The 288,358-nt window shown below is 47.1% G+C and overlaps 1 protein-coding gene and 2 long non-coding RNA genes across 7 annotated transcripts; 2 read left to right on the forward strand and 1 right to left on the reverse strand.

Moving 5' to 3' along the window:
* Nucleotides 1-1,900: 1,900 nt before the first annotated feature.
* DHPS (deoxyhypusine synthase) lies at nt 1,901-94,394 on the reverse strand. 5 transcript variants are annotated; one of them, XM_069231835.1, is made up of 10 exons: nt 94,301-94,394; nt 66,608-66,931; nt 58,841-59,005; nt 55,334-55,455; nt 47,762-47,858; nt 32,902-32,988; nt 32,715-32,820; nt 12,145-12,248; nt 11,921-12,046; nt 1,901-6,739 (listed from the first exon to the last, which is right to left on the reverse strand). In XM_069231835.1, the coding sequence occupies exons 2-10, from the start codon at nt 66,878-66,880 to the stop codon at nt 6,644-6,646; spliced, it is 1,176 nt and encodes a 391-aa protein (XP_069087936.1). In that variant the 5' UTR covers nt 66,881-66,931; nt 94,301-94,394; the 3' UTR covers nt 1,901-6,643. The 5 variants fall into 5 exon arrangements, with proteins under 5 accessions (XP_069087936.1, XP_069087935.1, XP_069087937.1 ...); XM_069231834.1 differs by lacking the exon at nt 94,301-94,394 and adding an exon at nt 69,040-69,162; XM_069231836.1 differs by lacking the exon at nt 94,301-94,394 and adding an exon at nt 69,027-69,123.
* LOC138292946 (uncharacterized) lies at nt 69,888-228,023 on the forward strand. Its single transcript, XR_011202850.1, has 3 exons — nt 69,888-69,955; nt 223,850-223,928; nt 226,946-228,023. It is a non-coding gene; the product is annotated as an uncharacterized lncRNA (long non-coding RNA).
* A 7,673-nt stretch (nt 228,024-235,696) lies between these two features.
* Nucleotides 235,697-239,366, forward strand: LOC138292947 (uncharacterized). The gene is made up of 2 exons (XR_011202851.1): nt 235,697-236,954; nt 238,385-239,366. It is a non-coding gene; the product is annotated as an uncharacterized lncRNA (long non-coding RNA).
* The last annotated feature ends 48,992 nt before the right edge of the window (nt 239,367-288,358 follow it).

Here is a 288,358-nt window from a genome sequence, read left to right on the forward strand (position 1 = left end):
CCAATATATCCCTGGAATGGAAAGCATCTAACCGAGGTCATGATATATTGGTTTTGTAAATTGTCCATTGTAACAAAGTTACAAGTTAAAAGGTTGTCGCAACTGGACATTTTTTTTCCTACTAATGCGTTTTTTTATTTTATTTCAACCCTTACTTCCTTTGGGAAAACCTCGAAGGATCTACACAAATGACCCCATGTTGAATTCCGAAGTTTGTCTAGTTTTCAGAAATGAATAGCTTTCTGGGATCTACCATGAGTTCACATCTGTTTTCACCACAAACAGGAAGGAGGATGAAAGCACAAAAAACTGGAAAATGGCCTATCTTCCAGTAAAATGCCAAGTTGTGATACAAATGTGTGGTTTTCTGGATCAGGTCTGTCTGTTCCTGAAAGCTGAGAAGATGGTGATTTTAGCAATGCAAACCTTTTGTTGATGCCATTTTCACTGAAAAAAGACACTTTCTTCTGCAGCATTTTTTCCCCAAATGCCTCTCCACCCTCTGCCACCTATCTCCCTCCCCCCCCCCCCCCCCCCCCAATAAATGTAGCAATATTTTGGCGAATTTCTCAGTTCCCTCCACAAACCCTGGGTGCCTTTAGAATCCCAAATAAGTTATAAGAAAGAAAAAAAAAAGGAAGCTAATGTGGCGTGGATGATAGCCTATGTACACAAAAGGTTATTGAGGCCTAAGCACATACTATTGAGAATAACCTAAAAAGGCTTAGCATTGGGGGTGGGGGATGGGGCCCAGCAGCAAAAGGGTTTATATTTTTGATACTAAAATGAGAATGAAATTATGAACGCTGTAAGGTATTGGCCACGAGGTATTCCATTAATACATTGGAAACAAGTTATTCTCCATTTTGTAATAGATACTAAATCACTGATTGAATTTGTGTAATTGGTTAGGTATCAATATTTAGAAATAAATGTGTCGTCGAATTGCCTAGATACCAACAGGATTTAAAGGCCTACACTTTTGAAGAACGTTTAGGTCACAGCACAGTGTCGGGCGGGGGAGGGACTACAAAGCTTGCTATAGCCTTTCTCAGCCTTTGATGCACCTTGTGGTTTGCTTTACATTGTCGGTCCGAGTTGAATTGTAGCCTTTGAGCTTTGTTTCCTTATAGACTAGAGGGCAATGTTTGGGAAAACGAGTCATAGAATAGAGGCGGGGGTGAGGGCCATAAAAATAAAGAACCACTCACCAATACAGTTGGGATTCCTCTGCTTCCCAGCAACACCCCCCCTGAGTAGCATGATGCACATTGAATGGATGGCCATTAGAAAAATCTAATTTGAAAGCGCTGTATAGAGCGTAGCAAGTGTTCTTTAAATTTGGATATAATGGTAAAAGTTGGAGGAACAAAGAAATGTTACTTGCTAAGAGACTACAAATGGTGGTTGGAGAGTCACTGACCTCATAATGTGTCAAGAACTAACGGTATTACCATAACGAACATTTTTGGCAATTTTCTCTTTGTAAAAGTTCACTTGCCCTTCTAAATAGGTTTTTGAGTAATGAGCAGTTGGCCGAAAGCAGCCTGCCCAACTTCCCATTACTCATGTTAGCAAAAATGGAAGAGGAAATGGCCAATTTACGTTTTTAGGAAAATAACAAGTTTGTCTCGAAGTTACAGTTTAAAAATCTGGCCTAGTCACAGGTAGAAAAGAGATGAGAGTGCTGTCACTACGTCACTCAACAAATACACTCGTCAGAGCCCCAGCAGCCTTAGCAGAGGCCGCAGCCCAATTTTCCAGAGGGGGAACACAATGCACAGACACGCCGAGGAGAAGAATGGAAATGTAAAATAAAGTTCTCAAAACCAACAACAAAAATACACGGCTGTGAGATAGACCAACAAAGTAGAAGTTAAATTCAGAAACACAAGTTAGGTGTCCGTATGTGAAAATATTTTAATTTTTTTTTAAAAAAATCATACATGTCTAAAGGCGTTTTGCGTATCCAGGGACATCCATCAGCAAGGGCTAGAAGATGTAGTAGAGAAATGAAATCAACGGCGGAACATACTGACTTGGATATCGAACGTTTCTAAGGTTTTCATGAGATTGATCTACATTGGCTAGAATAAAAAGATCAAAATCGCTACTCTAAATGGGAAAAGTTTTGCGGATATGGAAAATGAAGCTGTGCATAGTGATGAAGAAAATTTCAGTTATTTATCTTAAATGTGTTCTGTCTACTGGAATCGCACTATACAATGGAACTAAAATCGCGAAGATGGATGAGGTTTAAATACTCATTTGTCTTCTGGGTCATCTAATTTTTTTTCCCCCATTTACATTCAGGCTAGGGCAGTATTTATTGTGATCCATTACATACAAGTGGAAGTCAGCAGACTGCTATATCATTCGCGCGTCTCACATTATTTTATAGACGCGTCTATAGAAGTCCAGTTGGCCCCAAAGTATGATACAAGCTTGTGCCATACACCACCATTGGAATAAGTGATCCACTCGAAACAAGATCACACTCAGAGTGCAAAGCTGGGCATCACAGATACCTTTAATGCATTCCGGAGGCGGTATGATAGAGTCAGATAACACAGCAGTTTTTTTTTTTTTCCCCATAAACTCAAAAAAGGCAACTGTCCAGCACCTAGTGTCATTCAAACAGCATGGCTCAGTCCGGAGAAGCACCTATCTTATACGATGAGATGTAACCGGGCTATAGATCGTTTTCCAGTTCAGAGATGAGGCAGACAGACACTTTACTGCTTAAAAATCAGCTCAGCCATGGATTACCTTTTTGCCCAAATTGTCCATCCCATTAATGAAAAGTATACAACCATTTTTGTTCTCTTCCTCACCCCCCCAACACAAAAAAAAAAAAAAAGTCAGCCCCACTCTATTAAAAAAAAATATATTCTGTAAACAACAGTAGTTTTTCCCATTTGCACGCTCACTGATTCAACCTTCCCACCCCCGGAACATTTAAATATACATCTGTTTAGACTGCGACTAACCCAAAAACATATATATATATAAAAAAAAAAACTAAGAGAAGGCGGAAATATCAGTGTGTGGATCCTAGGAGATTCCTGTCTAAACATCAGGTTCTCAGGACGGGTAACAAACCTGGAAACCACTCCTTCCTCGTTGGTTGAGGGTGGGAAGGAGCACTAGTGATACGTTTTGAATGCCCCCTTCTGTGTGAAACGTTTATTGCTTTTCCGGGCAGCAGAGGGCTATTCCTATACATGAACAGCTGGATCCACCGAAAGTAGCTAAAACTGCTTCGATTTGTTAAAAACAATACAATGCTACCTTTGCCATTGTACATCCAGACAAACTGCCAATAAGTGACTTCTACTGAGCTACTATGAAAGGTGTCGTCTCCAGTTTCACCCTCAGTTAAGTGCCCCCCTGCTCATTCGATGGCAGCGATAGTAAGCGAACATTCTGCATACATCCTAAATGCTGGGAGGGAGGGCAAATAGAATATCATTAGGGGCGGAGCAGAACAGATAAATGAGTGGAATTACCCTGAGATGCAGATAATAAATGTAGTAAAAATGGTCCAAGGCATTTTTCAAGCTCAGATACACGCCCCCAAATCCATCTGTTGAATGAAGAGGATGACTGAGCTGGCATTCTGTTACAGTGGCTGATACTCCTCAGTGTCCTTGTGAGGAAGTAAGGACTTACAACCAAGCAGGGCCCTAAAGGATCCCATTAAAGATCACTAATGTCAGCAGCTGAGGAGTGGTGTCCGAATCAGAGCTAGGACTCGATGTGGGGCCGCCCCTGTGTTACATCTCCAGTGTGAACAGATGATGATGGTCCTAGGACTTTAAAATAGGGGAAAGTAGTGTTCTTGTCCAAAAATCAGAAAATGTAAATCTTGCTCTTGAAATATTATAGTGTTACAAAATGGACCAGTTTCACATCGGACATCTCTAGGTGTTGGGTCATAGACCAAACACTTCTAACAACGTTCTCAAATGGCATAACATTCCACAGTGGCTTCTCATTTACAGCCACTAGCGTCTGAAAGATCATATAGAAGTCTCTTCTAGAGTATATATTACTTAGACATTGTCTTTCTCCAGTTTTGGCAGTAAAATGTCACGAGAATGTACCAATGAGGAGGAGTAACAGGCATGTAACTTGAGCATCCACCACAAAGGCTAGGTGATACACGACTAACATTCACGACAAGTACTAAAAGGTTTGTGCCCTTTTACACATTCAACATGGTCAAATACCTCTTTAGATGTCAACGAAGCATGAATTAAAACTTCTTCAAATGGACAGGTTTACGATGATTTCATCCTATTTGACACGTTATTATACTGATTACTGGCTCTTCAAATACCTTAGTGCTCTCTGGTCGAACAAGTGCAGTTCAAAGTCATGCCCAGTGTTTTTTTTTTTTTTTTCCCCTCTGGGAAAAGAGTGGGTGTTGTCTGACCAGAGACAAATGGAGGGGTTAGGTGGTGCTGGTGGCTTACTGAGACACGAAACAGCCTGCTGGTCTAGGATACTGCCTGCCAAGGCAAGCTGCCAATACACACCAGCCAGGGGAGGAAGCTTATTGAGAGTGGCAGTGCCAGTTCCTAGGAACCATAGAAGGAATATTTCTAATTTCGGCCACAACATCTCTGAAATAGAGCTGGTGAAGTTATTTCCAACCTTCAACGTCTGGGTTTTGCTATGGACAAATAATTTAGGCCCAGCTCAGGGATATAGATCGAGGCCGCACCAAATTTCAAAAACAGTGCCTCAATATCAGGCACCCCAGCACCTGCACAACCACATATCTCTGCATTGTCTGAGAGACAGCAGAGCTTGCAATCATTCTCTTTGTCGTATCCCACTTAAGACACTTGTTAGTGTTTCCTGGGTACCCAAAAAATGTGGTCAAAGGAAACTGTATGAAACACAAACATTTCACTTCAGAAATAGCTAGGATAGTTTAAAGCTAGCCTGCCTTCCTCCTTCAGACAACGTTTGAAGGCGGAGCATGGCAGTCTATACATCAATACAGAATACACATGGATCTACCTGTACCACATGCAGGCACAACCAGGGGTGTAAGTGGGAGAATGGGTGTTGAAGAAGCCATGACAGGTAATGATGACAGCGTACCTAAATTTGGAACTTCAGCTGCAAACATCTAGGTATTGAACAGAGACCTCTTAGGGCATGTATGGAAGGAATGGAGTCCTTTAACGTCCCCACTGCCTGTGGAGAGACAGAGAGACTTATGCTTTGATAATGAATGCATGTTTGGATCAAATGTATGCAGATTATTTACAAGTCTTCACTCACAGGTCTAAAGTCTTTTGATTCACTGTCGTCTATGGTCTGAAAACAGACTGTGGTGAGTAAGTGCATGTTCACAAGGGACAAATGTCCACTGCTTCGTCAGTGTACAAAGACAAGATGATGAGACGTATTGCATCATAACCACATGCAGGCAAAGGACTTCGGTTTCACTATTATATATGGTCAAATGAAAAGCATTCTGCTTCAACAGTGCATGCAAAAGCAGAGCAGGTGACTTGTTACACTACTTCCTGCAGGAGTAGAACGAAGGCCTTGAACTACAACAGCAAATGCAGAAACAGAACAAATACAAATATGCTTCACTAGTGCATGTGGGAGCAAAACAAAGGCCTTCTGCAGTACCAGCACATACAGAAGTGGAATAATGTGTTATGGTTGCACCAGGGCAAGAAGGACGGCAACATAGGCCACCTACAGAACCAATGCTTGCTGGAGGAACACAAAAGCGTTAAGTTTCAACAGTGCATGCTAGAGTATGACAAAACAAAAATCTTCACCAGTGCATTTTAGAGCGCAATAAAGGTATTTTGCTTCACCAGAAGACGCAGGAGAAAAAACAATGGCCTTCTTCTTGAGTGCATACATGAGCATGTTAGAGGCTTTCTTCTCCACTGCTGTATGCGGACGTTGTGCCAAGGCCTTCTGATTTGCCGGTGCACGTGATAGCACAATAAAGGCTTTCAAAAACACCACAGCATGGAGGATTGGAACAAACATCTTTTGTTACAGCAGTGGGTGCACCAGTGGTGCAAAGACCTTCTGCTTGACGAGTGCATACACCAGCAGAACAAAGGCCATCTGGTGCACCAAGCCTTGTCTTTGAGGGACAGAGGTCTTCTGTTTCACTATAGTATATAGGTTGAGAACTAAAGTGTTCTACTTATCTGGTGCCTGCAGAAGTGGTAAAATGCTGTATGCAGTAGAGAAGCAAAAGCCTTCTGCTTCAATAGTGAACGAAGGAGCACAGCTGCGCCCTTCTGCTTCACTAGTGCTCAGACATTAAAAGTGGACCACCTGATCCAATTGTAACTCTCCAAACCAGACACAATTCACCAGAGCTCCAGAGTTTGAAAGTCAACTGGAAGGCGATTTTTACAGTGAAGAGAAAGCCCATGACCAGAGTGACAGGAAATAGGTCCAGGATGAGCGAGGGCAGCCAAGATGCCCGTGTCCGTACTGCCTCTTCAGACCTGTGCAGTGGCAGCTAGCGTAGAGGTAGTCCTCAAAGGTAGTTCTGGAGGCAAGAAGTCTAGCATATGTACGCTGGGCTATTCTTAGTTCACAGCCTGTCCGCCAGGCTTGTATACCCAACAGATTTGGATAGCGCTTAATCCTGCTCCTTCTTGCAGGTGAAATCATTTATCCTCTGTGCAAAGGTCTCAGCAACTAGAAGGGGGAACACTAGGCTGGCATCAGCATGTACCTGTAATTGCACAAAATGGGAGAGGATTAGGAAAAGAGAGACTGGAACTAACAGCATATTATAGATCAGCACAAAATTACAGGCAGTAAGCAAGGATACTGCGGAGCCATAGAAATAGGTAAACACTTCACAGCATACCAAGACTCTATACACCCTTTTATGCAGCAGAAATGTCTTAACTAAGTCACCTTACAAATATTTCAGAACAGTAAAGCTTTCGCAGAGTAGAGATTAGGGCTGGTTTGAATGGCATGACAATCACCATACATGCTTCACAGGCTCCATATTAAGGCCGCCATGTCCGACACAACATATTAATCGTTCCGATCTTCGCAGGTTAAAGTTTTGAGCATTTATATCTGTTAATTTACACACCCCGTTGTAGACTTGAAATCTAGACAGGCATATTTGATTTAACACACCATTCACAAGTCCACAAGCTGTAGACCGAGGCAGGAAAGTCTGATCAGACACACAAAACATTCCCCTTCACAGACTATTGATCAAAGCAGTCATGTCTAATCCAACATGTACGCACTACACTCTTCAAAGGCTACAGGTAGCATGTTTGAGCAGACCCACAGTACTCCATTTACATGCTTGAGATCGAATAAGTCATGTCAGACCTGGCACGCACCACGTCGGGACATGCTAGACATCAAAGTGGACGTGTTGGTATGGAGAACGGATCACCTGCATAGCTCAGGAGTATTACCCCCTGCCTCAAGTCCACCTTAGCAAGATGTAGTGTTTCAGTGAGCAGGTCAGGACTTTTTACTTGTTACATGCTAGAGAAAGAGGGAATACGGGCATCTCCCATGTTTTTTTTAATCTTTTTGCCAGCACCCTGCAATCAGGGCCTTCTACCCTCCGTGTAGACAAGGGAAGGTGCCTGGGTAGCTGTGGTACGTGTGGCCGTACTTGGATGCATTTTGTGGGTCACAATTTATTGGGACAGAACAAGGCGGGATAGAGAACCCTGACAGGTGATGTGAATTGGAGGACTCTTTCACACTTTTCAGTCATCTTTGTGGTAGGCCATATGCGAGACTGTTTAGTAGAGCAGACAGTGGGTATGGGTTAATGTCGGGAAACTGCCGTGACCCATACCATTTTCTGGCCTTTTTTGACTGAGAGGTTTCTCGACCACAGGTTAATAAATAAGTGAGTACCCTTGTTTGGGGTTTATCTTGGGGCACAGCTAGATGACTAAATGTGGCTGCTGTAAAGGAGCACAGCTAGATAACTCAAAGCCACTGCTGTGGTTTCGCAAGAGACCTGCACCGCAGTTTAATGGGTGGGATGCGGAGTCCTGGATAGGTCCCCAGTGCTGACAACTGTACCGCCACCTGAACTAGTAGCATTAAGGATTACTCTCCGTGAATTGTGGCAGCGTTTTGCTAGTTAAGTGAATAGCAATACAGCACATTTTGCATCATGTGCTGCTGTGGATGACATGCTTTGCACAGTCCTAGCAACTAGTGTTGTGTGCAGACATTAAAATTCGTTTTTCAATGTAGAGATTTTGGTTTCAAGATCACTTGTTATAACTCCCTAAAACCAACAATGCACTTAAACATAGATTTTCCTCAGACTATTTTTTTTCTGCCATCATGTTTGGAAGTAACTTTCGAAGCTCAGGTAAGGTCATACCAAGGAAACAAAATCCTCTACATCAGTTCATTAGAATTGCTACCCTCCAACACTTAAGTGAAAGGCAGTGGGCACAAAATAGAATATAGCACCTCCCGAGCTATCAATCGCGCCTGACATCAAAAACATCATGGGGACCTACATGGTTGGAGGAACTCTCCAGTACTCCAGAGTCACAAGGCCATAAGAGACCAGAATATGCATACAAAGTAACTCCTTCAGGGTACCCAGAGAAACCCATACCAAATGAACCTCAGGATTCAAAGCTAACACCTTTAGAGGGTCCTCCCTATGGGGTTCTAACTCGAGCAGAGCCTGACTTACAGGTCGACAGACTCATGAGAGCCAAGCCTTATGACCCGCAACGCCTCCAAAAATGCCTCTGCACTAGGTGCCAGCCACTGCTCTAGAGCCAACTCTACCCTGAAAGCTGTCCTTGAAACACAGGAATCAAAACTTCAACACTGAGAAATTCAATTGTGACCCTAAGAACCAAGCCTCTCCACCTCAGAACTAAAGTCAACCCCAAAGTTGAACTGAAAACCTCCAGCAGGCCCAGGGCAGTGTGTGCCAAAATCACCAGACAAAGGCAAACAACCTTATGTGAGATAGAGACAGGTCTACATAAATCAGTTTCAGGGTACATTTAGAGCATTCACCATGAACTCCACCACCTCCAATAGGCATCCCCACACAAAGAAATGCCATATAACAAATGAGAAGGCAAACTAAGAAGAGCTTACCCTATTCCTTAAGACCAGACAGAGGGAACTAATCTCTCCATCAGCAACGTCTCTGTCCCCTCCACTCACTTAATATTGATTCAGATCTTGATCCTACTAGGGTCCTGCTAGACCCTATGAAGAACCAGGGCATGCCGATGATGAGCTGTCACTTTGCATGATTGTAATGTTTATCCACAAGACAACTATTCTTAAAAACCTCATCCTGTCAAGCCATCCCCACCGGACAACACCACCTCATCACGTAGTCATCCAGAGCACAGCCAACCTCCACAAGGTCAGCATTCATGTGGTGGGGGAAGAGGAGGACCTCCTCACGGAAACATTAATAATAAAACACACACACAAAGCAACACCAGATGATCATATATCTCAGAGACCATTTGCCATCAGATTCACCTTTTTGCATACTTTGCAAAAGAGTGCTGCAGACTGAGTCTGCTGGCTGCCAACTCCACTGGATTTGTGTCAAGGTATGACAGCTAACACTGGTGGGAGACAAAGAAGTAAGTGAGACACCTTTCAGATGTTTACAAGATGCATCAAAAAGAGCTTGTTCAGGAGGAATAAACCATCATTAGATGTATGGTACAGGAGTGTTATGAAGTGGGTGCATGCAGATACCAATGTATGCATAGGTCAGGCTAGTGTGTAGAAATGACTTCTGGGCATACCCAAACCAATCAAGTCCCTAGGTCCAACCCAACTCACACATTGGGCATTTTCAAGATGGTAAGTGTCTTTGGACACATTAAATTTAGGATCTGAAGGCTGGTGGTGTGCACAGGGAGTGTACTATAGTAATCCTAATGTCCTCCAACATTGAACACTTAAGTCCCGTTTGGAGACAACTATGTACCCACAGTAAACCCAGAGACAGACGTATGGTAGAACAAAGACAGTATTTTTAACAACCATAGTTTCAAGGGCACCCCAAAGTGTTACATACGAACCCAGTAGACTTGTCAAGCAGATTTTGACACTGTAATGTCAGCTTCAGTTCAGTTTAAGATTATTAAGGTGCTTAGTTAATTAAAACCGTTGCTCAAATGTACCCGTAAAATCCCTTGGGGGGGGGGGGGGGGGGGGGGGGGATTCTTCAGTGAATAAAACAGTTACACAGGAAAGCTAAAATAGAGACAGTGCCAGTAATTGAAAGCATAGTGCAAAACTATACTGATGTAAAGTACTAATTGTGATAGGTCATCCATAAGGTATGCTCCTTTTTCACACCTATTCAAATGCTAATTAGGGGTTGCAGAAGTGGGACAACATATATACATTTTGCCTCCAGGAGCTTTAGCCAGGAAAAGGTAACTTTCTAAAAGTTACTTTTCCTTAATACTTATCAGAAATCTGACTCTACCATTAAATTGGATTTTTAATAGCTATTAAAATAGTTGTTTCATTCTTTTTCTATCCAGTCCGATTCCTGAGATACAGTATTATGATTTCTTTATCAGTACTCTGGTTGTTTGTATAGGAGAGCTAAGTCTGTCACAATGAAAACTAGCTTTTGGGTGCTAATCACTATAAAGACATTAATAATACATTTCTACATGTCCTACTTTTAAATACTATGCACCCGCCTTGTGGACTACATAGGGGGGCTTATTAATATTTAAAAGGGAGGTTCTGACCTGTAAAAAGGGGTTATTTTGACAGGTCAAATTGCAGGTTTTACACCACTACCATCAGGGTAGGCACAAAGGGTTGTTTTACACCATCATTATGTGGATGGCAAAATAGATGCTGCAGTCCATTAGTGACATTTAACTTATAGGCCCTGGGTACATTCTGTACTATATACTATGGGCTTACAGAAGAGTTAAATATACCAATTAAGAATATGGCAGTTTTACCAGGTTTATGAAGGGAGCACAAGCACTTTACCACTGGTTAACAGGGTTAAACTGCACAGAGTTCTAAAGCCTGCAAAAGTATAGGGCCCAACAAAAGGTGAAAAATCATGTATAAATGGTGGATTTACAGTTTTTTTTCACAGAAGGACTTTCCTGCTTCAGATTACACCAACTTACTCTCATCCAAAAAATCCTCAATCTAAGGTGGAGTATATGTCCTGGTGCTTCGTGGGCTGCGGTGTAGGTATTGTGTGTCACCCCGAAACCAAGACATCTACTTATAAGAAAAAGAACGTGTAATATCCGCTCCCAAAACTTGATGGTCAGAGTGTGCAAAGCATGTGAGTCTGCAGCACTACAAGCTGAAAACTAATTGTTACAGGTCATGTTTTCCCTTCTTCTTATCTGGATTGACGTTAATTTGTTAACTTCTCTTCAGTACTTTGAGTGCTGAATCTCTTTACCCATACCACCTCCCAGAGGAAATCTTGAGCTGCTTACCCTCGTTACCCTAAAGGCCAAGTGCTAAAGGGGTGTACTTGGTCATCAGTTTTGGACAGTAGTTTTACCGCACGGCTCGGATATACATGAACTGAGCCAAGTAACCAGACTGTCCTTGGACTCCTAAAAAAGATCCCACAGCATGTCTAACCACATATAATACATGCCTTTAATGGATAGAGGCTAAAGACGGAATATATGACCTGACAGATTATACTACTCATCTTCTTACCCTAGAGAACAAAGAATGCTTGTCTGACCAGAAATAAATAAATAAGGCCTGTGTCTAGAGTAAGCACGTCTCACCTGACACATCATAAACAGCTTAAAACAGAAAAAAGGCTGGATGTTTACCCCAAAAACATGGTAATAGACATGACTTCAGAGCAATCTTGTCAAGCTTTGCTATACACCATACCTACCTTCACAGGCTTGGCATCCATGCGTATTTTGCCCCAGGATACTGCCTCATCAGGCCTAGCACCAGCATCTGACCCATCGTACTCATGAGCAGTATTGATGTAAACAGCAAAGTCTGCTCCATTCCTCTACACAGGAGACAGTACAGCACAGATGTAAGAGTGGGAGTTTGCAGACATTTAAGCGGCAGTCAAAGCATCTGTAACCAACTTTAAAAGCCACTTACCATCATGTTGGCATTTGCGATATGGTGTTTGATGAGTCCGCCTCCCAGAATGATCATCCCTGATTTTTTTGCAAACACAGCCTGGTTGTTGATCCGCCGAATATCTGAGAAGAAAAGGAAGAATTAAGTTCTTCTAGTGTATTCCCCACTGTACCACAGGTAGCACCAATTCTACCCCAAACTCGGGCTAGGCGTGCATTGATTTACGAGTGCTGGCAAAAAGAACGGTCCAACACCATACCAACATAACACAGCTATCAAGCCACAGACTAATCTAATCAGTGAACAAAACACACTGACCTAATCAGCGCACAATATAGTCCACCCCTCTTGCTCAGACCCCATTCCCCGAAACCACTAACACACACACCCTCCACGGCCACACATCTTATCACTTTACCTTCCCAACTATCACTAAACATACTAGCTGAATCAACAAAACATTCTACGTGCTATCTCACCTCACCACTGCGCATAGTAAAGACACTAAACCAATGGAGAAACAAAAACACACACACACAATAACTCACTTCATCTACGCGCATTTCCACATGCTTCTGCTCAATTAATGGTCGAACTGGTTTTTAGTCTTCCTCCATCACTCTGCAGTCTTTAATACCATTCAGCAAGTAGAATCTTTATGTTTCCGAGCATTTTTATACCCTTGCCGAGTGACACAGAGATTCATGATCCCCTGCTCTACTCATGTCACAGAGCCTTTGCAGGTCTCAATTCTAAGAAAAGGGCACAAGTCATTTTTTTTTATTGTTTTCAGTTTTTGTAGTGCAAACCACGTTGGAGCCGTTTACAAAAGGTATACAAGATATATTTATAGCGTACAAAATGAACACCCTACAGCAGGGGGTCACCAGCCTGTTCACTAATAAGAGCCAATTATGTTCAATGAAAATCATCCTGAGCTACTATTATTATTATTAGTGTTGCGACTGTATCAGACAAGATTACATTAGTGGTTACCATATACAAGATGACAAGCAGTGATCAACACAGTGCATCTGGCAGGGTTGCCAAAAGTAATTTTAAAAACGCTTTATCAATTTGGAATGCCTCTACGTGGATAAAATATAACTCCCATAGTGGAAATGCTTCTGGTACCAAGTTTATAATATTAGTAATGTCTCTCAAGCGTCTTCTGATTTATCACTCAAATATCAGATTTTAATGTATTTTGGAAATTATGAGCAGTGGTGGCCGCTACAAATCTTAAAAGGGGGTGGGGGATAGAATAAATAAAAAAATTAAAAAAAGAAACAAACAAACAAACCTTACCTGTCCTGTCGCTACCGACTGCCTCGCTCCTCTTCTTGCTCCTGATGGAGTCGAAGCAGTCGCTGGGACACCTGCACAAGCTTCCCAGACAATCCTGGCACCGCTCTCATGCTATACATAGCATGAGAGCAATGCCAGGATTGGTTTGAGTGGCTTGGTCTGCCACTCACAGTGCACTGGAGTCTATGCTGTTTCTCCAACTCGGCTGTGCAACACAGCTGGGTTGGAGAAACCTAAGGACGCATGTCAGTTTGGCCAGCCTAAAATGACCAGCTAAACAGACATGCACACTCAAGAGCACTCCACTCCTCCTCCCTCCTATGGTCCAGCCCCTCCCCCCTCCCATTACACACTGGCTGAGCCAGCACCTGAAAAATAAAACGGTAATAAAATATTATTTTAATTTTCAGCTGCTGGTTCTTAGCCAGAGGGGCGACGCTCCTTCGCAATTGTGGAGACGCCCGGCTGATCATGAGGTCTGAAAATACACACTTTTTTGTCTAGAATAAACACCGTTGAAATTTTTGTCAACATATATTAAACCAGGTAAAAGCTTCTAATTTAGTAGGCTTGGCTGCACACAGGAGAGCTACTAAGGGGTAGCTAGAAAGCACCCCATAGCTCATGAGCTACTTGTTGGAGAGGCCTGCCCTACAGCATTTTATACAACAAAGTTATCATTACTCATTACGGGTAAGGCTTCTATAAAACAGGTGCACTTAGTACTGTAATTAGACACCTTGTCTGTTCATACAACAGTTGGAGCTGATGGGAAGAGACAATGGGTTAATTTAAGACCACAAAATTAACACTATCAAATGACAAAAAAATTAAAATATTCAAAAATGTGAACGAAATGTAAACAGGAAAAACGGAGCTGGGATAAGGAAGACATTAACATAGAAAAGGGAAAATGACAGGAAAGGAGAGGATGAAAGCAAAGGAAAGTAACCCCAACCCCCCACACAAATAAAACAAAATGTGTGTGTTGGGGAAGGTGGAATCCAACTAGAGATAGGGCAGACAAAAAAAGGGGGGGGGAAAGAAAGGTGGTGGCTAAACAGTCCTCCCCCCTCTCCATAAAGAGACAAGGTGATTAAACTAAATAGGCGAAAGAAGAATGGGAGGACTAGTGGAACTATTTGTAAGTAATATAAACCTAAACGCAAACACATTAATACTTAGAGAAGTCAAAAACCTCAAGAGATACCAAGTCAAATAAACTTACTTCTAAATAGTGAGAAGCATTCAAAAGTGATTGAAGTGGTGCCTTGTAACAGACCTGAGTAGATAAACTGATGAAGACAATAAGCAGTCAAGTGGCCTCTATGTGCTGCACTGTGGGACACAAGTTTAATGCCCTTACTTGGAAGGTGGTGGTATGTTAGGAGGAGAGAGGACTAAGAGACCCTTGGTTGAGGGTAGTAAAGTTGCATTCAAGACTGAGCAATCTACTCAGGTGTCCAACCACACTGAGAAGGGAAGGCTAAAGACATAGTGTAGGAAGTTGGCTCTGTATGCACTATTTCAAAGTAAGGAATAGTATGCACAGAGTCCAAGAGTTCCCCTTAGGGGTAAGATAGTGGCAAAAAAGAGATAATACTAATGCTCTATTTTGTGATAGTGTGGTCGAGCAGTAGGCTTATCAAAGGAGTAGTGTTAAGCATTTGTTGTACATACACACAGGCAATAAATGAGGAACACACACTCAGAGACAATTCCAGGCCAATAGGATTTTGTATAGAAAAATATATGTTCGATGGCATATGTTGCTGCAGATACACATGTTTGGCACAGTCCGCTGCCTGGTGTTGGGCTCGGAGTATTACAAGTTGTTTTTCTTCGAAGAAGTCTTTTTTGGTCACAGGACCGAAGGACTCCTCCCTCTTCGGCTCCATTGCGCATGGGCGTCGACTCCATCTTAGATTGTTTTTTTCCGCTGTCGGGTTCGGACGTATTCCTTTTCGCTCCGTGTTTCGGTTCGGAAAGTTAGTCAGAATCTCGGAAGAAAGCGTCGGTATTGTTCCGTTCGGTATCGGGATAGTTAGGTACATCGACACCGATCATCGGAAGACTTTGGGGTAGCTTCGATTCCCCCATCGGGGCCTGGTCGGCCCGACCGCGTGCGACATCGAAGCCGATGGAACGGACCCCGTTCCGTTTCTGCCCAAAATGTCACAGTAAGTATCCTTATACAGATCAGCACTTGGTCTGTAACTTGTGCTTGTCCCCCGAGCACAAGGAGGATACCTGTGAGGCCTGTCGAGCCTTCCGGTCCAGAAAAACACTCCGGGACCGAAGAGCCAGGCGTCTACAAATGGCGTCCACGCCGACAAAACAACGTTTCGACGACGAAGAGGAAACATTCTCGGTTCCGGACTCAGAATCCGGAGACTCCGACGTCGAACAACAGCAACAAACTGTGAGTAAGACGTCGAAAAGTAAAACCATCGAGAAAACGAAAGCCAAGGGGACGCCACTGCCAACAGGCCATGGCTCGACCCATAAAACAGGCGACCCGTCGAAGGCGCCGAAAAAGGGCACGCCCATAGCGAAGACACCCGACTCCGGTCGAGGGACCGCCATGGAGCAACCTCGGAGCCGAGATAGCGGCTCCGAGAGACAAAAACAAGATACCGGCACCGAAAAACATCGGCACCGAGACTCCATGCCGAAAGGAACAAAAATTCTGTCGGTGCCGAAGCCGAAAAAAGATCCTCTCTCGGCGCCGAAAATTTCCACACCTTCATCCTACACAGAGGAACAAGGAATAAGTGGCCAGATGCACAGATTTGGACAAGAGCTCCAAAGTGTAGAATCAGACTACACACAAAAGAGACTGTACATCCAGCAAGACACAGGGAAGATATCAACCCTTCCCCCAATAATGAGGAAAAGAAGGATCGGTCTCCTCAAGGATGACGCACAACCACAAGCCAAAGTGGTTAAAAAAGTCACGCCTCCGCCCTCTCCACCACAACAGGCATCGCCGGCACAAACACCGCCACAAATGCACTCACCAGCGCAAACTACCATAAGTCAAGATAATCAGGATCAAGACGCTTGGGACCTATACGACACCCCAGTGCCTGACAATGATCCAGATTCATACCCCACAAAGCCGTCACCGCCAGAGGACAGTACCTCATACTCGCAACTGGTGGCTAGGGCTGCAGAATTCCACAATGTCCAACTGCATTCCGATCCTATAGAGGATGATTTTTTATTTAACACCCTCTCGGCTACACATAGCCAATATCAATGTCTCCCAATGCTACCAGGGATGTTACGGCACGCAAAACAAATTTTTGAAGAGCCCGTAAAATCAAGAGCCATCACCCCAAGGGTGGATAAAAAATACAAACCACCACCCACAGACCCAGTGTTTATTACTTCGCAGTTACCACCTGACTCCGTAGTAGTAGGGGCAGCTCGCAAAAGAGCAAATTCCCATACATCTGGCGACGCCCCACCTCCGGACAAAGAAAGCAGAAAATTTGATGCGGCAGGAAAAAGAGTAGCATCACAGGCAGCCGACCAGTGGCGCATCGCAAATTCTCAAGCGCTGCTGGCCAGATATGACCGCGCACACTGGGATGAGATGCAACTTCTCGTAGACCATCTTCCCCAAGAATACCAAAAAAGGGCGCAGCAAATAGTTGAAGAGGGACAAACAATCTCAAACAATCAAATCCGCTCTTCACTGGACGCAGCCGATACTGCAGCGAGAACAGTCAACACTGCTGTCACCATAAGGAGACACGCTTGGCTCCGCACTTCAGGCTTCAAACCTGAAATCCAGCAGGCTGTCCTTAATATGCCCTTCAACGAAAAACAACTTTTTGGCCCTGAAGTGGACACAGCCATTGAAAAACTTAAAAAGGACACAGACACGGCCAAAGCCATGGGCGCACTCTACTCCCCGCAGAGCAGAGGCTCTTTTAGAAAAACTCCATTTAGAGGGGGGTTTCGTGGCCAACCCACAGACACCACCAGCCAACAAACAAGAACCACACCATATCAGGGTTCATTCCAAAGGGGAGGTTTCAGGGGATATAGAGGGGGTCAATTCCCAAGGAGTAGGGGAAGATTCCAGACTCCAAAAACACCTCCACCTAAACAGTGACTTTCAAGTCACGCAACCCCTTCACTCAACACCAGTGGGGGGAAGACTAAGCCAATTCTACCAATCGTGGCAACAGATTACAACAGACAATTGGGTATTAGCAATAATCCAACATGGCTATTGCATAGAATTCCACAAATTCCCACCAAACATCCCTCCCAAAACACGCAAAATGTCACCACAACATTTAGAACTTTTAGGACTAGAAGTTCAAGCACTACTGCAAAAGGATGCAATAGAGTTAGTACCAGTACAACAAAAAAACACAGGAGTTTACTCCCTGTACTTTCTAATTCCAAAAAAAGACAAAACATTAAGACCAATATTAGATGTCAGGACACTAAATACCTACATCATATCGGACCATTTTCACATGGTCACACTACAAGACATCATTCCACTGCTCAAACAGCAAGATTACATGACCACATTAGACCTAAAGGATGCGTACTTTCATATACCAATACACCCTTCTCACAGAAAGTACCTAAGGTTCGTATTCAAAGGAATACATTACCAATTCAAAGTGTTGCCATTCGGAATAACAACTGCACCAAGAGTGTTCACAAAATGTCTAGCAGTAGTAGCAGCACACATCAGGAGACAACAGATACATGTGTTCCCTTACCTAGACGATTGGCTAATCAAGACCAACACAGTAAAAAAATGCGCAAACGACACCACATATGTCATACAAACCCTTCACAAACTGGGGTTTTCCATCAACTATACAAAATCACACCTAGAACCGTGTCAGACACAACAATATCTAGGAGCAACCATCAACACATCAAAAGGAATTGCCACTCCAAGTCCACAAAGAGTGCAGGCATTCCACAAGGTAATAAGTGCTATGTTTCCAAACCAAAAGATACAAGCAAAATTTGTGCTAAAACTTCTAGGCATGATGTCATCATGCATAGCCATTGTCCCAAACGCAAGACTACACATGCGACCCTTACAACAGTGCCTAGCATCACAATGGTCACAGGCACAGGGTCAACTTCAAGATCTGGTGTTGGTAGACCGCCAAACATACCTCTCGCTTCTATGGTGGAACAGCAAAAATTTAAACAAAGGGCGGACATTTCAGGACCCAGAGCCTCAATACGTTATAACAACAGATGCTTCCATGACAGGGTGGGGAGCACACCTCAATCACCACAGCATTCAAGGACAATGGGATATACACCAAACAAAATTTCATATCAATTACCTAGAACTGTTAGCAGTATTTCTAGCGTTAAAAGCCTTTCAACCCATGATAACACACAAATACATTCTTGTCAAAACAGACAACATGACAACAATGTATTATTTAAACAAACAAGGAGGAACACACTCAACACAAAAAATATGGCAGTGGGCGATTCACAACAACATTCGCCTAATAGCACAATTTATTCCAGGAATACAAAACCAACTAGCAGACAACCTTTCGCGAGACCACCAACAAGTCCACGAATGGGAAATTCACCCCCATGTTCTGAACAAGTACTTTCAAATTTGGGGAACACCCCAGATAGATTTGTTCGCAACAAAAGAAAACTCAAAATGCCAAAACTTCGCATCCAGGTACCCACACCGCGAATCACAAGGCAATGCTCTATGGATGAGTTGGTCAGGGATATTTGCATACGCTTTTCCCCCTCTCCCTCTCCTTCCATATCTAGTAAACAAGTTGAGTCAAAACCAACTCAAACTCATACTGATAGCACCCACATGGGCAAGACAACCTTGGTATACAACTCTACTAGACCTTTCACTAGTACCGCATGTCAAACTACCCAACAGACCAGATCTGTTAACACAACACAAGCAACAGATCAGGCATCCAAACCCAGCATCATTGAATCTGGCAATTTGGCTCCTGAAATCCTAGAATTCGGACACTTAGACCTCACACAAGAATGCATGGAGGTCATAAAACAAGCTAGAAAATCTTCCACTAGACACTGCTATGCATCTAAGTGGAAAAGATTTGTTTACTACTGCCATACCAATCAAATACAACCATTACATGCCTCTACAAAGGACATAGTAGGATACTTACTACATTTGCAAAAAGCGAATCTCGCTTTTTCATCTATAAAAATACACCTCGCAGCAATATCTGCTTACCTACAAACTACTCATTCATCGTCTCTATTTAGAATACCAGTTATTAAAGCATTCATGGAAGGGCTAAAAAGAATTATACCACCAAGAACACCACCAGTTCCTTCATGGAACCTTAACATCGTCTTAACAAGACTCATGGGTCCACCTTTCGAACCCATGCATTCCTGTGAAATGCAATTTCTAACCTGGAAAGTCGCATTTCTCATTGCAATCACATCCCTCAGAAGAGTAAGTGAAATACAGGCGTTTACCATACAAGAACCATTTATTCAAATACACAAAAATAAAATAGTTCTAAGAACAAATCCAAAATTTCTGCCAAAAGTAATCTCACCATTCCATTTAAATCAAACAGTAGAATTGCCAGTGTTCTTCCCACAACCAAATTCCGTGGCTGAAAGGGCACTACATACATTAGACATCAAAAGAGCACTAATGTACTACATTGACAGAACAAAGCTAATCAGGAAAACAAAACAACTGTTCATAGCTTTTCAAAAACCACACATAGGAAATCCAATCTCTAAACAAGGCATTGCTAGATGGATAGTCAGATGTATTCAAACATGCTATCTTAAAGCCAAAAGAGAATTGCCTATTACACCAAAGGCACATTCAACCAGAAAGAAAGGTGCTACAATGGCCTTTCTAGGAAACATTCCTATGAGCGAAATATGTAAGGCTGCAACCTGGTCTACGCCTCATGCGTTTACTAAACACTACTGTGTAGACGTACTAAATGCACAACAAGCTACAGTGGGCCAAGCTGTACTAAGAACATTATTCCAAACTACTTCAACTCCTACAGGCTAAACCACCGCTTTTAGGGGAGGTAACTGCTTTATAGTCTATGCCAAACATGTGTATCTGCAGCAACATATGCCATCGAACTGAAAATGTCACTTACCCAGTGTACATCTGTTCGTGGCATTAGTCGCTGCAGATTCACATGTACCCTCCCGCCTCCCCGGGAAGCCTGTAGCCGTTTAGAAGTAGATCTTAAATCTTAAACATTTGTACATTTGTAAATAATTATTATAAACTCTTAACGTACATACATATTCACTCCATTGCATGGGCACTATTTATAGCAAACAACTCCATCCTCACCCTCTGCGGGGAAAACAATCTAAGATGGAGTCGACGCCCATGCGCAATGGAGCCGAAGAGGGAGGAGTCCTTCGGTCCCGTGACCAAAAAAGACTTCTTCGAAGAAAAACAACTTGTAATACTCCGAGCCCAACACCAGGCAGCGGACTGTGCCAAACATGTGAATCTGCAGCGACTAATGCCACGAACAGATGTACACTGGGTAAGTGACATTTTCATTTCTTAGTTTATTTTAAGAACCACAGGTTCAAATTCTACATGTAATACTTTGCATGAAAGGTATTGCAGGTAAGTACTTTAGGAACTTTGAATAATCACAATAGCATATATACTTTTCAAATAAAACACATATAGCTATTTTAAAGCTAGACAGTGCAATTTTCACAGTTCCTAGGGGAGGTAAGTAATTGTTAGTTCTTGCAGGTAAGTAAACCACCTACGGTGTTCAAGTTTGGGTCCAAGGTAGCCCACCGTTGGGGGTTCAGAGCAACCCCAAAGTTACCACACCAGCAGCTCAGGGCCGGTCAGGTGCAGAGTTCAAAGTGGTGCCCAAAATGGAGAAGGGGGTGCCCCGTTTCCAATCTGCCAGCAGGTAAGTACCTGCGTCTTTGGAGGGCAGACCAGGGGGGTTTTGTAGGGCACCGGGGGGGGGGACACAAGTTAGCACAGAAAGTACACCCTCAGCAGCACGGAGGCGGCCGGGTGTAGTGTGCAAACACACGTCTGGTTTTCAATTGGAATCAATGGGAGACCAAGGGGTCTCTTCAGCGATGCAGGCAGGCAAGGGGGGGGCTCTTCGGGGTAGCCACCACCTGGGCAAGGGAGAGGGCCTCCTGGGGGTCACTCCTGCACTGGAGTTCCGATCCTTCAGGTCCTGGGGGCTGCGGGTGCAGAGTCTTTTCCAGGCGTCGGGATCTGGGAGTCAGGCAGTCGCAGTCAGGGGGAGCCTCTGGATTCCCTCTGCAGGCGTTGCTGTGGGGGCTTAGGGGGGGCAACTCTGGCTACTCACGGTCTCGTAGTCGCCGGGGAGTCCTCCCTGAAGTGTTTGTTCTCCACAAGTCGAGCCGGGGGCGCCGGGTGCAGAGTTGCAAGTCTCACGCTTCTGGCGGGAAACGCAGTCGTTTTAAAGTTGCTCCTTTGGAAACAAAGTTGCAGTCTTGGGTGAACAGAGCCGCTGTTCTCTGGAGTTTCTTGGTCCTTCTAGAGCAGGGCAGTCCTCTGAGGATTCAGAGGTCGCTGGTCCTGGGGAAAGCGTCGCTGGAGCAGTTTCTTCAGAAGGGGGGGGGGGGGGGTTGGGAGACAGGCCGGTAGAGCTGGGGCCAAAGCAGTTGGTGTCTCCGTCTTCTCTGCAGGGTTTTTCAGCTCAGCAGTCCTCTTCTTAGGTTGCAGGAATCTTAGTTCCTAGGTTCAGGGGAGCCCCTAAATACAGAATTTAGGGGCGTGTTTAGGTCAGGGAGGGCAGTAGCCAATGGCTACTAGCCCGGAGGGTGGCTACACCCTCTTTGTGCCTCCTTCCAAGGGGAGGGGGTCACATTCCTATCCCTATTGGGGGGATCCTCCATCTGCAAGATGGAGGATTCCTAAAAGTCAGAGTCACTTCAGCTCAGGTTGCCTTAGGGGCTGTCCTGACTGACCAGTGACGACTCCTTGTTTTTCTCATTATCTCCTCCGGCCTTGCCGCCAAAAGTGGGGCCGTGACCGGAGGGGGCGGGCAACTCCACTAGCTGGAATGCCCTGTGGTGCAGTAACAAAGGGGGTGAGCCTTTGAGGCTCACCGCCAGGTGTTACAGCTCCTGCAAGGGGGAGGTGATAAGCATCTCCATCCAGTGCAGGCTTTGTTACTAGCCACAGAGTGACAAAGGCACTCTCCCCATGTGGCCAGCAACATGTCTCGAGTGTGGCAGGCTGCTAGAACCAGTCAGCCTACACGGGTAGTTGGTTAAGGTTTCAGGGGGCACCTCTAAGGTGCCCTCTGGGGTGTATGTTATAATAAAATGTACACTGGAATCAGTGTGCATTTATTGTGCTGAGAAGTTTGATACCAAACTTCCCAGTTTTCAGTGTAGCCATTATGGTGCTGTGGAGTTCGTGTTTGACAGACTCCCAGACCATATACTCTTATGGCTACCCTGCACTTACAATGTCTAAGGTTTGGCTTAGACACTGTAGGGGCACAGTGCTCATGCACTGGTGCCCTCACCTATGGTATAGTGCACCCTGCCTTAGGGCTGTAAGGCCTGCTAGAGGGGTGACTTACCTATACTGCATAGGCAGTGTGAGGTTGGCATGGCACCCTGAGGGGAGTGCCATGTCGACTTACTCGTTTTGTCCTCACCAGCACACACAAGCTGGCAAGCAGTGTGTCTGTGCTGAGTGAGGGGTCCCCAGGGTGGCACAAGATATGCTGCAGCCCTTAGAGACCTTCCCTGGCATCAGGGCCCTTGGTACCAGTTACAAGGGACTTACCTGGATGCCAGGGTGTGTCAATTGTGAAAACAAAAGTACAGGTTAGGGAAAGAACACTGGTGCTGGGGCCTGGTTAGCAGGCCTCAGCACACTTTCAAATCAAAACATAGCATCAGCAAAGGCAAAAAGTCAGGGGGTAACCATGCCAAGGAGGCATTTCCTTACACATAGCCTAATATTGAGGAGTGTGGTCTATGGTTAACATCACCAAGATGAATTACTTCCTTGCCAAACCCAAAGGCTGGGAGACATCCCTATCCCTAAAGCTGCACCTGAGGAAGACAATTCTGTCTCATATATTTCAGAAACGCAAATAAAAATAAATATCACGTCACAAGATTTGTAAACACTTGAGCACCACTGAGGTAGAAGCTGTACAACAAACAACACCCAGAATCACCTACCATGAATCTGGCTGTTATTAAGATCTTTAGGTGGTTTTCAGAGGCCACTCTATTAGCAGTCCACTCCCAGACTCCACTATCGTAATATCCGATGGAGAGAAGGTGCTTTAGAAGCACACATTTTACCTGGAGGCCGTTCCATAGCTTAATTTCTTGGACTAGGAAGGACCAGTCTTCCATTCCCCTGTTTTGGAATAATGAGGAGTATAAAGGCCATTGAGCTCAGAAGTCGGAGTTGAACAACATACACATGTTGCATTCAGACAGAGCGTTGAGTTTAAAGAAATAATTACTATCAGGCACAAGGAACCGAAGGTAATCTTCAAATGGACCAGCAGCCAATATAAAGATGCAAGCACCATAAAGATATATTCTTTGCACCCCAGTGCAAATATCAAGCACACCAAAGCATTCTGCAAACAGTGCAGTCTTCGCATACTTCATTCGGCAGTCCTAGATAAATGTTGTTGGCATAAGCAAAGCAACAGGTGACCTTTAATTTTATGGAAGAAAGACAATAAACAAAACTCTCTGTAGGAGTTTACGATGGAAAAGGCCTGGCTTGGTTCTACCACCAATCTAGGTAACAACTAGACCATCCACATTAAAGCTGATGCTTGCGTTTTTCACCTGGTCTGCTTGTTCAGGATATGTGCAAAGATTAGGCAAAGGCCGCCATTCAGCAAACATGGCTGTGCTACCCGCACCCATCACTAAGATCTCAATTTATAATCCTGTCTCTTTGCCGCTATGATACAATTCTTGAATAAATTCATCAATCTGGCAGACACCAGCTTGAGTCTAACAGGCAGAGGTTTGTCACTGGCATAATTATAAAACACACTGTGTAACTATGATCTGAAGCCATGCAAGGTAGTACTTGTTTAAAAAAAAAGTAGACTGTACAGAGCTTCCGAAATACCTTTCACTTGGTAATTAGTAGTAAAAAAACAAAAAAACAAAAAAAAGTAAACGAGTGAAGCAACTTTGCTTGTTTACACTCATTCAGAAAAGAATGAGAAGCACACACCAGTCTCTTCTACAAGATCGCATGACCAAGTGTTTCAAAAGCTAGGATCCGTACATCACATGTCCAAATCTGTTCACAAATGATCCAGGGTGGACACAATGGCTTCCTCTGTCCCTCTCAGAGGGCTGATGCCCACTTGCGTGGGATGCTGAATGGCTATAGATTCCGCAGATGCCGGAGGCATCCTTAACAACTGCCTTTTCCAAAAGCGTAGGTGGAGGCGTACGCTGAAGATTAGGCAGTGGTTTGCATCAACCGCTAAAATGGTCTGAAACAATGTGGCAATGAATATTTGATTCAACTCTGCTGGTAAAAAAAAAAAAGGCTAAGTAGGGGGGGGGGAAACAGCAAGTCTCTGCCAATTGACCTGAGGAGGTGACCGCACATGAGATTTAAAAATCATTGCAATAAACTCACTGATATGTTGCAAAAATACATTTATTGCTTGTATTGTGTAGGTTTCACGAAATGTAGTCAAATCGGGGGGGGGGGGGGGGGGGGGGGGACCCTTATAGACAAGTATGCTTTGATTACATAGCAATTCATGCAAGTCTTTGGCATCTGTGCCCGGGCTTTGCTAGCTCTTATAAATCCCAGATAGGTTTTATTGGAGGACTTGGAGTTGTGTTTCATAGACTTTTCATATTTTTCTTTCCTTGTTTCTGACAAACTACTCCAGAGATATGCAACATAAGCCCAGGAGGACAGACTGTTTGGATTCCCACTTGCTATGTAAACCAGTCCCACTGAGTTTCATTATAGGTGTGCGTTTCTCTTGTGCAGATTTGTTGAAATGTGTGCAGTAAGTCCTGGTGGGCATCAGCTGGACATCTATGAGCTACGCAGTCCAAGATAACTGTGGCCTTAAGGGTTGTCTCGACAGCAAATCCCTGTACTTCACTATTAAGAAAGAAAAAAAAAAATCTCTAAGACCAAGTCGAGATAAATCTTCAAAAACGGCCTTTTTAAAGTTCAATCTTTACATTTTTACCACATGGCAATGAGGGGGCAAAATATGCAGTCACTTTAAGGCAGCATACACCCTCTCTCACGGCTGCTGTTGGCAACAGGTGAGTGCTCGCCTTTGTCTCTCCCCGTTCTTTTTATCCTCCACATAACCCCACTTCTCCTTTTATCTGCCACTCAGCTGTACTGCAATTCTTTAAACCTTCTCAATTATTCCTTCAATGCCTAACCCTCCCCCCGCCTTTGCAGTGTTCACTTTCCCCATTCGTCATATCCTCCTCCTCCTTTCCTTCCAACTTTAACACTACCTCTTCTTTCCTTCAATTTTTTTCCCTTTTTTTTATTAGTTTCCCCCCTACTATCTGTTCACTAATGCCTTGATTGTATGAGCTCTTTGAATTTCTTGAATCTGTTCATCCTACCCATTCCTCATCACCTTCACAGGCTGACTCACTAAAATGTTCGATCTCCTCCACCTCTACTTTTGCGCATCCCTGGACCACTGCGCTTTTTCCAGGACCTTCTTCAGACCTCCAATGACCCTTCCTTCCCATACAAACCCTCTATCCTTAATGTAATGGGGGAACCCTTGTTTTACCATCAGAATTAGAGCACCAGAGCTCCCGGCCCTGGACCCTTGCACTTCAAGTAACAGATTTCATCCACTGCTGGTTCTCCACACCCTTGGAGAAATCAGCTAGAGTCATTGTTCCTTTCAATCACCCGTCCTTCCCGGGCAAAGTCTGTGCCATCCCAGACATCAACCCTCGCACTCCAACCTCTTCCAGCGCAAACCTCACAATCCTCGTCAGAGAGTGGATCACACCCTCAAAAACTGTCAGGATTGCGCCCTCAATACCACCAGCCCACCATCCTAGACATCCCAGAATGTGTCTCAGTGTGCCCTTCAGATTTGGACCTAGACACTCACAGGGGCTGGGCGCAATACTCCGTCTTCTTAGAAATGCTCACTCCTCCATCTCCACAGAGGAGAATCAGCCCATTCCTTAGCTGGTCCCGAAGCTGGCAGTAAAGGTGGACAAGCCTATTCCAGATTCTACAGATGGCCTTCTCTTTGGCAATAAATGTATTAAATCTGTCTCAAAATCCATCTCCCTCGATAAGATCCAGGCCAAACTGTGAAAGGTCTTTCAAAGGCTCCTCCTTTTCCCCCCCTCTGTCGGACGTCTTGGCGTGCCAACCTCTCCATTAGCTCCGGCCTTCTTCCCACAAGTAAGCCGTCCCGCCCTATGTCTAGGACCTGGATTCAAACAGCTAAGCCAGGGTAAATGCATTGCCGCGATCATTTTCTTCCCCTCACCCGCCTATTGGAGGTTGCATTACTCCTCCCAAATTGGTGCAAAATTACTTCTGATCCTTGGTCCTAGAGACTGTTTATGGCTACCACATAGACATTTGGGTCCTCCCACTCCACTTCCACACCACTCCCTGACCATTCAGGTTCCATTGGAAAAAGAGTAAGGTCACCCAGGGAAGAATCCACCCTGGTAGAACAAGGGGACTGCAGATACACTTCAGAAAAGTGCCTTCATCCACCCCCTCCAACCAATGGCAGATTTGTAAACTCTATCCTCGCTATCCCCAGGAAGGAAAAGGGCTTCACGCCCATTTTATCTTTGCACCCCAAACAGTGAGTGGTTTATCATCACTTCAAGAGGGAAGGTATTCATTTTTTGCACACAAATCTTCTTTCCAGAGACTGGTTAGTAAGACTTCATTGAATTCATGCCTATTTTTCATCCCAATCTGCCTCAAACCCTAACCTCTCCTGAAAATTCAGTGGACGCACCAACTTTGGCGATTGTGGTGCCTTTTTTCCATTCTTTTGGCCGTCTTCTGCCCTTGGTACACCCCTGCGTGAAAGGAGTTTGTCTCATCAACATTTGGAGAATATTCTAACAATGCATCAATCCATGTAACTCCCCCCCCATCTATAATGGACTATAACCCTCCAACATGATCTGGGCTTTCTCACGATCTTCAAGAAGTCTTACTGCTCTTTGACCCAGTAAACAGACTTTCTAGGATTCACATTGGACAATGTTACCTGTACCGTTATCTTCCCTTCAGGAAGATATTGTGCATCAAGCAGGAGCTGAAATCTTTAGGCGCATCCTCCTTGTCTCTGAGATCCCATGCTCATCTGACTGATCATCTTGCAGCCTGAGGCTTTTTTTTTTCTGCACCCCTTCATTATGGAGCCATGCGGTGCTCAAAATCTCCTTTGTCAGAGATTCCACTACTCCGATCTTATTTCATTGGGCATCAAATCCATCTCACTTGGAGCTGCACTGGTGGCTGATCAACATGAAAGCATGACTGGCAAAGCCATATTTGGCTCCTCTCATTATGTAATCATTAATTCACATTCAAGATAAAAGTCAAGCAGATCACAACGGGGTGCCAACTCCAGTGCCCTTTCAACCCGGGGGGGGTGCAGCCTCTTTCCAAGAAGAATCTTCCTATCAATGCCTGGCAGGCACCTTTGCCATCAAGAGCTCTTCCAAGCATAAGTCTCACTTCTGCATCCTGCTGAGGATGGACAATCTTTCACCAGTCAGGTACACCAATAAACATGGAGCAGCAAGATCAAATACAATGGCAGATCTATAAGAACCAGTGGGAATTCAGTCTTTGCATCAACCTCTTTATAGTGATGAAGTACCTTCCTGGCATCTCTAATTCCACAGCGGAGTGGTTGCCAGAAACCTCTCGGACTCCAGTGACTGGGTGTTGGACCAAGATGTTGTTCTTCACACTGGTCTTCTGGGGTCTACTGGACCTTTTGTCCTTCCTAGCTGAACTGCCAGCTTCCCATTTTCGTGAGATAGCATCCAGAGACAGATACCTAAGCCTTCCTCCAGAACTGGTCTCTCTTCCAATCTTAAGCCTTCCCTCCCTTTGCTCTTCTCCCAAGAGTCCTCTTGAACAAAGAGGTGTTTCCTTTGCAAAGTGGCCTTCAGTCCTTCACACTGATGCAGAGGCATATTCTCCCTCACCTGCTAGAGCTTGCCACAGATTTTGCTACACTTGCTCCAATTGTGACTCCTCTTCTAGATCTGGATGGTCAACCCATGACCTTGTTGTCCAAGGACAACTACATCTTTTAGCATGGGAAATCTCTGGGGATCCTTAAGATGATGAGATCTTTCTAGAGGCTATCCTTATAGAAGCTGAATGGTCACACATTGCTGAATTTAGGACTTTCTACCCAAAAACCCCTGTACCTATGTCTGATCTAGTCCTCAGTAGGATTAACATACTTCACCAGCTCTTTCTCTTATGGTACAACGGGGATTTTATGGTCCTCAGTGAATAAAAAAACGGGCTGTTAGATTACTCATGTTTTGCATTAGGTGCCAGACTGATGAGCTTTTTTGCTTCAAATTCACCTCAAGATTACATCATATTATTCTTCCTTCTGGGTTTGGTATAGCCTCTTTGTGGCGCATAGGGTGTCCCTTTGGAACCTTCTTCCTTTATTTTACCTCCCGCTATTTGGCCAGATGCCTGCTGGATTGAGCCTCAAGTTCTTCAAGCTTTCCAGAAACCCATTTGGAGTCCCTGACTTCCTGCTGGATGCTGTGCCAAAGATTTCCCAAGTTGTAGTGCCTTATGTTGGATTCTTTCCTGGTTTTCTTTTTACAATAAGAAATTGTGTGTGCTGCTGGAGAGACTATGCTCACCTCAATGTCTTTAATAAATTTGTAGATTTCTCTTTAACTGAAACAATGAACCCCCACCCCCTTTAATCAAATTGCCCACCACCAAAGACTTTCTGGGAAGTCTTCAAAGATCCTTTCTCTTGCTTTAGTGGACTATTCAGAAGAATATCTAGAAGCCCATAAAGCTGCACTTCACTTAGTAAAATATCTAATCAGAGGTCATAAAAATATAACATCAGAAATAATTAAATTTACTTAGTTTCATCTGAAAGCAAAGTGACATCAAAATAACTCACTGCGTTCCTAACAATGTCTTAATCGTGACACAATCTCCATGTCTACACCATAAACAGTCCCCTACTGGCAAAACAATCTTCAGAAAGGTAACCCCAACATGTAGCTGGAAACACAGTTCATCAACCAAATAAAAAAATCAACAAAAAAAAAATCTAATCAGACCAGGAGTTCACTTGTTATGCCCCTAACCTAAGGAACTCTATTCAAACAAAAACTCGGACTTGCACAAACCTCAGTTCCCATCTTCCGCAAGAACGTGTTAAAACACTTCCCTTCTCTCGGTATAGTCTGCATTTTCGGTAGCTATTTGTGCGTTTCTGTTTTTGCATTCTATATGTTGCTATATGTATATATCCCTTAGGTAGCCACATACTAATTATGTCAGACAAAAAAAGAATACAATACACCGCCTCCATTCCAAAAACAAAAATACACAAATATACTTACAGAAACATCAAAAATACACTCTCCACAATTAATGAATGCAATTAACCAAATTCATTAGCACATTAAGGGGTTATGATAAAAATATGAACGCATAAACACTGAAGTGCAAAATATTCAAAACTTAACTGAAAAAGTAGTGTGTGATAAAATAAATACAAATGTGTTTTTTTTTTTCTCCAAATCTAAGCAAAGTATACTTACACATGCAATTAAATGTAGATGGAGTGATAGGGTCTGGAAATGGTGAGTAGTTGTCTGTTGGGACAGGATGTCCACTGCATGGTAAATGGGGCATATGCTCCTGCCCTAAGTAACTCAAATACACGTGATTCTGACTTTGTGGCCCAGCTCACACACTAATCCAGCATGCGCACTGAAGCCTAGGCCCGTCCTTGGAATAAGGCCTTGGTCCTCTAAATCACAGACCTGCAAGGGCACACCAAATATCCAGGACTATTGTCCATAACCTGGGTTGCTAACACTAAATGTGCTGCCAGCAGGCCATTTTTATAATCATAGCTGCAAACATACCTTTTTCTCTGATTCAGGAGGAGTGTGGTTCCTACTGGCTCCACCCTGTAGTTATGCTCATATGAAACACAACACCCTTTTGCTGACATCCTGTGTGCAGGTCAACTGCATGGTGTGTGTGTAAAGAGTACATGTTAGCAGAACTCGGTTCATATCGAAGTGTAAAATTGTTGAGACTGATGTGATCCATTTTAATTGGCGCTGGTTTTACATGGCATAACATGGAGGTTGCATTCCTACGCTCGAGGGTGTGACGCTCACGCAAGTGTGATAGGGTGACATTATAAATTCTATCCATGCTGCAACATGACAATTTGGTATAGGAAATATGGGCTGGCCTGCAGCCAAAGTGAGCCAAAATCTGCACATCAATCTACTCTACTGTTTTCTGTATAGATAACCCCTGTAGAATTCATATGTTGCAATCTTGTGATGATTAATGTTTCTTTTGTGTTGTATTTCGTTTTGGTGGGATTAAATGACCCATGTTTTCCTTTTAACCACACAACTTAATTCCTTCAGAGTAACCAAAATACATGATCAATGCACCCCCAATGAAAGAACAATATTGATATTGCACCCACTGGCCTAATCTATTTCACAGTAGCGGTGTACAGACATGAAGGTGGAGTATTTAGATACATGCACCCCTCAACTTCTAGGTGTAAAAATCAGAATGTCTGCCAGTTATGGATGCCTAAACTGAAACTGCCTTGTATAATGTTTAGGTTGTTTACCAAGATTAATATAGCTTGGTCAGTGTTGATGGACATCCTTTTTTACTACGATTATTCAAAATACCTAGCAATCCCCCCAGAAAATAAGTCAGCTCTCTACAAAAGCCAGAATTCAAATGTGGGCCTAATACTGTGACTCAAAAGAAAGGACTGGGACTCTGATGGTCACTGTAGTTTGCACTCAGGTGGCTGAAACAATCAATTTCAAAGTATTCAGGATGGTTCACTAAAGTGTTTTCGGATCTGCCCCTGGCACTACGTGGCAGGTCTAAACGGTCTAGGAAACTGGTAGCCTCATCTTGCCACCTCTACACAAAGAAAGACTCCACTTCTTTCTAAGGTCATGCACTCTGGATCTAGCCCCCCCACTGCCCAATGTCAAAGCACTTATCTGGACTACAAACCCTGTTAAAACATGCCTTAAAGCTTAGTCCTTCTTATGCTTATATGGTTTCAAACAGCAGTATCTCCAAATCTGCCTCTCTGATCCTCCATTTATCCAGCAATCAAACTAGCAGATGCTAGTAACAAAGAGGTTTGTTTGCCTGCTAGATTTAACATAGTTTTGTTTGCCTTAATGTCTATTAATCTGTTTCTACAAATTGCCCACAACTCATTTCAAAGATCGCAACATCTCCTTTTTTTAAAGTCATACCCCTACAACATAATAATAAATCTCCTTTAGCTCATCTATGAAACTTACAAAATATCTGCATTAACTCACATGCCCACCTCTTCCCATTAATGATCACACCAACATCTTATTTTAATCTACCACTAAGAAACTGAAATGAATGCATGGAATAATTTGCTTGAGTGCCCATGACGAATCCCAATAATTGGTAACACTGAACTAACCACTTACTCTGGGTGTGGAGCAATGTGCTGCCTGACGTAAATCGATTCAGCGCCTTGTCAGGGGTAGCAAGTGCTACATATATAATCCATCCATGGACCAGTGTACCCATCCCAGCCCTCCACTGATCAATAAAGCTGTCTCGCCACCCCACTCCTTCCTTCCCTCCCTCCATCCATCCATCCATCTACCCATTCCATCCTCTCTCCACTGGTCAATACAGCTGTCCCACCTCCCACATCATCCCTCTATCCACCCATCCATCGAATTATCCTATCCTTCCCTCCACTGATCAATATAGCTGTCCCTCCAACCACTCCCTTCCTCCTTCCCTCCAGCCATCCCTAAACTGCCGGTTTCTGTCATGGATGCTTCAGACAAACATGCAAGGATAACACGGATACTGAAGTCATACACAAAGTTGGTACAAATCCTAAATATCAAACAATTCTGAGCACAATTTACAGACATATCCAACTATTTTTGGGACCAGGTCAACTCACCTTCCACAATGTCCAGCACTAGCCCAGGGTTCCTGTAGGAGTGGAAGTACATCATGTCACCCAGAGACCCATCAGTCAAGGCCGGGCTGAAGACTGGGATATTATTCTGGAGACAAAGGGACAAAAGTATGAGCATTGAAGACAACCAAAACTCCCCAACACAGGTCAAGATCAACACAGCACTCACCTTCTGCGCCCAGTAGTAAATTGAGTCCGGGTTGTTAATCTCTTTGCCGAGCCGTGCAATCATCTTTGAAGGGGTCCATTTGATGCCCTGTAAAAGTAAGAAGTTTTAGTTGAGGTGGTGCTAAGCAGACAAGGGCACTCAAGTTGTGGCATATTTCTCTGTCCCTTCCTTAGGCAAAAATAAGGATAGTAATTTAGCGACCCTTAGGGAACGTATCTATATTAAGCTGGTGCTCAACCCATGAGGATGCATGGTTAACTATGGAATGCTGAAAATTTTTCTAAAGATTGAATAAAAAGAATGCTGATAATAAATTGCATGGTGAGATATAAATATATATAGGACTAAACAAGAAAGGAATGTGGCTATTCAAAAAGTATATAAACCATAAATGAGTATTGCAGATATTAGATGGGACATGTAAAACCCACACTAGCCACAGCCACTGCCCATTTTATCTATCATAATCAAATGGCATGAATCTCCACCGCTAGCTTAGCACCAGTGGTGGTGAAGATCATGCTTGGTTCTCCTAGCACGTAACCACTGTCAGTTATTAAAACACAAATCTTCACCATATGGCCTGTCACCACCATCAGATTCCACCTCACAAACCATAATGCCCAAAAGCACAAATTAAAGTCACTGATGCAAGAAGAACCCCCACATCGTTCTATCTAATTTCACCAATTTCCATACTTTTGGACAGAGGAAAGTCTAACTTCTTTGCTCTAAAGAGCATCTCTCCCTACCTCGAAATCACTACAGTAAGCTATGACAATTCTGACCCTTTTTTCAGCAAACACGGCAATAATGCATGTACATTGGAAGAGCTTCCTGTGACTTGTGACCTACTGGAGGGTGCCATGTTCGGAGTGGCACGCCATCTTCACCCTCAATGCAGTATGCGCTCAGTCTACAGAACAGACAGTGGTGGCAGTGAGTTTATTTTATTAGCAAGGCAGACTTGTCACCTGCTAGGCAGAGTGCCCGACTTGCCTGTCCTGAACTGCACTTTTCTAAATTTGTTTGACAGTTCCCTGCAACTGGGTCCTCGGCCCAATCCATGCGAGATATGGTTGCTGCATGTGTGTATGTTATTTGTGTGCCAAAGGATGTGTGTGGCACACTTACGACATGTGGCTGTAACCATACTGGGTTCCACTTCACTTGCATTACATTTCGGATATACCTAGACAGAGATTTGAGGGAGTGCTCACACAGCAGATATGAATTGTATAACATTTCACAGATCTTTTTGTGGATAGTCAGACCAATTCTAGGGAGTTTTTTCCATTGCCGTTCCATGACCATTGTTTTTTGGAAGGGCTACCGTAGAGGGTTAGCAGGCAGTCTTGCTTATCTTTTTGCTCTTGTTTTGGATTGCTCCTAGTTCCAACCACCCCATCTTCCTGCTCACACTTCATGATGAAGATTTTAGTTGGACCAGTCTGAGTGGAATGAGCAAACCCCAGAACCAAAAATCAGACGTGACTGATGGTTATAATACACAGCTTCTTTCTCCAACTTTGATTTTAAAAAAAGAGAGGACCGAAAATTACAGTCAATGTGACAAGATATATTTTTTATAACCACTATCTCCACACCAGTAGTATCAAGCAACTCTTTGAGCTACCACCAACTCCCCTTGCCAGGTTCTGGACCAGCATATGAGTGTGGAATTTTTAAAAATGTATTCTTGTCCATGGGACAGGCTGCGTCATAAATCTACTTGCCCTGCTAAAAAAAAAAAATCCACTTGCCCCTTTGGTGCTATTTGTGCAGCGCCAAATTATGGCAACCTCGTTATACAAAAGCTCTGATCATAGATTCTCTGATTATGCAAGGACACTTACTATGGTAGGGTTTGAATAGTAGCAAAAGCCTTATTTTGCCACCTTTCAGAAGATCTACATACTGGGGCTTGAGATGGGGTAAGCAATAGTTCCATGGTTGGAAAACCCATTTGAGTCTGTGCAAACCTAGTAACTTGCATGTTTTTGGGGTTTTCATGAGCTCTTCTACAATCTTTACCCATACTGAAAAAGGGAGGAACTTTATTCCTGATAAGGGAAGAAGTCAAACTTCTTCCAGGATTGGGAACAAGTGGAAGGAGGGAAAGTGAGCTTGTAAACTCTCAACAGATGTTCGTGTGGGCAAATCTACACATGTATATTTGCTCGTGCTAAAATGCAGTTTACAAATATTGCAAATAGTATTATTTCCTGGCATACTTGTGTAAATTCATGAAAGCCGCAAACAGGCACTTAAAGGACATATACCATGGGTGCACTTTTTTTATTTTCTTTAAGAATTTTACCCCTAATTGGTTATCCAAGACCTTTTGTGTTTATTAAAATGTTATCTATTTATCGTCCGACCTCACTGTGACAGCATTCTGCTCTTTCACAAGGGGCATTTTGGCACGTAAAGTAATTTTGTTCAGTGCCAGGAACGACGGTGGCAATGTGTGCTGAATTAAAACCCAAAAAATATTTTTGCTTTTTGACAATGTTTGTTACGATGGTGAGGGCCCGACAACTCCCATAACAATAAAGTTTTACAAAAACCATGTCAAAGCAAGACACACATGAACAAAGCCAAAAGACTGACCACCAATGTCAGACCTATTGGCTTTGCCGGTGCGTGTTTATTTTTGTATTTCCACAATCTTGTTGAAACTGGTTACACTGATTTTTCAATTATGAATATCTTTTTTGTAATTTTGTAAATACTAGCATGCACCAACACATTTTAATAAGTGGTACTTCAGAGAAATAATACTTTTAATTTCACAGCAGTTTAGCAAAAGTTTTTTTTTTTTAACTAGTTGCCTTTTTTGCGAACATTTTATTTTTATAGCAAAAAATAATCAATCTGGCTTTCAAGTTTCTGCAAATATCTGCATCTAACCAGAGAGCATCCTAGAAGCATTATAAGTAGCCTCACATTGTTAAACTTTGCAAATAGTGTACACATTTTTATAATGGAACCACCGTCAGTAGTGCACTCTGAACCTACAACTTTTTCAAGTTCAAACCGCAGTAACATATGACACAAATATTAACTTAACTGCAGACAATGCCCTCCCCTGACCCATAATGTGGCACAGCAAACTGGCAGCCAAAGGGTGTGTGCTGCAGAGGTTGGACCAACCTGTCACAAGGACAAAATAATAATGAAAACTTCTTGTCCTTAATCCCAAACAATATGTCCTGGGTGTCAGGCTATAGGAAATCCACACCCCTGCCAATAACCTGGGGTAAAGGAGGAGGAGCTTTCTGGCACCTGCTTAAAGTGAGAGGAGAAAGATGTGACTGCTGAGAAGCACTGGAGGTACTCTTACATGAGGAAGGAGCTACTCTGAAGGAGAGGGGTTGCGAAGAACCAAGGCGAAACAAATTGACACTACCAGATCTACATGAAAAGTGGCCTGCACCACTGTGCAAAGGGTGTGGTCTGCAAGACCGAGGTGGCCCTAAAGCATAAGCAGTCAGAGAGACACCAGCGCCTGAGGATATATTTGGACTCCTAAGAGGCGAATGCCTATAAGGACATCTAGCACTAAGAAGCATCTCAGTACTAAAAGACCTCCAACTGCAATCTGCGGTTTCACAACAAAGAAACAACAAGCACAGATAGGTGTCCAAAAATTGACGAGATAGCACCAGATTCACCTCTACAACAGGGGATTAGCATCAAGCTTGTTTGGGTGGTAGATTTTTTAAACAGGCACGAGGAAGGACCCAAGGCGCAGGACCTTCAGCACTGCGAACACTGACGACAATGCAACCTTCACATCTCGACGCTGCCATTCAGTCAGCCATGCTGGATGTATAGAGCCTTGAGTGGAGCTGACCTGTTGATCAACAACTGATGCAGGCAGAAGGCCAACTAAACAATGAATGCAGGCACACAAGGTGTGCCAGGACACCTGGACAGGAGTAAGGTGGTATTGGGGATGTTAGTGGGGGGCAGAGAGTGGAAAAAATTCAAGCTACCAGAGAGCGTAACAAGCATTTGCAAAGCCAATAGGTCTCGGCAGTGGCCGAGCTCTGAGCTATTAGCGTTGTCAATGTGACTATCTTTTAGCCACACTCGGTCCCCTAACTGATGTTACTGTGACAGTGTTAGTGTGTTAATGGTAGTGTGACAGCGTCCACGAGCAAAATAAAACATTAGCGCAAAGTTAGAAAATATGACTTGGCAAAATAAAATAAAAAGTTAACTATAGAAAATAAATCACAATTAATGCAAGAGAAAGGCGCACATAGTGAGGAAAAAAATGTGCTGTTCCACAGGCCCATGGTATACAATGGGGTGTAATCCGTGGACACGCACACAGTTTTTTTTTTTTGTTTTTTGTTTTTACACGGAGCTCCATTAAAAATTAAAAAACCTGATCTTAACAGACATGCTTCATTTTATAAGCAAAAAATATATGTACAACAATGGGCGTATACACAGCTTACTTTTAAAGCAATGGGTTCCCTACAAACGTCCTACATGACGCTCTGATCTAAATAAGACAGTAGGAAACACTATTTTCTTGCAGCTCGATTAAAGAATAAACCACGCTTGTCGCTCCATAATATAGTCGCATGAAATAACCCAACCACAGAACCAGTAAATGAAAAGACTGAATGATGTAACATCCACCAGAAACGCCCACAAATACAAGGCTATCCTTTGTCTTCAGACTTGCATGCCTCCCAGCAGAGATGATGTTTGTCAAGTGATCATTTCTCTGGGGGAGAGTGAAATTCATTATGTAATCAAACTGCTTGCTGCGTCAGAGTGTATGCTATCTTGCTGTTCGCAACCCCAGAATACACAATCTCAGACGTGATGTGTTTACCTTTTAAATGGTGCAAGCCCAAAATATCTGCAGTTCTAAAACACTTGCGAACCTTAGCATGTGAGCAACTTCAGAATGCGAGTGCCCCTGAATGTGCCTGACTGTGTGCGACCTCGGAATGTGAGCAACACCAGCATGTGCCCACCCCTGTAATATGTACAAAGTTATAATGTGTGCAACTGTAGAATGTGTGCTACCCTAGAATCTAGGCAAATGCAAAATTCGTAAAGTGAGAGGCTATCTGCAATACCAGATAGTCTCCAATCCCATTTGCTGCATGATTTCTCGTACAGCCTTCTTATGCACACACCTGCCCTCTGTGCAGTATGGTGTCTGAACCCCTGACCTTTTATTCAGCACTAGTACATGGCCCCTTCAAGGGTCTTCCTTCTGTTTATTGTGCTTTTTAAAGGACTCTGAGCTGGGGAGTGCACCACACCCCGTTCCAAGGATGGTGATAATCAGACGAGGCGATGCTTGTAGGTAACAAAGGAAGCCCTACATGCATGACTGAGGCCAGGAAATGTAAGGGTCTGTACCACTAGTGATTTAAGAAAGACTTCTTTGTCCCCTAGTTAAAGACGGAGGTTGGATGGGTGAGAATGAAAGGGGGAGGTGCGATATAGAGCTCTATCTGTGGTCTGAAATGTCAATGGGCATGGAACTAGGCTACTTCTTTGTACATCCATCCATGCAAAATGTTCTGAAGAGAGCTCAAAACAAATTGTTGAAAATAAATAAGCACAGGCACTAGGGAGAGAGTAAAATCTTCATCAGTAGCACTACAATGAACAACGTTCCTCCCCTGTTGTAATTGGTACGTGGAGCCTCAGCGCTTAAGTTTCGTAGGTCTAAGTTTGAGCAACTTATCCATATCAAGTTTTTGCTTTGCATTCTGGGGCTTGTAGGCCTGAGTTTATAATGTGATATCTACAATCTTATGAGGGACAGGGAGATTAATGGTCCAGCGTAACACACAAGAATACACTGTTCCAGAAAAGGTAAGAAATCCACTAGGCACTTCTAAATCTAGAAGCAACTGCCCTCACACATCCACTGGATGTCATGCTTCATCTTAGGGCTTGCTCCTCGTCAGACTGGCGCTGCAGTGTCTTGACAGGCTCTCCAAAAAAAGGGGGCTCTTTGCCAGAGATCTTCACTGGTAATCCGTGCTGTGGATTAAGGTGTGTAGGGATACATTTTAACCTAGAGGCAAAGAGTGAGCAGGAGAGAAAAATGGGATAAAATTGGCTCAAAACCCTCCAACAAACCTACAATTTATTGATCAAGGAAGGGTCTTTGTCAAGGTTAAAAGAATACTCGGTAGTGGAAAAGAGATAATGCTCAGTCACTCTACCAGCAAAACACCGACATGGATTACGGAACTACCTTTAACCACTGCAACAGGTCAACATGTTTCACACTTAGAAAGTCCATACGGATTAAGTGGCGCTTCATCAGGACCAAACACAAAAAAATAAAAAAAAACACTTCTCCTGAACTACAGTAAAAGACACCAGTGTGTCTAAAAATGTATGCACAGAAACTCGAATTAATTACTCAAAAAATCTACAAGTCAAATAGTCAAATGTAGAAGGAGACCTGTGGAAAAAGAGACACAAAAAGTTGACTAGCCAAATTCGGGAGCCAAAGGACTACAACAAAACCTAATGTATATATAAAGTGACATGGCACTCAGTGTTCAAAGTGCTGCCATGCTTGGTGGGAGTACAAATACTAAAGCATCACTACTTACCATCCTCAATTAGGGACAAGGCTCCATAGGAGCAAATGTACCATGAGAATGGCGTAGTACCTACATACATATAGGAGAAAAATTATCAACCCAAATATATACTCAAAGAATACACCCTGAGTTTAGTGAATGGACAACATGGCACTGTGTAATGATGATGCACACATTGCAATCCCATACATTCAATCTCCGATGATAAGGTGGGTTAATGAGTAATAATGAGGCACAATACATCCACTACCCCCTTTTACTTGTCTTATGTGTCCATGAAAATGCTTGTGCAACATGGTAAGCATTTTCATAAAAATCACCAATGAAAGAATAGAAAAAAAAATATTGAATAGTACAAAAAAGTGCTCAAGTTATGAGATACAGAACGGGCGGGCATTGCCCATCGAGAAACAAACCACACATGACCAGTGTGCCTTATCTTGGGCCAGTGTGTGGAAGCCCAAAGTTTACACAATCCCTCATATGGATCCCAAAAGAAACACTCTGTTAGAGTGGTAATACTTACAATTTGCCAGCAAGTCCCCGCCCAGAGGATTACCCAGATGACCCGTTCCCGAAACATGCCGAGGGCACGCGCCCTCCGGGTCAAATAGAGCGGTCTCAGGCCATCAAGCCAATCAGCGACTGTGTTCGCTGATTGGACAGCCAAGGGGAGGCACTTCACTCGAGCCAAAATAAAAGAAGGACTGCCCCGAAACAAGGGAGGATAAACAGAGGAAAAGGAAAAACAGACTAGGGTACAACAACTGAAAACAGGGCAGGCACTTCCCAGGTGCCAAAATCTAAAGAAAGACTTCTCCGAGTTGGGGAAAAGGGCAAAATAAAGCCACCAAACGATAATCCAGCAAACATATTACATCTAATTAGGAAAAAATATATTAAAAACAAAATTAGCAAATATATGTTTCTTAATAAAAGGATGGACCTGAAAAATTATCAGTAAAACAAAAAGGAAACGGGGTAGTGTGAAAGGACATGGAAGGGCCCCCATCCTTAACTCATTACAAGGGGGACCATGTGTACAATTTGTGGAGTATCACACAGGGATAAGCTGGTAATGAAGTCATTAGCAGAAGGGGAACAAAAAGGGGGGGGGGGGGGGGGGAGAGTAGTACCCCCTGACGTATGGTGTTACTGGATACAAACTGACTGGGACTAAGGACACCCAGGACATCAGACCTATCAAGTATTAATAGGGAAGCTCATCCATGGAATGTCATAATTCAATCCACAGATATGGGTACCCAATTTAAACACCCAACGTTGCTCTTTTTCCGAAAGGGACTTAGATCCATTAGATATGTACTTGGGGGAATCTAAAACTATCCACCACGTATGTATGTATGTGTCTATATTTATAAAGGGCATTCCGGCTCACAAGGCGCATCGAAGCGCTAACATAGGTAAGAACAACACTGAACTCATCAGGAAACCCCCAACCCACAGAGGAAAGACAAAAATTAGTTAGGAAAGAGCCATGTTTTAATCAATTTCCTAAACTGTAAATAACTTGTTTCAGCCCTAATGTTTAGAGGGAGGGAGTTCCAGCGCTTGGCTGCTGCTACAGTGAAGGCTTTTGAACCTTGGCCATGCACTGCTTTAAAAGACATGCAAAGAGATTTAAAAATAATCCGTTGAGCCACCGGAAGCCAGTGCAATTGTCTGAGACTACTTCTAACAGAGGACCAACGAGAGAGATTAAGAACCACTCTGGCAGCTGAATTCTGACTCAACTGCAGCCTACTAAGAAGGCCTTTATCTAGATTAAGAAACAAGGCATTACAATAGTCCACTTTAGACACTACCAGAGCTAAAATGGCAGCAACTCTCCATTTATACTGAAGAAAGGGAAAAACTTTCCTTAACATTTTAATCAGCCACAAACAAGTTTTAAAAGTGTGGTTTACCTAATATTTAAAGGACAGTTGATTATCAAACATAATACCCAGATTTTTGCTAACATTGGTGAGGATTGGAAGGGAACCACAATCTGATGGCCACCAGCGTGGATTCTAATGTTTAACACCAGATCCAAAGCAAAGAATTTCAGTCTTAGAAGCGTTCAATTTCAGCCAGCTAAACCCCATCCAGTTACTGACCTCCTTCATACAAAGGTTGAAGCGTTCCGCCACCTTCTCCCAGTTTTTATTAACTGGGATAATAAGCTGGGTATCATCAGCATATGAGGTGGGGATAAAACCAAAAGATAGAACCAAGTTGGCCAGCGGGGCAACATAGATATTAAATAAGGTAGGGCTCAGTGAGGAACCCTGTGGAGTCCCACAAGGAAGTAGATAAGGTGTGGAATCAAAATTACCACATCTTACAGTGGTCCATCTATTAGTTAAAAAGGATTCCAACAGTTTCAAGGCCCTACCTCTGACACCTACTTGATCAAGACGGGTCATCAAAATCTGAGAAGAAATAGTGTCAAAGGCTGCCGATAAATCTAGCAGGACTAGAATGGCACTTTGTCCCTCATCCACGAGTCTTCGAATAGAGTCAGTGGAAGAGATAAGAGCAGTTTCCGTACTATGTGCTTTCCTGAAACCATGCTGAGAAGGATCTAAGGCTTCCACTTCCCTGAGAAAATCAGCTAGTTCCCTATTCATAATTTTCTCCAGAATCTTAGCAAAGAAAAGAAGGAGCGCAATTGGCCGTAGGTTATCAAGGTCCTGCAAGTCTCCATCTGGTTTCTTCTTCATGGGAACTACTATAGTCTCCTTCCATCTAGCAGGATAACATCCAGATTTAAAGATTTCCTGTAAAATACGGACTAAAGTCAGAGCTATACAATCGGGGCCATTTGAAACACTGAGGGAGGACAGGGATCTAGAAGGGATCCGGACTTGACATTAAGGATCAATTTACTAAGGTCATCTTGCGCTGGACAAAGAAAATCGGATAAGATTCATTCACTTGCTACTGGATCTGGAGAGGTCCAGGAGATTAGCTCCCTACTTTCCTCCGGAGGAACAAAGTTAGCATTTGAGCAGAGAATCTTATTCTCAAAATGCTCTGCTACCTTGTCACTGTGCTGTTGTGTAATTACTGGTTCAGGTGGCTTTGAGGGAGTAGATAATTCCTTGATCACCTTAAAAAGCTCCCTCAGGGCATTTAAGGCCTCCTGGACCTTAACCGTATAAAAGGTAGACTTGGCCTTGAATCGGGCCGCTTTATAGATTTTAAAAGTAGACTTAAGTAAGTCCCTTTCCTCAGGCCAGGATTCAGTTTCCAATGTCTCTCCAACTGACGACATTTTCTCTGGAGAGATTTCAATTCACTAGAAAAACAGGGTTGATTCAACTTGTTCCGACTAGTGGGCCTAAGGGTCTTGGGAGGTGCCAACTGAAGCATAACAATCTCTAGACCCTGATAGACGCTTTCAAGTAGGGGCGAGGATTCCCTATTGTCCCTAACCAAGGCCTTTTCTAGGGCCGGTATCAGTTCTGCATGTTTAATTTGTTTCCACGGTCTAAATATTTGATTCTCCCTGTTAAAAGGAGGGGGTACAGTTCAACGTATTTTGAAACAACAGGAGATGATGGTCAGTCCAGCTTAACTGAGAATTAGTTAACTCCATATGTGAATCAGTACGTGCAAAAACCCCATCCAATATGTGGCCGGCTGTATGCGTAGCAGATGAAACTTTGAGAGTCCAATCTAAAGCGGTCATAAGATCAAGGAATTCCTGGACCATTGGATTAAAAGATTCATCAAAATGAATATTAAAATCTCCTAATATAATTGCCTTAGGAGACATAACCGTAGGTTCCAAGAGGGACACCCTAGATTGAAGAACATTTACAAAAGAACCAGGAGGTCTATAAATCAGTAACCCCTCAAGAAACACCTGGCCATTCTGTGAAATCTTAAAAGCCATAGCTTCACAAGTTTCAGATGGAAAATTAGTCCAGGTGCAGGAAAACATAGTTCTGCAAATAATAGCCAAACCGCCTCCCTGAACCAGAGGTCTATCCAATCTATAGTACCAATACCCCAGGGGAGTTGCTTCGATAAAGTCAGGATCCGATTCTACCGGACCCCAAGTTTCTGTTATAAAGAGACAATCAATATGCCAAGCTTCAAGCAACTCCCTAATTTCTAGCTTATGTTTAGGAAGTGACCGAGCATTGATCAATGCCTGACAAAGCGGCTTGGCAGGAGTCATTTTAGGCCCCTTCTTTAAATTCCCTAGCTTGGCTTTGCTATTGCGTTCCACTCTGACTTCCCTCAAAGTCAGGGGAGCGCATAATTTCCAGTTACAAACCTCACATATCCAGTCTGAACTGAAGTCTATGGGTGCTTTATGATTGCAAAGTTTGGCCATCCCCCTACCTTCAAATGAACCACGAGGAGTACTATTAAAAAAAAAATAAAAGACCAGAATTTCTGGCCCCTGGGCCCGTTCGGGCGCAGACGGGCTTGCCTTAGGCAAGCTTTCGGAGCGCCAACGGCGCGGCCGCTCTCGCATTTGCATTTAAAGGCTAATGACCTGCGTCAACTAGAACGCTGACTTTGCAGCGTCAGTGCGCGAGGACCGGAAGAAGGGCTCTGCCAGACCCTCACTTCCGCCTCATAGTCTAACAAACAGCACGTTACAAGCAAAATTTTAAAAACAATAAAAAGAGAACCCCCAACCCAGTGCCACTGAATAGCTTCCACAGGAATATAAAAGTAAGTACTTTCTAAATCTTTTTAAAATATTTTTTTTAAATTAAGAAACAACCGTCTCCTTCTGAGAGCGCACGCTTACCTACATATCATCTGTAGTGTGGTTCGTATCAAGATAGTGGACGCTCAGTTTGGTAGTAGAGCGACCACATCTGATGTTGCTACAGTGTTCATTGATCCTGAACTTAAATGGTCTCGTACTCATTCCGATATACCGTAGGCCACAGGGACAAGTAATAACATAAATACAATTACGGGTATTGCAATTAGTATGTTTCAATTGACGCCATACCCCAATGGGTTCCAGATCCAGGACATCGACTCGTTTAGTAAATGAACATACGTTACAATTACCGCAACCGCATGGATAATGACCCAATAAAGAAGGAAGATGCCAAAGTGTAGTCTTTTTAGGTTCTGTGTGGATCATAGTTGGACGGGTGTATACAACCAAGTCCTTTATATTAGTTGTCCTCCTAAAGGCAAACAAAGGTTATGGACACGTTTTTTCATGGTATTAGACAGTAGAGTGTATGTAGAGAAACAGGTAAGACAAATGTCAGTCTCCTTAGGTTCATTTGTCAACAATGCCTCTCTGTGGTTGTTCCTTGCCCATTTATGGGCTGTATTGATTACTTGACATGGGTAATGTCTTTCTTGCAGCTTCGCCGAAAGATCATTAGCTTGTGTATCGAAAGTCAAAATATTACTGCAATTGCAACGTAGTCGCAAAAACTGCCAACATGGTTAGTTATGGCGTAGTGCTTATAAACTGGACCAGACGCCCCAAAATACAAAGGGAAATCTTGAGTTCACAGATGTATCACCATAAGACAAAGTTGAATCAGGGGTGTAACGCATCGCCCTGCCTGCAGAGAGCCCCACTCCTCAGAATGGGAGTTTCAGGGGACGCTCAACACATTTAGCAGGTGGTCCCCTTCACTTTATGTTATGCACTGCATTGAATGCGATGTATTCACACCTCTTCCAGAACCCTCTCACTGTCTTATGTCAGATGTAGAGGGCCTTGTTCTCATTTGCAATTTACTGCTTGTAGTTTTGCCTATCTCATAATGTGTGTGGGTGTTTAATGCAGATGCTGTACACTTGAGCTGTCTAGGGCTAATTTTGAACTGTCTGTTCCAGCACTGGCGTGGGATTCTGAATCTATAAAATCCACCTGATGTGGCACTTGGTTTGTGTTTCTAACTGTGTCTTAGTAATAATTATCCAGTTGCAAGAGACAGCCCCCTCATGCACGCTCCCTCTCCCTCTGCTGGAGTGTATGGGTGTTGTCTAATCTTGCATGTATCTGAAAAGTTTCAGCCCAGGTTTCCTCTTTCTCCCACCTACAGGTTTAATGTGGGAGCTGAATCCCAATTGTATGTGGCAGTGATCTGGTGTTACTCCAGACAGAGTATTGCATCGCTCATTGGTCATCTCAGGTTTCTACACATTCCTGCAATGCTGAAAGCGAGCAAGCAGGCAGGCATTCAAAAATCAAAACCGAGAGAGGGAAGATAAGAGACTTGAAACTTCCACCTCATGTCTTAGAGCTGCAACTACGTCCTCCACCTCCCAAGTTGGCCTACCTGCAGTCTCCACTCAACAGTATGGGGAAGGCTGGCCAATAGCATATGAGTGGGAGCGAGGTGTACAGCTTCAGCGCCACTCACTGAGGAGCCCAGGCAACATGGCATGGCAGGGGGGTGGGGTGGTTCACTGAAAAGGTGCCCTCTGAAAACAGTATCTGACATCTGATCTCAGTCTCTGAATGCTCAGCAAATGTGACGAAAATAAGAACAAGATTTACAAGCCAATTTACAGAGGACTTTGGAGCGAAACAAGCGGTCATATAAATTGCTGTTAGAGAAAGAAAAAAGTGGTCCCTAAAACAGTTCCTAAAATGGTGACCAGTGGATTGAGTTAGTACTTTGTCCCTGCTGTCAGGGAGGGCTAAAACCAGGAAGAAGCATGTCCCATGAATGCCATAAACAAATGGGGAGAAAGAATAGGAGAGCGAGGATGGAGCCAGCAAATGGGAAGCCTATCAGTGGGATGAGGCTGGGTTTGCCCTTATTCTCACTGTTCTCCATAAAACCCCAAGGAAAAATTCTACAAAGGCTGTTACTGATCTAGAAGGGATACCTATGGGAACTGTCTCACCAGAGCTGCTCTTTGAAAATTCTGGAACACATCATGATTAATGCCCTCTGATGTTATGTACAGTACTTTATTGTGGGGAGAATAAAGTACTGATTTGTTTTGCTAAACTGAAAGTACTGACTGGACAATTATTCATTAATTGATTAATAAATGTTGTTGAGTTCTGAGCACCCCACATTCCAGAGTACGTCTTGCAGTGCTCTACTTTACTACCCTCAAGGTCAAGTGCTAAAGGAGAGCACTTGGTTTTTAGTTGTGAATCCAATAATAAGGTTAAGGCCCCAGACACCAGCAGTATACAGCTCTGACTGACGAAATCTGAGCCCAATAACCACTGACTGGCTGGAGACCCCTGAAAAAGTTCCCATACATAGCATCCATACTTCACCAGCTACCCTTAAACCCCTTCTGTTAACAGCCAACCCTACCTCGCTTTAACCACTATCAGGGATCACATGCCGAGCCCCTCAATTAACAGCCTCACCTTCCAAATCATTCTAACAGCTTTGTGACTCCTCATAATGGAACTTCCTTCCCTGTCCAACTGCCAGTGCCCCTACCACCACCACAATAGCTTCAGAATTTCTGAGTCTTTGATGTGCCACTTTACACTAGACTTCTTTAGGCAGCACACTACATCTTCCTCAGTTGAATCCAAACTATTATTGGTAACTCACAATCAGGAAAATGTTTTCTTGGCAGTAGAAAAGGGCACTCTGATGTGGGCTTCAAGATGGAAAAACGAGAAAAACTCCCTGAGTAAAGGAACTATTGCCCTTCCGACTAACAAACAATCTCAGATATAAAACTGCTGTTATTCCCTAAAATAAAAGGGAAGTAGGTATTTGGGGTCTTCATGCCTCAAATCTGAAAGCCCACTCTCCTGTTCTAACTTAGTTGTAAGAAACAGAAGAGTATGAGCATAGGGGGCTCGAGTAATGCCAAGCGAGCTGGGACACTCAATGTTTTACCTGAAAAGATGGGAATGCACCAGGATTTAAAAACTGCTCACTTTGAAACAGGAGGCTAGGGCAACTAGCTAAATACAGGTATATTGTGATCAGACCTACTCAGGCTAAGAAGGAATTGTGTGGTACTACTTTGGTCTCCCCGACAGTGGAACAAGCAATATTTAACGAGACCTAAAGAGGCGATATTGCTTCGTCCAGTCACGCTTGAATGACGACATTAGCGGCTTGGGAGTGAAAAGTGAGTTCAGAAAGGGAAATATATGCAGAAAACATCATAATTACAAAAGACGGGACTTAGTCATAGAATTTGTTTCTTTATATCCCCATATCCCACTTAAACCTCTAACCTATATTTTAACCCCTGCGGTGTTGGCAAAGAAAAAACATAGAGCAAAGCATCCCTTGGGGAAGGCATGCCCTCACCTGCGTATTCTGCTCATAAAGCATCTGGTCCAGGATGGGCATGAGCCAATCCTCAAACTGGCAGTAGTTATTGTTGGGCACCAGCAGATTTCCTGTTCTGAAAGAGAGAGAGAGAAAAAAGAATGTTGAGGTGTGTTTGCAGAGATATCTGGTTTTCTACCACTTAACCAATAATCCAATCTGGAAAATGTGCATAGCTGCTTATCAAAATAAGCCCAATAGAGCCAACGCACCACGCAATAAGAGACTGAGATCAGTGAGAGGGAGGCTGCAAGATTAAACTTTTCCTGTATCTCCCTCAACAAAAGCATAGATGGGAGTGTGAGCCTTTAAACTGTATGCACCTGGTGACATAGAGCTGAATAGGTGGGTTTCTAGTGGCTTGCTTCCCATCCTGAAAAGAAATGTAAAAGGATGCAATAGACAAACCATTCAATAAATGCACATCGGAACAGATTTTGCAAAGAACTGGTCAGATAATTAAAGCCTGGCGAAAGATGGAGAGAGGGGTGACGAGTGTCGACCAGAAACCAAAATAACAGGCAATTATGTCTCAAATTGGAGAGATAAAGAGGGTAAATGACATAAGAAGGATACAACTGTCACATGACAGTATACCTGGTCCTTGTGGTCAGGTAGAGGCACTGCTCTGCAAAGCCAAAAGACATGACTGAAAACCAGCCCTGGCATGGCAATGCTTGTGTCACGCACAAGCCAGGCCATGTCTGGCTGGCAAATCAGCTGGATCATGGACAGCGTAAGAATGAAGAGCTAAGTCAGACTAGCAACAAGAAAGACAGCATAAAGCTAAGAAAAAACAAGCCCTGCACCTGAAGAGAAAAAAACCTGGCCAATGGTGGTCTTGGGTGAGGATGAGGAGCCCTACTTCAGTCCACACATCAGGCCTACAGTCCAGGTGATAATACAGGCCTAAGGTAGAAGCGAAAGAAGGAGCTGCACGACACAAGATGGTATAGAGAGTACCATTCAGTTCTAGCAGAGGAAACGGAGGTGGGTCTTGACATGAGTTCCAAGAGACCCAGTGGGCGACGGGGCACTCTATAAGAATCTAACAACATAGGATAACAAGAAAAATGAGAGACCACAGCCACCCCACCAAAGAGGTACAGGGAGAAGCAGACAGAAAACAAGCTTGCACGCCAGAAAACGGGTGCTCGTGGAGGAAGAAATAAAAGGGCACGAATTCACACTCCTGGCGGATTTACTGATGAAGATTTTTTATGCAGTGAAACATGAACATGGGTCAATTTTGGAAAGCGGATCTGCAGGACTACTGGTATTCTTTGTGAACTCTGAAAAAGTCTGAAATCTATTCCAAATGTAGGAGACCTATAAGAGTTTGAACCTTTGTGGCCTTATTTGGACTATCCATATGTATGAAGCATGCATGAACTGATCGATGAAATTACAGTTGGTGCAAAAAAAAGTCACTGCATATTTCGGTACACTTTTATTACATTACCTTTCAGACTATCAAATGACTGTGGAAAAATATTATGCTGTTGCACATTCAGAAGATGTGACCCACATGCAGTCCCTAAGCCAAAAATGATGAACAGGCTTGCTGTGAGACAATTGAAAACTGCCATTTCCTTTTTAGGTCGAGCGTAAAAGCACACAAGAGCTGCTTTTCGACCTGCTGTAATCTATTCTGTGGGCTTTAGCCACGCCCATCTCTCTCATTTGTTCCTGGGCCTGCCTTTCAAAAATCCCTTTACGTTTATCCCACCTTGAGACTGGTTTATTACGCTTTGCTGACTGACCTTGTTACATGCATTACTGCACGATCAGCCATAAACTTTAGTGTGTGAGTAACCCTTTTTTCTTTTGTCTCTCCCCTTTGAGCTCCATGGTGGCCATGGCGCTTTGAAGTTTCATATAGCACAAACTCGATCGGAGGTATTGGAGCTGTGCATCTCTACCAGTTACGCCACATTGTTCACACTGCTACCAAATCAGAGGCATTTTTACAATTTTGCTTTTGTTTCTCCCCTTCACGCCCATGGCAGCCATGGCAGTCTGAAGCGCAAACTTGATCAAAGGTATTGGAGCACTTTGCATAAGCACCAGTTACCTCACATTATTACTGACTCAAAGTAAGGCTTCAGTAAATAACTCTGTATTGGTACTCATGTTGGTTTAAATGTAACATTACCATTATTTTTTACGATTTTTGTTGGCACGAGGAGATTAAGTGACTTGCCCAGATTCGCAGGATGTTGAGGCAAGACTCGAACCTGGATCCTCAGCTCTAAAGTTGGCAGCTCTGGCCGTTATGCTTTGTTTGGATTGCACATTGCCCTGTATAGCTTTAGCAAGTTAGCAGTTAGATCTCTGGCCTCCTTTTGGTTGCATTGCATGTCAGCTGAACTAGATCCCTATTTAGGAGAAGTGGTTTTGTAGACTTTAGCTGCATCCTGAAGTAACACTGACATTAAGAATGGTGCCTTTTTTAGTGTGCTCCTCTATAATAGTGGGTCAAAGCTGTTCGGCGGTACCACAGTGGAATTTGTATGAAGAAGCAGCATTGAAATGTCACAAAATAAGTAGAAATTTCCTTTAAATATGGAACTGTTAGGAAATTAAAACATTCCACTGAACTAATCACTGATTTTATTTGTTGATCAAAGGTTTCTGAAATCCCCAAACAAGCAAATTAATGTGGGGTATTTTGAATTATAAAAATATCTACTATGTATTTTTTTTTTAAATTAGAGATCAGAAGGTTTGCCCAATTCTGGTTTGCTCAGCTCCCGGTGGCACCTCTGACTAGCCCATGGGCAGGAAATCCTCACTCTCCAAGCCTGTGTGCATGTGATTCAGCATACCTAGAAACCTGCAGCATAGTTATTGCTCTCCCACTGACAGAAGTTAATGGGCACTACCTGTTAAACTGGATTATCAACGCCAAACTCCAAGATAATGTAGTAGTACACTGCGGTTTCCCAAGGGCCATTTTTGTTAACAAGGCGATGTTCGCATTTTATTTTTTATTTTTATAGCAATAGCCATAGGATTACAAAGGCGAATTCTTAAAGGGAAGGTTAGAAAGTTGACCTAGGAGTGCATTCTGCCTGTTGCTTGCCATTAGCTTTGTGGTTTGTAACACATGTTTTCTTCCCTCCCATTCATTGGTTGTATTTATTTTAAGCTCTTCGGGTTCAGTTTGTCCTGCCCAATGAGAAAGCTGTGTTCACTGACTACTTCCACATACGTCTTTTCTGTCAACAGGCCTTTAAATCTTATTCTTATCTGTCACATTTGCTGGGCATTCAAAGACTGAGGTCAAATGTCAAGCTGTGTTTTCGTGGGAGCCTGAAAATTTTGGTTTGCATTCTGCTGACTTCAACCTGACAGCCTTTACAGGAAAGAGGAGTGCAGCATCTCTCTGTGGAGCTTACTCGTGCCCTTGTTTTTATTTTAGACATAGCAATCTCAAAAGGTAACTTTTTCTTCATCTGTACAAAACATTTGCGCGTTTTTTGCAAAATTCGTCTTCTTAGATTCCCTTTAATTTGGTAAACTGCCTTTTCGAAACAAAGTATGAAACAGCATTTCAGTCTCAGAGTCAGCTTGACATGGTGATCCTGGTCAATTTACACTGTTTATGGCCCATTCACTGTCAAGCACAGGATGAGATCTTTTCACAGAAAGAGCCAGTCAAATTGTAAAACAATTTAACAAAGCTTGGTTTTCTCTTTGATGTGTAAAGCATGTGCTTTATTTATGACATCTGTGGCAACTCGTTTTGGAGAGTTGGATAAGTTTAAAGGCATTTTTTATGAAAGCTTTTGTGTTGGTTTACCAACAAAATAATGATGTATTCAGAATGCAACTGTGCCTTTTTCAGAACACATACATTATTAGTAGATATAAACGCTTTCCTCGTGTTACCTTGCTGGCACTAGAGCCATGATTTGGCTTGTGCAGCATTAGCACAGGGGCCAAAAGCTCTAGGAAATCCACAGAACACTGATTATTGCTACATGTTACCACTAGGCAAGCAGTCACAAGTATGGTTACCTTGCAAGCACTCAAGCCATGCTTTGGATGTTGCCGCAGGTGAAGTGGCACAGGGGCCAAAAGCTCTAGGAAACGCACCAAGCACAGATTATTGCTATATGTTGCCACTGAACGAGCAGTCACAAGTGCATTTACCTTGCAGGCATTAGGAGAAAGATTTGGGTGGTGCAGCAGGTGCAGTGGCACAGGGGCCAAACACTCTAGGAAACCCATCGAGCACCAATTACTGCTATATGTTGCCACTGAAAAAGCAGTACGGCCACGATTTGGATGGTGCAGCAGGTGCAGTGGCACAGGGGCCAAAACCTCTAGGAAACCCACTGAACACTGATTAAAGGTATATGTTACAAGTAGCAACTGGTCAAAAACGCAGTTACCTTGCAAGCACTAGGGCCATGATTTGGATAGGGCAGCAGGTGCAGTGGCACAGAGGCCAAAAGCTCTGGAAAACCCAATGAGCACTGATTATTGCTATATTTTACACTAAACAAGCAGTCAGTAGTGCGTTTTTGATTCTTTTGCAACCATCGCAACCAAAGTAACACAGACTAAAGCATCCCTGTAATAAAAGCTGAAATCTATTGGACTTTTCTGTCTATCTACAACTTGTGTTCCATTCAGCACAATTATACGGCGCGTTTTGGCAGTTTTTGTACGGTCCTAAAATGCCTCTGAATCTGGACACAGTAACACCTTGGCAAGGGCATTCTCCATTCCATAACATAAGCACCTCAGCCGTTGTAAATACTTTATCAATACTTATAACTTACCATATGGCATTCTATATTCCATACAATGGCAAAGCCAATAGGTCTCGCAATGCAAGATCTACTGGCGTTGTCAATGTCTTTTTTAGCCTTATTATACAGCAGCGTTGTACAGTGGTAGAACGCGAACAATGCTGGCTGTGTCATACAGCTTTCTTACATTACTTTCAGTCATTTGCAACATAGCTAAAAAAAACATTAGCAACACCAATAAATATCACATAGAAAAGACCTATTGGCTTTGGCTATGCTTGTTAGAATAAGAACTATTTAATGTTCTGCAGCGCTATAAAAGAACCGGCGTGTAAAATAAAGAACTACAATGCCACTATGTGTGGAAAAGAAGATTAAAGTATTGGAAAAAGCACATATTAATGGTTGAGGCAGCAGCTCAAGTTACAAGGAGCAGTCCCGACAGTTTGAGGGCATTTTCTGAGGGAAAAAAAATGATGAAACTGAAACTGGATTATTCTATGCAAGTTTGTAAACGTGTCACATACAGAGCCTGTTTATCTGCAGAATAAGGTTAAAAAGAAGGGATCATACGCTCGACTTGGAAGGGCAGGGATCGATTACTGTCATAGGAATAGATGCACCATGGAACAGCACATGTCCCTGAACAGCCTGAATGATCTTTAAAAAATAGATTCATGCATCTATCTGTATGTGTAACTCACTGGTCACAGCTTCACGGGAACAGTTTCTGGTGAAATGCACCTGCCACACACGTCTGAGTTTATCTTGCAAGTCAAAGCTTTTGGTAAAACAGCTCAGTGGATCAATACACCTACTGCTGAAATGCGTTCAACGTTCAAATGGTGTGCATCTCAGTAAGAGAGCGTCCTGTCCAAAGCCGCAGCTTTCTGATAGAGCTTTAGCCTTCCAGTAAGTGGCTGTGAGCCTGCGCCTGCTGTCAGGAACAGTGTGCACCTCCTGGGACACAAGTTTAAATCCTCGAAGAACAGACTCATTGTTTTTATCCTTCTGAGATGAATAAAATGAGCACCCTTAAGTTTGCTGCGGGATACGCACTATGTGGACAGTTAATGTCAGGCAGCGGCAGCACACCGTGCAAACATATAAAGCCAACATGTGCAGATAGCTCAGAAACAGACAGCTGAAGGGAGATCAGACGTGATCAGCAGCGAGCTAAGGGTCAAGGGCAGGCAGGGATTAACAAATCTCGGGAAGAGATAAAATATGTCGTACAGGGGAGGGGGAGGGGCCAGGGCGCGCTGGTGCTCAGAAGCCTTCAAAGACGCCTCAAGCTTGCTCATGTCCCTCTGCAGTTAAAAGACTGCATTCCCCTGAAATGGGGACACATGACAAGGCAGCATTGAGGTTTATCGCCTTGCAATTGCAGCTAGACTTGAAGCAAGGCAATGTCTAATTATTTAGTTTATTGGGGATAAGATAATAAGTCGTTGTGTACGTATCCACTTTTACTGATGATATAAGACACACTCCGGGCTTTAAGTGGGCCAGGTCCATCCTGGTCTCAGATCCGGTAGTAATTAAAGACTGATTTTCAAACGGCTGCCTATCGAGCCATGTGTTTATTTCATTAACTTTAATGGCAAAAACACCGATCGATTTTTAAACTAATATTAAATACGTTAAGGTAATTTCGTGTCATGAACTGAGTTTGTACGTATACATCATGTTTTACTTCATCTTGCATTCCCTAAGACTTTTGGCTGTTTGGAAGATGTTGTGTTTCTGTATTTTCTTTTCTTGTAGAATAGTAGCATATTACCCTTCTATAGTGCATACTTGGAACTCGTCGCCTGTGGATTTTTATAACAGGCCACGATTGAGAGCTCTGGAATTGAGGCTGAGAACAGTGCAAGTTTCTCAGTGCCTGTCAGTGGGTCAAAAAGGGTGTTTAGAATACATGGGTCCCCAACCCTCTGCCTCTACAACCGAATAGACCAATGGCCAGGTTTTCCATTTGAGATAGTGATACAGTGAAAGAGGTTCACAGTTGTGAAAATATTGATACGGTGAAAGTAAAAGAACATGCAGTGCTTACAGGTGAGTGGGAGCGTTGTGTGTTTAGGGGTGGCAAAGTCAAAGAGATGCGAAGATAGGAATTCAGGTGACAGAGAAAAGAGGGCACTGATGAGGAAAAAGGAGATGTATGATATGCAGATGAATGAGATGTGGCGAGAAAAGGGGCGTACAGGTCTAACATATTGTGAACATAACGGAAGCGATTGAGACGCACTGAAGGCTACCCCTTCCACAGTCCTCAGTGATGTTTAATTCACAGTCTCACAATTTCAAACTCTAAACATTTTTGAAAATTGATTTCTTTACAACAAAATCATTATTGTTTCTCATTTATCTTAAACAGCTAACGCCTACTGACTTAGCCAATAGTTCTGCTGGCCTTAGGTGTACGCCAGCTGTTTTACATAGCTAGATGCAAACAACTCAACCAGGAACCAAAATATTGGTTTGGTGACATTATGGAAATCCCAGAAATCTAGTGAAGATGTTTAAGCCACACCCTTAATTACATAGACCACACCCCTTTTAGGAACCCCCTGCTTTTTTCCATCCCACTTAAAGCCCTGGAAACACTCTTTACGTTCACTATCTCCTCACTTCTTCTGTATCTTAACTGGCAAGCGATTGGAGAACCACAGCACCCTGCAAAGACCATTTCTCCCCACTCCTCAAGAAGGCGATTGTCCTTGGCAACAGAGCAGATAACTCCCTTTTATTCCCCAATACCTGCTTGCCTCTTGCTCCTTACCTGTTGATGCCGTTGGGTCGTAGGTCCTTGCCCTTCAGACTGAAGTCTCCCAGGTATGTTGGGGCCATGCATTTTATGAAGTCCTCCTCTATACCACCCGCCGTCGTCACCAGTACGTCAACCTACATGAGAACAAAATTTCCACTGAAGCACATGGCAGCATGGGCATCAATGAGATAGCAGTGGAGAACACACTGTGAGATACATAACACTGCATCTGGGTGACTCAGCAGAATTGTCTCTTATTCAAGTCAGTAACAGGCTTTCCTATAGTGATTATTTTTATATTCATCCACGTGCAAAAATGTTTTTTGCGTGAAAGCACCAGAGGAATGTCAATTAGAGATGGGACAAAGACCCTGACCAGTGGATTTGGGATATGCACCCAGTTAGGAGGGTTAGTCCTAACCAGAACTCCAAGTACTGATAAGTCACATACAGATGCCTCGGATGAATGTTTAGAAGATTCACAACTGGTCTATACCTTGCTTATCAGAAAGGCAGCTCCAAGCTCAGGCAGTACCAACAGCTGTATAAAAAATAAAAATAAAAAAATAAACCCACAAAGAGCAACATTGCTACTGCTCCTCCCTTGCTCTGTAATCATCAGTTGAGATCCAAAGTTATATGCTTAGACCATCCCTTCTCGAGGTCAGTTTCCAAATGCCATCGTAGACAAAGCAAAGTACAGTGGGGTTCTCTGCACTGCTAATCATTGCCTTAAAACTGCAATTTTAAGTTCTTATCCATAAATATTGTCGTAAGTGAACAGTTAGAGCTCAGGGCCTGCCTCTGCTATGCTCCCTCTTCCTAGCAGCTCCTTCCAAGCCCAACACAAGGCTTTTTCCAGTGTCTAACATATGTTATAGGCACCGTGTCACCTATGTGGTCTCAAATTTTTACTATCAGTAGAGTTCAATATTTGATTACCATTGAGCCATGAAATCCTGAATATCTGTGCATTCTTACCATTAACTTACTCCTCACGTAACAAGGGTCGCAGCTGCAACCCAAGCCAGAAAGAAACTGTACCAGCTGAGCCACCATATCATTTCTGTGTCACTTTGTTAATTATACCTTCAGCAGCACTGTAAGATATAATTTATGGCACAAAGGCCTCTACGGTGCATAATTCGATGGGAAGAAACATATTGATAGAGTGAGGTCAAAGGCTTCAGCCTGGTTAAGTGCTGGTCACGACAGTCTGAAAGGGTCTTCGATGAATGGAGAACACCACAAGTCAAGAAAAGCTTATCTGCCTTGAAAGAGGCCTTGTGTAATTAGTAAAATATTGACATACGGTTAAGAAAGCCTTTTTCTGGCACACAAATATTCATTATATCTGGCTGTCTTACACGAGCCCACAAACAATCATTCTGTTTTCTAGGAAGCATAATTCTGCTCATATCGAGACAGTGTCTTCAATCTAATGTCACATAAATTAAGCAACACAAGGTATTTCACCCCATATATATGTATAATGGCCAAACTCTAGCTAGAGACCACAGTTGTAGCTTGGACTACAAGCTTACTGGGCACTGGACCAGGAAACGGCCGAGAACAGCAACTACGGTACAAGCAAGGCCAGCAATCACAGCACTCTTAATTAGGCCACGCAAAGCCAGCAACTCGGGCACGGTGTGGTCAGGTCACCAACTACAATACTGATGAACAGGCTATCATGAGTGGATAAACAGTGCTCGGGCATTTACAGCTTTATTCATTTCACAACTTTTATGAATTTCAGTTTTGCCAATTAATGTGCATTTGCAGAAATCTTAAAACAAGTATCTAAACAAAATCTTCAAATGTAATTTCTCTTGGCTAGCATGGGGGTAAAGTTTCAATGGGGGGGATACATTTGAAGGCTTTCTCTACAAATGCTGAATCACAGAACGGGCTGAGGTTGTGCTAGGACTCTTTCTAGGCAGCAAAGGAGCAGTAGCAGACAGCAGGGTGTGTACCCCAGCTGCACCACCTTTGAATCTCCTTTGTAGCATTACTAGAGTTCCGTTCCTGGGATTACAATAAGCTTAACGGCTTTACTGGACCGTGATAGACAGCAGGTGACACGCACAGCTCAATTTTGTCATACTACTGCGTGCAGGAAGAAACTCAATATTTCTTCCCACTTCGACTGGAAATTAAATGAGAACTGACAAAGAACATAGACCTGACTACATGTTTACAACACAATGTTTCTGGGAGGCAAACAATTTTTTTGGGGGGGGTATGATTATGCAAATTTAGAGCATGTATGCTTCACCAAGTGCATGTGAACAGTGTTCTAGAGAAGATCTTCCCAGGATTTATGTTTGGTTATAACTTTCACAATGTTACAATACGAGCAACGATACAAGAGCAACATCACCCAGAGAGGTGCCCATATGAGAATTTACTCAGGTCTCTCAGGTGGCCTCTCTCCTCTGCCACAAGATGTTTACATGCCTGGCCCAAATCCCTTCTGCAGCCCTGCGCTAGTGAGTCTCTCTTAGGTCAGGCAGGATCTATCCTTATTTGTTGCTTTAGTTATTAACGGTCTCTTAGTAGACAGAGCGAGCAAAGTCATGGGCAAATGTCTAGCACAATACGTTCACGTGCAGCAGGAGACTTTCAAAAGTGAACAGAGTCACTAAGGAGAAAGATTTATAGTAGTGTAACTAAATGGGATGTGATAAGAGATGTTGAGGGCTCGATCAATCATCAGAGGTCTCATTAATTAGACAACTTGCAAGCTTACCAAATCGGTCATTTCATCAACCGGGGCAGGGGTGATGTAAAAGTCGTCATCTATTAGGGACTCTGCAATTTCTTAATCAAGGCAAGGTCAGAGCCCAAGGAAATTGGGGCACGTGAGTTGTTTAATTATTTTTTCTTAGCCTTGGTACCAAACAAGAAATCTTCTAGTATTCTAGCACAACTAACATCCTAGTTTGGGACAGGGCCCAAAGACTAATTTGACAATGGTATGCCACAATGCTAGACCCCCACGTATCTTTTGTTTTTATTAATAAAATGTAATCAAAGGGAAAGTTATTACAATCGCTGGCATGGCACTAAAAGCCGAGGGTTCTTCTGTCTGTCCGGCTTCCTTTCTGCACTCCTTTGAATTTTGCCCACATCTGCACTAGTTTCAATATGTATGCTTTTCTCTTGCATCATGTACACATAGCAATTCACAAAGAGCGATTAACAGAACACTACCAGACAAGCTTGAACCCTGCTTAAAGGTTGGAAGTGTCTACTCCTAAAATGCAAGCCAATAACTGACCCAAGAAAAAGGTTTACATTGAGAAAGACTATGTAGGCAAAACAAATGCCACCCGAGTCCAACCCGTGTGGGTGTTTTGAGTACGAGGTTCTGTTAATATGTTATCTGGAAGGATGGCTCTTTTTTACTCAAACCAGCCAGAACAGAGTGGGCCCTGCAGTGTGAAAGCTAGCAGGTACATGTATATTAATCCACCGCGGATATACACCAGCCTCTCCCATCTCACTCTCACTTACCATGTTGTGCTGCACCAGATAGCGAATAGACTCCCGGATGCCGGAGCTTATCATATTGGACGTGTATCCAAGGAAGATGGTGCAGCCGCTAATCTCTCGTTGGTAGCAGTTGAGGTTGATGTCATTCTCATTTTCTTTGCTGACTGGCTCCAGTTTATTTTCAATCTAGAAGAACACAGGCTGGCAGTGTTACCCATATATGCACGATAGAAACATTACATTCTGTATATGAGGCACAGGGCTCAATAAAGGAACACCACAGAACGATCTGAGACCAAGCCACGCAATTAGAAACACATTACACTGAGCATCAACACCACTACCTATCCCAGAAATAAAAGCTTCTCATATCTTTTAGCAAGCAAACCATAAGTTACTCTAAATACACCACTACCATGGGATTTCATAATATGTACATCACTCTTCTTGAGCAAACACAAGTGAACTAACAAAGTCTGCCTCTTTAATGCTGATTTAAAGCTGTGTGAAAAAGAGCACCAAGATTATGGATAATGCATGCTAAATTGTTATTCTCAGACAGCCTTTCAAAATCTAGAGAGAAAAAAAAACATCTGACTGCTGTCTAAGCCACAGCCTTCGACAGCATACACCCAAAGCCTGAACTGACGATCTTCGAGCATCACCAAGGATGCAGCACAGACTGCAATTCTCATCCACCCGAAAGTGGAGAATCATCACCAAAAAGCCAAACAACTGCAAAACCCTACCAGAGCAGCTCGTAGGCACTTAAGGGAACCAGTATGAGCCCTGAAATGGCGCAGTGGCTATGCAATACATAACAATACATTTACTTAGAATTATTGATTGTTATCTTGTCAACAGAGGTGCTTTAAGTGACATCATAGTGAACGTGAGCAAATCTAGAGTTAACAATATCACTCAATACACAGAGGTGAAAAACGTCCCCTTTGTTACCAATCTACAAGTGTAAGTTCTACGCTGGTGCTATACACGGTTATCAGCAACACTTTTTGTTAAGGGTTAAAAGAGGGATAGCACTAAGTATGTAAATTAAGTGAAATATGTTTGTTTACATTTTGAAAATGGCGTGGATAAAAATAGCCTAGTTTCAGACCCGGGCATGATGAAGTTAGAAAAAACAAGGGGCTCATAAAAGGGAAAATAAATGGTTCTCACCTACCTAGATCACACTTAAAACCAACGTTTGCAAAAATCCCACACCAAAATGAAAAAAAAGACCAACTGATAAAGTCAAATACCTTAAAACCTCTTCAAAATGAGTACCTAAGCATCAAATTTGCAGGCAATAAGGGTGTTTAATCCCCCCACCTCCCCCCCCCCGAAAAAAAAAAGAGTAACTGCTGGCCAATCAGCATCTCACAGTGCTGAAATCATTAGCTCAACCCAACCCCACAGGCACCAATTATTTAACTCACTGCAGTAATTCTCTGAAGGCCTCTTTCTCAATGATTAAAAAATAACCTGAATACAAATCCAAGTGACAGGGGTACCATCTCTTCTGAAGTTTTTAACTGGGCATCTAGGCAGGATGGGTCAATTCCAACTTTTGATTTTAACGGTAGGACAACAGGAGGTGGTGATAATCATGGAAGTTTATTCCTGACGGTGCATCTCATCTGTACCCACTAGTTGATTGGAAAATGCATTAAAGAATAATGAAGATTAATGTAATTTTTTGTAGCACCAGCAGCGCCACAGTGGCATCGTAAGGTCTCCAAAGAGATATCTGCAGAAAACCAGGTCTCTTTAGCTGTAATGCACAGGCTTCATGTGGCCTATTTTGTCAAGATCAAAATGTTATCAATGAAGCCTTCTAGTCTGGATCGGCTCATGATTCACTTAAACTGATTTGGGTGACAAGCTGGATAAAGGCGGCCAGCGGAGACGTCTCACAGTGTAAGATCAGCTGCTCAATTTGAAACGTTGCACTGCTTCTGCTTGGAGATGGCAGCACAAATCCAACCGCTATCGTTTGGAAGACAATGTAATTCTAGACAATCAGCAGTCAGCCTTTTGAGTTTACCGGAACATGGAAACGCCTTCTTTGACTATCCCAAAATGGCAAGATACAAGGTTTCCCATTCAAGAAGGGAGATGGCTCGCATCTTATAACCCAGGCTGCCTAAAATCCTTCTGAACAGTTTCTTTTTTATTTCAATCCACAGTTGGTCAGCTATCCTATCGCATAGTTTTTTTTCCAAATAATTCTAATTAGTAAACATTTAACCATGTAATTAGCTGCTAGCCCTTTTGGAATCATTTTCTACAGTTACAGATACCACCGCTGTGGTATTTACATTTATTGGAATTTCATAGCAGGAGACAATAACTGCTCAGGCCATCCAGAGGTCCACAATGAATGGCAAATGATAGAATCTGAATGAGTTAAAAAACTGAGTTCTTGATCCTAGTTTCATTACACAAATTTAAAATAAAAATAATTTTTAAAAAACTCAGTCAACAAATTCAGTTTGATGGCTTCTACACCGTGACAGTCTGACATGCAGCTTTATAAGATCTTTATAGAAGCAATATTCTTCTCATTTCCGATTGATGATTTTAGTTTTTTTCCACACTCTCCCCAGAAATGTCTTTCATGTTAAGGGTTGGCACTCCTCAGAGTATTTGACATATCCTGATAACGACGGCACTAACACTCTCAGGGTCAGAGGTCAAAAATCAACTTAACTGTACTATCTTTTGAGGTCTCCAAGTAGTCCATTTTGGACTTGAAAGGAAAAGTCCTGTGTAATCCCAGGAAACAATTGTTTGATATCCAGTAGTCACTTGTTTTACATGCTTTACCCACATTTGTTTCACCTTTAAGCGTTATAAAAACAATAGAACACTGCACCAATGCTTGTGTTTTGTATATAGGATTGGATTATTGTTAATGTGCATTATATTTAATGTGATGACATGCTCCCAGTGGGCACTCCTTCTGTTTTTTTCTTCTGTGTGTGTGACTGAAGTTCTCTCCTCAGGTACAATGTACTTGACCTTGAAACACGTCTCTGAAATAATCCCAAAGGAACTCTTCTTTTGCTCACAAGTGTAACATTATCCAGGTTCCCAGAGACATTGGATAACCCATTTATCTCTCCAACAGCAATTACTGCAGCAGCACAAGTCTAAACACTTAGGGTTGATTTTGACTTGTCAATAAGAAGCAAAAAAGAGACTCTCATAGCTAGCTAGAACTACCACATAAAAGAGTTCTGTTACATACTCTTTTTTGTCCCAGCCCAAGGGGAAAAACAGTGGTGAGAAATAGCTGTATCCAACAAACAATAGCTTTTTACTGTACATATGGTACAAAAAAAATGAATCGCATTCAAAAGCTACATTTCTTCAGAACTCTGAAAAACCTGCGGGTTGCAACACCCCACAAAAGAGCACGTGAACTACTTGGAGCTAGGGCGGACGATAACAGTCTAAATTGCGAGCATATGGCATCTGTCCTCTGAGGACTGTTCTGGCTTCTGTACCAACATGTATGGGTCAACACTTACCCACGAAGGGTTCCGTGGTCAAGCACAATCATATAAACACCAATAGGTCTAGAACTGCATCCTTTGGGTAGAGAATTATTGTCGAATAGCATGCAACTTTTGGATGGCCCAGCCGAAAGAAATGCTAATGTTGGTGGAAGTCACTCTGTCACATATCAAGTGATGAAGACCACTCTCGGTTTAGAATATAAATCATGTTTACTTCCACATCTTCAGTGGAGAAAAAAAAAAAAAGCTGCCACAGAGTGATCAAGGGCATTACCCCTCACGTGCCACTGAGTAATTAAGGGTGGACCTACGGTGTTCGCCAGGTAACCGGAGACAGATCTTCCACCTCTCACAGTGCATTCAGATTTAGACTCAACTGACACACCGTGATCAGAGACACGACACCTTCTCATCCGCACAATCATGGAACGGACCTGTCACCTCCCACTGTGTAATTGGGATTATAGCCCTTGCCTCTCACAGGGTAATTAATGTAAGGACGGAGCCCCCACCTGCCAGAGTCTAATCAGGGGCAGAGCCCCCACCTGCCACAGTGAACGATTGTAAACAGGAAAAAGGCCTTCACTTGCCACAGTGCAACCGGGGACACAGCCCCCCGCCTACCACTGTGAAATTAGGAATACAGGTGTCGCCTTTCACAGGATAATAAACGGACAAAGCCCCCACCGGCCACAGTGTAAACAGGGGCATGCCCCCCCACCTGCCACAGTGAAATCAGGGGCAGGCCCACCACCGGCCACAGTGTAATCAGGAACAGAGCCCCCACCGGCCACAGTGTAATCAGGAACAGAGCCCCCACCGCCCACAGTGTAATCAGGAACAGAGCCCCCACCTACGAGTGTAAACAGGAAAAAAAGGACTTCACAAAAGCACAGTGTAATCGGTGACAACCCTCACCTGCCACTGTGTAATCAAGGACACAGTCTCCATCGGTCACTGTGTGATCAGGGAAATAGTCGCTTATAATGTAATTTGGGGCAGTGTCCTCAGCTGGCACAGAATAATCAGTGACAAAGGTCTCCGCTGGCAAAATATATATTCAATGCGCTGCTCACTGCATCCTAAAGAACATTCTGTGGAAGGTTTAAGATGTTTAGCTAACTAACCTTTACTACCAAATTTTGGGAAATTTTCAAGTTACTGATAGAATCTTACTGATTTTTCAACTTAAGGCATGTCAAATAATGTTTATGGCTATGTATTAACTTAGGATGGTGGTGTTTTGTAGAGAAACTTAAAGGTTTTTAGTGAATTTTGTTGGGTTTGTAATTATATAATGATCATATACAGTGCATGTCCATGGTTCATAAAACGAGTGCAACTGCTCATCTTTCTGGTAAGCATCGCTTTTTCTACACGTGAATATTTCACTGAGCTCCCGACATGACAAGAAGCCTTCAACTGCAGACTGTGTTTACGATGCGTGCATGACACACCACTCCACTATATATGCATGGGACGCCACTGTTGCAACACAAGCAATTGTGTTACACAGCAGACATTTTTCACTACTTGAAATGATACGACACCAGCAGCAACCTTCAGCAGCAGACTGCATGCAACAGCACTCTGACAACATTACCAGCAACATTCTACTGCAGACCTGGTTCACAAGTGCACAGAACACTACCGCCAGACTTTAGGAGCAGACACTGCATCTGCATGGTACACCAACCATACAAGATAATCAGCATCCTGCAGTTGCAGACTTCACCACATGTGTGCAATATAGCATCTGGCCCTACATCTGTCCACCATTTCCTACAAGTTCATGGTACAGCTCTAACTCTTCCACATACTCTTCCCTCCTCCATCCCCCTTTACTCAACCCAAGCCTTTGGGTTAAGTAAATGAAGGATATATTCCCAATTAACACTTCTGGATTTCTTTCCTTCTCCACCCCTCCATTACTCCAGTCAATCTAACTAACAAACTCTCATATCCGCGGCTCTAATTAACTCATAATAATACTAAAACTGTACTCATTATTTCCCGATACTAATCCATCACTAATTCTTGTTGGGTTCCAGAGTAGCGTGCTACTCACCGAAAAGCGCTTTGACGCCTCGTCAGGGGTAATAAGCGCTATATAAATACGATTACAATACAATACAATATAACGCATCCAGTAGTGTTCTATTGCAGAGCAGGTTCACAACATATGCCTGTTACCAGGGGCCTCTGTTAGGGAGGAGAAGCGTCACCCTCCTCCCTCCCACCAGCAGCAGCGGCAGCTGAAAAAACGTCACAAGAAAATGATAATAAACGGTGTATATTATCGTTTTCTTGTAAAGGGACGGGCCATGGGGGTGACAAGCAGTGAGGGGGAGCGCACAGCACACACTCCTGGACAGCCAAACACTCATGCGCAGTAGGCTCTCTCCAGCTCAGCAACACAGTTGCCGGGCTGGAGAGAGCACGCACAGGCTCCCTGTCTGCCTGGGAGAGCCCTGGCTGCTCTTAGCAGCATCAGGATCTGCCATAGGGCAGGCTGGGAGCCTCTGCCTGCAGCGACGAAGCAGAGGAGACAGGAGCGGGCGGCGGCGTGCAGGTCATTTTTATTCTATTTTATTAATTTAATGTTTATCGCCCCACGACGGCATGTTACACAACATAAAGAGCAGTCTACAGCTGCAGACTGGTTACCACATATGTGCAGTACATCAGTCTATCAGTACACTGCCAGCAGCCTTCGGATTAAGACCATGTTTGATGCATGTGGATGGTCTACTACTCTGATACAACATAGCCATCAGCTTTCAACTGCAGACTGCTTTTCTACACATACACAGTAAAGCACTCTAATAAGAGTCAAATCCCGGCTATAAAGCAAACTGTTGTTATTACATGTGCACGGTTCACCATTCGTAATATAACCTGCAACTTTTGGCTGCTCTAATACTTGTGTGGGATACAGCATGTAGCAAAGACTACACTCCTCATATATATCAACCATTGTGTGTGAAATGGAAAGTCTCTTGTTGCATGTCTAATGGGCATTGTAAGTCTCCTCCAAGGCATTCATATTACTGATCAGATGAATGAAATACTGATCTAGCCCCATCTTGATCCAATCTGTGACACAGCTTGCATGCAGATTTCTGCAGCCAGTGCTGAACGCAAAGCACAATTTTCCAAGAGAATGTTACTTTATAGGCAGATGATGTGGCATACGGGTCAAATCAGTAGTCCTGAAAAACACATAACCTCCACCGTCACCACCGGTTGATTCTTGCCTCGCCTTGCATATATTGTAGCACGGCTATGGGTCACACACCAGTAAAGGGCAAATCACGATGCTCTTGCTTTCACAATTCTTCTGGTTTTACTTTATATTCACAGTGCTAATAGCAATGAGTCAATACCGCACATCTGCTACTCCCCAGTGCTCCAAACCCACCAGTCGCTAGTTCCAACATCTGCTACTTGCCGGGGCCCATGCCCTGGAACTGCCATTTGCCACTTACATGAGCCAGTTTGTAAAACGCAGAATAGTCGACAGGTAGTAGAGTTTGAGTGACCATATGCTTTGAAGACGAAGCAGTCATGGTCTAATCACAATCTAGGTTACACAATGGTCATTTCGTTCAAGGAGAGGCATGGTTAGCAATAGTCTGGTTCTAAACATAAGGCTAGGAATATTACCACTCTGACAGAAAAAGGCTAGCAATCTTCAACGGCAGACTGTGTTTACTAAGTGTATACGATACACCACTCTAATAATAGGGACAGTTCCTTGTTCGACTGCTTACTAGAACTGCTCGTTACACTAATCATAACCTAGTCAAATATTCACCACTGGAAGCTAAGCGCACTAAAAACGAATTTCCGACCATCGTTTTCAGATTTCCTTTGCTAGTCATGTACACTCCTGCCAACGTGCCAGGACAGAGAAAACGATTACTGCTACATAACATTCTGCTCTGTGTGACATCGCTGGCCTATGAGCACAAAGCCAAAAAGTGACCTCCTCGCTACCGTTTAATTCACCGCAAAGCAGCCAAACTTCCTGTTTGCAAGGGCTTTCATCAAAATATAAATCACAAACTGCCATTGCTACACTAGTTTCAGTCGCACGGCATAGTACTGGTTCACTCAACACTGACTCAAACATCTAAGCACTGGCTGTTCTTATTCTACTTTGCAGACACTGTGCCCAAGGCAATAACTGAGCACAGAATCAACCCTCCTCCGTCCTCATACATGAATGTATTATTCTGTATATGGCATATAGGAAACTCACCATAGCGTTGACCTCTCGCACTGCTTGCCCAAAGTGTGTAGCCTGGAAGCCGGTGGTGTAGAAGGACTGTAGCAAGGCATGGTAGTCAACACCCTGGTTGAAGTCGTAACCACGGACCTGCGGGGTGCTCTCGGGGAGCGGGGAGCTCCGTTTAAGGACGGCCTCCTGTGCGACGCATGGGGGCAAGCCTTCAGCCATCATGTCTTTGGAGCCACCGGCTGAGGGGCAGGCAGGTGTCTTCTCTGCAGCCGGTGTGTGCTGCGTGGCGGGCATGGGCTCCTCGGGTTCCAGTTTAGCGGAGTGAGGTTCTTGCAACGCAGGGGCCTGTGATCAGAACAACAGAAGGTGTGAAACAAGCAAGTTATAGTTTGCACTCAGAAATACTGCAGGAGCACAAAATGCCACATGTACCAATCCCAGATCACAAACAGAATAAGCAGGTTATACTGCAGGTAAAATACATCTTCAACGAGTGCCCTGGATCCTTCTCAAAACCACCCGTTATTTGGTAGGATACTCTAGTCATCTATTCTTCTTTACAAATCATAATTTCACCTTATTTCCAACTCCCTCCCTATCACCACCTTCACTTGTAACTTCCTCTCTTTGGCACTGTTTTCAGACCATCCCTGGTCACCACTTCCCCTCATCTCTCTTTTCAACATTTTCCTCCCAAATGTCCACATCTCCCTCTTTGACCCTCCCCTCCTCCAGCTCCATCAATGTTTAGCAATCCCCTTCCGCCTTGCTCTTTTCTTCCTCCCCAATTACCTCACCTCTTCATGCCCTTTTACTCACTCCCCACCATCACATCATCCCTTCCCATCCTAGCCTCCTTTCTGCACACCCAATCAAACGCCCTCACCCTGTCCTTCTCGCACGTAATTAGCTCCATGTCACACTCACCCCCATCTATGCCTATGCTAAACTCTACCGATTCTAAGTCTTACCGGTCCACATCTCCATCCCTTATACCACTGTCATCACCTCTTTTCATTCATCTTCTCGTTTAAAGCCTAACGTTCTAAACTTACTCACCCACCCCTTCCCTAGTCTGTTTCTTCTTTACTTCTCTTGCATGTTGTTACTCTCATTCTTTCTCTTCTAGCATCATCTCTGTTCATCATTGCCTTTCTCCCTCAATTACAACCCTGTCGCATCTCTAGCCGTACACTCCTATCCTCATGTATTGGTTTCACCTCACTCACTGCATTCGGTTTTCACTCCCTTCCTTCTTCTGCAACTGTTCCATATCCCTAAGTGTTCTCAATCAACTAGCTACTTTTCGTTATTCCTTTTGACAAATGTTTGTTTTTCCTCAACAGCCTTCTTGCTCTCAACCATCACTCCCCCTTCACTTTTCCAAGGCTCCATTACTCCCATCTTTTCATCTCTAACACGGGCTATCTTTCTAAGGAGTACAGAGCAATGTTTATGCTGTGAAGGCCAACTAGGTCTTCGTAGGTGTAATTCTCCGATAACCCTTCAGCAGCCCTGCAGGTGGATCTCTAAAGTAAGAATACTTGAATAACTGTATAATTATCCATCCAGATCCCATTCCTTTTCTCCAATACCCCCTTTAATAACTTCTCAACATTCTCTCTCCCTAAAATGCTCCCCGTCCCTTTCTCCATCTTATTTAAAACCCACCCTTCTTTCCCTCCCTTCAGTTCTATACCAAGCTTCATTTCACCCTTCTTTTCCATCCTTTCGCCTTATTTAAGCATTTGTATACAGCACATACATTACTCAAAGGTGTTAGAGCACTTTACAAACAAACAGGTTTCATAACAAGAGATACAAAGTTACAGAGTTACTAATTACAATAATTATGAAAGGCACAAGGAGGAGGGTCAAAACAAATGGATTGATGTGCCGTTTTGGTCGTTACAAAAGAATGAATTATAAACAGATTGTCGGAGGAGGTAAGTGATGAAGGTACTAGCAGCAAGGTGAGGTGAGATGAGACAGGAGTAGTGCAATTACATTCAGTCCTCGGTACAATTATCTTGGGGGAGGTTGCCTAAGGGGACCGCTGGCCACAATGTCTTTGTAGCAGAAGAGCTTTCAGCTCCCCCTTTTAATTGCTACATTTCATGACATCTACAGCTCAACGGCAAAGAGGGCTGCCTGTCCTAAACCCAAACACTCTGGCCCAAAAGCTGTTTAAAGAAAGGCAGAGGCATGTCGTGGAGGGAGACTGCAAGATCGAATTCATTCTGATCTAAATGCGAAGTGACAGGAGTGGACTATGTGAGGGAATTAGCCGTTGTAAAGAGGATGTAGCATAACGGACACAGCCGCCTACCCAAGAGCTGGGGACTCTGTTATGCCTTAAAAAGTTACACCTTAGAAAGGCAGGGGACTACAGTCCTCTCAACCCACTTTGCTTTTAACAGCCCTTTTCCCCTGCGCTCACCACCGACACGCACCGTCTGGAATCCCTCGCTTCCACCAAGTTGGGACCTATCTGGGCTCCTCCCCATGCTCCTCCCCTGAGCCGGGCTGGCGCTGGGAGCCGCCATCTTGCACTGCGCTGCTACAGACCCGGCCTCGGCATCGACAGAGAAGAAAGACAAACTGAGCGCGACATAGAGGCAAGACAAGCTCTGCGCAGCATAGACAGAGAGGAAAGACTACAATAGTCCGTGGTCGCAAGGAAAGACGACCTAATTAATGTGTATTGATAGCAACGGACATAAAAGGCTGAAGATATAAAACAAAAACATGCAGACAATACACGGCGCAGAGATGCAGCATCGTCATCTAAACCTGTATTTATATACCTGGCCTCTTGTACGATGGCCACCTTAAGTAATTGCTATCTGACAGGCTTAGCCGGTACCGCCGTTTTTTTTTTTTTTTTAAATGTACCGGTAAGTACCAAAATAGGCAAGATCATCTAAAGCCGGCATTAACCCTTAACTCTACATACTTTAAACAGTAAATATGATTAGCAAGCACTTTTAAACGTGTTCTAGAGCTGATTTAACAACCACTGACAAATAATTAAGGTAAAAAAAAGGCAGAATAGTGATGTTAAAAATTAATACCGTCGGTTTTGTTTAATCACAGAGTTGCCAACTTGTGAATTTTTTCATCGTACTAGGAGCGGGCATGGCTACGAATGATGTTTTGGGGGGTGGGGGTGTTAGTGCAGAAAACAGCCCAGACACTTCTAAATCTACAGGCCCCCAACCCGCCCCCTCCCATGACAAGCATCCACCCCTCCCACGAAGCTCACCCCTCACCCCACCCCCCCCCCAAAAAAAAAAATCAAAGCTTTTGAGGCTGCAGGTTTAACACCAGCTAATGGACATCGGCTGACCTAATACTCCAAACAATCAGGTAGGAATCTGCTTTCTGCTGAGGTTTCTGGCTAATTGTGTTGCCAGCGTACACACCTGGTGACCGTGTCAAAGGAGCAGATATCGTTTGACACACAATGGCAACATGCGAGTTGGCAGGTCTGACTCTTAAAACAAGTGGCCTACATTTTTCTCTTGGAAAGTTGGTAAACTTACTGACTAGCGTTGTCACCGGTCTGTGTTGTTTACCGGCATGACCAGTATTTTCGTGTCCTGTCTAGTACAAACATCAGGAAAATCACCTAAAGCTCATATTATTTCTCCTTATCAGTTAATACTTTAGAAAGCAAGCATAAAAAGTAAGCACTTTAAAATGTGTTCTACAACTATAATATCACTTACTGATAATCAAAGCAAACAAAGACAGGAAGGCCATGTTAAAAATGAATATAGACACTTTTCTATAAAAGTGATAAAATATAAACTTTTAAAAGTTCTGTTTAGGTATCACTTTCAAGCTTGTCCAGAATCTTAAAATGTAAACAAAGAGTATTTTTCTCTGGAAAAGTTGGCAACCCTACGTCTTTCCCATTGCAGACAAGGTGCTGAGTCACGGGCAACTGTGTAACACCCAATGTATTACTTGGTCCACATTATCTGAGCTTTCAAGCTTGGAGAAGTCAGGAGTGAGAACTAATAAGCACATTTCATTACTACTAGAGGTGGTTCTAGGATTTTTGTGGCACTGGGTGGAAAGGAAATGTGCGAGGACCCTCTAATTTGCATACAACATGGCATCACAAAAAGTCCCATCACAGGAAGTAAAGCCCCACTCCTTAGGCCTCACAGCACAGGACCATGGCTCAGAGGCCTTGGTGACAGGAACCAGTGTGTAGCACTGGTAACATGGGTCCTATTACAATCAAGGTAAAGTGGACCCACCATGTTCATTGGCTGGACAGTAAAATATAGCACAATCTAGGTGCATTTGAACACATAACCCCACAGGGCCATGGTGCTCTACACTTGCTACACTGTTGATAGGTACACCCCTCAGAGCCATGGTCTATCTCTGCAAGGGTCAGGGGAAGGGAATTACTTTCCATGGGCCTTGCAGATATGACCCAGCACTGCAAGGCCCAGGGGAGGGACTCATAGCCATGGTCAAGTGCTGCAAGGCCATCGGAGAGTGGTTTCATCAACTGGGCCTTACTGCCACTGTCTAGTGCCCAAAGGCCCATGAGAGTGGGCCCCACTACCCTGGGCCTCACAGTTATGGTTTAATGCTGCAAGGATCAGAGGAGAGACCCGTCATCTCAGCCATAGGCAAGCACTATGAGGCCATGGTCTAGTGCTGCAAGGACCATAGGAGTGGGCATCACTACCCTGGGCTTTGTGGCCAGGGTCTAGTGCTGCAAGAACCAGAAGAGAGTGCAGGTCCTCACAGCCAAAGGCCAACATTATGAGACCCAGAGAACAAGAGCCACCTTACCTGGGCCTCACGGCAATGATCTAGGGCAGTAAGGCCCTGGGGTATGCCCTTTTTTCTCTCCTCTGCCTGGTCTTACAGCGCTGGCTGTCAGCTGTGAGGGGGTTGCTTTCCTCCGTGCCTCACAACTATAACTGAGCTAAGGGAGTAAAAAAAGATTAATTTATGATGCATTAGTGCAGGGCTCTGTGGTTGGGATCAAAGTGCTGGGTCCTAGGCAGTTGCCAAACTGCCCATGCCTAGCGCTGGCCCTGGTTACTACAAGCACTAAAAATAAATGTAAAGCAAATTAAACCACTTCAGACCTTACCTGAAGTTGACTTAAGACTTCCAAAGGTGGGAGAAAAGCACTAAGTAGTGTCAAAAGTGGGTTCTTACAAGACAGAGGTAAGGGGTGAACGATTCCTCAAAGTACAATGGTGATGTGTGAATGTCTTAGTGCTCAATGTCTCTTTTTCTTTAAAATGTTAATAAAAAGCGTTGATAAAAAAGTGGGCTCTTACATTAAATGAAGGCATCTACAGCTCAGCCAAGTACACACACCTCGGGTTATAGTAATGCTTTTCAGCAATTATTCTGCATCACCTGACTACTGAATATCCATCACACAAATAAGTTGAGTGTAAAATTTTCTAATTTTTGAATGTGAATGTTGTCAATTCTATTAAGGACACAGAGGCAAGGATTGTGCCATCTTTTCTTTAATTTGCATATTCCTCAGCTATTTAACCCTTGGGCTGCTTGGCTGCTAAGCTTTCCACCCGATCCTAAGCCCCTTCTTTCTATATTTTGGGTAGTTCATGCTTATTCTTCATAACTTCCCTCACAAAAGGTATACATGCCAAAATTACATCAATTTGTCTAGCATCCTGTGGATTCTAGAGGTTTCTAGGTTTTGAAGATACCCCTGCCTGGCGCAGAGAAACTCGCCAAAACATAGTGAGATTTTGTTTTTATTGGGAAAAAGTGCAGTGCAAGAAAAATAATATTTGTTTATCTAAAAATGTCGTCAACAAAAGTTTTACTGTGCTATGATCACCATTTTCTCTGCTTTCAGGAACAAGCAGAGTTATATAAAAAAACATTTTTTACCACAGTGTTTGCATTTTTCTGATAGGTAGTCAATTTTTCCTAAATTTTGTGTTTTCAACCTATTGGCAGTTTTTAGTTAAAACATTTGTGCAGATCACTAAAGGTTTTCCCAAAGAAATGTTGTCAATTGTCCCTGGTTGGTCCTTACCTGTCGCAGCCACTAGGCCCAGCCGCACAAGTGGGGTAGAGTTTTCAACAGGACAAATATAGGAATGCTACTTGATAGGAATATTGTGGACCATGCAGATTCCCAAAGGTTCCCTCCTAGAAATGTGAGGTAAATGAGTGATAATAGGCCAGGTTGGAAGTTTGCAGGGCATTATGGGTTAGAAAACGTTATGGAAACCACACAAGACACACCACCCTGAACTCCTCCAGGTGTCTAGTTTTCAGAAATGTCTGGGTTTATTAGGTTTCCCTGGGTGGTTGCTGAGCCCGACCCAAATACTGCAGCTACCCCTACTGTAATTCTCCAATCTGTGTTTTGGGGCATTTTGTGTCGCAAGCGCTAGGCTAAGCCTTACAAGTAGGGTAGGTTTATATTGGGGGAAGTGTAGGAACTGTGGGTAGTAGGACTTTGTGGATCCCCGCAGATTCTGGAAGTTTAGGTCACAGAAATATGAGGAAAATTAGTGATTTTAGGCAAACTTCGAGGTTTACAGAGCATTGTGGTAAGACAACATCATGAGATCCCCATTCTGCTGCCCCATATGTAAATACTATGCCCAGAGCTACTGATATTTCCTTTTGCTTGCCAAACAGATAGGGATGCTTAAGTCTTCAGGTGAGCAGAATGTCTGTTGATACTTAAGGAAAAGGGTGGCGCATGATGTCAGAATGGACTAGACCCCAACCCATTATTTTATGAGAAAATATTCCTGGCAACCAGTGTTCCGTCTGCCCTTTCCCCAATAGTGTAGCAAATAGGGGCAAGGCAAACCCCTCCCTCCCTCCCACCGGGTTGGGATGCCCCTTTTGGGTGTGGTGCAGCCCAGTGTCAGGGTGGGACGCCCCACTTCTTTATTGTTTTGCCCAAATGTAAAATACCTGGGGGGAATATTTATGAGAATTGTGGTGCAGGGCAGCGCAGCAAGTTACCTTGCTGCGTTGCATCGTGACACAGGGAAAGGGCAGGTATGTCCCGTATTTATACAATATGGCGCATTTCTGTCCTTTCCCCCTGCACTGTTGCCAGTTCGGCAGACTAGCACCTACGCAGGCCCCCTTGCACCATGGTGCAAGGGTGTCTGTATTGCATGCAAAAGTGTTTCTGTGCAGGAAGGAGCAGCTTCCTGCTCAGAAACAATCCTGGGAAGCTTTTTCCTCTTTCTATACGTGCTGCAGAATGCAGTACACATAGAGGAAAAAACGAGGGGAAATAGTAATATTTCTCCTCGCTGCACCTCCTCTGGGGAGGAGTAAGGTTTTGGCACATCCCCAGCTTTACACAGTCTTATAAATCTGGGGATGCATCAAAATCCATGGGTGTTGCGTGGGAACACCCGCTGCAACGCTGACCCAGGGCAGAGTAACGCAACCAGCGACTTTCACTGTTTTGCACTACTCCAGATTTATAAGGCCACTCAAAGCCACGAAGAGTGGCTTTGCGTGGCTTCATAAATCTGACTTGGAGCCTTGAGTCATGCATGTACGACTTTGCGTGGTGCAAACGTGGCACAACGCTCTTGTAAATATGGCCCTTGGAGTGTATCAGCTTTCCAGTGCTACCTTTCCCTTTTGGCACAGTTCCCTGCAAGCACGAAGAACCAGGCTGTTTTCAGCCCTTCAGCCACTCTAGAGGATTCAAAACCATTTTCTGGGTACTGACCTCACTACTAATGTAATTGCGTCACTAACACAATTACGTCAATTGCAGGGCTGTCACAGGTACCCTGATGTGAGGCAGGAGAGGCCCCTTCTTTGATCGATGGAGGTGTGCCAAGGTTAAACAGAACAGCACACCAGCTGGAGCTACGGTGCCAAATGCTTTGACGTGAACTTCACATCCGTGCAGCCTAGTTGTAAATGCTGTAGACACCCAAGGAGTTAAACGGTGACTATAATGGAGTCTCCAATGTAGTACGCCATAACATATAGAATACCAGGTAATCAGTAAACATAAATATACATAAAGACAGCCTTAGTCTATCCAAATTATATTTTCTCTTCAAACAGCCAAATGAAGCGACAAACATCTTATTCTTGTTTGTTATCCAATCCTGCAACAAAATACAGTTATTGTTGTCTGATAGGCCAGGATGACAACAAGCTCAAATCCAAAGCATTAGGAAAAATATCACAGTCTTAGGGGCAGATTTAAGAGCCCCTAGCACAACCTTAGTGCCGCCACAGCATAATTTTTTTTACACTAAGGTGTGGCTAAAGTGGCTTTTTACATGCGACAAATTTACCAAGTGGTGCACCGCATGCATTGCACCACATTATGCCCGTGCCAGGCATAATGTATGCAAAGGGGGCGTTTCCCCGTTAGGGGAGTCGAACAAATAGCACAAGGAAATCTAAGAGATTTCCTTGCACCATTTTTTTTGGCACTTTTAACTTCTGCTCAGAGCAAGCGTAAAAGGGGACTTCCATTATTCATAATGGGCCCCATGCACTCTGCAGGAGTAGCGCCCACATTTTGGCCCTACTCCTGCAAAGTACAACAATAACGTTAAAAAAAAATAACGATACTGTCCCCTACCTTACACCATTGTGCGCCATATTTTAAATACGGTGCACACCTGGTGGTGGTAGGGTGGCGCTAAAGACAGCAAGAAAAGTATGCCTCTTAATATTTATTCTACAAAATATATACCACCTGTAACCCCAAATCATAGGCAGAAATGAGTCTAAAGCAACTTTTCCAATGGCCGAGCTCTCAAAAGTGATAATTGTCGCTTCTGTGCCCTTAAAAGAAGTGAAAACTTTCAGATGTGAAAACTAGTGAATTTTACATTCTATATCGGGGCCAGAGGTGAGAATTATGCTTGTTTATAGTTTACTTATAACTAGTTATGTTATGTTTGTTATGTATGTTCTGTTATGTCATGATCTGCCTAACCCAATGTCTGGCAACACCAGGGAAAAAGGTTTCTTAAATGAGATCAGAATTTAATTGGCATTACTACGTCTCTACCCGTCTGAGCATGATTCATGTTCTTTCAAGCATCTGACCACACATAGGTTACTTTGTAAGACATCGGATGATACGTAAATCTAGAAATTTGTCTTTGTTCTTCCCCCAATTTTAAAAGTGACTCCCTCTAGTGTAAAAATCCTCCCTGAGATGTGCAGCGCTCTGACACATGACACTCTTCTTAAGAAATTATGCAAAACAGATTTTCAAGTTGGGCAGACAGTTGCCTCCTGGATAATCCTTCATTAGTGGACCAATCGTGCAATCATTGCAACACAATCGTAACATCCCCAAATGTATTATACCTTGATTGAGGAGGTATTATAAACCTAATTCCCTGAGGAGAGTACAAACTAAAGAATGTTGCCTGACAGGATTTTGGGAAACTGAGTAGTGTCCTGCTGAAATGGCAGACCTAAAATTCTTTAAGGCCCTTTATGCCATTCCAGATTCTGCCAGTTTGAAAGAAAATTCAAGATGTAACCAATATCTGCTTGAAAAGGATTGAGAGTCTGTTCCAGACACCAACAATGACAGTGTCTCCAGGTAGAATTGTAGCACTTGCGAGTGCTATGCCTCCATGCACCAGAGATGCACTCTGTGGTTTTTCCTGAAAGGCTGGACACCTGCCATTCTTCCCTGAAACCCTCCAAGCAATAAGCTTAAGTCGACCATCCATTATTAAGGGATGGGGATTGCCAAAGTGATCAGTCAGTATATCCTGAGTTACTGGTAGGGGGACTGAATAGTCACACAACAGTTCCAATGGGACTGCAAATCAGACTTGAGATCTCTACAGAGGTGCAACTTGGACCAGATTGGCTGCCTGCGTACCTGAGGCATCACTCTGGGTCGCATAATGAATGGAGGACATGCATAAACCTGCCACTTTCTCTTCCAGATCTGGCTTTCAACTGGAGAATCTGTCTTTTGAGATTGGAGGCAAACCGATCCAAATGGCAAGGACCCCTGGGATTTGTCAGAATTAGGAAAACCTCTCTGTTCAACATTGAATCTCTGCTGTCCATCAAAAATCTGGAATTCCAGTCCGCGATCTGGTTGAAAGTGCCCAGCAGATGCTCTGCTTTGCCTGCAATTATGAGTTGATGGCAAAAATGCCTAAAGCTCTTTGCTAACTCTGACAACATATTTGATCTTGTACCTCCCAATGGGTTGATAAACTTCACTGCTGAAATGTTGCCCATATTCAAAAGGATGCAACAAGATCACCAGTCTTTCGTTGGGATTTCACAGCGAAAGAGCCCTCTAATAGCTCCAGGCAGTTGATGTCCCTTTCTAATTAATTTCCGGACCATTTTCTCCTGTGGGTATTGTTCCGCACCTGGCACCCTTGCTTGCTCTGCTGTCATCTGCTCCTATCACCAAGTCTGGGAAAGAACTAAATATAGCCTGGCTGATTCACACTTCTGTATGGGTGAGCCACAAACACATTGCTTGTTTGGCATCTTCCTACAGAGGGAATCACATCGCTGTTCGTGAGACCCTTACCGAGATGAGCTATTTTCAATCACCAAAGAAGCTGGTAATAGAGATGACATGGCAAAATGGCATGAACAGAGGCCAAGAAAAGCCCAACACCCCTCAATACTTGTTTCAAAGACAAGTGGCCTCTCACCAGGCCCTTCCTCAATCCTTCCGTCTTACATGGATTTTTTAATTGGGGCATGAAACAGTCGCCTTCACCAAGTCGAACTGGCACCCCAAAAAGGTCAATGACTGCATTGCTCATAACTGTGATTTCTGAACATTAATCACAAAGCTCAATTTCTGCAGGAGATCGATCATAAAAGTCAGTTGTTGAGAAAGAAGGGATTGATCATGTGATATCATTAATGTATCATCCAAATAGACGATCATTCGAAATACCTTGGCCCTCATACCAGTACACTCCACCACAGGCTTCATGATATTGATGAAATACAGAGGGCAGAAAATAGGCCAAATGGGATAGCTATGGATTTGTACATTCAACTCTGCCATTGAAACTGCAGGAATCTGCGATGAGGCTTGAAAATATGTATGATTTAGTAAGGATCTCTCAAGTCAAGGCACAACATACAATTGTTTTGCTGCAAGATATCTCTGGAGGTGAATGCCCTCCATCTTGAAATGTTGGTACTTTAACCAGGAATTAAACTCCTTTTGGTTCATTGCCTCTCGGTGGCCTCCTCCGATGTATCTACAAATAAATTGGTGAGAAAGCCCTTGGAATGCAGTGCAGTCTCTTGAATAGTATGATAAACATATTGAAGAGAAAACTATCTGGATACAGTGGATTCTCTTCAATTGCCTCTTTCAGGTGTAGTTGGGAAACATCCTGAGAAACTATAACTATCTGAAAGGAAGTAAACTGTAACACTCTTGGTAGGAAAGATTGCTCAGGAGAACCAAAACATTCCAAGCAAAATCCTTGCACTGTCTGTAAGACAAAGCATCTTTTGTCAGAACTCGCCAGTTTTGCACAAACATTTTCACATGACCCCCAAGAGTAAACGTGGAACAATTCTCACCTGTACCTTCTTGGTTGAAACCTACGTTGTTTGCTCCTAGTTCCCTATATGGAAGTGGCCCCGGTTGCTTCTGCCCATGAGTGCAAGAAATTGCCCTACCATCTCTGGTCATCCCAGACGTTCCTCCTCCTGTGCTCATGTTGCCTGTGCTTCGCGGAGGACCTTGATGAAGGAAATGGCTGGCTGAAGTTTCCTAACATGGCCAGCCCACCCAAAAAGGCTTTGGTTGAAAACACCTTCTTCACTGAAAGCTGCACATTATCTAATGCGGTTAAAGTGTGTACAAATTTTCCTAATTCTTTCACAAGTGGATTGCCAAAGCAGAGACACTTTTCATTAGGTCCACTCTCTGAGGACGCCAGCTCACCGAGTTTAGAATCAACTCTAATAAGGATTGATTTGCGTTGTTGTGTGGAAATAGCACAGTTCGTGTTACCAAGTGGCCACATGGCCTGTTGCACCCATTCTGCCACAACATTTGTGTTTATTGTTTGTTGACACATCTTTGTCCTTTGCTATGATTGATAAAGCCAAGATTTTTGTAAGAGGGCTTGCTAGGTCGAGTTTGTCCTAACAGTCCCTCCATGCCTTGTCTATCACTTATTTAGGATCTCAAGATAACTTGCCCAAACAGGTAGACATTTTCCGGGTCCACTACAGGATTTGCAGATGCCTTTTCTGGTGAAGACAGTCTCTGACATTCCGTCTGCAGTCTATTCTGAACAGCCCTTGTCCAGGACTTTGTGGAGCCTAGATTGTACATACAGGGTCACCGTAAGGTAAGAGACCCAATCTGCATATCTGGGGTGAACTAAGTTGTATGGGGAAACATTTCCAAGAAGGCGCGCTTGGCCACCCCTTCAGAGAGCTTTCCTCCACAGGTCTTTTATACCATCCTGCTGCTGGAGGAGGCCACTAATGTCTGCAGGAATCAACGTTGGATCCCGAACAGTCAGAGCCCTAGAAACATAATTCACCTTTAGCTGAATACTCGTTAGCATGGGGTTCAACCTGAGATCCTTCATCTGCAGCCCACCCAACTTCCATGAGCCATCTTTGTCTGGATGTAGCTCCCTCAACCAAGCAGCAAATGAAGCACACATCTTGTCAAAGTCTTCGGCATGCACAGAATGTTTGGATTTCTTTGAGGCCTTGAAAGGACCAGAGGCCTTGTCACCTACAGGGGACGCTGAACCCAGATCTTCCTGCACAGATATAATTTGTAGGAAGGAACAAATAGCCTTTCAATGATCTCCACTTGGCTTTAAAGCGGTTGAAATATTCTGGTGGACAGAGGCCTGAACCAAAGCATCAATAGCTGCAAAAATATGTTTGTCCACAAAATAATTGTGGTCCTCCTCTTCAATCCAACTTTGGAAAATGCTATCCCCTACACTGGTACTCATGAACAGACTAGCTCGCACCAGTGTATTAAGAACACTCACAGTGTGAGATGACCGCTACAGCGTTTGTGTACCCTAAAATCCTCTTTGTGTATGGGTTTACAGCCCAAAATCCCTTCAGAGAATGGTGAAGACAATAGCCATGCTCCCCAGCTGTTGATGTGCTGACTGAAAAAGAAGGCTGTGAAGGGCACAGGGCCGCCAGCTCTTTCTAGCACCAAAGCTGCTAACTGAATTTTACAGTCCTCACCAAGGGTGTTCACCAGCTCTTCTGACAAAACCAGCAAATCACACTATTTAATTATTTAAACTGAGCCCATCGCTTCCTGTAAGACGCGCTGGGGGCAGACATGTGGGTGTAGGGGTCACTGAGCACCATCTACGCCTTAAAAAATAAGTAAAGGACTGGGTAAGAGGGCACTATAGCGCCTACAAGGCGGCGATGATTGCCTGAAGGCCGCTAAGAATCAGGAAACTGCACTGCTGTCTTAACCAAACATAGTAGCAACGTAATCAGAATGGTAAACTGAGGCTCTTATAGCGGCTCCTGTGCAGCTAGGAAGGAGAAAGTCAGATGGTCTAAGGCTGTCTTCATGTACATCTGTTTGTGCTGATTTACTGTTACTCGATAATGTTTTGTGCCATAATATATTGAAGGCTCATGGGATTTGTAGTTTTTATAGTCTGTTATTGTCCCTGTTTAAATGGATGCTGAGTATGCAAATTAAGAAAGAAGGCATAATCCTCGCCTCCAGTCCTGGCATAGAATTGACTGTGTTGTTGAAGGCTTTCAGAAGCTTCACGTGTCATTGAGAACGTGTGATGACCAATTAACACATGATATTGATCAGGACACAAAGCAATCTGATCATAATGAAAAAGAAGACGTAATCACAGATACCAAGAGCAAAGCAAAACGTACAGCGTTACAAGTAACAATAATATAGAAACAAATTCAATGCTGTAATATATATTATAGCATTGACTTTGTTTCTATATTATTGTGTTAATTGGTCATTTTTGTCATTACATGTACTGTTTTGATTGTTTACTTTTTCCTTTTATTACAGTGTTTACCTACACATTAACAAAACCTTTCTTGATCACATCACTCTGTTGGGCGTATTTGCCCCCTTGCCCCCCCTCCCCCCCCTTCACCCTCCCCTCTCCCCCTTACACATTCACCTCTTTAATCAATCTTTTATGGTAACTATTTATATTTTGTTTGGTGTAATCACACTCCATGCTGGTACCTAGTCAGTCTTGCTTATTTTGCTCTTTTTCTGATATATTCTTAACATTTCTCTTGGTTTACATTTATTAATTATTACCATTTTTGTTGGTAACTGGATTATTGCAATTAATTTTTTACTACCCTTTGATACCATTTTTGGTAGCTGGTATTTTCATCTACAACCAGCCCCAACATGGCGGTTGTTTTAGTCCTACTTTTATCTTAATTTCTGTATACTTTACTTTACCTACAACCAGCCCTAAGATGGCGGTTGCTTTTAGTCCCTTTTTTATTTTTAGTACGCTCCATTTCTTCCTTCCAGGTTCCGGGTGCCACTTCTATGGACACCCGGACCGGAGGTTTTGCTTCCAGTTGCACTCCTTAAACGGCCGGCTTCATACCCGGACCGGCCGCGTGTGATTCCTTATGGTCGTTCTGACCGCGTTATACAATTTTCCCTGAGGATGGGATTTGCCGAACTACGGCACAAACGGTAAGGCATCTTCTGCTCCGTTTGTGATTGTTGTTCTGATAATTAGCTTTCTGTTACTCATGAGATTTGGGTTTTTTCATTTTGGTACATTTATTTGATATCCCTTTGGGACACGTTGCCAGCCTCAATACGTTATTTTTATTGGTCTCTCATTAGTTATGGAGTGCTGGGACATTTATTTTACATCATTTTCAGAGCGCTTAATTGTTTGACATGGGACTCCTCCCTATGTTGTTTTTGTATTCCATTTCACTTCATGCTAGCACGTGGTTCATCAAGCATATATTCAATATGACTTATTGAATAATATTCTTTCATGATTAACACCTTGCCCGCTTTACATTTACCACCTTTTTTTGGTTTTCTTGTTAGGTCACTATTTCATTACTGCATTTGCTACTATTTTGACTGACTGGATACCATTTTTGGTATGTCTTTTCGCAGTTTGTTTTACCTATTTAACTTCTCACCCGGACGCCCCTCTTTTTGGGATTTCACTTGCCACTGGATACACACTAACACCTTGTTTATATACTCTTGTAAATATCTTTTCTATATTCAATTAACTCATTGGTTGGTCATCTTGACACATCCCTTTAAATAATTATTTCTGCTTGATATGGAACACGTCCATCTTGATATTTGCACGGGCTCATCACTTCTATTAATGTGTTGGTACACAGCGTTTTCTCATCTACTTTCGGAATTTGAATTTTTCACCCTTACTTTTGTAACTATATCTCTTTGCAATTGATGGCATAGTATACATATCTGTTTATGGTTGTATTACAGCCCTGAAGAAGCACTCTAACTGGGCGAAACGTGTTGGCTGTTCACTCTTAGTATTATCCAATTTGCCTACGGAAATGCGAGAACACAAGGCTGTTTTATTCTTTATCCTAATACGTCTCATCTACGCAACTGTGTGAAATTAACACTTCGGACTTGCAAAGAACTATTAAAGAAGTACTGTTCATCTGCACTGCCAGAGCATTGGACTCTTCCTTTACTTCATACAACATAATTGTTTGGTCATATTGCGGTCCACCGCCTTTTTGAGTATATCAAATAGTGAGATGAGGGGTTCCTTATCCAGGCCTTCATATAAATTTTGAAGTGACAGTAGGACTTTGTATTCTTAATTCTTTAAAATCAGATGGGCACATATATGGGCTCAGACGTCATACAGTCGCTCTTTCAGGTATAAATAGGCTGATTCTGGATGCTTTCAGGTGCCCACAAATTGTTAGGATACACAAGGTGTGCATGAGAAGGACACTTGGTGGATGGGGTAACTGTGTAGAAACTTCTTTCCTTTTTTCTTGATAATCATAGGACGCCAGTATGTATTCTGCGAGAAGCTTAATGATAAGATCACTAACATGAGGGGCGCAATAACCAAAACGATCACTGAGTATTAATATCCCTTGAGGGGTGGCCCTTTTAGGACAACAAGTTGTGGGCAACTGAAAGATCCATGTAGTGTCCTGACTTCTGCCTGACTAAAGAATTGCTTCCTGGCATTGACAAACACGGCCACGAGTTCAGGGAGTGCATCTGAGAAGGAGAAAGTGGGCCAGGCAGAAAGCATGTGAGTGTCTGCGAGTAAGGACACTTGGCAGAGATCTCCCTAAGTTGTAGCATAAAGACAATGTGCATCTATGCACTGGCTTGAGCTGCAAATGATAAGTGATGGTAACGTCCTCAGTGCTGTTGTGGATAGGTTTATCTGCTTAGCAGTAGTATGTGACTGGCGACGAGGCAATTTTCCAAATCACCTACGATGCCTGATCTTCACCCATCGTGCACACATTACTGCCCATGCCCATTGAAAAGTATTGACATATGTCATGTCATCACCAGAGAAACGGAACCCAGTGGTGGAAAGTAATTCTGGCACTTCAGTTGTTGCTGATGTTCAGTAGACAACCCAGTTCATGCACACATCTATTGCTTCCCTGTGTGCGCTTCTGATCTTCAGCCTCCTAAACATAGACAGTCTTAGCCTAGATGGTGCAAATGGTTGAAAGGATATTAAATGTATGTGGGTGCCCTTGACATTGACACTGAAAAGGACAAGCAACTGCTATGTCTCTTGATGCACTGTGTTGGCCACAATGCCAGAAACATCAACATCCAATATGATGACAGTGAGACACCAAAAAGAAAGTTTGATGGTATAGTTTCTGCCAAAACATTTTTGTTTCTACAAAGACTAGGAGACACTGAATCATTTGTCGTGCACTTAAAAGAGAGTCTCCTGCTCTGTGATTTTGAAAATTACAACTGTGAAGAGGGGCTTCCAACTCAAATTATCGCAGGCTGTGAGTCTGTTGCTTTTCTTCAAAATGGACTTCAAATGTCCCACAAACTTGACATGAACATGCCTCCAACATGGTTGGGTATCCAGCTGAGACATTGAGCAGACATAAGCCTGGAAATGCACCAAAGACAATATCTTAAAATATTCCTGCTATGATTACCTACTTTCTTACACAGGTATACGTCCTGCTACCCACAACACATCCACAGTGCGGTAATGTGGGTAATTTTCAAATTGTCTGTAAGAGTCAAACAGAACATAAAAGCATGCTTCAACAATCTGGTTTATTTCAGAATCCAAAATGCAAGGTTGTAGCTTAGTCAGTGAGATTTGGGGGGGTATGAATCTCAAATTTCCCAACTAAAAATGCAATTGAACATAGGGTGAATGTGTGAGGTGACCAAGGTTTGGTGTGTTCCTGTAAGGAGTAGGGTTATTACTGATATGTATTAGAATGGATTTGGGGCTGATTTAGAACTTGGCAGATGTACTCTGTTGCAACGATGACAGAGTGTGCTAACTGCCAAACTCAAGGACCACCTGCCCAATTTTGAGTTAGGCAGACTGCAAGAATGCCAACGGAGTAAAGTTAACTCTGTCAGTGTAAAACTTCCCACATGAGCAGGTGCCATTAGAAGAAAGCCATCTGACCATCTGCCCTATTTAGCGTGGACAGTCAGATTTTTTGTAATTTTTTACTGTTCCTCACCTCCAGGAATATACTGGTGGTGGAGGACAGTTTTTTAAATGCAAAACTTTGGAAAGGTTTGACGGCCAGCCGACATGTTTGATATAGCCATCCAGTAAACATTGATAAGAACCACCATGATGGTGATTCTTGCCAGTGATAGAGATGTCCACCCGGTTGGTGAACATCTCTTCATTTGGGGGGGTGGAGTAAAGGCAGCAAAGTCCTCTGCCACCCTGTCTGCCTTTACTTCCTTTGCTAAATCAGGCCCTCTGTCAAGAATGGCTCAGTAGACAAAAAACAATGGTTTGGAATGCTGTCCTAGGGATTGCCAGTGGTTAGACTATTTGAAGGCCTTTACCCCATCACTTCTTGGGTGTTTGATTGACAGTGGTATGCCTGGAAGCCTGAGACTAGCATAGCTTTCCAAGCCTACTACTGCCAATGTTTGTGAATTCTAAGGAGTAATGCATTTGCAAAGTTGCTGAGGTGCATCACCTGCAGAGAGCAGAACTGTGCCATATTGTCAAAGAAATTATGCTTTCTGCTCTCCACTCACTGGCACACTTTGGGCTACCTAGCACCAAAGCAGGCACCCTTGTGCCATAGTGCAAGGGTGACTATGTTATGGTTGGGATAGTTTATGTGCTGGAAGGGGTACCTTGCTGCACAAAAACTGTCCTTGGAGGCTTTTTCCTCTGTGTATGTATGCTGCAGAATGCAGCACACATGCAAAGAAGAAACAGTAAGGCGAAGTAAAGATATTTATCCTTGTTACTCTAGCCTCAAGCAGGCATGCCATTTTGACCCAAACCCATGTCTAAGACTCTTTGAGAGTATTGCTCTGTGTCAAAATCGATGGGTTAATGCGTGGGACCATCCAGGCACCACCCATGGAATGCCTACCTGGTGCAAAGAAGCACAAGGCTGCGCAATGCACTGCCTTGTGTTACATGTTTCTTGCAAAGCTACGCATATCAACATTTGTATGGCCTTGTAAATACCAAAAAGGATTTTGTGTTGGGGCTGTGTCAAAAAGGTGATGCAGCAAAACTGATGTAAATATGGTCCTGTGTAAATATGGGTTTGCATCAAAATCCATGGGTGAATGCACAGCAATGCTCATGCACCACCAATAGAGTGCCTACCTGAGGCAAAGTAATGCAGGACAACACAGTGCAGTGCATTACTTTTTCTTTCAAGGCCATTTGAATCTGCACATCTTTGTAAATGACAAAAATGATTTTGTGTTGGGCTGCTTTAAATAGTGATGCATTTCTAAGCAAAATCTTCGTAAATCTGGGCATCAATATAGTTTAGTTCCTGATCCGAAAAATAATCAAGTTAAAACCTATTAGCGAAGTCAGGATGACAATAAAAACTGAAACAGAAACACCAGACCTGACTCAGGCCTCCCAGACCCAACTACCAAGCTAATAAAGTATTTATTTGTGGGGTGTCACAACACAAACACCCTCCCACCCCCCTGAAGTTATGTCCCTGCCAAATGGCACAGTGGCATAACGAAACTTGATGGGACCCCCCTGCACAGTACATAGAGGGGCCCCCTCTCCCGACTCACTCGGGAGGTCTCAGGCCAGCGTACTGTGCTGAGGGGGCATCCTGGAGCTCGGGGCCCAAATGTGCATGTAGGTTGTGACATCACATCAAGGAAATGGCAGTAAATGCAGACTCCTCAGATGCGTCTTTTTCAACAGAAACCACAAGAGCAACTAAAATTGTATCCATTAGAGGCAATGTAGTGACTGATGATGATAATGTCTGAACATGTATTGGGCATTGAAGTACATGGAAAGCCTATTCCCTTTTTTTGAAGACCTGCCAAACAAACCATCTCTGACACCAGCCAACATCTGCATCGATGAGTGTGATTCACTTGGCATCTCAAATGTCTTAGCCTGTTTCACACAAAACATTCAGCCACTCTCACTCCATTGATATCAATGTTTATGCGGTGGAGGCCACTACAGGTAGTGGATTCTTAGGTTTCAATTCAGCAGTGAGAATGGGCCTGCTTCGGGTGCTATACCAGATCACTGTGCGCCCCGCAGAGCTGTAGGACAGTGTAGTAACACAAATGTTTCCTGAAATCTTCCATTGTATCGGTATACTTCCCAGATTCACCAGATTCACCTGCACATTAATGGTTCAGTGATGCCAGTGGCTCAGCATTTTTATGGAATGCATTTCAGCATACAAAAGCAGGTTGAGAGTTAACTTTATAATTTGTTAAAACTCAGCACCATTGAACCTGGTAAAGGCCCTACACTGCTGATGCCCCCTTCATCCCTGCAGTCAAATGCCACAGAGAAGAAGTACCACAAAAGTACTACAAAATGTTATTCACAAACCTACAAGCGTAACACTCCACATTCCCATCTCTTGTCTTTTCTATAGGAAGATCCTCACACATGTAAGTTTACTACTTAGAAGTAGATGGGGGAGTGGCTGGAAAAAGGGGCATCCTTACTACTAAATGAGAGGAGTTTGGGAATGAGTAAGGAGGGGGCTAGAGATTGGTTAAAGGAGTGACATGCACCCATCCACAAAAAAGTAAGCCCAGTGCTATTCACAGATTTCACTTCTAAAGTTACTAGAGGCACAAAGGGATCACAGGCACTAGTAAATTAGTCCAGCACATAACTGGAGTAAGTTCAGCCCCCCACATGGCCAACCACTGGTCGTGCAACACCCTCGGCTGACTGAGACTGAACTACCATGAACAAACATGTCCTGTGACAACTAGGACCAGGAGCACGCAGGGATTCATATGCAGGGTCCACTATAGGTCCAGGAGATTTCAGATCCATGCCAGATTTTTAGACTATCCATGGTGGCCCTGCAAGGGTGTCATGTACTCTTGTGCAGGCAAGGATTTTGGGCCACCCATCACCTGGTCTGGTAATGAAAAACAGCCACTAATTGAGGTGAAGTGGGCCCCCTCGCCCACAGGGGCCCCTGTGCCACTGAACATGCTGTACTAGTGTTGCCCCAGGATGTCCATAAAAGACCATATTTACAATACATCCACATATAAATTATTTACAGCGTCAGAGATTATTGTGGAAGTCGTACACAAATTGAACCCACCTGGACCTACATTGCACACCCCATGCATTCTTGCAATCCCGTCTTAAGGGCCTGATTCATTGTGTTGAGAGAAGGAACTGAAACTGGAGTATAAGCGTGAAGGCATCTGTACTTTGACCCTTTGGATGTAGGACAAGTATTTGTGACAGCTTTTCATCTAAGTACTATAAAACTGAGACTGTAGCTGGAGTGCAGAAAGTGATAGAAGCTTCTGGTGGTCTTGTGAGCCTATAATTATAGGTGCCCACCCCTTCTCTGCCGTATAAACAGGCCAGTTTTTTTTTTTTAAGTATAGTTCTGGCTGGACTCTGCCTTTTATTAAAAATGATTACTATGTCACAATACCCTTGAAGAGTCAACTATAAAAACTGAGCCTTTACTAGACGTCTTTAGCCATCTGCAGAGCAACAGTACACAAATATCTGTCAGATCCAACAGTAGACCGGGGTTAGGACATTGCCCAGCAGCCACTAGCTGGCCGAGGATATGACATAATTACCACACACCAGAGTCATTACAGGACGAATCAGGGCAAAGTCAGTGTTTTTGAAGATTTTGTGTAATTATATCACTTTAAGGTCATTTAAAGATGACAATTAGCGTCAAGGATTTCATTAACTAATAAAGGACACTTCTTTTGGGCTCGGGTAGGCTTGAACTGTCTACCTTTTCCGAACAGCTCACTTACAGTTTAACCTTTCTCTCTCTTAAGTGCCAATAATGAACAATGAACTGACCTTTTACCAAATACTGACTTACCAGAGCCTCAAGGCGCTGATATCTTGTTACCCAAGTAAACAAAAGATGCTGTCCCTAGCTGAAGGGCACTGAGTGCATAGAAAGATGAGACACGCGGCACTGATGGATTTTACATTTTCCAGGTGCCTTCTGGGTGATTCCTTTGTGATTGTACTATGTACCCATGCCTACAACCATGGTATTGTGAGAGTAAAATATTGTGAGCAGGAAGCTGTATAGAAATTGAAGAGTGCCTACGCACGGGGATGTATTATTTAAGCACTGTGTGAGATTGGGCATCGTAACTCGGTTGGCGTGTGTGCCTGCTGCAGAGGCTTGTGTGTAAGATACAGCTCACAGATTCCCTCCTTGGTAACCCTGATCAGCAGGTCGAAGCGGCTTTTGCAAAAATGTCTGTGACCATAGTGTTCCATGTGGAGTCCTACTGAAGTAGCTGAGTGGGTTGATGCACGATTTAGGCTAGGAACCCGGTAAAGTGGCCCACTGGGTTATTGAACTCGCTGCAGATATTTGCAGGGAAATAGAGACTGCACCGTCTACCTGTCCAAGTTACTTTGATGGTTAATTCAGTCACTGCAATTACCTGTGAATAACCCTCAAGCTACAGATTCAAATTTGCTCTGTGGGTTAGTACACTCGTTACAGAGATAAGTGTATAACCTAAAGGTTATATGTTAAAATACTGGTGACATAGTTTAATGAGTTAAAGTCCATATTGCAAACATAAGAGGATAACCTGCAGGTTAAATGTTGAAATACTTGAGAGATCGCCTAATGAGTTAATACACATACTGCAGACATAGTTGGGTGGCTTACTTGCAGGCTAAAGGTTCACATCTTTATGGTGAAGCAGCATGGTGAGTTAAGGTACCTACTGCAGGGCGTTGCTTTCAGGTCTTAAGTTTAATTCCCAAAGGGCTCGACTCCGCCATTCATTTTTCCAAGGTCGAGAATGACTTAGGTAATACCACTTATCTACAGTGCCCCATCGGGCTGCAGTGTTGGACACCGCCTAAAAATAATCATTTCATGCACAAGAGGGCGTGCGGTTATTGACTATACAGCCATTCTCATCTAGCCGCAAAAACGCCCATCACTTGAATTAAAATGGTGACAGGTCTAACGCATTTACTCATAAGAGCCGAACTGACGATATCTGGAACTTATTTAACAGCTTATTGACAGTAATAATTTTAACAAACATAATTCCTGCCCGTGTTTTACCTCATTCGCAACAGTTTAAACCTGATTCTGTGTAAAACGTCACGGCTGCCGAATTGCATAACTTCTGTGATTCTGGGTATACTGGAGATGCCACCCGGTGCCCAGCTTCGAGGTGGCTATGAACTAAACACAAAGACCCAGATTTCTGAAGCTATAGGGCGACATTATCGTAATTTTTTTTTTTAAGCTAATGTGACGTTAGGCTTCAAAAATCGGCGCAAATATTTACAATTGCGCCACTTTATAACCCTTTACGCCACATTATGCTTGCGCCATGCATAATGTATGCAAAGTGGGCGTTCCCCCATTAGGGGACCGCAAAAAATGGCACAGTGGAATCTAAGAGATTCCACTGCGTCATTTTATGCAGCTACTTTTAACGCCTGCTCAGAGCCCCCTTTTAACGCCTGCTGAGATCAGGCATTAAAAGGGGGCACACCATTGCTTCAGTGGGCCCCTATGTAAAGTTTGGTGCCATCCTTGAACAGCACATCAGTAGCGTCAAAAACGTTGATGCTATTGCCCCCTACCCTGCACCACGGTGCGGCGTATTTCAAATACAGGGCACACATGGTGGCTTAAGGGGGGCGTTAAGGTGTGCAAGAAAAGTGGTGCTGCACCCACTTTTCTTAAATCTGCCCCAGACGGCCAGATTTACAAGGCCGTACCACCTCCTTGTGCCACATTAGCATCATTTTTTATGCTAATGTGGCTCAAGGAGGCAAAAATCGCCATTTTTAGAAGGTGGCGCAATGCGAGCCCTTACGCCACATTATGCCTGTGCCAAGCATAATGTATGCAAGGGGGTGCCGCAAAATTGGCTCAATGAAACCATTTTTGGCGTCATTTTTAACGCACCCATCCTTGCACTTTGCTGCACTAGCATCTACATTTTTGACGCTAGCAAAGCGCCACAATAGCGTCAAAAATGTTGGCGCTATTGGCCTAACTTGTGCCATGGTGCACCATATTGTAAACACGGGTTACCATGGTGTTGTTAGGTGGGAGAGGGCGCAAGAAATCTGGTGCATCAAAACTGATGCGCCAGATTCTTGTAAACCTGTGCCAATGTTTCTATACACGGGTCTGTGCCAGCTTGAGTGCTGTTTTCCCTGCCTACTTTGGGTGCAAGCAGCAGCTAGTAGTGTTTCGGCATTGGATCTTGTTGTCAGGCCTTCGTCAGAAATGTGGATTTGTCTTAAATGAATTATTTTGGTGGACTGTTTATCTGTACTCAAGTACTGTGTTACTTCCAGGAGGGCACTTTCAGTTGTCTACCTGGGATCAAGCATCCAGCGATTTGCTGTCCATTCATGTGCAATGTCACATTTAAGCATCCCAAATGTGTGTTTTATGTTTACATTGATTTGGAATAAAGGAGGCCTAAGGGAGGGAGAGAGTCAGGAGAGAGGGGTAAAGGAGTTAAAAACAGTGTTACCCTGCATTCTGGGTCCCAGGAGCTCTGGGAGGCAAGTGATAGGTAGCTCCTGCCACCGACTTGCGTTCACCAACCTAACAACAACGATAGAAATCCAACTAAAACCTGCTGCACCTGAACCACCAACATAAAACACTCGTTATTGTCGAAAATAACCATCAGTCAGCTAAATTCTCGTGCCCCCCAGCTCAACCAGTCCTTCCTTCCTGTTATCTTACAGTGGAGGCATACCGAGTACTTACCTGTTCCTTTAGGGCTTGGTACCCAGGGGCGCCTTGAAGATAGTGCGGTATGGTGCACGGGGCACCCAAAACTCTCGTGTTTGCAGGCCTAAGAGAAAGTGCTGTGATGTGCAGGTGTCTCCTGGGTGCAGGTGCTCCCCACTGTGTAGGTGACAAACACTGTGCTGGCACCCCCCATTATTCGGGTGTCTCCCACCGTGCAGGATTCCCCCAATGTACAGGTGTCTCCTCTGTTCTGCTGTCTCCTTCTGTGCTGGAGTCCCTCAGTGTGCAGGTGCCACTGACAGTGTGCTCCCCTTCCTTTCAGGTGTCCCCTCTGTTCAAATGTCACTCACACCTCGCTCCCCTCTGTTCAGGTGCCCCCCGTTCAGGTGTCACTCACAGTGCGCGCCCCTCTATTCAGGTGTCACTCACAGCACACTCCCCTCTGTTAGGTGCTACTCACAGTGTCCTCCCCTCTGTTCAGGTGTCACTCACATTGTGCCCCCTCTGTTCAGGTGTCACTCACAGCACGGTCCCCTCTGTTCAGGTGTCACTCACATTGTGCCCCCTCTGTTCAGGTGTCACTCACAGCGCGCTCCCCTCTGTTCAGGTGTCACTCACAGCACGCTCCCCTCTGTTCAGGTGTCCCCTCTGTTCAGGTGTCACTCACAGTGTGCTTCCCTCTGTTTAGGTGTCCCCTCTGTTCAAATGTCACTCACAGTGGCTCCCCTCTGTTCAGGTGTTACTCACATTGTGCCCCCTCTGTTCAGGTGTCACTCACAGCGCGCTCCCCTCTGTTCAGGTGCCCCCTCTGTTCAGGTGTCACTCACAGGGTGCTCCCCTCTGTACGGGGGTTACAGTGTGCTCCCCCTCTGTTCAGGTGTCACGCTGTTCAGGTGTCACTCACAGCGCTCTCCGCTCTGTCCAGGTGTCCCCACAGTTCAGGTGTCACTCACAGTGCGCTCACTTCTGTTCAGGTGTCACTCACAGTGTGCTCCCCTCTGTTAGGTGTCACTCACAGTGTCCTCCCCTCTGTTCAGGTGTCACTCACAGCTCACTCCCCTCTGTTCAGTGTGCTCCCCTCTGTTAGGTGTCACTCACAGTGTCCTCCCCTCTGTTCAGGTGTCACTCACAGCTCGCTCCCCTCTGTACAGGTGTCACTCACAGTGTGCCCCCCTCTGTTCAGGTGTCACTCACAGTGTGCTCCCCTCTGTTAGGTCTCACTCACGGTGTCCTCCCCTCTGTTCAGGTGCCACTCACAGCTCGCTCTCCTCTATACAGGTGTCACTCACGGTGTGCTCCCCTCTGTTAGGTGTCACTCACAGTGTCCTCCCCTCTGTTCAGGTGTCACTCACAGCTCGCTCCCCTCTGTTCAGGTGTCACTCACAGTGTGCCCTCCTCTGTTCAGGTATCACTCACAGTGTCCTCCCCTCTGTTAGGTGTCACTCACAGTGTGCTCCCCTCTGTTAGGTGTCACTCACAGTGGGCTCCCCTCTGTTCAGGTGTCACTCACAGTTTCCTCCCCTCTGTTCAGGTGTCACTCACAGTGTGCTGCCCTCTGTTAGGTGTCACTCACAGTGCGCTCCCCTCTGTTCAGGTGTCATTTACAGCGAGCTCCCTTCTGTTAGGTGTCACTCAAAGCATGGTCCCCTCTGTTAGGTGTCACTCACAGCGCGCTCCCCTCTTTCAAGGTGTCACTCACAGCGCTCTCCGCTCTGTCCAGGTGTCCCCACAGTTCAGGTGTCACTCACAGTGCGCTCACTTCTGTTCAGGTGTCACTCACAGTGTGCTCCCCTCTGTTAGGTGTCACTCACAGTGTCCTCCCCTCTGTTCAGGTGTCACTCACAGCTCACTCCCCTCTGTTCAGTGTGCTCCCCTCTGTTAGGTGTCACTCACAGTGTCCTCCCCTCTGTTCAGGTGTCACTCACAGCTCGCTCCCCTCTGTACAGGTGTCACTCACAGTGTGCCCCCCTCTGTTCAGGTGTCACTCACAGTGTGCTCCCCTCTGTTAGGTCTCACTCACGGTGTCCTCCCCTCTGTTCAGGTGCCACTCACAGCTCGCTCTCCTCTATACAGGTGTCACTCACGGTGTGCTCCCCTCTGTTAGGTGTCACTCACAGTGTCCTCCCCTCTGTTCAGGTGTCACTCACAGCTCGCTCCCCTCTGTTCAGGTGTCACTCACAGTGTGCCCTCCTCTGTTCAGGTATCACTCACAGTGTCCTCCCCTCTGTTAGGTGTCACTCACAGTGTGCTCCCCTCTGTTAGGTGTCACTCACAGTGGGCTCCCCTCTGTTCAGGTGTCACTCACAGTTTCCTCCCCTCTGTTCAGGTGTCACTCACAGTGTGCTGCCCTCTGTTAGGTGTCACTCACAGTGCGCTCCCCTCTGTTCAGGTGTCATTTACAGCGAGCTCCCTTCTGTTAGGTGTCACTCAAAGCATGGTCCCCTCTGTTAGGTGTCACTCACAGCGCGCTCCCCTCTTTCAAGGTGTCACTCACAGTGCGCCCCCTCTGTTCAGGTGTCACTCACAGTGCGCTACCCTCTGTTAGGTGTCAATCACAGTGCGCTACCCTCTGTTAGGTGTCACTCACAGCGCGCTCCCCTCTGTTCAGGTGTCACTCACAGCACGCTCCCCTCTTTCCAGGTGTCACTCACAGTGCGCTCCCCTCTGTTCAGGTGTCACTCAAAGCGCGCTCCCCTCTTTCCAGGTGTCACTCACAGTGCGCCCCCCTCTGTTCAGGTGTCCCTCACAGTGCGCCCCCCTCTTTCCAGGTGTCACTCAGCACGCTCCCGTCTGATTAGGTGTCACTCACAGTGTGCTCCCCTCTGTTAGGTGTCACTCACAGCGTGGTCCCCTCTGTTAGGTGTCACTCACAGCGCGCTCCCCTCTTTCCAGGTGTCACTCACAGTGCGCCCCCCTCTGTTCAGGTGTCACTCACAGTGCGCCCCCCTCTGTTCAGGTGTCACTCACAGTGCGCTCCCCTCTGTTCAGGTGTCACTCACAGTGCGCCCCCCTCTGTTCAGGTGTCACTCACAGTGCGCCCCCCTCTGTTCAGGTGTCACTCACAGGGCGCTCCCCTCTGTTAGGTGTCACTCACAGTGCGCTCCCCTCTGTTCAGGTGTCACTCACAGTGCGCCCACCTCTGTTCAGGTGTCACTCACAGCTCGCTCCCCTCTTTCCAGGTGTCACTCACAGTGCGCCCCCCTCTGTTCAGGTGTCCCTCAGTTCAGGACTTACAGTCTGCAGGTGCCTCCGCTGTTCAGGTGTCCCGTCTGGTCGGGTGTTCCCTTTCAGAGGCGCCTCCGTTGCACAGGCGTCCTCTCTGCGATGCTTTTTAAAGAGGGTGCACACCCGCTGAGGGCGGAGGGGAGGGAGTGGCGCCACACCCTTCAATCTCTCACCGTTGCCAAGCCAGTTCTCAAAAAAGTGTTGCACCTGCCTAACAAGTAGGGTAGAGGGTAGGGGTCGGGGCGACCTGGGTGTAAGAATGCACCTGTGAGACAGGGCTAGAGAATGAAGGAAGCCGTCTAACAGATCTACTGGAGCGCCGCAGGTGGTGAGGGGCCTCTGAGGCCCCAACATCTCTCAGATATCCACAGACCTTGGGGCCGTCTTGAACGTACGTCTGAGCTGGGCGTGTATGGGATTGTGAAAGAGTACTTGACCTCGAGGATAGATGGCTCTCTGGTGTCGGGAACAGTAAAGAAAGGCATGTATGGTCTGAGGGAAAGTCAGGGCCAGTGAAATTATGCTGCGGGAGGGAGGTCCATATTATGTGGCTGAGAAACCGTGTCTTAAAAAGAGAGGAGCTCTCTCTCACATGTGGTGTATTAGCCTTCGACCTCCCCGTCCCTTCACCAACAGGGGTGTCTGGTGGCAAGAGACAAGGTGGGACAATGGTTCATACCCAGTTCACCCCTCGGGCAACAGAACCATTCCCATGCCTCACAGGTTCGGGCTTCCGTCAAATCAAGTAGTCGTACAGAAGCTAGACTAAGGTAGTGAGGCCAGACATCCCGGATTTGCTGGGTTAGTCCAGTTTTTAGGTTGCGCAAGCGCAGCACTTTTCTGTGCTTGCAAAGTCTTTTGTGAGTGAAAAATAAATCTCCAAAGGTGCTTATTTCCCACCTCCAACCAGGGCCGGAGTTTGGGCGGTACGAGCGGGGCGACCGCACCGGGCGCTGACCTCAGGGGGGCGCTGTGTTTAGCAATAGCTTCAGAAATTTACGATTTAAAAGCACCTGCTGAAAAGTTCCTTGTGCGTTTAGCCTTCAAGAAACAATTAAAATGTCAAGATACCTCTTGTGATTAATTTTCCTGCTAGAGAGAGAGAGAGATGGGCGTTTTGCCCATTGGCAGCTTTGAATCAACATAAAGTAGCATAGAAGGTTAATATGCCGGCTGCCAAAAACAGAACTATGGGGCACATTTAAGAAAAGTGGTGCTGCGACACTTTTCTTGCACCCTTTAGCGCCCCCCAAAGCCACCATGTGTGCTTCATATTTAAAATACGGTGCAACATGGAGTTAGTTAGGGGACTATCTTCAGAATTTGTTACACCAGTCTGGCGCTGTGCAGGCTTAGCGTAAATTTTTACGCTAATCTTGCAAAGCACCCAGAGGCCCATTGTAAACAACGGAAGCCTCCTTTTAACCTCTTTAGTGCGGGACTACCTCCGTAGTGCGGGTCACGACCAGTGGCCGACACCAGGGAGGATTATTTTTATTTCTTTTATCCCTGGGAGACACGGAAGCACTTCCGTGTCTCCCCCTGCCCCCCACCCACCCCTTTGTTGATTTCCCCATCGGAGCAGGAAGCAGCCTTGCTGCCGCTTCCTGCTCCAATGGGGAAAACGGCCACAAACGGCCTTCCCCACATTCGGGAAGGCCTCGTAAGAAAGGGGAGAGTCTCCCCTTTCTTACGAGGCCTTCCTGAAAGTGTTTCCTGGCCCCCTATCGCCTGAAAGTGTTTCCTGGCCCCGATCGCAGCTCAGCTGCACAGCTGCGATCGGGGGTCAGAAAACACTTTCAGGAAGGCCTCGCAGGAAACAGTTTCAGGAAGGCCTCGTAAGAAAGGGGAGAGTCTCCCCTTTCTTACGAGGCCTTCTGAAAGTGTTTCCTAGCCCGCGATCGGGGGCCAGGAAACAGTTTCAGGAAGGCCTCGTAAGAATGGGGAGAGTCTCCCCTTTCTTACGAGGCCTTCTGAAAGTGTTTCCTGGCCCCCGATCGCAGCTGTGCTGTGATCGGGGGCCAGGAAACACCACTAGACACCAGGGATTTTACTTGGGGGAGTCGGCCCCCTCAGAAAACGGGCCACCACCCCCCCGGGGGCATATTTTTTTTAAAAAAAAAGGTAGGTGCCCCCTGGCAATTTGTGGCTCCTCTCAGATTCCATAACTTTCTGTCACCGAAATGTGAGGAAAACGTGTTTTTTTAGCCACATTTTGAGGTTTGCAAAGGATTCTGGGTAACAGAACCTGGTCAGAGCCCTACAAGTCACCCCATCTTGGATTCCCTAAGGTATCTAGTTTTAAAAAATGCACAGGTTTGGTAGGTTTCCCTAGGTGCCAGCTGAGCTAGAGGCCAAGATATACAGGTAGGCACTTTGCAAAAAACAGCTCTGTTTTCTGTCAAAAAATGGGATGTGCCCACGTTGTGTTTTGGGGCATTTCCCGTTGCGGGCGCTAGGCCTACCGACACAAGTGAGGTATCATTTTTATCGGGAGACTTGGGGGAACGCTGGGTGGAAGGAAATTTGTGGCTCCTCTCAGATTCCAGATCTTTCTGTCACCGAAATGTGAGGAAAACATGTTTTTTAGCCACATTTTGAGGTTTGCAAAGGATTCTGGGTAACAGAACCTGGTCAGAGCCCCACAGGTCACCCCATCTTGGATTCCCCTAGGTCTCAAGTTTAAAAAAATGCACAGGTTTGGTAGGTTTCCCTAGGTGCTGGCTGAGCTAGAGGCCAAAATCTACAGGTAGGCACTTTGCAAAAAACAGCTCTGTTTTCTGTCAAAAAATGGGATGTGTCCACGTTGTGTTTTGGGGCATTTCCTGTCGCGGGCGCTAGGCCTACCCACACAAGTGAGGTATCATTTTTATCGGGAGACTTGGGGGAACATAGAATAGCAAAACAAGTGTTATTGCCCCTTATCCTTCTCTACATTTTTTCCTTCCAAATATAAGAGAGCGTGTAAAAAAGACGTCTATTTAAGAAATGCCCTGCAATTCACATGCTAGTATGAGCACCCCAGAATTCAGAGATGTGCAAATAACCACTGCTCCTCAAAACCTTATCTTGAGCCCATTTTGGAAATGCAAAGGTTTTCTTGATACCTATTTTTCACTCTTCATATTTCAGCAAATGAATTGCTGTATACCCAGTATAGAATGAAAACCAACTGCGGGGTACAGCTCATTTATTGGCTCTGGGTACCTAGGGTTCTTGACGAACCTACAAGCCCTCGATATCCCAGCAACCAGAAGAGTCCAGCAGACATAACGGTATATTGCTTTAAAAAATCTGACATCCCAGGAAAAACTTACAGAGTAAAACATAAAGAAAACTGGCTGTTGTTTTCAGCTCATTTCAATATTCTTTTATTTCAGCTGTTATTTTCTGTAGAAAAACCTTGTAGGATCTACACAAATGACCCTTTGCTGAATTCAGAATTTTGTCTAGTTTTCAGAAGTGTTTAGCTTTCTGAGATCCAGCATTGGTTTCACACCCATTCCTGTCACTAACTGGAAGGAGGCTGAAAGCACCAAAAATAGTAAAAATGGGGTATGTCCCAGTAAAATGCCAAATTTGTGTTGAAAAATGTGGTTTTCTGATTCAAGTCTGCCCGTTCCTGAAAGGTGGGAAGATGGTGATTTTAGCACCAGAAACCCTTTGTTGATGCCATTTTCAGGGAAAAAACCACAAGCCTTCTTCGGCAGCCCTTTTTTCCCATTTTTTTTGGAAAAAACGAAATTTTCATTGTATTTTGGCTAATTTATTGGTCTCCTCCAGGGGAAACCACAAACCCTGGGTACCATTAGAATCCCTAGGATGTTGGAAAAAAGGACGCAAATTTAGTGTAGATAGCTTATGTGGACAAAAAGTTATGAAGGCCTAAGCGCGAACTACCCCAAATAGCCAAAAAAGGGCTCAGCACGGGGGTGGGGAACAGCCCAGCAGCTAAGGGGTTAATGCCTGCTCTGAGTAGGCGTTAAAAGTTCTGGGAAAAAGAGGATGCAAAGAAATAATTATTTTGACCCCCCCTAATGGGGGGGATACCCCCTTTGCATACAGTATGTCTGGCGCAGGCATAATGTAGCACAAATGGTTACAAAGTGGCGCAATGCATGCATTGTGCCTCTTAGTATATATGGCGCAGCACTTTTGGCTTTCTAACACCCCATTAGTGTAAAATAAAATGACACAAATGTGGTGTTAGAGTGGCAGTAGGGGCTCTTAAATATACCCCTATGGCAGTGCTTAATTTGGGCTTGTTGTTTCCGGTGCGGAACACCAGCACTTATTTTTTAATGGGTCAGCGCTTATTTTTCTGCCTCAAGCATTTACTGCGAGAAAAAGACACACATGGGAAACACGGAGGAAGAGAAAAACGATAAAGTGTCACAATGGGAAAAAGCAGAAATCCGCAAGAGGGAGCTGAAGGGGCAGGGAGTGACTGTAAATGGATTGAAGAGGCCCAAGATAGTTTCAGGATTACGCTGCCTCTGTATTCCATGTTCACACATTTAATTGCAGCAGCCGCATGTTTAAAAGGAGCGCTTTGGGCACCGGCACCTTTTTATTTACAAATTAAGCACTGCCCCATGGGGTATTTTGGCAAAAGTGGCACTGCACACAGTGCTGTGCCACTTTTCCTGTGCTCTTTAGCACTCCCCCCCAATGCCACCATGTGTGCGTCATATTTAAAATATGGCGCACCATGGCGGTAGTTTGGGGACTTGCATCAGAATTTTTTATGCTAGTCCGGCGCTTTGCAGGATTAGTATTAAAAATGTTGATGCTAATCCTGCAAAACACCCAGAGGCCCATTGTAACCAATGGAAGCCTCCTTTTAATGCCTGCTCTGAGCAGGCTTTAAAAGTGCCGGAAAAAAATGGCATAAAGAAATCTGTCAGATTTCTTTGCGCCATTTCCCCCTTCCCTTCCCTACCCCCAACGGGGGATGACCCCTGTGTATACATTATACCTTGCTCAGGCATAATGTAGCACAAAAGGTTACAATGTGGCGCAATGCATGCATTGCGCCCCTTTGTAAATATGCACAGCATTTTTGGCCTTCTAACGACACATTAGCTTAAAAAAAATTATACTAATGTGGCGTTAGAATGGCACTAGGGGCTCTTAAATATGAAGTGATGAGGGGCACATTTGCCAGGTGGTAGTGAGTGAAACCGAGGAGGAGGTCATGGGGTGGGGGTGTCAAAATAAACTGTCGCACAGGGCGCCACCAGTCCTAAAGCCGGCCCTGCCTCCAACCACTTCTAGTTTACTATTTGTTTTTCCGCCTGCCAGTCTATTTTTCTTGGTCTTTATTGGTCTGGATGTGTGATTTCCTGGCTGTCTTGTGGTTTTCGTGTGCTTTTCTGTTCATCCACCTTTACATAAGCTACTTTTTACTTTGTAATCCAGCTTGCTTGTCGACTGCACATATACTTAGGAGCTGGAGCTAGTAATCGCCCTCGTTCTTCTACTGTATTTAATTTGTTTTCTTTTGAACCTTGCTGGGGCTACTAATAAAGTTTGTCTACTACTGTAGTTAATCTATTTTCTTTCTCTGTCAGCTTGTTAATGTTATTCATTTTATTGCCTATTTTTTTGGCTGTCTGCACGTATATTTTGGAGTGTTAAAAATGCATTCATGTTATTCACTAATTTGGGTTCCCTGTACGTGTAGCTTATTAGTACTAAAACCTGTATGGGAATGCTGCTTACTTTCTCCTCGGTGATATATGTTTAGATAAACGCATTTGTTTCGTGCAATTATTGTTCTCTTTTGTTTTCTTAATTTTTGACTCATGCCATTTGTGCATGTTTTTTTGTTTAACATTTTATATAGTGTAAAACAGGCATAAGGGCTTTGAAGTGCTTTAATTATTTACCTTGAGAAATAGGGGTGCCCTTGCGCTATTTGTTTTTTTCTTCATTTATGACCAGCTTACAGTGGCAAGCGCTTTACTTGCTGAGCTATTTCCTTAAAATGTTTATACCATTGCTGCTTACGGTTTTCTAAACAAGAACACACTTTTATATGTTTTGCTAAGTGGATTGGCATATGTTAAAAAATTAGACATGGGTGGAAACAAGTATTTTAACCATTGTTCCCTAAACCTGGTACTGTAACTTAGATTTTGAATTTCCATTTATCGATGCTCAATTAGGGATGTGCATGTTTATGTTTTTGTAAATTACACCTTTAGTTTACAAACATTTACGTTAAAAAACATGTCTTCGTTTTATTACACAGTTTGGGCCCACTTCATATGTGCCTTGTTAGTGATTAACGACCTGTTTCTAATCCATTTTTAAACTTAAAAATGTAACCCTTTATAAGGGTAAGAAATGTTGTAACATTTATTAAGATGCAAGCCTCTTTATTAATAATTTAACCCGTTGGCAGCCAAGGACGAAACAGTTACGTCCTTGGCTGCAGCGCTCAGGCGCCAAGGACGTAACCGCTACGTCCTTGGACAGGCTCCTTGCCTTGGCGCCCCAGGGCAGGGATGGAAGGGGAATCGCTTCCCCTTCCACCTCCGCCTCCCTCCCCCCGGCCCCCCCGTGGCGTCTGATGACGTCAGCGCGCAATCGCGTGCTGATCTCATCAGAGGCCAACCCTGAGCTTCCAGCGCGGATCGGAGGAGAAATGCAAAAGCATTTCTCCTCCGATTAAGTGGAGGGGCCGAGAGAGGCATCAAAGGAAAGGAAAGGCCTTTGCTTTCCTTTGATGTCTTTCGAAGCATTTCTGCTGCGATCGGGCAGCAGGAATGCCACTAGACGCCAGGGAAATTGTTTGTTTTTTGTTGTTATTGAATAAGGGAAGCGGCCCCTTGGGCAAGGGCCGCTCCCCAGGGTGGCAATTTATTTTTAGGGCATTTCTGCCCCCCTGGCGGCAGATCGGCCGATTATAATTATGGCTGATCTGCCCCGGGGGTGGGGCAGAAACCGCTAGTCACCAGGGATAATTTTTTGTTTTGTTTATGTTATTTTTTTAAATGTAGGGAGCGACCCCTTAGGCAAGGGGCGCTCCCCTCGGGGCAAAATTACTTTTAGCCCCCTTGGGGGCAGATCGGCCTATTTTTATTAGGCCAATTTGCCCCCGGAGGGGGGCAGAAACCACTCAGGCACCAGGGATTGGTGTGTGTGTATATGTGTGTGTTTTGTTTGGGGCGGCAGCCCCTTGGGCAAGGGTCGCTCTCCATGGGGACACATTACTGTTGGCCATATCTGCCCCCCTTGGGGGCAGATCGGCCTATTTTTGGTAGGCCCATCTGCCTCCAAGGGGGCAGAAAGCCCACCAGAGACAAGGGAAGATTTTTTTTTCAAAATAAGAGGGTGGGTGTATGGCCATATCCCTACCCCAAATAAATGGGGCCAAAGATGTTTTGTCCACCAGTGGGCACATGGGGCAATTACCCCCGGGGGGTACAGACCACGGGGTCAGAAAGTCTACTAGTTGCCAGGGAATTAAAAAAAAAATAGTGTGGTGGTGGCTACCAACCAGTATGGGCATGGTTATGCCCCTACAACCAACTGAAGGGGGTAACAGTCTTTCAGCTCTCCCCCAGCACACTAAAACATCTCTACCCATGGCAAGCAAGAGGACTTTTGATTATTTTGGGTTTTGGTTTTACATATGGGCCATGAGAGCTTGGCTAACTATCAAAATCGTCCCACTTGGAATGGTGAGTGCTGCACTTTTTGGACTTTGGGATGCTGCCATGTAGAAAAATCCACAAGACCTAGACACATCTGAAAACTAAACATCTGGGTGAGTCCAGGGTAGTGTGCTTCACATGCACCCGCATCATTTTCTTACCCACAATGCCCTGCAAACCTCCAACTTTTCTGGAAATCACACATTTCTTCCACATTTTTGTGATGGAACCTTTCGGAAACTGCAGGAATCCACAAAATTCCTACCACCCAGCATTGTCTCATCTATACCAATAACAATTCTGCCCCACTTGTCAGCCTAAAAATTTTATTTTTTCAAACTGCCCTTTTGGACTCGCTTTGGTTCCCCCTCAATTTCGGCATGTTTTTAGCTCTTCCCTGTCACAGGCACTTGGCCCACCTACACAAGTGAGGTATAATTTTTACCGGGAACCTTGGGTGGTAGTAAATTTGTCCCAGTGCGGTGATCCCACACAGAAATGTGGGAAAATGTGATTTTTTAGCTAAATTTGAGGTTTGCTGAGAATTTTTGGGTAAGAAAACACTGGAGGAATCCACGCAAGTTACACCTCCCTTGACTCCCTTGGGTGTCTAGTTTTCAGAAATGTCAGGGTTTGGTAGGATTCCTGTTGTGTTATAGTGGGTGTTAGTTAAGATACTATTAGTGCTTAGCAACTTGTGGAATGTTGAGTAGAATGTGAGGTGGACTCAGTTAGCTGCTGGGATCTGCCAGGGTTGGATGTAAACATCTGGACTGGAATAAAGAAGATATACTTAAGGAATGCCGTGTCTTTGGTTCCTTTAGTGGCGACGGGGATGGAATGTCGTATATAAGGATCAACCCTGGCAGAGCATCTGGTTTGGATGGATGTGGTATTTTTTTTTCCGCTTATTTGCTGAACAAAACATTTTTTTTATTGGAGACTAGCGAGCTATAGTTGTTGGATTTATTGTACTTAATGGAAGATTCACAGCGTGGAAATTAGGATTCAACATTTTCAGGGCCCTGAGAATTGGAGGCAGTGGACGGACGTTGTGAGGAGCGGAAGGAGCTGTTTATATTGCCCAGTGGACAGCCGGGAGACTGTTGACACTATTCGTGTTTGATTATCTCGATATTTATTGAAAACGCGGCAGCGTTGTGTAAGAAGAAATATTCATTTTAATTTTTAAGCTCGCACGTTTGCCGTTGCTAAGCTCTCGCGCACCTGCTGTTAACGAGTCTCACGTCTGCCGGTTACGAGTCGCGCACCTGCCGGTTACAAGTCGCGTGTCTCTTACCTCGCGTGTTGACTCACCGGGTCCGCGAGGAAAATGCAGATTGATGTGGTTACGTCACAACGCTGTGTGTGTGAATAAAGGGAAACCGCCCATAGAAACACACCCATTGGTTTGTTTTCCTACAAAGACATGGATCGGTGGTTTTAAATGGAAGAGCATCGTTTTTGATCGCGCATTGAACTTCAGGACTTGGGTGTTATTGGACATTTATTTAATTACAGTTTCTAGTGGATTCATCGAAAGACAACGGTGACTATGTTTTTTTATGTTAGTTTATTGTTTTATATATATAATTGAGTCATTAAATTCATTGTAGATATTTTACATTACATTTAACTTTATAATATAATATACTGTATAAAGTAGAAAAATGCAATCTATTGCACCTCCACCTATATTTTTGGGCACACCTGGTGAACCAAGCATGTCATGGGAGGATTGGAGAGAGACATTTGAAACTTATTTGGAAGCTTTAGGAGGGGCGATTTTCACTGATAAGAGGAAGCTTGCTTTATTAAAACACAACTTGGGGGTGGAAGGTAGGAAAATTTTGAAAACATTACCTTCTGCAAGTTTATCAACTAGGGAAGGTAGGGGTTCGGATGAGGATGAGAATGGTGATGTAGACGATGTGTATACAAGGGCATTGGAAGCTTTGGAAGAAAATTTTGGTCGGAAACTGAATATCGTTGTTGAGCAACATCATTTTTTTTCCAGAACTCAAGCTGCGCATGAATCTGTGGATCAGTTTGTAAGTGCGTTACGCACATTAGCAAATACATGTAAATTTAGAGATTTACATGAGGAAATCATCAGAGATCAATTGATTAATCGTACAAAGCGTTCGAAGATTCAGGAAAAGTTATTAAATTTGAAGAATCCATCTTTGGATGAGACAATAAGGGTTGCAAAATGGGTAGAAAGTACATCGAAGTATGTAAGAGAATTGAATATGAAAGATGATGAGAATGCATTAATACAAGCAGTGAATTCTGTTAAGATCTCTAGGAATTTGAATAAGTTGGATGGAATTTTTTTTTTCTAAATGTGGAAGCACAAAACATTTGGCATCTTCAACAAGTTGTCCTGCGAAAGATGTCAAATGTTTCTCATGCGACAAGAAGGGGCATTTTTCAAAGATGTGCAATCAAAAGAAAGGGTTATACAAAAAGAGAAGCGTGAATTATTTATATGATGGTACACAAAGAAGAGGTGAAGATGGAAGTTCCAGCAGTGGTGAGGAGTTAAAAGATGACCATATTGAAATATTGATGCTTGATGTTATGTCTGTGTGTGAGGAAAAAAATATTTCTGCATTGGAACAGACTAGGTATTCACCCCCCAAGTGTGAAGTCAGTGTAAATGGTGTAATGGTATGCATGTGGGCTGACTCCTGTTCACCATATACTCTTATAGATAAAACAACATGGGAGAAAGTGGGTTGTCAAGAGTTGGTTAATGCCGATGTGGATTTGGTGGGTTATGGAGGTAACAAAATTCCTGTTTTGGGGTATTTCCAAGGAAATTTGATGTTCAATCATAGACAAGTGGTTTGTGATGTGTATGTAGTGGAGTGTGGGCGATGTCTATTGGGTTGGAGTGAACAGAGGAGTTTAAAGGTAGTGTTGGACCCTAACAGTAAGGAACAAGTTATATCGGTTATACAAGAGGATGCCGAAAAGTGGAGGAAGAGATTTCCAAATCTTTTTAGTAGTAAGTTAGGATGCCTAAAAAACTTTCAACACTCCATTGTGTTAAAGGGTGGGGCGGTTCCGAGCGTGCATAAGGTGAGGAGTGTACCGGTTGTTCTGAGAGAGGCACTGAGAGAGGAATTATCAAGATTGTTAAACGTAGGTGTGATTGAAAGAATAGAAGCATCGGAGTGGTTAAGCCCGGTTGTTTTGGCCTGCAAACCGAATGGAAAAATAAGAATGTGTGTGGATTTAAGAGATCTAAATGAAAATATATGGATTGATAGACATCCAACATGTTCCACTTCTTTCCATCATTCAACACCACGCTGTACTTCTTTATTTTGACCACCTGTTTAGGTTCAGACCACTTAGACAAACCCTTTTTCGTGCCTTGCCACAACCTAGTACACACCGGGGGAGATATGTTGTATTATAGTGGGTGTTAGTTAAGATTCTATTAGTGCTTAGCAACTTGTGGAATGTTGAGTAGAATGTGAGGTGGACTCAGTTAGCTGCTGGGATCTGCCAGGGTTGGATGTATACATCTGGACTGGAATAAAGAAGATATACTTAAGGAATGCAGTGTCTTTGGTTCCTTTAATTCCCTAGATGGCTGCTGAGCCCAGGACCAAAAACGCAGGTGCCCCCCCCCCCTTGCAAAAACAGGTAGTTTTGTATTTGATAATTTTGATGTGTCCAGATAGTGTTTTGGGACATTTCCTTTCATGGGCACTAGGCCTACCCACACAAGTGAGGTACCATTTTTATTGGGAGACTTGGGGGAACGCTGAGTGGAAGGGTGAAATTTGTGGCTCCTCTCACATTCCAGAACTTTCTGTCACCGAAATGTGAGGAAAAAATGTTTTTCTGGCCAAATGTTGAGGTTTGCAAAGGATTCTGGGTAACAGAACCTGGTGAGAGCCCCACAAGTCACCCCATCCTGGGTTCCCCTAGGTGTCTAGTTTTAAAAAATGCACAGGTTTGGTAGGTTTCCCTTGGTGCCGGCTGAGCTAGAGGCCAAAATCCACCGCTAGGCAGTTTCCCAAAAACAGCTCTGTTTTCTTTGGGAAAATGTGATCTGTCCCTGTTGTGTTTTGGGGCATTTCCTGTCGCGAGCACTAGGCCTACCCTTACAAGTGAGGTACCATTTTTATCGGGAGACTTGGGGGAACGGTACGTGGAAGGAAATTTGTGGCTCCTCTCAGATTCCAGAACTTTCTGTCACTGAAATGTGAGGAAAAAGTGTTTTTTGGCCAAAGCTTGAAGTTTGCAAAGGATTCTTGGTAACAGAACCTGGTGAGAGCCCCACAAGTCATCCCATCCTGAATTTCCTTAGGTGTCTAGTTTAAAAAAATGCACAGGTTTGGTAGGTTTCCCTAGGTGCTGGCTGAGCTAGAGGCCAAAATCTACAGCTAGGCACTTTGCAAAAAACAAGTCAGATTTCAAAGTAAAAATGTGATGTGTCCATGTTGCGTTTCCTGTCGCAAGCATTAGGCCTACCCACGCAAGCGAGGTACCATTTTTATCGGGAGACTTGGGGGAACACAGAATAGCAAAACAAGTGCTATTGCCCCTTGTCTTTCTCAATATGTTTTCCTTCCAAATGTAAGACAGTGTGTAAAAAAGATGTCTATTTGAGAAATGCCCTGTAATTCACATCCTAGTATAATGCTCTCTGTATACTGTTGTGTTCTGTGAAAAATCTGATGTCCAAAAAGTCTATGGTGTGTTTACTGTACTGTAAACTGAGTTTTACATTGTAAGTATAATTGTTGAGAAAGGCATGATACTGAGCAAGTTGATCAATGGTCCCATTCCAGATGATAATAATATCGTCAATATATCGCCCCCAAAACACAATGAAGTCAGTCCAGGGCGAGGCAAGTTTACCCCAGGCGTGTATTTTTTCGTACCAGCCCATGAACAAACAGGCATATGATGGGGCAAATTTCGAACCCATCACAGTCCCCTGTGTCTGTTGGTACCACTCATTATTGTGCAAGATTTTTTTTTTTTATAAAATGATATCAATCATCTGAAGAAGCATTTGATTATGTGCAAATCAGTCAGCAGTCCCAGAGTTGAGAAACATGGTGACTGCCTGGATCCCAAAAGATTTACGTATACATGTATACAGACTGTGCACATCCATAGTGACAAAAGTAAGATCTTCAGACCAGGTGAAATCATCAAATTTGTTAAGGATATCTTTGCTGTCCTGTATATAAGAAGGCAAATTACTAACAAATTTCTGTAAGTAAAAATCAACGTATTCAGATATTTTTTCGGTTGGAGAATCTATCCCTGAAATAATAGGTCTTCCAGGGGGAAAGTCGCCGCCCTTATGAATCTTAGGGAGTGTGTAGATGCAGGGAAATTTCGGATTATTGACAGATAAATATTTAAATTTGTCATCAGAAAGTAGACCTTGTTCGTGCCAACCCCATAGTTTGTTGTTAATATATTCAATCAGGCCACCGATGGGGTTGAATGTAAGATGTTTGTAACAAGTAATGTCAGATAGTTGTCTCCATGTAGTCCCTGTGGTTCATAACCACCACATTACCTCCCTTGTCGGCCTCGCGTATATCAATCGATTGATTTTTGAGGCTCCGAAGTGCCTCCCTTTCTGTGACCGACAAATTGTCGAGATGATGCCAATTATATATACGGGAATTCAAAGTATGATATAAGTCCGAGGAGACTATTTTGGCAAATAGCTCAATGTTATTGTGGGTACAAGCCGGTGTAAATTTCGATCGAGGTTTAAATTTAGTAGTACTTTCAATTTTCTCTGAAATCCACAGGTCTGCCTGGATATCTTCTATTGCCATGCGAGGATCTGGCCCACCGTTTGATCACTTGGTTCATATTAATCACAATACTTGTTTGTGTCTGCATGATCCCACATATGCCCTGCACAGACGTATTACTCCTCTAAATGTGTTGGTACGCGGTTCGGCTCCCTCTTGAATTATTTTCATAATTTGTATTCTTGTAGTCACAATTTTTGTGTGCAATGGATAGCACAGTATATATATGTTTTTTCTGGTTACGTTACAGCCCTGAAGAAGCCCTTCTGTTGGGCGAAACGTGTTGGCTGTTCATCTGTACTTCTCAGATTGTTTATGGAATTGCAAGAACACATGGTTCTTTTACTTCACTTCTCTTGAATTTGACCTATTTCACCTATGGAATTGTTTGGAACCAAAATCTCGGACTTGTCATGAAGCATTAAAAAGGAAAGACTACTTATCTGCACTATCAGAACACTGGACTCTTTCTTTCTTTTTTATGATATCAAACCTTCTGCACAGAGTGCGGTGCACCGCCTTGTAGAGTATTTACCTGTGGGCTGTTTTCAGCTCCTCTTAAGTTCCTTTGTTGCAGCAGGAACTATGGTGTAGTTGCACGCTTATTGTAATCTAATATTATTGTTCTTTACTCACTTGTTACGATTGGGTATTAATAGGGATAGTGCGTTGTATATGAGCTTGCTGCAATCCTTGTTTGTTTTCCACCCCTGCACTCTCACTGGTGTCTCCTACCCTCATACTTCATGTCCTCCACCCTCGTTTCTTTTTTGTGTTTATTCAGGTCCTTTTATTTTTAATTTGGCGGTTTCATACAGTGCTTACTCGACCCAAAGTTATTGGAGCGCTTTACATGAGCACCAGTTACATTACACATGGACACTTTCATTTTTTTTCTATTACACACAGGGGTTAAATGATTTTCCCAGAATCACAGGATGTTGAGTTGACACCTAGACTCGAACCCAGTTCCCCATTTCCATTTGAAGCACTGCCTGTAGGGAACTGAATCATTACATGCCCGTTGGATGATTTAAAATTGAAGTCCTTCTTATGTTTGCTCAATGCCGAGATTGTTGTTATTTTAAAATAGGGTTACCCTTAGACTAAGTTCACATACCTCTCCAAAGGTTTAGACAGCAGAGGTATCCCTCGTGCCCCTTCGTCGACACAGATAGCTTAGCTATATGCCCCAGTACTCACAGGACCAGCCTTGGATAGCAGAGCTATCCCTCATGTCATACTTCGGACACAGACTCGCCAGCAGAACTACCCCTTGATCTAAGCGTGCTTCTCTCTCTCGTTCCAAGTCTCCTCTTTCTCTCTACTCATGATCGTTCCTCCATCATCTCTGTTTCTCCTCTCTTATTCAGTTTCTCTCTTTGACACTGGCTCTAAACCGTTTTCAGTATCTCTATTTTCCTCTTTCGCTCAGGTGTTTTCTCTCCCAGTCTCACTTTCTGTACCTTGGTGTCTTTCTCGCTGCCACTCCGATTCGATTTCACTGTTATTCATCTCCCTCACTCGATTTCTTTCTCGGTTTCGCTATATATCACTCTCTCTTTCCCTCGTTCACAACAAGTTTTCTTTTGGATTCTCTCTGCCTCTGTTTCTCTTTCTTTGTCATTTCCTCTCTTTGTTTACGTCACTTTCTTGTACTCTTTCTCTCGCCCCTGTGTGCTTCACTGTCCAGCTCAGTTTCCCTCATTCGATTAAACCCCCTTTTTACCGCCCAGTATCTCTTTTTTTCTCCCTAATTCTTCCTCTTTCAGTTATAGAATTCCTTTTTTATAATATTAATTTGTGGTCTCGAATACAGAGTGACATCAGAAATGTAGCCTCTCCCACCTACTTCGCGGTCATGATGTGGGAGTGTGTCCGGGGGTGGGAGGGAACGGGGCAGGGGGCGGACAGGGCTGGGCTGCATGCCCCGTAGGAGTCTCATGTTCCTGAACAGAACAGGTGTGAGGAGCAGTTCCTGTACAAACCGAGTCTAAAGGGTCCCCCCAGGCAGGTGTGACGCCCACAATCACAGCTCTAGGGCTCCCCAAGGATTCGGCAACTCACCTGATCGAGAGTGATTCTGTCACTACGCGCTAATATAATTCGCTAAGTGTCGCCTAGAGGCCACCCTGTGGGTGACCTACGCTAATTATAGGGACACTGATATCACTGGTAGGTGTATTCACATTTGTGTTAACGTGTTAACATTATTGTTTTAACTACATACATTATTTGCTTTCATTGTATCTTCATTTTCTAATGATAAGGCTCACATTCAAAAACAAGCAAATTCAATTAACATGCCACTACAGTTAATGCCACTGTACTCTACTCTGCACCGCTGCTCTCTGTACCACTCCACATCACTGCCCTCTATGCCACTCTGCTGTACTCTGCACCACTCTACTCTGTGACACTGCACTCTACACCTCTGCACTTTATGCAACTCTACTCTGCATCCTGCTCCACTCTATGCCACTGCTCTCTACACCTCTCTACTCTACTCTGCACCACTCTACAGCACTGCAGTCTATACCACACTACTCTGTGCCACTCTACTCTATGCATTCTACTCTACACTGCTCTATGTCACTGTACTAAATGCAACTGCACTCTATGCCACTCTATGTTACTCTGCACCAGGGCACTCTGTATCACTGCACTGTACACCACTGTACTCTACGTTTCTACTCTCTGTGCCACTCTTCTCTCTTCTGCACCGCTCCACTCACCACCACTGCTCTCTACATCGTTGCACTCTGCACCACTCTATTCTTTGCTGCACCACTTTACGCCACTGTCCTTCTTTGCTTGCACTAGGGAGCAGTGCACACTGTCCTCGCAGCATGTTAGTGAAAGGCACAGTAGCTGTTTGAAGCAGCCGCTCCATCCTTCACAGTCCAGGTGGCACCCATCCTGTACAGTTAGGGTTGCAGCAGCAACCTTTCCCAGAAAAAAAACATACCAGCCATTTGTTCATGTTTTAAAATTCTGTAAGGGCCGTAGTTTGATATTTGAACTTAAATTTATAAAGAATCGTCTGTATTCGTTTTTTACACGGGTTAGCTGGGTTAGGCAGCTCTAGAACATTTTTAAAGCTGTTTCTGCTTACATTTGAGGTTTTACGTTTGCACTGATATGGAGAAAGCCAGGCTTTAGGTGGTATCCCTAATTTCTTATGCTGTCTGGACATAAAAATACTGGGCAAGATGGTAAAAACATGATCAGGTGGCAATACTACCTGCACTTCAAAGGGTGACACAGGTCACCTTGCTGATGGGTGGAGGCAGTTACTGCACCAACCTGCAGGGAAATCTCAGAATGGGGTACAGGACCCCTGTTACTTCCTTTTAGGGGTGCCATAGGGGAGTGCACTGACTGTGCCCCATCTCTTTGTGGTGCACAGTCAGTGTGCCTCCTGACGTTTTTTTTTTGCCCCTGTACCAATGTCCATAATACACCATGGGCACAGAGGCAAAGTGTTTCCCTAGTTAGCGCAGAGTTACAACCATATGTTAATGAGGGAACAACCCCTTAATATATCTCTGGCACTATATGTGTGCGAGCGATATGTGTATTACAGATTGGGCCTCATATGCATCTCTACGTTCTTGAATAATATTACAGTGTCTCAGGAGAACAGAAAATGGGTGCACATCCTTGTTACGCCCCTGAGACACAGTGGCCCTGATATATACTTTTTGACACCAACCTGCGTTAGTGCAGGTTGGTTTAAAAAAGTTAACCGCCGGCTAGCGCCATTCCTGGACGCCAGCCGGGTGTCATATTTAAGGAATTACGTTAGCCGGCGGAAACACCCGATTAGCGTCAAAATAAATGATGCTAAGTGGGTGGAGGAGGTCTAGGGGAAACAGTAGGTTGTGCGTCAAAGAATGGTGCTAGTCAGGTTAGAGTCAGAAAAATTATGCTAACCGTCATTTTTTGACGCACAACCCCCATGGACATGACTCCTCTCTTAGTGAAGACAGGAGTCATGCTCCCCTGCCCAATGGACATAAGTCCCCTGGGCATGGCCATTGGGCACAGTGCCATGTAGGGGGCCCCAAATTGGGCCCCCCTACATGGCACTTTAAAAAAAAAAAAAACGTACCTGGACTTACCGGTGATGGGTCCCCCCCCATCCTTAGGTGTCCTCCAGGTGTGGGTAGGGGTGGGTGGGGGTGTCCCTGGGGGCAGGGAAGGGCACTTGTGGGCTGCTTCCATGGTCTCTGATCATGGCAATGAGCCCACAGGTCCCCTAACGCCTGCCCTGACCCAGGGGTTAAATATTGGCGCTAAGCAAGCTTAGCGCCATTATTTAAAGCCCTCCTTCTCCCGTGTGTAATTTTTGCACAGGAGAATAAATAAGGCACTAAGGCCTTAGAGTCATTTTTTGCCCGGGAACGCCTACCTTGCATCTCATTCAAGCAAGGTAGGTTTTCACGGTAAAAAAAAAAAGTTAACTCCAATATTTTGACGCTAGACGGGTCTAGTGTCAAAATATAAATATGGAGTTAAGTTTTCGCCGGATTTGCGTAAAAAAGAATTAGGCAAATTCGGCGCAAATAGAGTATAAATATGCTCCTTTATGTATTACAGCCCCAGGGATATTTTATGAAGGGGCAGGACACCTGGTAAATTTTATGAAGGAGGCACAGTGTAGGAAAGTACCATCTTGCCTGGCATGTTACCCCCATTTTTCACTGTATATATGTTGTTTTAGTTGTATGTGTCACTGGGACCCTGGTAACCCAGGGCCCCAGTGCTCATAAGTGTGCCTGAATGTGTTACCTGTGTAGTGACTAACTGTCTCACTGAGGCTCTGCTAATCAGAACCTCAGTGGTTATGCTCTCTCATTTCTTTCCAAATTGTCACTAACAGGCTAGTGACCATTTTTACCAATTTACATTGGCTTACTGGAACACCCTTATAATTCCCTAGTATATGGTACTGAGGTACCCAGGGTATTGGGGTTCCAGGAGATCCCTATGGGCTGCAGCATTTCTTTTGCCACCCATAGGGAGCTCTGACAATTCTTACACAGGCCTGCCACTGCAGCCTGAGTGAAATAACGTCCACGTTATTTCACAGCCATTTTACACTGCACTTAAGTAACTTATAAGTCACCTATATGTCTAACCTTTACCTGGTAAAGGTTAGGTGCAAAGTTACTTAGTGTGAGGGCACCCTGGCACTAGCCAAGGTGCCCCCACATTGTTCAGAACCAATTCCCTGAACTTTGTGAGTGCGGGGACACCATTACACGCGTGCACTACATATAGGTCACTACCTATATGTAGCTTCACAATGGTAACTCCGAATATGGCCATGTAACATGTCTATGATCATGGAATTGCCCCCTCTATGCCATCCTGGCATAGTTGGCACAATCCCATGATCCCAGTGGTCTGTAGCACAGACCCTGGTACTGCCAAACTGCCCTTCCTGGGGTTTCACTGCAGCTGCTGCTGCTGCCAACCCCTCAGACAGGCATCTGCCCTCCTGGGGTCCAGCCAGGCCTGGCCCAGGATGGCAGAACAAAGAACTTCCTCTGAGAGAGGGTGTGACACCCTCTCCCTTTGGAAAATGGTGTGAAGGCAGGGGAGGAGTAGCCTCCCCCAGCCTCTGGAAATGCTTTCTTGGGCACAGATGTGCCCAATTCTGCATAAGCCAGTCTACACCGGTTCAGGGACCCCTTAGCCCCTGCTCTTGCGCGAAACTGGACAAAGGAAAGGGGAGTGACCACTCCCCTGACCTGCACCTCCCCTGGGAGGTGTCCAGAGCTCCTCCAGTGTGCTCCAGACCTCTGCCATCTTGGAAACAGAGGTGCTGCTGGCACACTGGACTGCTCTGAGTGGCCAGTGCCACCAGGTGACGTCAGAGACTCCTGCTGATAGGCTCCTTCAGGTGTTAGTAGCCTATCCTCTCTCCTAGGTAGCCAAACCCTCTTTTCTGGCTATTTAGGGTCTCTGTCTCTGGGGAAACTTTAGATAACGAATGCATGAGCTCAGCCGAGTTCCTCTGCATCTCTCTCTTCACCTTCTGATAAGGAAACGACCGCTGACCGCGCTGGAAGCCTGCAAACCTGCAACATAGTAGCAAAGACGACTACTGCAACTCTGTAACGCTGATCCTGCCGCCTTCTCGACTGTTTTCCTGCTTGTGTATGCTGTGGGGGTAGCCTGCCTCCTCTCTGCACCAGAAGCTCCGAAGAAATCTCCCGTGGGTCGACGGAATCTTCCCCCTGCAACCGCAGGCACCAAAAAGCTGCATTCCCGGTCCCTTGGGTCTCCTCTCAGCACGACGAGCGAGGTCCCTCGAATCCAGCGACTCTGTCCAAGTGACCCCCACAGTCCAGTGACTCTTCAGCCCAAGTTTGGTGGAGGTAAGTCCTTGCCTCACCTCGCTGGGCTGCATTGCTGGGAACCGCGACTTTGCAGCTACTCCGGCCCCTGTGCACTTCCGGCGGAAATCCTTTGTGCACAGCCAAGCCTGGGTCCACGGCACTCTAACCTGCATTGCACGACTTTCTAAGTTGGTCTCCGGCGACGTGGGACTCCTTTGTGCAACTTCGGCGAGCACCGTTTCACGCATCCTCGTAGTGCCTGTTTCTGGCACTTCTCTGGGTGCTACCTGCTTCAGTGAGGGCTCTTTGTCTTGCTCGACGTCCCCTCTCTCTTCAGGTCCAATTTGCGACCTCCTGGTCCCTCCTGGGCCCCAGCAGCGTCCAAAAACGCCAAACGCACAATTTGCGTCTAGAAAGGCTTGTTGGCGTCCTTTCGGCGGGAAAACACTTCTGCACGACTCTCCAAGGCGAGAGGGATCCGTCCACCAAAGGGGAAGTCTCTAGCCCTTTTCGTTCCTGCAGAAACCTCAGCTTCTTCTGTCCAGTCGAAGCTTCTTTGCACCCGCAGCTGGCATTTCCTGGGCATCTGCCCATCTCCGACTTGCTTGTGACTTTTGGACTTGGTCCCCTTGTTCCACAGGTACCCTAGATTGGAAATCCACAGTTGTTGCATTGCTGGTTTGTGTCTTTCCTGCATTATTCCTCTAACACGACTACTTTGTCCTTAGGGGAACTTTAGTGCACTTTGCACTCACTTTTCAGGGTCTTGGGGAGGGTTATTTTGCTAACTCTCACTCTTTTCTAATAGTCCCAGCGACCCTCTACAAGGTCACATAGGTTTGGGGTCCATTCGTGGTTCGCATTCCACTTTTGGAGTATATGGTTTGTGTTGCCCCTATCCCTATGTTTCCCCATTGCATCCTATTGTAACTATACATTGTTTGCACTGTTTTCTAAGACTATACTGCATATTTTTGCTATTGTGTATATATATCTTGTGTATATTTCCTATCCTCTCACTGAGGGTACACTCTAAGATACTTTGGCATATTGTCATAAAAATAAAGTACCTTTATTTTTAGTATAACTGTGTATTGTGTTTTCTTATGATATTGTGCATATGACACTAAGTGGTACTGTAGTAGCTTCACACGTCTCCTAGTTCAGCCTAAGCTGCTCTGCTAAGCTACCATTATCTATCAGCCTAAGCTGCTAGACACCCTATACACTAATAAGGGATAACTGGGCCTGGTGCAAGGTGCAAGTACCCCTTGGTACTCACTACAAGCCAGTCCAGCCTCCTACACACAGTAAGTACATATTATGGGACAGCACCTGCATAGCTTCAGAGGGTGTGCTTGGAGTGTGACGCCTCTCAAATAAATGCATTCTCTGTTCTCTAGGCATACTACTGGCAATCAAGCACCCAAAAGGTGATGGGACGAATGCCTTCAAATAATCTAACCACTGGCAATCGCTCAGGGTAGAATTGCAAGCTATTATTTTTCACTGACTATGCCACTCTACATAGAGGGCCTGATTTAGGTGTTGGCATACAGTGTAAAGGCAGACAAGGTGGCGAAGGACTTTGCATCCACCACATTTAGGTGGTCATTACAACCCTGGCGGACGGTGTTAAAGATGCGGTAATACTGCAAACAGTCAGACGGACAAAAAAAGGGAATTATGACCCTGGCGGAAACCACCAACAAAGACAGCCACTTTAACACACCGCCCGCCACAGCGGTACAGACAAGCAGCGCGGCGGTCACCGCCAACAGACAGGCTGGAGACAATGTACCGCCCACAGTATCACAACAGGCTAATCCGGCACCTTTTCCGGGGCGGATTCTCCGTGGATAAAAACACGGCGGAAACAGCTTTTGCTATGGGAAAACGCTCACCTGAACACATCCCACGAGGAACGACGACTCCATGGACCCGGAACTCCAAATACTACCTGCCCTTGTCTTTCTGCTCCTTCACGACCAACAGCGACGTAGGCGCAGAAGATACCGGTGAGTACTGCACCTACGACACGGGGGAGGGGGGAGGCAAAAGTTAGGGGGACACCCACCAAACACCCCCACCCTCGCATATCTCAACATACACACCAATGCAGTCACAAAAATCACAGTAACAACCCACAATCCCCCCAGAAGAATGCAAAGACAATGCAAATTTCGGGCAAACATTATAATGTGCCAATATACATGTCATACAAAAATATACAAATATATGTATTCCAAAATCACTCATATTTACATAAATAATCCGAGAAGTATTGCAGATATGTACACAACAATGTCTGTGCACAAACAGTCCAAAAATGTGTGGGTGAGGCCCACAATAGATACCTGACCAAAATCCGAGAGAACACTGCTGGGGCATCAGATAGAAACACTACAGGCACCTCAGGGGGAAGGGAAGGGGGGGCACCTCAGCCCGATGAATGCAAAGCCAAATCCACGACCGGGCTCCATGCCCATTGATGTATCCTGGGGAGTGCAAAGCCACAGTCTCTCAAGTCTCTACAGTGGGTGGCTTGCCCACTGTTCAATCCTGGGGAGTGCAAAGCCACAGTCTCTCAAGTCTCTACAGTGGGTGGCTTGCCCACTGTTCAATCCTGGGGAGTGCAAAGCCACAGTCTCTCAAGTCGATGCAGGTCCATACAGGTACTGGGGGGTGACTGGTGCCCAGACTGGATGAGTCTCCCCGTGAAAGGTAGTGTCCTGTCACTGTCCCAGCTGCACATGGGATAAGGATGCCTGATGTGGTGGGCCATTCATTCCTACCCGGTGCATTGCCCTGTTCAGCGGTGCTTTGCCATGGCGGTCTCTGGACTGTTCAGCGGTGCTTTGCCATGGCAGTTCTGAACTGTTCAGCAGTGCTTTGCCATGGCGGTCTTTGCCCTGTTCAGCGGTGCTTTGCCATGGTGGTCTTTGCCCTGTTCAGCAGTGCTTTGCCATGGCGGTCTTTGCCCTGTTCAGCGGTGCTTTGACATGGCGGTTCTGGAATGTTCAGCGGTGCTTTGCCATGGCGGTTCTGGACTGTTCAGCGGTGCTTTGCCATGGTGGTCTTTCCCCTGTTCAGCGGTGCTTTGCCATGGCGGTCTTTGCCCTGTTCAGCGGAGCTTTGCCATGGCGGTCTTTGCCCTGTTCAGCGGTGCTTTGACATGGCGGTTCTGGACTGTTCAGCGGTGCTTTGCCATGGCTGTCTTTGCCCTGTTCAGCGGTGCTTTGCCATGGCGGTCTTTGCCCTGTTCAGCGGTGCTTTGCCATGGCGGTTCTGGTCTGTTCAGCGGTGCTTTGCCATGGCTGTCTTTGCCCTGTTCAGCGGTGCTTTGCCATGGCAGTCTATGCCCTGTTCAGCGGTGCTTTGCCATGGCGGTCTTTGCCCTGTTCAGTGGTGCTTTGCCATGCCGGTCTTTGCCCTGTTCAGTGGTGCTTTGCCATGGCGATCTTTGCCCTGTTCAGCGGTGCTTTGACATGGCGGTTCTGGACTGTTCAGCGGTGCTTTGCCATGGCGGTCTTTGCCCTGTTCAGCGGTGCTTTGCCATGGCGGTCTTTGCCCTGTTCAGCGGTGCTTTGCCATGGCTGTCTTTGCCCTGTTCAGCGGTGCTTTGACATGGCGGTTCTGGACTGTTCAGCGGTGCTTTGCCATGGCGGTCTTTGCCCTGTTCAGCGGTGCTTTGCCATGGCGGTCTTTGCCCTGTTCAGCGGTGCTTTGCCATGGCGGTTCTGGACTGTTCAGCGGTGCTTTGCCATGGCGGTCTTTGCCCTGTTCAGCGGTGCTTTGACATGGCGGTCTTTGCCCTTTTCAGCGGTGCTTTGCCATGGCGGTCTTTGCCCTGTTCAGCGGTGCTTTGCCATGGCGGTTCTGGACTGTTCAGCGGTGCTTTGCCATGGCGGTTCTGGACTGTTCAGCGTGCTTTGACATGGCGGTCTTTGCCCTGTTCAGCGGTGCTTTGACATGGTGGTCTTTGCCCTGTTCAGCGGTGCTTTGCCATGGCGGTTCTGATACGGACATTGGTGTGTGGCATGACGATCTCCATACTGGAAATTGGTGTGTGGCATGACGATCTCCACACTGGATATTGGTGTGTGGCATGACGATCTCCACACTGGACATTGGTGTGTGGCATGACGTTCCATCATTGCCCAGCGGGGCTGCGGCATCCTGGCCCCGCCTGGGCTGTGTCTTGTGCGGTGGTCTCTGGACCAGTGACGATACTTGGGCCCTCCTGGGCTGTGTCGTGTGCGGTGGTCTCTGGACCAGTGCCGATACTTGGGCCCTCCTGGACTGTGACTCCGGCGGTGGCGGTGGTCTCTGGACCAGTGACGATACTTGGGCCCTCCTGGGCACTAACTCTGGCGGTGGTCTCTGGACCTGTTACGATACTTGGGCTCTCCTGGGCACTGACTTTGGCGGTGGGCTCTGGACCCGTTACGATACTTGGGCCCTCCTGGGCAGTGACTCTGGCGGTGGGCTCTGGACACGTTGCGATTCTTGGGCCCTCCTGGGCACTGACTCTGGCGGTTTGCTCTGGACCCGTTACGATACTTGGGCCCTCCTGGGCACTGACTCTGGCGGTGGGCTCTGGACCCATTACAATACTTGGGCCCTCCTGGGCACTGACTCTGGCGGTGGGCTCTGGACCGGTGACGACGGTGCTGGCGGTTGTGTCTAGACCGCCGGAAATGATGGCGCACTTCTCCGCCGTGACACTCACAACAGGCTGGGCAGACTTCCTCGGGACCTTCCCCACCTTTTTTGGAGTTACAGCTGACTTACCAATCTCCTTCGATCCCATTTCACTTGTTGTCCCACCAGGAGTCTTGACACGGTCCCGTCGTCCACTCTCCAATTTCGGAGCCTTTACAGGGGGTGGGCTGCCAGTGCCTTGGCTCCGGGTCCTACTGCCTGCCCTGGTGGACGGTGCACTCCAAAAACCTGGAACACGCACCACTGGTACTGGTGGCTTTTTGGCTGAGGTGCTACGACGGGACTGATGAATTGGAGGGGGGGGGGGGGGGCGTGGGGACAAAAAGGTCAATTTGACAGAGGGACAGTTTCTGACGAACACTGGGATGGGTAGCTGGAGGGGGTCTGGGAGTGGAGGAATAGGAGGTGGTTGTAGGAGGTGTCACTTTAGCTGTTTTGGGTGCAGGTGCAGGTACTGGAGGCTGTCGTGAGGTGGATGGATGTTGGGTGAGTGATTGCCGGCGTTTGGGTACTTTGGGAGGGGGCGTCACAGACACACTGGGAGAGGACACAGGGGACGTGTAAATGGCAGTGGAGGTGGTGAGTGCAGGTGAGGGGCGTGTGGTGCTGGGTGTCCTGGTGCGAGTCCTAGTGCCTGTAGATGTGGTGCATGCAGGTGTGTGTGTAGACGAGACTGGGAGGGAGGAGGGAAAAGAGGAGGAGGGGGACACAGTGGAGACAGTGGATGTTGCTGTGTCTGTATGGGTGTGATGCTTGTGTGAGTGCCTGTGGGATGTGTGGTGCCTATGTTTGCCTGAGCTACTTTTGGGCGTTGACTTGTGTGCATGCTGGTCTGTAGGTGTGCTTGGGATGGGCTGGGGTACAGGGGATTGGGTCTGGGTGGAGGAAGTTGGAGGGGGGAGGCTGGACACAGGGACAATTGCTGCCATCAGTGCTGAGGCCAGAGATTGCAGGGTTCGCTGAAGGACAGCCTGACCAGAATGAATGCCCTCCAGGAATGCATTACCGTGTTGCAACGCCCTTTCTACACCCTGGATGGCATTCACAATAGTAGACTGCCCAACAGTGAGTGACCTGAGGAGGTCAATGGCCTCCTCACTGAGGGCAGCAGGGGTGACTGGGGCAGGGCCTGGGGCGAAGGTGATGCCCACCCTCCTGGGTGAGCGGGCACGGGGCGAACGCTGAGGGGCTGCTGGGAGGGCGGTGCTGGTAGGGGGGTGGCAGCTGTACCTGTAGAAGTGGGGCGCACAGATGGTGCCACCACCACAGGGGTGCTCACATCGGCGGACGAGTCTGTGTCGCTGGTTGGTGATCCAGTGGCCGACGTGAAGCTCCCCTCGCCCTCCGTCCCACTGGTGTATTCAGAGTCTGTGGTGTGGCCCTCCATGGCCATGTGGGATGCAGCTCCCTCGTGCTCCGGTGCCACTGTACCTCCGCCTGTTGATGCGGATGTACAAAAGGACAGGGAGAGCAGGAAAAGGGGGGGAGACAGAACAAAGAGAGTTTTAGTGCATGGCATACCGCTACCATTGGCGGACAAGGCAGACGCAGCAGCCCCATGCACAACGCCGCGCTCCTGCCCTCTGCACATGCAATTTCTGGGATATGGCCTACATGGCATTGGTGGAAATCTGCGCACATGGATGCCACAGGGGCAACTATACTTCAACTTGATAATTTACTGAGGTGGGGTAGAGTGCCACATGGCCTACATTACGGAGGGGCCTTGCTTACCTAACTCGCCCTGGCCTAGGGACACCCAGAGCCCACCTCCCCCACCCAGACACCTCCACTGCACGCAAAGTCCGCAGAATGAGAGTGTACTCACCCCCTTGTGTCTGCTGTGATGTCCTTAAGCGCCCATCCAACTCCGGGTAGGCCACCGCCAGGATCCGGAACATCAGGGGGGTCATGGTACGACAGGCACCTCCCCCATGTTGGGAGGCCATCCCCAGCTGAGCCTCCGCCGTCTTCTTGCTGCAGCGGCGAATATCCTCCCATTTCTTCCGGCAGTGGGTGCCCCGTCTCTGGTGGGCCCCCAGGGTCCGGACCTCCTTGGCGATGGCACGCCAAATGTCCCTCTTCTGGTGGACGCTGACCTACATGACATGCACAAGGAAAGAGGAACAGACATTACCAAATGTGAGTGGCCCCCTCCCTACTCAGACCATGTGGCCCATTTATTCCCATGCTTTACTGTAGTATGACTTCTGCCCCCTTCCCTCTTCCACCCAGCCCTGTCCACCCAGGCCTAGCCCCTACAACGTGCTCCAGGTGTACAAACCTGTTGGTCTGGAGGACAGTAGAGTAGCATGTACTGGGGGAGGACCCCATCCACAAGTTTCTCCAACTCTTGTGCAGTGAAGGCAGGGGCCCTTTCCCCAGACGCAGCAGCCATCGTCGCTTCCAGACCGAGGTCACAGCAGCACTAGCAGTGTAGGTCCTCTCCTGTCAGGTATCTAGTGATTGAACAGATAGAAAATGGTGGTGACGTCCGCGGCGGTGACGTCCGCGGCGGGGCGCATCATCACCGCCGGCGCACCTGTTCATTGGCTCCTGGGACCCATAGGGTCCAATGTTAACCAATGCAGCATTGCGCCGCGGTCTACGACCACCTACCGCGACGGTGTGCAACGCCAGCGCTGTTACCCCACAATCCCATTGTCCCAGTTTAGAGGTCAGGCAGCCGCCATTTCAGGGGCCCACATGGATTCATTTTCAACTGCGTCACACATACTGAGGCCTACACTCAACACACATACAGGAAGGGTTTTGTGTCTGGTGTAGTCTTGTGTGTAACTGTGGGTACATACCTGGAGGAATAGTGACTGGTTCTTCGCTGTTGTCCTTCTTAGGCACCGTCAGCTGGGACATATGAGAAGATGGCGGAATCCTCCGGTGTACCGACCGTTGGTGGACCTGTTGACAATGGAAGAGAGACATTTAATCGTCACCTACAGGTTTGACCGTGCTACAATCCAGGAACTATGTACCCAGTTGGAGCCAGACCTGATGTCACCAATCCGCCATCCGACTGGAATCCCCCCTGACGTGCAGGTGCTTTCAGTGCTCCATTTCCTTGCAAGTGGGTCATTTCAAACAACAGTGGCCATGGCATCAGGGATGTCCCAGCCAATGTTTTCCAACGTGTTGTCCAGAGTGTTGTCTGCCCTGCTGAAACACGTAAGGAGATACATCATATTCCCTCAGGTGGAGGATTTGCCTACAGTGAAAGGTGACTTCTATGCCCTTGGACATATCCCCAACGTCATAGGTGCCATTGATGGGACCCATGTAGCTCTGGTCCTCCCGCGCAGGACTGAACAGGTGTACAGGAACAGGAAGAGTTATCATTCAATGAATGTCCAGATGGTCTGTTTGGCAGACCAGTACATCTCCCAGGTAAATGCTTTGTTCCCTGGCTCAGTGCATGACACCTACATCCTGCGGAATAGCAGCATCCCTGATATGATGGGTGAACTCCAGAGGCACCGTGTATGGCTATTGGGGGACTCTGGTTACCCCAACCTTTCCTGGCTATTGACCCCAGTGAGGAATCCCAGGACCAGGGCAGAGGAACGCTACAATGAGGCCCATGGGTGGACTAGGAGGGTTATTGAACGCACCTTTGGCCTCCTTAAGGCCAGGTTCCGGTGCCTCCATATGACAGGTGGGTCCCTATGCTACTCACCGAAGAAGGTGTGCGACATCATCATCGCCTGCTCCATGCTCCATAACTTGGCATTGCAACACCAGGTGCCTTTTCTGCAGGAGGATGATCCAGATGACGGTGTAGTGGCAGCTGTGGAGTCTGTGGAGCCTGTGGACAGTAATGAGGATGAAGCTGAGGAAGACGAAAACGACGGCAGGGAGTCAGTCATACAGCAATATTTCCAGTGAGACACAGGTGAGAACATTTTCATTTTTACAATTACATTAACTTTCACACATCTACCTCTATCCTGTACCTCCATTTCACTCACTATTTGTTAATTGAGTTGTACCCTTCCATTTCAGTTTCACAAGTGTGGTAACCTACGTGTCAACTGTTTGCATCCTTGAAGGGCTTGTGATGTGTGACATAGGTATGTTAGCCTTCCAATTGGTAACCCATTATGAAACTGTAATTTATAATACAGATTTACAAATCATAGACTGACTCCATTTGTTTTTAGTGTTTCAAGGGTGTTTATTTAAGTGCTCAAAAAATGAAGGGGGGTTGTAAACTGGTGATGGGTGATGGTGGAGGAATGTCCATGGCAGAGTCCAGTCTATTAGTCTCACAGGTAGATTGCACATCTGGGCATTGGAAGTGGAGCTAGGTCAGTTCCGATTTGGACAGGGTTACAAAGTGGGACAGTGGGGGGACAATCAGGGTGGTCTTATTTCCTGGTGGGGGTCTTGCCATCTTGCTCTGTCCTGTTCCTGGATCTCAGGGCCCGCTTGCGTGGTGGTTGTGCGCCTGCAGGGGATGGGGTGCTGGTGTGTTGGTCCTGTGGCGGGGCGTCCTGTCCACTAGCGCCGGCGGAGGTGGTGGGCATTTCATCGTCCTGGCTAGTGTCAGGGGCCCCTTGGAGTGCCACGGTGTCCCTCAAGGTCTTTTGAATGTCCGTCAGCACCCCTACGATGGTGCCCAGGGCGGAGCCGATGGTCCTGAGCTCCTCCCTGAACCCCAAATATTGTTCCTCCTGCAGACGCAGGGTCTCCTGCAACTTGTCCAGGACCGTCGCCATCGTCTCCTGGGAGTGGGGGTATGCTCCCATGATGGAGGGGAGGGCCTCGTTGAGAGTTGGTTCCCTTGGCCTGTCATCCCTCTGTCGCACAGCAGCCCTCCCAGTTCCCCTGTGTTCCTGTGCCTCCGTCCCCTGGGCCGTGTGCCCACTACCACTGCCCCCAGGTCCCTGTTGTTGTTGGGGTGGTGGGTTCGCCTGGGTGCCCTGTAGTGGTGGACACAACGCTGATTGACCTGTCCAGGGTAGGGAGGTTTGGGCCCGCTGGGTGGGTGCTGTGCTGGTGTTACCAGAGGGTGTAAGCTCGGTGTTGGGCTGTAGCTGGGCAAGGGGAACCGACTGTCCTGAGGCCCACGATGGTCCGGGCTGGTCATCAAGATCCAGTGGGGCAGAGCTGCTGTCGTCACTGTGGGCCTCTTCTGGGGGTGGAGTGGTGTTGTCTGGACCCTCTGGTGTGGTGACGTTCCTTCAGGTTCCTGCGGGGGTATAAGTACATGATTATTGCATGTGTGTGTTTCATGGAGTGCAATGGTTGGGTGTTCGTGAACCCCAGTGCAGGCATTCCTGTGTGGGGGCTTGTGTGCTGATGGTTGGGGAGTGTTGTGGGTCTGTGCAGTGGGCATGCTTTGGTGATGGGTGTCCATGCTTAGTTATGTCATGCAGGTCTTGGGGTTGGGATGGGTGGTTGGTGTCATGGGTAGATAGGTGAGGATTTGGGGTGATAGGGGAGGGTGTGATGGTGGGGTGTGTGATATCATGCAGGTAGGGTGGGGGTTATGATGGTTAAGATTAGACTTACCAGTGTCCGTTCCTCCAACGACTCCTCCGAGGCCCTCAGGGTGCAAGATGGACAAGACTTGCTCCTCCCATGTTGTTAGTTGTGGGGGAGGAGGTGGGGGTCCGCCGCCAGTCCGCTGTACCGCGATGTGGTGCCTGGATACCGTGGAACGCACCTTCCCCCGTAGGTCGTTCCACCTCTTCCTGATGTCCTCCCTATTTCTTGGGTGCTGTCCCACAGCGTTGACCCTGTCCACTATTCTTTGCCATAGCTCCATCTTCCTGGCTATGGATGTGTGCTGTACCTGTGAGCCAAATAGCTGTGGCTCTACCCGGATGATTTCCTCCACTATGACCCAGAGCTCCTCCTCGGAGGAGCGGGGTGTCTTTTGCGTGACATGGGGTGGTGTAGGTGATGTGTGGGGTGGTATATGTGTTGATGAGTGTGGTGAGTGTAGTGGTATGTGGTGTTTTGTGCTTGGATGTTGCGTGGATGATGGTGTTGTGTGCCTCTGTGTGATGGGGTTGTCTGTTCTGTGCTGTCTCTCTGGTCTTCTCTCTGAATTTTTGTTAGTAGGGGTTTGTGGGTGATGTGGGTGTGTGTTTTATATAGTATTGGGTGTGTGGGAGTGGTGTGTGTATGTGTGTCAGGTGTGTGTATTTCAAATTGTCCAATGTGGCGGTGTTTTGGAGATGTGTGTGTATTTTGAGCGCGGCGGTGTGTACCGCCAATGGAATACCGCGGTTGAAAGACCGCCACGTGGATTAGTGGGTCGTAATGGCATGGGCGTGTTTCTGTTGGCGTGGAGGTGGAGGATGTGTTTCCGCCAGTTTCTCGTTGACCTTTGGTGTGGCAGTATTGTGTGGGTGTCTGAATTTCGGCGGATTCCGTGATGTGTGTCATTATAGCTGTGGCGGTCTACCTCGGCCACGGCGGTGTATTGGCGGTCTTCTGCACGGCGGTAAGCGCCTTATACCGCCAATGTTGTAATGACCCCCTTGAAAATCTCTACACATTCGCAGGAACTAGCGTCACACTGGTTTCTGTCAATGTAGGAAAAGTTTGACGAATGGCTGTGTCAACCATGATGGTTGGCTGTTAAACTTTTCCAGAGTTTTGTATTTTTCAAAATCAGACTCCCAAAGCAGGAGTTTGCGTTTGCAAAAAAACACCAAAACAAAAACGAGTTACATCTCATAGTGAAGGGTCATTTTTCCTTTTTTACAGATACAGCTGGAGGTGATGGACAGTAAAAAAAAAAAAAAAAAAGCCATCCAACCATTCACTCTAAACAGGGCGACTGTCAGAGGATGTTTGATAGAACTGGATTACATTTTATTCCATCAGTATAAAACTTGTGGTGTACTTAACTCGAAAATGGACAGGTGGACCTTGAGATTGGCAGACCAGGTACTCCTTCACTGTTGCAACAGACTTTCTGCCTGTCAAACTCTAAATCTGGCCCAGAGGCCACTTATGCAAATCAATACTGACTCTCCTCCTCCTGGAAACAGTTCATACTGCACCTTGGTCATCTCATCCATTCACTCTGCAGCACACTGCTATTTTTGTTGTGAAATTTGAGATTCAAATCTCCCAAATCTGACTGACTAAGGTATGTCCCTGAGGGGAAGGACAGCAGGGAATGTATTAGATAAAGTGCTCAGGGGCACAATATGAGAGTCCACAGATGCCTGTGTGGCCCTCTCTGTAATACAGATCACACGGGCGCAATTATTCTGCATGTGCAATCAGAACTGGGTGTGTTCTTTTCATGCAAATGAGGGAAACACTTTGCCGCTGGGTTAACACTATATTACGGACAGGGTCGCAAGCCCAAGAGGCCCTTAGGAGGTGCACTGAACGCTCCTTATCTGCAACCTCGGGGCACTGTAGTATAACAGAAGGGGCCTCAGTTATATGGCCCGTTCTGTAAGACAGATAGCACCTGTGCACACATGCTACCAGTGCTATCTTAAGGGGGCACATCTTCATTTCCTTGAGGTTGTGGCCCCATGAAAATAAGGGAACACTTTGCCTGTGTGCCTGCCTGTAATATGGATGCAGGTGCAGCGGAAAAGAGCACATCATGAGGGGAACTGCTTGTGTGCCAGAATAAGGTGGTGCACATCACTGTACTACCCGAGGGCACTCTTTCAAAGGTTGGTAAAGGGATCCCATGGAACTTCCCAGACGTCCCCTTTCCGGCAGGTGCAGTCACTCACTTTATCCACCTACAGGGGTACCTTTGTCTCCCTTTGAAATGCAAGCTAGGTGTTGCCCCACAGTGAAAGACAGAGCAGCCCCTTCAAACAGCTGCTCTGTCTTTCACTAATGTGCTGCCAGTAGAGCAGCCACGAGGTCATGGGTTCCCTCAGGACAACATATTTCATGTAATAGGGTGCACTGTTCCTGTCTGTAGCCAGTGCATCTCGATAAGGGTGCACTGCTGTGCAAACATTGATACCACACGTATATTACAGCCTAAGGTGCTCTTCTTTTCTGACTTTTCTTGTCTTCTTGACCAATGATGAGGTTGTCATACCACTACTCACTCTAACATTTGAGTGATAGGTGGAAAGGTCAACACGTTTCTGGCTTACAATAATTACAGCTAACTGACCAGATACCCCGTTCCTTGTAGATCCAAGGTCAAAGTCTTCAGCACAGTTGAAATACATCTGAACAGATATTACTCACTGGATGCACAAGAATGGGCCCTCCTTTGAAAATCACGAAGTTGCCTTTAGGTGGCTTACTGAGGCAATAGAAAGACATTTTCATCCTATGACAACGCCACCTTTCCTTATGAAACTTTTGGAAAATGGTGTTGCCTCACAACTCATGGAATTTGTGGAAGTAAACAACATCACTGATGATTTTCAGGCACATTTCTGCACAGGTTATAGCACCAAATGCTCTATGATGTCTATGTTGGGTGAACTCTAGATGTGTTCACAAAGTATGATTGCCCTTAAATTCTATTAAACCGAGCATCAGTCTTTGAGACGATGAACCTTGAAATCCTCCTACATGCTCTCAAAGAATGCCTCGGAAGTAATGAAGTTGTACTGTGTTGTTTGCTTCCACCTTTCAAACCATTTCCCGTTTGCGTAAATTGGCGAAGCTGTCTCTAAACCTGGCCATGTTACTTGCGGTGTACCCCACAACTCAATATCAGTCCCTCTTGCTATTTAATATCTATGTTGAACCCCTTGTATCTCTTCTAACAGAACGTAGGATACACTATCATCTGCTTGCAGGTGACAGTCATTTATACATGAAAGTTAACCCTAACTCCAACCACTTGACTTTGCCTCTTAAACCACAAGAATGGCTGAAAAGTAGACACATGAACTTAATACTGAATCTATATTTGTCTCACCAAATCCATGCTTCCACGTGAATGAGGACTGAGCAAGCACAATCCTTTCCGATTATTTCTGGCCCCAAATCGTGCCATCAGCGAAGTTCCTCGGCTTCATTAGGGGCAAAAACATAGCCGTCAAGACAATATAAAAAAACTGACCCGGGGATATGTTTTTTACAACCTGGAGTAAAAATCTTATATAAGCAGGGGACTTGCATGCTTAGATTACACTCAGGGGCATATTTATACTCCGTTTGCGCCGAATTAGCGTAGTTTTTTTCAACGCAAATTCGGCGCAAAACTAATGCCATATTTATACTTTGGCGTTAGACGCGTCTAGCACCAAAGTATGAGGAAAGAGCGTCATTTTTTTGCGTGAACGCCTTCCTTGCGTTAATGAGATGCAAGATAGGCGTTCCCGTCTAAAAAAAATGACTGTGACGCAAATGCGTCGTATTTATACTCCCGGGCAAAAATGACGCCCGGGAGTGGGTGGGGCAAAAAACCCCGCATTTGCGCCGGATTTTAGCGCCTGGGTCAGGGCAGGCGTTAAGGGACCTGTGGGCTCAAAATGAGCCCACAGCTGCCCTCCCATGCCCCCAGGGACCCCCCTGCCACCCTTGCCCACCCCAGGAGGACACCCAAGGATGGAGGGACCCACCCCAGGGACATTCAGGTAAGTTCAGGTAAGTATAATTTTTTTTTTTTTTTTATACTTTTTTTTGGCATAGGGGGGCCTGATTTGTGCCCCCCTACATGCCTCAATGCCCAATGACCATGTGGGCATGGCCATTGGGCAAGGGGGCATGACTCCTGTCTTTACTAAGACAGGAGTCATGTAAATGGCGTCTGGGCGTCGTTAAAAATGGCGCAAATCGGGTGGAGGCGATTTTTTGCGTCAACCTGACTTACACCATTTTTAAGACGCCCTAGCGCCATTTTTCCCAACGCCGGCGCTGCCTGGTGTACGTGGTTTTTTTCCACGCACACCAGGCAGCGCCGGTCTGCTTGCGCCGGCTAACGCCATTCAATAAATACGGCGCCCGCATGGTGCTTCAGAATGGCGTTAGCCGGCGCAAAACTTTTTGACGCTAAACTGCGTTAGCGCAGTTTAGCGTCAAAAAGTATAAATACGGGCCTAAATGCCCTCAAAACAAATTTCGCGAGAAGCGAGAGTATGTTCTTCAGATGTAACATTTCAAGGAAGGATCTACTGCTTCTCTCAGCTTTCTCAGGTCATACGCCTAAGTTATAGAGCTCTTTACCTCTGTCCATGAAGCTAGCTAAATCATTCGGGCATTTTAAGCACTGCCTGAAATGTCACCTTCTCGAACAAGTACAGGCAAAGACAGCAGGTTTTGCCTTTGTGAACTATTCGCCTAGCAAAGTTTTTAGCCACGATACACAGCATCCATGATGCTGTGCAGCATGGCTAATATTTAAATAAATAAAAAACTTTGAGGCGGCCATCATTTCATTTTGTAGGCATGCGCGCCCTTTTCAAAATGATACAGGTGTCTTTTTTTTCCCTTTATAGTTACTGATCCAAGTTGAATCCTTAACTAAAAAGAAAATAAATCATGCAACCAATTTTCTTTAAGTGAGGTGGGAGGAAACGGAAGCTACAAACTGCAGAAGCAATACTAGGGAGGATGGGGGAATGCAGAAGGAATACAGGAGATAGGGTGGTGAAAGCAAGATGCAACACAGGGGAGGTAGGAGAAACAGGAAAGAATCACGTGGGTTGCGGAAAAATAGCACAAGCGGCACGGGAAAGAACAACAGGGACAGAGAAAGAAGGCATGTGTGGTGGAAACAACATGGAAGGTGCAGGGAGGCAATGGGAAGAACACAAATGAGTGCAACAGGAGTGTGTTAGGGAGAAACACTCATGCGACAGACAGCGAAGCTAGTGCAGGTGGAAAGAAGTACATGAGAGTGACAGCTTGAAAACACATGCAGTCTCATGGAATGCACCACACAAACTAAAAAGGCACTTCTTGAAAAGCAAACAGTGGAAGCAGAGATGCTATTCTTTCAAAGAGATTGTAAAGAGGCAATGCTCCATGGGAGGGCCAAACACAAGATTGGCAAGCTGGGCGAAGAAGAAGAAGCAGGCAAATGAGAGTAACAGGAGAGCAAACCAATGGTAAGGAATGAACGGGCTTCAATCCCCTTCATGTTTTTGGTAACTCACAATATGCCTTTGATCCTGTAACATTGTCTCAGGGATGCTCAATGTGGAATGGCTCTAGCTTAAAGCAGTTCATTGAAATGGTACAGGGATGAACTCTGAAACGTGGTTTAATATGCAGAACTGATATTAAATCTTGCCTTTGTCTCTCTGTAACTACTACTGTAATGGACGTCGTCATGACTCTGACTATCTCTCACACACTATTTATTGTATGAGAAATGTCTCTAACTCCAAATCTTCAATTCTAAAACTAAAAATAAAAGAAAATGCAAAAGTAATGCAAAGTGTATCAGTGGGCAGACCTGTGAGTAAAATATCAAGGGGATTGCCAACAGGCTTCTGCTTTAGGAATTATGATGGGGCTGGGATAGACTTAGTCACCTGCCTGACATAGCCTAAGGGGTAACTGACTTTGCTGCAGCTTTGCCTGCCTGTACGTGCACCAACCATTTGACAAATTACCAGGTCCTCGGTATTCCTCAGTCTGTACCTCTGCTTTTTTCCCATAGGCCAATATCCTTTCCCGTTTAATGTGCTATAAACTGCTCTCTGTTTTTTACACCTACAATTTGAGGTACTATCTGAATATTTCTTCTGGAATCATTATCCAGACCCTTATAATATCTTCTATGTAGGTAAGCCTCTTCTTTTGCAACAGGACAGTCTCTACTGAGACCAATTGAACAACCGGCCAGTGTCCACTGTAAACCTCCCCCCCCTAGGGGGGGAGGGTGGCAATCCATGCCTCTGCTTTTCTTCATATCTACCCTCTGCCTATTCTGTTTGTTATCCAGTCAACATCTGTGTGATCTATTGATGTTAGTCCATTTTTATGTTCAATAATTTAATGTTAGTATACTAGATGTAATGTCTTGCTAAATGTTTATGTTTGAAGGTGCTCACTAGTCCTGTGTTCTTTCTTCATGGTTTCCAACCACCGCTTAGTCACTTGCAGCTTGGAATTCCTATAGACAGGAGCGCGGGAAGTGGGCTCCTTGATTTTTGGAAGAAAGTTCGATATAATGTTCAGCTTTCTCTGTTTCTATGTTGTTCTTTTGTCAGGATTGGTCTGAGCGGCTTGGACTGCCTCTCAGACACAACCCTGGGGTCTGTGCAGTTTCTCCAGCCCGGCTGTTCAACACAGCTGGACAGGAGAAACCTAAGTGAGCATGTGTGTTTGTCCGGCCTAAGAAAGCTGGGGAAACACATGCACACTTAGGTGCACTCTCCTCCTCCCCATCCCACCTCCCGTGGCCCAGCCCGCCCCTCCCTTCACATGCTGCTGGCTAAACCAGCAGCTAAAAGATAAAATGATAAAGATATAGGGGGTCATTACAACCTTCAGCTGCCCGCCAAGGTTGGACCGCCGGGCGGCCGCCAATGCAGCCACACTCCCGCCGCGGCCATCAGGAGATCCCCGCTGGGCCGGCGGGCGGAAACCAGGTTTCCGTCCGCCGGCCCAGCGGGGATCTCGGCCGCAACACAGGAGTGGCTCCAAATGGACCCGGCGGTGTTGCGGCTGTGCAACGGGTGCAGTTGCACCCGTCGCGCTTTTCACTGTCTGCACAGCAGACAGTGAAAAGCTGCACGGGGCCGTGGCAGGGGGCCCCGCGACTCCCCTTTCCGCCAGCCTTTTCATGGCGGTGCAAACCGCCATGAAAATGCTGGCGGGAGTGGGACTCGTAATCCCCTACTCCCGCAGGGACAGAAGTGGTGGGAAACCGCCGGTCCCGGCGGTGCGACCGCGGCGTTTCCGCCACGGTCTTAATTCCCTGGATTTCACCGCCAGCCTGTTGGTGGTGAAATCCGTCGAAAGAACCCTGGCGGTCAAAGACCGCCAGGGTTGTAATGACCCCCATAATTTTATTTTTCAGCTCCTGGCTTAGCAAGGGGGCGACGTTCCTTCGCCATTGCAAAGGAGCTGCCTCTGATTTAGGCTGGCAAGATCTCGAAAAACTGGAGTTGATGTTAGTACCTGGGTCTCAGAATCCTGTTATTGTGAAGGATCTTTCAATTGCAACACTGTTTGACAGCAATGACAATATGATAAAAAAAAGATTATTAAAACATTTTCGGAAGTGTTTGACAACAAAATAGGCACCATAAAGAAATATGAACACAAAATAAAACACAAAAGAAATGCAATACCAGTCGCCCACAAAGTGAGACCAGTGCCATTATCCATACGTTAGGAACTCAAATTAGTTCTTGACAGATTAGTGGAGGAAAAGGTTATCACCCAAACAGGTTCATGTGAATGGGTAAGTCCCATTGTGGCAGTTTGCAAACTGGATGGAGATATTAGGCTGTGCGCAGACTTAAGCACCCTAAGCAAAAACACAGTGATTGATTGTCATCCTTTACCAAAGATAAGTGAATTGTTGTCTAATATTAATGGTGCAACGTTCCACATATTACCAAATACCACTCGCTGCAAAGTCGCAAGATCTGACCACTTTCGTAACTCCCTTTGAAGCGTCCAAATTTTTTAGATTACCTTTTCATCTTGCGACTGCAGCGAGTGTGTTCCAAAAGCTAATGGATTCTATTCTAAGCAATATAGCAGGTACTCAGGCAAGATTACATTTTAATATTTGCCAGTACTATTTCAGAACATTATGGGGGTCATTACGACCCTGGCGGTATAAGGCGCTTACCGCCGTGCAGAAGACCGCCACAGCTATTATGACACACATCACGGAATCCGCCGAAATTCAGACACCCACACAATACCGCCACACCAAAGGTCAGCGATAAACATGCGGAAACAAATCCTCCACCTCCACGCCAACAGAAACACGCCCATTCTATTACGACCCACGAATCCACGTGGCGGTCTTTCAATCGCAGTATTCCATTGGCGGTACACACCGCTGCGCTCAAAATACACACACAGCTCCAAAACACCGCCACATTGGACAATTACAAATACACACACCTGATACACATACACACACCACACCCACACACCCAACACAATATAAAACACACACCCACATCACCCACAAACCCCTATGACCAAAAATTCTGAGGGAAGGCGAGAGAGAGAGCACAGACTAGACAACCCCATCACACAGAGGCACACAACACCATCACCCACACAACATCCAAGCACAAAACACCACATACCACAACACTCACCACACTCATCACCACATACACCACCCCACACATCACACACACCACCCCATGTAACGCCAAAGACACCCCCGCTTCTCCGAGGAGGAGCTCAGGGTCATGGTGGAGGAAATCCTACGGGTAGAGCCACAGCTATTTGGCTCACAGGTACAGCACACATCAATAGCCAGGAAGATGGAGCTATGGCAAAGAATAGTGGACAGGGTCAACGCAGTGGGACAGCACCCAAGAAATCGGGAGGACATCAGGAAGAGGTGGAACGACCTACGGGGGAAGGTGCGTTCAACGGTATCCAGGCACCACATCGCGGTACAGCGGACTGGCGGCGGAACCCCACCTCCTCCTCCTCAACTAACAACATGGGAGGAGCAAGTCTTGACCATCTTGCATCCTGAGGGCCTTGGAGGAGTCGTTGGAGGAACGGACACTGGTAAGTCAAACCTTAACTATCACATCCCCACCCTGCCTGCATGCTATCACACACCCTCACACCCTCCCCTATCACCCAAACTCCTCACTAATGTACCAATAACACCAACTACACATCCCAACCCCAAGACCTGCATGACACAACTAACCATGGACACCCATCACTAAAGCATGCCCACTGCACATACTCAGAACACCCCCCAACCATCAGCACACAACCCCACACACAGGAATGCCTGCACTGGGGTTCACGCACACCCAACCATTGCACACCATTACACACACACATGCAATAATCATGTACTTATACCCCCGCAGGAACCCGAAGGAACGTCACCACACCAGAGGGTCCAGACAACACCACTCCACCCCCAGAAGAGGCCCACAGTGACGACAGCAGCTCTGCCCTACTGGATCTTGATGACCAGCCCGGACCATCGTGAGCCTCAGGACAGTCGGTTCCCCTTGCCCAGCCACAGCCCAACACCGAACTTCCACCCTCTGGTAACACCAGCACAGCACCCACCCAGCGGGCCCAAACCTCCCTACCCAGGACAGGTCAATCAGCGGTGTGTCCACCACTACAGGGCAACCAGGCTAACCCACCACCCCAACAACAACAGGGACCTGGGGGCAGTGGTAGTGGGCACACGGTCCAGGGGACAGAGGCACAGGAACACAGGGGAACTGGGAGGGCTGCTGTGCGACAGAGGGAGGACAGGCCAAGGGAACCAACTCTCCACGAGGCCCTCTCCTCCATCATGGGAGCATACCACCACTCCCAGGAGACGATGGCCACGGTTCTGGACAAGTTGCAGGAGACCCTGCGTCTGCAGGAGGAGCAGTATTTGGGGTTCAGGGAGGAGCTCAGGACCATCGGCTCCGCCCTGGGCACCATCGTAGGGGTGCTGACGGACATTCAAAAGACCTTGAGGGACACCGTGGCACTCCAAGGGGCCCCTGACACTAGCCACGACGATGAACTGCCTACCACCTCCGCCGGTGCTAGTGGACAGGACGCCCCGCCACAGGACCACCACACCAGCACCCCATCCCCTGCAGACGGACAACCACCACGCAAGCGGGTCCTGAGATCCAGGAACAGGACAGAGCAAGATGGCAAGACCCCGCCAGGAAATGAGACCACCCTGATTGTCCCCCCACTGTCCCACTTTGTTACCCTGTCCAAATCGGAACTGCCCAAGCTCCACTTCCAATGGGCAGATGTGCAATGTACCTGTGAGACTAATAGACTGGACTCTGTCATGGACATTCCTCCACCATCACCCCTCACCATTTTACAACCCCCCTTCATTTTTAGCACTTAAATAAACACCCTTGAAACACGAAAAAAACTGGAGTCAGTCTATGATTTGTAATTTTGTATTATCAATGACAGTGTCATAATGGGTTACCCATTGGAAGGCTAACATACCAATGTCACACATCACAAGCCCTTCAAGGATGCAAGCATTTGACACGTAGGTTACCACATTTGTGAAACTGAAAAGGAAGGGGACAACTCAGTTAACAAATAGTGAGTGAAATGTCGCTACAGGATAGAGGTAGACGTGTGAAAGTTAATGTAATGTTAAACCTGAAAATTTACTCACCTGAGTTTCACTGGAAATATTGCTGTATGACTGACTCCCTGTTGTCGTTTTCTTCTTCCTCAGCTTCATCCTCATCACTGTCCACAGGCTCCACAGCTGCAACAACACCGTCATCTGGATCATCCTCCTGCAGAAAAGGCACCTGGCGTCGCAATGCTAAATTATGGAGCATGGAGCAGGCGATGATGATGTCGCACACCTTCTTCGGTGAGTAGAATAGGGACCCACCTGTCATATGGAGGCACCTGAACCTGGCCTTAAGAAGGACGAAGGAGCGTTCGATAACCCTCCTAGTCCGCCCATGGGCATCATTGTAGCGTTCCTCTGCCCTGGTCCTGGGATTCCTCACTGGGGTCAATAGCCACGAAAGGTTGGGGTAACCAGAGTCCCCCAATAGCCATACACGGTGCCTCTGGAGTTGACCCATCATATCAGGGATGCTGCTATTGCGCAGGATGTAGGCGTCATGCACAGAGCCAGGGAACATTGCATTTACCTGGGAGATGTACTGGTCTGCCAAACAGACCATCTGGATATTCATTGAATGATAACTCTTCCGGTTCCTGTACACCTGTGCACTCCTGCGGGGGGGGACCAGAGCTACATGGGTCCCATCAATGGCACCTATGACGTTGGGGATATGTCCAAGGGCATAGAAGTCACCTTTCACTGTAGGCAAATCCTCCACCTGAGGGAAAATGATGTATCTCCTTACGTGTTTCAGCAGGGCAGCCAAAACTCTGGACAACACGTTGGAAAACATAGGCTGGGACATCCCTGATGCCATGGCCACTGTTGTCTGAAAAGACCCACTTGCAAGGAAATGGAGCACTGACAGCACCTGTACGTCTGGGGGGGTTCCAGTCGGATGGCGGATTAGTGACATTAGGTCTGGCTCCAACTGGCTACATAGTTCCTGGATTGTGGCACGGTCAAACCTGTAGGTGACGATTAAATATCTCTCTTCCATTGTCAACAGGTCCACCAGCGGTCGGTACACCGGAGGATTCCGCCATCTTCTCATATGTCCCAGCTGACGGTGCCTAAGAAGGACAACAGCGAAGAAACAGTCACTAATCCTCCAGGTATGTACCCACAGCCACACACAAGACTACACCAGACAATGAACCCTTCCTGTATGTGTGTTGAGTGTAGGCCTCGGTATGTGTGACGCAGCTGAAAAAGAATACATGTGGGCCTCTGAAATGGCGGCTGCCTGACCTCTAAACTGGGACAATGGGATTGTGGGGTAACAGCGCTGGCGTTGCACACCGTCGCGGTAGGCGGTCGTAGACCGCGGTGCACTGCTGCATTGGTTAACATTGGACCCTATGGGTCCCAGGAGCCAATGAACAGGTGCGCTGGTGGTGATGATGCGCACCGCCGCGGACGTCACCGCCGCGGACGTCACCGCTATTTTCTATCTGTTCACTCACTAGATACCTGACCTTCGACAGGAGAGGACCTACACTGCTAGTGCTGCTGTGACCTCGGTCTGGAAGCGACGATGGCTGCTGCGTCTGGGGAAAGGGCCCCTGCCTTCACTGCACAGGAGTTGGAGAAACTTGTGGATGGGGTCCTCCCCCAGTACATGCTACTCTACGGTCCTCCAGACTAACAGGTTAGTACACAGGGAGCACGTTGTATGGGCTAGGCCTGGGTGGACAGGGCTGGGTGGAAGAGGGAAGGGGGCAGAGTTCATACTACAGTAAAGCATTGGAATAAATGGGCCACATGGTCAGAGTAGGGAGGGGGCCACTCACATTGATGGTGCAGTTGGTAATGACTGTTCCTCTTCCCTTGTGCATGTCATGTAGGTCAGCGCCCACCAGAAGAGGGACATTTGGCGTGCCATTGCCAAGGAGGTCCGGACCCTGGGGGCCCACCAGAGACGGACACTCACTGCCGTAAGAGATGGGAGGACATTCGCCGCTGCAGCAAGAAGACGGCGGAGGCTCAGCTGGGGATGGCCTCCCAACGTGGGAGGGGTGCCTGTCGCACCATGACCCCCCTGATGTTCCGGGTCCTGGCGGTGGCTTACCCGGAGTTGGATGGGCGCTTGAGGAGATCACAGCAGACACAAGGGGGTGAGTACAATCTCATTCTGTGGACTTTGCGTGCAGTGGAGGGGTCTGGGAGGGGGAGGTGGGCTGTGGGTGTCCCTAGGCCAGGGCGAGTTAGGTAGGCAAGGCCCCTCCGTAATGTAGGCCATGTGGTACTCTACCCCAACTCAGAAGAGTGGCAAGTTGAGGTATAGTTGCCCCTGTGGCTTCCATGTGTGCAGATGTCCACCATTGCCATGTAGGCCATATCCCAGAAATTGCATGTGCAGAGGCCAGGAGCATGGCGTAATGCATGGGGCTGCTGCGTCTGTCTTGTCCGCCAATGGTAGCGGTATGCCATGCACTAAAACTCTCTTACTTCTGTCTCCCCTCCTTTTTCTGCTCTCCCTGTCCTTTTGTACATCAGCATCATCAGGCGGAGGTACAGTGGCACTGGAGCACGAGGGAGCTGCATCCCACATGGCCATGGAGGGCCACACCACAGACTCTGAATGCACCAGTGGGACGGTGGGCGAGGGGAGCTTCACGTCGGCCACCGGATCAGCAACCAGCGACAGGGACTCGTCCGACGATGGGAGCTCCCTTGTGGTGGCGGCACCATCTGTGCCCCCCACTTCTACAGGTACAGCCACCACCTCCCCTACCAGCACCACCCTCCCAGCAGCCCCTCAGCGTTCGCCCCATGCCCGCTCACCCAGGAGGGTGGGCATCACCTTCGCCCCAGGCACCTCAGCCCCTGTCCCAGTCACCCCTGCTGCCCTCAGTGAGGAGGCCATTGACCTCCTCAGGTCACTCACTGTTGGGCAGTCTACCATTGTGAATGCCATCCAGGGTGTAGAACGAGCGTTGAAACACGGTAATGCATTCCTGGAGGGCATTCATTCTGGTCAGGCTGTCCTTCAGCGAACCCTGCAATCTCTGGCCTCAGCACTGATGACAGCCATTGTCCCTGTGTCTAGCCTCCCCCCTCCAACTTCCTCCACCCAGACCCAATCCCCTGTACCCCAGCCCATCCCAAGCACACCTACAGACCAGCATGCACACAAGTCAACACACACAAGTAGCTCAAGCAAACATAGGCACCATACACACCACAGGCACTCACACAAGCATTACACACATACAGATACAGCAACATCCACTGTCTCCACTGTGTCCCCCTCCTACTCTTCTCCCTCCTCCCTCCCAGTCTCGTCTACACACACACCTGCATGCACCACATCAACAGGCACTAGGACTCGCACCAGGACACCCAGCACCACAAGCCGCTCACCTGCACTCACCACCTCCACTGCAGTTTACACGTCCCCTGTGTCCTCTCCCAGTGTGTCTGTGACGCCCCCTCCCAAAGTACCCAAACGCCGGCAATCACTCACCCAACATCCATCCACCTCACGACAGCCTCCAGTACCTGCACCTGCACCCAAAACACCTAAAGTGACACCTCCGACAACCACCTCCTCTTCCTCCACTCCCAGACCCCCTCCAGCTACCCATCCCAGTGTCCGTCAGAAACTGTCCCTATGTCAAATTGACCTTTTTGCAACCACCCCCCCCTCCAATTCATCAGTCCCATCGTAGCGCCTCAGCCAAAAAGCCTCCAGTACCAGTGGTGCGTGTTCCAGGATTTTGGAGTGCACCGTCCACCAGGGCAGGCAGTAGGACCCGGAGCCAAGGCACTGGCAGCCCACCCCCTGTAAAGACTCCGAAATTGGAGAGTGGACGACGGGACCGTGTCAAGACTCCTGGTGGGACAACAAGTGAAATGGGATCGAAGGCGATTGGTGAGTCAGCTGTAACTCCAAAAAAGGTGGGGAAGGTCCAGAGGAAGTCTGCCCAGCCTGTTGTGAGTGTCACGGCGGAGAAGTGCGCCATCTTTTCCGGCGGTCCAGACACAACCGCTGGCACCGTCGTCAGTGGTCCAGAGACCACTGCCAGAGTCACAGCCCAGGAGGGCCCAAGTATCGTCACTGGTCCAGAGACCACCGCCAGAGTCACAGCCCAGGAGGGCCCAAGTATCGTCACTGGTCCAGAGACCACCACCAGAGTCACAGCCCAGGAGGGGACAGGATGCCACAGTCCCACTGGCCAATGATGGAACGTCATGCCACACACCAATGCCCAGTGTAGAGATCGTCATGCCACACACCAATGCCCAGTGTAGAGATCGTCATGCCACAAACCAATGTCAGTATCAGGACCGCCATGTCAAAGCACCGCTGAATAGGGCAAAGACCGCCATGGCAAAGCACCGCTGAACAGTCCTGAACCTCAATGTCAAAGCACCGCTGAACAGGGCAAAGACCGCCATGTCAAAGCACCGCTGTACAGTCCTGAACCTCATTGTCAAAGCACCGCTGAACAGGGCAAAGACCTCCATGTCAAAGCACCGCTGAACAGTCCTGAACCTCAATGGCAAAGCACCGCTGAACAGGGCAAAGACCGCCATGTCAAAGCACCGCTGAACAGGGCAAAGACCGCCATGGCAAAGCACCGCTGAACAGGGCAAAGACCGCCATGTCAAAGCACCGGTGAACAGTCCTGAACCTCAATGGCAAAGCACCGCTGAACAGGGCAAAGACCGCCATGTCAAAGCGCTGCTGAACAGGGCAAAGACCGCCATGGCAAAGCACCGCTGAACAGGGCAAAGACCGCCATGTCAAAGCACCGCTGAACAGTCCTGAACCTCAATGGCAAAGCACCGCTGAACAGGGCAAAGACCGTGTAGGAATGAATGGACCGCCACATCAGGCATCCTTATCCCATGTGCAGCTCGGACAGTGACAGGACAGGAACTTTCACGGGGAGACACATCCAGTCTGGGCACCAGTCCCCCTCCAGAACAAGTGGAGACCTGCATCTACTTGAGAGACTGTGGCTTTGCACTCCCCAGGATGGCACAGTGGGCAACCCACCCACTGTATAGACTTGAGAGACTGTGGCTTTGCACTCCCCAGGATGGCACAGTGGGCAACCCACCCACTGTATAGACTTGAGAGACTGTGGCTTTGCACTCCCCAGGATGGCACAGTGGGCAACCCTCCCACTGTATAGACTTGAGAGACTGTGGCTTTGCACTCCCCAGGATACATCAATGGGCATAGAGCCCCGTCATGGATCTGGCTTCGCATTCATCTGGCTGAGGTGCCCCACCTTTCCCTTACCCCTGAGGTGCCTGTTTTATTTCTATCTGATGCCCCGGCAGTGTTCTCTCGGATTTTGGTCAGGTATCTATTGTGGGCCTCCCCCATGCATTTTTGGACTGTTGGTGCACGGACATTGTTGTGTACATATCTGCACTACTTCTTGTATTGTATATATAATTATGAGTGAATTTGAAATATATATCTGTATATTTTTGTATGACATGTATATTAGCACATTACAATGTTTGACCGAAATTCGCTTTGTCTTTTCATTCTTCCGGGGGGATTGTGGGTTGTTACTGTGGTTTTTTGTGAATACATTGGTGTGTATGTTGTAATATGCGAGGGTGGGGGTGTTTGGTGGGTGTCCGCCTAACTTTTGCCTCCCGTGTCGTAGATGCAGTACTCACCGGTATCTTCTGCGCCTACTTCGCTGTTGGTCGTAAAGGAGCAGAAACACAAGGGCAGGTAGTATTTGGAGTTCGGGGTCCATGGAGTCGTCGTTCCTCGTGGGATATGTTGAGGTGAGCGTTTTCCCATAGCGAAAGCTGTTTCCGCCGTGTTTTTATCCACGGTGAATCCGCCCCGGAAAAGGTGGGGCGGTACATTGTCTCCCGCCTGTCTGTTGGCGGTGACCGCCACGCTGCTTGTCTGTACCGCCGTGGCGGGCGGTGTATTAAAGTGGCTGTCTTTGTTTGCGGTTTCCGCCAGGGTCATAATTCCCTTTTTTTTGTCCGTCGGCCTGTTTGCGGTATTACCGCACCTTTTACACCGTCCGCCTGGGTCGTAATGACCCCCTATGTTATTCTCACAAAGTTTTAGAGTAATTCAGGGAGGTTGGCATTACACTTACAGTAGAAAAATGTTGCTTCTTGAAGGAAGAGCTTGAAAGTTTGGGACATCATATTTCAAGCAATGGAACTACATCAAAACTTTCCTTAGTTCAAGCCATAAAAGATGTTTTACCACCAAAAGATTAAGACACCATGAGGTCTTTTCTTGGCACGAGTGAATATTACTCAAGGTTTATGCAAGGATATGCCATGGTTGTTCAACCCTTTCGTAAACTAATTCAGAAAGGGGTACAGTTTGAGTAGGGTGATGCTGCTAATTTAGCTTTCTCAAAAATCAAGGAGCTAATTACTGAAGCACCAGCATTGTCCTCTTTCAAATCTGATAGTAAATGTGCCATCACAGTTGATGCTTGCCAAGTAGGTCTAGAAGCTGTTTTATCTCAAGTTTAAAGAACACACTGTTGCTTTTGCTTCTCAATCACTTAAGCTACCTGGATCTCATTATAGTGCAATTGAAAAAGGAGAACTGGCCTCTTCTTGGGCAATTGAGAACTTTAAAATATTTGTTTGGGGCACATACTTTGAATTATACAGAGGCCATAAACCTTTGATTCATTTGGTGAATGGTAGTGGCACTGGAAGAGCGTCAGATAAGTTAGTCAGACTTCTCCCTAGGTTACAGGAAAAAAGTTTTAAAATGAAGTATATTCCTGGAGGGAAGAACTTGAGAAACGATTTTCTCTCTAGAATGCCTTTACAAGATGTTGAGCATAATCAGGATTTGGATGATATAGATTCTGTGGTAGCAACGTTAGATGAGATTTTAAATTCATCAGGCGTGGTATCTAGAGATGCTAGCAGCAGGGGAGAAAGCTGGTCTAAGAGGTCTGCCATGAAAACAGACAATGTGCTATTACAGTTATGGAATTTGTAAAAAAAAAAAAAAAAAAAAGATGCCCCAAGTAAAGAAAGCTATGATGGCACAGATGGTGTTAAAGATGTAGAGTTTAAAGTGGCTGATTGGGTGCTTATAAAAATCCAAAAAAGTTTAAAAAGGAGAATCTGTTTTTTCATTACTAGCACACATTTGTAGAGTGTCAAAAGATTCTGTTTTAATAAAAGAGAAAGGTTGATAAAGAAAAAATCACTCGTGGTGTTGACTTCAGGTCAAGCCATGGACATAAACGCACACAAAGGTGCTAATTTAAATCAGTAAATGCTGGTTTGATGTAGCTGTGGCTCAAAATCGATTCAGTGTAAATCTAAATTCAGACATGGCAGAGCATGAAAAGAATTCATAATCTAGTGACACAACCTCTATGGGAAACTCAGATGAGAAGATTAACTTCAATGAAATGTTTGATGAACGAAATGGTTTAGGAACCTCCTCTATTAGTACTAGAGTATCGTAATGTTTCAATGCAAGCAAAATGTAAAGACTATTACTTACAATTATTCATGAAGTTTCTTAAGTCTTATTTATTTGCAAGGGGGAAGATGATGTGATGCATTGATGTTAGTCCATTTTTACTTTCAGTGGTTTAATGCTAGTATACTAGATGTTTATGTTTGAAGGTTCTTGCTCCTTCCACGTCCTTTCTCCCTGAAGTTACTTGCAGCTTGGAATTCACTGAGACAGGAATGCAGGACGTGGGCTCCTTGATCTTTAGAATAAAGCTTGGCATAATCTTCAACTTGCTCTGTTTTTATGTTGTTGCCACACAACGTAATATCCAGTCAACATCTGCCTGTTTAATATAAGCTGATCTGCCTCCTGTTATTTCATGCAGGCCCGTTGTTATATATAGGACAGTCTCTCCCTCAGTTTATCCCTCACATAAAACAGTCTCTTCTTTTCTCGCAATGGGGCAACACTCGCCTCGACTGATCGCAGTCATCTACGTGCCTCTTACCTGTCTCCTACAGGCTAGTCTCTGCCTCTGCTTTTTTCTCGCGTAGGTCTGTCCCTGCCCCTCCATGTAGGACAGTCCATTTCAGGTTACTTCACACAGCAGAGTCTGCCTCTGCTTATTCCCCAATACAGGCGAGTCTGATGTGTCTGCTGGCAGCAGGGGAGAAAGCTGGTCTAAGAGGTGACCTTTGGGGTTCTGAGGCCTGACCTTTTTTGCACATTAGTAAGACGCTCTTTTGATTCTTTGGTGACTGAACTTCTGAATGTCAGCACTGCCTGAGCCCCTTCAAGCCCTCACACCAGAGAGACTGAAAGAAAGCCAGAAATGGCAGTCTTCAGAGACTCCAAGCCCAGAAGAGAGGTGTAGATCTGATGACTGAGGGCGGTGGTCAAAATGCACTTTATAAAGTATGGTAACTTTGATCCAGAGTGCAATGGGGTGGGCCAGTCAGCATGGGGGCAGGCATGGTTAAAAGAACAAAATAGTATGTAACTTTTGTTGGTCTTTCCCTTTCAGGTAAAATCATGTAAAATAACACACTTTAAAAGAAAAATAAATGCAAGTTAAACTAATGAACTGATTGATAATCAGTGGGAAAATGCACAATTCAACGATAAGAAAACACTGTTAAAATGACCATTGCAGATGTCTCTGTGTGGAACCAGAGAGCTACAGCATTGCATCCTGACTGGTGCACTAGGGTATAGGGACTTGTGCATGTTTAGTGCTATGAGGTCCCTATATGTGGCAGAAAGAACTGTGAATATGTAAGGCATTATTTTAAACCTGCAATGTACATAGCATAAGATAGGAGGCCACAAAATATGCAAACGATTTCAATCAATCAAATCAATCAAAAAACATTTATAAAGCGCGCTACTCACCCGTAAGGGTCTCAAGGTGCTAGGGGGAGGGGGTTACTGCTGCTCGAAGAGCCAGGTCTTGAGCTGCCTCCGGAATGCGAGGTGGTCCTGGGTGGTCCTGAGGTTGGTGGGGAGGGAATTCCATGTCTTGGCCGCCAGGTAGGAGAAGGATTTCCCACCTGCCGTGGTGCGGCGGATGCGAGGGACAGCTGCGAGTGCGAGGTTGGCGGAACGAAGTTGACGGGTAGGCGTGTAGAAACTGAGGCGACGGTTGAGGTATTCAGGTCCCTTGTTGGCGAGGGCTTTGTGTGCGTGGGTGAGGAGCCGGAAGGTGATCCTTTTGTTGATGGGAAGCCAGTGCAGGTGTCTCAGGTGGGCGGAGATGTGGCTGTTGCGGGGTATGTCGAGGACGAGGCGGGCGGAGGCGTTTTGTATTCGCTGCAGACGTTTCTGGAGTTAAGCAGTGGTTCCTGCGTATAGGGTGTTTCCGTAGTCCAGGCGGCTCGTGACGAGGGCGTGGGTCACAGTCTTTCTGGTGTCGGCGGGGATCCAGCGGAAGATCTTTCGGAGCATGAGGAGGGTGAGGAAGCAGGAAGATGATACGGCGTTGATTTGTTTGGTCATGGTGAGAAGCGGGTCCAGGATGAATCTGAGGTTGCGTGCGTGGTCTGAGGGGGTTGGTGCGGTGCCTAGGGACGCGGGCCACCAAGAGTCGTCCCAGGCGGACGGGGTGTTTCCGAGGATGAAGACTTCCATTTTTTCTGAGTTCAGTTTCAGACGGCTGAGTTTTATCTATTCTGCGACGTCTTTCATTCCATCTTGTAGGTTGGTCTTGGCGCCAGTGGGGTCCTTGGTGAGGGAAAGTGTCAGCTGAGTGTCGTCGGCGTAGGAGGTGATGTTGATGTTGTGTTTGCGTACGATGTCGGCGAGGGGGCTCATGTAGACATTGAAGAGAGTCGGGCTGAGCGAGGAGCCTTGTGGGACGCCGCAGATGATCTCGGTGGGGTCTGAGCGGAACGGAGGGAGGTAGACTCTTTGGGAGCGGTTAGAGAGGTAAGAGGTGATCCAGTCCAGGGCCAGTCCTTGGATACCAGTGGAGCGCAGGCGGGGATGTTAGGGTTCGGTGGCAGACGGTGTCGAAGGCAGCCGATAGGTCGAGGAGGATGAGGGCGAAGGTTTCTCTGTTGTCCATCAGAGTTCTGAAGTCGTCTGTGACTGAGATGAGGGCGGTTTCTGTGCTGTGATTGGCTCGGAATCCGGACTGAGAGGGGTCGAGTAGGTTGTTGTCTTCAAGGAAGTTGGTAAGTTGCTTGTTGACGGTCTTCTCTATGACTTTGGCAGGGAAGGGAAGGAGCGAGATGGGGCGGAGGTTCTTCAGGTCGCTGGGGTCCGCCGTAGGTTTCTTCAGTAGGGCGTTGACTTCTGCGTGTTTCCAGTTCTCGGGGAAGGTGGCAGAAGCAAACGAGCTGTTGATGATGGTCTGGAGATGCGGGGCGATGATGTCGTCGGCTTTGTTGAAGATGAAGTGTGGACAGGGGTCCGACGGGGCACCGGAGTGGATGGAGTTCATGGTAGCTTTGGTCTCCTCCGTGCTGATGTGAGTCCAGGCGTTGAGGGTGATGGCTGGGGTTGTAGGTTCTGTGGTGGTTAGCTGGGTCTGGTGTCCGAAGCTGTCGTGTAGGTCGGTGATCTTACGATGGAAGAAGGTGGAGAGGGAGTTGCAGAGGTCTCGTGAGGGCGTGATGGCGTTGGAGTTGGCGTTAGGATTGGAGAGCTCTTTGACAATGTTGAAGAGTTCTTTGCTGTTGTGAGTGTTCTTGTCCAGTCTGTCTGTGAAGGAAGTTCTTTTGGTGGCGCGGATCAGTTGGTGGTGTTCGCGGGTGGCGTTTTTGAGGGCAGACATGTTTTCTGCGGTGTGGTCCTTGCGCCAGGCTTTCTCGAGGGTACGGCAGTTTTTTTGGGATTCCTTGAGGGTGTCTGTGAACCATTGAGGTTTCCTGGTGCTGGTCTGTTTTGGGAGGCATCTGAGGGGTGCGAGGTTGTCCGCGCAGTTGGTGATCCAATGAGTGAGGCTGAGGGCTGCGTCGTTGGGGTCGGTGGAGAAGGTGGGTTGGTTGTCGCTGAGAGTGGAGAGAAGCTGTTCCGTGGGGATTTTGTTCCAATGTCTGCGTGGGGTGGGTTGTGTGCGGAGGTGGAGAGTCTTGCGTCTGAAGGTGAAGTGGACACATCTGTGGTCGGTCCAGTGTATTACGGAGGAGTGGCTGAAGGATACGTGGTTGCTGGCGGAGAAGATGGGGTCGAGCGTGTGTCCTGCGATGTGGGTCGGGGTGTTCACCAGTTGCTTGAGACCGAGGTTGGCGAGGTTGTCGAGCATGGCGGTGGTGTTGGGGTCGTTGTTCTGTTCCAGGTGGAAGTTGAGGTCACCGAGGAGGATGTAGTCCGGCGAGGCAAGGGCGTGCTGGGAGATGAAGTCAGCGATGGATTCGCTCAAGAGGGCGCGTGGTCCAGTGGGTCTGTAGATGAGAGTTCCTCTGAGGGTGGTCCTGGGGTCGGTGTGAATCTGGAAGTGGAAGTGTTCGGCGGCGAGGGGGGTGTCTTCGGTGGAGGTGGTGACGTTGATGGAGTCCTTGAAGACGATGGCGATTCCTCCACCGACTTGGTTGGTGCGGTCTCTCCTGGTGATCTTGTAGCCGTAGGGGATGGCTATGGCGATGTCGGGGGCCGAGGAGGCGTTCATCCAGGTCTCAGTGATGAAGGCGACGTCCGGTGCGTTGGAGTCCAGGAGGTCCCATAGTTCAATGGCGTGCTTGTGGACGGAGCGTGCGTTGATCAGGATGCATTTGAGGTGGTTGTTGGCGCGTGGGCTGGCGGGCGGGGTGCAGTCGCGGTGGAAGGTGAGTTTGCAGGCGAGGCATGCAAAGGGTCCATGGGTGCGTTTAGGGTTGGCTTGGAAGCAGGTTCTGTAGCGCCCCGGGTTGAGAGCGTGGAGGGAGTTGGGGTCGTAGCGGTGCTGTGGGGTTTGGGAGTGCTGGGGGCCAGGGGTCGTGGTGCTGGGCGTGGTCCAGGCGCAGACGGGTGCAGACGGGCTTGCCTTTGGCGCGCCTTCAGCACGCCAGCTGCGCGCAGCCGCCACCATAAGAGGGAGGAGGGGTCAGCTGGGGGCGGGAGGCGGGAGGGGGGGCGACGAATGGGAGCAGGGGGGGCGGGGCCGAGCAGGAGGTGGCGGCGGGAAAGCAGAGGGTGGGGGGGTCAGGTAGAGGGGAAGGGAGAAAAGATAGGGAAGGGGGGATTACAGAGGAGGATAGGAGTCAGAAAGAACAGAAGAGGAGGAGAGAGAAGAGTCAGGAGAGAAGAGAGAAGAGGAGAGAAGAGTCAAGCAGAAGAGGAGAGAAGAGTCAAGCAGAAGAGGAGAGAAGAGTCAAGCAGAAGAGGAGAGAAGAGTCAAGCAGAAGAGGAGAGAAGAGTCAAGAAGAAGAGGAGAGAAGAGTCAAGCAGAAGAGGAGAGAAGAGTCCAGAAGAAGAGGAGAGACCAGAGAAGCAGAGGAGGGAAGCGTCCAGAAGATGAGGAGAAGGCCACAGAGGAAGAAAAGTAACACGCAGAGAAGAGTACAGAAGAAGAAAAGAACACGCAGGACGGGGTGCAGAGGAGAAAAGAAGAACACAGATGAAGAGCAAAGCAGCAAGAGAACGTGGTGAGGAAGAGGAGAAAAGAAGAACACAGATGAAGAGCAAAGCAGGAAGAGAACGCGGTGAGGAAGAGGAGAAAAGAAGAACACAGATGAAGAGCAAAGCAGGAAGAGAACGCGTTGAGGAAGAGGAGAAAAGAAGAACACAGATGAAGAGCAAAGCAGGAAGAGAACGCGGTGAGGAAGAGGAGAAAAGAAGAACACAGATGAAGAGCAAAGCAGGAAGAGAACGCGGTGAGGAAGAGGAGAAAAGAAGAACACAGATGAAGAAAGAACATGCAGGACGGGGTGCAGAGGAGAAAAGAAGAACACAGATGAAGAGCAAAGCAGGAAGAGAACGCGGTGAGGAAGAGGAGAAAAGAAGAACACAGATGAAGAAAGAACACGCAGGACGGGGTGCAGAGGAGAAAAGAAGAACACAGATGAAGAGCAAAGCAGGAAGAGAATGCGGTGAGGAAGAGGAGAAAAGAAGAACACAGATGAAGAGCAAAGCAGGAGGAGAACGCGGTGAGGAAGAGGAGCGAGGCACAGAGGAAGAGCAGAACACGCAGCAAATGGGCTGCAGAAGAGGAGCAGAGAGCGGAGGAAGATGGCTACCAGAAGAAGGAGCAGAAAGCGAAGGGAAATGGACAGCAGAGGTGCAGAGAAAGGTTGGAGGAGAGAGCGGAAGGCAGAAGACAGAAGTTCAGGGAAAGAGAGGTGAGTAGCGAGGGGCTGGGCGGGGGGGGAGTACTTACGGTTTTAGCTGGTCTTGCTGGGAGGTGTCAGGAGCCTGGGCTGGTGGAGCTGCAGCGGCAGGGGGAGCGACCTACCCTAGGGTCAAGGGTCGCTGACTCTGCCGTGCAGCGGCCGCCATAAGAGGGAGGAGGGGTCAGCTGGGGGCGGGAGGCGGGAGGGGGGGCGACGAATGGGAGCAGGGGGGGCGGGGCCGAGCAGGAGGTGGTGGCGGGAAAGCGGAGGGTGGGGGGGGTCAGGTATATGGGAAGGGAGAAAAGATAGGGAAGGGGGTATTACAGAGGAGGAGAGGAGTCAGGAAGAACAGAAGAGGAGGAGAGAGAAGAGTCAAGAGAGAAGAGTCAAGAAGAAGAGGAGAGAAGAAGGAGAGAAGAGTCAAGCAGAAGAGGAGAGAAGAGTCAAGCAGAAGAGGAGAGAAGAGTCAAGCAGAAGAGGAGAGAAGAGTCAAGAAGAAGAGGAGAGAAGAGTCAAGAAGAAGAGGAGAGACCAGAGAAGCAGAGGAGGGAAGCGTCCAGAAGATGAGGAGAAGGCCACAGAGGAAGAAAGGGAACACGCAGAGAAGAGTACAGAAGAAGAAAAGAACACGCAGGACGGGGTGCAGAGGAGAAAAGAAGAACACAGATGAAGAGCAAAGCAGGAAGAGAACGCGGTGAGGAAGAGGAGAAAAGAAGAACACAGATGAAGAGGAAAGCAGGAAGAGAACGCGGTGAGGAAGAGGAGAAAAGAAGAACACAGATGAAGAGCAAAGCAGGAAGAGAACGCGGTGAGGAAGAGGAGAAAAGAAGAACACAGATGAAGAGCAAAGCAGGAAGAGAACGCGTTGAGGAAGAGGGGAAAAGAAGAACACAGATGAAGAGCAAAGCAGGAAGAGAACGCAGTGAGGAAGAGGAGAAAAGAAGAACACAGATGAAGAGCAAAGCAGGAAGAGAACGTGGTGAGGAAAAGGAGAAAAGAAGAATAAAGATGAAGAAAGAACACGCAGGACGGGGTGCAGAGGAGAAAAGAAGAACACAGATGAAGAGCAAAGCAGGAAGAGAACGCGGTGAGGAAGAGGAGAAAAGAAGAACACAGATGAAGAAAGAACACGCAGGACGGGGTGCAGAGGAGAAAAGAAGAACACAGATGAAGAGCAAAGCAGGAAGAGAACGCGGTGAGGAAGAGGAGAAAAGAAGAACACAGATGAGGAGCAAAGCAGGAAGAGAACGCGGTGAGGAAGAGGAGAAAAGAAGAACACAGATGAAGAGCAAAGCAGGAAGAGAACGCGGTGAGGAAGAAGAGAAAAGAAGAACACAGATGAAGAGCAAAGCAGGAAGAGAACGCGGTGAGGAGGAGGAGAAAAGAAGAACACAGATGAAGAGCAAAGCAGGAAGAGAACGCGGTGAGGAAGAGGAGAAAAGAAGAACACAGATGAAGAGTAAAGCAGGAAGAGAACGCGGTGAGGAAGAGGAGAAAAGAAGATTACAGACGAAGAGCAAAGCAGGAAGAGAACGTGGTGAGGAAGAGGAGAAAAGAAGAACACAGATGAAGAGCAAAGCAGGAAGAGAACGCGGTGAGGAAGAGGAGAAAAGAAGAACACAGATGAAGAAAGAACACGCAGGACGGGGTGCAGAGGAGAAAAGAAGAACACAGATAAAGAGCAAAGCAGGAAGAGAACGCAGTGAGGAAGAGGAGAAAAGAAGAACACAGATGAAGAGCAAAGCAGGAAGAGAACGCGGTGAGGAAGAGGAGAAAAGAAGAACACAGATGAAGAAAGAACATGCAGGACGGGGTGGAGAGGAGAAAAGAAGAACACAGATGAAGAGCAAAGCAGGAAGAGAACGCGGTGAGGAAGAGGAGAAAAGAAGAACACAGATGAAGAGCAAAGCAGGAAGAGAACGCGGTGAGGAAGAGGAGAAAAGAAGAACACAGATGAAGAGCCAAACCAGGAGGAGAACGCGGTGAGGAAGAGGAGCGGGGCACAGAGGAAGAGCAGAACACGCAGCAAGTGGGCTGCAGAAGAGGAGCGGAGGAAGATGGCTACCAGAAGAAGGAGCAGAAAGGGAAGGGAAATGGACAGCAGAGGTGCGGAGAAAGGTTGGAGGAGAGAGCAGAAGGCAGAAGACATAAGTTCAGGGAAAGAGAGGTGAGTAGCGAGGGGCTGGGCGGGGGGAGTACTTACGGTTTTAGCTGGTCTTGCTGGGAGGTGTCAGGAGCCTGGGCTGGTGGAGCTGCAGCGCCAGGGGGAGCGACCTACCCTAGGGTTAAGTTTAAGATAAAAGAAATGCTTTCAATGATAGACTTTGGCAATATAAAAACAAACTGTACCTGGAGCAAACATTTTTTATGAGCGCCTGTTAAAATCAGGCACTCCACAGCTCAGTTGGTAACACCCTCACAGTACCTCTGAACACAATATGTCAGCAGGAAGCAGCAGTTGAAGTGTATTCAAAAAGTATGGGAACTGCGATGCTACATGTAGTGAGGGCAGGCTCAGTGAGTGTGGACACAGAGTCAAAGGTGTGGCTAAAAGAACAGAATATTCCATATGTTTTTTTGTTATTTGCAGACAAATAGCTACATACAAAATAATGTGCAGCTTAAATGAAAAATAAATAAAAAAAGTTGTTACTCAGTGGGAAATGCACTATAGTACATTAAGAAACCTCTCCCAGTTAATGCACTGCAGAGGTCTGTGTGTAACCAGAAAGCCACAGAATTAAATCTTGGTTGATGGAGTGGAGAGTAGTGACTTGAGTATTTTTAGTGCTCTGAAGTTACAGGCTGCGACAAAAAGCTCTCTGACTATGTAAATTATTATCTTAAGCTTGCATTACACACAGTATAAGATTGACTGCTACAAAATGCGCAAAATGGCTTAAGGTAAAATGATGCTTCCAAATTATAGATTTTAGTAATACCCAGACTGTACATAATGCACGTTTTTTTTACATTACTGTCCCTTCAACACCTCCAAGGGAAGTAAGCGCCAAAAAAATACAAATGCAATTAAAGCACGCACTTCACAGCTCAGTTGTTATCTCTTTGTATTACCACTCACGAAGCTTCGAGTGATTTGATTAATTAAAGCCAGTATCAGCTCTCAAGCATCCTTTGCATTTGCAGATCACCTGTTACATTTGCAGATTAACTCGTAGCTGACATTTACATTTCTTTAAGACAGGCAGGCACCATGACAGGAAGGCTTGCTTAGCTGTCTGCCCGCTTTCAGTTTCACAGCACAGGAGACTCACTGAATGACACTTCAGCTGAGGAATTGAAACTATCAGAATTAACCATCCCGTGACAGTTGTCTTTTTACGAAAAGTAGGGGAACGGTTTTTCATAAATCAAAAAAGTATGGGCACGTCGTGCCCCTCCGATCCCGCCCTCTTTGGCCTCTGGCAGGAAGCATCAAGTAATTATAGCAATTAAAACCAATACTACTTCTAAGCAGTCTTTATATGTACATTTTAACCAATTGCACAAGATATAGGGCCTGATTACAACTTTGGAGGAGGTGTTAATCCGTCCCAAAAGTGACGGTAAAGTGACTGATATACCACCAGCCGTATTACGAGTTCCATAGGCTATAATGGACTCGTAATACGGCTGGTGGTATATCCGTAATCAGGCCCTTTATTTCTTTCAGGCAGCTGTGCAGTGGTCTGTCTCTCCCTCACTTTCACAGCACAAGAGACTCCATCTACCTTCCAGCTGAGGCATTTCACCTCTCGGAATTAATGGTACTTGGTTGGTTGCCTTTTAACAAAAAGTAGGAGAACTGTTTTTCTTAAGTTGAAACATGGGAATACCATTTCCCTTCAGACCCAATCCATTTCGAGTCATGCCTAAAGGGTACAAAAAAATGGTATAAGACGTTCCAGCTGGGGAAAAAACAGGCTTGAGAAGTCCCTCCTGTCAAGTATGTGTCAGCGCTAGACCACATAGAAAACAGAAAACGTGCTCATACATAGGTCACACCAGGCCTCACATGTCTGACCCCAGAGGAGGGCTTTGGAGAGGGGAGGGGTACCAGACATCACCAGGGTCCTGGATGGAGACGGAGGAGTCATGGTAGGGAGTGCACCTGTGTATTTGTGGTGAACAATGGTGCTGAGGGTCAGGTGGGCTTGTGGTGGTGATAGCCTGTCTTGAGAAGCCGGTATTGCCTGTGGTAGTGTTGAAGGGAGATAGTGGTGTGGGAAATGGAGGGAGATCGTGTTCGAATTATGGTAACACCGGAGAGCAGGGAACGAAGCACTGTTGGTAAGGGTGATAGTACACTGGTGGTGGTAGTGCAGTGATGGTGTAGTTGTAGATGGATTAGTGGATTAATAGCAAACAATTAATAGTAGTGAAGTAGAGATGATGGAACAAATACATTAAGGGAGCTGTGATGAATGCTGTTAAGACTGTACTGGAGAGTTGTAGTTCTAGTAGGGTGGAAGGGCTAGTGGTGGTTGTACGGTGCAGAAAGAGTTATGCTGCTATTGTGGTATAGTGGTGTGGTAATAGGAGTGTTGTGGTTATTGGTAGTTGTCACCCATTGTATTCACATATGCTCCACAGCTGGAATGTATGACGCTCACATGCATTGTACATGTTCCACATTTACAGGTGCACTCAGACACTCATGGTGCAATCGAGGGAATAACACACATATAGGATGTGTGTCTGGGATGTATCTCTCAAACACACGCATGCATGCACATACTCGGTGCATTTCTATGCAGCATGGCACACATATTGTATTCTAATTGCATTTATAAAGCACTTTCTGGCCTAAGCCCTTAGTTGTGGTTAGGGGCAGATATGGCTTTCAAAGAAGAAGAGGTTATGTATTTTTTATTTTGGAATGAAATGAGGGCAGTTTGCAGAAACATAATGATAAAGATTAAAGCAAACGTGCATGACTTAAAGTAGGCTATGGTCAGAGAGAAGAGGCCTCCAGAGGGCGGAAAGTAACAACTGGGTCATTGGAAAGAGAGGGAAGACATTTTCATGCAGAGTTTTGGGAATACAGAGAAGACTTTTCAAGATGGTATGCAATCTGAGGATGCAAAACTGTAGGAAGCAACTACATTATTTGCTTGTAAAATGGCACCATATTAGGTACTTTGGCACTAGAATAGGCAAACAGTCTAATCTCTGCTAGGTGACTGCTATTCCACTTTTTCGGCAAGGACAGATCATCAGCTCAAGGGTTGGAAGTGTAAAGTGATTGCTGGGTGCATACATGGGGAGTTATTGAGAACGTTAGGCAGCGCTTGAAGAAAACAGTAACTTCATAATCATGGCAACATGAGAGAATATACAGGATAAATAGAGCAGGCACCAAAAATGAGCAAATGCTGGAGTGAATGTCTTCTGATGTTGGTCCTTAAAATTTGACTCACAGTATTCATTGGAACAGCAAAGTGGGATTCTTTGGATGTCCCTGGTTTAGCATGGGGCAAAATGGAGGTGATGACAGCTTCTCCACACAGTGACAGTGTTTTGCCTGAGTTCCTGTGATTGAAGAGGAAAAACAAAGACACTGAAGTAAGGAGCTAAGAGGAAGGACCACCTCTTAGGGATTTCAATGAAGACTTTGGTATCAAGGGGTTGGTGATTAGTTCTTCTGGAGCACTGCTATTTGGTGGATGATAAGGGTGAAGGATTGGACAGCAATTTCTGTTGTTGAAGGTGAAGCAGTTTCTAGACCAGGCCTCTCCTTTGCCTGTCCCTAATTTCTTCTTCAGGAAGGCTGATGACAACCAGGCAAAAAAGATCGCCCACCTCATTGTGCTTGTGTTGTGCTCACTCCTGCCCGGGAACAGCCCCAGTGTTCCTTGCTGTGAGAAGTATCACTTTACACAAAGGCTGAGTCTGGAGGCCAGACTGAGGAGGACACTTAAAAGCAGTGCTTAATTTGTAAAAGAAAGAATGCTGGTGCCCAAAGTTCTGCTCAGAAGCCCACAGTCAGTGCAATTAAATGTTGGCATACCAATTACCAAGGCTGATAGTCTTTAGTCCACCTCATTGGCTCATTAATCCACTACCAGACACTCCTTGTTCCTTTTGACTCTTGCAGGTTCTTGCTTCTCCCTTTGTTACATTTTGCCATCTTTCTCTTCCTCTGTCTTTCTGCTCTGTGTTTTCCCCCTCTTGCACTCAGTTATCTGATGCAGAAAAATAAGTGATGGTGGCTTCCACCAGCAACCACCGGCTCAAATTAAGTACGGCTTAAAAGATAACCAAAGCAAATTGGTTCTGCCACATGAGGCAGAGGATTCACTCTCTGTGGTGCCATTTGCACAATGCAGTACACAACCATTTACTATCCTATCTGCATTTCCCAATTTAAAGAACCCACAATAATTAATTCACTTGTAATGAGGTGGGGGGCTTGTGCTTAATGGTTGCTGTTGTATCAACATTGGTGCAAATATTTTTGGGGATCAAAACTATTAGGTTCCACCAAATTTTCTGCGCCTGTTCTGGGCACAATGGTGACATTTTCCCTGGTTGCTTGAACTCTCCCTCTGGCCTTAGTACACTCTCTTAAGTATGAATTTCACTAATGTTCTGACATTGCAGCAAGTGGGAACTTGAGCGCTTATCAGTGGTTTAAATGGTCGGGTACCATCCAGCACTGAGTATCTACCTGCACTTCTTCACTTTGACAGGGAGAGTACTTGCACTTCTTAGAACTGCTACAATGCATTAATAGGAAAGTACAGGCACTTCCCAGGAGCAAACAGGTACTTTAGGTAGTCAGTACCTGCACTTCTTAATCGCCATTTAAAGCACTTGTGCACATCAGCAGTGTCCAGGGCCGGCTTTTGGGCAGTGCGAGCGGTGTGGTCACACCGGACGCCGACCTCAGGGGGGCGCTGTGTTTAGCAGTAACTTTCAAAACTTGTGATTTAAAAGCACCTGCTGAAAAGTTCCTTGTGCGTTCAGCCTTCAGGAAACAATTCAAATGTCAAGATACCTCTTGTGAGTAATGTTCCTCCTAGGGAGAGAGATGGGAGTTTTGCCTGGCTGCAGCTTTGACTCCACATAAAGTAGCATAGAGGGTTAACCTGCCTGCTGCAAAAAACAGAACTATGGGGCATATTTAAGAAAAGTGGAGCTGCACATAGTGCAGCGCCACTTTTCTTGCACCCCTTAGTAACCCCCTAATGCCACCATGTGTGCGTCATATTTAAAATACGGCGCACCATAGCGGTAGTTAGGGGACTAGCATCAGATCTTTTTACAGTAGTCCGGCGCTTTGCAGGAATAGCGTAAAAAATGTTGATGCTAATCCTGCAAAGCACCCAGAGGCCCATTGTAACTATGGGAAGCCTCCTTTTAACGCCTGCTCGGAGCAGGTGTTAAAAGTGCCGGAAAAAAATGACGCAAAGAAATCTGACAGATTTCTTTGCGTACTTTTTTTGCCCCCCCCCCCTAACGGGGGATGCCCCCTTTGCATGCATTATGCCTGGTGCAGGCTTAATGTAGCGCAAAGGGTTAATAAGTGGCGCAATGCATGCATTGCACCACTTTGTAAATATGGTGCAGCATTTTTGGCCTTCTAACGCCACATTAGCATAAAAATAATGATACTAATGTGGCGTCAGAATGGCACTAGGAGCTCTTAGATATGCCCTAAGGGGCATATTTGAGAAAAGTGGCGCTGCACACAGTGCTGCACCTCATTTCTTGGGCCGCTTAGCACCCCCCTAACTCCACCATGTGTGCATCATATTTAATATACGGTGCACCATGGCGGTAGTTAGGGCACTAGAGTCAGAATTTGTAACGCTAGTCTGGTGGTTTGCAGGATTAGCATAAAAAATGTTGATGCTAATCCTGCAAAGTACCCAGAGGCCCATTGTAACCAGTGCTTATTTCGTAAATTAAGAGGTGCCGGTGCACAAAGCCCTTCTCTTAAACACAAGGCTGATGTAATTAAACAGAGCAGGCATTAAAAGTGCCGAAAACAAATGACGCAAAGAAATCTGTCAGATTTCTTGCACCATTTTTTGGAGCCCCTTAACAGGGGGATGCCCCCTTTGCACACATTATGCCTAGCGCGTGCATAATGTAGCGCAAAGGGTTACAAAGTGGCGCAATGCATGCACTGCGCCACTTCGTATATATGGCGCAGCATTTTTGGCCTTCTAACGTCACATTAGCATAAATGAATGACACTAATGTGGCGTTAGAATGGCACTAGGGGCTCTTAAATATGACCCTATTGGGCATATTTGAAAAAAGAGGCACTGCGCACAGTGCTGCGCCACTTTTCTTGTGCTCCTTAGCGCCTCCCTCACGCCACCATGGTGGTAGTTAGCGGACTAGCGTCAAAACTTTTTACGGTAGTCAGGCGCTTTGCAGGGTTAGCGTAAAAAATGTTGATGCTAATCCTGCAAAGCACCCAGAGGCCCATTGTAACTAAGGGAAGCCTCCTTTAAATGCCTGCTCTGAGCAGGTGTTAAAAGTGCCAGAAAAAAGTGATGCAAAGAAATCTGTCAGATTTCTTTGCGCCATGTTTTTGGCCCCCTAACAGGGGGATGCCCCCTTTGCATACATTATGCCTGCTGCAGGCATAATATAGCACAAAGGGTTACAAAGTGGCACAATGCATGCATTGTGCCACTTTGTAAATATGGCGCAGCGTTTTTGGCCTTCTAATGCCACATTCGCATAAACAAAATGACACTAATGTGGAGTTAGAATGAGACAAGGGGCTCTTAAATATGCCCATATGGGGCATATTTGAAAAAGTGGCGCTGCACACAGTGCTGGGCCACTTTTCTTGGCCTCTTAGTGCCCCCCTACCCCCACCATGTGTGCGCTGTATTTAAAATACGGCACACCATAGTGGTAGTTAGGGGACTAGCGTCAGAATTTTTTACGCTAGTCAGGTGCTTTGCAGGATTAGCGCAATTTTTTTTAATGCTAATCCTGCTAAGCACCCAGAGGCCCATTGTAACCAAGGGAAGCCTCCTTTAAAGTGCCAGTAAAAAATGACGCAAAGAAATCTGTCAGTTTTCTTTGTTCCATTTTTTGGGCCACCCTAACATACATTATGCCTGGCGCAGGCATAGGCATAATGTAGCGCAAACGGTTACAAAGTGGCGCAATGTAAATATGTCAGGGCTATTTGGCCTTCAAATGCCACATTAGCGTAAAAGAAATTACGCTAATGTGGCGTTAGAATGGCACTAGGGGCTCTTAAATATGACCCTATTGGGCATATTGCCATATCGCACGCGCGCGCGCACACACACACACACACAGGGAGAAGTGGGTGCATAGAACTTTACACCGGTGAGAGGTAGCGTGTACCATCCTTTTGTCCACCTGGCAGAGACGTTTTGCTTGTGGGGCGAAACCAGAAGACACCAGGAACCAAGTGGCACAAAGTTCAACCAAAGCACAAGAAGAGCTAGCCAATGGGGAACAGCAGCGCCAATCACAATGGTAATGAGCCCTAAAGCAGGGCAGATTTATGTGGTCTGGATTCCCATACTTGGGCCCATATTTATACTTTTTGACGCAAAACTGCGCTAACGCAGTTTTGCGTCAAAAAAATTAGCGCCGGCTAACGCCATTCTGAAGCACCATGCGGGCGCCGTATTTATTGAATGACGTTAGCCGGCGTTAGCCTCCGGCGCCGTCTGGTGTGTGTTAAAAAAAACGACGTACACCAGGCAGCGCCGGCGTAGGGGGATATGGGGCTTGGGCGTCAAGAAATGGGGCAAGTCAGGTTGAGGCAATTTTTTCGCCTCAACCCGATTTGCGCCATTTTTTTTCACTCCCAACCCCCATAGAAATGACTCCTGTCTTAGCAAAGACAGGAGTCATGCCCCCTTGCCCAATGGCCATGCCCAGGGGACTTCTGTCCCCTGGGCATGGTCATTGGGCATAGTGGCATGTAGGGGGGCACAAATCAGGCCCCCCTATGCCACAAATATTTTTTTTTTTAAACTCTTACCTGAACTTACCTTAATGTCCCTGGGATGGGTCCCTCCAGCCTTGGGTGTCCTCCTGGGGTGGGCAAGGGTGACAGGGGGGGTCCCTGGGGGCATGGGAGGGCACCTCTGGGCTCCTTCAGAGCCCACAGGTCCCTTAACGCCTGCCTTTTGCAGGCGCTAAAAAACGGCGCAAAAGCGGCCGTACGTCATTTTTTTTGACCCGCCCACTCCCGGGCGTGAATTTTGGCCGGGAGTATAAATCCGACGCACATGCCTCGGAGTCGATTTTTTAGACGGGAACGCCTACCTTGCATATAATTAACGCAAAGTAGGTGTCCACGCTAAAAAATGACGCTAACTCCATGGACTTTGGCGCTAGACGCGTCTAACGCCAAAGTATAAATATGGAGTTAGTTTTGCGTCGGAATTGCGTCAAAAAAACGACGCAATTCCGGCGCAAACGGAGTATAAATATGCCCCTTGGCATCCAAAGAAGGCGACGAAGCGCTCCCGCTCCCGCTCCCACCCACCAACGCCTGGAACAGAGCATGAGATTATTGTCGCAGTCGAATCGTCAGCGGCAGTAAACTTCACAATCAGGAGTTCGATGAAAGGCCACCCCCAACCGTTGGCCGCCCACCGGGTTGTGTGATCATGGGCTACTCGCCCTGGGTTGTCTTGTGGCAGCTAGCTGTGCATGACTGCGTGGAGTCCCCTGTGCAAGGAACACAGCACTGGCAGCCCAGGCTCTGGTTAGACATGGGGTGGAGTGAGGCCTACACAGCATGCTTGGGGCCGCAATACAAAGACACTTCGTTAGGATTATCGCCCCTGAGCAAATTTCTATATTACACGACTGAATGGCATACTGACCGACAAGCTGGCCATGAAGAATGAATTGTTAGTAAAACTGTGGCCTTTAACCCCAAAAGATTGCCTGCCAGTGAGATTGTTAAATTGCGGTGGTATGAAATTGAATAAAAAGCAGGAGTTGTGCACGAGTGCTCGGGTGATGGGCACGAGTACTGCAGGAAGGTGGGTGTCAGGCTCCCCTTCACCGAGTCCGGCTGAGCCACGGTGCCACTGAGCACAGGGTTACCTAGGGGGAGAGGGACAGGGTTCGAGGACGGGGCTGAAAGGCAGTAGGGCTGACGGTGCTGACTAGAGGAGCAGCACTGATCAGGAAACAGAGGTTAACAGGAGTGCCCTAAGGGATGTAAGGAGGGGGTGGTATAGGACATGGTTCAATGAACAGATAAAATGAACACAAGAAATGTTCACTAAACAGTGATAGTCGCCTACAGCCTGATTTCAGATTATGCTCTAAATTGCCCCCAGAACTTTCATAATCTCTTTTTCAAGTATAACAAATCAAAAACACCAATCTTAGCCACAGGCAGTGTCTGTTACAGAGTGTTTTATTAGTAAGAAAATAAAGTTTCTTTATGTGTGTTTACGTTAGCCTAGCTGTGCTGCAAAATGATTGTACTGTGCCTTTGGTCTGTTTGCACTGACAGCTAAAGAAAACATGGCATTTTAAAGCTGCACGAACAAGTTTCCTACTTACAACTGTTTTCCTCTTCTGCGTTTTCTTATTCATAAAACAGTCGAAATGAGATTTAGACACGGTGTTATTTCCTTGCACTATATCAATCTGTATGCCTTAGGATGATGCTATGTTGAGATGCTCTTGTACGTTGCAATAATAAGGGTTGTTGTTGCCTCCTGCCACAACTGTATTTCTGTTAATTTTTAAAGTGTTTATTGTTTAGTTTGCTTCAATATTGCAATGTCATTACCCTTGTTTGTAGGGCAAAGAGGACCATTATTTATTAATAATTCAGACTGCCCCTAAAATAGCCTGTTTTATGTAGCATCATTTCTACAGTGTTGATTGGTTTATGTCGTGTATCTTTGCTAGTGCAACCCTATGACACCACTTCACGCTATGTGGAAAGCATGGTTTTCCACTTCTCTAAAACTATAAACCAGACTTTTTGCTTAAGACCTTTGCTTCTACAAAGGCAGACTCTGTGACAGTCTGTTATTTAATTTATGCTTAAATACGTTTTCCTTGTAGGAGCAGGAAATCTGAGTGCCAAGAGACAAGAGATAGTGCCTCGTTTGTCCTCACACAGAAAAATAAAATACCAAAACCTTCAGTTTCACAGATGATTTTGAGTTAATGGCAGAAACAGGAACTGATACGGATAACATTTCAAAGTTTAATAAGGAAGAATTGGCATATTTAAGTGAGAAGCATGAAAATATGCTCATCAAACGTTTGGGAAACTTCAGGAATTGGCAAAAAACATGGAAGTATATTTACAACAAAAGATAATCATTGACAAATTTAATAAAAATGACCCAAAATGAATTGATGAAGCATAATCCTAGAACTTAATAGAACCAATAGAGATGATGATCAAATGGGAAGACTTGACAAAATACCAAAAGGAATGGACAGACGCATCAGACAAGTTTAAGGTTCTGAAAAAGAGCAGTAAAAAGAACATTGTAAAAGTGAGTGATTCTTGCTGTAAAGAGATGGTTAAAAGAGGGTTTCCATTGAGAGATGTGCATGGAGGAGCATATGCGCCTATGCCATAGTTGAGAAGTGATCTCTATATATGCACAACATATTTTCTCAAGCTTACAGAAGAACAAGAGAAGTGGTATGCATAAGTGGAGAGACTTGTAACTATTTCAATGTTTTTTTGGACAGATTTAAGAATGTTATTTGAAATTATTGTTGCAAGGGATTTATTTAATGAGTTTAAGTCAGTTGGAAATTGGTCGACTGAAGAACTCCAAATGGAAGCGCCTCAAAATAAACCATCTCCGCATGCTATGCAGAAGTATAAAGAAGTGATTGAGCATTTAAAAGCAAAGATCCCTCCCCAAAAATTAAATTGGTCTGAGATTATGATAGCAACTCAAGATCCACGTGAATCACTGCATACCTATTATGAGAGATTGAGGCCCATATACATGCAGTACAGCTGTGTTGAAGACCCTCCGAAAGCGGGCATTTCTAGATATGTTTCAGCTTTTCTGCTGAGACTGCGCCCTAAAATTAGCTTGCATATTCATGAAAGTGTAATTTGTTGGGAGGCCAAATATTTAGATGAGATATGAGCTTGTGCAAAGTATTGTAATAAGTGCTGCGATATTAAGAAGAAAACGATGAAAGAGAAATTGATGGTGATTCAAACAAAGATTTTTCAAAAAGGTGGTCGCGGTCAAGGTGGTTTCCAGGGATCTGGTTTTGGACCTGGATTTGGTTCTGCATCTGGTTTTTGTCCTGATTTTTCTTTTGATGCTGGTGCTGGCATACAAGGTGCTAATGTACAAGAACATGATGAGCGTTTTGTGCAAGGCAGTAATGGTGGTATTTGTGGCAGAGGTGGAGGTTTTGTTACCAACATGCCTAATCAGAATGTGAATAATGCTCAGATGCAAAATGGCCTGCCACAATCTGTGAAAAGACAGGTCGCTGAAAAAGATATTCCAGCTTTAATCCAAATAGATTTCAAAATGACTTGTAAATGGTTCCCCAAATGCAAAAGAAAATGTATCATAGGTCACAAAATGGAATGATGCAGTCAGCTGCCCTACCGGCCTGTGTGCACAACATAAAGAAACCATGACAGATTAATAGAAATATTAGCATCTGTTATGGAACAACTCATGCAGAGTAATATACAGAGTTTTCAACACAGATTCAGATTCTAGCAAAATCCTTCAGTGGTTAATAATAATTTACTACAAAATGCACATACAATCAGAGTTTCTTCAATATTGAGTCAAGCACAGTGACACTGCCTGAGGGATGGGAGGATTGCACGTTTGGTTCAGTCCTAGAAGTAGACCAGAATGACTATTTTGTAGATTGAGAAGTGAATGGCTATCCAGTATAATGTTTGATTGATACAGGTGCTATCGGCCTCACAGTTAGGTTAGTGAAGGCTCCCAACTTACCTCTCACGGGAAAGGAAGTCAAAGTGTTGCAGTTCAGACAAATGATGAAGACTCTGATTTCAAAATAAGGTCATAAGAGTCAAGAGTTTAAATGTTCCCAGTTTTTAAGGAGGAAGATATACCTCCAGATTTCAGGGCAATATGTGGTCAAGAAGATTTGGGATTTTTCAGGCAAAGAAATTGGATTAATCAAAAGCGTAGAACCAGTGCAAATCACTGTGAAACCGAATGCAGAGTATCCCAAACTCTTCAGTACAAGCTCACTCGTGATTGCACCTCTTATTGATAAATTGAGCAGATTTAGGGAGCTCTGCTGCAGGCAAAGTGCTGATTCACTCCGCCTCCTCTGGCGTGGCCGGGCCCCAGGAGGCTCTCCTCCCGTCAGGGGGGACCCCTCCGGGCAACATGGTGCTCTTCAGTGAGCCAGTCCCACACAAGATCTGGCAAGTCAAAGAAAAAGGACTTCACATCCATAAGGACCTTGAGGAGCATGTATGTCAGCTGCATTGCCCTTAGCTTTTGCTTGACTCCCTCGTAGAAGCGACGTTTGGCCTGCACTTCCTGGGTATAGTCTGAGAAGATAAGGATCCTATGGTTGTCCCAGTAAAGATCTGAGCAGGCTCGCGCTTCTCTGAGGATAGGTCACGGTCCTTGAAGTTGAGAAACCTCGCAATCATTGGTCGCCGGGGTCCTCCTGGTGGGGATCTGGGCACCAGCGCCCTGTGGGCCCGCTAGACGGCAAACCAGGGGGACAGTCGCTGCTCTGGGACCCAGGATCTGATCCAGCGCTCCAGAAACTCGACAGCCCGGGTCTCCTCTGCTCCCTCTGGAAAGCCAACAAATCGCAGGTTGTTGCGCCTGAAGCGGTTCTCTGCATCCTCAGCTCTATGATGAAGCTCACCAGTGCCAGTCAGTAGCTGGACAACTTTGGTTTTAAGATCTGTGATGTCATCCTCTGCCTGGGAGACTTGATCCTCATCTTCTTTGATGCCGCCTACCGCTGTCTGTAAGTCCTGCCGCAGGAGGCCCACATCCTCTTGTACTTCCCCTATTTTTGTTTCAACTGCAATTTGCGAGGATTGGATGGCCTGCAGGATTGCGCTCACCCCTCCACAGCAGGGGGCTCTGGCGTTGTTCCACATGCCCCGCGGGAGGGTGTCTTTGTGGTGAACTGGTCAATGCGTTGTTGGGACACTGGCTGCTGTTTGCCGGTTTTGTCCCTCTCCATGGTGGCCGAGCGGGCCCAGGGCGCCACTATCTCTGTTGGACCACTTCAGAAGGTTATCTCAGGGGGTGGGGACAAGGTTTGTTCTGCTCCGGGAGGGCGCTCCAGGGTCCAGCCACATGGGCCGCACCGTCCCCTGGGGCCGGTGGGCGGCGAGGGAGAGCGGTATGCAGTAAGGCCTTCCCCAGGGCAGGGGCTAGCCCACGCCTAGTCAGTCAGAGCTACTCTGCTATTTATAGACCAGTTCCGCAGCTCAGTCTCGAACCTCATGTCCTGTAGGTTATCTCCCACGCCATTGTCTCGGGTCTGCTACCTCTTCCCCCCGGGCCCCGGCCCACGCACCATCGCTCGGGCAGGGGGATACACTTGTGCCTTCCGTGGCCCCGGTGGGTCCGCTCGGTGTCCTCCTCACCGGCCCGCTGCCTCGCTCCTTCACGCGGGTCCCGGTGCCGGCCCGGACCCAATCGCTTCGGCCCAGCCCCAGCGACAGTGGGGGCCCGCACCCACAGCGCTATCCAGGCATCCAGTCAAGGCCCGTGGCGGGCGCCGCAACTCCTCGTCCCTCTGGGGCATGGATTTGCGTTCCACGATGTCCCGGAGCCCACCTCCTCACTCGCTTCTCTCCGGATCCGAGGCACCCCCTGTTTGGGTAGGGGGGAGCACTCAGGCCCTCCGTGGACCCGGAGGGGACTGCTCAGCGTCCTCCGCGCCAGTCCACCACCTTGCTTCTCTGCGCCAGCCCCAACGGGTCCTGGCACAGGCCAGGGCCTAATCACTCCGTCCGGCCCCAGGGACAGGGAGTCCCGCGGCACTGTCAAGGCGTCTGGTCGGGGCCCCGTGGCCCAAAACGGCCACCGCAACTCCTCGTCCCTCTAGGGCCCGGACTTGGTCTCCACGATGTCCCGGGGCCCTCCTCCTCACCCGCTTCTCTCCAGATCCGAGGCTGTCCCTCGCCACTCCGGCCTCACCAGGAAATGGAGAGTGGAGGTTCCATGCCACTCCTCTGCCATCTTGAGAGGGCAAACACCCTTCCTCTAGGCCGCGCCAAAGGCCCTGATCTGCGGCCTCGCTGGATGCTGCTCCTCAATTGGTCTCTGCTACGGATTTGCGGCACAGGAGGATCCCCTGCCACCTCTCCGGACCCTCCACTGCGCACAGGGACACAGCAGGGGCAGACAGGACGCCGGACGCACAGGGCTTTTAGCGGCGGATGACGGAGGGACCCGGAGCACTCTTAGAGTGCGACTGTCATCTTGACGCCCGAAGCCACGCAAATTGCAAGAGATTTTTATTTATCTTGTCATGAAACAGAAAAGTATATGCTGCCAGTTCTTACACATAAACGAAGGGAGAAAAAAATGGCCAATAGCCTACGTTTTTGCTTAAAATAAAACGTGCCAGTGGCCGTCATACTTCCCGAGTGCCTGAAACTTATTGTTACTCTTTCTGTAGCAGTAGTGCTGAGTGAAACAGTTGTGATGGGAAATACACTTATTTTATTCATTCCACATTCATTTGAGACATTTCTAACTCATTCAAGTACTCTGCATCATAGAAACAGTTGCTTGATCAAACATGAGCAAATTATACTGGCAGTGGAATCTACTTCAGTTAAACGCTGTAGTACTCCGAATCCTACAAGACGCTTGGCATTGCCAGGGGAAAGGGCTCAACAATGAAACAGATTAATGTGGTCACAATTGCACTGATGTGACATAATTGTGCACCAAACCAAGTCCAGATATTAAAAATACCCCACTCGATTTGGCTGATTTGGATGGTTCTTGTCTGAGAGACCATGATAAACTCTTTGACCAGCTTTTGCAGTCTATACAATAGCATATATTATGGAAGCATCATACTTGTAACATGTAACTTCGGCACAAACAGCAGAATTAATTGCAATTTCAAGACCATGCTCCACAGTCAATGGATTGAGAATTACTATGTATACAACAGCCAGTATGGTTTCGACGTGGTCAACGATTTTGAAGAACTGTGTTCACAAAGGGGTTGCTTGATAGGCGCTGGAACCCCTATTATGAATGAGCCAGGAATTTTTTGAATCCACTAGATGCTTTGCAGTTCCTAAAGAAAATTGCAATTAGTGACATATGCTGCACACTAGAGTGGACATTAAATGGTTTCAGCAGGAAATAACTCCATAGACAAAGTTGCAAAATCTTGTGCCCTTGCATTTGGTACATTGGCAATAAGTGAAACCTTAGAATGTACATCCAAAAGTCAATAGTTTCTTGTCAATGTTATTTCAGTCACTCAAGGATCTATGGGAACTGCAAACCTAGGTGGCAGAGGGTGAAAAGAAAGGATGAGAAAAAGCAGATTTTTCAAAGAATAAAAATGGATTTTGGGTTGCTGCTAGTGGAAGCATTATTTAGCTTGATCTAACGTTGTTGCATATGATAAAGTATCTTTATGGGCCTACACATGTTGGACATGACAGTATGCTATCCATTTTTAGTGACACAAAAGGATGATGGACAGAGTGCTGGACAATGCAAACACTCACCCCCAGTTACAGATCTGGGTTTAATCCATCATTCTTTTGCTCACCATGCCACTCCAGTTTGGATCCATCCACATGCAAATCAGTCTTAACCCTGTTTCGCATGGGAACAGTCCAGCCCGAACTGCCAGGCCAGTTCTTCCCTGGATCAGAAACGAGCATCCTAGGACCGGTTTCAGGGTATCACCCTTCATCAGCCAGGCTAGCTTGAATCCAGTGGCATAGTGAGCAAGGGACCCACGTCAGGGCATAGCCTTCCCACTTAGGGCAACTATAGCAGCACAAAAGGATGATGGAGGGAGTGCTGAACAATGCAAACACTCACCCCCAGTCACAGATCTGGGTTTAATCCATTGTTCTTTTGCTCACCATGCCATCCCAGTTTGGACCCAGCCACATGCAAATCAGTCTTGACCCTGTTCTGCATGGGGACAGTCCAGCTCGAACTGCCAGGCCAGGTCTTTCCTGGGCCGGAAAAAAAGCATCCTAGGACCGGTTTCAGGGTATCACCCTTCATCAGCCAAGCTAGCTTGAATCCAGTGGCATAGTGAGTAAGGGACCCACATCTGGGCATACCCTTCCCACTTAGGGCAACTATAGCGGCACAAAAGGATGATGGAGGGAGTGCTGAACAATGCAAACACTCACCCCCAGTCACAGATCTTGGTTTAATCCATCGTTCTTTTGCTCACCATGCCATCCCAGTTTGGACCCAGCCACATGCAAATCAGTCTTGACCCTGTTCTGCATGGGAACAGTCCAGCCCGAACTGCCAGGCCAGGTCTTTCCTGGGCTGGAAATAAGCATCCTAGGACCGGTTTCAGGGTATCACCCTTCATCAGCTAAGATAGCTTGAATCCAGTGGCATAGTGAGCAAGGGACCCACGTCTGGGCATATCCTTCCCACTAAGGGCAACTCCAGAAATACAAAAGGATGATGGACGGAGTGCTGAACAATGCAAACACTCACCCACCGTCACAGATCTGGGTTTAATCCACCGTTCTTTTGCTCACCATGCCAACCCAGTTTGGAGGCAGCCAAATGCAAATCAGTCTTGACCCTGTTCCGCATGGGAACAGTCCAGCCCGAACTGCCAGGCTAGGTCTTCCCTGCACCGGAAACAAGCATACTAGGACCGGTTTCAGGGTATCAACCTTCATCAGCCAGGCTAGCTTGAATGCAGTGGCATAGTGAGCAAGGGACCCACGTCTGGACATACCCGTCCCACTTAGGGGAACTTTAGTAACACAAAACGATGATGGACAGAGTGCTGAACAATGCAAACACTCACCCCCATTCACAGATCTGGGTTTATTCCATCCTTCTTTTGCTCACCATGCCACCCCAGTTTGGACTCAGCCACATGCAAATCAGTCTTGACCCTGTTCTGCATGGGAACAGTCCAGCCCGAAGTGCCAGGCCAGGTCTTCCCTGGACCGGAAACAAGCATCCTAGGACCGGTTTCAGGGTATCACCCTTCATCAGCCAGGCTAGCTTGAATCCAGTGGCATAGTGAGCAAGGGACCCACGTCTGGACATACCCGTCCCACTTAGGGGAACTTTAGTAACACAAAACGATGATGGACAGAGTGCTGAACAATGCAAACACTCACCCCCATTCACAGATCTGGGTTTATTCCATCCTTCTTTTGCTCACCATGCCACTCCAGTTTGGACTCAGCCACATGCAAATCAGTCTTGACCCTGTTCTGCATGGGAACAGTCCAGTCCGAACTGCCAGGCCAGGTCTTCCCTGGACCGGAAACAAGCATCCTGGGACTGGTTTCAGGGTATCACCCTTCATCAGCCAGCCAAGCTTGAATTCAGTGGCATAGTGAGCAAGGGACCCACGTCTGGGCATACCCTTCCCACTTAGGGCAACTTTAGCAACACAAAAGGATGATGGACGGAGTGCTGAACAATGCAAACACTCACCCCCAGTCACAGAACTGGATTTAATCCATCGTTCTTTTGCTCACCATGCTACCCCAGTTTGGAGCCAGCCACATGCTAATCAGTCTTGACCCTGTTCTTCATGGGAACAGTCCAGCCCGAACTGCCAGGCCAGGTGTCCCCTGGACCAGAAACAAGCATACTAGGACCGGTTTCAGGGTATCACCCTTCATCAGCCAGGCTAGCTTGAATCCAGTGGCATAGTGAGCAAGGGAGTCATGTATGGGCATACCCTTCCCACTTAGCGCAACTTTAGCAACACAAAGGGATGATGGACGGAGTGCTGAACAATGCAAACACTCATCCTATCCGTTATTGGTTATTTATACTAAAATAGTGGAATGCAAATGTTGGTTTCCCACCTAGACAAGAGTAGTATGTAGAGGGGCGCTGGGAGTGTAAGACAACACCAAAGTTAAGTAAGTACCCCACCCCAGAGCCCAGGAAAGCAGGAGTAAAGTACAGCAAGTTTCCTCAGAACACACTAGAAGTCGTGATGAAGAATTATGCAAAAACCAAGCAAGACTGCAGGACACCAACAATGAATTCCTGGACCTGAAGACCTGCGGAGAGAGAAGACTAAGTCTAAGATCAGCTGAAAAGTCCAGGAGTAACAGAAGCCCCTGCTAACCCGGAAGAAGGTGCAAAAGTGGATTCTCCGGTTAGAAGAAAAAGTCAGAAATGCACCAAAGAAGACAGCTGCGTGTTCCTGCTTGGTGCAAGAGGTGTCCCACGTTGAGTAGATGTATACAGGCTGGTTTTTGTCATTGGATTCTGCCAACACATCTTGGCTCACGCAAAAGACTTGTTTGGTGGGAAAATGTGCTACCTTGGCCCAGGAGGGACCTGGCGGTCTCAACTCAGACTAAGGAGACAGAGGGGACTCTCAGCACTTCAGAGAGTCCTCAGAGGACCAGGCAGCACCCACCGGAGTCCCAGGACATGGGGACAAAGGAGTTGCAAATCACGGTCATCGTAGCACTACACAAAGGAATCCCACCCACCGGAGAACAACTCAGGGAGCTGAGCATCGCAGAATGGAGTGCTGGGGACCTGGGCTACGCTGTGCACCAACGATTCCTTGGAGAAGCACACAGAAGCCCTAGGAGCAGCCAAACACACAGTGTACAGAGGTACTGTCTGGCTTGGGAAGACAAGCTCTTACCTCCACCAAATTTGGACAGCTGGACCTTTGGACAGTCAGGGTCACTTCAATCCACCCTCTGTGTTCCAGGATCCACGCTCGTCGTCAGGAGAGGGGACCCAGAGTACCAGTCGCTGCTGCAGAGAGGTGCCTGCTGAAGCAGGGAAGTGACTCCGTCACTCCACGGGAGATTCCTTTGGTTCTTCTGGTGCAGGACGAAGTTAGACAGTCCTCGGAGCATGCACGACCTGGAAATTGTTGCAGTTGCTGGCAGGAGCTGAAGTTACAGAGTTCCAGTAGCCTTCTTGGATACTTTGTTGCAGTTGTAGAGTTCCTGGAGCAGTTGTGCGGTTGATCCGATGGTGGAAGGTGAAGCAGAGGTTGCAGAGGATTCCTGCTGGAGTCTTGAAATCCAAATCTGAGGAAACACCCAGAGGAGAGACCCTAAATAGCCCTGATAGGGGAGTTGGTCACCTAACCAGGTATGTACATATCAGGAGGTGTCTCTGACATCACCTGCTGCCACTGGCCACTCAGATGCTCCCAGAGTTCCCTGACTATCCCGAAAATAAGATGGCAGAACCCAGGGACACTCTGGAGGAGCTCTGGGCACCACCCCTAGGGTGGTGATGGACAGGGGAGTGGTCACTCCCCTTTCCTTTGTCCAGTTTCATGCCAGAGCAGGGACTGGGGGTCCCTGAACCGATGTAGACTGCATTAATCAAGGAGGGCACCATCTGTGCCCTTTAAAGCACTTCCAGAGGCTCTGAGAGGATACCCCTCCCATGCATGTAACACCTATTTCCAAAGGGGGAGGGTGTAACACCCCTCTCCTAAAGGAAATGAATTGTTCTGCCTTCCTGGGATTGAGCCGCTCACGCCCCAGGAGGGCAGAAGCCTGTCTGTGAGGTAGCAGCAGCTGGGACTGCAGTGGAAACCTCAGAGAGCTGGTTTGGCAGCAGTGGGGGTCTGGGAGTCCATGGAATTGGCCCCCAATACCAGAATTGGATTGGGGGTACAATATCCAGTTCCTAGACACCTCACATGGCCTTATTCGGGGTTACCATTGTGAAGCTACATATATGTATTGACGTATATGTAGTGCACACTTATGATGGTGTCCCCACACTCACGAAGTCCGGGAAGATGGGTCTGGATGACGTGGGGGCACCTCTGCTAGTGAGCAGTGCCCTCACACACAGGTACTATGCACCTAGCCTTTAGGGTCTGAAGGTTAGATATATAGGTGACTTATAAGTGACCTGGTGCAGTGAAAATGGCTGTGAAATAGTGCTTACACTATTTTATTCAGGCTGCAATGGCAATCATAAAGAAGTGTTTGTATGAGCTCCTTGTGGGTGGCAAAAGAAATGCTGCAGCCCATAAGGATCTCCTGGAACCCCAATGCCCTGGGTACCTAGGTACCATATACTAGGGACTTGTAAGAGGGGTCCAGTATGCCAATCTGGAGTGAAATAAGTAGTCACTAGATTATAGTGACAAATTTGGAAACAGAAAGAGCGTAAGCACTGGAGTTCTGATTAGCAGGAATCCAGTGACAGTCAAGCATACTGACGAAACAGTAAAACATACTGACATGTAGTCCATAAACCATAACCTGACTAGCAGGATCCCAGTGACTCAGTCAAACACATTGACAATCAGGCAGAAATTGGGGGTAACATGCCAAGAAAGATGGTACTTTCCTACACACACCCCGAAACGAGGGACAATAAGGCTAACCTTACCCAGATGAGTTCTCATTGTCTAGGTGGAAATATCTGGAGAGTCCATCTGCATTCGAGTAGTTACTCCCAGGTCAATGTTCCACTGTAAAGTCCATCCCCTGTAGGGAAATGGACCACCTCAACAATTTAGGGTTTTCTTCCTTACATCTGTTTTAACCGTAATTGAGATTTGTGGTCTGTCTGAACTATGAAGTGAGTCCCAAATAAGTATGATCTCAGCTTCTTCAGGGCCCAGACCACAGCAAATGCCTCTCTTTCTATGGCTGACCGCGCTTTTCTCTAGGGGTCAACCTCCTACTGATAAAAGCAACAAGTTGATCATGACCCTCTGAGTTTAGCTGTAATAACACTGCCCCAAACCCCCAGTTCAGAAGCATCTGCCTGGACAATGAACATTGTAGAGTAATTTGGGATTTTTAGGACAGGTGCAGTACACATAGCCTGCTTAAGCTCATCAAAAGCTTTTTGACAGCTGGCTGTCCATAATAACTTCTTGGGTATTTTCTTAGAGGTGAGGTATTTAAGAGGGGCAACAATGGAGCCATAGTTCTTAATGAACCTCCTGTACTACCCAGTGAGACCAAGAAAGGCTCTGACCTGGGTCTGAGTAGTAGGGGGGGCAGTCTAAAATAGTCTGGATCTTCCCCTGTAGTGGTTCAATCTGTTCCCCACCAACTAGGTGTCCCAGATAAACACTTTCCCCTGCCCTATCTGGTATTTAGAGGTGTTGATGGTGAGGCCTGCCTTTTGCAGGGCCTCCAAAACTTTCCACAGGTGGCCCAGGTGGTCATCCCAGGTGGAGCTAAATACAGCAATATCATCTAGATATGCTGTACTGAATGCTTCCAGACCTTGGAGGACTGTATTCACCAGCCTTTGGAAAGTGGCAGGTGCATTTTGCAGACCAAAGGGCATAACTGTAAATTAATAATGCCCTCCAGTGGTTGAAAATGCAGTTTTTGGTTTAGCATCCTCTGATGGCTTGATCTGCCAATACCCTGCAGTCAAGTCAAAGGTGCTCAGATACTTGGCATATGCCAGTGTATCTATCAGCTCATCCGCCCTGGGTATAGGTTGAGCATCCGTTTTTGTAACTGTATTGAGCCCTGTGTAGTGTACACAAAACCTAATTTCCCTTTTTTTTTTTTTTTGACTATGAGGTTTGGGGATAAGCACCACTGGGCTGGCCCTGGGGCTGTATGAGTGCTCAATTACTCCTAGATCTAACATCTTCTGAACCTCAGATTTAATACATTCTCTGACATGGTCAGGCTGCCTATAAATCTTACTTTCGACAGGTAAATTGTCTCCAGTATCAATAGTATGTTCACACCAAGTTGTCTGACTAGGTGTGAGTGAAAAGAGTTCAGAGAATTGGCCTAGGAGGTTCTTGCAGTCCTCCTTTTGCTCTGCTGTAAGGCAGGCTGCAAGGACAAACCTCTCTACTGATCCATCAGCTGCAGTGTTTGAGAAAAGATCAGGGAGAGGGTCACTCTCTTCTTCCTGCCCCTCATAAGTGGCCACGAGTAGGGTCAAGTCTGCCCTATCATAGTAGGGTTTCAGGTGGTTCACATGAAGTACCCTTAGGGGACTTCTTGGAGTGCCTAGGTCCACCAGATAGGTGACTTCACTCTTGTTTTCCACTATGAGATGTGGACCACTCCATTTGTCTTGGAGTGCTCTTGGTGCCACAGGCTCCAATACCCACACCTTCTGTCCTGGGTGGTACTCCGTCAGGACAGCCTTCTGGTCGTGCCATTGATTTTGGAGCTCTTGGCTGGCCTGAAGGTTTTTAGTGGTCTTTTTTATGTACTCAGCCATTTTAGATCTTAGGCAAAGCACATAATCCACAATGTCTTGTTTAGGGGGCTTCAAGGGTTGTTCCCACCCCTCTTTAATAAGTGCAAGTGGACCGCTAACAGGGTGACCAAAAAGAAGCTCAAAGGGGCCGTAGCCCACTCCCTTCTGGGGTACCTCCCTGTAGGCAAAAAGGAGGCATTGCAGGAGGACATCCCATCTCCTTCTGAGTCATTCAGAGAGTCCCATGATTATGCCTTTGAGAGTTTTGTTAAATCTCTCAATCAGTCCATTTGTTTGTGGATGATAGGGTGTTGTGAATTTATAGGTTACACCACATTCCTTCCACATCACCTTTAAGTATGCAGACATGAAGTTACTAAGTTACTACCCCTGTCTGACACTACCCCTTTAGGGAAGCCCACCTTGGAAAATATTCCCAGCAGGGCCTTTGCCACTGCAGGAGCTGTAATGGTCCTTAAGGATATGGCTTCTGGATATCTTGTGGCATGGTCAACTACCACCAAGATGAATCTGTTTCCAGAAGCAGTTGGAGGGTCGAGGGCGCCAACAAGGTCAACCCCTATCCTTTCAAAGGGCACCCCAAACACAGGCAATGGGATTAAGGGGACCTGTGGGGTGCCACCAGTTTTACCACTAGCCTGGCAAGTGACACAAGAGCGGCAAAACTCTTTTGTGTCTTCTGACATGTGAGTCCAGTGAAAGTGAGGGACACGTCTGTCCCAGGTCTTACTTTGCCCCAGATGTCCAGCCGGGGGAATATCATGTCCAAGAGTTAGGAGGAATTCCCTATATTGCAAGGGAATGACCAGTCTCCTGGTAGCACCAGGTTTGGGTCCCTTGCCTCAGTGTAAAGGAGATTGTTCTCCCATTAAACCCTGTGTGAGTCACTGATATCCCCAGCTTCTTGTTTGGCAGCTTGCTGTCTTAGACCCTCTAGTGTGGAACAGGTCTGATGTGCCACACTCAGTTCCTCCCTGGCAGGCACCCCTGCACCCAAGAGTTCAGCTGTGTCAGACTGAAGCTCCTCTGGTGTAGATTCTGCACAAGGAGTTGACTCCTCCTCATCAAAAGGGGAATTTCTGGAAAGGGGGGGTAGTGGACAAGGGTTTGCCCTTTCTGCCCCTAGTTTTTTGGAGCAATTGGTCCATTGTTCCAGGATCCAAGGTTCCCTGTCCTCTTTGCTTCTTGGCCTGGGCCCTGGTAAGAGCAAAAATGTGTCCTGGGATGCCCATCATTGCTGCATGGACCTCCAACTCTACTTCAGCCCAAGCTGAAATCTCCAAACCATTGCCCAGAAGACATTCTACAGGTAGGTAAGAGGATACCACAACTTTTTCAGGGCCAGTGACCCCCCCCCCATTCCAGCTGAGATTCACAACAGCCTTGGGGTGGCTAACAGTGTTGTTATGGGCGTCAGTAACTTGGTACTGATGACCAAGTAGGTGTTGCTCTGGGGCTACCAGTTTTTCCATCACCATGGTGACACTGGCACCTGTGTCCCTGTAGGCCTCTACCTGAACACCATTTATTAGGGGTAGTTGTTTGTACATATCCATATTAAGGGGACAAGCAACTAAGGTGGCAAGGTCAATGCTACCATCAGAGACAAAAACAGCCATAGTGGTCTTCCTAACTAGACCAACCCCCACTACATTACTAAAAGTGAGACCATCTACACCCTTAGGTTGGCTATTTGTCGAGTTTTTCCCACCACTACTGCTATTACTAGGGGCACTAGAGGAAACAGTGGGGGTTGTGGTGGTGGGAGGTTTGGGGTTCTTCTTGGGACAAGTGGGGTCACTTGCCCAATGGCCTTTGCTTTTAAACAAATAACACTAAGGCTTTTTCTGATGGTAGGAAGAGGATTTGGGCCCACCACCCCCAGAGGATTTTTGTGGGCCTGATGAAGACTCTGACTTTTTATCTTTGTCCCCACCCTTGTCATGTGACTTACCATCCTTCTTGTTGCTGTCCTTGTCACCCCCTGTATGAGTGTTTCTGCTCACCCTTGTTCTGACCTATTTGTCTGCCTTCCTTCACAATTCTTGGGGAAAGGTCAGATGTGAGTCCACAAGATACTGGTGCAACAAATCAGACACACAATGTTAAGAATATGCTCTCTAAGTATTAGATTATACAGACCCTCATAATCAGACAACATGCTGCCATGCAACCAACCTTCTAAGGCCTTCACGGAACAGTCCACAAAGTCTATCCAATCTTGTGGAGACTCTTTTCTGGTTTCTCTGCACTTAATCCTATATTATTCAGTGGTTAAGCCAAATCCATCCAAGAGTGCTGTCTTCAAACCATTGTAATAATCTGAATCATCTTCTCTGACAGTAAGGAGCCTATCTCTCCCCTTGCCAGAGAAGGACAACCACAAAATAGCAGCCCACTGTACCTGAGGGACCCTCTGAACTTCACAGGCCCTCTCAAGTGCAGCAAACTACTTGTAGATGTCACCCTCCTCCTTGTAAGGGGGAACAGTCTTGTGCAGGTTTCTAGAGTAAAATGTGTTCTAACTAACACCATAGCTTCTGAAACTGCTGTTGCTGCCACCATGGGGAACTAACCCCAACCCCTGTCTTTCCCTTTCCAGAGCTAGGGATTCCCTATCTAAGGCCAACTGTTGCTTTTGCAGCTTCAGTCTGGCCTCCTCCAACCTCCGCTTTCTGAGTTCCCTATCTATGGAGTTGTCCTCAGGGTTGGATGTGTTTGACACTTCTGAGACTGAAGTGACATGGGAGTGAGCAGAGGTTGATCTTTCCCTAACCTGTGTAACCCTAGCTACCTAGCCTCTATGTGTGAAGGGAGCCCTACCTGAGTGTGACCCCTTCCCACTACTTGCTACACTAGGAGGTTTGTTAGTGGAAAGATCTGTTTAAGGACCCTCTCCTGAATTTACCTGGTTAGAATCTCCTTCCAACTCCTCTCCTACCTGGTGACCAGACTGTTCTTGGTCATCCTGGAGAAGGAGGTTCAAAAGGAAATCTTTGTTAGGGTTCTTCCCCATCCCTAGGCTTCACTCCAAGCAAAGCCCCCTCAAACCTTTAAAGTTTAGGTTCTCATAAGTAGTTTTGATAACCCTAGGAGTGGCCTCAGAGGAAGACATAGTGATAGAGAAAGTTAGAGTAAAGTTGAGAAAAGAAAAAGTCCTCCTTTATCTAACTTTTAGAAGTTTTAGAGTTTTTAAAATGCAAATGAGACTGCTAGGTATACTTATGTATAGCTCTAAGTGCAGAGTATACTTGCTTGTGGAAAGCACTAGTGACAGGGTGAGAAGGCAATTGCAAGTACTTATCCCACTGCTGCGCCACCAATGTAGGAGGCTGGCCTGGTTTGTAGTGGGTACCTAAGGTACTTAACACTTTATACCAGGTCCAGTTATCCCTTATTAGTGAATAAGGCAGTGTCTAGAAGCCAGGCTGTCTAGAGGTAGCTGTAGGCAGAGCAGCCACAGCTGAACTAGGAGATATGCAAAGCTCTTGCAATACCACTGTAGTCACACAGTACTTACACACAAGAAAGACAATACTCAGTGTTACCAAAAATAAAGGTACTTTAGTTTAGTGACACAAGGCCAAAAATATCTTAGAGGCTATACTTAGGAGGTAAGTATTCTACATAAAATATACACTAGTAACCAACATCAGGTCAGTAAATAGTCATAAAATAGTGCAAATAGTGAAATTCACCATAGGTTACAATGGGCCTAGGAGGAACACACACCATATACTAAAATAGTGGAATGCGAATGTCGGTTTCCCACCTAGGCAAGAGTAGCGTGTAGAGGGGTGCTTGTAGTGTAAGAAAACACCCAGAGCCCAGGAAAGCAGGAGTAAAGTACAGCAAGTTTCCTCAGAACACACTAGCAGTTGTGATAAAGAATTATGCAAAACACAAGCAGGACTGCAAGCCTCCAATGATGGATTCCTGGACCTGAAGACCTGCGGAGAGAGGAGACCAAGTCCAAGACCAGCTGAAGAGTCCAGGAGTAACAGGAGCCCCTGCTAACCCAGATGAAGGTACAAAAATGGATTCTCCGGTTAGAAGAAAGTCAGAAATGCACCAAAGAAGACAGCTGCGGGTTCCTGCTTGGTGCAAGAGATATCCCACGTCGAGTAGATGTATGCAGGCTGGTTTTTGTCGTTGGATTCTGCCAACGAGCCTTGGCTTACGCAAAGACGCGTTTGGCGGGAAAAGGCGCTACCTGGGCCCATGAGGGACCTGGGGGTCTCAACTCAGACTGAGAAGACAGAGGGGGTTCTCAGCACCTCAGAGAGCTCTCAGAAGACCAGGCATCACTTGCAGGAGTCCCAGGACACGGGGACAAAGGAGTTGCAAATCGCGGTCGGCGCAGCACTACACAAAGGGATCCCACGCCGCCGGAGAGCAACTCAGGGAGCTGAGCGTCACCGGATGGAGTGCTGGGGACCTGGGCTACGCTGTGCATAAAGGATTCCTTAAAGGAATGCACAGAAGCCCTAGGAGGTGCAAAACACGCGGTGCACAGGGGCACTGTCTGGCTCGGGAATGTAAGCTTTTACCTCAACCAAATTTGGACAGCTGGACCTTTCGACAGTCAGGGTTACTTCGGTGTGTTCCAGGATCCACGCTCGTTGTCAGGAGAGGGGACCCAGAGTACCTGTCGTCGCTGCAGAGCGGTGCTGAAGCAGGGAAGTGACTCTGTCACCCCACAGGATATTCCGTTGGTCCTACTGGTGCAGAATGGAGACAGGCAGTCCCTGGAGCGTGCACAACCTGGAAACTGTTGCAGTTGCTGCCAGGAGCTGACGTTACAGAGTTCCAGTAGCCTTCTTGGATACTTTGTTGCAGTTGTAGAGTTCCTGGAGCAGTTCTGCAGTTGATCCGAAGCTAGAAGGTGAAGCAGAGGTTGCAGAGGATTCCTGCTGGAGTCTTGCAATCCGAATCTGAGGAAACACCCAGTGGAGAGACCCTGAGAGGGGGGTTGGTCACCTAACCAGGTATGGACCTATCAGGAGGGGTCTCTGATGTCACCTGCTGGCACTGGCCACTCAGATGCTCCCGGATTCCCTGACCATCCTAAAAACAAGATGGCAGAACCCAGGGACACTCTGGAGGAGGTCTGGGCACCACCCCTGGGGTGGTGATGGACAGGGGAGTAGTCCCTCCCCCTTCCTTTGTCCAGTTTTGCGCCAGAGCAGGGACTCGGGTCCCTGAACCGGTGTGGACTGGATTATGCAAGGAGGAAACCATCTGTGCCCTTCAAGGCACTCCCAGAGGCTATGGGAGGATACCCCCTCCCTTGCTTGTAACACCTATTACCAAAAGGAGAGGGTATAACACCCCTCTCCTAAAGGAAATGCATTGTTCTGCCTTCCTGGGATTGAGCTGTTCAAGCCCCAGGAGGGAAAAAGCCTGTCTGTGAGGCGGCAGCAGCTGGGGCCGCAGTGGAAACCTCAAAGAGCTGGTTTGGCAGTACTGGGGGTCCATGGTGGAGCCCCCAGGGTGCATGGAATTTCCCCCCCATACCATAATTGGATTGGGGTTACACTTTCCAGTTCCTAGACACCTCACATGGCCATATTCGGGGTTACCATTGTGAAGCTACATATATGTATTAACCTATATTTAGTGCACACGTATAATGGCTAGTGCAGTGGTGCCTTCACACACAGGTACTATGCACCTAGCCTTCAATATCTGAAAGTTAGATATATAGGTGACTTATAAGTCACCTGGTGCAGTGAAAATGGCTGTGAAATAGTGCTTACACTATTTCACTCAGCCTGCAATGCCAGTTCTGAAGAACTGTTTGTATGATCCCCTTTTGGGTGGCAAAAGAAATGCTGTAGACCATAAGGATCTCCTGGAACCCCAATGCCCTGGGCACCTAGGTACCATATACTATGGACTTATAAGGGGGGTCCAGAATGCCAAACTGGAGTGAAATAAGTAGTCACTAGACTATAGTGACAAATTTGGAAACATAGAGAGCATAAGCACTGGAGTTCTGATTAGCAGGACTCCAGTGACATAGCCAAGCATACTGACAAAACAGTAAAACATATTGGCATGTAGTCCACAAACCATAAGCACCGGGGTCCTGACTAGCAGGGTCCCAGTGACACAGTCAAAGCACACTGACAGTCAGGCAGAAATTGGGGGTAACATGCTAAGAAAGATGGTACTTTCCTACATTTGGGAAAATCTTTGAATGTAGACATGTACCATACCATCCTGTAGGAAGACGGTAATACGCATTTGGTCCACAGATGTAATAAAGTCATGGAATTGCTGGGTCTTGTCCATTCAACATGAACATCCATTTACTCTATAACAAAAACACGTCTACATTCACTCATTCCCAGAAACTACATATCAGTTCTAGATTTTGGCCTATATACACAAAGCTTTCCTACGTGTTGTGCATCTAAAGCCAACCTCCCTTGTCTTTATGTCACTAAATGCATGATCATTTCTAAATGTCCTTTTCTAATTTCTCCTTTAATGCCTTTCTTCTATCATCTGTTTGATCTTAGAAGCTCTTTTCTAGGGGTGTAAGCAAGCATGTTAGGTTGTTTCTATATATTCGTAAGCAGTGCCAAAAGTCAATGTAGGTTCAAAGAATCCTCTCACTAATTCTATGGTGTTTTCCTTAGCTACTCTACTCAGGTACTTAATGGTAGGGACAAATGAAAATACTACGTCATAATTCAAGAAGAAGTGTTGGATATACTCCTGGTTATAGAATCTTCTTAGTAACAGACTACAACTTATTCCATAAGTAAGAAGCAAACTATTCCTTCCACCACCAATGAAGGAATCTGCCTGCAGACATATAATCTCTCACATCCATTGTCTCAACATACTCACGCAATAAGCGATAGAAAACATTAGAAGAAAGTTCTCCTTGGGTACTGTCAACATGCAAATACTTTTCATCTATCCTAAACTTATCTACTTCTGTGAGTGCAGTGGTTGTTTCCAGAGCAGAGGTACGGGTGGCCACAGTCTTGTCAAGAAGAGTCATGCTCACAATCAACAACAGACACAATATCATACATGCGATCACCAAAACCAATACCCATGTACCTACAGCACCTATTCTTCCTACCCTGTTGGCTAAGGTTACTCATGATTTGTGAGGAATCAGAAAGTAGAAGGACAAATTATAACTATGCAGCAAAAATTAAAACAAAAATCTTCAATCTTCTTTAGCAATTATACATAGCTTTCAGTCTTTCTTCCAGGGCCCTTATGTCAAAACAATAGGTAGCTTTGTCAAAATTGGTTTAGCAGCTTGTCAAATCAGGTTATGAAAAGTCTTTTCCAGTTACTTTCAATAGCCTCTTTTCCTTTGCTCAGTTTAGAGTTTTGCAAAGTTCAGTTCATTTATCTTCTTCAAGTGCCAAAATATTGACCTGGAATGTCTCAATCAAAACAAAGACAAAAATTCACTCTGCCACTCACTTGTCGTTGCATACACCCATTCAGGACCTGCGTACCTTCGAGCTGCAATTCTCTTTCTATTCAATCTTCATCACTCAAATCTCTCCTTGTTGTGTCTAATTCTTCCTCAATTGTTGTCACTGTAATTGCCTCTTTTCTCTTTGCTTGTGGCTTCGGCCACTTATCTCCTTTCAGTGGACCTTTTGTCAATGCTCTTTTCTGTGCTGGAGTTGCATTTTCTCTCTGTTCTGCAGGATTTTCTCTTGACGTACCTTCAGCTGGTTCAGGAGGCGTCAGATCGTTTTGGCTTTAATCCACCTCAACTCCTTCCCCCTCAGGATCTGTTGTTTGTTCTGTCTGTCTTTGAAGACTGCCTGCTTCTGGGAGAGGCCTCCTCTGACTAGACTCTCCTGCTACCTCAGTTGAGGTCGGTTCACTGTCACTGTCCTGTAGGTCTTCAGCTTCGTTGCTCACAGGAGTGTTTGTACTGGCTTCAGTTTGCTCAGATTCAGTCTCTGGTTCTCCTTCTCCCCTCTCCAATTATGGAGTTGTTCTAGATGATGTTGGTACTCTCCAGTTCAGAGCTCCAATGCACTTCACAGCTGTAGTAGTAATCAGTACTACTTGGTAAGAGCCTTTCCACCGAGGCTCCAGACATGTCCTCCTGATGTGCTCTCTGATCACAACCCAATCTCCTGCTCTCAGGTTGTGGCTTTGATCTTGAGATGGTTGCAGTGTGGTGGCTTCCACCTGATGAGAGAAAGAGTGAACCACATCAGCCAGACCTTTGCAGTAGTCCAACACCATATCACCTGTCATGTTCACAAAAGCAACCACTGGCAAACTCATTGTTCTACCCATGAGGATTTCATGCGGCAACAGTCCTGTTTTCCTGTCGGGTGTGTTTCTCATAGTCAACAGAACTAACAGCAGTGAGTCTGGCCATTTCAGATTTGTGGACGCACACATTTTTGCCATTATCGATTTCAAAGTATCGTTCATCTGCTCCAAAAGTCCTGAGGCTTCAGGGTGGTAACTACAATGCAACTTCTGTTCAATGTTTAAGGCTGGACATAGTAATTTTATTACTTCATTGTTGAAGTGACTTCCTCTATCTGATTCTAAAGAAACTTGAAACCCAAAACGTGGTATCAGTTCCCTAAGCTGTAACTTTGCTACGGTGAGGCTGTCATTTCTTCATGTAGGGTAGACTTCAATCCAGTAACTAAAGATGCAAACAATCACCAACATGTATCTCAATTACCCACACACAGGCATCTAAATGGACCTCCCGCTCTTCCAATGTGGCTCAAATTGACCACAGTCCCTTTACCCACGTTCATCTGCTGACAGATGACGCATCAATGGCAAACTGCTTCGGCAACTTGTCAGAATTTCAGATTGAACCAAGATTGTTTGAAAGTATGGACCATGACATCTCTCCCAACATGTGCTTGACCATGATAATATCTAGCCATCTGAGTCAACAGGTGATTAGGCAGAACTGCTTGTCCTTCCCCGGACACCCAGAAGTCATCTTCACGTTGAACACATTTTAACTTCACCCAATTCTTTTTCTTATCTTTGTCAACATTATCCTGCAACTCTTTAAATTCTTCCAAGGTATCTATAACATGTAATCCATAATCTGGGCATATTTCTTCTTCTGGTAACAAATCCCATTTATCTTTGAATGATATACAGTTCAATGCGCAAAACCTTGCAACTTGATCTGCGTATTCATTTCCCACTGAAACAAAACCTTGTGATTTCAGGTGTGCACTGCATTTCACCATGGCAATCTCTTCAGGTAATTGAATAGCTTGTAACAACTCATGGATTCTTTCACCATTTCAAACTGGTGGACCAGAAGAGGTCAGGAAACATCACTGTGACCGCAGCTGGCCAAAATCGTGGTCTATTCCAAATCCATACCAGCTGTCAGTATAAATGGTAACTTTAAGCTGTGCAGAAACATGGCATGCTCTAGTAAGGGCTACTAATTCCGCCACTTGTGCAGAATACACTCCTCAAAGCCAGGACGCCTCGAGTATACCAGAAATTGTGTACACAGCATATCCTGCTCTCAGTGTTCCCACGTTGTCTCTTAAACAGGAACCATCAACAAAAACAATTTGGTCATTTTCTTCCAATCGGGTATTTCGATAATCAGGTCTTGATTCAGTGCACAAATCAGTTACTTCCAGACAGTCATGTTCAACTTCTTTCAATTTTTCAACTTCAATATTCTCTTTTAGAAGCAAGGTTGTTGGGTTAAGCACTGTACACCTTTCTAACGTCACATTAGGGGACCCCAGGATGATATTTCAAAAAGTGTTAGCCTGCGTTTTGTTACATGCTGAGACTTGGTTCTGGTGAGTAAAATTTCAATGGAGTGAGGGACTATGACAGTTAAAGGATGTCCCATCACAATGCTCTCACTCTGAGTGAGGCTCAGTCCAACTGCTGCAACGGATCCCAGACAGCCTAGTAAAGCTGCTGCAACTGGGTCCAGAATAGCTGAAAAATATGCTAATGGGTGGTTTACACCACCATGGACTTGAGTCAAGACAGACAAAGAACACACATCACGCTCAAGAAAAAACAACAGAAAGGTTTTTGTGTAGTCAGGCATTCCCAAAGCTGGGGCTTTGCACAAGCTTTCACTCAACTAAGAAAATGCCTTCATATAGGCTTGGTCTAACACCTGGGAATCAGTAATTTCTTTGTGTGTCAGTTTCTGCAATGGCTTTGAAATTACTGAAAAGTTGGGAATCCACTGACGACAATAGCTCACCATTCCTAAAAACATCATGACATCGCTCAGTGTTACTAGGGGAAATTTCCCTAGTTCCCTTTTGAAATAGGTGACCCAAATATTTCACCTCTTTCTGACAGTACTGCAATTTAGCTGGGGGCACTTTGGCCCTCATTACAACCCTGGCAGTCAGTGTTAAAGCGGCGGTAACACCGCCAACAGGCCGGCGGTAAAAAAATGGGATCACGACTACGGCAGAAACCGCCAACATAGACAGCCACTTTAACACTCTGACCGCCACGGTGGTAGCAACAAACACTGCGGCGGTCACCGCCAACAGACAGGTGGAAGACAATGTACCACCCACTGTATTATGACAGGCCAATCCGCCCCTTTTCCTGGGCGGTACCAACGACATCAAAAGCACAGCAGAAACAGTACACTAAAGGGGAACCACTCACCTTTCAACACTCAACGAAGAACCAGGACGCCATGCAGCCCGACCTGCAGGTCCTCCCCATGTTGGTGTATCTACTAATACACCAGGAAATGGAAAGAAGGCGGCTGCAACAACGGTGAGTACTGCACCTAGCACACAGGGTAGGGGGGAAGAAAAAGAGAGTGACACACACACACACACGCAACAGCCCCACCCCCCACCCTCACCCACAACACCATACACACTAACACATCCAACAACATTACAGATACACCCCGTTACCCCCTGGAAGAACGCAAGGACAAAAGGAATTGACTTCAATCAGTGATATTTTCGAACATGCAGATATAGCAAATTAATTAAAAAAAAACAGCATATACAAATATTTACATTATGTTCAGAAGGCTGTGCACTGTCCGTTGTAAATGTCCGTGGACCAGTGGGCCAAAACATCATGGGCCAAGCCCACACTTGACTTCTGCCTCAAAACAGAGAGAACACTGCAAGGGCATCTGGCCGAAAAACACAGGCACCTCAGGGGGAAGGGGAGGGGGGCACCTCAGCCGTAAGATGGTACTACACCACTGCTACTCGAGGGGGCAACATGCCCACAGCGATGTCCCGGGGAGTGCAAAGCTAAGGTCTCACAAGTCTCCCAAGTGGGTGGATTGCCCACTGCTTGGTCTTGGGGAGTGCAAAGCCACAGTCTCTCAAGTGGGTGGTTTGCCCACTGCTTGCTCCTGGGGAGTGCAAAGCCACAGTCTCTCAAGTGGGTGGTTTGCCCACTGCTTGGTCCTGGGGAGTGAAAGGCTACAGTCTCAAGTGGATGGCTTCTCCACTGGTTCTGGAGGTTGCTTTGTGCCCAGTGTGCTTCATCCTGCCAAGGACTGGGTTAGTGGATGCATCTCTCCACTGGTTCTGGAGGGGGCCTTGTGCCCAGTTTGCTTCATCCTGCCAAGGATTGGGATTGGGTTAGTGGATGCATCTCTCCACTGGTTCTGGAGGGGGCTTTGTGCCCAGTGTGCCCAGTGTGCTTCATCCTGCCAAGGATTGGGTGAGAAGATGCATCTCTCCACTGGTTCTGGAGGGGGCTTTGTGCCCAGTGTGCTTCATCCTGCCAAGGATTGGGTGAGTGGATGCATCTCTCCACTGGTTCTGGATGGGGCTTTGTGCCCAGTGTGCTTCATCCTGCCAAGGATTGGGTGAGTGGATGCATCTCTACACTGTTTCTGGAGGCGGCCTTGTGCCCAGTGTGCTTCATCCTGCCAAGGATTGGGTTAGTGGATGCATCTCTCCACTGGTTCTGGAGGGGGCCTTGTGCCCAGTGATGCTGCACCTGGGGCAGGGCAGTTCCCATTACCACACCTGGGTGTCTGAGACACAAGATGTGTAGGGAACAGGTAGCATGATACTCTATGGAGGCAGAGACACACTCCATCCTGTGGCGACTTAGGCTGCAAACTGCTGGTAGTGCGCCAGTGCTGGAAGTTGTGCCTCATGTCGTGTGTGCAGGGTCCAGGTCGTCTCCAGCAGCCTCGGATGGCTGACCACTGGGGAGGATGCTGGTGACTGTCGTGGCAGCAGCGGTGCAGGGGATGGTGCAGGTGGCGGTGCAGATGGTGGTCGTTGCGGCGGTGCCTACCGTGGTACAGGTCGCTGGCCTGTCAGGAGAAATGGTGGTCACCAGTCCCTCACCAGGAGGCTCCGTACCCTGAGGTGACTTTCCCTTGCTTTTGTGTCCCTTCCCCACCTTGGTAGTCGCTGCTGGGACCTTGGCACTGTCCTCTTTGGTTTTGGATGAGGCCTTGCTGGGTGGGTGGTGCGTCTTTTCCCTGCTGCCTGCCGGGCACTTCTTAACCTTGGCAGGTGGCAGAATCGGGTGGTTCTTAGCATTGGTAGGTGGCACACTGGCAGCCCTGACGGGTGCCCCCTTCGATCCTCTCGGACTTGCAGGAACCACAGCGGATGCCGATTTTGTGGCTGAGGTGCTGGCTTGGGATCTAGGCATCCTGGCCCTAGGGAAAGGACAGGGGGAGGTGTAGGGAAGAGGTCAACGTTAGCCAGGAAACGTTTTTTGACACACTGGGATGGGAAGATGGAGGGGGTGTGGGAGTGGAGGAAGAGGTAATGATTGTAGGAGGTGTACGTCTGCTGAGTTTGGGTGAAGGTGTATGGGCTGGATGTTGTTGTGAGGTGGATGGCTGTTGAGTGGGTGTGTGCCTGTGTTTGTGTACTTTGGGAGGAGGGCTCACAGACACATTGGGAGAGGACACAGGGGGCGTGTGCATGGTTGTGGGGGTGGTGATTGCTTGTGAGGGGTGTGTTGTGATGGGCGTGCTGGTGATGGAGGCAGTGGCTGATGATGTAGTGCATGCAGGTGTGAATGGAGATGCTACTGGGAGGGAGGTGAACGAAGAGGAGGAGGGTGACACAGTGGAGGAAGTGGATGTTGGTATGTGTGCATGGGTATGGTGCTTGTGTGAGTGCCTGTGTGATGATGTGTGGTACTTATGTTTTCCTGAGCCACTTTTGTGTGTTGATGTGTGTGCATGCTGGTCTGAAGGTGTGCTTGGGATAGGCTGAGGCAGAGGGGATTGGGACTGGGTATTGGAAGTTGGAGGGGGGGGGGCTGGACACAGGGACAATGGCTGCCATCAGTGCTGAGGCCACAGCCTGAAATAGTCTCTGTTGGGCTGCCACGCCGGAATGAATGCCCTCCAGGTATGCATTTGTTTGTTGCAAATGCCTCTCAACACCCTGGGTGGCATTCAGAATGGTTGAATGACCAACAGTGAGGGATCTCAGGAGGTCAATAGCCTCCTCACTGAGGGCAGCAGGGCTGACTGGGGCAGGACCTGAGGTGCCTGGGGCGAAGGAGATGCCCACCCTCCTGGGTGAGCGGGCACGGGAAACACGCTGAGGGGCTGCTGGGAGGGCGGTGCTGGTAGGGGTGTGGTGGCTGTACCTGTTGTCTGCACAGAGGTGTCTGCCACCGCCAGGGAGCTTCCATCAGAGGAGGAGTCGCTGTCACTGGTATCCCCTCCTGTCCCTGTCGTGGAGTTCCCCTCCCTCTCTGTCCCACTGGTGCCTTCACCCTCAGTGGATTCACCCTCATGGGCCATGTGGGATGCAACTCCCTCTGTCACCGGTGCCTCTGCTCCTCTGCCAGATGATGCTAATGCACACAAGGACAGGGTGACAAAACAAGAAGCGGGAGGATAGACAGAGGATACAATGGTAAATGGCAGCAACACCACTACCGTTGGCGTACACAACACACACTGAGCTGCCCTATGCACTAGGCCATGCCCAACCACTCACTAAGGTAGTCACCAGCCCATGGGGTACAATGCCTAACGCCAGCACCTGCACACCTGACACCCACAGGACCCTGCCCAGTAGTAGTTGGCCACTTGTACCATAGGGGTAGGGGTGCTTCAGAGCCTGCAAACAAGAGACCTACCCTGGCATGATCGCCCTGGCCTAGGGCCACCCACAGCCCACATCCCCCACCCAGCTACCTCCTAAAGCGTGCAAAGTCAGGATTCAGATTCTGTACTCACCCTCTTGTGGCTGCTGTGATGCCCTCAAGCGCCCATCCAACTCTGGATATGCCACCGCCAGGATGCAGAACATCAGGGGGGTCATGGCGCGACCGGCACCCCTTCCACGTTGGGAGGCCAGCCCCAGCTGAGCCTCCGCCGTCTTCTTGGTCCAGTGGCACAGGTCCACCCATCTCTTGCGGCAGTGGGTGTTCCGCCTGTGATAGACCCCCAGGGGTCCACACCTCCTTGGCGATGGCATGCCAAATACCCTTCTTCTGGTGGGCGCTGACCTAGAGGGATAAGACAGCGTTAAATCGAATTACTTACCTGTCCAGACTGTCATACTCATTCCCCACCAGTTCCCTCCCATACCCTGACGCACATAAACTGACCACCTCTCATGCAGCATTCAAGCCAGGACACCTTAGCACCCCCCCAACATGTGGCTTACATCCACACCACTCCAAACAGGCATTGCCCACGCATCATGCTCACAGTGTACTCACCTGTTTGTCTGGAGGACCGTAGAGTAACGTGTACTGGGAGAGGACCCCATCCACCAGTTTCTCCAACTCATCCGCAGTGAAGGCAGGGGCCCTTTCCCCAGACACTCTAGCCATTGTCGCGTCCAGACTCAGGTCACAGCAGCACTTCCAGTGTAGGTCCTCTCTTGCTGATGGTCAGTTAGCAAGTGAGGGAATAGGTAGAAAATGGCGGTGACGCAGGCGTACATCACCATTGGATCCTGAAACCCATGGGCCGAATGATAAACAATGTGGAGTTCCGCTACAGTCTTCGACCGCCTACCGCGACGCTGCACAATGCCAGAGCAGTTACCTCATTTCCCCTTGTCCCTCCTCACAGGTCAGGCAGACGCCATTTCAGGGGGGCACATGGCATGGCACCTAACTGCGTCACAGTACATATTGGCACATATACTGACTCTAGATTACACACACTGCTTCTGTGACATTAATGCAAACACAGATGTGCTGTCTATGTGGTAAATGACCTTCTGCTCACCGTTCTACTCCTTAGGCTACGACCGCTGAGGCAGCATATGAGATGGCGGCATCCTCCGGTGTACAGACCCCTGGTGGACCTGTCGATAACTGAGGACAGACACATTATAATCACATACAGACTTGATCGTGCCACAATCCAAGAACTGTGTGCCCAATTGGAGCCAGACGTGATGTAGCTATCCGCCAACCCACTGGAATCCCCCCTCTAGTGCAGGTCCTGTCAGTGCTCCATTTCCTGGCAAGTGGCTCCTTTCAAACTACAGTGGCCATGGCATCAGGGATGTCTCAGCCAATGTTCTCCAACGTGTTGACCAGAGTGTTGTCTGCTGGCGTTGTGCATCGTCGCAGCAGGCGGTCGAAGACCGCCGCGCAATTCAGCATTGGTTATCATTGGGCCCTATGGGTTCCAGGAGCCAATGACGATGTACGCCGGCGGTGACGGTACGCACCACTGCGGACGTGACTGCCATCTTCTATCTGTTCACTCACTTGATACCTGACCTTCAACAGGAGAGGACCTACACTGCATGTGCTGCTGTGACCTCAGTCTGGAAGCGACAATGGCTCGAGTGTCTGGGGAAAGGGCCCCTGCCTTCACCACGGAGGAGTTGGACAAACTGGTGGATGGGATCCTCCCCCAGTACACGCTACTCTACGGTCTTCCAGACAAACAGGTGAGTACACTGTGAGCATGATGCGTGGGCAATGCCTGTTTGGAGTGGTGTGGATGGAAGATACATGTGAGGTGGGGGGCTGAGGCCTGCGTGTGAGGATGGTGAGTGTATGTGCGTCAGGGCATGGGTGGGAACTGGTGGGCAATTAGTATGATGGTCCGGATGGGTGAGTAATTTCCTTTGCTCCTGTACCTTTCCTCTAGGTCAGCGCCCACCAGAAGAAGGGTATTTGGTGTGCCATCACCTTGGAAGTGTGGACCCTGGGGGTCTATCATAGATGGAGCACCCACTGCCGCAAGAAATGGGAGGACCTGCGCCGCTGGAGCAAGAAGATGGCGGAGGACTAGCTGGGGCTGGCCTCCCAACGTAGAAGTGGTGCCCGTCGCACCATGACCCCCCTGATGTTACGGATCCTGGCGGTGGCATATCCGGAGTTAGAAGGGCGCTTGAGGCCATCACAGCAGCCACAAGGGGGTGAGTACAGTGTCATTAAGCTGACTCTGCGCACTTTACGAAGTGTCTTGGTGGGGGATGTGTGCTGTGGGCTCCCCTAGGCCTGGGGGAACTTGGTAGGGTAGGTCCCTTGTTGGGCAGGCTTTGAGGCACTCCAACCCCAATATTTTAGTGGGCATCTACAACTGGGCAGGCTCCTGTGGGTTCCAGATGTGCAGCAAATGGTGTTAGGCATAGTACCCCATGGCCTGGTGAATTTCCTTCTAACTGCTAGTGCATGGCCTAGTGCATAGGGCTGCTCCCTGTGTTTTGTGTCCGCCAATGGTAGTGGTGTTGCTTGCATTGACCATGTGTGTTTTCTGTCTTTCCCCCACCTTGTCCTTGACCCTTTTGTCCCCTGTCCTTGTGTGCATTAGCATCATCTGGCGGAGGAGCAGAGGCACCAGCGACGGAGGGAGCTGCATCCCACATGGCGAGGGTGAATCTACGGAGGGTGAAGGCACCAGTGGGACGGAGGGCGAGGGGAGGTCCACGACAGGGACAGGAGGGGATACCAGTGACAGCGACTCCTCCTCTGATGGAAGCTCCCTGGCGATGGCGGACACCTCTGTGCCCACCCCAACAACAGGTACAGCTGCTACCCCCCTACCAGCACCGCCCACCCAGCAGCCCCTCAGCGTATTTCCCGTGCCCGCTCACCCAGGAGGGTTGGCATCTCCTTCACCCCAGGCACCTCAGGCCCTGCCCCAGTCAGCCCAGCTGCCCTCAGTGAGGAGGCTATTGACCTCCTGAGATCCCTCACTGTTGGGCAGTCAGGCATTCTGAATGCCATCCAGGGTGTCGAGAGGCATTTGCAGCAAACAAATGCATACGTGGAGGGCATTCATTCTGGCGTGGCGGCCCAACAGAGAGCATTTCAGGCTCTGGCCTCAGCACTGATGGCAGCCATTGTCCCTGTGTCCAGCCTCCCCCTTCCAACTTCTACTACCCAGACCCAATCCCCTCTACCTCAGCCTATCCCATGCACATACATCAACACACAAAAGTGGCTCAGGCAAACATAAGCACCACACATCCCACAGGCACTCACACAAGCGCCATACCCATGCACACATACCAACATCCATTTCCTCCACTGTGTCCCCCTCCTCCACATCCTCCACCTCCCTTCCAGTCTCATCTCCACTCACACCTGCATGCACTACATCATCAGCCACTGCCTCCATCACCAGTACGCCCATCACTACACACCGCTCATGTGCAATCACCACCCCCACTAACATTCATACTTCCCCTTTGTCCTCTCCCATTGTGTCTGTAAGCCCTCCTCCCAAAGTACACAAACGCAGGCACACACCCACTCAACAGCCATCCACCTCACAACAGCCTCCAACCCATGCACCTTCACCCAAACACAGCAGACATACACCTCCTACAACCACTACCTCTTCCTCCACTCCCACACCCCCTCCATCTTCCCGTCCCACTGTGTCAAAAAAACTTTTCCTAGCAAACATTAACCTCTTCCCTACACCTCCCCCCCGTCCTTCCCATAGGGCCAGGACGTATAGATCCCAGCCCAGCACCTCAGCCACCAAATCCCCATCCGCTTTGGTCCCTGCTACTCCAGTAAGGTATAAGGGGGCACCCGTCAGAGCTGCAAGTGTGCCACCGACAGGTAAGAAGGACCACCCGATTCCACCACCTACAAAGGTCAAAAAGGGGCCAGCTTCCAGCAGGGGACAGTCACACCACCCACCCAGCAAGGCCTCGCCCAAACACCGAGTGGACAGTGCCAAGGTTCCTGCAGCGACTGTCAAGATGGGGAAGGGCCACAAGCCAAAGGGCACATCACCTCTGGGCACAATGTCTCCTGGTGAGGGGCTGGTGACCATATCGTCAGGGATGGCAGCCACATGCACCACAGTCACCACCGCCGCTCTGACAGCCACCTGCACTGCCGCTGCCAGAACGTCAGTCTGCAGCATCCACCCCAAGGATCAGCCATCCGAGGCTGCCGGAGACAGTATGGTGTCTCCATCCACCACAACAGTCACTTGCACCACGGCCAGCACTGGCAGCATCTCCGCCGCAGACACCGCCACCTGCACCACCATCAGCACCACCACATGCACAGCCGATGCCACTCTGTCGGACGTCAGCCCCATCCCCAGTGTTCAGCCGTCAGAGTCTGCAGGTGACGTCCTGGACCCTGGACATGCCACTTGAGACACCATCTCCAGCACTGACACAAACCAGCCTAGGTCGCCGCAGGGTGGAGTGTGGCTCTGTTCCATGGAGTATCATGCTACCTGTTCGTTGCTGAGATACCCAGGTGAGACGAAGTCAACTGCCGCGCCCCAGGTGCAGCATCACTGGGCACAAAGCCCCCTCCAGAACCAGTGGAGAAAGGCATCCACTCCCCCTATCCTTGGCAGGATGAAGCACTCTGGGCACAAAGCTCCCTCCAGAACCAGTGGAGAGATACATCCACTCACCCTATCCTTTGCAGGATGAAGCACTCTGGGCACAAAGCCCCCTCCAGAACCAGTGGAGAGATACATCCACTCACCCAGTCCTTGGCAGGATGAAGCACTCTGGACACAAAGCCCCCTCCAGAACCAGAGGAGAGATACATCCATTTGGGAGACCGTGGCTTTGGACTCCCCAGGAGCAAGCAGTGGGCAAACCACCCACTTGAGAGACTGTGGCTTTGCACTCCCCAGGAGCAAGCAGTGGGAAAACCACCCACTTGAAAGACTGTGGCTTTGCACTCCCCAGGACCAAACAGTGGGCAAACCACCCACTTGAAAGACTGTGGCTTTGCACTCCGCAGGACCAAGCAGTGGGCAAGCCACCCACTTGAGAGACTTAAGAGACTGTGGCTTTGCACTCCCCAGGAGCAAGCAGTGGGCAAACCACCCACTTGAGAGACTTGAGTGACTGTGGCTTTTCACTCCCCAGGAGCAAGCAGTGGGCAAACCACCAACTTGAGAGACTTGAGAGACTGTGGCTTTGCACTCCCCAGGACCAAGCAGTGGGCATGGAGCCCCCTCGAGGAGCAGTGGCATTGTACCACCATCCGGGGGGGTGCCCTCCTCCCCCCCCCCCCTGAGGTGCTTGTTTTTTTTCCGACCTGATGCCCCTGCAGTGTTCTTTTCGTTTTGAGGCAGGTGTCATGTGTGGGCTTCGCCCATGCTTTTTGGGACCACTGGCCCACGGACATTTCATGGGACAGTGTACGGACTTGTATACTTGCTGTAAATATTTGTGTATACTGATTATTTGCTGTTCTCTTGGTCTATCTGATTGTTCGAATATTACACTAGTTAAACTAATTTTGTTTGGTCCTTGCGTTCTTCCAGGGGCTGACGGGGTGTATCTGTGATGTTATTGGATATGTGTGTGTGTGTATGTTGTTTTGGGTAGGGGTGTTGCGTGTTGTGTGTTTGTGTCATTCTCTTTTCCCTCCTCCCCTCCTGTGTGTGCTAGGTGCAGTACTCGCCGTCGTCCTCGCCGCCGCCTTCTTTCCACTTTGTGGTGTATTAATAGATACAGTAACATGGGTAGGATCTGCAATTCAGCTCCATGTCGCCTAGTTCTTCCTTGGGTGTCGAGAGGTGAGTGGCTTCCCTTCAGAGTATTGTTTCCACCATGCTTTTGATGGCGTTGGTACCGCCCCGGAAAAGCTGGCGGATTGGTGCCTTGTAATAGAGTGGCAGTACATTGTCTCCCGCCTGTCTGTTGGTGGTTACCGCCGCAGTGTTTGTTGCTACCGCCGTGGCAGTCGGAGCGTTAAAGTGGCTGTCTGTGTTGGCGGTTTCCGCCATGGTCGTGATTCCATTTTTTTTACCGCCGGGCTGTTGGCGGTATTAACGCTACTTTAACACCGACTGCCAGGGTTGGAATGAGGGTCTTATTCACAATGTCATTTACTTTCCTCAAATCCTGAATTCAAAATTTCCCACATGGCTTCAGCAATCCCATTATCGGTGAATTGCCTGGACTGCTCAACACCTCTTTTAAAACACCTTTGTTCACAAATTCTGCAATTATGGGTGCAGTCCCTTCAATTGTTTCCTGAGTCATGTCGTATTTGGGTATTTGGGTAAAAAATGCATTTGGCTTAACGGGAACTTTAACTGGCTCAACTCCTTTGATTAAACCAATGTCTTTTCCCATAAAATCCCACACTTTCATTTTAACCGTTCTTTGTAAGTCAGAAGGAAGATCTCTCACTGTGAAAACTGGAAAGGAACTAATCAAAGGGTACTCCTCGTTCACTGTATCATAGTTAGGTTCCGGGGACGAGTCATCTTCATCATCACTATTCGTCTGAATGGCAATTCCATCATTTGAGCAAGTAATTGAACATCTCAATTTGCATAACAAGTCCCTTCCTAGTAAGGAATCCTTTAAAGTTGCCACTTTTATCCAGAACTGGTTCTGTAATTGGGTTTGTCAAATACTGGTTTGCAACTCCTACAATGTGCACTGTTTTCCCTGAAAGGGGCAGGTTTGGAACTTCTGCAGTTCTCACAGTACAGTGTGTAGCTCCTGTGTCGACTAAAAATGAAACTTTGTGAACCATTACCTTTCCCTTCACGTACGGGCCTTTCTGATCTACCTCTAGTGAAACTGCTAACACTCACTCTTCTTCATCCGAACTCTCACTCATCCATTCATCGTTTATTCCATCCTCACTGTGTAACAGGAATTGGTGTACTGTGTTATTACTCTGATTGAACCTTTGACCTGTGACCTGCTGAGGAAGCATCACTTGTTGCTGTTCCAGTGGGGCTTTAGGTATTTGAATTTTCTGTCTACGTACCATTTGAACTTGCGGTTGCATTTGCTGCGACTGGGACATCTGCAAATGTGGCATTTGCATCCGTTGCATGGGCTGAAAACCTTGCCCCTGATTCACATTGCTTTGAAAATTTGGATTGTGACCTCTCATTCTCGGTCCTCTCAATTTTGGAGAATAATTGATTTTGCTTGTTTGCTGAACAACACCTTCTTGACCTAACATTGGACACTCCCGCTTCCAATGTCCGAGGCCTCCGCAAGCGTGATATGGCAACAATCTCTTCATCCCTTGCACATCATTCTGAACAACCACAGTATTCAAATCAGGACTATGGTTCACATTTCCAATTCCCTGTTGCGGAAAACTTCCCTGCATCCCTGTTTGTGCCGCTTTAATATGCATCCCCATTGCCTTCTCTTTCAACTTTCTCTGTTTCAATTCAATCTCATCACTACAGTACTTTGCATACTGCAATACTTCATCAATCGGCTTTGCGTGTCAACAAATCAAATGACTCAATCATCTGGCTAATCTCGGTTCTCAATCCTTCAACAAATCAAAACACAAAATGAATCATATCTTTCGGCTCAATCATCTCTGTGCTACTGTAATGTTTGAATGTCTGCAACAATCTCTCGTAGTATGCATGTATCAACTCCTTTCCTTCCTGGGATGTACTGCCTATTCTCTGCCAATCAATATTCTTGGGCGAAATTCTCGTTTTCAAAAATTCATCACCTTATAGTAATATTTAATTACGTCAGGAGGTGGTGCACCTGTTGCTGGATCTCTCTGAGGTTCTCTTGTCGGCCAATCTACTCTACTTTTGTATTCAACCCATAAGTCTTCTGGAGTTACTATTTCTAACAGGGTGTTCAAATCCTTCCACAGGCATTTTGCGAGCTTCACGAACCTGTCTGTTTGCTGGTACCATTCTACTGGTTTCTCTCTCAATCTGGGATAAACATTTGTAAATTACAGGATGTCACTTCTGCTCCAAGGGGCATGGACAAAATTCCCTCCAGGAATCTCTCTCATTGGTAGAATTTTAACTGGGTCCACAACCTGCTGCACAGTTACAGTAAGATTTGCAAAATCAAATCCCCTTGTCTCTTGTCTCTTTTATTTGCCCATCTGCCTTCTCATTTGTCTAATGCTTCTCATGTTTGAATGCTCTGATTTGATTCCCTAAGGTGAATTTTAATTCCTGTGACTCATGTTTTCAAAATCTTTTGAGTAAAATCTAATCTGTAACTCCTCTTCAAGTGCTTTGTTTTCTCAATCTCTATGTCATATTTCTATGCTAGGTCTGCTAATTTCAGAAGTACTATTCCTGCTTTGTTAGTAAGCAGCTTGCATAAGTAACGTAACTCATCTTCTCTGAATGTGTCAATCCTGTTCAATCCCATTGTTCCCTCAATTAGGTCTTCTGCCTGTAGTCTAAGTCTGGTCAAGTTTAGGGCACTTCCTCCACTAAAATCTCCTTGAGTGATACTCAACTTCTCTAACCATTTAGTTAACTGCTGAGCTGTCAAACCTTGTAACAAAAGATTGGTATGGCTTACACCCAGCACTTGCTGTAGTGTTAGGTTTGGGGTCTCTGGTGTCACCATGCTTGGATTTGGACCTATGTATGATCTCATCTCATTATTTAGAGGAGTCCTGAAAGCAGTGCTTAATTTGTGCTTCTTGTGTCCGGTGCTGAGTTGCATTGCGCCACTTTGTAACCCCTTCTGCCACATTATGCCAGCGCCAGGCATAATGTATGCAAGGGGGGCGGTCCGGTGCTACAGGGGGCTGTAAAAATGGCCATTTTTATCGGCATTTTTTAGCATCTGCTAAGTGCAGGCGTTAAAAAGAGGCCCCCATTGATTACAATGGGCCTCTGGGTGCTTAGCAGGATTAGCATCATAATTGTTTATGCTAATCCTGCAAAGTGCCGGACTAGCATAAAAATTGTGACACTAGTCACCCTAACTACCGCCATGGTGCGCCGTATTTTAAATACGGCGCTACCATGGTGGCGTTAGGGGGGTGCTAAGGACCGCAAGAAAAGTGGCGCTGCACTATGTGCAGCGCCACTTTGCATAAATCTGCCCCATAGTGCTTACTACCCCTGAGAAGATGTTGAAGGGACAGCTATAAAAAAATGTATTACATACGGTCTGGTATTACTTAAATCTACATTTTGGAAATTTTATCTTGAACCTTTTAGTGAATTTGTAGTGGCCAATCTTACACCATATGTAATGCAAATATAAAATAATGACTTACATTTTCACAGTGCTTTCTGTCACAGGCCGTGACCTCGTGGCACTAAAAAACACAAGTCACTATTCTCCACTGCACCAACCAAGATTTAATTCTGTGGCAGTCTGGTTACACACAGACCTCTGTGGTGCATTAATAGAGGTTTCATAATGCTCTACAGTGCATCTCCCAATGAGTAACCACTTTCTTTTATTTATTTTTCTTTTAAGCTGCCTGTTCTTTTATATGCAGCTACCTGATGGTGAAAGAGTTTAAAAACCTACAGAATATTTTGGGGCATATCTATGACAGGCTTGCGCCGTCAGAGCATCACTTTTATTGACGCTCCAGCCGCACAAGCCTCTCACACATACCTATGAGGCGACGCACAGCCACCCTACGCCGATTTGTATGGCTTCATAGATACAGAGTACGTCGTGTGCAAAGGCGGCGTTCCATGGCCGTTGCAGTGGGTGTTCCACACAACACCGAGGGATGGTGCTGCCCAGAGTCACAAAATCACGTAAACTGGAGCAGCGCCAAAACCTTACGCAGGCAGGATGAGGAGAAATGTGTTCATTTCTCCTCGTTTTTTTCCTCTTTCCATGCGTGTTGCATTCTGCTGCACACATGGAAAGAGGATAATACCTGTCAGGATTGTTTTTGTGCATGGAGGTCTGCCTTCCTGCACAAAACCAACCCTGCCTACATTGGAGCTAGGCAGCAATTTGTGCGCCAGCACAGGGGGGAAGGGCAGGAATGCACTGTATTTCATAAATACTGTGCATTCCTGCCCTTTTATATTGGCGCAAGAGGACTTGCGGCGCTGCCCTACACCAGTTCCTCATAAACGAGGACCCTTGTTTTTAGCCACACCTTGGACCACAACCCCACAGCCACTGACCTTTGGTTTGCTAAAGGCTGCTTAATATTATTTCCTCACCGTAAAAATGATTTGTAGTGGGAATTGGGGATGTTTATGATTGTTGATGATGAGGAGTGCCAGCTTCTAGAATTTTTTGTCAGGAGGGGGTCCTTATGCCTAAAAAAACGTTTGAGAGGGGGTACCGGCATCAAAAAGTTTGAAGACCTCTGATCTAAGGGATCAGCATTCAACATCAGAAGTTTAAGCAATAAAGGTAAAGGTAGAATCCTCTTAGGAGGAAATCGAAATAAGAATGAGCCTACTTCTCTCTGTGTAGTTGGGCTAAGTTCAAATCGTCTAAAGCACTTCCCACGTTGCCACTGGTCAAAGAATCGCACATTTACAATTTGTCTAATGAGGATTAATTTCCTAATCTAAGATATAACTAAACTGTCTTTCACATGTCAATGATTGGATCCTCTTCTCCTGTTCCCACCGTCAGGCTCGTCAGGTAACATTTTTGTATCCATCTGTACTCCAGTCAGTGCATCCATTGTTAGCTCCTGGGGACATCCCTGTCTCACGCTTCAAACTATACATTGTATCATCTACTAGTACAAGACATTCTAGCAAGCAGTTCTCATGGAAAAAGTTAAATACATCTGCTAACATTTGGTCAATTTAGTGGAAAATATGTCAATTAATTTCTCTAGTCATACATTCCCACAAATGTATTTGAACAGTGCACCTTAACATGAGGGTGTGCAAACTAGGCCCAAAACTTGCTAACCTAAGGACTACAGCTAATAAAGCAAATACATAATACAAAATCATTAATATATCACTCTGCTACATTTTCTTAATGCAGATACTTCAATTAATATTATAAGCTTTTAATAAAGACACTTCGTGATTAATGGCATCCACTCAAGTGGGCACATTTTCCAAGTCACACATTATTATCTATGTCAGTCAAATTCCATGCAGATTCATAATCCACAAATACATAAAATCATTAGTAATAAATTCAGCGTTCACCGTAGTCACAAGTCCACCTCACTTAGTAGTGATGCCTGATTGGGCATAGTTAAGGGTGGGGGTTCCACCCATTATAACGTCTCCTAAGCCCTCAATCATGGCTGGCAACTACCCAAGAGTCCTACGTCCATAGTGGCACACCACTGGCTCTCAGAGCACCTTATTATAGGGGGTAAAGTTAGCACCTGCAGGGAAAGGGCCATGATGAAAATAAAAAATAAAGCTCAGCCATCTTCCACTAAATCTGAGAACAAAAACTAGCAAGGGAATAAAGAAGCAAATTCAGTGGAGGCCCCTGCAACCATCAAGATTTAAAAGAGCGAGGGCAGCCTCCAAGATCTTCTCCTTAACCTTGACCTTAAGATTTGGTCAGCTTTTGATGTATTTGGATCACGGATCGCAGCTTTGGAGAATGTGGTGGGAAAGCTTAATGGGCCCCTGGACATTATTCGTGCTCATGTCGAGACATCAATATGTAACCCAGTCCAAAGGCTCTGTGCTCTCCCATTGGTAATTATAATGTTTTTAACCAAGACTTATTAAGCTGCCCTCAAACTTCTGTTCAACCTGCAATTAATAAGACTTCAGTGACCTTGTCGCCAAACTCTGGTCCCCCAATTTCAAAGGCTCCTGCTGTATGCAATGATCACTCAGCCCCTCAGATGGGCTCCGGGCATGATCAGATGATCACTATCACACACCCCAGTGGTTTTAGTGTCGCTAACCCCGTAGTCCCTAGCCCTCTCAAATGATCACCCCGAAGAATACCCCTGCCCTGATGTTATACAGCTACCCTACGCTGCTACCCTATACGTTCTTATAATGTCCCCCCTTAGGACTAGGGACCAGGAGACTTTCCTGCAACTTAAAAACAAAGCGGCACATTGGCTGATGTCAAGAGACAACCCAGCTGAGCCCTTGTTTGATGAGAGCATCAAGGCTCAAAGAGCTGGATGGATACGTCCCTCGACAAGGTGTTTGCAGGCTAATGCATAATAAATTTCTGTAGTGCCACAAGGGTGGGCCGTATCCTTCTTACACTCAGGTCGAAAGGGGCTACTAGGGATAGAATTTCAGTACTCCCGTTGAGATTCTTCTACCAACCCCCACTCTGTTAAGATGGTAGGCAGAGGGGGACTGCATCCTGGTCAATAGGATTTCTCAGATGCACAAATAACGCACATGCCCCAAAGTAATTTCGCAAGCACAGCACTCAGTAACTGCTTTGAGCCGCTGACTCACTTGGAGGATTCAGACTGACTGATCTCAGCACCCGATGAGAGGGAATTGGGAAAGCAAGTGGTGCCTGGTCAGCCTGCTAATTCAAAGGCACTTAGTTGGAACATAGCAGGATTACAGGGTAAGATTTCTGCGGAGGGTTGGCTTAAAATGTCTACCTTTGAAGTCATCTCTTTTGCAGGAGACGTGGGATGTCCAAAGTTGTTTATTTATGGACAGCCATGTTACATACACCGCATTAGACACTCTCTCATCTAGTGGGCATGCCAGAGGTGAATTGGTAACGCTTATCAACTTGGGCCTTAACTGTAAAGTGGAACCAATCATGTCTAAATCACTAGACATTCTGGTGGTCATTACAACCCTGGCGGATGATGTTAAAGCGGCGGTAAGACCGCCAACAGGCCGGCGGAAAAAAAATGGAATCACGACCGTGGCGGAAACCGCCAACAATGCCACTTTAACACTCCGACCGCCAAGGCGGTACAAACAAACAGCGCGCCGGTCACCGCCAACACACAGGCGGAGGACAATGTACCGCCCACAGTATCACAACCTACCAATCCGCCACCTTTTCCCGGGCGGATTCACTGAGAACAAAAACACAGCGGAAACAGGACTTTGAAGGGACAACGCTCACCCCTACACACCCCACGAGGAACCAAGAAGCCATGGAACCAGAGCTTCACATTTTCCCTGCCCTTATCTTCTTGCTCCTCTACCAGGAGCACGAACGCCGGCGGCGAAGACCACGGTGAGTACTGCACCTACGACACAGGGGAGGGGGGAGGGGAAAACCAGGGACACACACAGGCGACATGCAACACCCCCACCCTCATCCACGACAACACACACACAAATACAGCATGATACATTACAGTTACACCCCTCAAACCCCCCGGAAGAATGCAAAGACAAAAGGAAATGAGTGTAACCATTGTAATATATTAAAATCCAGTACGCAAAAATATATATACACTATAAATAGATATATACATCAAGAATAGTAGCCCAGGTATTGCTCCATTGAAGTCTGTGGAACACTGGGCCCACACTGCATGGGCGAGGCCCACACTCAATACCCGAACATGACGGAGAGAACACTGCAGGGGCATCAGATAGCAATAAAACAGGCACCTCAGGGGGAAGGGAAAGGGGGGGGCACCTCAGCTCGTTGAGTGCACAACGCCAAATCCACAAGGGGGCCCCATGCCCACTGTTCAATCCTGGGGAGTGCAAAGCCACAGTCTCTCAAGTCTCTACAGTGGGTGGGTTGCCCACTGTTCAATCCTGGGGAGTGCAAAGCCACAGTCTCTCAAGTCTCTACAGTGGGTGGGTTGCCCACTGTTCAATCCTGGGGAGTGCAAAGCCACAGTCTCTCAAGTCTCTACAGTGGGTGGGTTGGCCACTGTTCAATTCTGGGGAGTGCAAAGCCACAGTCTCTCAAGTCTCTACAGTGGGTGGTATGCCCACTGCTGTATCCTGGGGAGTGCAAAGCCACAGTCTCTCAAGTCTCTACAGTGGGTGGGCGGCCCACTGTTCAATCCTGGGGAGTGCAAAGCCACAGTCTCTCAAGTCTCTATAGTGGGTGGGTTGCCCACTGTTCAATTATGGGGAGTGCACAGCCACAGTCTCCCAAGTGGATAACAGTCTCCACTGGTTCTGGAGGGGGCTTTGCGCCCAGAGTGCTTCATCCTGCCAAGGACTGAGGTAGTGGATGTGAATCTCCACTGGTTCTGGAGGGGGCTTTGTGCCCAGAGTGCTTCATCCTGCCAAGGACTGAGGTAGTGGATGTATCTCTCCACTGGTTCTGGAGGGGGCTTTGTGCCCAGAGTGCTTCATCTTGCTCGTGGCAGACTCAGTAGCGTCAGTGCCCTTGGTGCTCATGGGCCAGCTGTGCTTGTGGCGGCGGTGTCCTGTTCAGCGGTGCTTGTGGCGGAGTTGTCCTGTTCAGCAGTGCTTGTGGCGGAGGTGTCATGTTCAGCGGTGCTTGTGGCGGCGGTTTTCTTGGCAGCGGTGCCTGTGGGGGAGGTGTCCTGTTCAGCGGTGCTTGTGGCGGCGGCGTCCTGTTCAGCGGTGCTTGTTGCGGCGGGGTCTTTGGCAGCGACTCAGCTGCTGGCGGTCCTGTCTGGCCCAGCGACTCAGCTGCTGGCGGTCCTGTCTGGGCCAGCGGGGCTGGTGCTGGCGGTCCTGTCTGGCCCAGCGGGGCTGATGGCGGTGGCCTCCTGGCCAGCGGGGCTGATGGCGGTGGCCTCCTGGCCAGCGGGGATGATGGCGGTGGCCTCCTGGGCAGCGGGGCTGAAGGCGGTCTTCTCCGCTGTGCTGCTCTTCCCAGACTTGCTGGGTTTCTTGTGCCCCTTCCCCACCTTGGAAGGTGTCGTAGCTGACTCCACACTCCCACCTGTACGCCTGGGAGCGACTTTGGTGGCTGGAGTCTTTCCCCTCTCCCGCCGGGCACTGGCCAACTTTTGATGCTTGACAGGTGGTGGACTGTCTGTGCTGTGGCTCCTTGCCACACTGGCTGCCCTGCTGCCTGGTGCACTCCAGAATCCGGTGACTACTGGCACCACTGATCCCGCCGATGTCGTGGCTGAGGTGCTAGGTTGGGACCTAGGAGACTGACAGGTTGGGGGAGGTGAGGGAGACACAGATGCGGGGGGCACAGAGGTGTCTGCCACCACAAGGGAGCTCCCATCAGAGGACGAGTCCGTATCACTGGTGTCAGCTCTTGTCCCCGCCGTGGAGCTCCCCACGCCCTCCGTCCCACTGGTGAATTCAGACTCCGTAGTGTCGCCCTCCAGGGCCATGTGGGATGCAGCTCCCTCCTGCTCCGGTGCCACTGCTCCTCCACCTGATGATGCTAATGCACACAAGAACAGGGAGACCACAAAAAGGGGGAGGAAGACAGAAGAAAGACATGTTGAGTGCATGCATTACCGCTGACGTTGGCGGACACGACAGACACAGAAGCCCCCTGCACTACGCCGTGCACTTGGGTCCACTCTTCAATCCCTAGGACATGGCCTACAAGGCTATGGCCGCAATCTGCACACATGGGTGTCACAGGAGCCTGACTCGGTGTAGTTGGCACTGTACACAGGTGGGATGAGGTGCCACAGGGTCTTCCAGAAGAAGGGGACCTAACTAGCACACTCGCCCTGGCCTAGGGAAACCCACAGCCCACCTCCCCCACCCAGACACCTCCACTGCGCGCTGAATTAGCTGAATGAGAGTGTACTCACCCCCTTGTGGCTGCTGTGATGCCCTCAAGCGCCCATCCAACTCGGGTACGCCACCGCCAGGATCCTGAACATCATGGGGGTCATGGTGCGACGGGCACCCCTCCCACGTTGGGAGGCCATCCCCAGCTGGGTCTCCGCCGTCTTCTTGCTCCAGCGGCGAATGTCCTCCCATCTCTTACGGTAGTGGGTGCTCTGTCTGTGATAGACCCCCAGGGTCCGGACGTCCTTGGCGATGGCACACCAGATGTCCTTCTTCTGGTGGGCGCTGACCTACATGAATTGTACAGGGGAAAAAGAAAAGTTACTACCAACTGCACTGTCACAGTCATTGGCCCCCATCCCTACCCTTGCCATGTGGCACATGCACGCACCGTCGTTTCATGCACGCCTCATTCTCCCACCCCCCATCTTTCATCCACCCCAATCCACACAGGCATAGCCCATACAGCATGCACCCAGTGTACTTACCTGTTTGTCTGGAGGACCGTAGAGTAGCGTGTACTGGGGGAGGACCCCATCCACGAGTTTCTCCAACTCCTCTGTGGTGAAGGCAGGGGCCCTTTCCCCAGACGCACGAGCCATTGTCTCTTCCAGACTGAGGTCACAGCAGCACTTGCAGTGTAGGTCCTCTCCTGTCGAAGATCAGGTATCGAGTGATTGAACAGAGAGAAAATGGCGGTCACGTCCACGGCGGTGCGTACCGTCACCGCCGGCGTACATCATCATTAGCTCCTGGGACCCATAGGGTCCAATGTCAACCAATGCAGAAATGCGCCGCGGTCTTCGACCGCCTACCGCGACGGTGTACAACACCAGCGCAGTTACCTCACATCCCATTGTCCCACTTTACAGGTCAGACAGCCGCCATTTCAGGGGCCCACATGGCTTCATTTTTAACTGCGTCACACATACCTAGGCCTTGCCTCAACACTCATACATGCAAATTTCGGATTATGAATTGTGTTCTGTGTAGGCTGTGGGTACGTACCTCTGACTCTGTGCTCGCTGTTGTCCTTCAAAGGCACCGTCCGCTGGGACATGTGAGGAGATGGCGGCATCCTCCAGTGTACAGACCACTGGTGGACCTGTCGACAATGGAGGAAAGACATGTGATCATCACCTACAGGCTTGATCGTGCCACAATCCTGGAACTGTGTGCCCAGTTGGAGCCAGACCTTATGTCAGCTATCAGCCATCCCACTGGAATCCCCGCGCTAGTGCAGGTGCTGTCAGTACTCCATTTCCTTGCAAGTGGGTCATTTCAAACAACAGCAGCCATAGCATCAGGGATGTCCCAGCCTATGTTTTCCAGAGTGTTGTCTGCCCTGCTGAAACACATGCAGAGCTACATCGTTTTCCCTCAGGTGGAGTATTTGCCTACAGTGAAAGGTGATTTCTATGCCCTGGGACATATCCCCAACATCATAGGTGCCATTGATGGGACACGTGGCTGTGGTACACCTTCGCAGGAGTGAACAGGTGTACAGAAACCGGAAGAGTTATCATTCGATGAATGTACAGATGGTATGTTTGGCAGACCAGTACATCTCCCATGTGAATGCCATGTTCCCTGGCTCAGTGCATGACGCTTACATCCAGCGGAATAGCAGCATCCCTTATGTGATGGGGCAACTCCAGAGGCACCGTGAGTGGCTATTAGGTGAGCACCTGGAAGCAAGTCAGTGGGAATGGTTGTCTGGGTCTGGGGATATCCCTACAGGTTAGTGTGTGTCTAACAATTGTCCCTCGCCATTTGCAGGTGACTCTGGTTACCCCAACCTGTCATGGCTACTGACCCCAGTGAGGAATCCCAGGACAAGGGCAGAGGAACGCTACAATGAGGCCCATGGGTGAACTAGGAGGATTATAGAGCGGACCTTCGGCCTCCTGAAGGCCAGGTTCAGGTGCCTCCTTATGACAGGTGGATCCCTATTCTACTCACCAAAGAAGGTGTGCCAAATCATTGTGGCCTGCTGGATGCTTCACAACTTAGCTTTGCAACGACAGGTGCCTTTTCTGCAGGAGGATGGTCCAGATGGAGGTGTAGTGGCAGCTGTGGAGCCTGTGGACAGTGAAGACGAGGAAGCAGAAGAAGAGGACATCGACAACAGGAACTCTGTGATACTGCAATACTTCCAGTGAGACACAGGTAAGAATACAAACCTGCCTACTACATGTACTTTAACACTACTACCTCTCTACTGCCTGTCGTTTTCACCCAGTGTATGGTCACTGAGTTGTCACTTTCCCTTACGATTTCACAGATGTGGGTCCCACTCTGTGACATCTGCTTTGTTTCCTCATGGACTAGAGCTGTGTGACATAGGTATGTTGACATTACAATTGAAAGAGCATTTTGTCACTGTAATTGCTAATACACTATTACGAAATCACAGACAGACTCCAGATTGTTTTGTGCTTTAAGGGTGTTTATTTAAGTGCTCAATATTGGAGGGTGCTGTAAAATGGTGAGGGGTGATGGTGGAGGAATGTCCATGGCAGAGTCCAATCTATTAGTCTCACAGGTGCATTGCCCAAAGGGGCATAGGAAGTGGAGCTGGGGCAGTTTGAGGATGGACAGGGTGACAAGGTGGGACAAAAGGATGACATTCAGGGCGGTCTCATTTCTTGGCGGGGGTCTTGGCATCATTCTCTATCTTTGTCCTGGATCTCAGGGACCGTTTGCTGGGTGGTTCTCCCTCTGCAGGGGGTGGGGTGCTGGTGTGGTGGTCCTGTGGCGGTGCCTCCTGTCCACTAGCGCCGGCGTAGGTGGTGGGCAGTTCATCGTCCAGGCTAGTGTCAGGGGCCCCTTGTTGTGCCACAGTGTCCCTCCTGGTGTTGAGGACTTCCTTCGGCACCCCTACGATGGTGCCCAGGGTGGAATTGATGGATCTGAGTTCCTCCCTGAAGCCCAAATACTGTTCCTCCTGCAGCCGCTGGGTCTCCTGAAACTTGGCCAGTACCGTTGCCATCGTCTCCTGGGAATGGTGTTAGGCTCCCATGATGTTGGAGAGGGCCTCGTGGAGAGTGGGTTCCCTGGGCCTATCCTCCCCCTGTCGCACAGCAGCCCTCCCAGTTCCCCTTTGTCCTTGGGCCTCTGTCCCCTGAACGGTGTGCCCACTGCCACTGCCCCCAGGTCCCTGTTGTTGTTGGGGTGGTGGGTTAGCCTGGGTTACCTGTAGTGGTGGACACACTGCTGATTGATGTGTCCTGGGGACAGAGGTATGGGCCCGCTGGGTGGGTGCTGTGCTGGTGTTTCCAGAGGGGGGAAGCTCTGTGGTGGCCTGTGCCAGTGTGAGGGGAACCGACTGTCCCGAGTTCCCAGATGGGCCGGGCTGGTCATTTAGATCCAGTTGGACAGAGCTGCTGTCATCACTGTGGGCCTCTTCTGTTGGTGGTGTGGACATGTGTGGACCCTCCTGTCCGGTGACATTGGATAGGGGTCCTGCAGGGGTATAAAAGGATGTTTATTGCATCTGTGTGTGCCATGGTGTGCAATGGGTGGGTGACCATGTACCCCATTGCTTGCATTCCTGTGTGGGACCTTGTGTGATGGTGGTTTAGGGGGGTGTATGAGTATGTGCAGTGGCCATGCTTTGGTGATGGGTGCCCATGCTTTGTTGTTGCATGCAGGGCTTGGTGTTGGGATGTGTGGTTTGTGATATTGGGACATTTGTGAGGAGTTGGAGTGATGGGGGTGAGGGCGAGGGTGGGGGTATGTGATGGCATGCAGGTAGGGTGGGGGATATAGTAGTAAAGCATTGCCTTACCAGAGTCCATTCCTCCATCTACTCCTGCGAGGCCCTCAGGATGCAGAATAACCAAGACTTGCTCCTCTCATGTTGTTAGTTGTGGGGGAGGAGGTGGGAGTCCGCCGCCAGTCCGCTGAACCGCAAGGTGGTGTCTTGATACCATGGAACGCACCTTCCCCCGTAGGTCGTTCCACCTCTTCCTGATGTCATCCCTATTTCTTTGGTGCTGTCCCACTGCGTTGACCCTGTCCACTATTCTTCGCGATAGCTCCATCTTCCTAGCTATGGAGGTGTGCTGCACCTGTGATCCGAATAGCTGTGGCTCTACCCAGACGATTTCCTCCACCATGACCCTCAGCTCCTCCTCAGAGAACCTGGGGTGTCTTTGCCGTGCCATGGGGTGGTGTGGGTGATGTGTGGGGTGGTGTGTGTTGTGATAAGTGGGGTGATATTTAGTAGTGTGTTGTGTGAGGTGCGTGGAAGTTATGTGGGTGATGGTATTGTGTGCCTGTGGATGCTTGGTAGTAGTTTGTAGTGTCTCCCTCTGGCCTTCTTTCGGTATTTTGGTCGTAGGGGTTTGTGGGTGATGTGGGTTTGTGTTTTATATTGTAATGGGTGTGTGGGAGTGGTGTGTGTATGTGTATCAGGTGTGTGTATTTCGATTTGTCCAATGTGGCTGTGTTTTGTAAGAGTGTGTGTATTTTGAGCTCGGCGGTGTGTACCGCCAATGGAATACCGCAGTTGAAAGACCGCTGCGTGGATTTGTGGGTTGTGATAGTGTGGGCGTATTTCTGTTGGCGTGATGGTGGAGGTTTTGTTTTCGCCAGTTCATCACTGACCTTTGGTGTGGCGGACTTGTGTGGGTGTCTCAATTTTGGCGGATTCCGAGCAGTGGGTCATAATGACCGTGGCGGAATTCTGCTGCCGTGGCGGTGTGTTGGCGGTCTTCTGCATGGCGGTAAGCGGCTTTTGCTGCCAATGTTGTAATGAGGGCCTCTATGTGTTGTCTTCATTTTTCCTAATAAGCATAGAATCCTGGTTGTCAATTTCTATAATAAGGGTGCAGTCATGGATGAATCAGATGCTATCTTCAGTTTACAAGTGTACATAGATGACTTTTTAATTCAATGTATTTACAATGATTTTGTTACTTGGGTCCTGATGTATCAAACGATTTTGCATTAGCAACAGGTGCGAATCACAGAATTCGGCCGTTTGCGAATGCAAAAACGTGTTCTGCGATTCATGAAAGGCATTCGCAGGCCAAAAACAAGGAATCGCAAAAATTGCTATTTTTTGCGAAGCGACATGGTTTTGCGTGTCGCATTTAGCGCCTCGCAATTTGTGACATGAAATACCGAATCGCTATTAGCATTTCGCAAATTGCGAGTCGGAATAGCGACTCGCAAATACAGAATCTGTACTTCACGTTGGAAATTGTGAGACGCTAAATGCGAAACGCAAAACCATGTTGCAATTCAATGCATCAAAAATTAGCAAATTGAGAATTTTCTCAGAATGGCCTTTTGCACATGAAATTTACCACGGATTGAAACCAGGTGGTAACCAGGTGCAACCTATATAAAGGGGCCCAGAGTGCCTCAGACTCTTTTCCACAGTGGCTGCACTCTACGTCATGGCGAGGAGAATGAGGATCTTGGCAGGTTTGAGGAGAGGGAGGAGGAGACAGGAGCGCATTTTCAAAGTGCGCATTACCCTTTTTGCCCAGAAGGAGGAGGAAATATATGAGAAGTACAGGTTGAACTCAGCCATGATACTTGACCTGATAGCGGAGCTACAACCCATACTGCAACGCACAACACACAGGACCAATAGCATACCCACGCATGTGCAGGTATTATACTCCCTGCACCTTCTTGCCTCAGGGAGCTATCAAGGGGTCATAGCAGCAGCTGGAGGGGTATCACAGAGTGCCCTCTCTGGATTTTTCAATGCATTTCTAAACGCCATGCTGAGTAGGATACACCAGTACATCAGATTACCCCACACCCCACAGGAAATACAGCAGACAAAAATAGATTTCTACCAGATAGCACAGTTCCCCCACGTCCTTGGTGCCATAGATGGGACACATGTTGCAATCTGTCCACCATCGGCCACAGAGTATGTGTACCGCAACTGTAAATACCAACATTCCATGAATATACAGGTGATATGCAATGCCTCCTATATCATAACTGATCTCGTGGCCAGGTACCCAGGGAGCACACATGATTCGTACATCTTTCACCACAGCGGGATTCACACAAGACTGCTAGCAGGGGAATTTGGTGAAGGATATCTACTAGGTATTTCCCCTTTTTACAATGGTGCATTGATGGCAGTGTGACGTCAGATGGCTCAGCTACTCATTATACCCTCTGTTCCTTCCAGGAGACAGTGCCTACGCAGTGCGCACCTACATGATGACGCTCTACCTAAATCCTGCAACACCAGCAGTGCGGAGATACAATTCAGCACACAGGGCAACCCGCAATGTGGTGGAGCGCACCTTTGGCCTGCTGAAGAGTCACTTCCGGTGCATCCACAAAAGTGGAGGGGCACTACAGTACAGCCCGGACATGACCTGCAGAATAGTGGCCACATGTGCGATTTTGCACAATATAGCTACCACCAGGGGCATACCTGTGGAAATATCAGAGCCAGACTCAGACGATGATGATGATCCCATACCACCCCTACAGCCAGCAGACAGGACCAGTGCAGCAGAGGGCAGGCAAAGGCGTGCTGACATCACGCACAACCATTTCAGATGTAAGTCATGACAACACAACCTCACTGATATGTGTCCTGGTAGTTAGCACCTTTATTACCTTGACTTCAGGTAACATACGTGTCACTAGGACAAATCAATACACATGTGTCATAAATGAGCCATTTACAGTGTTGCACTATTGTCTTCCTAGTTTACTGTACTTCCACATGTGCAGTTAGTCCCCTGTGGCCATCAAAGCCACTTTTTGCTGCCACGCATTCCACTCGAGTGCGCAGTGGCCTCGCCGGCACCTCTTGTATCAGCCTCAGTGGCAGTGCTGTGCCTGGCAGTGCTGTGCCTGGCACTGCGACGCCTAGGATCCATAATGGGCACTGCAAGGCTGCTGAGGCTAGATGACTCCTCAGTATCCCCAACTCCAAGTTCACTGGGTGTAGCACTGCGATTTGCCAGCATTGTATCCAGAACGGTCGTAATCTGGACCAGTCCCTGGGCAACATCCGACTGCTATGTGCTGCCTCCACCTGTGCGGCCACAGCACGCCGTGATATGAGGGCAGTAGATGTGGCTAGGCGATTGACTGATCTACAAAAGCCACTGAACATCCCCATGAATCGCCTTTCATGCCTGTGGTGGCTGGCTCGCTCATGCCTGATCTCTGTACAGATTTACTTTACTGCATTGGTCAGTTCCCTGGTGTTCTCCGCAGCTGTAAGCTGTCGCTCATGCATCTTGCAAATGTTTTTATTAAGGCACTCCAACTGCTTCTGCAGCCCCCCCATGTTGGCATTTTGTGCCTGCATCTGCCTGTGCATTGCCCTCATGTTTTTGTTTTGCAGGCGCTGCACTTTAAGCATTGATGATTCCAGGCCACCGAAAAATGATGGGCCCTCACCTACTTCCGCGTGCTGTGTGCCTGCATCGTGAGGCCTCCTGCGGGGTGTTGAGTGACTCTGGGGCAGGGACTGCTGCCTTACGGTGGATCTGGCTCCTGGGGATGGAGTGTGGCCTTCATCCCGCATGTCATCCGATTCCAGGCTCATATCGGGGAGAGGTAAAACCCTTGCCCTGCGTCTGATTGGCGCAATACTCAATGACTCGCTGGTGTTGGAGTCTGATGGAGGCTGTGTTTCAGCATCCCCCACAATGGCACATTCAGCTGCTGCTGGGCCTGGGCCATCTGCAACGACAATGTGCAGCATGTCATTTATGTATGTATCACCAAATGTTGCACAATGGTAATAAATATACACTTACATCGTATCACTATGTAGTGGGTGTTGTGTTCTTCTGGGTGTCGCTCTACTTAATTACATTCTATGTGCTACTTTCAGCTCTGGGTTGTGGACTACCACTCCCATAAGGCATTGTTGTGCCGCATCTAAGATGTGGAATGGAGTACTTATCACAATGGTTTGCACTACTTGCTATTTCCTAGGGGCATTTGTACATACACATATGGGGTTACATTTCATTATTGGACTTACCTTTACTGGTGCTGGGTGTGCTGGACGTGTCTATGTCAGTGACCCCACTGACAGCTTCTGGGAGCAGTGTAGACTCCACCAGGTCTTCCATGGGGGTAGAGGGTGTCTGGGTGGATGGTCCGCCTCCTGTGCTCCTTGCCTCCAGTAGCCTGCTGGACACACTCTCCTTGGCATGGGAACGCAGGTCGTACCACCTCTTTCTTATATCCTCCACTGAGCGCTGCACAACCCCCACTGCGCAGATTTTGGTCTGTATGTCAGCCCAGAGTTTGCACTTCTCACTCTCTGGGACCTGGAGTGAGCTCTTCCCAAATAGCTGGTCATGGCTCCTCACCACCTCCTCAGTGAGCGCCTCCAGTTCTTGCTCACTGAACTTCAGTTTTCTCTTCCTCTCTCCCTTCTCCTTCCCATTAGCAGCATTGGCCATGGTGATGTAAAGTCCTGGCTTGCTCACAGACTTGCTCCCTGGGGCTGGGCTGTGTCTCTCTCAATGCTCCTTTGGGTGTGGCTCCTGGAAACAGCCTGGGCTGACTCACTTCCTGCTTTTGATGTCATCAGGCTGTGCCGAATCGGTATTTGGGCCTCGCAAATTGCATTAGCGATTTTTAAGAAATCGCTGTTTCCGAATCGCAATTTTGTTACATTGCATTTTGCGACTCAGAAAAAGCGATTTCTTAAAAATCGCTATTTGCGATTCGCTAGTTTTTTTTTTCATACATCTGGCCCTTGGTGATTTTAATTTGCATTAGCAAAGACCCAGAAAATGATTCCCCACTTATTGATCAGGTCCAACCCTAAATATACTCAGCAAGGTGATACTATAAATAATCTGATTATTACCTGTTATAATTTAGTAACTGTACGGACTGGAGACAGAGTTGCTAGCTGAGAGTGTAAAGGGAGGGGCGTTAATTCCACTATTGATTACACCTTTGCATCCCTCTACCTATGTTCTGGTCTTGTAAACTTTAAGGTCAAGGGAGATGCTTGAGTGACAATAACCCCTTGACAGCTGTTTGTCTATGGGATAAAAAGCCTGTGGATGTGACCAACTTGTGTAAGAAGCCAGTATTATCTACCGACCAGGGGAGGAGGGCCAGGTGGGCATCTGTGGTTCTGACGGATTTTATTTTTACATTGGTCACCACTTGTCCAACTGATTTTGCAGTTTGCCTTACTGGCGAGGCTCCATGTCAGAGAATCTTGACATCCTTCTCCCCCTTTTAAGGTGGGTGTATCACCTGCCTCTCCCCTAGTTAAGTAGTTTGATAAAAAGATGCTCTCAAGTGGACAAGGGCCTGTTAGTGGCCTTGCACAAGAAACCCCGTTGCCAGGTTGAGGTGAAGGCCACCAGGGCAGTTTACCGCTTGACATGTAAAGAGCATAACAGTCAGCTGAAAATGAAGACGTGGGCTAATTTACTTGCTGGTAGTTTACATTGCACTAGTGCTGACTTTTGGCGTGTGGCTAATCTCCCCCTGTTCAGTTGTGAGCAACCTTGGGTTACCCACTTAAAGGCCATTTATGATCGAGAGGAACTGGATACCATGTTAACCTGTAGTGAAGTGGATCATAAAATTGTATTTCAATTAGACAAAGTGAGATCAGCTATATCTTGTCCTCTTGTCTCTCTTCTGACAAGGCACCTAGGTAAAATGATATTCTGGGCGATCTTTATAATTCCCTTGTTTTTTCGTGGGCCCCTTTATTAACCCTGCATCTAAATGCATCTGCCAGAGGTCCTTTAAAGGGGCTGTAAATTAGATCCAGCACGCAGTAGGCTCATTTCTCTTGTTGTTTCAGAGGTTGGAATCATAGGTTTGGCTCTGCTGGGCCTGCTTTCATCCTGGGCCCACGAGCATAGTATCTGATCTGACTTACAATATGGGTTTAGGACCAGACGGGGAACAATTGATCAAAGATAACATCTTTATCTGCTGATCTGTAAATATACCAAAGCCAAGAGGGACGCAATTCATCCGGCCTTTATGGACCTCAGCTCAGCTTTTGATACAGTCAGTCACTCTAAGCTGTGGCACATGATGGCACAGGTGGGGGTTAAGCCTGCATTGGTCTTTTTTTGCGTGATTTGTCTCTGCATCAGTTAGATATGGCCCTAATGGGGAATCCAGATTACATTTTAATTTAAAGCATGGAGTCCATCAGGGCTGTATCCTTGCACCTTTTTTTTTATATATTAATCAGCTGGAATCTGTATTAACAGAATCATCTTTGGATGTTCCAAGGGGCGGAGGCCACACAATCCCTTTTCTGCTGTATGCAGATGACACAGTTTTAATTGCACATACAGCCAGTGGCCTACAGTGTCTTTTATATCTTTTTATTAATTTAATGGACAGCCTTGATCCCTAGACCAATTTTTCTAAATTCCATGTGATGATGTTTGGCCCAAAAAAGACTAAAACCCTGAAATGTGTGGTACAGGGCCCAGATTGAGAACTTTTGATGTTTAGGAGTTCAGCTGGATTCTCATCTCAACTGGCACTCATTGATTAATCACTCACAACATATTGGGGGTGATTCTAACCCTGGCGGTCGGTGATAAAGCGGCGGCCAACCCGCCAACAGGCCGGCGGTCCAAAAAATGGAATTCTGACCCTGGCGGCAACCGCCAACACAGCCCGCCAGATTAACACTCCGACCGCCACCGCGGTACAGACAAACAGCGCGGCGGTCACCGCCAACAGGCAGGCGGCAGACAATGTACCGCCCACAGTATTACAACTCACCAATCCGCCACCTTTTCCGGGACGGGAGCCCCGCCGATAAAAACACGGCGGAAACAGACTACGGACGGGAAAACGCTCACCAAAACACACTCCACGAGTACGGAGGACAGCATAGAAACCCGAATTAAACATCCTACCTGCACTCGTCTACCTGCTCATCTACCACGAGTACGAACTCCGGCGCAGACGACAACGGTGAGTACTGCACCTACGACACACGGGAGGGGGGAGGAGGAAAGGTTACGGGCACACACATATGCGACCCCCACCCCCCCAAACTATGTACACACCAATGCAGAGCAACAATGCACAGTGACACCACCCAAACCCCCCTGAAAAATGCAAAGACATAATTAAATTGTGAACCAAAATTTTATATAAAAAATAGACTCTGAGATGTATCGGCAACTATGCAAAATATCCATAACAAAATAATACTATACACACTGCCATGGAGAACCGAGGCAATTAGTCCGCTACATCAAAGTCAAATGGAACAGTCCGTGGGCTACAGTGTAGCGACACAAGGGCAAAGCCCACACAGGAGACCTGAGTCCTTTGGAGAGAACACTGCAGGGGCATCTGATGAAAATACTACAGGCACCTCAGGGGGAAGGGAAGGGGGGGGCACCACAGCCACATGAGTCCACGACGCAAGATCCACGAAGGGGCCACCATGCCCACTGTGCCATCCTGGGGAGTGCAAAGCCACAGTCTCTCAAGTCTCTACAGTGGGTGGGTTGCCCACTCTGCCATCCTGGGGAGTGCAAAGCCACAGTCTCACAAGTCTCTACAGTGGGTGGGTTGCCCACTGTACCATCCTGGGGAGTGCAAAGCCACAGTCTCTCAAGTCTCTACAGTGGGTGGCTTGCCCACTGTGCCATCCTGGGGAGTGCAAAGCCACAGTCTCTCAAGTCTCTACAGTGGGTGGGTTGCCCACTGTGCCATCCTGGGGAGTGCAAAGCCACAGTCTCTCAAGTGGATAACAGTCTCCACTGGTCAAGGAGGAGGCATGGTGGGCACAGTGAACCATAAACAGTGCTTGAGATGAAGGGGCCCAGCGGAGCGGTGCTTGAGATGAAGGGGCCCAGTGGAGCGGTGCTTGACAGGAAGGGCCCAGCGGAGCGGTGCTTGAGACGGCGGGGCCCAGCGGAGCGGTGCTTGACAGGAAGGGCCCAGCGGAGTGGTGCTTGAGACGGCGGGGCCCAGCGGAGCGGTGCTTGAGATGAAGGGGCCCAGCGGAGCGGTGCTTGAGAAGAAGGGGCCCAGCGGAGCGGTGCTTGACAGGAAGGGCCCAGCGGAGCGGTGCTTGAGACGGCGGGCCCAGCGGAGCGGTGCTTGAGAAGAAGGGGCCCAGCGGAGCGGTGCTTGACAGGAAGGGCCCAGCGGAGCGGTGCTTGAGACGGCGGGGCCCAGCGGAGCGGTGCTTGAGAAGAAGGGGCCCAGCGGAGCGGTGCTTGAGAAGAAGGGGCCCAGCGGAGCGGTGCTTGACAGGAAGGGCCCAGCGGAGCGGTGCTTGACAGGAAGGGCCCAGCGGAGCGGTGCTTGAGACGGCGGGGCCCAGCGGAGCGGTGCTTGACAGGAAGGGCCCAGCGGAGCGGTGCTTGAGACGGCGGGGCCCAGCGGAGCGGTGCTTGAGATGAAGGGGCCCAGCGGAGCGGTGCTTGAGAAGAAGGGGCCCAGCGGAGCGGTGCTTGAGACGGCGGGGCCCAGCGGAGCGGTGCTTGACAGGAAGGGCCCAGCGGAGCGGTGCTTGACAGGAAGGGCCCAGCGGAGCTGTGCTCTTCTGCACGGCGGGCCCTGTTCAGCGGTGCTCTTCTGCACGGCGGGCCCTGTTCAGCGGTGCCTATCTTCACGGCGGGCCCTGTTCAGCGGTGCTCTTCTGCACGGCGGGCCCTGTTCAGCGGTGCCTATCTTCACGGTGGGCCCTGTTCAGCGGTGCCTATCTTCACGGCGGGCCCTGTTCAGCGGTGCTCTTCTGCACGGCGGGCCCTGTTCAGCGGTGCTCTTCTGCACGGCGGGCCCTGTTCAGCGGTGCTCTTCTGCACGGCGGGCCCTGTTCAGCGGTGCCTATCTTCACGGCGGGCCCTGTTCAGCGGTGCTCTTCTGCACGGCGGGCCCTGTTCAGCGGTGCTCTTCTGCACGGCGGGCCCTGTTCAGTGGTGCCTATCTTCACGGCGGGCCCTGTTCAGCGGTGCTCTTCTGCACGGCGGGCCCTGTTCAGCGGTGCTCTTCTGCACGGCGGGCCCTGTTCAGCGGTGCCTATCTTCACGGTGGGCCCTGTTCAGCGGTGCCTATCTTCACGGCGGGCCCTGTTCAGCGGTGCTCTTCTGCACGGCGGGCCCTGTTCAGCGGTGCCTATCTTCACGGCGGGCCCTGTTCAGCGGTGCTCTTCTGCACGGCGGGCCCTGTTCAGCGGTGCTCTTCTGCACGGCGGGCCCTGTTCAGCGGTGCTCTTCTGCACGGCGGGCCCTGTTCAGCGGTGCACTTCTGCACGGCGGGCCCTGTTCAGCGGTGCCTATCTTCACGGCGGGGCCCTGTTCAGCGGTGCTCTTCTACACGGCGGGCCCTGTTCAGCGGTGCACATCCAGTAGGTTCAAGGGAGCCAGACCTGGCCTGGACTCCGTGCTCAGACGCCCTCCGGCCGTGATGTTCCTGGGCCCTTCAGTGACGGAGTCCTGGGCCCTTTGGTGTCCTCCTTTACAGCTGGGATGTGGCATGTGGGGCCCACCTGCTCCGCGCTCCTGCTGGCTGACGTCTCCCCCCTGCTGCCCTTACGCTCCTTAGATGGGGCTCTCGGGCCCTTGCCTCCCCTAGACGTTGTGGCTGGTGAAGTGGGCGAACTCTGCTCCTTGGGGGCAGCCGTGTCAGTCTTCGCACGGCGGCCCTTGTGTTTCCTGGTCCTCTTGCCGGGGGGGGGGCTGGATGTGTCCTTGCTGCTGATGGAGGTGTCACTGCTGGCAAAGGGTGGGCTCCAGAACCCATGCACAACAGTGACACCCGAAGTTGGGCTGGTGGTGGCTGTGGTGCTCTTGGGACTCTTTGCAGATGGAGGGGGTAGGTCATCGGAGGGGAAGAGGTCAAGATTAGCCAGGAAAACATTTTTAGGGCCAAGGTAAAAGGTAGGAGAAGTGGAGATGGAAGTGGAGGAAGAGGATGTGGTTGTAGGAGAGTCAGGTGTGCTGTCATTGGGTGAAGGTGCAGGTGCTGTAGGCTGTTGTGAGGTGGATGTCTGTTGGGTGGGTGTCTGCCTGCGTTTGTGTGTCTTGGAAGGGGTGGTGACAGACACAGTGGGAGAGGACACAGGGGACGTGTAAATGGCAGTGGGGGTGGTGACTGCACGCGTGCGGACTGTACAGGAGGGTGTGGTAGTGATGGAAGCACTGGCTGATGTTGGTGTGCATGCAGGTGTGAGTGTCGACGTCACAGGGAGGGAGGAGGGAGACGAGGAGGAGGGGGACACAGGGGTGGTAGTGACTGTTGGGATGTCTGCATCTGTGTGTTGCTTGGGTGAGTGTTTGTGGGATCTGTGGTGCTTGTGTCTGGATGAGCTGCCCTTGGGTGTTGAGGTGTGTGCAGGCTGGTCAGATGGTGTGGATGGGATAGGCTGAGGAACAGGAGACAGAGACAGGGTGGAGGCAGTCAGAAGAGGGAGGCTGGAAACAGGGACAATGGCTGCCGTCAGTGCTGAGGCCAGAGCATTGAACGATCGTTGATGGGCAGCCTGACCCGAATGAATGCCCTCCAGGTAGGCATTGCTCCGATGCACCTCCCTTTCTACCCCCTGGATGGCATTCAAAAGGGTAGTCTGCCCAACAATGAGTGTCCTGAGGAGATCAATGACCTCCTCACTGAGGGCAGCAGGGGTAACAGGGGCAGGGGCTGAGGTGCCTGGGGCGAAGGAGACGCCCGCCTTCCTGGGTGAGCGGGCACGGAGCGTAGGCTGAGGGGCTGCTGGGAGGGTGGGGCTGGTGCGCTGGGTGGCGGCTGTACCTGTAGAGGCGGGGGGCCCGGATGTTGCCGCCACCGCTAGGGAGCTCCCATCCGAGGACGTGTCGCTGTCGCTGCTCTCACCAGCGGTCCCCGTCGTGGTGCTCCCCTCGCCCTCCGGCTCACTTGGGCCCTCGGTGTCTGTTCCTGTGCCCACCGGGGCCTTGTGGCTTGCAGCTCCCTCGTGCTCCGATGCCAAATCTCCTCCGCCTGATGATGCTAATGCACACATGCACAAGAAGATGAAGAAGAAGGGTGGGGGGAGAAAGAGAAGACCTGGTTGAGTGCATGCAATGTCAACACCGTTGGCGGAGAGGACAGACACAGGAGCTGCATGCACTAAGCCGCGCATTCGGGGCACACTACTCAGTACTTCTGACTCGGACAACAGGTCAGGAGACGACAAACGCGCACATGTGTGAGGCTGGACCATCAATAGCTGGACTTGTCACCCTACGGAGGTGGGGGCCGGGAGCACAGGGCCATGCCTAAGGGAGAGGACTACACTACAGAAAGCGCCCTGGCCTAATGTCACCCCCAACCCTCCTCCCCCACCCAGACGCCTCCACTGCGCAGAAAGATAGCTGAATGTGCTGATACTCACCCCCTTGTGTCTGCTGTGATGCTCTCAAGCGCTCATCCAAATCAGGGTAGGCCACCGCCAGGATCCGGGACATCAGGGGGGTCAGGGTACGACTGGCACCCCTCCTAGGTTGGGAGGCCATCCCCAGCAGTGACTCGGCGGTCTTCCTGGTTCCGCGGCGGATGTCCTCCCACCTCTTGCGGCAGTGGGTGCCCCGTCTGACGTGGACCCCCAGGGCCCGGACTTCCTTGGCGATGGCACGCCAAATCCCAACTTTCTGATGGGCGCTGACCTATGTGACATGTACAGGGTGGGAAGGAAACATTCATCAACTTACTGCATGTTAGATGTGATTGGCCCCCCCTCCCCAACCTTGCAATATAGCACATGCTCTCATCTGTTGTGCGTTGCACTCCTCATTCGCCCCCCACCCCACCAACTTACATCCACCCCACTCCACACAGGCATCGCCCATTCCATGTGCACCCGGTGTACTCACCTGTTGGTCTGGAGGACCGTAGAGTAACGCATACTGGGGGAGGACCCCATCCACGAGCTTCTCCAACTCTTCAGACGTGAAGGCAGGGGCCCTTTCCCCAGTCGCAGCAGCCATTGTCACTTCCAGACCGAGTTCACAGCAGCACTTGCAGTATAGGTCCTCTCCTGTGGATGATCAGGTCTCGAGTGATTAAGCAGATAGAAAATGGCGGTCACGCCCGCGGCGGTGTGTACCGCGACCGCCGGTGCACATCGTCATTGGCTCCTGAAACCCATAGGCTTCAATGTTATCCAATGCGGCTCCGTATAGCGGTCTTCGACCGCCTACCGCCACGGTGTGCTCCGCCAGCGCAGTGACCTCACATCCCATTGTCCCACTTCACAGGTCAGGCAGCCGCCATTCCAAGGGCCCACATGGCATAATCTCTACTGCGACACACAGGCCTAGGCCTGGCATTGCCACACATACACGCCTTTCAATACCTAGATAACCGTGTGCCATGCAAGCAGTGGTGAACGTACCAGTGATTATCTTGACTCTGTGCTCCATGTTGTCCTTCCTAGGCACCGTCCGCTGGGATTTGCGAGGAGAAGGATGAATCCTCGCGTGTACCGACCGCTGGTGGACCTGTCGACAATGGAAGAACGCCACATCATACTACGATACCGACTTGACCGTGCCACTATCCATGAACTGTGTGCCCAGCTGGAGCCAGCCCTGATGTCCCCCATCCGCCAACCCACAGGAATTCCCCCTCTGGTGCAGGTGCTGTCAGTCCTCCATTTTCTTGCAAGTGGCTCATTCCAGACAACAGTGGCCATGTCATCTGGAATGTCTCAGCCAATGTTTTCTAAGGTTTTGTCTAGAGTGTTGTCTGCCCTGACGAAACACATGCGGAGTTACATTATTTTCCCTGAGGAGGTTGATTTGCCCACTGTGAAGGGTGATTTCTATGCCCTTGGACATATTCCCAACATAATTGGTGCCATTGATGGGACCCATGTAGCCTTAGTCCCCCCAAAAGACGATGAGCAGGTGTACAGAAAGAGGAAGAGTTACCATTCTATGAACGTCCAGGTGGTCTGTTTGGCTGACCAGTACATCTCCCATGTGAATGCAATGTTCCCTGGTTCAGTGCATGACGCGTATGTGATGCGTAATAGCAGCATCCCTTATGTGATGGAACAGCTACAGAGACAACGTGTGTGGCTAATAGGTGACTCTGGTTACCCCAACCTGCCTTGGCTATTGACCCCAGTGAGGAATCCCCGGACCAGGGCTGAGGAACGGTACAATGAGGCCCATGGGCGAACTAGGAGGATCATAGAAAGGACCTTTGGGGTTCTGAAGGCCAGGTTTAGGTGTCTGCATATGACAGGGGGATCCCTGATGTACTCACCAAAGAAGGTGTGCCAGATCATCGTGGCCTGCTGTATGCTTCACAGTCTGGCATTGCGACGTCAGGTGCCTTTCCTGCAGGAGGATGGTCCAGATGGTGGTGTTGAAGCAGCTGTGGAGCCTGTGGAGAGTGAAGAGGAGGAAGACTCAGAGGACGACCCAGACAACAGGGACAGAGTTATCCAACAGTATTTTCAGTAGCACACAGGTAAGAATCACACACGCCATTTTAATTTTCCTGAATGCCTCGTGCTTCTCAACTTTGTCTATGACCCCCCAGTTATTTGAAACTGATGTTTGATTCTCCCTTCCCTTTTCAGTGCTGTATGACCCACTGCGTGACTTCTGCTTGGTTAGCCCATGGACTAATGCTTATTGATCTCGGTATGTGTTCAGCACAAAGTTTACAGAACATAATTGATCGGTAATGTGTTTTACATTTGTAAATAATACAGCCTGACTCCAGCATGATTTCAGTGCATTGCGTGATCTATTTTTGGTGCTAGATGATGGTACATGATATTCACACGGTAATGGGTGGGGGTGGAGTAATGTCCATGGCAGAGTCCAGTTCTCAGTCTCACAGGTGCATTGTCCATATGCCTGTGGAAGGATGGAGCAGGGGCAGTTCAAGGTTGGACAGGGTGGCAATGTGGGACAGTGGGATGACTTCAGGGTGTATCTCATGCTGGCGGGGGTCTTGACATCCTACTCTGTCTTTTTTTTGGATCTCAGGCTCCTCTTGCGGGGTGGTTGTTCTTCAGCAGGAGGTGGGGTTCTGGTGGCCTGTCGTTGTGGTGGGGCCTCCTGTCCACTAGCGCCGGCGGAGGTGGTAGGCTGTTCCTGGTCCGGGCTAGTGACAGGGGCCCTGTGTGGTGCCACATGGTCCCGCAACGTGTCTTCTATCCGGTGGAGGGCCTGGACTATGCTCCCCATGGCGGTAGAGATGTTGGTGAGATGATTGTTGAACCCCATGTAGCGTTCCTCCTGCTGTGCCTGGATCTCCTGGAACCTGGCCACTACCGTCGCCATCGTCTCTTGTGAGCGGTGGTAGGCTGCCATGATGGTGGTGAGGGCCTCTTGGAGAGTCTGTTCCCTGGGCCTCTCCTCCCCCCCCTGTCGCACAGCAGCCCTCCGAGTTGCCCTGTTTCCCCCAGACTCTGTCCCCTGGACGGTGTGCCCACTACCACTGCCCCCAGGTCCCTGTTGTTGTTGGGGTGGTGGGTTAGCCTGGGGGCCCTGTATTGGCAGACACACCGCTGATTGACCTGTCCTAGAGACAGAGCCATGGGCCCGCTGGGTGGGAGCTGTGCTGTTGTTCCCATAGGGGGTTGGGTCTGCTGTGGCCTGTGCGTGGGGAACCGACTGTCCAGAGGTCCCCGATGGTCCGGGCTGGTCGTCAGGTTCCAGGTCGACAGAGCTGCTGTCATCACTGGGTGCCTCTTCCGGGGGGGGGGGATGGACGTTTCTGGACCCTCCTGGCCGGTGTGTTGGCGTTCGGGTCCTGCATGGGGTAAGAGAGTATGGTTATTGTTTCTGTGTGTGCTATTGTGTGCGATTTATGGGTGCCCTTGTCCCCCAGTGCTGTCATTCCCTTGGGGGAGGTGTTGTGGGGGTGTTGGGGGGGGGGTATGTGCAGTGGTCATGCTTAGGTGATGGGTGTCCATAGTTTGTGGTGGCATGCAGGGGTTGGTGTTGGGTGGGTTGTGCTGGGGAGACATTCTCAGGGAGGATGTGTGATGGGGGGTTGGGGGTGGTGGTGGTGGGGGTTGGCATGCTGGGGGGGGGTGAAGTAGTTGAGATTGTACTTACCAGAGTCCATTCCTCCGTGTACTCCAGCGAGGCCATCAGGATGCAGGATGTTTAGTACCTCTTGCTCCCATGCTGTGAATACGGGTGGAGTGGGTGGGGGTCCCCCGCCAGTCTTCTGCACTGCGATGTTGTGTCGCGAGACCATCGAGCGCACCTTTCCCCGTAAGTCGTTCCAACGTTTGCGGATGTCCTCTCGATTTCTGGGATGCTGTCCCACCGCGTTTAACCTGTCCACGATCCTCTGCCATAGCTCCGCCTTCCTGGCTATAGTGGTGTGCTGCACCTGTGAGCCGAAGAGCTGGGGTTCGACTCTTATGATCTCCTCCACCATGACCCGGAGTTCTTGGTCCGAAAAGCGTGGGTGCCTTTGGGGTGCCATGGGGTGGTGTGGATGAGGTGTGGGGTGGTGTATATGGTGAAGAGTGTGTTGGTGTGTGGTGCTTTGTGCTTCTATGTGGTGTGTGTGATGGTGTAGTGTGCCTCTGTGTGATGTAGCTCTCTATTCTGTGATGTGTCTCTCTCTCCTTCGTCTATGATCTTCGGTCGTAGGGGTTTGTGGGTGATGTGGGTGTGTGTTTTATAGTTGGTTGGATGTGTGGGAGTGTTGTTTGTATGTGTGTCAGGTGTGTGTATTTCAAATTGTCCAATGTGGCTGTGTTTTGGAGCTGTGTGTGTATTTTGACCGCGGCGGTGTGTCCCGCCAATGGAATACCGCGGTTGAAAGACCGCCGCGTGGATTCGTGGGTCAGAATGGCATGGGCGTGTTTGTGTTGGCGTGACGGTGGAGGTTTGGTCATCTCCAGTTTTCCGCGGCCCGCTGATGAGGCGGCCTTCCTTGGATGTCGGGATTTTGGCGGTTTCGCCGTTGTGGGTCAGAATGACCGTGGCGGTTTACCGCGGCCGCGGCGGTAGAATGGCGGACTTCTGACCGGCGGTAAGGGCCTTTTACCGCCGAGGTCAGAATGACCCCCATTATCTTTTAAAAGGGCTATCCATAGCATAGGTGACTTTTCTCACTGGGTAGGGCACACCCATCTGAAGACAGTTTTGGATATTAAGGCCATATGTGTCCCCATAGTCAGCTATGGGTGTGGGATTTGGGGCTATGGGTCTATTGCACCTATCCAGGGCTTCTAAGGATTTCACAGAGTATACCTCCAGAGGTTGCCGACAAAGAATTGGGTATGAGCTATGTTTCCGATTTTATTTGCCTTTGCCCCTTGCTCCTCTGGCTTTCTGTCTGGACCAAGAGTAGGCTGGACTTCAATAGATCAATCATTGGTGATTGCCTGGCTCTGGATAGCTCATTACAAATTCCCTCGTTACGTTATGTTTTAACAAGCCTGGAAACCTCATGAAGACCACACCTCTTTTTTTAACAGGACAGCATTTTAAAAAGTTATCATATTTAGGTGAAACAGGCAGTCAGAGATAAGGTTGCGTCAAACCATGAGACACTTGCCCTGAACAAGCACTCAGTACACCATTTGACATTGGTGAAAACTGTGGGTGGCACGGAGCTGTATTTGACCTTAGATATGTCTAGTTATCACCGAAGACTGCTGACACTTTTTAGGCTTAATTTATTCCCATGGCTCCTGCCCTTTATTCCTAATTGCTATAAAGATTCTGATTTGCCTGTGTGTTTGTGTGACAACGCCTCCATCGCTGACACGTTAGATATAATCATGATTTGCCCTAGGTACAGTGATTTGTGCCGCAAATGTATACAACCTCTTTTGTTACCAACTAATTTTTTATCAAGTAAGACCAGCATTATTATGTTTACAGTTTTCATCAACTCCGACAGTAGGTTATTTTCTATCACCGTTTCTTTCTGGACAATTGAAGTAGGAATAACTGTGACTTTTTAAACTCTGTATTGTTGCTATTGTGTATTTAATGTATTTTATTGTGTATGACCTTTATGATTTTATTTCTAAAATCGAAAAAATAATATGAATGATAATGATGATTCATCTCTGCATGTTCCTGAAAGTTGGGAAGATGATAAGTTCACCACAGCAAACTGTTCCTAGATGCAATGTTTAGTAAAAAAAAAAAGACACTTTTATCCAGAGCCCATTTTTTCCTACCTTTCACCAAAACTCAAAATTTAGCTATATTTTTCCTATTTTCTCGGTCCTCTCCAGAAGAATCCACAAACCTTGGGTACCTTTAGAATCACCAGGAAGTTGGGGGAAAAAGGAAGCAAATTTGGTGTGGATACCTTATGTGGAAAAAAAATATGGAGTATTAAGTATGAAATATCCCAAATGGCCAAAAGAGGGCTCAGAACTGCTGGGATGGAGGCAGAGAAGTCCCTGCAGTTTAGGGGATAAAATAGTCAAAATGGGATCTATTCGGTAAAGCTGTGCTGCGATGAAATGTAATTCTTTCATAGCTTCAGAGGAAACTGCATTCTAACTGTAACTACTTTTGTTACAGGTCAAGGATTTTTCCTGTTACTGTGGATGATTCTGAAGAGTCCACAGGAAAACAACCTGTACGGTGGCATCATTTTATTGTATGTATTTGAAAGGACATGTCTGATTATTAAGTTTGGGAGAGCTTCTATAGTAAGCCTGTTTTACTTAATATAATTTCTGAAATTTTGAGTAGTTTCTGTCAATGTATCTTTTACTACAGCACATGGTGCCGGTTCACACCAGGCAAAAGGCATGATTTTCTGCTCATTATGAGCCTATAAACTGTGCTGTTTTCTTGTGATGTGTGCCAGAGATTTTTCCCTATTCCTATCGACCATCCTCTATGACCATTAGAGTGTCAATTGTTATTGACGCTCTACAGGTGCAGTATGCCAGCCCATATGTAAAAGGCCAGGGATAGCCACATTGCTTTTTGTGGGTTTGTAAATATGGACAGCTTTAACACATAACACTGCATGAAATGGCCATTCCAGTGGTGTTGCTTGGGGTGTTCACATGCAACAACCATGGAACCTGAAGGAATTTCATGCAGTCACAGATTTACATTTCTGGGAATGTGTCACATTCCTACGCCACCCCCGGGTGGCGTAAGAATGATTCAACGGGGAGAAATATCTTCATGTCATCCTGTTTTTACCACTTTTTTTTGTGTGCTGCAGAATGAAGCACACATAGAAAGAGGAAAACACCTCTTGTGATTGTATCTTGTGCAAGAAGGTGTCCCTTACTGTACAAGAACATTCATCCCCACAAGGCAGGCATTATGCACCATGGTGCAAGGGTGCCTGCGTTGGCACTCAGCAGAAATTTGTGCAGCAGCACAGGGAGAGGAAAGAAATGTGCCTTAGCTTGTAGATAAGGTGCATTTCTGTCCTTTCCTAGTGGTGCAGGCTCCCCTTTGCCACCTGCCATGTAAATGAGGCCCTAAGTGCATCATGTACAAGGAAAAGACGTAGTGTAGTGGAGTCAGCCAGCTTGCTGTGCAGCACTGTGTCATGTAGAAAGTGCAGGGATGCTTGGTATGCACTGAAATTCAAGGCATCCCTGCACTTTCCTTAGCAATGGCACACAAACTGCTGCCTAGCTCCAATGCAGGCATCCGTGCACCAGGTAGCTACTTGGTCTCACTTGGGTCTTTGTACACTGATCTAGGATGGAAATCCTCTGAATGAAATGGTTGTGTCATCGGACAAAAAACTCATCTGAGGGGGTCAGGTGTGGCAATGGGAGACATACACACATAGGGGCATGTCAAGAGACATGTCTATTGTACCATGCATGAAACTAAATTGCATACAGCCGACGTGGTGGGCAGGGGAGTGCACACAGGTGTCATGTGCCGTGGAAGGGACCACAGGAACTCTTCACAAATTAGCAATTGGAGGGTGGGTGATGTAAATAATTTACAACACTGGACCATGTGTGTACAAACTAATGATTATGTGTGGGCATGGTGGAACACTGCTACTGCTCTTCATGGTAGGGTCTGACTCCTCATAGCAACACTACATTTGGTCATAAGGGTGAGCCTGTACATACTGGTGAGGTAGAAATGGACATGTTTACTGCATGGTATCTACACAAATACACATGCACTACTGGGTTTGACTGGGCAACGCTTGAGGCACACCTGGGAAGGGATGGCAGAGAAACTCATTAGGGGACTACGACCTACATTTCATGTGGATCGATGGGAGCATGTGACACATGCCAGGAAGGAGAATGATGCAACAATGTCCCATGGTGCCATATGTACAACTTGGAGTAGATCATACAGGGGTTTGACAAAGGGATACCAATAAACACCTAACCACCACAAATCATGGCACCTGTGGAGGAATGTAGGCTGGAGTAATGGGCCCACTCATGTGGGATTCAAATGTAGGGACTTGCACCAATCACTCTACCACTACAATGCGGGCTGAGGCCCAAACCATTGCTGTCTGTAACAAAACAACATGTAGTCCCACTGGATATGGACATGCACGATCGACCTGTTGTAGCCATGTGAGAATGAATGTATGAGTTGGTGAGGATCACTGTGTGCCATTTACCTGTATAAGTGGACTCAAATTTGGGCACTCTGAGTAGGTCTGAACACATACAATGGTGTGGGCCTGAGTCATATGATGTGTGACACACTGCAGATCAACAATTCACATCAGGATGTCATGGGGGGAATGTAAGTGAACCAAATTACACAGTAGGACAGAAGCCCATCCCCTCTGAGCTGGCACACAGTGCCTGTGATAACAATCCTTTGGCAATGCAAATCTAGGAAAAACGTGCATCATACCCATGACCAACATGTGTACGACACATCACTGTCCAACTCAGGGCCCCATGTATGAGGAGATTATGCAACGAGGTGCTGCAAACCAGCTCACTGTGCTGCTCGGCATCATTTAGAAAGTGCATGGATACATGGTAGTTACTAAAATGCAACACATACCTGTACTTTCCTCTGTGATGGTGTACTGCCTGATTCTCAGTGCCAACACAGGCACGCTTGCACAATGGTGTAGGGGTGCCTGCGGTGCAGGGATGAGTGCTCATGTGCTGAAAGGGACATGCTCTTGAACCTGAACAATCATGAATGTCGGCTTCCACCTACTATGTGTGCTGCTGAAAGCTGCAAACATTGAAATATGAAAAATTGTGGACCAAAATGTCCAATCTCTCTGTTGTACAACTACAATGCCATCCCTAAGGTTGATGAGAATCTGATACATTTCAGGATATCTAAATCTGGGAATGTGTCATATTCCTTTGGATTCAATGTGTGTTGAGGGAGAACACCCACAGCAACACCCAAGGACCTCACATTTTATACAGTGTAATGAGTGAAAGGGGTACACAATTACAGGGCCATAACAAGCGACACAAGTTGGTGTGGTGTGGTCTTGTAAATTATGTGCCTGCACACTATACCACTTGAGCATCAACATCCATGACACTCCAGTTGTGCAGTGTGCTGCTGGGCCTTTGAACATAGCCCTTGAAAGTACTCCCTTGGAAACCTTGTTTTTAAACCTGATCACTCATGTCAACATTTAGCAGAGATCACCATTAACTTACCTCCATTTCATTGCAGAGGATGACAACATACTTCCTGCCAGCTGCCTGTCCTGGACTTCTCCAGTGAAGTGGATGACCAGCTGCAAACTATTAATCTGGATACCCTCCAGCAAATCCTGGGTGCCATCCAGACACCATCTCTGGTCTCAGTGAGGCCAGACAGCGCTGTGGGGTCTCCAGATGATTTACCCAACATGCACTACTTGCCAGCTCAACCACAGCCCTGGACTCCCAGCACTTACATTCCGATAAACTGCAGTAGGAGTCCAGAATAAGCTGGCTGATACGGTGCGGGAGGGGATGGAGACTGTGGCAGGTATCCTAGAGGTAGTCCTGAGGTGCCTCAGAACAAATGAGGACAACTCGTCTTTCCTACAAGGCACCGACTCTACTCTCCCTGGCCTCCAGTAGTCCCTGGCTAACATCGCTGGTGACATGAGGCTGAGGCACAAGCAAATGCCCAGCCCAAGTGCCACCAGCAATGTTGCAAACAAGCTGGGAGCAATACAAAATATCTTGCAGTCCATAGAGCTGATGCAGGACTCCCTCATTGCCACCTTGGGTGCCCTTAACCGTGATGTTGCTGCAGTGTTTGCAGACCATGCAGGTCCTCCTTGTTGCTATGCTGCATCATGTGTTCCCACAGATGAGAGCTGCTGTGGACACAACATCCACATCTTCATCCCCTGATGTGTGTGTGTGCCTCCCTTTCCCTCAGCACCTACAACACCCCAGTCACTCGAGGCACCACATACATCAGAGGATGAAGATGTGGAAGGAACATCTTTCACCAGGAAACTGCCCTTCAGCTTTTCTCTGTGGGACATGGCCCCTTTCTCCTTTGCTCAGTGCCAAAGATCATGCCAGTGTCAAAACACCTGGCACTGTCGTCAGTTGGAATCTCCCACTGTTGACCTCTCACATATGTGGACTGTCATTGTGGCAAATCTTCCCTAATGGCAATGGGGTCCTCCTCCTCACTAAAGCACTCCTCTTCAACACATGTCCCATGACATGTTCAACCCCATGGACTCTGTTTGAAATCCACTGGCCCTGTACACCTATTGGGGTTGTTCTCCCATGAACTGGTCCTGTCTACCTAAAACATTTTTATACAATTAAATGAATTCACTTGGTCAAACCTGTCTTTTGTATGTGTATTTGAGTCAGGACTAAGTTGAAAATGGTGCATTGTGTGAGGCAAGTACACTGACTACTTACCAAAGGGATATATGTGGATTGCAGTCCAAGACAAAGCCACAGAAACTGAGTGAATATGCTTGGGGAACGTTGATAAACAAACAGTATCTGCTGCTCAAAAGCATGTATTGCAACAGGTATCATGCAGTCATTGTGACAGCTGATGTAACTCACACCAGAAGTGATAAAATTAACTAAACTACCTAACCTAACTATCCTAACCTAATCTACACTACCTTATCCTATTCTATCTACAACTAACTTAACTTATCTTGACTTACCCTATACACTTTACACCACATGACAAACATCACCCCCGCCCCCTCAAAACACATCTTTAGACAAGGACAAAAGCAACTACACCTATACAAAAACTAATTAAACATTTAGGCCTAAACAAATATTTATTTTTTGTAGCTTTTCTAAAAACAAAATTCATATTATTTTTCATTTATTACACCCACCTAAAACACTACCTTCCTCCAAAACTACCCAAAATCTTAAACATCCCACCCCTAATAAAAAATATTATGTCCTACAACTAAACTACACTACACTAACTTACATAACACTAACTATATAAAAAGCCCAACAATAAAAAAAACTATATACAACTGGAAGGGAGGTAAAACTAAATTGGGCCAGCCAGCTCCTCAGGGCTTGTAGACGGCTGTCTTGATTGCATGGAGCATCCCCATCATTTGCACCTGTTTATGTTCCAGGCTGGAAAAATTGAGGTTTATGTCTGCCACATCCTGGCACAAGTCCTGATCAAAATCAGCCCACTGGGCCTGTGGTGGAGCTATGCTGGAGCTGGGGCAGTCAGTGGTGCGGTGGAGGATGATGGACCTGCCCCTGCAGGCCCACCCCTGTCAGTGGCCCAATCCTTCCCCTGGCGGTGTTGGGTGGAGCTGTCCCGTTCACCTGTCGGTGCCCCTGGGGGGAGGCACTCCATGACCCTGATACATGTTCCCTCTCGTAGATCTTGCCAAACTTGCGAAAGGTCTTCTTCACCTGGTGGATTTGGCTGTAGCGGTCTTTAAATTTGTCAAAATGCCGTCTCTGGGATGGGCTCATGTTCACTGAGTAAACAGTAAGAATACATGTCAAACAAAGTGTTATGTTGCAAAAGGACATCAAGAATGTCATGTATACATAATCTGCAGTCATCACATGATGCATATGACAAGAATATCTGGAAGGACAAAGTGAACATACATCTGATCAATATCCATCTTCTCCATATCGATTATGGTCAAGGTACCAAGCCTACGCTATTGTTACACAATAGCAGCGCCTCATCTTAAGACATATGTTAATTGCCATGTCGTCATTGACTATAGTTATAACATGTTGTATTGTGACCATGGCACATCCATCATGTTGCACTGCTCGTCAATGCCCTTTCTGCATACACCATTGACCTTGGATCCATTGTCATTTAGCAACAGTCATCTGAGCAAGGACTGTGAGTTAGATGTCATGTCTAATAACATTATGGACCTGATATGGCAGGGACACATACCTTGACACATTGCTACATGGAATCTACATGTGCCAGGTATCATATGTGAGTATGGAGGGTGGATAGTCCACTCACATCACACAGAGATGCATGGAACTACTCCTATATCCACTCATGTCATTACATAGTGAGCTGTGCCATGACTTCTATTATACCGCCCGAGTAACTGCATGGGTCCCACTATGCAGCCCATTCCCTGTACATATGTGTCCACAATTCATGGCACCTTGCTGCACACCAGCACTCAGCACAGCCATTTGATCGGTGGGTGCATGTATGCATGCCCTACATCGTATCTGCACAGGGATCATGGAACAGCTATAGCAAATGCAAATCATTGTATGAACTTGTTTGCATTACATCCAGCAGACTATCAGGGTCAGCACCATCTGAAGATGATTTGGGAACCGGCATGGAGTTGTACACTTTCATATGGACATCCTTCTAGTCTCACGCACATTTCCAATTCTCTGAGGCTGACAGGGGTTAGCAATGTTGATACATACAACCTAAAGTATGTGGCATCACAACTCATGAGTGGTCAAATCAACAGCAATTCCAAGTGTGTATTGTTGACCATTGTCCTGGTCATCATAGGGCCCGTATCACACGGATCTCATTCCTGGGAATACATGATTTACTGTGGTGTTCCTGTGGCACACACAGCAGAAACATGTTTTGTGATCATCACATTGCCAGCCTGCAGAGATGTGTATAGCCCATACCTTCGGCATATGTCCTTACAATCAGCACTGTCTTTTGACTCATACACCATGGGCCTCATTTACTAGGTCATACCCGCACATGGCAACACAGGAGTGTCATTTTTATAGATGCTACGGTGGCAAGCCACATTTACATGTCCATGGCAAGCCACCGAGCATGGCTTTTTATGGCCTTGTAAATATGGGCCCCCTTTCAAGCAAGAAACTGCGTGAAAGAAGCATTCAGTGGTTGTTGCTGTGGGAGTTCCCATGCAGCACTTATGGAATGTTAACTAATCTGATACATTCCCAGATTTCCCAAGTCTGGGAATGCATCGTATTCCTACTCAAACTCTGAGTTTGCATAAAAGTGAGGCAACGGGGAGAAATGTCTTTCTTTGTCCCCCTTTTTACCCACTTCTATGTGTGCTGCAGAATGCAGCACACAGAGAAAGACGTAGACGCCTCTTGTGATAGTTTTTATGGAGGAAGGTGTCCATTCTTGCACAAAAACAACCATCCCCACAACACAGGCATCCTTGAACCATGGTAGAAGAGTGTCTGTGTTGGCACTAGGCCCCAATTTGTGCGCAAACACAGGGGAAGAGAACAGAAATGCACTGTATCTCATAGATATGCAGCATATCTGACCTTTCCTGGTGGCACAGGGTGGCACTGCAAGCCACCCGCTGTGCCTGCCTACGCCACAGGACATGTAGATAAGCCCCCATGTGTGGGCTAGCCAGACACATTAGACATTGATTGCACTGTGAGTGACAACTGCCTATCTGTGCATCTGAAAAACTTTTCTCAGGTATACAGAGCTCTGCCATGTTCACTGTGGTCATTTCTCTTTGCCCATACCAGCAAATTGGTAGGCTCTCAGCAATAGCAATCAGAACCTCCTTGACATTAGACAGAAGCAAATGCACATCCAGGGGTGAACCTCACCCTTACTGTCCTTAAACATGCATAGCATAAGGAGTTTGACTTTGTATACATGCACTTTGTTCATGGCACTGGACACAGCATACAATATCACACACAATCCTTGCACTAGCCATTACACATACAGGGTGCCACTCACTGGTAGCATAGGGGTCATGGAAGCTATACACATCTCCACTGGTGTATGGCTCGGGTCCACCTGCAAGAAATGGCATGAGACATAGCATTGTGAATGTTGAACAATGGACGCTGTTGTCAAATATTGCACATTACACATGACTTCCTGATGACCGTAAAAGCCTTATGGTTCTGACAACTCAATTAGACCATTGGACATGTCTCAATGTCATACACTGGTGGTGGTACCATACCTATGTGTCACAGGTGCATTGCATAAGGCTTTCAAATTAGGTATTACCCCAAGATTTTTCAAGGCAAGCTGAGTGTAATGGTACTCAGCACCTATGTGACTGATGGGATACACTCAGCCATGACTCTCAATACTCCTGCCTCACTCTTATCATCACATGTCCATGAATACGCAACATGCAACAGTAGTTAGAATTCCTTGTCCCCTCATTTGACAGACATCCTTAGATGTCATTGTTGCATGACCAAAGACAACACACATACATGTTTTCTCCATCCCCAAACCACTACATTTCTTTTTCTGGTACAGATGTGTGTGTGACATATACATGTGTTTGGCATCCACATGTTATGACTATATACAAAGTCACATACATCCAGCCTCAACAACATGAGATATGATCAATTGAAGTGTCTCAAAATTGGATCCCTGATGCTAGCAACATTGCCCAGGGCAACACATGTTGACATGTGCCCTGGCAGCAGGCCATGTTTTGTAAATTTGCACACTTCCTCAGGCTGCCCACAGCACATGAGCTGACATGTGCACCTTGGTGTTAACATGAAAGTAACCAACAGGTATGCAAGGGACACTGCTCATTGTGGGTGCAGGACCACCCAGTATTCTGATATCTTTGTGTCATGCATTGTCTCTGACATATCTTATTTGGGGCGTGATGGCATGTGAGACCTGAGATATGTCAACCACTGACCCAGTAGGTCACAGTTATTAGGCCAAGTGTCAGCCTGCACCACCAGAGCAACATGTCTGGTGGGTTTCCGTGGCACAGTGTGCCAGGCCCTGAGCACAAGGCTAGTGCACCAGAGCCATACGTCACCTCAGGGGAGCATCACAGTAGTCCAATGTAAATGAAATACTTAATTTATCAACGTGTCTGCACTTCCTATGTGCCCTGCTGTCTACAGCACACATAGACAACAGACATCACCACTGAGGATTGTGTATGGGCAGGAAGGTGTCGCTTACTGCACATGCACACTCGTCCCTGGCAACCATGTTCCTTTGCACCATGACACAAGGGTGCCTGCATAGCTGATCATCAGCATTTTGGAGGTTGATACAGGGTACAGGGACAGGAATGTGCCCTACGACAGGATAATGGCATATTGTTGCACTTGTCAGTGATGTTGTTTGTCGCAGAAACATGACTTGCTGCCTTGTGTCCTAACTTAGTAAAGGAGGCACTATGGGCACGAGACCTCTAAATGCAAATGTAATACAGGAATCCCTCACAAAGATTGTGTACTTATCAGCAGTTCCATCGACCTCAAGCCCAAGGTAATCCAGGAGGTCACACTCTCGTGCCACAATGTCTGCCCACCAATGCTTCAGGTGGTGGGCCATCCGCTCCACCTCAAAGATCCGCTGCATGTGGAAGCAGACCTTCCCCCAGAGCAGCTTCCATGCCTCTGTCCTGTAGCCCTATATCACTCAGCCACCCATGGCCAGCGTGTTTGGGAGGTAGTGGCTGACCAGCCATACAAACCCCTCAACTCCTCTGCACTCATCCCAAGGGCCCTTCCCTTCCCCTACATGTCCCCACCTAAACCCAAAATGACCCTAATAACTGAAATGAAACCCCAAACTACTCTCAACTACCCCAACAGACTAAACTACCCCAAAGACGAACACTCGCCAATATACACTTAAAACAACACAATAGTCAAATAGACAGGACAGAACAGACATTAGGGACACAACTGAGACAGAAGACAGCAGAAAAGACTCCTGCACCAGCACTCCTCAACATAGCCCCAACAACACCCAACCTCTCCCAAGCGCAGACAAAAAGACTGAGTGTAAGAGAAAGTGAAAGTAACTTTGCAGTCCCTGGTTTGCAACATGGCTGACCCACTGCATCACTTCCTGGACTGATGTGGCATGTTATGAGACAACGCGTCTTTTTTTGACGATCCAAGCCTATGGGTGGATTTTGAAGGACGCTTGACGCAGAACCATTACGAAGTTCTAAAACGCGCATGACATGCATCATTATTTGGCATACGTGGTGGCTGGAAAATACACGCAATGGGACAAAGAGTTGATTTTTTTGAAGCAATATTTCAAATATATGTACACATGTATGGTGTCATGTGGAAATCATTTTTCTAGTCATATGGGTTGCTGTGTTGCCTGTGAATAGTTGTGTTTCACACTCTCCTCTCTTCCCATGTGCCTAATGTATGTATAGAAAGTGCACATTAGTGAAAGAACATGCATTAAAAAGATCAGACCACACATAGGCCACATTCCCTATGTTTTGCAGACACTACACATTCAGAGGGTTGCCCCATGTGCCAACTATGTGTTGGCACCTGAGCCCATTGCTTAGTTTACCGCCAGGGATGCAATGGAGTAGCTGTGGAAATTGAGACGCTTACCCACATTTAGGACAGGGCAGACGTCTGCCAATATGTCCTGTGTCCCAAAGTGCAGACAGCAGGCTGTCAAGCAAGGGAGGGGGGAGGACAGTGTCTGGTGCAGGCAAGTGTTGTGATAATTAGGGGCTAATTTATAAGCCCCTTGCGCCATAAGAGCGTCACTGTTTGCGACGCTCCAGGGGCACTGTACCCTGTTCCATATTTACAAGGTGGCATTAAGCCACTTTTCATGGCTTAACGCAGCCTGGTAAATATGGGCCGCCCGATGCAGTTTTCTGCGGCAAAGGGGCGTGCAATGGGTGTTGCTGTGAGCATAGCTGCACAACACACACGTTTTTTGACACTGTCCCAGATTTACAAAGGAACATAAATCTGAGGCAGTGCCCCAGGGGTGGCGTTAGAGTGCCACAATGAGGAGAAATACTTTTATTTCTCCTCGTTGTTCGCTCTATGTGTGCTGAATCCTAGAGCACACACAGGAGGAGGGAATCAACATTAATGATTGTTTATTTGCAGTAAGGGACACCTTCCTGCGCAAAAACAATCACCCCATCAACGCAGGCATCCTTGCATCTGGGTGCAAGGGTGACTGCGTTGGCACTAGGCAGCTGATTTGGCGCTGGCACAGGAGAAAACCCAGGGATGCACCGTATTCTGGTAAATATGGTACATCCCTGCGTTTTGGAAATGACGCAGCTGGGCACAGCAAAATTGCTTGCTACACCACACTGCGCCATTTCCTCATAAATGAGGCCCTTAGTACACACATGTGTATGTATATGTGAATGGTACAATTTGCTCATGTTTTCCACATCCTGGGGCCTCCCATCAGGGGGACACACTGCCAGTTTAACACCAGATTTTGTCTCAGCACCTTGCACCACATTTGACATACAGTGGCCAGTCAAAACTTCCCTGCCCTATTATCTACTAGGGACTTATAGGTAGTTTGATTCAACCTTGTCCTATTATCTATTAGGGACTTAGAGGTATTTGGATTCAACCTTGCCCTATCATCTACTGGGGACTTACGGAAGTCTGTCATTGGCAATTGTGCTTGTGCCAATGTAGCATATGCCTTTTATTAAGAGTAGTAGCCCTAGGCCTGGTTAGCAGACCAAGGGTACAGCCAGGGTCATTCAATGCCATTTTGAGTGACTCAAATATTGTAGTATATGCAAACTAGCTGACTTTCTCTCACTGTGGCGGGCATGTAATTTGGCTAAACACTGCTTGTAATGCTATGTGTTATCTTAAATCAATACACTCACATGACTAGTTTTTGTAACCTCAGCAATGTTGATACTATTAATGTTACATTTTGTGCTTGCTCCCCATCTTCCCCATACTCATCGTCCAGCTCTTCCTGCTCCTCATTGGGCCATGGGAGATTATGGCCTGCACATGTGTTCTGCAATTTGCAGGACAGTGGTACTGGTTTATTTGCTATTGGTGGGGAGTACAGTAAGTCTTCCCAAAATCTATCCAGACCCCAGGAGTGATACTGGTGTACTCTGGGAGTCTCCTCCACAATGAAGCAGGTCCCGTTTAGGCCTTGATTTGGACCCTGCTGAGCTTCTGTGTGGGTGTGTTTGTGAGGTGTAGTGGCTGTCCTGCTATTTGATGGAGTTTTGTTTTGACCAATGACTTTGTGTTTCACCACTGCGCATATTAGTTGCTCAATGTTCACCAGTAGCACATGGTATGTTTTGTTCAGTTGAGCCGCCTATTGGCTTTGACATGGCATTAGCCATTACTTTCTGTATTCAGTTTAGCCGTCTATGGGCTTTGACATTGCATTAGTCATTACATTCTGTATTGTGCCTATTGGCTTTGACATGGCATTAGCCATTGCTTTCTGTATTCAGTTTAGCCGTCTATGGGCTTTGACATTGCATTAGTCATTACATTCTGTATTGTGCCTATTGGCTTTGACATGGCATTAGCCATTGCTTTCTGTATTCAGTTTAGCCGCCTATGGGCTTTGACATTGCATTAGTCATTACATTCTGTATTCTGCCTATTGGCTTTGACATGCTGTATCCAGTCTAGCCGCCTATTGGCTTTGACATTGCATGCCTATTGACTTTGACATGATGTATTCAATTTAGCTGCCTATTGACTTTGACATGCTATTAGATATTCTGCCTATGGGCTTTGACATGATATTATATATTACATTTTGTATTCAGCTCCGCTGCCTATTGGCTTTGACATGATATCATATATTACACTTTGTATTCAGCTTAACTGCCTTTTGGCTTTGACATGATATTATACATTGCATTTTGTATTCAGCTCAGCTGCCTATGGGCTTTGACATGATATAAGACATTGCATTTTGTATTCAGCTTAGATGCCTATTGGCTTTGACATGACACTAGACATTGCATTTGATATTTAGGTTAGCTGCCTATTGCCTTTAACATGACATTGCATTTGATATTTAGGTTAGCTGCCCATTGCCTTTAACGTGGAGTTAGACATTGCAGTTGAGAATAGTTCTGTATTTTTCCAAGCTGTGTTTTTGCACCAGAGAACCAAGATGTTTTGCTCTCACAGTAGACTAGACCTGATAAGAGAGAGTACATGGGCGTTGTTTCTCTTCCCTTGAGCTTGGGAACAGGAGTAGTCTTGGAGACCTGGCCAGTCTCCAAAAGGCTTGCTCAGTTTCCCAGGTCTGAGAGGAGGGGGCACACCTTTGTAACGAATGTAACAGGCTGCAGAGAGTCAGATTCGAATCTGCCGGACCTCGTGCTGGAGCTTGGCGCCAGTTGCCAGCATCCCGTGTGGGTAGATGACACTCTTTCTCGCGGCTGACAGGGGTCTCAGCTTGCAGACCTTAGAAAGATGTAGCTGTAAATAGTTCCTACACGGTGAAGTATTTGTTTTGCTTTGCATTCAATATCTTATAAATATAACCTGCTGTGTATATTGCAAACTGATATATTTTGTTTGATTAACGCGGACTTGAAAGCTACTAATTCGTCATTCATTCATAAACATTGTGGTTGGGGAAGAATAAAATAACAATAAAAGTCTTCTTTGACCTCAGAAGTGCATTTCTGTTGTGTTATGTTAGTGCTTAGAAACTAAATAAGAGGAAAGCACTACAATTGGTACCTGGAGTCGTGGGGTCGGTCATTAAGAGGTGATTAAAGGGGTTTGACGAGTTAGTAGATTTCTAAGTGCACACTTTAAAAGTGTAATTGTTTTTTGTTGTTTGGAGAATTACAGAAATTGTTTTCTGTTTGGAGAATCACAGTAGCACGGCAGACCATGTCTGAGAATACATGTGTTGATGAACTGCCTGATGGTGCTAAGAAAAACTGTGAATTGTTTTCTGTTTGGGGAATTACAGAAGAAAATGCATGTGTAGCTAAAAGGCCTGATGTTGTTTTGAGAAATAATTCCTGTTGTATATATGTAGAAAACGTGTGTTTTGGAAGTAATGATGACAGAAAGGTCTGGATACCTTTATCTGCTTACAGAGAAATGCAGGAGAAATGTAGGAAGTTGGAACATGAAAATAGGAATTTACGTGAGCAAATTAGCCAGGATACGATAATTCAAAATTATGCTGAAAGTTATAAAAATGAAGAATCTTTCTTGTCCCATTCCAGTAATGAGGGGGTTAAGACAGCTCCGAGCTGCACTGAGTTTTCCTGTGAGCCAGGGTTTTTGGCAGCCAAAATGCATTCCTTAACTGATAACACGGACGAGAATGTGATTTACGAGTTACCGTTGCAAAATGCACAAGTAAAACGAAGGATTTTAGAGCAAGACACCCCGAGTTTCATTAGCTTGTTTGATTTTTGGAAAAAGAATAGCCCTCATTTGAGAGAAATCCTAACACTTTTGTACATGGTCACTGTGAAAAATAATATGCAGCTGCGCGCTTGTGATTTGGCAAATGAAATAATGCAGACTTTAGGTTTCTGCGCAGTGCAAGAAGGAAATACTTATGTATATTTAAATCAAGAACAAGGAAAGAAAATAGTGCCCCTAGCTAGAATCATACAATGGATCTGGTACTTGCAAGACAGGGCTAGAGTACCACAGGTAAAAGAATTATCAATGAAATTGTGTGCACCATTTGAATTCGTGTCTACTGAAGATAAAAAGCATGTTTGTTTTACTAATGATTCATTGACTGAAATGTTGTTTTCTGGCACAGGAGAAGGAATGGAGTTGTATAATGTGTGTCAGATTTTAAAGCAAGAGCTACGTGAGATGTGTCATTTTTATGCTGATTTTTGGTTCTTTGATAATGTTTTAGCACCTAACTGGTTCAATTACCTTGCAGATGTTAATGAGAAAAATGCAGAGAGAGAAGTGTTCACCCAGAATTCTGCCTTAGTGGGGATGGCTATGTGGGTGCACCAGAAATGTGAAAAAGCCACTTACAGGTGGGCAGAGATGAGAGAGATGCCCATTCCCCTAGATTTGATAAAAACTGTGCAGCACGCACAAAAGCAATCTGTCATGCAAGCAGTCACAGAGCAGCTGGGGAGAGGAAAGTTACCAGAACAGAAATGGCAAATTGATCAGGTTTTAGGGAGAGTGATTGCTGCAAACTACCAAGGAAAAATCGAAATTATGCTGATACCTAGAAAAGAATCTGATTCATTTATACAAATTGGAGACAGAATGGCCCAAATTGACAAAAGTGCAGTGAATGGAGGTTTGGTAAAGAAGGAGTCTGCCCCAGCCCTTCTGACAGTGCAAGAAAAGGGAAGCTGTGGTGCAGCAGATAAAAACCTCAGTGCTGATGTGTGGGCTGACGCCCCAAGTGACCCTCCAGAACCTGCAGAAAATATAACAAAGGGCCTCAAAAACGTCCTGCTGATTATAAAACAGGGAAAGGAAGAGGAAGGGTGCAGTTTAAATGAAAAATTTTATTTGCAAGAAAAGTCATACTTGTTTCTTTTGCAGATCCGACCACGTTTCGCCACTGTCCCTGAGTGCGCTGTGTGGTCCCCCTTCCGGTGTGTGCGTGTGGGGTCGGGGAAGGGACCGAATCCCCAACCTGAACCTGGCTGAGTAAAGTGCCAGCACCATGGATCCATTTTGCGCAAACTGCGCCTTCAGTTCAAGTTCAACTTGTTTGCTGTGTTTTTTTTTTTTCCCCTCTCGTTTGGAACTCTGACTTTTGCTTACCTTCCAGAAAACCTTTCAGGTGGACCGTGCACCTTTACATGAGTAGAACTCATGCCACATCAAATTGCTAACACTGTTGAATTAGAGACTCATTCAGAGAAAAAAAAATAAAAAAAAATTGCCCAGTCTTTTCTATGTAGATGTATCTGATGTGAAAGGTTATGAAATCAATGTGTTAATTCACTTCTATTGCTTTACAGGGATTGCTTTGATCATAATGTTTTTTTTGTGCTGATGTTTTTTTTGTTTTTTTTTAAATATGAGATATGTGAAACAAAAATTCATTGGTCAAAGGGCGGAATGTCCTGCTATTTGATGGAGTTTTGTTTTGACCAATGACTTTGTGTTTCACCACTGCGCATATTAGTTGCTCAATGTTCACCAGTAGCACATGGTATGTTTTGTTCAGTTGAGCCGCCTATTGGCTTTGACATGGCATTAGCCATTACTTTCTGTATTCAGTTTAGCCGTCTATGGGCTTTGACATTGCATTAGTCATTACATTCTGTATTGTGCCTATTGGCTTTGACATGGCATTAGCCATTGCTTTCTGTATTCAGTTTAGCCGTCTATGGGCTTTGACATTGCATTAGTCATTACATTCTGTATTGTGCCTATTGGCTTTGACATGGCATTAGCCATTGCTTTCTGTATTCAGTTTAGCCGCCTATGGGCTTTGACATTGCATTAGTCATTACATTCTGTATTCTGCCTATTGGCTTTGACATGCTGTATCCAGTCTAGCCGCCTATTGGCTTTGACATTGCATGCCTATTGACTTTGACATGATGTATTCAATTTAGCTGCCTATTGACTTTGACATGCTATTAGATATTCTGCCTATGGGCTTTGACATGATATTATATATTACATTTTGTATTCAGCTCCGCTGCCTATTGGCTTTGACATGATATCATATATTACACTTTGTATTCAGCTTAACTGCCTTTTGGCTTTGACATGATATTATACATTGCATTTTGTATTCAGCTCAGCTGCCTATGGGCTTTGACATGATATAAGACATTGCATTTTGTATTCAGCTTAGATGCCTATTGGCTTTGACATGACACTAGACATTGCATTTGATATTTAGGTTAGCTGCCTATTGCCTTTAACATGACATTGCATTTGATATTTAGGTTAGCTGCCCATTGCCTTTAACGTGGAGTTAGACATTGCAGTTGAGAATAGTTCTGTATTTTTCCAAGCTGTGTTTTTGCACCAGAGAACCAAGATGTTTTGCTCTCACAGTAGACTAGACCTGATAAGAGAGAGTACATGGGCGTTGTTTCTCTTCCCTTGAGCTTGGGAACAGGAGTAGTCTTGGAGACCTGGCCAGTCTCCAAAAGGCTTGCTCAGTTTCCCAGGTCTGAGAGGAGGGGGCACACCTTTGTAACGAATGTAACAGGCTGCAGAGAGTCAGATTCGAATCTGCCGGACCTCGTGCTGGAGCTTGGCGCCAGTTGCCAGCATCCCGTGTGGGTAGATGACACTCTTTCTCGCGGCTGACAGGGGTCTCAGCTTGCAGACCTTAGAAAGATGTAGCTGTAAATAGTTCCTACACGGTGAAGTATTTGTTTTGCTTTGCATTCAATATCTTATAAATATAACCTGCTGTGTATATTGCAAACTGATATATTTTGTTTGATTAACGCGGACTTGAAAGCTACTAATTCGTCATTCATTCATAAACATTGTGGTTGGGGAAGAATAAAATAACAATAAAAGTCTTCTTTGACCTCAGAAGTGCATTTCTGTTGTGTTATGTTAGTGCTTAGAAACTAAATAAGAGGAAAGCACTACAGTGGCCCACAAACACACACACAGACTATGGCCCTCCTTATGACCTTGGCGGTCAGGTGACTGCCACACCGGCGATGGCTGTAGTACTGTCGCCAGGCCAGCAGTGATGACTGCCAAATAATGACCATGCCGGTGATCCCTCCTATAGACAGCCAATGTACCACACCAACCACCAGTGCGGTACAAACACTGAACACGGTGGTAGCAATCTCCAGGCAGGCGGAAGACAAGGATCCGCCCACCATATTTTGACACAACACACAGCCAGGATTTCCGGGGCGGTAGCAACACCACCAAAAGCCTGGCAGAAACACATCGTATAAAAGGAGACACTCACCTCCAAGGACACAGAGGAGTCAGCGGCCGCCATGGAACCTGAACTGCAAGTCTTCCCGATGCTGTACCATGCCATGGCCATCCTGGGGCACCAATGCCGACGAAGACGACGACAGTGAGTACAGCCGCCTAGCACAGAATGGAGGGAGGGGAGAGTGACACCATGCTCAACCCACACACCGTACACCCAGAACCAGCTGCAGAGAAAATCGACTGTAACAGGACCCAGGAGCAAAGAAAGCCAGGACACATACCTCTGTTCCAACCACTGTAATCCTGTTGGATGAAGAGCCCAAATCCCAAAAAATACAGAACTGCATATTTACATGCAGGCCCAATGGCCAGTTCGAAGTCTGTAATGCCCACAGGGCAAGGTCCAAACCCCAACTTGACTCCTGACAACATCGGGACTCCACTGGCAGGGGCATCATGTTGGAAATGGGCTGGCACCTCAGGGGGTGGGGGTAGCTTCTCATTGGGAGGGGGCTACTTGGCTTCTGGTTCTGGAAGGGGCTCCTTAGCTTCTGGTTTGAGAGGGGGCTCCTTGGCTTCTGGTTTGAGAGGGGGCTCCTTGGCTTCTGGTTTGAGAGGGGGCTCCTTGGCTTTTGGTTTGGGAGGGGTCTCCTTGGCTTTTGGTTTGGGAGGGGTCTCCTTGGCCTTTGGTTTGGGAGGGGTCTCCTTGGGTTTGACTTTGGGAGTTGTCTCCTTGGTTTTGGGTTTTTGTTTGGGAGGGGGCTGCACTTTAGCCTTCCGTTTTGAGGATGGAGGAGTGGCCTTGCGGTGGGGGCCAGCATCACACTCTTGTGCCCCTTAGTGGCATCTGAAGACTTTGGGGGTGGAACAGGGTCAGACCTGGTGCTGGAGGTACTGGGCTGGGGGGGTGGGACCTTTCTCTTACGGGCAGGACAGGGGGAAGGGGCAGGGAAGAGGTCAAGGCGGGAAAGGAAAAGCTTCTTAGGGCTAATGGGGCAGGATGTGGGAGGAGGGATGGGAGTGGAGGTAGAGGGAGTGGTTGTAGGAGGAGGAGGTGTGCTGGACTTCGGTGCAGGTGCATGGACAGTGTGCGTGTGTGGGGTGGATGGCTGTTGCGGGTTTGCGTGTGAGTGTTTGTGTGTGTTTGGAGGGGGCAGACAGGGCGGGTGAGGGCAAACAGGATACGTGGATGGATGTTGTGGTGGTGTCTGCAAGTGAGGGGGGTGTGCTGCATGAGGTGGTGATGGTGGTGATTGCGCATGTGGTGTGTGGGGTGCATGTCTGTGGGTCTGCTGTTGTGGTGACTGTGGGCAAGGCTGTGCAGGTGGCTGGTTCAGGGACTGTTGATGCAGTGCATGCAGGTGTGAGTGCGGATGTGACTGTGAGGGAGGAGGAGGAGAGGGCAACAGTGGAGGCAGTGGATGATGTGTGTGCATCTGTGTGTTGGCTGTGTGAATGTTTGTGGACTGAAGTGTGCTGGCTGGGTTTGTCTGTGTGTGTCTTGTCTGTTGTTTTGTGTGCATGCTTGTCAGAATGGGTCCGTGGGATGGGTTTGGGTTGCGGAGACTGGGACTGGGAAGTGGTAGTTAGAGGGGGGACAGAAGAAACAGGGATACTCACTGCCGTCAGTGAAGAGGCCAGAGCCTGAAAAGATCTCTGTAGGGATGCCAAGCCACCATGAATGCCCTCCAGGAATGTATTGCATTTCTGCACCTGGGATGCTAGCCCCTGGATGGCATTCACTATGGTTAACTGCGCTACAGAGATGGATCTCAGGAGGTCAATAGCCTCCTCACTGAGGGCAGCAGGACTGACTGGGGCAGGGCCTGAGGTGCCTGGAGCGAAGGAGATGCCCACCCTCCTGGGTGAGCGGGCATGGGCAACTCTGTGTGGGGCTACCGGGAGGGCGGTGCTGGTACGGGGTGGCGGTGGAACCTGTAGCTGGGGTGGTCCGAGAGGGGTCCGCCACCACCAGGGGGCTCCCATTCGAGGAGGAATCAGAGTCAGTTGTATCAGCTCCTGTCCCCCGTGGTACTCCCCTCGCCCTACGTCCTACTGGTCCCCTCGGCGTCGGTGGTCTCTGCCTCCTGCGTCCCGTGGGCTGCAGCTCCCTCACTTGCCGGTGCCCCTGCTCTTTCACCAGATGATGCTAATGCACACATGGACAGGATGACAAAAGGGGGGGAGAAAGGGAGCACAGGGTCAATCACAGCACCAACAGCACAGATGGCATACACATCACTGTCACACACTGAGACTAAGAATGGGCAGTATGGACCACACTGGCATACCATTGGCTATGTACCACAGCATGTAGGAGCCAAACTCTGCCATCTGCCCACCAACTGGGACCAACTAAGCCCTGTCTGCCATGGAAAGCCAGCTACCTATCAAAACATGCATTTCACCCAATAAACCTAAGCTGAACCACACAGCAATGGCTAAGCTGGCATACTGGGGCATCCAGTGACGAGTACCCTGCACCCAAAATACCATGCTAGGCAACAGAGATGGTTGTCACACACACTGTACTCACCCCCTTGTGGCTGCTGTGATGCCCTCAAGCGCCCATCCAGCTCTTGGTAGGCCACCTCCAGTATGCGGGCCATCAGGGGGGTCAGGTTCTGACAGGCACCCCTCCCTTGTGGGGAGATCGTCCCCAGTTGGGCCTCTGCGGTCTTCCGGGCCCAGTTTCTCAGGTCCTCTCACCGTTTCCTGCAGTGGGTGCTCGGCCAGCTATGGACCCCCAGAGTCCACACGTCCTTGGCGATGGCACGCCACAACATCTTCTTCTGATGGGCACTGACACGCACAGGAAACACAAACAGAGGGACACCATGAACCAGACAATCCAGCCTGTCATACATATGGCCAACATACTGCATTTGCCCCTCATCAGGCACACACATGACCCGTACATCTGCATTAACACTGCCACCAGCCATACTTCCCCAAATGACACACTGTCAGCACACACACACATCTACATGCAGCCATGTTGCATGCAATGTACCCATCATGTACTCACCTGTTGGTCTGGAGGCCCATACAACTGCCGATACAGGGGTAGGACCCCATCCACGAGCCTCTCCAACTCCTCCAATGTGAAGGCGGGGGCCCTTTCCCTTGTTGCACGGGCAATGGCAGGTTCCAGACACAGGTCAGAGCAGCACATGCAGTGGAGATGTGGTCCTGTAAAAAGTGAAGTGGTAGAAAGAAAATGGCGGGCATGGACGTCGCAGTGAACACCGCCATCGCCGGCATTGATCATCATTGGTTCCTATACTCCATAGAGGCCCATGTAAGCCAATGAGGAATTGCAGACCGACTCCCGCCATGACGCCTAACGCCGACGGAATGAGGTCACTTCCACCTGTCCCTCATACGGGACAGGCGGTTGCCATTTTCTACTGCTGGTATTTCTGTTTTCTCCCCCTGCGCTAGCACACAAATTACTGCCTAGTGCCAACACAGGCACCCTTGCACCATGGTGGAAGGATGCCTGCGTTGTGGGAATGATTGTTTTTGTGCAGGAAGGGACACCTTCCTTGACAAAAACAATCAAGAGAGGTGTTTCCATCTTACTATGTGTGCTGCATAAATCATAACACATAGGAAGGGGCAGATACGTGGAGTGATAAAGATATTTCCCCCCATTGCATCACTCTTAAACCCCCCCCAGAGATGGAGTTAAATTGTGATACATTCCCAGCCTTGTAAATCTGTGAATACACCAGATGTATCCAGCCTCAATGAATGTTGCGTGGGTATACCCCAAGCAACACTCCTGGAATGCCCCTTTCACACACACACAAGGTGGCTGTGCATGGTCTTGTAAATGTGGACTTGCACACTGCGCCAGCAAAGCATCCACAAAATGTTGCTCTGGTGGTGCAGAGTGGTGCAAGGGTCTGGTAACTGAGGCCCCTCGTCCCTGATGTATGGCCATGACACAGCTGATGTCCCATGTGTGTTGCATGTGACAACCCAACAGTATAGATGTTACACCTCCCTTGTACACAGAAATCTAGAGCACATTTCCTGCCTGCCATAAATGGCTGCGTGCCTTCACATCATGCAACGTGTGCAAAAGTGGCCCTAGATGTCTTCACCTCTATGTCAGGGTGATTTACATTAGATATGTGTACGGAAGCATGGTGCATGTATGTGTGACAGGCAGACAGTTGTCTGTGCATTGTGTCCCCCCATATCTATTTGCTATTGTGTCTATTAGTTACTTGCTGCTTGCTTACCTACAAGCAGGCCATTTCCATATTGTCCATCTTGAAATCTCTGGTTGATGATGGACTGGCGGAAGGTATAAGCGTCATGGACACTTCCTGGGTATTTGACCAGCACATTGTTGCACAACCCACAACAGTCCACAATGGCCTGCACATTCATTGAGTGGGTGTGTTTCTTGTTGCGGTATAAGTGTTCAGTTGCAGCAGGAGGTACAAGTTGCACATAGGTGCAGTCCATGGCTCTTAGCACTTGGCGAAACCCGGCATTGGCATAAAATCCCAGTTTAATTTCCTGCTGTTGGGCAAGAGGATATGGCGGGGTGTGAGGTGGATGATTGCATTCAGGACAGAGGGCAGGAATGCAGACAGGGGTGGCTGTGATACTCCGCCCACTCGTGCTGCACTGGTCTGAAATGATCCAGACGCAATCAGATGAAGCACAGCCAGGAGCTTGGTCAGCGCTGAGATGGTGGTGGTCCTCTCAACCATTGCCTGCAATGAGCAGAGCAGTTGTAGGATGAACTCCCTCTGCAGCCAGTATAAGGTGATAACCTCCTCCTCCCTGACAGCAATCAGGGATGACCACTGGCAGTAGCTGCGTTCTTTTCTCCTGCGCTGCCTCTGTGATGCGGGTAGTGGTGACTCTGGTGGTGCTGGTGGATGTGGTGGTGATGGTGGGGGGGTTTCAGTGGTCGCCTTGGTGCCCCATGATGTAGCAAGAGTAGATCCATTGTGTACTCCAGGTTGCCAGAGTGTTTTGGATGTGTTCTCCTTATATACCTGTGCATGAGTCATTTTAACGCCTGTTCTAACCAGGCGTTAAAGTTTTGACGCCAGTCAGAGTTAGCGCAACTATTCCTAGGCATGTGTCATTTTTCAGAAAGCTTGAAATACGGCACTAGTGGCCCTGGTCATTTTTTAAGAAGGAACACCTACCTTGCATATTATTGTCAGTATCTGACGCAGCCAGATCCTGCACTGTTAAAAAATGACTCTAGGCAGGGAAAAGTGACTCTAGAGGCCTTTAGCGTCACTTTGTAAATCTGGAGTTATTTTAGCACCACCGCAGCATCAGAAAAAATTATGCTACAGTGGTGCAAAATCCTTGTAAATGTGGCCCAAAATGTTTTACTTTAAATAACACCTTCACCTATGATAGTGAAAAGCAATGAGAAAGGCTCAAAAGCCTGGGTTTTGGCTGAGGGTCTCCACTTCCGCTCCTTCACTCATCTTAAGCACCTGCTATGCTGCATTATGACATGATTCTCTGCATCTTCTGTTTGTCGTGCACCTGAGCAAGAGGAAGGCGGTGGAGATGTCAGTGCGAACTTTAGTTAAAATGTTGTGCCCACTCATATCCACCAACCTTCTCTTGCTCTATCACAAAAGAAGTTAACTCCGTTGATTCACGGTGTCGCTTCATTAGCCTAGCAGGAATCCCCCCATTTTCTTCTTAGGGCAACCAGTGGTATACATACTTTTTCTGCAATCATCTTGCAGCCGCCTCCGACCCCATCTGACCTTTTTTTTTTTAACCCGAGAATGTTATCTCGGCTCAGTGAAGCCCGGGCGGAGCTGCTTCCCCAGATGCTGGGATCCCACGGTCGATCAGCGCCGGTGGTAGTGTGCGGCTCTCTGCGCAGATCATGTCTCTGTGCGGGGGTAGCAGAGATCACAGATTTCTTTCTCTGCAGCAATGCCAGGAGATGTGAAATGTTCCTGTGCCCACCAACCTCGCATCCCAGTCTTGGAGAACATCCCCACACCTCCAAGTACCAAGTACTTTTTGTATTGTTAAAGCGCTTTAGTAACAGCCTAATGTAACTTAATAAAAAAAATTCAAGTTACGCCGTGCATGTGAACACTATTACAAACATTGGCCAAGCCAATAGGTCTAGCCTATGGGACAGCTATTGGCTTTGTCAATTTTGTATAGCCATTTTGTACAGCAGCATTGCTGCTGTACTGTATGGCTAAAAGTTAGGGGAAAAAGAACTATAATGTGGCCAGCGCTGACTTCGAGTGACAATGATCCATCTTTTTAGTATGAGATTATTCTCTGCCTTCACAAAAAATTATACCATGTCTGAGCTGAAGTTCGCCATGTTGTCCCCGCATCAAGATAGCACCAAAAAGGCCTTGCATAGAAGAGGTGCAGCACAATCTCTATTTTTTAGCATCTTGAAACCTGTTGGCATGAATTTTGAGTCAGGGTACAAGGACGCAAGCAATTACAGTGGATGGGCAGGTCAGACAAAACAAGCAACAATGCAGGAGAAGGGTGGGGACAGAGCAGAGCTAGCAACAATGTATAGGGGGTAGGAAGTAGGAAGGGGGTGCAAGTACAAGAGAAAAAAGTACCTCTAAAAGTGGAAAACAATGGAAGGACACTGGGCAAGGGAAACAGTACTTGGGCATTGTCCAGGGTATGGACAAATACGAGAAGAGGAAGTGAAGCTGGCACTCACTGACCAAAGAGAAGCAAGGAATTGAGAGTGATGATGAAGCTGACCACTGGTAAGCAATGGGTGAGCTCTAAGCCCCCTAAAAGTAAAAACAAAGAGCAGATTTACAAGGCCTTTGTGCCTCCTTGCGCCACTCTAGCATCATTTTTTAATGTTAATGTGGCATTAAGGAGGCCATTTAACCACGCCATATTTATAAAGTGGCACAATGTTAGTATTTTGCCACATTGTAACCCCTTGAGCCGCATTATACCTGCAGTAGGCATAATGTATGCAATGGGGCATCATTCCCACGCAGGGAGGCCGCACAAAAATGGCACAATGAAATCTACAAGGTTTCACTGTAACATTTTCTCTGTCATTTTTAATGCCTGCTCAGGGCAGGCGTTAATGTGACGGGCCCATAGTAACCTATGGGCCTCCCTAGTGCTTTGCTGCGCTAGCGCCATAATTTATGGTGCTATTCCAGCAAAGCGCCAGAATAGCCTCATAAATTATGAGGCTATTGTGGAAACAAGTGCTGTGGTGCGCTGTATTGTAAATAGGGTGCAACTATGGTGTCGTTAGGTGGGGCAGGGACGGCGCAAGAAAAGTGGCGGACCGGGAACAATGCACCATTTTCTTGTAGATCTGGCCCAAAATGCCTAGCAAATGACAGCCTATGCACTCACTAAGGCAAGACCTAAAGTATAGGGTGGGGGATGGTTGAAGGAGGGGACAAACTGTCAGAGAGCAAAGGCCAAACACACCGAAGGGCATAAAACGATCAAAAGTGCCTCCAAAGCCTTTCCTGGAGCTGAGGTGATGGCAGGACAATGTTTAAGTAAGGGGCAGGGATGTGCCCTGCCTGAGGAGAAACAGGTTTTACTACACAGCCTTTATCACACAGTACCTTTACCAGCAGTCTTGACTATGCAGGTAAGTACCACGGAGGTCAGTATAAGTAACTTTACCATGCAGTACTATACAACGCATTTAAGTCATATTTTTTATACTATATTTTTTGTTATTAAAAAGTGATTTTACATTTTAGGAATGGGTAGAGGTAAGGGTGACTTTTGGGTTTGGGGTGGGTAGTGGTAAAGGGAGGTTAGGGTGATTAGAGGGCTCGGTGGAGAGGAAAAGGAAGTTGAAGGTAACTTGAGGGTTTGGGATGGGTAGAGATAAAAGGAGGTAGGGTGACTTAAGGGCTCTGGGTTGGGTGGAGGTAAAGGAAGTAAGGGAGACTTGAGGGTTCATGAGTGTGTACAGGTAAAGGGAAGTGAGAGTGACTTGATGGTTTGGGGGTGGGTAGAGGTGAAGGGAGGTGACAATGACTTGAGGGTTCAGGATGGTAGAGGTAAAGGGAGGTAAGAGTTACTTGAGGGTTCGGGAGTGGATGAATGTAATGGCAGGTGAGGGTGATGAAGGTTCATGGGTGTATCCAGGCAAAGTGAGGTGAGGGCGAGTTGAGGGTTCAGGGTGGACAGAGGTAAATGTAGGCAAGGATGACTTGAGGGTTTGGGGGTGGGTCGAAGTAAATGGAGGTGAAGGTGACTTTAGAGTTTGTGGGTAGAGGTAAAGGTATGTGAGGGTGACTTGAGAGTTATGGGGTGGGTAGAGGTTAAGTGAAGTGAGGATGACCTGAGGGTATGGGTAGGTAGAGGTAAAGGGAGTCCAGGGCGACTTGAGGGTTTGGGGTGAGTAGCAGTAAAGGGGTGTGTGTATGATTTGAGGGCTCAGTGGTGGGTACAGGTAAAGGGAGGTAAGGTGGACTTGACGGTTTAGGTGTAGGTAGGTGTAAAAGGAGGTGGGGTGACTCGAAGGCTCAGGAATGGTTCAGAGTAAAAGTAGGTTGTGGTGACTTAAGGACTCTGGGGTGGGTAGAGGTAATTCGAGGAAAGGGTGACTTGAGGGTTTACAGGTATAGAGGGATAAAGGGAGGTGAGGGTGATTTGAGGGCTCAATGGTGAGTAAAGGTAAACAGAGGTGAGCATTTCTTGAGGACTATGGGGTAGGTAGAGGAAAAGGAAGGTGAGGATGATTTGATGGCTTGGGGAGGTAGAGGTAAAATAATGTGAATGTGGCTTTAGAGGTGAGTAGAGATAAAGGGAGGTGAGCGTGGCTTGAGGGTTCAGAGGTGAGTACAGATAAAGGGAGGTGAGTGTGGCTTGGGGCTCAGGAGTCGGTAGAGATAAAGGAAGGTTAGGGTAGATTCAGGGGTGAGTAGTGTTAGAGGGAGGTAAGTGTGATTTTACGGTTTGGATGATTAGAAATAAAGGGAGGTAAGGGTGATTTTAAGGTTTAGGGATAGGCAGAGGTGAAGGCAGGTAAGTGTCATTTTAGGGTTATGGGGTGCATAAAGCTAAAGGGAGGTAAAGGTGATTTTAGAGTTCTGGGATGGATAAAGGTAAAGGGAGGTAAGGGTGCATTCAGGGTTCAGGGGTGGGTAGAGGTAAAGTTGATTTTAGGCCGTGGAGTGGATAGAGGTAAAGGGAAGTAAGGGCGATTTTAGGGTTCGGGTGCTTAGAGGTAAAGGGAAGTAAGGGTAATTTTAGGCTTTAGGGGAGGGTAGAGGTAAAGGGAGAGTATATATAGATCTATATATATATATATAGATATATCTATCTATTATCTATCTACATAGATATATATATATCTATATATATAGATCTATATCTAACTATATAGATAGATCTATATCTATATGTAGATAAATATATCTATCTACATAGATAGATATACATATATATATATATATATATAGAGAGAGAGAGAGAGTGATCACTTTTGTCAATGCATGTGTGGTTTCCCTGGGGGCTGCGATCGGCCCCCAGGAAAACCAGACCCACATATAAAAGTGATATATATATATATATATATATATATATATATGTGTGTGTATATGGTTGCAGCTTGCATCTTCAAGGTAATGCACATACTTCAACTGACGCGTTTCAACTGTAGCTTTTAGGCAGCAATAAAAAAGTCAAGTAAGTCTTGTGATTATGTTTCTGCTACAAAAGGATCAGACTTTAGTCTAGTGGCAGTTTTGGTGCCATAAAGAAGCGCAGAAGGTTTATATGGCTACTGCAAAAAGCAAATCTGTATTTTATGTAAATAGCTGAATACATTAGTGAAGTCAGCCATTACCTGCGCTATAATACAAATGAAATGTATGTGCAGGGGGATGGCTATGGAGAGATGAAGGGCACTTTTGCTGGGTGGTAGTGAGGGAATCCGAGGAGGAGGACATGGGAGTGGGAGCACCAATAATGATTGTTGGACTGGGCGCTAGAGGTGCTAAAGACTGTGACGATTGGTATGTGACAAGGTGTTTTTTGAGTGTCTTGAAAGAACGTGCTGATTGAGGGAAGAAGCGAAGGTAAGGTGACCTCTACTGTTGCACTTATCACACAAACACCAGCAATTTTGTGACAGTCTACGTAGGCTAGTGTTTTAGAGCAACAGTTTAGCCAGTAGCAGAGATGGCATTTGGTTGGATGACTGCTGCTCACCCCCTCACTCGGGTTATAGAGGACAGCTCTGACATAGGATAAGAGACTGAGACAGCAGATACTGAGACAGCATCTGAGTGATAGGACAATGGCGCAGACTCTGGGAGTGATTTTTCAGTCGTCGGAGTCCCATTCAATAACTCCTCTTCCAATAATTATGAGGGAGGTGATGAGGACAGTCCTGCTGTCCCTTCACAAGCACAGTCTGTGCAACGGGACAATAGCGGGTTAGCCCTACCCAGAGAGCAAGTGAATGCGGCGGCAAGCACAGAGAGAAAGTGCTCTCTTGGGAGCTCCCCAATTTAGTTCAGCCCCAAATTCCACCACCCAAATCGTATTGTGGAGACATCAAAATTATCTATCACAAAACAAACAGGTTTTGTAAGGCAGGCACCTGTGGTTTTGGTCCCGGGCACGGCGGCCATAAAGGGAAACATACTAAACCCAGACATTTCTGGAAACTAGACATCCAGGGAAGTCCACAGAGGTGTGACTTGTGTGGATTCCCCAAAGTTTTCTTACCCAGAATACCCTGCAAATCTGAAATAGGTTTTATATAGTACAACCTAATTCGCATTCCTGTAAAATCCCTTTGCTGTTGTCCAATGTTTGTGTTAGTATCTGTTAATGTCTGTTTTTCACTGCAAATATCAAGTTGCTGAGTTAGTTATCTTTTTCTTAAAGTCACTACCTAATTTTAGTTCCCTGCATATCTCCACCATCAAATATGCTCTTTTGTATTTTGCTTGCTGTCCTCTATTTTAACTGCCTTTCATCTTCAAAACTACCTTATTCTGCTGCAGCATTTTTCTGTGTGCTATTCTTACTTCTCTCCAAAATGGTCACAGTCTGCATTGTGGGCCATAGTTTTGTGTGTCGGGCCAGAGAGAGTGCTAGAAAGAGTGGCATTGGCAGGGATCTAGGTTTACCTAATGTGGATATTAGTCGGGTTGACCAGAGAGGGTTCAAGTGGTGTCATTACTGCCTTTGGTTGAAAGCATTGCGGATTGTAAACATCCAGACCTCGTGCACTGTGATGGCAATGACTTAGCACAATTACTGGGATGGGACTGAAAGTCCTAATGAAGGATACCTTTGGTAAATTAATGACACGTTTCACACATACTGCCTAGGTGTTCTCGAACATTTGCGAAACAAAGAGTGGCAGTGGTGAACCAAATTTTGTCTGCAGATAGAAATCGAGGAAAAATGTCAATAAAACTGTTCCTGCATTCCTTCAAGATCAAAACATGGGCTCTATATACTATAACAACTTAGGCTACGAAATGGACAAAATATTTTGAAAAGTTGGAGTCCATTTCACAAACTGAGGCAACAGGGTATTCCTCAACAACTTAAAAGAATGGATCCTGTTCTATGTGTAATTATCATCTACACATCATAAGCAGAAAGGATCGTTTCAGAGCCAACAATTTTCTCAAACACTGGTGCTTTTTGTTTTCAAATCCTTTTTTAAAATTTTCACTCCGATCCGCGGCACCACTGTGGATCCCTGGGAAAACAAGGGGTCTCTCTGTTATATTGTGGGAGTGTGCATGAAGGATCTGCGGATCCGATGTTGCTGTATGGGTGTGTGAATGGATGTATAAGTTCTTGTGTGGGTATGTGAGTGGGTGTGCAAGTGGCAGTATGGGTGTGCATGTGGCTGTGTGAGTAAGTGTGAGTGCCTGTGTGGATCTGTGAGTGGTGTGCGAGTGGTTCTCTGAGTCTCTGAGGGGATGTATCAGTGACTGTGTGGGTGTGTAAGTGGGTGTATGAGTGGGTGTATGGGTCTGTGGGGGGTGTAGTGTCGCAGATGGACTCTCGCTCTAGACAAGACTGCTGGTTTAGGGATGACAGCACTTTTGTGTGTAGGCGACTAGGTCAAATCTACAAGTTGCAACTGTCGGCCGAAACCTCCCGGCTGGTTTTATGGGTCTGTGAGCAGATGTGTGAGTATGAGAATGTGTGTGTGAGTGGCTTTGGGGCTCAGTGAGTGGGTGTGGGAGTGGGTCTGTGAGAGGTGTGTGAATGGATGTGTGAGTAGGTATGTGAGTGTGTAAATGGGTGCGTGAATGGGTGTGCTAGTATGTATATGAATGGGTGTGTGAGTGTCTGTGTTGATCTGTGAGTGGGTGAATGAGTGTGGGAATGGCCCCTGTCATGCACGGCTATTTCCTCAATATTTCTACTGCAACTGTTACAATTACATTATCAATTGTGTTATAAAAGATGTCATGAGTGCAGTGATATCTGGGGTAATTAGCAGTGCATGGCGAGGGTGCGAGTTATAGCAACCTTAGGGCATGAGTTATAGTTACTTGAAATAACTCTAACTATAAAAGCTAAATTTCTATAGCTCTGTACTTTTAAAACGTGAGCCTAACTATAACATCACTGTAACCTTCATTTTTTTCCCCAGTGAATTTTGATGTTTTTTTTATAACATAAAATAATTTTAATTACTATATGTTAATCCAGCCACTGCCTCGCACAGCCTGTGGCCAACCCCCTATAACCACCCAACCCCACACCATGCACGGCCTTCAGCTATGTGCTGCGGAGGTTGACCGCAGGGTCTGTCCTGCAGCCGACCCCCTATGACCACCCAACCCCCTATGACACCCTACAAAAAGAAATGTTCTGACAAATTGAAAAATAATGTATTTGAGAAGTTAAAATAGTGAGATTACCTTTCTGTAAGCACCATAAATATTTGAAGTTGAAAAGCATTTAAAGCTTAGAAATGATAACTGACACAACTAGGCTGGGACCCTCAACCTTCTATGTGAGAGTCTGAGACCTTAACCACTAAGCCACAGGTAATTCCTTACTACACACTGTCCACACATCTTTATTACATTAAATCCAAAGATGGTAATGGGGAAAAATACATAAATGTTCCTCCACTAAGAATAAATATCATTCGAAACCAGAGTAAATAAACAGAAACACTGCCATGAGATACCAGGATTTGAACGTTCAACCTACTGAGTGACAGTCCAAGGACTTTACCAGTAGACCAGAGGTGACTCTGTCCTGGTGTGCATCAAAAGGTAACTATAACATTCCAACCAAACATCTTGCTGAAAGCAGAGTTATGTTTGAAACAGCTACCTCCTGAGAGAGTGCACATCAGGAGGTAGCACGAGCCAGCCTTGGGGCAGGTGGTCCCCAGGGCCATGTGTGGCTCCAAGGGGGGGGAGCTGTATGGCTCCCCTCCATTTAAAAAAATTTGCCCCAGGGAGCACCCCCTTACCATGTGTTAGTGTAGCCCCAGGGAAGTGGTGGTTCACAGGGCTTGAGGGGGTCTTCAGGACCCCTCTAACGTTTTAATTTTATAGCCCTGGGGAGGTGGCGGTCCCCAGGGTGCGGGGGGCTGCTGCCCCCCCCCCCCACATACCTAACAGTGCTTTGCCCCGGGGAGGTGGCGGTCCCCGGGGCTCAGATAGGCCATGTGGCCACCCCCGCATACATTACAATTCATTGTCCCGGGTAGGTGGCGGTCCCCAGAGTGTGGTGGTACCGCGCAGGCCCCCCACATAGATTACAACTCATTGCCCCAGGGAGGTGGTGGCCCCCGGGGTGCAGAGGGTGCAGCACAGGCCCTCCTCATACATTGCAATTACAGATTGTCCCAGGGAGATAGCGGTCCCCGTGGCACAAGGAGCCACATGGGCCTCCCACATACATTAAGAGGCATTGCCCCAGGGAGGTGGTGGCCCCCAGGGCTTCTATAAGCCCTAGGAGGGATGCCCATGTTCCCCCCTCCTATTTTTCCCGCAATACCCCCAGCACCTAGCCCACCCAGGGGCACAATTAAAAGCAAGCTCGGGAATTTGGCCTTGCTTTTTTTTTTTATTAATTGCGAAATTTGCAAATATTTGCAAATTTCTCTGTAAATAAAAAAAATATTCTTTTTTTGCCCGAGAAAGGGTACCAGGGGTACCCCTGAACCAAAGCTAGGGGGTTAAGGTAAACGTACCCTGCTCCCTTTTCTTTTTTTCATTTGTTTTTCTTGAAACAGCTGTCAACACCTCCTGGTTGAAGTCTTGGCAGCCAATCAGATCTCTGTGTGAGATCAGAAGGATTTGCAAAGCTTTTGTGCCTCTAGATAAAACATTTGGATTTCCTTTAATTTCTCTTAAACTATTGAATGGATTTACACCAAATGACAAAAAGGGTAAACTGTGAATCTTTCTGCCAAATCTGATGTAATTGCATCCTGTGGTTCGGGCTGTAGTCGTGTTCAAAACTCCGATCGGAATTAACATGGGCCACTTATTTTGGAAAATTTCGTGAAGATTTGTTAAACGGTGACAAAGATATAGGCAAGTCAAAAAATGCTTTTTCTATGGAAACAAGGTCCTAACTATAACTACCTACTGGCGACTGCCAGTTGGTTATATATATATATATATATTCACTGAAAAATCAAAGGTTAAAGTAACATTATATTTAGGTGTGATTAAAGGATCTGGTTTTTTTTTAACTTAAAAATGCACTGAAGAAAAACAAAGGTTGATGTAACATTATAGTTGGGTGAATTTCTCAGTGACAACTAAAAATCCCACAGAAATTCAGAAGTTATAGTTAGCAGCACTAACGCCGTGCACTGCTTACAACCTCACATACAATATCACTCATTACATGGTATATGACATAATTTATGACATCACTGATGACAACTCAAATGACATCATTGATGACATGATTAATTACATCATCCAATGAGTGTGCTAGTTTGATCTAATGAGTGTGCTAGTTTGTTTTATAGTTTACATAGTGGTGGGTAAGTACCATATTACCTGTCTACCTAATTTAGTACAGCCTGGGACCAGCTAACGGGTGTAAATGTTTACAAAATGCTTTAGCTCCTAATACACCATGGCTGTGTAGAAGTATTGAGCACGTTATAAATGTTTACATTCAAGAGTAAGTCTGTGTGCAAGTGACAGTTGACTTGTATTCATTATGCTCCACACAACTTTTTGGTTCTGCAAAAAAAGTTTCGAACAGGGAAAAGATTCTAAGTAATGATACTAACTTTTGTAAGCAGCCTTGATTTATTAGAGAGAATTGTATGAGCATCTTAATTTATATTTAACATGGAAGAGTGTGTGTACCAGGTACTAACTTATGCATACATGCTTGTTTTGGTTCAGAAGAAGGGCTATCTGTAAGGTTTTCACCACAGTACGAATGCTGCAGGTAGTCTAATCTTTGGCACCTGAGAGTCCGCTTCCCACCTTTCCACTCCACCACCACCAAGATCATCGGCGGAGTCCCCCAAGGGTCCTCTCTCAGCCCCACACTCTTCAACATTTACATGATCTCCCTAGCCAAAATCCTCCAATCACATGGAATCACTATCCTCTCCTATGCAGATGACACCCAACTCATCCTCTCCCTCACCCGCAACCCCACCACCGCCAACACCGCCAACACCGCCTACACGCAGCTCTCCTCGACACCGCCAACTGGATGACAACTAACCACCTCAAGCTTAACTCCAACAAAACCGAGATCATCATCTTCGGCCCCAACAAAACCATATGGGACGACTCCTGGTGGCCCACCGCCCTAGGACCCGCACCCACCCCCGCAAACCACGCACGCAACCTCAGCATCATCCTGGACCCCTCCCTCTCCATGACACAGCAAAACAATGCTCTTACCTAGTCCTGCTTCCTCACACTCTGCACTCTAAAACAATCCTTTAAATGGATCCCCCCAGAGACCAGGAAGACAGTCACCCATGCACTCATCAGCAGCAGACTAGACTACGGTAACGCCCTCTACGCCAGCACCACACTCAAACTCACACACAAACTCCAGAGAATCCATAACACAGCTGTGCGCCTCGTCCTTGGCCTTCCCTCCACGAACGAATCTCACCACACCTCAAAACCCTTCACTGGCTCCCCATAAACAAGAGAATCACATTCAAGATCCTCATCCACGCACACAAATCCCTCCACAACACCGGCCCGACATACCTCAATGAAAGAGTGAACTTTCACACTCCCACCCGCAACCTCCGATCAGCCAACCTCGCCCTAGCCACAGTCCCCCGCATCCAACGCACCACCACAGGAGGCATGTCCTTCTCCTACCTCGCCCCCAAAACCTGGAACTCCCTCCCTACCAACCTCCGCAAAACCAAAGACCTCCTGCTCTTCAGAAAGAACCTCAAAACATGGGTGTTCGAACAGTGACCTTCCTGCCCCCCCCCCCACAACAAGCGCCTTGAGACCCTCACGGGTGAGTAGCGCTCTTTATATATTTTTTTGATTGATTGATTGATTGAAGGGGCATATTTATGAGCCCCTGACGCCACCAGAGCGTCACTTTACGTGAAGCTCCGGTAGCGTTATGTCCTGCGCCGTATTTACAAGGTGGAGTTAAGCCACATTTTCCATTAAATATGGGCCCTGGGTTCTTGGTTATTTTGAACAAATAGTGTCTTTTTTTACAACTGTTGCGTAGAAAGAACGCTGTTCTTACTACAATCTTTTGAATGCTCTGTGGTATATTTCTCATGGGTTCTTGGTTATTTTGAACAAATAGTGTCTTTTTTGACAACTGTTGCGTAGAAAGAACGCTGTTCTTACTACAATCTTTTGAATGCTCTGTGGTATATTTCTCATGAGAGTTTCACTGTTTGCAAATAGTGTGGTATAGAATGAACTATCTCCATACGGTAAACACTGTTTACAGTACTCAGTTCTCTACTCGTGCCCTAAGATAACTATAATTTGCGCCCCCCACCACGCACAGTTTCACAACAATAATTTCACTGTAAATGTTGCAGTGATATTATCAATGATGCCATAGAAGATGTCATGATATGTGGGGCAATTAGCAATGCATGGCAAGGGCATGAGTTATAGTTACCTTAGGGCACGGGTTGTAGATACTTGAGATAACTGTAACTATAACTGCTGAATTTTTATGGTTTTGTGAGTGTAAAATCTGAACCTAACTATAGCAACCCCGTAACCTTTGTTTTTTTTGTGAATTTGAAAGGCTTTTTACATTTTATTTCCTAACTATGACGTCCCTGTAACCTTAGTTTTTTTCTGTGAATTTCTTTGTTTTTTTTAATACTATTTCCTAATAATAACATCCCTGTAACCTGGGTTTGTAAGAGTGTGTGTGAGTGGGTGTGTGAGTGGTTGTGTGGATGTGTAAGTGAGTGTGTGAGTATGTGGTCATTGTGTGAGTAGTTGTGTGGGTCTGTGAGTGGTTGTGGGAGTGGCTGTGTGGGTGTGTGAGTATGTGTGTCAGTGGCTTTGTGAGTGTGTGAGTGGTTTTGTGGGCCTGTGAGTGGGTGTGTGAGTGGTAGTGTGGATGTGTAAGTGGGTGTGTAAGTCAGTTTTTGCGTGGGTGTGCGAGTGGGTATGTCAGTGGTTTTGTGGGTCTGAGTTGTTTTTGCAATGGGTGTGTGATTGGTTGTGTGGGTGTGTAAGTGGTTGTGTGAGTGTGTAAGTGGGTGTGTGAAAGCTGTGTACGTCTGTGAGTGATTTGGAGGGTCTGTGAGTTGGTGTGGGAGTGGCTTTATGGGTGTGTGAGTGGTTGTGTGGGTGTGTAAGTGGGTGTTTGAGTGTGCAAGTTTGTGAGTAGGTGTGTGGGTTTGTGAGTGAGTGTGTGTGTTTTTTTAATTGAAGTTTGGATCTGCAGATCCACCCAAGTCCACCCGAATCTCTGAGGATCCAGGAGGATCAGGCGGGTCCACAGATCCTCATGCGCTCAAAAATAAAAAGTTTTGGACAATTTCTTGCCCATGAGGGGTCCCTCACAGACCCCTCTATTAGTTACATGGGGTCAGGGTACCTCTACCTTGACCCCTTCTATATATTTATTTTTATTTTGCTCGTCTAGAAGAGATGGTGGTGGCAACTTTCCCTTCAGGTTGCAGTCAGCCAATCACAGCACTGATATAGGTGCATGGATCCACAAATCCACCTGGATCCGTGGCAGATATTCGTCCCTAAATATCTATATTTCTTTTTGTTTTAATAACTTCAAAACTACTGAACAGATTTACACCAAATCACAAAAAGGCTCTTTCTGGGCCAAGAGCTATCTTTCTGCCAAATTTGGTGTAGTTCCGTCCAGTGGTTCAGACTGTTGCCGTGTTCAAAATCCCTATGGAGAAATCACGTTTTGGGTTTCCCCTTTTTCTCAGCCCCAGTTTGACAAATCACCCCAAACTTTCAAGACATCAGCTGAAGTGGGTGGCAAACTAGTTTTGAAATTTTTTTGAGGATTAGTCAAATGACGCCAAAATTATTGGTAAAAAAAAAAAAAAGTAGGTCCTAACTATAACTACCTATATATATATATATATATATATATACACATTACAAAATGCTCTGAAACTAGTTGTCGTATTTATTCATTACTTTTCTGGCATGATTCATTTCGGCCATGATACACGGTCTTGCTCACATACCAGGTGAATACAGCACAGAATGTGCTTATACAAACAAAACTGTCTTAATGATAAAAATTGAGGAGGGAGGAGCCAAGATTGCGACTGAGTAAGTCGCACTGTGTGGAGCTCCGCGGCCCTGAGAAAAGATATCCTAACCCTCCAATATCGTCTGCTTGCTGAATTACCACTCGTAGTAGCCCCCTCGTACCTTTGGAGAACCTGTGATAGGGCCCCTACCCTTTTCCTGGAGAATCAGCAGCACCGCGAGCAGGCAACCACTGACAGCTGTGCATGGCAGCCCTTAACGAGGCCCAAGGGAGATGGCCAAATAGGCCTTAACGTACCATGCCATTGCTCCCAGCGACACCAATACCTAGCCGCACTGGGCAGAAGTTCTCTGGCAACTGCATATAGACCACCAGCGTTCGCCCTCACAAAGGTACACAGACGATCTGCATGACAGCATCTGGCTGAGTCGACCACCATCACGTAGAGTGCATATGAGCGTGCCTGGCAGCACCCTTATCCTGTTGAAGAAACCTGAACTGCGGGATGCGGTCACTGCGGCGGCCGCACTCCCTGTGGATTTCCTCACCGTCAAGAGTCCTCCACCCGCCTGAGAGGATTTTGGAGTTGTGGCACAACCAGAGAAAATCAGTGGCCTATCCTGCGCCAAGACCGCAACTCGTGCCCCTCCCCGGGAACATTAGAATGTTGGGCCGCAATCCTGGAGGGCCTGCTCTTATCCTCTTCCTGCCTACTTGTGTCCCACTCCATGCATTGCCTCGGTCATGCAACCGCAGAGCAGTGAGAAAGGTCTTCTTCTCCACGCATGGACTAAGGTAAGCCATCATTGACTGTTGCACAGTAAGAGGCTCAACTTTTTCGCTCACATGAATTCACCAGGGGACTGACTTGAATTCAAAGAGCTGCATATTACACTTGTGCATCACTATTTTGAAGGAAGCTACCTCCAACATACATTTCAGGCACTGGGACAATAGGACCTGAATCCATTTTCCACCCCCCTACTGAACTGGCCCCAAAATTCGCTTGCACAAAAATAGGCCTACCACAAATTGATTATGTATAGGGGCCATAACTGTACTACTCAAGCTTGCTGAGATGACAAATTGGACTGAGGCCGCCCCCCCTTTCATCTGCACAAAATCACACACCCTAGAAGAGACTAGGGGGGTCATATTGACCTTGGCGGTCTTTTGACAAGACCGCAGAGGGACCACCGTGCCGAAGACCGCCAGTGGTGGCGGTTTTCGGCTCGGCGTATTATGACTGCTGGCAGCCCTCTGTCCTTTTTCGGACGGAGAGCCGCCAGCAGCCATACTGGCGGTCAGCGGGGAAGTGGAGGTTGCTCCACATCCACTGCCACGTCAACAGAACACCGCCCACCGAATCACGTCCTGTGATTCGGCGTGGCGGTGTTCTGTTGACGGTGTGGTGGCGGCGGAGCAGCCCCCATGGATCCCGTCCCCTCCCGGAGGATCAACGGACCAGGTAAGTTGATCGCCCGTTAGGGGAGGGGGGTGGGGAGGTGTTGTGTGGGTGCATGGGGGTGTGCGTGTGTGTATGTAGAGGGGGTGTGTGAGTGCGTGTATGCTTGGGGGGTGTTGGGTGTATGGGAATGAGTGCGTGTATGTCTGTAGGTATGTCTGTATGTGAGTGCGTGTATGTCTGAATGTGGGGGCACGTGTATAACTGTGTGTGTGGCTGTTGGCATGTATGTTGGTGTGTGTGCGTGTATGTGTGTTGGTGGTGCCTGCGTGCGTGTCGGGTGAGTATGTGTGATGTGATGTTGGAGGTAGGGGTGGGGAGGGGGTCCTGCCACCTTTGGGGGGTGGCAGGGGTGGTGGGGGGTATAGGGGAAGGACTCGGGGTGGGGGTGGGGGGTGGGGGGTGGGGGAGACCCCTATCAGTGCCAGGGAAGGAATTCCCTGGCACTGATAGTGCTTACTGCCATGGATTTCATGGCGGTTCCAAACAGCATGAAATCCATGGTGGTCAGCCGGGTCAAAATACCGCCAGCGGTATTGTGACAACCGCAGGGCTGGAGACCCAGGTCTCTAGCCCAGTGGTCGTCTCCACCCTGGCGGGCGGAACGGAGAACTGGTGGATGACCATGGCGGTAACCGCCATGGTCATAATTGCAAAATGTTTACCGCCAGCCTGTTGGCAGTCTTACCGCCGCGTCTCCGCCATCCGCCAGGGTCGTAATGACCCCCTAGGTGCCTCATCTCCTCGACAGACTCACTCAGCAGACATCTGGGGATTGCCCACTCACATATCTTGTGCAGTTTAAAAATAACAACCGTCATCCTGATCCGTACGAAACAGGACAGGGTCCCGCTTGTGGCACTTTGCACCTCAGGCGGGCAACTGATGGAAGTTTGCAGTGCCTCACAGGAGGATCGCTCGAGAGTGTGTTAGCTGTCCACTCGAGTAGATTCAACAAGATCCTGACAGCCGTGTTGGACATTAAAACCACGCTAGAACTAAAGATTGATGCCCTCAAGATAGCCATGGGGTAACTAAGGGAACACCACAAAAAGCTGGAAGATCAAGTCAAGATTGCAGAATCTAGCCTAGCCTCCATCAGGCCGATGGTCACTGACACCACTGTGCACATCAAAGCCCTACACAAGGAGGTGACCTACATTAGGAAGCAAGCAGATGATCAAGAAGGCAGGTCACAGCACAATAATGTTTGAATAGTGGGTCTCCCTGAAAAAAAAAAAAAATCGAAGGTCCTAGTATGGAACTCTACCTCGAAGAGTGGTTTTCAACGACGACCCTGCAGGGCAATGACGATCCTCCACCTTTTTCTCTGTGGGACAAGCCCACAGGGTCCCGGACGGGCTGCCTTCCCACGCACCCCTCCACAACCAGTAGTCACTTGCCTTTTCAACTATAGAGACAGAGATCATATCCAAAAAGTCACTCGGACGAGGGGCCCTTGATCATGATATAAAATATACCCGACAATTCCCAGCCACGCTTAGGATAATGCTAGGAAACAGTGGCACCTTCTGTGTGACCCACCTTCTGAGCGACCCCTGAGGAGGCATGTACTTGGCTGAAAGATAAGGGCATAACCACCTCGCATCAGACAGCATCAGATGACTCTGTTCAGTGGAAGGTGCACAGGCACTGCCACCTTTACAAGTCACGCCCCTCTGTGGGCACCTCGAGGTAACAGGCAGCCAGAGAGAGAGCACAGGCGGTTGGGGAAGTGGAACAGAGAGTGTTTACCCCATCCCCTCCAGAATCAGAAGCAAGCTGCCCTGCTGATGTGATGCCAGATGTCTCACAAACTCTGATAGTTACTATACTGGGAGGGGGTCCCACTGGTCACCCCGCAGATGGCAGAAGAGGTGATATGATCACATAGGTCCCTTTCACTTGTTATTCTACTTTGCTTTCAGACAGAATTGCAGGGGGTGACAGGAGCGGTGCCCAGGGTGCCACTGACATGGCTGACGGCTGAGGGAGCACAATACACTAGTGCAGATACTACCCAGTAGATACTGCCTCAATTGAACTTAGTGTCACAGGCTTGACTGGTTAAAACATTCTATATTGTTGCAGTTAACTGCTGCTGGCCGGACACCCATTGGTGCGCTGGCCTGGGACGGGGTGTTCAAAGTTGGGTACAAGCTCATTTATCTGGGTTGTTCTCTTTCTTTTTCTTTTGTTTACTTGACATGTTACAGGAATGGTATGCGATCTACTGTTTGGGGAGGTGGGTGGGGATGGTTAGAAGGGGGTGGAGTGGATGGCTGGTTGCAATTTTACATTAAATACATGACACTAAATAGTCACACCTCACATTTGAATGGGGACACCATATATGGTACTGTCCTGGAATGTAAAGGGGATGGACAGTTATACGAAATGTTATCATGTACACCAGTACCTGGGTAGACGCTATATAGTGCTCATGCAGGAGACTCATCTGATGGCCACAGAGCTGAAAGGCCTGCATAGGAGCTGCCTGATATGATAGAGGTGTGCTGATTTGGGTGGCACCGGGTATACCATTAGAGGTAGGGCACACCATGGTAGACCCAGGAGGTCGATATGCAGTCCTAGAAGGGCTCTTGGATGGTCTCCTTGTGACCATTGTTTCCTTATAGGCCCCCAACACCAATCAGGCATTTTTCCTCCAATCTCTCACCCCAGCATTGATCCATAATATACTGGCACCTGGGAGATTTTAATTGTGTCCCTGACCTTGACTGCAACAGTTCCCACCCACTGGTGCTGGGGGCACACTCAGTGGCACTTACCCAATATCTCACATGCTGGGCCTCACATACTCAAGCAGTAGACATGTGGTGTAGCCTCCATCCCCTATTTTTAGAGTACTCATTCTACTCTGTACTGCACAATGTCCTTACGAGGAGTGATCTTGTGTACTGCAGCTCAGAAGCCCTCACAAGAGTTACCTGAGTTGAATATTTAGGTCGCACCACGTCAGACCACAACCCTCCACAGCTCCAATGGACCTGGGGCCACGGGGGACCCTGTATATGTACCTGGTGCCTTCCTATAGATGCTTTGCATGGCAAACCCTTTAGTGACATCTAACCTCATCAAGTCATACTTCACTGATAACGAAGGCACAGCATCTGGACCTGCTACTGAATGGGACACATTTAAAGTGGTACTGCAGGAACACACAATTAAAACAGTATACAGCTCCCGTACGAAACTGCGCAGGGAATTACACAACTTGGAATTAGAAATCTGTAGACTTGAACGTTTAGTCCCGAGTGACCAGATGATACCTGCCCCCCCGGCACAAGCCAGACATGCATACACAAACGTATTTGAACATCTGGGCAGAATTGATTACCAGGAATATCAGGCCAGATAACATATGGAGGGCAATAAGGCGGAATGCAGATGTCCTTTGCTGTCTCTCTCATATGCATGAACAAATCGTTGTTGCACAATAAAGTATTGCTATTGAGACATACTCATACTTAATATTGTTTGTTATGCCTAAACCATTTAAGCAGTCTGGCACTCCAAAAATCTTCAATAGCTCTTAAACCATTGTGGAGTGGACCAGTGGAATTAACTAGTGCACCATACTAGAGAAGCTGGTATACAATGCTTGTGGAGTGCAAAGGAAATACAAGAAAGTTTTGAATTCCTGGATTCAGACTAATGGAGCCTTGGGTTAATGTCTCACTATCTCTTTGAACCACTGATTGTGAGAGACGAACGAGTTACTTACCTTCGGTAACGATTTTTCTGGTGGATACATTAGCTACCTGTGGATTCCTCACCTAATGAATACTCCCATGGCGCCAGCATTCGACGGAAATCTTCTTACTAGTCTCTGTACGTCGACGAGGACGTCACTCTAGCTCACGCGACGCCGTCTGACGTCATACAGGCAATAAGAGGTACTCGCCGACGTGCCGATGACAGTACCAACATTTTTTACGTGCATGAGAATAATAATAACCCAATGTAATGAAAGAGCAAAGCAACATCTCTTAATATTGTAAATCACACAACATTGCAATAAAATAGCTGTAGATTTAATATAACCTTTTTTTTTTTTTTTTTTTTTTTTTTTTTTTAAACAAATAAATATATTTATACATACGAATCATGTATATACACAATATATATAGATTTATATATAAATATACACATATATACAAATATCATATATGCAAAATGTATTGCAACTTTGAAGACCAAAAGGAGCACACTCAAGGATTGCTTGGAGAGACCAAAAAGGCAACGGGGAGGCGGGTGGGACCGTGAGGAATCCACAGGTAGCTAATGTATCCACCAGAAAAATCGTTACCGAAGGTAAGTAACTCGTTCTTCTGATGGATACAACTACCTGTGGATTCCTCACCTAATGAATAGAGTCCCAAAGCAGTACCACGCCCGGCGGTGGGTGCCTAAATGGTCAAACCAAGAAATCCTGCAGCACTGACCGTGCAAAATGACCGTCCCTTCTGACCTCAGAGTCCAAACAGTAATGTTTCACAAAAGTGTGAAGGGACGACCAAGTTGCGGCCTTGCAGATGTCGACCACAGGAACACCCCTGGCCAAGGCCGAAGAGGCCGACTTAGCTCTGGTGGAGTGAGCCCTAATGCCCTCAGGCGGATCCTTCTTTGCCAAAGAGTAACAGATTTTAATGCAAAGAACAACCCACCTGGAGAGTGTTCTCTTGTGGACTGCCTTTCCTCTCCTCTTGCCCACGTATCCGACAAACAGCTGATCCTCCAGCCTGATATCCTTCATTCTGTCGATATAGAAGCTCAACGCCCTTTTTGGGTCCAGGCGATGTAGTCTTTCTTCCTCCTTTGAAGGATGAGGCGGAGGATAAAACGTGGACAAAGTGATTGTCTGAGCCAAATGGAAGGGTGAAACAACCTTCGGAAGGAAAGCAGCCTTGGTCCTCAACACCACCTTATCCCCATAAAATGTTATATAAGGGGGTTTAACCGATAAGGCCTGCAACTCACTCACTCTCCTTGCAGATGTTATAGCTACCAGGAATACTGTTTTAATAACCAAATACCTTAAGGGGCAAGAATGCATAGGCTCAAAAGGGGACCCCATAAGGAAAGTCAGGACCAAGGACAAATCCCATTGCGGCATAACAAATGGTTTTGGAGGATATTGATTCAGAAGACCTTTCAAGAATCTGAGAACAATAGGGGATTTAAATAACGATGGTTGGTCTGGAAGACAAATGAAGGCTGACAAGGCCGACAAATAACCCTTAATGGTAGCCACTGCACAACCTTTCTGCGCTAGAGACAGTGCAAAAGACAAAACATGTGACAGATGAGCATGTAAAGGATCAATCTGTCTCTCTCCACACCACATAACAAATTTAGACCACCTATTAGCGTAGATAGATTTAGTGGAGTGTCGCCTGGCCGCTAAGATAACATCCACTACATCAGGCGGGAGAGAGAAGGAACTCAGGTTGCCCCGTTCAATCTCCAAGCATGTAGGTGCAGACTCTGGAGGTTGGGGTGTAAAACCTGCCCCTGCGACTGCGAGAGGAGGTCTGCCCTGAGAGGGAGACGGAGCGGAGGGCACAGTGAGAGTTGGAGAAGGTCGGAGTACCATACCCTCCTTGGCCAATCCGGAGCTATTAAGATGACTTGGGCCCGGTCTTGGCGAATTTTCCTCAACACTCGAGGAATCAAGGGTATGGGGGGAAACGCGTAAAGCAACTGGTCGCACCAGGTTATCTGAAACGCGTCCCCCAACGCTCCCTGCATCGGATACTGGAGGCTGCAGAATAACGGGCAATGCGCGTTCTCTAGAGTGGCAAACAGATCTATCCGAGGAAACCCCCATATCTGGAAGATTAGACAGACCTGATCTGGATGGAGACGCCACTCATGGTCTGCCGAGAATTGGCGACTGAGACTGTCCGCACGTACATTCAAGACCCCGGCCAGATGATTTGCCACCAAGCAAATCTGATGGTCCTTTGCCCAGGACCATAGCCGAAGAGCTTCTCTGCAGAGAAGGTACGACCCTACTCCTCCCTGTTTGTTTATGTACCACATCGTGGTAGTATTGTCCGTCAGGACCTGTACCGACTGACCACGAAGGGATGGGAGGAAGGCCTTGAGAGCCAGACGTACAGCCCGTAACTCCAACAGATTGATATGAAACACCTGTTCCTCTGGAGACCAAAGCCCTTTGATCTCCAGATCCCCCAGATGAGCTCCCCATCCTAGGGTGGAAGCATCCGTTATGACCGTGGCCACTGGTGGCGACTGCGCGAACGGCTTTCCCTGTGAAAGATTGTTGCCCGCAATCCACCACTTCAATTCCACAGCAGCATCTCTGGAGATCTTGACAGTACCTTCTAAATCTCCCTTGTGTTGAGACCACTGCCTTCGGAGGCACCACTGAAGAGCCCTCATGTGCCAGCGAGCATGCGTGACCAACAGAATGCAGGAGGCGAACAGACCGAGCAGACGAAGGACCTTGAGGACTGGAACTACCGCTCCATTTCGAAACATTGGAACCAATTCCTGAATATCTTGAATCCGCTGAGGCGGAGGAAAGGCTCGACCCAATGTTGTATCCAGTACTGCCCCTATGAACAGGAGGCGCTGAGAGGGCTCCAGGTGAGATTTGGGCACGTTCACCGAAAAGCCCAGGTCGAACAACAACTGGGTTGTTGACTGCAGATGATGCGACACAAGCTCCGGGGACTTGGCTTTGATCAACCAGTCGTCCAAGTAAGGGAATACTGCTATCCCCTTCCTTCTGAGCTCCGCCGCAACCACTGACATCACCTTTGTGAAGACTCGAGGTGCTGAAGTAAGACCAAACGGGCGGACCGCAAACTGATAGTGCTGCGACCCTACCACAAACCGGAGATACTTCCTGTGCGACTTGAGTATCGGGATATGAAAGTAAGCATCCTGCAAGTCGACAGACACCATCCAATCTTCCTTGTTCAACGCCAAAAGCACCTGTGCTAGGGTCAGCATCTTGAACTTTTCCTGTTTGAGGAACCAATTCAAGATCCTCAGATCCAGGATTGGTCTCAACTGACCATCCTTTTTGGGAATCAGGAAGTATCTTGAGTAACAACCTCGACCCTTTTCCTGCTCTGGGACCAACTCTACCGCGCCCTTTGAAAGGAGGACTTGAACCTCCTGTTCTAGCAACAGGAGGTGTTCTTCTGAACAATAAGATGGGCGGGGCGGGATGAGGGGCGGGAACTCCCGAAAGGGAAGGGCGTAGCCTTTCCCCACAATGCCGAGAACCCAAGTGTCCGTTGTGATAGACTTCCACTTGTGGAGAAAATGCTGTAATCTTCCCCCTACAGGAGAGGAGTGAGTGGGAAACGGTGGAAGCCTAAGGCTGCTTCCCCTGCTGCACCCCTCCAGAGGACGAGGAAGAGGCAGAGTGCTGTTGAGAGGCTCCTCTGGTACGGGCCCCACCCCTCCCCCTCCCTCTAAATGACCTATAGGGGAGGGAAGAGGCGGGTTGCTGGAACCTCCCCCGAAAGGAAGAGGAAGAAGAGCCACGCCCAAATCCCCGAAACCTCCTGAAAAATCTAGAAGAGGCAGAGGAAGAAGGAGCTTGCAGTCCTAACGATTTGGCTGTGGCTCTGCTCTCCTTAAATCGTTCCAAGGCCGAATCTGCCTTGGCTCCAAACAGTCTGTCCCCATCAAACGGGAGGTCCAGCAGGGTCGACTGCACATCCGCAGAAAACCTTGAGTTTCGGAGCCAGGCCTGTCTTCTTGCCACCACAGCCGTGCCCATCGCCCTGGCCACCGAGTCGGTCGTGTCCAGCCCAGACTGGATAATCTGGGTCGCGGCAGCCTGGGCGTCCGAGACCACATCCAAGAGACCCTGGGGGAGCTCCGTAAATGAAGACGAAATATCATCCATCAGAGCATGGATGTACCTCCCCAGAATGCACGTTGCGTTGGTGGCCTTCAACGCCAAACTGCATGACGAAAATATTTTCTTGGACTGCGCATCCAGTTTCTTGGAGTCTCTGTCTCCAGGCACCGTCGGGAAGGAACCAGGCGCTGACTTTGAGGAACAGGAGGCTTGCACCACCAAGCTCTCCGGCGTAGGGTGTCTAGAGAGAAAGCCAGGGTCAGATGGTGCAGCTCGATACCTCCTGGCCACAGCCCTATGAACGGCCGAGGAAGACACCGGCTTCTTCCACACCTCCAACACCGGATCCAGCAAAGCCTCATTAAATGGCAAGAGAGGCTCAGCTGCAGCAAATACCTCTGTCAGCAAATTCTGCTTCGCCTCTGCCACCGGCAAAGGCAGGTCCAAAAAGCTCGCTGCCTTCCTCACCACAGCATGAAAGGAAGCAGCCTCCTCCGTATATTCCCCTGGAGATGAAAGGTCCCACTCAGGGGAAGTGTCCAGCCCACTGGCTGTATCCAGACCATGTAGTCCGTCTCCAGAGTCCTCAATCTCTCCCTCCTCTAAGACTCGCTGGTACTCCTGTTCTTCTAAAAGACGGAGAGCACGCCTCCTCGAATGAAGTCTCTCCTCGATACGCGGAGTCGACATGGCCTCCGCCGAAGAACGGCGCCAATCTCCAGAAGCATCTGACGCCGCGTCCGGCGCCACAGGCAGCTTCGGCGCCGAGGTAGGAGCCGGAGGACGAGGTCTTGGAGCCGATGGACCAACCGGAGTCACAGGGCAAAACTTCGACGGAAGGGCAACCTCCGGGGCCGAAACATCCGAAGCCACCGGAGCGGCCACCGACGCCGGCACCGGCGCCGAGCCCACATTCCCAAAAGGGAGAAAGGGCATAAAGGGTGCCGGCCGAAGAGGCGCAGGATCACCCAACGAAAAGGCCAAGGGCCCCGAAGGACCAGCCGGAGCAGCTCCTGGAGCCATCTGCTGAAAGATGGTATACATCGCATTAAGAAACGCGGTACTATCGGCTCCAGGAGTGGGAAAAGCCGGATACTGGGGTGCCTGGATCGAGGGCGACCCCGACGCCGGCCTCGACGTCTGCGACGCCGGAGAAAACACAAGAGGCTGCACCACCTCAATCACCGACGCCTGACCAGGCGAAGTCGGTGACGCCGGAGAGGGCAACGGCGTCGATGGATGCGGCGTGACCGTGGGGCTGACCTCCCAAGTCCTCCGACGCCGAGCCGAAGGTGACCTCGAACGAGACTCCTTGCTGGAATGACGTCGTGAGTCTCTACGGCGCCGGGAGTCTCGATGACGCCGGTGAGACCTTGGCGAAGAAGACTTCTTATGATGTTTCTCCTTCTTCTTTGACTTTGCCATGAATAACTTGGCCTCACGCTCTTTGAGGGCCTTCGGATTCATGTGTTGACATGAATCGCAAGTCGAGACGTCGTGGTCGGAGCTCAAACACCATAGACAGTCGGAGTGAGGATCTGTAACTGACATCTTGTCCCCACAATCTCGACAGGGCTTGAAACCCGACTTCCTCTGAGACATTATTACCGCAGAGAAGACTACGCAGCAGACAATACACTGTAACCCCGAAGGTAACAGTAGCTCCCTCGAAGATAACCGTTTCGAATGCACGGAAAAAAGGGAACTGTCATCGGCACGTCGGCGAGGACCTCTTATTGCCTGTATGACGTCAGACGGCGTCGCGTGGGCTAGAGTGACGTCCTCGTCGACGTGCAGAGACTAGTAAGAAGATTTCCGTCGAATGCTGGCGCCATGGGAGTATTCATTAGGTGAGGAATCCACAGGTAGTTGTATCCATCAGAAAGAGGTGTATATCAACAAGAAATACATTTGACTGTACTGGTACTTGAAGATGTAATACACCAACTTAAGGCACATGTTTTAGTTATGTTTTATTTCAATGTAAAATCAAAAAAAGGAGTTATAAAAAAATAGCTCCTAAATCATTGTTATGGTTTATGCTTGTACATAGTGAAGTCACATCTATGGACATTAGAATGTAATCCTTTTCCCAACGGATATCAAATATCTGTTTTGGGAAGTCCCCATTGCCTTGAGCAAACAATAATAAGTTCTTAACAAGATATTTTAGAAAATAGTCCACATATTTAGACGTATTTTCAAAAATTACCAAGATAATTGGACGACCTGGGTGATTGCTCTCATTTTTATTCACCTTTGGGATTACATAGAAAATTGTTGTTTTCAACTACTAATTTGTTTAAAAAAGGTATTCATCTTGGTTTAGAAAGCCCATGTTTCTCTATTCTTGTAACTCTATGTAACAGCACCAGTTATAGTTTACTAAGCTAACTATAACTTGTGCCCCTGTTGTGCACACCTTATGAACACACATATTACATCACTCATTACAACTTCAATGACATTGTTAAAAGAGTGAGAGAGTTAAAGAGAGAGAGAAGGCAGGCAAGAAAGCATTCAATGGTGTGTTTGACCAATCCTGGGGTGATTCTGGAAAAAAAAATCAGGTACATACAAGGTGAAGATGTAAAGAATAAATTAAGGAGTTTTGAAAAGTTGTCCAGCAATGAATAAACTAAGTGGAGAGAGAGTAAATAGTTGCAGCGGTACTTGCAAGGACATTTGTGGCTTACCGTAGGTTAAATAAGTTTTCCTTACAGAAATATGAGGAAAATGTGTGTTGTTAGTAAAGGTTTGAGGTTTCCAAAAGCTTCTGGGTAAGAAAAGCTGGTGAGAGCCATGCAAGTCACCCCACCTGTGATGTATCCACATTGCATTTTTTTGGTCGGTCCCTGTTGCGGACACTAGGCCTACCAACACAAGTGAGGTACAGTTTCTATTGGAAGACATGTGGGAACAGAGAGTAGTAGAACATTTGTTATTATCAATTGGATTTTGCTTTATTTGTGCCTTTCAAATGTAAGCCACTGTGTAAGAAAGAAGACACATTGCAAAATGCCCCCTGAATGACATGCTAGTATGGGTAACTACAAATTTGAGATGTGCAAATAACCACTGCTCCTAAACTTCATATATGGTGCAAATTTAAGAAATAAATAGGTTTCCTTGATACCAATTTTTCACTCCACATATTTCACTGTATGAATTGGTCTATACTCCGCACGCAATGAAAAACCATTGTGACGTGCAGCTCAGTTATTGGCTCGTTGTACCTCTGTTTCTCACACAACCTGCAAAACCCTGAATATCCGTGCAACTAGAAGGGTCTAGCAGACATAATGGGATATTGCTTTTGTGAATTGGACATTGTGGCAAAATATTATAGATGAAAACGTTGTCACAATATTTCTTTATTTCAACAATTCCTTTTGGAACATCTTGAGGGATCTATATATATAACCCTTTGAGGAATTTTGAATTTTGTTTACTTTTCAGAAATCTGTAGCTTTCCTGGATCAGCCACGAGTTTCACACCAGTTTCCACAACAAACTGGAAGTAGTTTGAAAGCACAAAAATTAGGAAAATGGGCTATCTCTTTGAAAAATGCCAAGACAGTGGTAAAAGAAAATAGCTTAAAAGCTTGAAGGATGATGACTTTAGCACAGCAAAACCTTTATTGATACAATTTTTAGGGAAAAGCAGACACTTTTTTTGTGCAGCGCATTTTTCCTATTTTTCCCCAAAATCTCAAAATGTAGCTATATTTTTACTATGTTCTCTGGACCCTCCAGGGGCGACCACAAACCCAGGTACCCTTCAAATTCCCAGGACGTTGGAAGAAAAGTATGCAAGTCGCTGCCTTGCGTAACTCTGCTCCAGGGAGACATTCCATGGGGGGAGGGTGGGTGTTCCCACACATCCACCCATGGATTTGGCACATTCCCAGATTTATCATGCGTGGTAGACCTGGGAATGTGTTAAAATGCTGTGCCTTCTCGGGGAGGCGTAGCTAGAAGAAATATCTTTATTTCTCCTCATTTTTCCTCTTTGTATGTGTGCTGCATTCTGCAGCACAAATAGAAAGAGAAAGACATCTCAAAGGACTGTTTTTGTGCAGTAAGTTGCCCCTTCCCACACAAAAACAATCCTGCCTGCAACACAGGCACCCCTGCACCATGACACTAAGATGCCTGTGTTGGCGCTAGGCAGCCAAAAGTGCGCCAGCACAAGAGGGAACAGAAATGCCCCATTAAATGTTAAATATAGTGCACCCACTCAGTGACCCACTCAGACTCTCACACATACACTCACAGACCCACACAGACAGTTACACACTGTAGGAAGGTAGCCTCTTTCTAGCCTTGTTACCCTCACTTTTGGCCTGTTTGTGAGTATATGTCAGGGTGTTTTTACTGTCTCACTGGGATCCTGCTAGCCAGCGCCCAGTGCTCATAGTGAAAACCCTATGTTGTCAGTGTGTTTGATATGTGTCACTGGGATCCTGCTAGCCAGGACCCCAGTGCTCATAAGTTTGTGGCCTATAAGTGATTCCTGTGTGGTGCCTAACTGTATCACTGAGGCTCTGCTAACCAGAACCTCAGTGTTTATGCTCTCTCTGCTTTTAAAATTGTCACTACAGGCTAGTGACTAATTTTACCAATCCTCATTGGCACACTGAAACACCCTTATAATTCCCTTGTGTATAGTACCTAGGTAACCAGGCTATTGGGGTTCCAGGAGATCCCTATGGGCTGCAGCATTTCTTTTGCCACCCATAGGGAGCACAGACAATTCTTACACAGGACTACCACTGCAGCCTGAGTGAAATAACGTCCACGTTATTTCACAGCCATTTTACACTGTACATAAGTAACTTATAAGTCACCTATATGTCTAACCCTCACTTGGTGTAGGTTAGGTGCAAAGTTACTTAGTGTGTGGGCACCCTGGCACTAGCCAAGGTGCCCCCACATTATTCCCCGGACTTTGTGAGTGCGGGGACACCATTACACTCGTGCACTACATATAGGTCGATACCTATATGTAGCGTCACCATGGTAACTCCGAACATGGCCATGTAACATGTCTAGGATCATGGAATTGTCACCCCAATACCATTCTGGTATTGGGGGGACAATTCCATGCATCCCCGGGTCTCTAGCACAGAACCCGGGTACCTCCAAACTTGCTTTCTGGGGTCTCCACTGCAGCTACCGCTGCTGCCAACCTCTCAGGCAGGTTTCTGTCCCCCTGGGGCCTGGGCAGCCTGGTCCCTGGAAGGCAGAACAAAGGATTTCCTCTGAGAGAGGGTGTTACACCCTCTCCCTTTGGAAATAGGTGTGAAGGGCTGGGGAGGAGTAGCCTCCTCCAGCCTCTGGAAATGCTTTGATGGGCACAGATGGTGCCCTCTCTGCATAAGCCAGTCTACACCGGTTCAGGGATCCCCCAGCCCTGCTCTGGCGTGAAACTGGACAAAGGAAAGGGGAGTGACCACTCCCCTGACCAGCACCTCCCAGAGAAGGTGCCCAGAGCTCCTCCAGTGTGTCCCAGACCACTGCCATCTTGGATGCAGAGGTTTTGGGCCACAATGGACAGCTCTGAGTGGCCAGTGCCAGCAGGTGATGTCAGAGACCCCTCCTGATAGGTGCTTACCTCTCTCAGTAGCCAAGCCTCCTGTCTCACTAGCCAATCCTCCTTTTTATGCTATTTAGGGTCTCTCCTCTGGGCTATTCCTCAGCTAACGAATGCAAGAGCTCACCAGAGTTCCTCTGCACTTCCCTCTTCGACTTCTGCCAAGGATCGACCGCTGACTGGTCCAGGACGCCTGCAAAACCGCAACAAAGTAGCAAGAAGACTACCAGCAACATTGTAGCGCCTCATCCTGCCGGCTTTCTCGACTGTTTCCTGGTGGTGCATGCTCTGAGGGCTGTCTGCCTTCACCCTGCACTGGAAGCCAAGAAGAAATCTCCCGTGGGTCGACGGAATCTTCCCCCTGCCAACGCAGGCACCAAACTTCTGCATCACTGTTCCTCTGGTTCCCCTCTCATCCTGACGAGCGTAGTCCCTGGAAAACAGGAGCTGGGTCCAAGTGTCTCCCACAGTCCAGTGGCCCTTCTGTCCAAATTTGGTGGAGGTAAGTCCTTGCCTCCCCACGCCAGACAGCAATCCTGTGTACTGTGTGATTTGCAGCTCCTCCGGCTTCTGTGCACTTTTCCAAGGATTCCTTTGTGCACAGCTTAGCCTGGGTCTCCAGTACTCCGTCCTGCATTGCCCAACTCGCTGAGTTGGACTCCGACGTTGTTGGACCCTCCTTTGTGACTCTGAGTCGACCGCTGCCCTCAGATCTTCTAAGTGCCTGTTCCGGTACTTCTGCGGGGGCTCTCCGAGTTGCTGAGCGCCCCCTCTGTCACCTCCTCCAAGGGGCGACATCCTGGTCCTTCCTGGTCCCCAACAGTACCCAAAATCCTCAACCGCGACTCTTGCAGCTAGCAAGGCTTGTTTGCGGTATTTCTGCGTGGGAACACTTCTGCAACCTCCAGAACGCCGTGGGACATCTTCTGACCAAAGGAGAAGTTCCTAGCACCTTCCGTTGCTGCAGAGTCTTCGGCTTCTTCCACCCGGAGGCAGCCCTTTTGCACCTTCATCCGGGGTTTAGTGGGCTCCTGCCCCCCTGGACACTTGCATGACTCTTGGACTTGGTCCCCTTCCTTTGCAGATCCTCAGGTCCAGGAATTCGTCTTCACTGTTTTGCTGGTGGTTGTGGTTCTTGCAGAATCCCCTATCTGGACTATACTGTCTTTCTGGGGTAGTAGGGTAACTTTACTCCTACTTTTCAGGGTCTTGGGGTGGGGTATTTTGGACACCCTTACTGTTTTATCACAGTCCCAGCGACCCTCTACAACCTACCATAGGCCTGGGGTCCATTCGTGATTCGCATTCCACTTTTGGAGTATATGGTTTGTGTTGCCCCTAGGCCTATTTCTACCTATTGCATCCTATTGTGTTTCTACATTGTTTGCACTACTTTTCTAACTGTTACTTACCTGATTTTGGTTTGTGTGCATATAATTTGTGTATATTACTTACCTCCTAAGTGAGGGTATCCTCTGAGATACCTTTGGCATATTGTCACTAAAATAAAGTACCTTTATTTTTAGTAACTCTGAGTATTGTGTTTTCTTATGATATTGTGCTATATGATATAAGTGGTATAGTAGGAGCTTTGCATGTCTCCTAGTTCAGCCTAAGCTGCTTTGCCATAGCTACCTCTATCAGCCTAAGCTGCTAGAAACACCCCTATTCTACTAATAAGGGATAACTGGACCTGGCACAGGGTGTAAGTACCACAAGGTACCCACCCACTATGAGCCAGGCCAGCCTTCTACACACACCCATTCACAGAAACACTCTCTCACCCACTGTCACACCCAGAGACACCCTCTCACACATTACTGTCACACCCACATAGACCCTCTCACACCCAGACACTCTGAAACCTAGAGACCCCCTCTCACACCTATTCTCCAATCCAGAGAGACAGGCCCTGCAGCCAACTCCTGGTGCGCGTGGCCTTTGGCCGTGCGCAGCACAGAGTTGGGTGGTTAGGGAGTCTGGACACAGGCCAGATCCTGCAGCCAGGCCCTGCCACGCATGGCCAAAGGTCGTGTGTAGCAGTGGTTGGATCAACGTATAGTAATGAAAATTACTTTACATTTAAAAAAAAAAGAAATTCACTGAAAAAGTCACAGGTTACAGGGACGTTACAGTTAGGAATTAAAATTTAAAAAAACATAAAAATTCATTTAAAAAACGAAAAGGTTACAGGGACGTTATAGTTAGGTTCTGAATTTACTCACACAAAAGAGGAGAAATTCAGCAGTTATAGTTAGTTCAAGTACCTATAACTCACGGGCTAAGGTAACTATAACTCACACCTTTGCCATGCACTGCTAATTACCCCAGATATTACAGCACTCATGACAACTTTTATAACATCATTAAAAATATCAATGAAACATTAACAGTCAAATTATTGAATAAAAAACTATGGGCCAGATGTATCAAAGAATTTTGCATTCGCAAACGGTGCGAATTGCAAAATTTGGCCGTTTGCGAATGCAAAATCACCTTTCTGAATGTAAGAAAGGCATTCGCAAAGCAAATTTAAGGAATCGCTGAAATAGCGATTCCTTAAAATTGCGACCCCATTTAGAGAATCGCAAATTGGGATTCTCGAAATAAGAAATCGCTAATAAGGAATCCTTATTTGCGATTTCTTAAGCACATGTATGAAGCAATTCCTTAATGCAAATTGGGCATTAAGGAATCGCTAATTACCACTAAGTTGAACTTGGTGGTAACCATGTGCAAAATTTAAAAATGCATTTAAAATCCATTTTTAAATTGTACATGTAAATCACACATGCCCTTTTGGCATGCGTGCACCTTACATGTTCCCCGAATTTTTTTTGGAGTGCTTCAGAGGGGGCCTTGGGCCCCCAGCACCCTGGGGTTTTGCATTTCCAAAATTGCAATTTCTGGTTCAGAAATCGCAATTTTGGAAATGCAAAAAATTAGCAGATATGGGCCAACAGGCCCATAGCTGCGAATGGGGTCGGTATCGCAATTTACGATTCGGTAATAGCATTTGCGATTTTTAAGAAATCGCTATTATCGAATCGCAAATGTGATACATGGCACTTTGCGCGTCGGAAATAGCGATTTCTTAAAAATCGCAATTTCCGAATCGCAAAGGGCCATGATGATACATCTGGCCCTATATGTATGTCAGAGCTGGAAGCCCACGCACTGCGTCTGGAGCACTCGCACTCGAACTCTGCTTCGGCTTCTTGCCTGAGGCAGCTAATCGGGGTGCGAGAGGAGATTAAGCACTTGGTGGTGGAGTCCGCAAAACACACTTGGAGGGCGTCGGCTGCCCGAGTGTATGGTTGGGGAGATAAAAGTGGTAAACTCTTACACTGGCTGGCCACAAGACCCCTGGCCGACAGGGTTATCCCCGAAATAGTAGACGACATGGGATCCCTTTCCAAGACACCCACTGAAATCGCACAAAGTTTTGCCTCTTACAACGCACGACTATACGCGGAGCGCACCCTGCCGCATGCGGAGAGGGAGTCCCCCCTCTTAAATGAAATTACCCTTCCTAAAGTTTCCCAGGTGGTAAGAGAACACCTAGACGAGGCTATCAGCCTGGCAGAAATCACTGAGGCAGTGGCTAACTTATCTTCCGGTAAGACTCCGGGCCCAGATGGGTTCCCGGCATAACTCTACGGTAGATGTGGTGATATTCTGGGCCCCCACCTACTGGTCATGTACGAAGAGGCAGAAAGAAGTGGGCGCTTCCCCACCGGGGTTGATCAAGCCACAATTGTGGTGATCCCTAAGACTCAACCTCCGTCGCAGTGCTGCTCAGCATACAGACCTATCTCCCTCCTGAACACTGAAATAAAGGTGTTGTCCTCGATTCTGGCCATAAGGCTAAAAAAAGCGCTCCAGTTATTGGTACACCCTGACCAATGCGGCTTCATGCCCTCCCGGAGCACTAGACACTGTATTAGACGCCTGCACCTGGCCCTGGCGCATCGTGGTGCACTGACTCGGTGCCCCCCTGGCTCTGCTCCTACTTGATTTCGAAAAAGCCTTTGATACAGTGGACTGGTCTTACCTCAACCGCGTGTTGCAAGGCTATGGACTTGGGCCCAAATTCTGTGGCCTTGTGAGGCTACTCTACTCTAACCCTACCGCTAGGGTGCAGGTAAACAGTGTGGTTTCCGACCCATTCCCGATCAGCCGAGGTACTCGCCAGGGATGCCCGCTGTCCCCGCTGCTCTTTGCACTCGTAATTGAACACTTGGTGAAGTTGCTGCGTGAAGACCCTTTGATCAAGGGGTGGGCATGGCCCGTGGGACTGGAGGACCGCGTGGTGCTTTATGCAGATGACGTCCTCCTCTATATCGCTGACCCGGCCACAAGCGGCCCACGTATCTTACAGATCCTAGACCTCTTCTCAGAGGCCTCTGGCCTTTCGCTAAACCCCCATAAATCCTTGCCGGTCCCTCTGCATCCTTCCAGAGACTGTTTTGAGTGGCAACACAACATTCCCATCCGTAGGAACAGTTTTAAATACCTGGGAGTGTTCATTGCACTTATTCCGGAACTAACATGGGAACTTAATGTTACACCACTCACTAGAAGAATCAAGGACGATTTGCAACTATGGCGGTCCCTACCCCTCAATCTACTAAGGAGAATAGCCCTTTATAAAATGATGATTCTTCCCAGGCTCCTTTACCTATTACAAAATTTTCCATACCCGTTCCCTAAGACGTGGTTCAAAGAAATGGACTTGACAGCGCGCCAGTTTCTCTGGAGCGGCACTCGTCCTAGACTGGCTCTTTCCACCTGCCAACGGGACATCTATGATGGAGGGTTGGGAATGTCCAACATCCACCTTTACTACCTTGCAATGCATCTGCTCGTAATCAATGACTGGGTGGGAGGTGGTTGGACTGACCCTGCATACCGATTGGAGCTTCAAACACTGAGCTACCATGGAGTTTTTGATGCCTTGTATGGTGGCCCGATCCCCAGGACCGTTCCGGAAGTGACAAGAACGATCATAATGGGGTGGCGCGAGGCCCAAAAGGTGACGGGTTGGTGGGGTCGCCTCACCCAGCAGATCCCGCTCTGGCACAGAAAACTACTTGCGGACGTCGCTGGACTGGAGGGATTCCAGAGGTGGGACAACATAGGAATCTCCACGTTGGGGAATGTCTGGGAGGCAACACATCTGAGGTCCTTCGTGGAGCTCCAGGATCTCTTCTCGCTACACAATTCCACAAATACCTTCAGCTTCGCCATGCTTTGTCCGTGCACATACGAGAGGGAGATGGCGTCCCCGAAAGTAGTCCTATGGAGGCGAAAGTGTTGATGGGAAACTTAGGCAAGGGTGGAGTCTCCCAGATATACCGTTCCTTACTGATCAACACTACCAGTCCCCTTGAGGGGCTCTGCCGGAAATGGGAAGACTGGGTGGGACCGATGGAGGAGGAGGACTGGGTGGAGGCACTGATGGCCCCTCGAGTATTAACAATGGCCATGCGATTCCGTTTACTTCAGATACTTCAGATGCTCCGGTCCAGACACTGACTTCTTCCATATGGTTTGGGCATGCCCAGTTATAATGGTTTACTGGAGGGCGGTCATAGGGGAGGTCTCTGAGGCCTTGCGGGAGGATATCGATGTGGCCCAATTACCGCTTTTGCGGGGGTCATGGGCGAGTTGGGTCTAAGGAGAGCAGACAAGATTTTCTCGGGTGGCATGTTTGGTGGCTAAGAGAGACATCTTGGCAGCGTGGAAGGCCGGAGTGGCGCCGGCTTTGAATAAATGGAGACGCGGAGTGGATTTGTGCGCACAGTGTGAGAGGCTGGTGTATGAAGCCAGGGGGTGCCCAAACAAATACATCAAAGTATGGGGGAAATGGGAAGATGCGGCGTGCTCTTATCCGGGGAGCGGTGCGACAAGGAATGGGTTACCCTCATGGGGTTGAAATATAAACCATTGACTATTATTTCTTTGTATAGATCTAGCTCTACAGAGCCCAGATTTGGTCCAGGGACCGACCGTCCGCAAACACCAGTTGGTGTCTGTTATTTGTGTTTGTATTTTAATTTCTTTTTTTCACAAAATCAATAAAAATATCTTTATTAAAAAAAACGGTATATATATATATATATATCTATATATACACACACATTGAAAAAACAAAGGTTACAGGGACGTTGTAGTGAGGTTGACGTTTTACCCATACAAAACCATAGAAATTCAGCAGTTATAGTTATACTTAAGGTTATACTTATGTTAAGAAACTATAACTTGTGACCTAAAGTTACTTTCTGGCATGAGTTATAGTTTCTTCAGATAAGTATAACTATAAGTATAACTGTAACTGCTGAATTTCTATGATTTTGTATGGGTAAAACATCAAACCTAACTATAATGTCCCTGTAACCTTTGTTTTTTTCAGTGAATTTCTGTGTTTTTTTTAACGCACGTGTTAATACCTGTGCCAGGTTGTGGCAAGCCAATCAGGGCCTTGCTTTTCCCCAGAAACCAAGGAGGATCCTCTAATCTGTGGATCGGCCGAAAAACACAGGCAGAAAAAAGGGCAACGGGCTTAGGGGCAATGGGCTTAGGGACCCCTCCATGTGTCCTATGGGGTCAGGATACATGGTATCCTGACCCCTTCTATGTTTTTACACTGTTTTTCCCATCCATCCAGGCAATGTGAGAAACAAAATGGTGGCCACAAATTTTCTGTAAGGTTGCGGCCAGTCAATCAGGGCCTTGCTTTTCCTCTGAATCCACAGAAGATTTGCGTCCTATATATACAAACTTGGTCTTCATTTAATAACTGGAAAACTACTGAACGGATTAACACAAATAACAAAAAGGCCTCTTTTTGGACCAAGAGCTACCTTTCTGCCAACTTTGGTGTAATTACGTTCAGTGGTTTCAGTGCTATCTCTGTTCAAAATCTCTATGGAAAAATGAATAGGGAAAACGTGTTTTAGAACCCCCGTCTTTTTCTTTGCCCCCGCTTGGCAGATCACCCCGAAACTTTCCAGACAGCAACTGAAGTGACATCCATTGTTTTATCTAGAAATACTGTATCTATTTCTGTTTCAATGTCTACATCTCTCTCTACATCTCTCTTTTGTCACTATATATATATATATATATATATACCTCAAAACAAAACCCTGTCAGGGTTAGAGTGATGCATAAATTAAGCAAAAAAGAAGAGAGAAATCTGGGTAGTTTCCAAGTTTAGGTGGACAGCAACTCCAGTAAAGAGTACTCTGCAACACCAGCTACACTCTAGATTTGCTCACCACAAATGTCTGTTTTTCTAGCAAAGTTTTTAAGCATAGGATTACCACAGTGCCATCCACGGGATAAAGTCTCTTGCCATCTGTACAGCAAAATCTTTAAGCATAGAATTGGCACAGTGCCATCCTCACCAAGCTGTAAAATGACAAAATCCTTTCACCACTCCAGGCACAGTATCACAGCTTTGGATTGGTATAATACCATCCAAGCCAACCTGGAATGAGCAAAAGCAACCCCTGACACGTGTTTCACTAGTATTATAGCTCATCAGAGAGGTTTAGCTTTGTCCAGACACAAGGGAGCACCCTGTAGCAGTGCTTAATTTGTGCTTGTTGTTTCCAGTGCTGAGCATCAGCACTTATTTTTGAGGGCCAGCGCTTATTCTTCTGCCTCAAACATTTGCTGTGAGCAAAAGACACACATGGGAAAGACAGAGAAAGACAAAAACGGAAAAGCGTCACAATGGGAGAAAACAGAAAGCTGCAAGAGTGAGCTGAAGGGGCAGGCAATGTCTGTAAATGGATTGAAGAGGCCCGAGATGGCTTCGGGATTACGCTGCATCAGTATTCTGTGCTCGCACATTAAGTTGCAGCAGCCGCAAGTTTCTAAGAAGAGTTTAGGGCACCGGCACGTTTTTATTTACAAATTAAGCACTGCCCAGTAGAAATCAAAACAAAACCCTTTCAGGGTTAGAGAGACACATAAATTATGCAAGAAAAGAAAAGAGAACTCTGGGTAGTTCCCAAGTTTAGATGGAGAGCAGCTCCAGTAAGGAGCACCCTGCAACACCAGTGACACTCTAGATTTGCTCACCTCAAATGTCTGTTTTTCTAGCAAAGTTTTTAAGCATAGAGTTAGTACAGTGCCATCCCACACTGAGCTAGAAAGGGACAAATGACAGCTTGTCATTTGTACAGCAAAATCTTTAAGCATAGGATGGCGGAGTGCCAGCCTCACCAAGCTGTAAAATAACAAAAGCCTTTCACCCCTCCAGGCACAATATTACAGCTTTAAATGGTACCATCCAAGTACCATCCAAGCTAACTTGGAATGAGCATAAGCAACCCCTGGCACGTGTTTTGCTATCATTATAGCTTATAAGAGAGGTTTGTTTTTTTCCCAGCCACAAGCGAGCACCCAGTATAAGTCAAAACAAACCATTTCAGGGTTAGAGTGACGCATAAATTATGCATAAAAGAAGCAATTACTCTGGGTGTGCCTTGAGTGGTGTTACCATGTGTTCTAACAACAAAGCTTGCTTTCCTAGCGACTTACATCACAATGTTTAATGTATGTTTGCATATCTTACAAGTTGCATATTGGTGTGTTAATTTAATGCATAATGTGTGGTACGGGGTACTTTATGCGGCGTGTATTAAGTTTCCACTGTCATCTAAAGGGAATGTGAAAATACTGATTCTTCCACAGCCCTATAGAGCTCTATAGGAGATGTGAAATGTATTGATGTGTGTAAAGCCAATATCACAAATTTCTCAAAGTGCATTGGTCGCCAGCTGTTCAATTTCCAGTTTGCCTACCATCTGCCACAAGCTCTCAAAGATTCAAGAGTCACAGGTTAGAAGCTTCAAACTCTCCTACAGCTACAAGCAATTACACAGCGCCCGCAATACATTGATCGAGTTGCTGACTAAACACAACACAATTCTCTCTTTAAGATGTGAGTGAACCAACCAATCCATGCGCTACTAGGTCATGCCTTTACCGCCTGTGTCTAAACATGAACCACCTAATAACAGAAAAGATCTTTGTGTTGTTTTAAAAAACTTCACATTTTTACCTGTAACAGGCCTGTGGTCCTTGTGAGATGGTAGGAGGAGGGGCCCTGAAGGGGGCTTGATCTTGGATGTGGCGTAGCTCTGGGCATGTTACTTACTGCCTGGCCTAGCGTGATGCTACGGAGCTTTGGAGAGGGGCTGTGACTGAGCCAGGCACTGCTTAAGAGCCAGCTTCCGGCGCTGTTTGTGGAAGTTGCAAAAGCCCTGATTAACCTCAGCTGTGCAGAACCTCCAGTCGAGACCTGAGCTGGAAACCTACTTTGTACGGGTGTTTCCATCTCACTGTGTCTTTGGCCATGTGATGTCGGCCCTCACTGGTTGACCATGCGAGGAGAGCCAATTTTGTGTGACACACAGCAGCACCAACTGAGGTGGCTGCTCTACGGATCAAGACTTCAGTACGTCTGTCGTCTTGAGCCTTCAAAGCATCCCGCAGGTACTGTTCCATCTCCTCAGAGGATGCATCAGGGTGTCCAAGACATGCTGATAGGCAGAGGCAGTGCGTTACGAAACTGGACCCTCCCCCCCCAGCTGCAAAGAATATTGAGGGGGGCCCCCCTCCGGACTCACTCAGACCAGGTGCTGTGCTGAGTGGGCCCCCTGGAGCTCGCATCCCCCCTCACTCCCGAGGAGGCTGCAGGGGCCTTTGTTACGTAACTGGGCAGTGGATGTAATTTACTTCAATCAGGCTTGCACCCAGGCCGTCGAACAACATGCCAACCCTGGTTTTGTCGATCAGGCCAGCACTCAACCCTGTTAGGTCTGTTCTCTTCCCTCTCTCACACAGTTTCTCTCAAGAACTCTCTCACTTTCTTTATTTCAATGCCTGTCTCCCCCTCCCTTTTACTTTCACTGTCTCCCTCAATTTCTTTCACTTAGCCTACTTAGATTTTGCCCTACTTCACCATCGCTCAATCTCTCTTTCTTACTCCCTACTCACTTTCTCCTTTTCTTGCTCAGCTTATCACTCTGCTTCTCCCTCTTTTTCTCTCACTTTCACTTTCACTCTTTCTGTGAGTTTCTCACTCTCTGGCCTTCTCTCCTTCTGTTTCTCTCTCGCTTTCTCTTTCTGTCACACAGTTTTCGTCTGTTTCGCGGTCTTTGATACTATTTCTTGGCTAACTTTCTTGCTCCTTCACTCTTTCTTTCTCTGTTATTCAATTCTCTGTTTTTCTCTGTATATTTCTCTGTCACGCTTGATCCTTCTTTTTCTCTCACAGTTACTGTTTCTTTCGCTCACCTTTCTCTTTTTCTGTTCTTATCCTCTGTTTCCCTCTTATTCGTTTTCTCTGGTCGTCCCCATCTCTCTCCCTCCTTCGATTTTCCCCTCAGTGTTCCTCAGCTGTCTTGTCTTATTTTTTCCCTCCACTTTTTCTACCTTTTCTCTTATTGTATTGTCGTTTTGCATCCCGTGAACCAGGCCTAAGGGACCCCAGACCTTTCACAAGCCCTTCACCAGCTTTGAGATTTTGAACTGGGGGCTAGGTATAGTTAGTGAAAAGTATAGTGGATAGGAGACATGCCCTCGCTGGTCTCAGATTCCTGACCTGAAACACTGGTGTGAGAAACATCTCCAGTACAAGAGGTCCCCCGGGCCTCAGGGCAAACCCCACACCCCATCCTCAGACACAAGAGGCACGCAGGCCCATATTTATACTCCCTTTGTGCCGGATTAGTGTAATTCTTTTTTACGCTAATCCGGCGCAAACCTAACACCATTTTTATACTTTGACGCTAGACCCGTCTAATGTCAAAATATCCTAGTGTGCGCCATTTTCTGGATGTGTGAAACCGTCTTGCGTCAATGAGATGCAAGGTAGGCGTTCCCGTCCAAAATATGACTTAAACACCTGTGCGCTGTATTTATCCAACCGCGCAATGTTGGCGCACGTCTGGTAGGAGTAGCCAGAAAATGGTGCAAATCCCGATTTGTGCCAAATTGTAACTCCTGGGTCAGGGCAGGCGTTAAAATGGGGCAAACACACCAGTACTTAAGGAAAACTCACACAAGCAACATCATTGCTCAAAAAGGAAGACATGGAGGTGATACTCATGTAGCATGCACGAAGACGTAGAGCACAGGAGCAACATCAGCAGCTACCACCACACCAACAAGGACCCCAAAGGCAATGCAGAAGGCAGGAGAGGATATTCAGGACCAGGACAACCCTTCAGGGCCTCAGGAAACATGACATCATCCAGAGGTACAGACTAAACTGGCAAGCCATACAGCAGCTGCTGCGCCACATTGAGCCACAGTTGGCAGCCAGCTTGCAGACACCCCACATCATTCCACCGGAGCCCAAACTGCTAGCTGTCCTGCACATGTTGGCAAGTGCCTCTTTTCAAACCACTGGTGCCCTGGTTGCCTGGATCTCACAGCCCTCATTCTCTGCCTTCCTTCCCAAGGTACTTGATGCCATCATCTCCCTCACACCCTGCCACAACAGCTTCCCTAACACACAGCAGAAGCAGCAGGAGACCTAATAGGGGTTTTATCAAATTAATGGCCCCGCACATGCTTGGTGCCATTGACTGCACACATGTCCGGATTGTGCCACCTGCTGCAACTGAGCACCTATACCACACACTCCATCAATGTGCAGGCCATTGTGGATCACCGAGGATTGTTCACCAACATCATGGCAAAGTATCCTGGTAGTGTACATGATTCATTCATCTTCCACCACAGCACCATCAATCGGAACTTCCTGGATGGACGATATGGCAATGGCCTACTTGTTGGTAAGTACAGAAACCTAGTAATTTACACACAGCACAGAAACCCTGTAGGACACCCAACACATACACCACTACATTGACACGTGGCCAGGAAGACACTGAGGTGTGACATTGGTAGTCATGTTTGATATCCTGACCCAATGGGATACACACCTATGGACAAATGACAGATGCAAATAACAAGAGATGCCACTCTAGAGCCACACGGGACCAATTAAAAACACACAGTGACAATGACATGGCCTTAACTTGCAGTACAACTTGGAAGATGAACCTTTCAAAATCACGTCAATAACACTCAATCCCACACCCTTCCAAGCAATACGTCCTGTGTAAGGGGTGTGTAATGTGTGTTGCTGCCGGTCAAACACAATGAGACACATAGCATGATGACGCTGACTCTAATGAAGGTGACATGGAATTATTGAGGCAGTATCAACATCTCACATCACTCCTGGGGTGACATTGCCAGCTAGCAATAGGGAAGTGCACTGTCCTATGAAAACATGTGGATGTGACACTAATGTAAAGTGCACACTGCTACACATACGGATTGAGACAATTCCCCATATACATAACAGATGTACAGGCAGATTGACCTTCCTACACTAAAAACCTTCACCCCCACAACCAAGATAGCCAGCTTACCTGGAGCAAGTTCAGTAGTGTAGGTACACGTTTGCACAGGAGCCAACTCGGAGAGGGCACAAAAATAGGTTTGCATAGAACTTGTCACACATGGGATAATTGTGCTTTGTCAATTGTGAACACTTTAGTGCTTCCAACTTATAGAGATGTGTTGTGCATTGTTTCCTAGCCAAATCAAAGGGCCTCACTGTTGCATTTCACCTGCAATTATATATGTCAAATTGGATGGGATGTTCAGGCCATATAGTGCAACCATGTTACCACCACAGTGGAATCGATTGTGTGTGTGGAAATATCATGTCACCTCCAGTGAAGGCACACGGACACATCTTTCACATTACATAACGCATGGGAGATACACACTGAAAAGCAAGTTTAAAAATATACCACTGATATTATGCCAACCAGGCAAACACCTGTTTTGATAGTCAAACAATCCAATGCAGAAAGAACATCACAGAAGCCTAGGATCCGACACAATACCACAAACACTGATGAGTCAATGAGGACACAAGATAACAACTGCCATGCAAAGTGACAATCACGGTGCAACTAACAACCAAATATTTACCCTCATTTTCTCTTTCAGCTGATCAGGGTTACGGGATCCAGCCATGGATCATGACCCCAATTGCCATCCCAAGCACAGCAGCAGAGCGTGCCTATAATGAGGCCCATCGTAGGACACGCACCATAGTTGAGCGGACTTTTGGCATCCTGAAGTCCAGATTCAGGTGCCTGGACATCTCCGGAGGCATCCTCCTATATTCCCCTGAAATGGTCTGCAAGATTATTTTGACCTGTGCCATCCTGCACAACATTTGTGTGAAGAGGAACATTCCCCTATATGAACCGGATCAACAAATGCCTGAAGAGGAGGATGCTGTCCGTGAAAATGAGGGGGAACATCC

The sequence above is a fragment of the Pleurodeles waltl genome, chromosome 4_2 (assembly GCF_031143425.1).
Source record: "Pleurodeles waltl isolate 20211129_DDA chromosome 4_2, aPleWal1.hap1.20221129, whole genome shotgun sequence".
Classification (NCBI taxonomy): domain Eukaryota; kingdom Metazoa; phylum Chordata; class Amphibia; order Caudata; family Salamandridae; genus Pleurodeles; species Pleurodeles waltl.

What these genes read in the sequence shown, in the direction of transcription:
- DHPS (XM_069231834.1), bottom strand. Translation starts at nt 69,132, where the DNA reads ATGGCGGCTCCCAGCGCCAGCCCGGCTCAGGGGAGGAGCATGGGGAGG. An exon ending in ATCTGGTGCAGCACAACATG is followed by an intron (nt 55,456 to 58,840) that starts GTAAGTGAGAGT and finishes GTTCTCATGTAG; the next exon opens with GTTGACGTACTGGTGACGAC. An exon ending in TTTATGAGCAGAATACGCAG is followed by an intron (nt 32,989 to 47,761) that starts GTGAGGGCATGC and finishes TTACTTTTACAG; the next exon opens with GGCATCAAATGGACCCCTTC.